General features: G+C 41.3%; 1 protein-coding gene across 2 annotated transcripts; it reads left to right on the forward strand.

Annotated features, from left to right (window-relative positions):
* The first annotated feature begins 32,809 nt into the window (after window positions 1-32,809).
* On the forward strand, window positions 32,810-215,027 carry slc7a11 (solute carrier family 7 member 11). Of its 2 annotated transcripts, XM_072584079.1 has the most exons (12): window positions 32,813-33,476; window positions 65,194-65,320; window positions 82,169-82,284; window positions 116,493-116,618; window positions 118,697-118,796; window positions 119,030-119,074; window positions 158,592-158,715; window positions 164,249-164,352; window positions 168,979-169,075; window positions 176,862-177,011; window positions 181,103-181,280; window positions 212,236-215,027. In XM_072584079.1, the coding sequence occupies exons 1-12, from the start codon at window positions 33,194-33,196 to the stop codon at window positions 212,298-212,300; spliced, it is 1,515 nt and encodes a 504-aa protein (XP_072440180.1). In that variant the 5' UTR covers window positions 32,813-33,193; the 3' UTR covers window positions 212,301-215,027. The 2 variants fall into 2 exon arrangements, with proteins under 2 accessions (XP_072440181.1, XP_072440180.1); XM_072584080.1 differs by lacking the exon at window positions 176,862-177,011 and having other exon boundaries at window positions 32,810-33,476.
* The last annotated feature ends 73,331 nt before the right edge of the window (window positions 215,028-288,358 follow it).

A 288,358-nucleotide genomic window follows, 5' to 3' on the forward strand; every position in this document is an offset into this window, starting at 1 on the left:
GTTCTGAGCCAGGAATCCCAGCTTCAAGTCCCACCTACTTCAGGGGTGTGTTGTATCATCTTGATATTGACAGGACTTTTCTCATGCAGTGACAGTGTCTCTAGCTCTGAGCCAGAATGCCCAGGTTCATGTTCCTCCTGCTCCAGACGTATATTATAACTCTCAAAATGTTGATTAGGAATATATCTACATATCTTTCATAAATGTGGAGATCAAAACTTCACATATTAATCCAGATGTGATCTCACCAAAATGCTGATGGAAATAACATCAACATAAATTAGGCACTTGGTGAAATTTCTGCCATGTGAAAAAACAACCCGAAACTGTTGTGTTCTTGCCAGCGCAATGTCATATATTTAATTATGTAATGAATCAGACCAAACCCCCTCAAAGCATATCAAGGAGATAGCCTAGATCCTAATGTTTTGTTTTAAAGACAAGTGCCAGGCATTGCATTCTGGGTATAATTCGATTGGTCAAACTATGAGGCTTGAAGCAAAACATACTTTATTCATAAACTACAGTTAAGATACAGACAAAAGAAAAATAAAAGAATTGGCTTAACTGAAACTCTTTCAAAATGCTTAACAAAATAATACATATATGAACTACTAGTAATTAACTGTTCCAATATAGTAACATCCCATAATTATACATTTGGCAAAGGCATATTCAGTAAAATAGATTGAATCACATGTAATTCTAGTAGCAGGAAGAGAACTCCAGCTTTGAGCTGTAGCAGAGAGAGGAATAAGAGCTGTCACTTCCAGCAACTGCTGCTGAAAGCTACAATTATAAATCCTGGTTCTCTCGAAGCTTGACCCCGTCAATTCAGGCTGTTTCCATTGTTCCGCCTTTTAAGAAAAACCGAAGGCCTCACTAGGCATATACTTTATTGGCTTTGAGCAGACTGATTTCCACCTCTGTCTCAACCTTCCTTTGTGAAGAAAAAAGACCAAAATAGAACATAGAACATAGAACATAAAACATTGCAGCCCAGTACAGGCCCTTCAGCCCTCAATGTTGCACCAACCTGTCATACCAATCTGAAGTCCATCTAACCTACACTATTCCATGTAAGTCCATATGCTTGTCCAATGATGACTTAAATGTACTTAAAGTTGGCGAATCTACTACCGTTGCAGGCAAAGCATTCCATATTCTTACTACTCTCTGAGTAAAGAAACTACCTCTGACATCACTCCTATATCTATCATCCCTCAATTTAAAGCTATGCCCCCTTGTGCTTGCCGTCACCATACTTGGAAAAAGGCTCTCCCTGTCCACCCTATCTAACCCTCTGAATATCTTATATGTCTCTATTAAGTCACCGCTCAACCTTCTTCTCTCCAACGAAAACAGCCTCAAGTCCCTCAGCCTTTCCTCGTAAGACCATCCTCCATACCAGGCAACATCCTAGTAAATCTCCTCTACACCCTTTCCAAAGCTTCCACATCCTTCTTATAATGCGATGACCAGAACTGTACACAATGCTCCAAGTGCGGCCGCACCAGAGTTTTGTCCAGCTGCAGCATAGCCTCATGGTTCCGGAACTCGATCCCTCTATTAATAAAAGCTAAAGTACTGTATGCCTTCTTAACAATCCTGTCAACCTGGGTGGCAACTTTCAAGGATCTGTGTACCTGGACACCGAGATCTCTCTGCTCATCTACACTACCAAGAATCTTACCATTAGCTCAGTACTTTGCATTCCGGTTACTTCGACCAAAGTGAATCACCTCACACTTGTCCGTATTAAACTCCATTTGCCACCTCTCAGCCCAGCTCTGCAGCTTATCTATGTCTCTCTGTAACCGACAACATCCTTCGTCACTATCCACAACTCCACCGACCTTAGTGTCGTCTGCAAATTTACTAACTCACCCTTCTACGCCCTCATCCAGGTCGTTTATAAAAATGACAAACAGCAGTGGACCCAACACTGACACCTCTTAAAGCCATAATATTGTCACGATTTGTCTTTCTCTTGTAAAAACAAACGAGCATTCCTGCTTTTGGATCCATCTGCAAAATCGGAAACATTGAGAAAATGGGTGCTAGGATTTTCTGTTCAACATAGTACTGAATAAATAATAAATTGCATAGATAATGTATAGCAATTTAAAGATATATCATTCTAATAATATTTATACCACATACCTCAAAAATAACTAACCATAAAACTGACATTACCATCGAATTAATATTGCTGCAAAAAACAAATAGGCATTGGCTGGTTATTGATCCAACAGAGTTTTGTTATTTTTTTCTTTGGAACATTATATTTGTTTTTTTCCCTTTTGGTCAGTTCCATCATCTTCCAAGCTGCTTGTAGTGACTAGATTTGCCACCTTACTGCATTATTCAATCCTGCCAACATGTTCAGTCGCTCTGTTTGCAAGAGAAGCTGTGACAGAGCAAACAACTGCTCTAAACACAAACATGACATGCTTAACCTCTAGCAGCAAAACCTGGCATTGAAGGAGCAGAGAGAGCAGTTCTCCACTCACAACACTGCAGCCACTTCCTGTTTTCACCAACAGTCAGCTTTGTGAGGTTCCAGACAGCTTTTAGGACTGACTTCATTTTAGAAGGCCAAATGTTTTTTGTTGCCCAATCCAACATCGTGGTATTCTCGATAATTGTCTCGCTCGTCTATTGATTGTGCCGGTCCTATGTCTGGTGTTCAGATGCTTAATACAATGTCTAGTGTACAGCTGAGGCATTTAACCTCCTCTGGACCCTCTCTTAGGCCAGCACATCCTTCCTTAGATACAAAGCCCAAAACTGCTCACAGTATTCCAAATGCAGTCTAACCAGAGCCTTATACAATCTCAGCAGTACATCTTTTTATTCTAGCCCTCTCAAAATGTATGCTAACATTGCATTTGCCTCCCTGACTGCCAACTAAACCTGTATGTTAAACTTAGGAGAAAGCTTTCTTCATTCAAAAAGTAGTCTATGCCTCTATTCTTCCTACCAAAGTGCATTATCTCACACTTCCCCACATTGTATTCCATTTGCCACTTCTTTGCGCACTCTCCTAGCCTGTCTAAGTCCTTCTCCAGCCTCACTGCCTTCTCAACACCACCAGTCTCTCTCCCTAACTTTGCGTTAGCTACAAACTTCGCCACAACACCCTCAACCCCTTCGTTCAAATCATTAATGTATAATGTAAATAGTTGTGGTCACATTATAAATATTTGTCTCTGGCTGCCATCCTGAAAAAGACCCCTTTCTTCCCACTCTCCACCTTCTGCCAGTCGACCAATCCTCTATCCATACCACTTCCTTTTTTCCTAACACCAGAGGCTCTTACCTTATTTCACTGCCTGCTGTGCAGCACCATGTCAAAGGCCTTATGGACATACATAAAGGTCACATCCACTGGTTTTCCTTCATCTAACTTGCTCATTACCTCCTCAAAGAATTCAAGCAGATTTGTCCGGCATGACCTGTCCTTGAAGTAACTGTGCTGACTCAGCCCTATTTTGCCATGCACTTCCAAATACTCCACAATCTCATTCTTAATAATGGACTCTAAAATGTTACCAAACACCAAGGCCAGGCTAACCACTCTATATTTTTTGTGTCTTCTGCCACCATACCTTCTTAAGTAAGGATGTTACATTAACTATTTTCCAGTCCTCTGGGACGCTCCCTCACTCCAGTGATTCCTGAGAGATCACAAACAATGATTCTAAAATCTCCTCAGCTGTATCTTTCAGAACTCTGAATGTAGTTCATCTGGTTTGGGTGATTTACCCACCTTCAGACCTTTCAGCTTTTTCTCCATAGTGATGGCCATTACACTCACCTCTGTCCCCAACTCTCTTAAAGATCTGGTGTACTGCTGGTGTATTCCTCCAAGAAGAAGACTGATGCAAAGTTCCTGTTCAGTTCCTTCATCATTTCTTTGTTCCAGCCTCATTTCCAGTGGTGCAATGTCCACTCTTGCCTCTCTCTTACTCTTTGAATATCTAAAACAAGACTCTTTTATATGTCCAGCTAGCTTACTCTCATATTTCATTATCTTCTCCTTTTGGTTTTTAGGTATCCTCTGCTGGTTTTTAAAGGCTTCCCAATACTTTTCCCCACACTGTATGCTTTTTCTTTTGCTTTAATGCTGTCCCTGATTTCCCTTGTCAACCAGGGTTGCCTCACCTTCTCCTTATTATGTTTCTTCTTCTTTGGGATGAATTTCTGCTGTGCTTCCTGAGTTATCCCCAGAAATTCTACCAATGCTGCTCCACTGTCTTTCCTGCTAGGCTCCCCTTCCAATCCATCTTGACCAGCTCCTCCCTTGTGTCTTTCTCATTATCTTTATTCTGTTGTGATACTGTTATATCTGATTCCAGCTTCTCCCTCTCAAACTGCAGGGTGAATTCTATCATAGTATGCTCACTGCCTGCTCAGAATATAATAGAACAGAAAATATGGAAAAGGTCAGGAATCTAACGTCAGATACAGCTGATGAGGGCACAACAATGAGAAGGCGGGTGGGGGGTGTAATCAACATAGGACTGAGGACGTTATATTTAAATGCACAGAGTTTATGAAACAAAGTAAATCAACTGGTTACCTGATGAAGGAGCAGTGCTCTGAAAGCTAGTACTTCCAAATAAACCTGTTGGACTATAACCTGGTGTTGTGTGATTTTTAACTTTGTCCACCCCAGTCCAACATCAGTGCCTCTGCATCATGGTTATTCTCTGGTCTTGGCAATCCCAGTACTAACCAACAGTCCTACCTTCTGCATCACCTTTGGCTGTATAAATTTTCTTGCAACTGAACACGTGCCATCCTCCCCACCCCCACTCTTCCCTTCCAGATTAGAGCCCTATCTACAGTCCTCATTGTGCAACTCACCAGTACTCTAGTCCCAGCATGATTCAGGTGTAGCCTGTCCCATAAAAACACTTCTGCCTTCCAATATCATATGGATTTGAACCCATTTCTCCTATAACAATCTTTGAGCCATACACTTACCTCTTTAATCTTGTTGACCCTATGCCAGTTAGTTTGTGGCTCAGGTAGTAATCCAGGGATTATTTTTAGTTCTACTTTTTAAATTCGCCTCTAACTGCTCATATTCCCTCAGCAGAACCTCCTTCCTCTTGCTATCTATATTGTTGGTCCCTATGTGAACTGGATCTTTCCCCTTCCACTCCAAATTCCTCTGCAGCCCAGCTGGTATATCCAGAAACAGGGCTCCAGATAGGCAGAACAACCTTCAGGAATCACCACCCTGGCCACACAGAGCGGCATCTATTCCCCTGACTATACTGTCCCCAATTACAACTACATTTCTTTTTCTCCCTCCTCTTGAATGGCTCCCTGTGCCACAAAGCTTTGGTCCACAGTATTTGACCATTATTTGAAGCCACCCATTCGAATGGCAATTAGGTTTGCACAAGGACCCTGTTAGCATTACCCACATCCCATTAAATAGTAAGTTAAGTTTTAACATGCAGTCATCAGATTACCAACCTCCCACCCTACCCTCCACCCTACCAACCTATAAACCACATCATCCGCCGACATTTCCGCCACCTTCAAACGGACCCCACCACCAGGGATATATTTCCCTCCCCACCCCTTACTGCTTTCCACAAAGACCATTCCCTCCATGACTACCTGGTCAGGTCCACGCCCTCAACAACTCACCCTCCCGTCCAGGTACCTTCCCCTGCCACCACAGAAATTGCAAAACCTCCCTCTCACCTCCATCCAAGGCCCCATAGGAGTCTTCTACATCCATCAAAGTTTCACCTGCACCTCCAGCAATGTCATTTATTATATCCGTTGTTCCTGATGTGGTCTCCTTTACATTGGGGAGACTGGATGCCTTCTCACAGAGCACTTTAGGGAACATCTCCGGGACACCCACACCAATGAACCCCACCGCCCTGTGGCCCAACATTTCAACTCCCCCTCTCACTCTTTCGAGGACATGCAGGTCCTGAGCCTCCTCCACTGCCACTCCCTCACCACCCAATGCCTGAAGGAAACAAAAAGCTCCTCAGATGATGCCTGACCTGCTGTGTTTTTCCAGCACCACTCTAATCTAGACTCTGATCTCCAGCATCTGCAGTTCTCACTTTTGCCTGGTCATTGGATTCGGTTGAGTACACTGATCCCAGCCCAGGCAAGTAGTAAGAAACTTCAGCTCCTGCAGCACATGAAGGAAAGGGGAAAAGCCAATCAGGGCCCCACTTCTTGTCACTGTCCAATAGGTTCTAGAAAATAAGCATGAGTAGACAAGAATGAATTACCCTGTATTGTTAGAATAATTGTACAAGGAAATTGGCTACTGGAGTTGTACCCAATGAATCTTTGCTTTTAGGGGATAGTGGCAGGAAAACAAAATCAAATTGTTTAATTGAAAAAGGATAATCAAGCTTATGTTTTAATGTTTAATTTTGAATAGTTTGCTCCCTCTCAGCATTTCAAACACTGCTATTTTTAATTCATATTTTAGATGTTGAAATACAATGTTTGTTAATCAGATTTGGCAATGATACCAAACTATGAGGATGTGTAGAGTTGAGAGGGACAACTTGAATAACAGAATAGGTTGGAATAAACATATTAAAATGAACTATGGCACACAATGCAACTGCGGAGTATAGCAAATAGGAACAAAAAGTTTGAGCAATGCATATTTTCTGAAAATGGTGTAGTAACAGTTTAGAAATGTTTTGCAAGGTTTCTGGTCACCTCAACTCAGAAAAAAAACTAAACACTGAAGTAAACAAAATCAGAAAATGTTGGAAGTACTGAGTAGATCAAGCTGTATTTACAAAGCAATATAATTACACTTTCACCTTTAGACATTTCATTGATGCACTTTGAAGGACATTGACCTGAAACATTTATTCTGATAATAGTGAGTTTTGGGATCTGATTGGGGTGAGGGAATTTTAGTGATCTGAAAACCAGGAAGTATGTTTTTTTTAAAAGAGGCTTTGCTGAATTTAATTTTTCAAAAGGCCTATCTGTTTCCTGGCAGCAAACAATAGATTATAGGCTGGCCATTGCAAATTAGGCCCCAGCCAGAAATCTGGCATCTGGAAGAAGTTAGATGATTGGGAAGAGGTTGATCTTCAAGAGGATTGTCAAATTGTGCAGGAGATTAAGGACAACATAGTCAAATGACAGAAGAACAAATTGCAAAGAAGGAAATGGGGAAACCATTGAATGGACTGACTTCTAAAAGGCACTTGATACAGTGAATCATTATAAGACTTTTGCCCGGAACATCGAATTTCCTGCTCCTCGGATGCTGCCTGACCTGTTGCGCTTTTCCACTCTGATCTAAACAGTGAATCATTATAGGCTTGCCAGCAAAGTTAAAGCTCAGAGAATAAAAGAGACAGTGGAAGCATGGGTATGAAGTTAGGTCAGTAGCAAGAAACATTGTAATGGTGAATGCTTTTTTTTCACACAACAGAAAAGCAGCTCAGTGGTTAGCACTGCTGCCTCACAGCACCAGGGACCCAGGTTTGATTCCAGCTTTGGGTGACTGTCTATTTGGAGTTTGCACATTCTGTCTACATGAGTCCCCTCTGGGTCTCAGGTTTCCTCCCACACTCCAAAGATGTGCAGGCCAGGAGAATTGGCTATGCTAAATTGCACAGAGGGTAGGTTGGGTATATTAGTCAGGGGTAAATATAGGGTAGGGGAATCCGTCTAGGTGGATTACTCTTCGAAGGGTTGTTGTGGACTTGTTGGGCTGAAGGGCTTGTTTTCACACTGTAGGGATTCTATGAATGTATGCAGTGGTATTCCTCAGGCACTTGGACTACTGTTTAACATGATCTAATAACCTAGGTCTGAATATACGAGCTGCAATTTAAGGATATTCAGATGACACAGAACTTCAAAGTATTGTGAACTGTGAGGAGAACAATGATAGAATCTTGACAGAACATGGACAGGAATATAGAATTTGTGGACATGTGGCAAATGAAATTTCATGCTGAGAATGTGAAGTGTTGTATTTTGCGAGGAAGAGTAAAGAGGAGGAACATAAAATAAATGGCACCAATAAAAAGGTGTAGAAATACTGAGACCTGACAGAGCAGATTGAGCATTGTTTTTTTTTCAAATGGACCACAGGATACTGGGCTCTGGCAATGAAGGTCATGAAGACAACAGCAAGGTAGTTATCTTGAAACACACATATATATGTTACAAAAAAACTTGGCATCAACAGAACCATTGAGTCCTATCTGGCACTATGCTTTATAAAAAATATGAAGACTTTAGAAATGCTGCTAAAAAAGACTTAAAAGAATGGATCCAGGGATGAGAAATAACAGTTGCATTGGATTGAAGAAACTGTAAGCACATTTTTCAGAGAAGAGAGTTGATAAAGGTGTTCAAAATCAAAGCAGGCCTAGACAGAATAGGCTGCAAGAAATTGTTCCCCATTGGTAAATAGGGAAAAATGATCAATTAACAAAAAAAACCAACACAACATGAAGAATTTCTTGATTTGGAGATGTCAGTGTTGGACTGGGGTGTACAATTTTAAAAATCACACAACACCTGGTTATAGTCCGACAGGTTTATTTGGAAGAACTAGCTTTCGGAGCGCTGCTCCTTCATCAGGTGGTTATGGAGTCATAGAGATGTACAGCATGGAAACAGACCCTTCGGTCCAACCCGCCCATGCCAACCAGATATCCCAACCCAATCTAGTCCCACCTGCCAGTACCTGGCCCATATCCCTCCAAACCCTTCTTATTTCATATACCCATCCAGATGCCTCCTAAATGTTGCAATTGTACCAGTCTCCACCACTTCCTCTGGCAGCTCATTCCATACATGTACCACCCTCTGTGTGAAAAGGTTGCCCCTTAGGTCTCTTTTATATCTTTCCTCTCTCACCTTAAACCTATGCCCTCTAGTTCTGGACTCCCCAACCCCAGGGAAAAGACTTTGCCTATTTACCCTATCCATGCCCCTCATAATTTTGTAAACCTCTGGTTGTGGAGTAGAATTTGTTTTTTCTGTAGTGAGTGGTTGAGATCCAGAAAGCACCAACTGTGTTTATGGTGAAGACAGATTCAATCATGGTTTTCAAAAAGGAATCAGATAAGGACCCCAACAGTGAATTTTGCAGGGCTGTCGGGAAGGGACGGGAGAATGGAATCCACTGAGTTTCTCTTGCAGAGAGCTAGCATGGGAATTATGAACTGAATAGCTTCCTTCAAGCCAATGGTAAGTAATAAGATCTGAATCTTCTAAAGGCTCCACCAGATCACTGTTTTCCTTTTGGCATGAGATGAATTCAAATTTTTAAATTATTTTTCACTTCTGTAACATGACCAAACTTCATCCCTGTCTCACCTTATCCACTGCTGAAACCCTCATTTATGCCTTCATTACCTCTACCCTAATCGATGCAAACTTGTCACCCAAACCTCTGCTGTCTATGACTTAACTTGAAGCAAGTCCCATTCCCCTATCTCTCCTCTGCTCCCTGGTCTACATTGATTATCAGGTAGTAGAAAGTGAGGACTGCAGATGCTGGAGATCAGAGTCGAGAGTGTCGTGCTGGAAAAGCACAGCAGGTCAGGCAACATCCGAGGAGCAGGAGAATCAATGTTTCAGGCATAGGCCATTCCTGATGATTCTCCTGCTTCTCGGATGCTGCCTGACTTGCTGTGCTTTTCCAGCACCACACTCTCAACTACATTGATTACCAGTTGAGCAACAATTTAATTTTAAAATATTGTATCCTTCTTTTTAAATCCCTTCATCACCTTGGCCTTCCCTATCTCTGTAATCCCATGCAACCCCACAACCCTCTGAGATTTCTGCTATACCCTAAGTTGGATTCTTGCGCATTCTGATTTGGGGATGTGCCTTCAGCTGCCCAGCACCCAAGCTCTGGAATTTAATCCTTACAGCTCCATCTCTCTACCTCCATCTCTCTACCTTTAAAGCAATCCTGACAACCTAGATGTTCTGCATCTGACTTAATACCTCTTTATGTGCTTTGGTATCATGCCTCGTTGAACAATTCTACAATGGAATGCCATGGTTTGGCTCAATACATTGGAAGTGCTAAATTAATATAGGTTGATGTTGTTATTGTGATTGTACAATTCAAAGCAATGAAAATAAAATAAATGTTTGTATTTCTGTTGCCCTCACATTAGCTCAGAACATCCCAAAATACTTCATAGTCTATGAAGAACATAATTTTGTTAGCATGGAGAAAATGTGGCAGGTATTTGCAATCATCCAAATTTCATATTCTCCACCTACATATAATTTGATGAAGTGACTTTAAATGACAAATAATATTGTCTCCTGCTTTTTCTTCAAGATAGCATCATGAGATCTTTACTTGCAAGGACAGACAGACCTTTGGTTTAATATCTCAGCCAAAAGAGTATCTAACAAACAGCAGAAGATTCAGATATTATTACTCATCATTGGCCTATTTTGTCATTACAGTATTCATATTCATTTGTCACAACATATGTGTAGAAAATAAAATCGTATAAATAATTATAGCACTGAAGGAAGCTATTCAATTCATCATCCCCATGCCAGCTCTCTTCAAGAGAAACTCAGTGAGTTCCAGTCTCCCATCCCTTTCCCACAGCCCTGCTGGGTCCTTATCTGATTCCTTTTTGAAAACAATGATTGAATCTGCCTCTACCATTAACTCAGTTTGTGCTTTCTATATCTCGACCACTCACTACAGAAAAAAACAAATTCTACCCCACAGCCACCTGATGAAGGAGCAGCATTCCGAAAGCTATTGCTTCCAAATAAAACTGTTGGATTATAACCTGGTATTGTTTGATTGTATTCTCAAGTTCCTGGACTGAGATTTAAACACTCAGCCTTCCGCAAAATGGCAGGGAGACTACGGAGGAGCGACAGCTGATGTTTTGTGAAAATGTCAGAAAGGAACAGTCGAGCCTTCAGACTATGTGCTTGCTTATTTTACCATTCTTCACTGCTTTCTCCTTTCATCTCATCTGCTTCCACTGGCCCAGTATCCCCTTTGATTTTTGTTTTCTTAAGTCTTTCATGAGATGTGTGCATCAACTGCAAGGTCAGCATTTATTTCTCAGAGATCAGTTAAGAGTCAATCAAACATTGTAGTCAGTCTGGAGTCGCATGTAGGCCACACCAGATGAAGGAGGTAGATTCCTTCCTCAAAGGACATTGGTGAGCGAGATGGATTTTTTATGCAGTCAATGCTGATTACCATTTGAGTAGATTTGTTTTTAGCTCCAGATTTTTCTTTTGAATTCAAATTCTAGCAGTAGCCTTTTAATCCACATTCCCAGAACATTACCTGGCCCTCCAGATTATGAGTCTTGCAAAAATCCTACTACGCCTCCTTTGCTCCTCTGTTTCTGTTATTCTCCATCACAATGCTTTCCTTCTCTTTCTTTACCTCTACTCTTCCAATTCACTTTTTGTTTAATTCCCTCTTTTATTTATGTTTTCTTTCCAGTATATATTTTACATCTTTTCTCTTACAGTGGTAGAGTCATAGAGATGGACAGCACAGAAACAGACCCTTCGGTCCAACCCATCCGTGCCAAACAGATATCCCAAACTAATCTTGTGCCACTTGTCAGCACCTAGCCCATACCCCACCAAACCTTTCCTATTCATACATCCATACAAATGCCTTTTAAATGTTGCAATTATACAGCGTCCAACATTTCCTCGGGCAGCTCATTCCATACACGCACCACCCTCTGGGTGGAAATGTTGTCCCTTAGGTCACATTTATACTTTTCCCCTCTCACCCTAAACCTATGCCCTGTAGTTCTGGACTCCCCCAGCCCAGGAAAAAGATTTTGTCTATTTATCCTATCCATGATTTTTGTTAACCTCTATAAGATCACCCCTCAGCTCTTCTTTCTTTTACTCTCTGTTTGAACTTGCCTCTCTCTGTTTGACGACAGAATTATGAGCAGTTAGCAGCCAAAGCATCAGGATGCATGGTAAATGAAATTGCCCACAGGTAGTACATTTGAGATTTTGGCAGGATCTCAAAAATATATGTTAGAGAAAGCGTCACAGCAGGTGCACTGTTATTATTATCTGGAGACTGAGTCATCCTTTATTAAAACATGTTAGTGTTCTTCAGTACTTTGAACAATCAGTTAGACAAAGTTAGCATCTTTTCTGATCCAGCAAATTAATAAAGGGAGAAACATATCATTGTGGATATCAAGCAACTCTTGCAGACAAAGAGAGCACAAATACCTATTTCCTTTCTTCCAGCCAAAATGACAAGACTGGAATCAGAGGAGGCAGACTAGAAAGCATGAAAGCAGTCAAACAAATTATATGAATGGTAATGGAGTGTCAAGTGTATGTGGTAAAATTGGGGAAATGTAACCAGGACACATACTTCATAAACAGCCTTCAACCAGAAATAACATTGAAGGAAACTTTGGAGACTAAGTGGACATAAATGCTCAATGGAATCAATTTTGGCTTTTGCCGAGCTGACTTTGTGCAGCCCATTATTTTGTGGCTCCAGCCTTATTTCCATTTGACAGGTAAACTGCAGGGTACCAACAGGCATCCTGACATAGTTTGTCAAATTGAAGCCTGAGATTCGGAGTAGGGTTGCTATCAGCAAGGTAAGCTGTAAGGGAGAAGGGGCTGTTCATTGTCCTGAAGATGGGAGTCACAAGTTAACTGTGACCCGGATTATTACCATGAGCTTGAGATTTGCAATGCTACTGTACTAGCATTTCCAAATTATTTCAGCATTTAAACCTGTACCAGTTTATCTGTGTGATTGATTGCACTGAGCAAGAGAACTGTTCAAATTTGACTCTCCTTTCACTAGCGTGTATTTCTGATCCTTGCAGTTGTTATTGCTGGATGGCAGAAAATGTATTAGTTTTTGGTCTTCTGTCATTAAAGTCTAATTTGAGTATGATATATAAATTCAACAGCCACCTTCAATTACCAAGGGAAGTCCCAAAAATGTCAACACTCACTGGAATAGCTTCCTTATTCATCTTAGATCCTGGATCACTCTTCAGTCAGTAAATATAAGGGTAGTAAGGGTTCAATTTTGCACCAGCTGACATTACCATGAAGATCTTGCCTTCTCAATCTCACTGCTTGCATGGTGACCGTCAGGTTAAACGACCAACAGGTAATGAACGCAGAGTCCTTTGGGACACTGGTGATTTCACTTTTTTTGATTTGGAGATGCCAGTGTTGGACTGGGGTTAACAAAGTTAAAAATCACACAACACCAGATCATAGTCCAACAGGTTTAATTGGAAGCACTAGCTTTCAGAGAGCTGCACCTTCATCAGGTGGTTGTGGAGTAGTATACTCCACAACCACCTGATGAAGGAGCGACGGTCTGAAAGTTGGTGCTTCCAAATAAACCTGTTAGACTATGACCTGGTGTTGTGTGATTTATTTTTACTGTTTTTTTGACTATAAAAGCAGAAAGCCCTTTAATGCAAACTGTGACTGTCTGCCAATCTGCTGGTCACAGATCTGCCTGTTGGACTATTAAATTCTGCCAATTTCATGACAGATAACCAGCAGAAACATAGGCTTACTGCTCACTTTTATCACATGGTAGAATTCCCTCAAGTCCTGGAAGTCATAAGTGGATCATACAATGCCCTATAAATGCATGTTCTTTTACGAGTTGTGACACACATCTTAACTTGTTGCTTAGTGTGCTTCGGATCATGGAATATTGTGGACATGCTGATTATCATAGTTGCAGTCATAATCGCCCTGAAAGTTTACTGTGAAGCAGGGAGGGGCAAGTGAGAATGTAATGAGCTGAAAAGCCTAGCAAGGCTGGGAATGCTGGCAGGATCTCATCTGCATCTTGTAGATCCAGTTCCCAGCAGTCAGTCAACCAAATGGAGTGCCTTTTTGGTGGTTGGGAGGACTAGCACAGATTGAGGCTTACGATTGGAAGGGCTAATGGGACAATGTGGAGGCTGTATGACATTATGGCTTCCTTTGTAGCCTGTGGAATATTCCTGCTCCTCTTGCCCCACAATGAGTTTCAACCACAAGGCGAACAGAACCTGGGGCACCCTGCTGCTCAAAACTCCACTTTAAAGCTTTGAGTTCATAACTTGGGGGTAACCCAAGCAACATTTGTAAATTTCACATCAATCGCCCTGTAGGCTTTCAATTTCAATATGTCAACAATGATCGTACTTTTCCAAGGGAGTGTATGGATATTAATAATTGAGCACTCATCCCTACACATGCAAGTGTTTGTAAAGTTGTAGACCAACATATGCAAGGGGAGATGCAGATGTAAGAAGTTTCTATTTTAGTTGCAAACCAGTGTAATTATGTAAGTGACAGTGGGCATATTTATTTGGGCATGCATCATTCGTAATTAACGAATGCACTATAAGTGCCTTCATGACCTCAAGACATCCCAAAACACCTTACAGCCAGAACAGTCAATTTAAAATATCTTCACAATTTAATATATGAAACGCAGCACTCAATTTACACATGGTGTGCTCCCTCAATTGCAAGGTGGTAATGACCAGAAATCTGTTTTTTCTCATGCTTACTTAGCAATAATTTTGGCTAGGATAATGGGATACCTGTCTTGCTCCTATTCAAGATAGTGCCTTCTAATCTGTTACATTCACCAGACAGAGCATGTAGGTCATAGTTTAATATCTCATCTGAAAGACAGAGCTTCTGACAGTGCAGCATACATTTGCTGAATGATTTGCATCATTCTTCCTTCCATCAGCCACTCAAAAACAGCATCTCACCCTTAACATGTCCTTGAACTTCAGGAAATTACAACAATAGAACAATAATTACCCAGTAAATTCATCCAAGAATTAAATTTTGCAAAATAACCTAAGTCCTCTTTAAGCAAGGTGATAATTGTGAATGCTTGTTTATCAATCTCTTTGGTTCAGAATATAAACAATTTAAACTAAAGAATCACATTTCTTTCAAAATTTATCAATGACAGTTCAAGACGTTGTTAAACTTGAAAGAGTTCAGAAAAGATTTACAAGGATGTTGCTGGGGTTGGAAGGTTTAAGCTATAGGGTGAAGCTGGAGCTGAATTCCCTGGAGCATCAGAGGCTGAAGGGTAACCTTATTGAGGTTTATAAAATCATGAGGGACATGAATAGAGTGAAAAGCCAAGGTTTTTTTCCCCCAGGGGAGGGGCTTCCAAAACTAGAGGACATAGATTTAAGGTGAGGTGGAAAAGATTTAAAAGGGACCTAAAAGGCAACATTTTCAGACAAAAGATGGTATGTGTATGGAATGAGCTGCCAGAGGAAGTGTTGGAGGTGGGTACAATTACAACATTTAAAAGGTGCTTGGACAGGTACATAAATAGGAAGGGATAGAGGGATATGCACCAAATGCTGGCAAATAGAACTAGATTAATTTAAGATATCTGGTCAGCATGGTTGAGTTGGACTGAAAGGTCTGTTTCCATACCAATGCTTCTTTTATACTTCTTCTTCTTCCATCACAAAGGATGCCTCCCTCAATGCTATCTGGATTGTTGGGTCTTAGAACAGGTCTTCTATTACAGGTTCTTGTGTTCTTATTCCCTTCCTGTCCCCTCAGAGTCATACTGGATTCTCCTTGTCCTCACCTTCCACCTCATCAGCATCTGTATTCAACAGAACAACCTTCAAAATTACTACCACCCCTAATGTGGTGCCACCACCAATCCTTACCCAATCCCTTTTTATCAGCACCTTCTCAAGCAAGTGCAGGAGTTTATCATTTTACTTCCCTGCTGATGTCTCATGCTGATGTCCCTGTTCTCAGCCTATTTCAGTGTCTATATTGCAACATAGATTCAAGGGACAGCACCTCATTTTTCAATCAGCCAATCTACAGACTTCTGTCCCAATATTAACTTCAACAATTTCACATCATAAAATCTTCCTCATTTTGTTTCCTCTATCTTTAGAAGCAGGTCTCTGTTTTAGTTTCATTTTTTCTATGTTTCTGCTGTCACACAACAGTGGTTCATCATGCTGCTATTACACTTCCAATAAACACATCTTTTGTTCCCTTACTTGTCCTATTTCCACTTGCTCTGATCAAAACGGGAAAACTGATCAGTGTTTAATCTCTCCCATTTTCCACTCTGTCATGGAATATTCCTTTTGTTCAATACTCATGTGCTAGATTTTCATCTTCAGTTACATGTGATCAGTCAGATCGAATTTTATCATTTTAACTTCCATCTTTGCTGTCACTTATTTAAAACTTATTACATTTCGAATGTTTCCTGATTCTGATAAAAGACTGTCAATCTAAAAAAAAGCTCTCTCTCTGTGTATCAGATATTGCCTGCCCCGGTTAATATTTTCAGCATTTCCTGCTTTTATTTCAGATTTCTAACAATTGGTATATTTTGCTTTTGTATAAAAGCCAAAGGCTGTGACTTGATTTCAAACAAATTTGCTGTCATGAAACCTACAGAAGTGGCTTCTATCCTTGTTTTCTTTGACCAGAAAGTTTATTGATGAGCATCCGTGGCCACAGGAAGTTGGATAATGAGGTGGACATCAGAAACAGTTGATTCTGATCCATTAATGGCGATAGGACATTGATCAGTCATGGGAACGCAGGGTGAGTTTTCACTTCCTGCTATTGAGGCTTAATTTTGTGGTTACTTTGCCTAATAAAGTGTATGAGGAATTCAAAGGTTCCTAATTTGTCGGCAGGAGTTTTCTAAGTCACAAGAGTTCAATGTAGGCTTGTCTAGTCTTTATATTAGCTACTTCATTTACTGTGTTAGTTTCTGAAAAATGACAGCAAATGTTACATGTGAAGCTCTGGTCATTAATATCAAGAAACCACTGTCCAGTGAACAAGGTAGAACAGCATGTTTTGTCTTTTTGAGCTTTGCTGTTCATGTTGTAATTTCTAGGTACATGCAGTGAAATCTAAAACAGTGGACTGGAATTCACTGCAGTGCAAATTTGCCATTGAACGCCATTGACTGGATCTTATTGCTCCCTTATTCTCTACTTTTGAATTAATTCCAAAATTATTAGAGAACTTGTTAATATATTAGTGATTAGAAAGCAGTGTAACAAATTAAAAACATCAGTCAATAGACAATCATCATAATAGAGTTACTAATGGAACTTTAAACATTAGGTTGACATTAGTTTAAGGAAAAAAAGGAATCAAACAGAAAATGGCACAAGAAAATGAGACCGAAGGGGCAATCTTTTCATGTAGACGGTGATGCATGTGTGGAATGGGCTGCCAGAGGAAGTGGTGAAGGCTAGTACAATTGCAACATATAAACGGCATCTGGATGGGTATATGAATAGAAAGGGTTTGGAGGGACATGGGCCGGGTGCTGGTAGGTGGGACTACATTGGGTTGGGATATCTGGTCGGCATGGACGGCTTGGACAAAATGGTCTGTTTCCATGCTGTACGTCTCAATGACTCAATGACTCAAAACATTAACCAAGTATTCTATTCTGGCATAAAAAAATGCAGATCTTTTATCAATCAAAGCCCTTCCTTCATTCACAGATGAATACTATGAATTATTTTCTGTATCAAAGGGGTGGCATGCTGGCTCAGTGGTTAGCACTGCTGCCTCATAGCAGCAGAGACCTGGATTCAATTCCAGATTCAGGCAACTGTTTATGTGGAGTTTGCACATTCTCCCTGGGTCTGTGTGGGTTTCTTCTCAGTGCTCTGATTTCCTCCCGCACTTCAAAGATGTGTGTATTAAGTGGATTGGCCAGGCTAAATTTTCCATAGTGTCCAGGGATGTGTGGGCTAACCATGGGAAATGTGGGGGTAAAAAGTAGGGGTGTGGGTCAAGGTAGGATGGTCTTCAGAGGGTAGGTGCAGACTTGATGGGCTGAGTGGCCTGATTCCACACTGTCGGGATTCTATAGTGATACAATGCTACAAACAGATCAATAATTACCTTCATTTCTATAGTATAAGCAATCCCGAGTTCTGATGTGGTGAGCAGGTCATTGGTGCTCATATGGTATAGCTCTATGATCCACCTATAACAAACACAGGTTTCATCTATAGGGAAAGAGAGGATGATTATAACTAATTGGAGTTTTCCACCGCTGTTGACTCTATAACTTTAGGTCTATTCTGAAATGGTTACATTTTAAGAGAAGTATAAATGTAGTGAATTGATTGTTTGGGTGGGACTTCTAACATTCTGTTACACTTGATGGTCCTTCACATACTCTTTATCCTTTACCTTCAGAAGAAACTATATTTTGAAACTGCAAGGAATACTTGTGCTTAACATTTTGTGCAATGCTGTATAAATTCAGGCAGGTACGAGGAGTATGGAAGGAGCTTTTGGTACCATTAAAAATAAATTGCTAATCGAGGACATAAATTTATAGTATTGTTAAAATAACCAGAGGACTGATAAAAACAATTTTTCCTCATCTAGTGAATCGCTGTGTTGTAAAATGTTCCATCTGAAAGGATGGAGGAAACAACTTCAACATTAACTCCCAAAAGGAATTACATAAATGCTTGAAAAAGGGACTATTTCTGTGGTTACAGGAAAGTTAAAGGGAGCGTGACTAATTGGAGTTTCTTTTGAAGATAGATGATAGGCTGCTTTGTCTCTGTGCTGCACGATTCTAGATTCCCTGATTTCAAATGCGAAAGGAGCAGAATTTCTAGCAAAAGCAAAATGCAATAAAAGTAGAAAAAAAATAGCTGAACAGAAAAAGAGTTTTTTCTACCTTTTAAGAGATTTGCATAGACACCCACCTTTCTGTCGGTTATCCTTTGTCTGTAAACAAACTATATTTGTAAAATTTAACTTATGCTCTCCTTAACTTCCCAAGGTTAACCGTGGTCGGTTTATTTTCTTTGTTACTCTGATACATCTTTGTTGTGAGTCGTAAAACTATTTTCTTAAACATCTTCCCTTTATCATCAATTTTGAAAAATTAAAAATTTTACCATGCATACAAGCAGTGTGGCATTACTTTTACATTTAACATTGTTGAGAATTCGGGCATATGTTTCATTTTCAGCAAGCCTTAAAATATGTACCAACCCAGTCATGTAGACAATTAAGTGGTTTGCAGATGTTGTAAGATGACAGAGCACAAACACAGGCAAAGACATGTGCACAATTGCAGCATACCTGTGAAGATATCAGGTCATTGAGGAGTTATAAGATGACAGCAATGTTTTCCTATGAATTAAAAATTGAAATTAAAAATAAAAAAGGATAAATACAGTTTAAACCATATGACCTTGCCCTCCTTCATCATGGGGCCTCATCTTCAAACCATAAGAGTAACAACCTCTGAGCTTCACAAAAGAAAACCTTTTTTTGCAAATTCTCAGGACGACTGATACAGTTTAATATTTCATAAGTTGATTTTATTTTGACAGCCCTAAACTCAATCAACAGAACTTTTGAGAGAGCCAGCTCACTCAAACTGCATTATAATTATAGAAAACGCTTAGGTGAGTAATGAAAATTTGAACATCTCAGTCCTAGCAATCTGACTTTCTTAGAAATCATAGGAAACAAATCTTGCTTAGAAAATAACAAGTGGCTTTACCTTATTTAGAACATAATCGGGCCACACTCCTCTATAATTAAGATGGCACATTCATACATAAGAAATTAATTAGGCAACTCAAAGAATATTATAAATATTGATAGCACACATTAGAATTCCATTTTCAGTAAATTTGCTCCAGGGTGTCTCGTGTTTAAGGTACAACTTCTGAAAGCTGGTTATCGTAATTCTTTCCTTAACTGGAACACAATTATCTATCTAACTCTGTCATCTTCATTTGGGGAATTATGTTAAATTTTACTTTAGTAATTGATAGATAACCTACTTAAGTATTTTACAGTGACACACCTTACGGTAATTAGGGTGAGAACTTTTGCGAGGGGTTATGTAGACTTAAAAAGCAAAAGGATAAAGCAACAATACAGAGCAACTACTTTGATAATGATACCCAAAGTGGGATAGGAAGAAATAAATTGCACAAACATTTAAAAAGCAGTAAATAGGGTCAAAGATTGAACAAAAGGTAACAAAGCAAGGTTAATGGTTCTTGACTTAAATGTGCATAGTATTTGAAACAAAATAAATAGGATGTAGTTTTGCTTGCTGAGCAAAAGGTTCATGTTCAGATGTTTCATCACCATACTAGGTAACAGCTTCAGTGAGCCTCTGGACGAAACATTGCAGATGATTCCTCCTTTCTATTTATATGTTTGGGTTGGTGATGTCATTTAGTGTGGTGATGTTATTTTCTATGGTGATGTCATTTCCTGTTCTTTTTCTCAGGGAGTGGTAAATCAGGTCCAAATCAATGTGTTTGTTGATAGAGTCCTGGTTGGAATGCTATGCTTCTAGGAGTTCTCGTGCAAGTCTCTGTTTGGCTTGTCCTTGGTTGGATATGTTGTCCCAGTCGAAGTGGTATCCTTTCTTATCTGTATGTAAGGATACTAGTGAGGGAGGGTCATGTTGTTTTGTGGCTAGTTGGTGTTCATGTATCCTGGTGGCAAGTTTTCTGCCTGTTTGTCCAATATAGTGTTCGTTACAGTCCTTGCACGGTATTGTGTAAATGACATTAGTTTAGCTTGTTGTCTGTATGGGGTCTTTCAAGTTCATTAGCTGCTGTTTTACTGTTTTGATGTCACTAAAGAGGAGGGAAAAAACAACAAACAACCATTCCTAGATGTCACAGTAGAGCGAACAGCCAATTGGGAATTTCAAACCAGCGTCTACAGGAAAACAGCATATACGGACCAAATATTGAACTACAGAAGCAATCACCCTAACATCCACAAATGAAGCGACATCAGAACATTATTCCAATGGGCCACCACACACTGCAGCACAGAGGAACAACGCAGAGCAGAGGAAAGTCACTATACAGGATATTCAAAAAGAATCAGTAACCAATCTACACAGTCCGCAGATTTCTCAGTAACAAACAAGCAGACAAATCATGTCCAGAAACCCTGGCCACTCTCCCCTACATCAAAGAGATCTTGGAAATGACTGCTAGACTACTCAGACCCCTTGGCATCATGGTAGCCCACAAACCCACCAACACACTAAAACAGCAGCTAGTGAACTTGAAATACCCTATACAAACAACAAGCAGAACTAATGCCATTTACAAAATACCGTGCAAGGACTGTAACAAATACTACATTAGACAAACAGGCAGAAAACTAGCCACTAGGATACATGAACACCAACTAGCCACAAAACATGACATGACCCTGTCTCACTAATATCCTTACATACAGATGACGAAGGACACCACTTCGACTGGGACAACACATCCACCCCAGGACAAGCCAAACAGAGACGTGCACAAGAATTCCTGAAAGCATGGCATTCCAACCGGGACTCTATCAACAAACACATTGACTTGGACCCGATTTACCATCCCCGAGAAAAAGAACAGGAAATGACATCACCACAGGATATTACATCACAAACCGAAAGAAACCCAAACATATCAGAAACCCAAAAACCCAGAAAGGAGGAATCATCTGCAATGTTTCGTCCGGATGCTCACTGAAGATGTTACCTAGTATGGTGATGAAACGTCTGAACATGAACCTTCCAGCTCAGTGAGCAAACCTACATCCAGAACCTCAAACAGAGCTACAAATCTTCTCAAAACTCGCTAACAAAATAAACAAATTCTGAGCAAGGGTCACTAGGCCCAAACACTAACTGATTTCTCTTCACAAATGCTGCCAGACCTGTTGAGACTTTTCAGCAATTTCTGTTTTTGCTTCTGATTTATAGCATCCGCAGTTCTTTTGGATTTGATTATTCAGGCCACAGCTGGAATACTGTGAACAGTTTTGTCCCTTTACCTAAGGAAAGATATGCTGGCATTGGAGGATGTCTCGAGAAATTTCACTAAATTATTCCTAGGTCAGGAGGAATTTTCTTATGAGGATATATTGAGCCAGTTGAGCTTATACCCTTTGGAATTTAGAAGAATGAGAGGTGGCCTCATTGAAACTGAAAAGATTCTTAGGGAGCGTGACAGGATAGATGCTGAAAGATTGGACCAGGTGGTGGAATCTCAGCGTAAGGTGTCACCCATTTAAGACAGAGATGAGGATAGAATATTTCTCTCAGAGGGCTGTGGAGGTTGGGTCATTAATTAAATTCAAGACTCAGAGAGATTTTCTCTGAGGGCTGTAGAGGTTGGGTAATTAATTATATTCAAGACCCAGGGAGACAGATTTCTAATCAGAAAGGTTATGGGGATAAGGCAATAAATTGAAGGTGTGGATTATCAAATCAGCCATGATCTCATTAAATGGTGGAGCAGACTTGATGTGTTATATCTTATGGTCTTATGATCTTAAAAGATAGATTCTCTACTTCAAATGATATTGTATTAGTTTTCTATTCCTAAAACTAATAAAATTGAGATTGACTGTGTCAGTCACACTGTGAATTGGAGATTCAGTTTATATCTACAGTTTATATGTAGTTTAGAATGTATATTAACTCATTAGTCCTCTATATCACTCACTCCACACCCTTTTTAGAGGGAAAGTACCAGCAATTCACAGACCCTTATAATATTCTTATCTGGTAGAAACTTGTTAAAAAGACTATCTGTAAGGCAATTATACTCGCAGGTTCCTTTCCTTATGACTAAAATAGATCATTCCTTCAGACTTTTTTTACCTTATTAGAATCTGTTTTACTCAACCTAAAGTTGTGAGGAATAATTTTAACTTTATGCCTGCTCCAGGATTATGCCAAAAAGGGGCTAAGATCATCATCCAACTCACCTCTTGTGTCATTCACTATGCAGCTGTTTTTGGTCACAGTTCTATTTCATAAACAACTTTAAAAACATTGAAACTCAACATGGTTTTGTGAGTGGGAAATCATGTCTCACAAACTTGATTAAGTTTTTTGAAGAAGTAACAAAGAAAGTTGATGAGGGCAGAGCAGTAGATGTGATCTATATGGACTTCAGTAAGGCGTTCAACAAGGTTCCCCATGGGAGACTGGTGAGCAAGGTTAGATCTCATGGAATACAGGGAGAACTAGCCATTTGGATACAGAACTGGCTCAAAGATAGAAGACAGAGGGTGGTGGTGGAGGGTTGTTTTTCAGACTGGAGGCCTGTGACCAGTGGAGTGCCACAAGGATCGGTGCTGGGTCCTCTACCTTTTGTCATTTACATAAATGATTTGGATTCCGAGCATAAGAGGTACAGTTAGTAAGTTTGCAGGTGACACCAAAATTGGAGGTGTAGTGGACAGTGAAGAAGGTTACCTCAGATTACAACAGGATCTGGACCAGATGGGCCATTAGCAGAGAAGTGGCAGATGGAGTTTAATTCCGATAAATGCGAGGTGCTGCATTTTGGGAAAGCAAATCTTAGCAGGACTTATACACTTAATGGTAAGGTCCTAGGGAGTGTTGCTGAACAAAGAGACCTTGGAGTGCAGGTTCATAGCTCCTTGAAAGTGGAGTCGCAGGTAAATAGGATAGTGAAAAAGGCATTTGGTGTGCTTTCCTTTATTGGTCAGAGTATTGAGTACAGGGGTTGGGAGGCCATGTGGCGGCTGTACAGGACATTGGTTAGGCCATTGTTGAAATAGTGCATGCAATTCTGGTTTCCTTCCTATCGGAAAGATGTTGTGAAACTTGAAAGGATTCAGAAAAGACTTTCAAGGATGGAGGATTTGAGCTACAGGGAGAGACTGAACAGGGTGGGGCCATTTTCCCTGGAGCATCGGAGGCTGAGGGGTGACCTTACAGAGGCTTACAAAATTATGAGGGGCATGGATAGGATAAATAGACAAAGTCTTTTCCCTGGGGTCGGGGAGTCCAGAACTAGAGGGCATAGGTTTAGGGTGAGAAGGGAAAGATCTAAAAGAGACCTAATAGGCAAGTTCTTCACGCAGAGGGTGGTACATGTATGGAATGAGCTGCCAGCAGAAGTGGTGGAGGCTGGTACAATTGCAACATTTAAGAGGCATTTGGATGGGTGTATGAATAGGAAGGGTTTGGAGGGATATGGGCCGGGTGCTGGCAGGTGAGCCTAGATTAGGTTAGGATATCTGGTTGGCATGGACAGGTTGGACCGAAAGGTCTGTTTCCATGCTGTACATCTCTATGACTCTATGACAAAGCATTCAAATGTGTTACTGTATACAAATTGCAGTTGAGCAAGAATATGAGTATGCAGAATCAATAATGACAAAGCTGCAAGATTATATTACAACTTTCAGTAGAGTTAACCATAACTATGATGTAGGTTAATTCAGAATATATTGTGGCATGAATACCAAGATATGTACTGAGGAAATGTTTGGTAGTTTAACTGTGGATAAAGAGTTGAGCTGGAAGAAGTGCAACTGGCCAAGCAACACCAAAGGAGGAGGGGAGTCGACGTTTCAAGGCAGAACCTTTCATCAGGACACTGATGAAAGTCCTGATGAAAGGTTCTGACTTGAAATGTCGACTCTCTTTGTCCTCTGATGCTGCTTGGTCTGCGGTGCCTTTTCCAGCTCCACTCTTTATCTTCCCTGATCTCCAGCATCTACAGTTCTCACTGTCTCCAGGTAGTTTAACTGTGACAACTTCCTTAAGATATGCCTTAATACACATCCCAGGTCCTAGGGCAATATTTACAATTATCAGTATGAATTGCTCCTGACATTGAATGTGTAGTAGTCCCTCAAATCAAAGTTCATGCTTGCTTAGAGCAACAAACTGCAAAGATAAAAATCACACATCAGGTTATAGTCCAATCGGTTTATTTGGAAGCACTAGCTTTCAAATGCTGCTCCTTCATCATGTGATTGTGGAGAATAAGATTGTAAGACACGGAATTTATAGCAAAAGTTTACAGTGTGATGTAACTGAAATTATATATTGAAAAAGTTCAGAACTGAAACCAACATGGTCATTCTAAAAGATGAGAGACTTAACAAACAATCCAGGTCTTTTTCAATATATAATGTCAATTACATCACACTGTAAACATTTGCTATAAATTACACCAAACCACCACCCCCACCCCCCCAAACCTTATCTCTGTAACCCTACATTTCCCATGACTAATGCACCTAGCCTGCACATCTCTGGACACTACAGGCAACTGAGAAGGCCAAACCACCTAATCTGGACATCTTTGGACTGTGGGAGAATACCAGAGCACCAGGAGGAAACCCACGCTGACACAGAGAGAATGTGCAAACTCCATTCAGACAGTTGCCCAAGGGTGGACTCAAATCAAATTCCCTGGTGCTATGAGCCAGCAATGCTAACCACTGAGCCATTGTCTCACCAAATTCAGGCCAATTCAGTTCTGTAACAGTTTGAAAAACACATTGAAGAGGTATTAACAGGGGTCAGTGATGTTGGCAAAGTTAAATTTTGAGAAACTAGAGCGAAGGAGAATGAAACGTTTGCAGTGTCAAAAAGAAACTGAAAGGGTACATGTTACAAATGCACACCCCTAAAACTGAGAACACAGAGCTCGTGTCTAGGCTTTCCTAACCTGCACACTTGGTGAAAGATACTCTGTGCATTTGTTTCATTGTGGCATGGCTTCAAATCCAGCCCAGACTCGTTAAATGAAAGTCCCATTCACCAACATCATGTATAAAATAAATTTGGATCATCTTAATCCAAGTGGAAATGTTCCTATTAAAGATATTGGGGTATAGTGCACTGATGTTTTCTGTGCAAATTCAACATTAATTTTCAAATAGCAATGTCCCATGAATTTCAATGAGATAAAATGCTTTTTTGTTTCTGTGATATTGTTGGATGAGGGAGAAATATTAATGGAGGTACAGGGGAAGGTCAGCTGCTTATCATTGACTAACACCTTATAATCTTTCAAACCTACTTGAAAAGGCAAATAAGGCCATAGTTTAACATCCCAATCTCTGGAAATGCAACATTCCCTCAGTGCAAAAGTGTCGTTTCTGTGAAGGTTGTAGTCTCTAATCCTTGGCATGAAGCTTAAACTCTCCATCTTTTGACTCGGGAAAAATGAGAAGTACTCTTGAGCCAAGCTGGGGCTTGGCAGGAGGCTGCAACAAGCTTAACAATCCATTGGCTTTAAGTTGGAAATCCTGCTACAAAGGCAAGAGTACAACTGGAGTCGGTAAACAAAATTATAATTCTGAAACAATTGGAATATTGTTTAGAAGGTCATGTTAAGACACAAAGTTGGAAGCTTTAGTCTTTTTTATTATTAAAGAAACATTCCAATTCGGATAAAACTTTACAATGATTCTGAGGTTCCAGACAACTGTGCATACATGATAATGTGGTGCGTGGATTTGCTCCAACATCATGAACTGATTTGGGACTTTGTAATTCTGAGATGTTTTCTTCTCTGATTTTGGGGATACCTGCAAAGTAGGTTACATTGTTGCTGAAAATGTGTTGCTGGAAAAGCGCAGCAGGTCAGGCAGCATCCAAGGAGCAGTAGAATCAATGTTTCAGGCATGAGCCCTTCTTCAGGAATCATTTGGGCTGAGGTTAGACATCAGCCCAACTGTAAGGTGACCCATAATAGAGAACCTGACCAAAGTAAGGCATTGATTTGTTGCTTGCATTTGATGTTGGCACCAGAAGGATTCTGGGAAAGCTTGTAAAAAAGTCATTGTTAGTGTCATTATTGTCGATGGCATTGTTAGCTTTGCAGAACTGACTCCAAATTTGCTCTTACCCTGTCAGATAAGTTGGCATTCTCCTTCACTAAACCACATTTTCACTCACATAGGCATCTTAATATTAATGCCAGGTATCAGCATTAATTTCCCTCATATTGTTTTGGACAAAAGTAAACAAACAATATAAATTGTAATTAATAGTTACAATATGAGTCAAAAATATCCACTTTCTGATTGTCTTGGAATTGACTAGGATGTTTCACTGATCTAGAGTGAGAGACTTCAGTTACTTCCAATGTACTTACCCCAGTGGCTGTGCAGGAAATGCCAGAGAAAATCATGTCCAACTCTAGGCAACTACAGAGTAAACCCAATAACTCACACATAGTATCCAATTCCCACCACTGACCCCCACCCATTACAACCGATCCAACTGCCAACTCACCCACCTATCACCCAATCAAACTGCCAGCTCGCTCACTTGCCACCTTACCCAGATGCTACTGTGGTCAAGCAGCAACAGGCCCAAGATTGAGCATTCTAAAGTGACCCATAGCCATTGAAATTCAGGCCAGACAAAAAATTACCCGAAGTCGAGAGTGTTGTGCTGGAAAGCACAGCAGGTCAGGCAGCATCTGAGGAGCAGGAGAATTGACATTTCAGGCATAAGCCCTTCATCAGAACATAAGCCCTTCCTGATGTCCTTATGTCCAAAATGTCGATTCTCCTGCTCCTCGGATGTTGCCTGATCTGCTGTGCTTTTCCAGCACCACACTGTCGACTCTGATCTCCAGCATCTGCAGTCCTCACTTTCTCCAAGAAATTTAGCCAAACTAAATTAAACAGCAGTCAGCAATTATCAGATACAAAGACCAGTGGGGCCAAGATCTAAAAGGTCATAAAGCCAGGGGAAACCAACTACCCATAGGTAAAGCAGTCAGGGGATTGTGTATTGGAAAGGCTTTGATCAGACTTTATGGCATTTGACATCCAACTAGCGCCTGAGGATGTGCAATTTACACCTCTCCAGCATGGCAACAGAGTAGGGTGCTGGCACAACCCTGTTGAATGCTTTGACCCTACTCATGATCCCATTAACTAAAGGCCACAAAATGGTCCGGAAAGTCGGGAGAAGGGAATAAGAACATACACTTGGACACCATACTCTCAGTGAAGACTCAACCTAGCCCAGCAGCAGACTTCCAACAACATGGAGAGAACCACCTTCATTGAAGAAAGCCAGTCATCCTTTGGAGAAGAAGATGTCCCAGCTCAAACACATTGTTTATAATATCCTTTTTCAGACAAATAGAGCTAGATAGAGCGTAAATGTTGCAGGAATTTGGGAAAAGGTCAAACAGTGTTTTTAATAATAAATATTTGTCAATAAAGTTGACTTGAACTCTAAACCAAATTCTGTGCCCTTTTGTCCACCTCACCAAAAAGAATGCTTGAGTAAAGTGTTTTTAATGTATAAACTGATCAAAGTATCCAAAGCATGGGCAACATCACTTCACCCACTTACCATCTCATCCATATGCCAGCTAACAGGCCTGGCACCTCTTAGACCTGCTACCACAAACACCCCTGCACAGCTGCATCTCACCTACCTGTAACCTCACCCAACTGCCAGCCACTCCTATCAGCTTACTCAGGTTACCCTACCATTTACTTCACCAATCTTATGATCCTATTCATTCACTGAGTCATTCACTTACTTATTCACCCATTCATTAACTTTCAACCTAGGCCTTTACATTTATCTGAAAGCAGCTATAATGCTGTTAATCAAGGTGAGTACGGTGTTCTTTTGTACCATACTCTACATGGACTGAATTTTCTTTTCTAGTAAAGTTCAGCTTGGAAGGTGCTGGAGGAAATGTTGAACTGTAAATAATTGGGACTATGTATTGCTGTTGCATTCAAACACTGATGATTGCTGCATTTCGGAAGGTCTGGGCCTATATTTTAAATCGAAGGTGACATTCTCAGGCAGCTAAAATTAGGGATGTCAATAAAGAATGAGGTCCTTTGGGCTACACCCACATTATTCATCTTTGAGAGAAAAATATTGTAATTTCAGAAGAATCCTTCAGTCAATTTTTTTCAATTGCTAAGTTACTTGCTTCAGAAATTCATGCCTCCAGACGATCTAAGACAGGAGGTTACAGGAGAAACTTGCATTGCAAGACCAGACTGCAAGCCACGCTACAAGTTGAATATTCCTGAGAATAAATGGTCTTGATCTGTTTTCTGTTTGCATAGAAAGCAACACTGAATCATACTTCAAAATACATCATGGAGTGCTAAATTGGTGAGACATGTTGTGGAATATGTGTTAAATTGCTCTAGCAGGTCATGTAAAGGAATGTTACTGATCTCCTTTGCACTGTAAATATCTACGAATCTATTATCTTTTTATAAGGCATATTAACAACTAATTGAAATCAATGAATCACATAGTTTGGTCCTCTCATGGAAGAAAAAAGAAAATAATGCATTCAGAAAGCAACACCATATGGATGTTACACTGTCCTTGATGGCAACTTGAAAACATTTTTGAGCTTCAATTTCTTCCTAAAATGCTGCATTACAATGGTGACTATAGTTCAAAGTATCTCACTGGATTTAAAGTAGTAACAGGACATTCTGAGGTTTTGCTTTATAAATACCAGTGCTTTATTTCACATTATATATGTGTTGCAAAACCTCAGCTCTTTGGATCAAATTTTCAAGTGCTTAAAACTGAGTAACATGGTTAAGTCAAGCACAAAAACTGGATTTGGATGTAATGTGTCAGAACCAAGGCTAAAATGCATAACCATTGAGAATATATTAAACATACATGGGTTGGAATTAGTACGCATTGCTCCTATTTTTGTTTGTAAATTCAGAGTAGAGTACTCTTAGTTGCATTCAAAGTACCCACAGTACATTTGTAGGCATTAGTTCCTTGAGCGTGTTAACTAGAGGCCTATTAAAAGACTCCTGTTTGGTGAGATTAATCCATAATGAGTGAGGCTGATACTGGAACTGGCTCAGCTCAGACATTTTCTCCAACTCCAAGAGCTGCCCATGGAAGTGAATTTCCAAAAAAATGAGGGGCATGGATAGAGTAAATAGACAAGGTATTTTCCCTGGGGTGGAGGAGTCTACAATCCGAGGGCATAGGTTTAGGGTGAGAGGGGAAAAATTTAAAAGGGTCCTAAGGTGTAACTTTTGCACACGGAGGGTGGTGCATGTTTGGAATGAGCTGCCAGAGGAAGTGGTGGACGCTGGTACAATTAGAAAACTTAAAAGGCATCTGGATGGGATGCATATGCGTAGGAAGGGGTTAGAGACATATGGGCCAAGTGCTGGCAAATGGGACAAGGTTAGTTTAGGGTCTCTGGTCAGTGTGGATGAATTGGACTGAAGGGTCTGTTTCATGCTGTACATCTGTATGACTCCTCAAATCTTTAGACTCATAGAATGGAATTAGCACACACCAACTCCATTTGTGATCACCACTCGTAGCCCAGTCTAAATCTCATTCTGAAACTTACCTGTGGTCTGTGACTATGCAGCAGATGGCCCAGAGTCTTTGGGCGACCTGTCTGTGAAAATATGATGAACACTGAACATTTCATCCTGTGTATGTTGGTGATGTCCAATTTCCACTGGTCCTCAAATCTCTTGGTGCATGTTCCACTTCCTTTTCTAATACTATCAACATCACTCTACCTCTTACCCTATCAAACATGTACATAGCTTCTCATTAACTCTATCCAGACTCCTTGTCTCAACTTCCCTCAAGTTGCTAAACATTCTAAAGTTGAAGCTGAATTAATAATAGAGATGTGGCCCTCATTTTCAGATTGCAGCATGTCTCAATATGTGCACCTGTCATTTTCAGGGCCTGACATCAGTGATTGCTCTGTACTTAGAACCTATTTTGGTCCAAATGTTCCCAACTTAGGTCATTTCTAAGAAGAGTCCTGCACCCAGTTGCTGGTGGGCCATTGGTCACTGTGGCTGAGTACATCAGAAGTTGAATGAAGACCAGAGTAACAGCAAACCCAGGAGCATCAATAGACTGCCATGGGGTCAAGGAGCAGCCAGCTCAGGTGGACGTCCCAAATGTAGAGCCCTTAAGCCCATCGGTACAAGAGGAGTACCAAAGATTTTCTCCTGACGCCATTTCCTGTAGGTGAGCCATGCACAGTTTCGATTTAGTCTCTGCATAACCCAGGACACAGTGACGGAGCTCTGCTGGATACTACAGTGGGACCTGAGACTAGCAGGAGCGGGAGGCCAATCTCTCACAGTGGCTGTGAAAGTAGCAGTTACACAATTGGAGCAGGAAATATAACAATGTGATAGGTGCTGAGGAAATGGGGGAGCAGTCTACCGAGGATGAGAACTTTGGGGATGAGGAAGCTGTCCTTGTACATAATAGAGCTCAGCTGTGGTGGGTGCTACAAGCCAGACAGACCTGCTGTTACACACAGGGCAATGAATGAGAGCGAGGAGCAGCAATTATTAAAAATAAATGGTCATTGGTCATCAAGCCAGCATCTAATTTGCATTGAGGGGACAAACTGGAACCTCTATTCATTTGTTGATTGTATTTGCTTTTGCTGACTGTAAATAAAAGCTCATTTTTTGAATTATTGATTGCTTGCTTGTATGTGACATTCCTCCAACGGACAACGACAAGATCTAAAATAGGCATTAGGGACAAAGTAGTGGTGAATTAGAGAGGGTGTTTCGGTGGGGTGTATATTCCTGATGAAGGGCTTTTGCCCGAAACGTCGATTTCGAAGCTACTTGGATGCTGCCTGAACTGCTGTGCTCTTCCAGCACCACTAATCCAGAATGTATGTAAGGACAGGTAAAGTGCTTGGCCTTGTTGTTCAATAGGGAATAGAGTGGGAGAATGGGGTTGTATGTGTGAGGGAGTGTCAGCTCATGCTGTGGGCAGGGAGGTTTTATGACGGCTGTGCCGTTATGTAGCTGGGAGGCATAACACTAAATTGACAATACTTCTCCAGTGGTCTTTTAAAGAAAGCATGGATGCTAGTCTTTCAGTGAATATCTGTTGAATGTAGAGTTCTGAGACTGGCAATTGATGAGGTGAGGCTAGATTTAGGTGAGAGAGAAGCTATGGAGGTGGGATAGATAGTTAATGGGTAGAGGTTGTTCAGATACAGTGAGATATCTCATCAGGCCAAGCAAAGCGAACACCCCAATGAAATTGAACAAAACTGACACTTCGCCAAAGAACTTTCAGCCCAGTATTTCTGATACAAAATTTCAGATGTCAAGCTTTCTCAGCAAGGGCTGGATTGTTGCCTGAGGAAGATTTGACAGGGGACAAGATTCAAGCAGCAGAATTTTGATGGAGCTGGAGTTTCAATCGGGGAAGTCATGGTGTGAAGGTGCCCGTTTTAGACTGGGATGGACAAAGTCAGAAGTCATACGAAGTTATGCCAGGATATGGTCCAACAGGTTTGTTTGAAATCGCAAGCTTTTGGAGTGGTGCTCCTTCACCCGACAACGGAGCAGCACTCTGAAAGCTTGTGATTTCAAATAAACCCAACTATAACCCAATGTCTTGTGATGTCTGATTGAGAAGATGGGAGTGTAACCTGCTGAGTCATTAGACTAGAAAATCTGACAAGGTGAGAGAACTCTCTGAGATTTTAATAATAGGATGTGTGTTTGTTTTTAGTTGTGTAAGTGAGTCATTATTTGTATGAATATTTCCAGTAATATTCGTCTCACAGTAAGCCAAAGTGTCATAGTGTACTTGTGTACATACAACAAAAAGGGAAGAGGGCTGGATGGTACAGTGAAATTTGGGAATCAAGTCCTTACTTGCCCTAGAAGTGTGTCATAACTACCAACAGGTCAATTTATAACCTGGAGTGGTGAAATTAGTTAAACCACAGCAGGTCAGTTGGTATTTCTTATTATCAACACACAGGTGTTGACATAAGAATTCCATTCAAGTGGGGTGCTGGGAAAGACTGAACAGGAAGTCATATTTTATCTTTCGCAACAGGGAGAAAATAAGAGAGAGAGTCAGAAATAGGAAGAGGAACTCAAAGTGACAGAAAGCGTGTGCAGGAATTTGAGTTGTCCAAGCAGTGTTGGTACAAGAAAGCGCTGAGTAATATTCCCTGGCTGATGCAACACATGCCGTGTAATGACATCAACTAATTGTGTGTTTGCCCGGGGCTGAATAAAGAGCCGGCGGAAGCGGGCTTGTTACTTTTAGGAGGGTCTAGTGCAGCAGTGAGGAGACAGACATACTTATACAAGCAGAACCAAGTAGACACGCACAAACGGATGAACACAGAGACCCTCACACACACACACGCAGGTAATCAGTGAAATGAGTCTTGGTAGCCAGAGTCCGATTTAAAGCCACATATCCACCTGCCAGGATATAGCCCCGTGGATCAGGGAGAGTATACCGAGAGACACCAGTGACTCCTTACTGACTCCTCGCAGCATGTCCAGCAGCGCAATATCGGCGATCTCTAGCGGAGACCACCCCAGCGGGGGCACCAAGGCCTTCCTACCCCCTGAGGGGGGCTCCCACCAGCCAAATACCAGCTCCCAGGACAAGGTGCGGCTAAAGAAGAAAGTGACTCTGCTGAGAGGCATATCGATTATCATCGGCACGATCATCGGAGCGGGCATCTTCATCTCTCCCAAGGGAATCCTGCAGCACACTGGCACTGTCGGGATGGCGCTGGTTATGTGGACTGCCTGCGGGATACTCTCGCTTTTCGGTGAGTTCGACTTCACAGACTTTGGGAAGTTCATCTCAAACTTTTCTTTCTGTTTTCCCTCTGATTTGATAATTGGTGCGGGGGGGGGGGGGGGGGGGCGGGGGTGCAGATTCGGTGGAAGAGTAGTTCGTGTGAGGCTGGGACAACAGGTCGTGTCCAAAGCAATGGGATTTTCAGTGTCTGCTTCTCTCCTTGATCTGACAAACAGTGGGAGATAGAGGGAGTGCAATCTACAACTTCAGGAGTGACAACTTTGCCTTTGCTTTAGCCAGTCCTGTCGCTCCAAAACTTCTGTCCGCTGTCAAACTATCACTTGTGATGCTTTGTTGATTAATAATTGTTCTGTATGCGCATACAGTTCCTGTCAAATGTCATGATTTGGAGATGCCGGTGTTGGACTGGGATGTACCAAGTTAAAAATCACACAACACCAGGTTATAGTCCAACAGGTTTAATTGGAAGCACTAGGTTTCGGAGCGACGCTCCTTCATCAGGTGGTTGTGATCAAATGTCACTGTTATATATAATCATACTGATGTGGGAAGGGTATTAATAAGGTAATTTTCATCAGTTTTCCTATAAGATGTTCTGTAAAAGCCCACCTTCTCGGTGTCTCCCTATACCTCCCTATGTAGTGTTACTTTTTAACCAATTGCACAAGCCCATTGGTATGGTTCACTGTTTAAGGTGCTATATAGTGTGACAGTTGGTATTGTATTTTGTAGAAGACATGCTTGTACAGCTCCCCCATCATTCCCCCCCCCAAAAAAAAATCATTGGGAAACAGTTTTGTTATTTACATGGATGAAGGAGGGATCATTCAGAGGACTTTGAAGAAGCAGGAAGAGGCTGGTGATGTAGTGGTTCTGTTTTCTGCAGAGGGCAGTCAGCCTATGGAATACTTGGGTGACTTGTGCAGCGATATTTGAGCATCACCCACCTTCAAAAAGGTGCTGACATGGAGTTCTTTTAAGTAAAGGAGCTGTATCATAAGAGGACAATGGATTAGCAATTACTTATAGACGGTCAATGGCACCATACAGGTTGGTTTCCATAACTTGAATAGATCAAAGAGGAACTTTACAGGGATTTTATTACCATGTAATTAAATGGCTATAAGTAGAAGGACGTGTATGACCATAATACTGTAACTATGATCAGTGTAGGGAGAGCTTGATGGCAACTAGCAACTCATTATCTCCACCAGTAATTAATCCATATTTTCTTTTAGGCTTTTAGATTAAAAAGATTTTCAGAATATTAAAGCATACCTCCACACACATATACAAACATGACCTACTTTGTACTTTTTCTATGGCTACTGTTTTTAAATAAGTGCATGGCTGAAGAAAGGTGGCATTGAATTAACCTGCAGAGGACAGATTTCTAAAGTTAAATGTAACTCTGTGATAGGGCAGCATTTGCTCATTGACTCTGAGTGTACTAAGAATTACACAAACAGTCAATTTAAGATTACTAATTGGAAATGATGCATTGTTGTTCACGATACCTGTAAGGATCTACAAGTATTCATATGCAGGGACTTAGCATCTGCAGACCAAAAGGGATTTGCCCAGACATTGCTTCATTTCTGAAATAAAGGAAAACATCAAGACAATAGTTGGATGGTGCATTCCTCATAGCAATAGAACATAGAACATAGGACATTGAATGTTCCAGCGCAGTAAAGCCCCTTTGTCCTTCAATGATGTGCTGACCTGCGAAATTAATCTGATGCCCATCTATCCTTCACCATTCCATTATTAGCCATATGTATGTCCAATGCCCATTTGAATGCTCTTAACATCGGTGTCTACTCCTGTTGCAAGCAGGCTGTTCCACACCCTTACTACTCTCTGAGTAAAGAAACTACCCTGATATCTGTCTTAAATCTATCTTAAATAGTTGGGCCAATCAGAGCTTATTTACTATTAACCAATCATCATTCTTTTCTCATAAGATCATGAGAACTCGGAGCAGGGGTAGGCCACCTGGCCCTTCGAGCCTGCTCTGCAATGCAGTAAGATCATGGCTGATGTTTTTTGTGGATTCAGCTCCACTTACCCACACTTAATTCCTCTACTGTTCAAAAATCTATCTTTGTCTTAGAAACATTCAATGAGATAGCCTCAACTGTTTCACTGGACTGGAAATTCCAACCCTTTGGGTGAAGAAGTTCCTCCTCAACTCAGTCCTAAATCTGGTCCCTCTTATTTTAAGGCCATACCTCCTAGTTCTAGTTTCACCCACCAGTGGAAACAACCTCCCTGCTTCTATCCTATCCATTCCCTTTAAAGTTGCATCTGTTTCTATAACATCGCCTCTCATTCTTCTAAATTCCAGGCAGTATTGTCCCAGTCTACTTGATCTCACTTCATAAATCAACCCTCTCAACTTCAAAATCAACCTAGTGAACCTCCCCTGCATCCCTTTTAGTGCCACTACATTTCCCACATAGATTAAATTGTTGCTTCCTTGGGAATTTGATATTTTTAGAGCTCTATGGTTGTACAGTATAGAAACAGACTCTTCAGTCCAACTCATCCATGCCAACCAAATTTACTAAACTAATCCAGTCCCATTTGCCAGCATTTGGCCCATATCTATCTAAACCCTTACAATTCATGTACCCATCCAGATGCCTTTTAAATATTGTAATTATACCAGCCTCCACTACTTCCTCTGGAAACTCATTCAATACAAGCACCACCCACTGCATGAAAAAGTTGCCTCTTAGATCCCATTTATATATTTACCCTCTCACTTTAAACCTATGCCCTATCCATACCCCTCATAATTTTATAAACCCTCATAAGGTCACCCCTCAATCTCCGACGCTCCAGGGAAAATAGCCCCACCCTATTTAGCCTCTCCATATAGTTCAAACTCTCCCACCTCAGCACCATCCTTGTAAATCTTTTCTGAACCATTTCAAGTTTAACAGCATCTTTCCTATAGCAGGGAGGCCAGAATTGGACACAATATTCCAAAAGTGGCCCAACTAATATTCTGTACAGCCACCACATGAAATCCCAACTCCAATGTTCAATGCACTGGCCAATGAAGGCAAGTGTACCAAATGTCTTGCTCATTACCCTGTCTACCCAAGATCTCTTTGTTTGGCAACACTTCCCAGGATCCTACCATTAACTGTGTAAGTCCTGCCTTGATTTCCCTTACCAAAATGCAACACCTCATATTTATCTAACTTAATCTCCATCTATAACTCCTCAACCCAATACTCTGAGTTAACCTTCTTCAATGTCCACAACACCACCAGGTTTGGTGCCATCTGCAAGCTTACTAACCATACCAGCTATATCACATCCAAATCATTATATAAATGACAAGAAGCAGTGGACACAACACCGATCCTTGCAGCACACTGGTGGTCACAGGCCTCCAGTATGAAAAACAACCCTCCACCATCACCCTCTGTCTCCTACCTTTAAACAATTTTGTATCCAAATGGCTAGCTCTCCCTGGATTTATCTGTCCTAATGAGTTTGTCAAAAAGCATTGACAACATGTCTCTCTTCAGAAATATTCAAATGTTACCTTATTTCTCCTGCTGTAATAGATGTGTTATAATACCCAGCATGGGAGCAGTCTTATGCAAAATGTAGTTTAAGGTATGTTGGGGGTGTGGGGTGGAGGAAGAGATACTTGGCATGAAAGAGGAAATTAGAATTTTTGGTACCTGTTTCCTGTTGATCGCAGCTCACTAATGCCCTGTATTGATAAGGCACAGTGATGATCTTAGACATGAGGCTGTTCATTAACAGTTTGTGTCTATTCAAACTTACAAGCTGGGAGATACTTTATGAATAGCAACTGCAGTGTATCCTGTATGATCTACAATGATGGTGCCCCATTCTTCAAAACCTTGGTAATTGATTCCAGTGGGAAGGACACCATTCAAGTGAAATGTATTGTCTTGGATAATCTTAAAATGCTTGAGTTTGTGCACTGTATCTATTTAGCCAAATAGTACATAATTCTTCTAACCTGAGGTCTGCTGAATGTGAAAAGACTTTCATGGTTCAAGAGTTCAAGAGGTGAGCAAGTTGATATAAAATATCCAACCTCTTGTCAATTTTCACTGAGTTTCAGAATCTGCATTCAGCATTACTCACCGCAACAGCAATTGTAGCCATTGTCTTATTTCCACATGTATAAAGCCCACAGATGGGGTCAATATATGACTTCTCAGAACTGATATGTGCCCACTCACTTGACATCCTGATCTCCACTACAAAGTCAAGTATAAACTGTGTCATAGAAATAGGAATTCCTATCCAAAATGTGCCTTGTAAAAGTTGCATGCAAATTTCTCTCATTGTAAAAAAACACCTTGTACCACCAGGATACTACCATTTTCCTGAATACACTGCTACTTTTGCCTGAATGGAACCAAACCAACATGTCAACATCTATTTTCTGTGATAGAGACACAAGTGTGCAACTGAAGTTTGGAGTGTTAAAAATCACTTTCATATTGGGATACATTTGCAATCTCTTAGTTCATTTCATGCCTTTTCTTAGGATTCATTGTCTATCATTATCCTAATTACAGTGGCAGAGAAGCTCGGTGGATTTATAGTCTGACTGCTTTCACATTTTTTTTGCACAAGTAATAATGGGCTACAATTTTAAACCGTTATTAAGCTACATTTACCAGACTATGACAAGTCTGTACAACCATGAGAGGTTTATCTAGATGCAAGATCCAATGTAAATAGTTATGATTGTGGATTTTTCCACTGCTCTCCAACATTTCATCCTTATACAAGCAATGACAAGATCAAGACTAACCGTATAGATTTTGACAGATCAGTCATGCACATGACTAATTTCTTATAGTCTCCCCAATTGCTTAAGTAAATTTGTTGCTTCAACAAGAGCACGTTCACTGCAGTGAGATTTAGGAGAGGATGGGGGTAAAGTTCAATGGAACTTTGGAAGAAGAGCTAAGGACATTTTTAAAATCAATCTTGTTGCGTATGTTATGATACATCTTCGGAGCAGATGGGACTTTAACCCAGATCATCAGGTGCACCACAAGAACCCCAAAAGAATTGCTCAAACCTAATATTGCATATACCATGAATATCACTTAAACATTTTAGAAGCAATTAATTGTGGTTGGTGTTGTAACGTAATGTCAGAAATGCTACAACCAACTTATGCATGTGAAACAAAGGGTTGGATAAGGTGTGAAAGGCATAAAGGAGGTGTAAAATCTGTCTTAAAATGTGTCCAAGAGAGTTTTTTAAGCCAGAACATAGAAAGTTCTAAAAGAAAGGTATTGGTATTAAAGCCAAACAAGTGACCAATGTGGCAGTGGTGGAGCATTCAGTGATAGTCACCATAATTCAGTAAGATTGGATAGTTATGGATAAGGGCAAAGAAAGACTGGAAAATAAATGTTCTGATTTGGGAGGGGGGGGGGGGGGGGGGCGGTGGTGTGGGTGGGGAGTGGTGGAGAGGTGAATTTTAATAAGATAAGACAAGATCTGACCAAAGTGGACTGGGAGCAGCAGGTTGCAGGAAAATCCACATCAGAGCAGTGGGAGATATTCAAAAGGGTAATAGTGAGAGTGCAGGACCAACATGATCTCATAAGTGCAAAGGATGGGGCCAGTCCTGAGAACCCTGCGCATTAAGGTATGCACAAGATTGGATAAGAAACATAAAGGAAACTTATAATAGATACTGAAGGCTCAAACCAGCAGATGGTCAAAAGGAGTATGGAAAGGACAGCCAAGAGACAACTTGAGAAAATCCTGGCAAGTAACATTAAGGAAAATCTAAAGGCATTTTGCTAGTGTGTCAGGGGCAAGAGCAGGGAAAAAAATAATTCATTAGCGACCAAGGAGGCAAACTGTGTGGAGCCAGAAGACATAACTGAAGTTTTAAATGATACTTTGCAACTGTATTCACGTTAGAGAAGGATAATGTAAGTCGGGTAATCAGGGAAGGGGCATTGTGATGTACTTTTATAAATTGAGGGTAAGGACATATTAATGGTTTTAGCAGGCTTGAAAGTGGAGAAATCTCCAGGCCCAGAGATAATATATTCAAGGCTGCTTGAGGAAGACAAGGTAGGATATTCCAGGGCTCTAACATTAATTTTCAAATCCTTTCCAGTCCCAAGAAATGGTGCCAGAGGACTAGAGAACTGCTAATGTGAAATCACTATTCAAGAATGTTGGTAGAGATAAACCATGAAATTAGAAGACTGTAAGTTTAACCTTCATGATAGGGAAACTATGGAAAAACATTCTGAGGAACAGAATTAATTTTCACTTAGAGAGCCAATGGGTAATCAAGAATAAACAAACAGTTTTGTGAGGGACAGATCATGTCAAACAAATTTGGTTGAATTTTTCAAGGAGGAGACTCGGAGTGTAGATGTGGGTAGTGTAGTTGATGTAACTTACATGGACTTTGGTAAGGCTTTTGGAAAGGTCTTGTATGACAGACTAGTTAAGAAGCTAAGAGCCCATGGATTCCTTAAGTGGTTTAGCAAATTGAATCCAAAATTAGCTTGGAGTAGGAAGCAGAGGATGCTATTTGAAGGGTGTTTTTGTGTTTGGAAGCCAGTGTCTAGTAGCCCATGGGGCTGGGTTGTTTAGTGATTGTTGTGTAAATCAATGATTTAAACATGAATGTAGGAGGTATGGTCAGTAAGTTTTCAGCTAACACAATAATTTGTGGTGTGGTAAATAGAGAGGAAGAAAGCCTTAGATTCTGATATAGACAAGCTGGTCAGATTGGCTGCACAGTGGCAGTTGGAATTTAATCCTAAAGCATGAAAGGTGATGCATTTTGGGAGAATTAGCAATGCAAGGGAATGTACATTGAATGGGAGAACCCTATGCAGAGGATCAGAGAGACCTTGGTGTGCATGTCCATTGGTCCTTCAAGGCAACAGAAACAGAAATTGCTAGAAATGTTCAGCAGGTCTGTGTATCTGTGGATAAAAATCAGAGTTAGCATTTCGGATCAAGTGACCCTTCCTCAAACTGATGGTGCTAGAAAAAATGTTGGTTTAAACTCAGAAAATACAATGGGGGGAGGGGTACGGAGTAAATGGTAGGGGGTGATAGAGCCCAAAGAGAGAGAAGAGCAGTTGGTCAGACAAAGGAGTGGATAACAATCCAGCTAGGAGGGTGAATAGCTGATAATCGGGACTAATAATGGCTAACAATGTGTGGTGTGTGGGAGTTGGGTAAGGACATGGGAGAACTCAAGCCCTATGTTCTTATTCCAACCCCCCCCCCCCACACACACCAGGCTGTGTTATCACAACCCGTTGTTAGCCATGATTTTGAGATGCCGGTTTTGGACTTGGGTGTACAAAGTTAACAATGACACAACACCTGGTTATAGTCCAACATGTCTTTTTGGGAGCACTAGCTTTCAGAGTGCTGGTCCTTCATCAGGTAGTTGAAGGAGCAGCATTCCGAAAGCCACAGTTAGCCACTAACAGTGTCCATTAACAGCTATTTACCCTCCTAGCTGGATTGCTATCCACTCCTTTGCCTGACCAACTGTTCTCCTCTCTCCTTGGGCTCTATGCCCACCTATCATTTACATTTTACTCCCTCCCTCCTCCCTATGTTCTGCAAATAATCTGGAATTTTCCTTGCAACCAACAATTTCAAGGAAACGTCACTCTGATTTCTCTCCACAGATGCTGCCAAACTTGCTAAGCTTTTTCAGCAGCTTCTGTTTTTGTTTCTGATTTACAGCATCCACAGTTCTTTCAGTTTTTATTTGGTCCCTGAAGGCAGCAGGATAGGTTGATAAGGTAATTAAGAGGGCAAATGGAATGCTGGCCTTCATTTACAAAGCTTTGAATACGAGAACAAGGAGTTTATGATGGAGCTTTGTATAACTTAAGTTAGGCCACAGCTGGAATACTGCATACAGTTTTGTTTGCCCATAATTCAGCAATGAAGAAAGTCTAGATAGGCTAATGTTGGTCTTGGAGCAGTGAAGGGTCAGGAGGTGGGATCTGAATCAGGTGTACAAAGTTCAAAGAGGCACTTTCAAATGGGAAGAAATTCCTCCTTGGTAGAGGGGTCAGTAACCACGGGCACAATGTTGAGGTTTAGAGGGATTTTGAGGACAAATAAATCACCCGGCAGGTTGTGAGCACTTGGAGCTCATAAATGGTCAGGATTGGAGCCTTAAAATCACTTAAGAGGTTTTTAAATGAGTATTTGAAATGCCATGGCATGTAAGGCTACAGGGAGGAGAAAGTGAGGACTGCAGATGCTGGAGATCAGAGCTGAGACTGGGGTGCTGGTAAAACAGGGCAGGTCAGGCAGCATCCAAGGGGCTGGAGAATTGATGTTTCAGGCTTGACCCCCTCAGGCCAAGTGCTGGAAAATGGAATGAGAATAGATGGATACTTGATGACCACTGCAGACATGATGGGCTGAACTGCCTTTTTCTGCGTTGTTAAAAACTCAATGACTCTAAAATTGCACAAAAAGCTCTCCAATAACCTTTTTAAAGATGCTGGTAGCCCTTTTAATACAGATTTCAAATTGGCATTATTTGTGGCAGAGCTTAAACATCAAAGGAGTTTACTGTTTCATATATGCACTCTGAGTATGGAGTAGATATTGAAAAATTAATGATAACTGCATTTTTAATTCTAGGTGAAAATTCCTGGCAGGTAAGTGAAAAGCAAGATTATTACATTAATTTTGAATGTTATTAGGGTGTTTAACTATGAAGACAAGGGGCTTACACAATATTTATTTCTCAACCAACACCAAAACAAGTACAGAATTACTGATTAGTTAATTGTGGCATTTGGGACCTTGCTGTACATGAATTGGCAGCCTGAATTTCCTATATTGTGACATTAACTACATTTCAAAAAGTGCTTACTGCTTTCTAAGTTTGTTGGGATGTCCTGAGGTCTTGAAAGCGTTTATATACACGGAACTCTATTTTTTGCAATTCATCTCAGTCAGTGAGCTGACCACATTTGTCATAGCAAGAGAAATTGAATTGATTGAAGTTAATGGAATTGCTGTGTCTGACATAAAACATACGGATTGAAATTTTGCTGTACAATATTACCTACAGACTTTTTAATTCATTTGATAAATAATTGAACAACTTCAGATTTCACATGAATACTTCAATGTATTTGTTATTAATATAATTCAGTGCAATTTCAAACCAATAGTGTGGAATGTATCAAATTGCATTACACATTTTTTCTTAATATGGCAGATTAAGTTTGGTTTTTACTGTGTTATGTACATGTGCAACTAATGCAAGCAAAGAATTTACAGCAATTTCAGAATGTTTAACTGCTGTTTAAAACCACTAGTTCCAAATACTGAGAAAGTCGCATGCCTCAACAAATTGAAGAAGGGCTTATGTCCGAAACGTCGATTCTCCTGCTCCTTGGATGCTGCCTGACCTGCTGCGCTTTTCCAGCAACACATTTTTCAACAAATTATCTGTCAAGTCAACATGTATTTCTATTTGTAAGTATCGCAACTTGTGGTGAATTTTAATTTATAACAAAGCAATTGCAGATACTGGAAATCTGAAACAAAAACAGAAAGTCCTGGATAAACTCAGCAGGTCTGGCAGCATCTGTGGAGAAAAAGCAGAGTTGACATTAAGTGCAGTGACTCTTCTTCAGGAAATTGGTGGGGTTTTAATACAACCCCCAATTTCTTTTTAATTTGAATCCTTTGCTGGATTGAAGGTATAGATGGAGAAGTTAGGGAACATCTCCGGGACACCCGCACCAATCAACCACTCCGCCCCGTGGCCCAACATTTCAACTCCCCCTCCCACTCTGCCAAGGACATGGAGGTCCTGGGCCTCCTTCACCGCCGCTCCCTCACCACCAGATGCCTGGAGGAAGAACACCTCATCTTCCGCCTCGGAACATTTTAACCCCAGGGCATCAATGTGGACTTCACTAGTTTCTTCATTTCACCTTCCCTCACCTCACCCTAGTTCCAAACATCCAGCTCAGCACTGTCCCCATGACTTGTCCAGACTTGTCCTACCTGACTATCTCCTTTTCCACCTATCCACTCCACCCTCTCCTCCCTGACCTATCACCTTCACCCCCTCTCCCACTCACCCATTGTACTCTATGCTACTTTTTCCCCATCCCCACCCTCCTCTAGCTTATCTCTCCTCGCTTCAGACTCTCTGCCTTTATTCCTGATGAAGGGCTTTTGCCCGAAACGTCGATTTCGCTGCTCCTTGGATGCTGCCTGAACTGCTGTGCTCTTCCAGCACCACTAATCCACAGTAACAATTGTTGACCCACTACATTGTAGTTAACATACCAAGAAACTATCTCCAACATTGCATAATCAGCCTACTTTGTACTATCACTGACTTTGACAGTGATATCATTGTGAAGCTATTTAGAAAGGGATTTGAAACTGTCGAGGGAGTTGTATACAGGCTCCCAAGTAGCTCTTGAGCATCAAGAAATATATCAATGGAGAGATTATATAAGTATTCAACAAATGCATAGTGAATTTAACTAGGGAATTTATCTTTCTGATAGATTTTGGTAAATAAATTAGATTATGTCAGAAAGATAATGAATTTACTTACTGTGTTGTGGCTGACTTTCTCCATAATATATCCTACAAACGTAGAAGAAGCAAGTTAATAGGTAATGAGCTAGATTTGGTATACAGCCTTACATTACAGGGTGTGCAAATGTATCTGATAGTGATCATGAGAGGATTGAATTCAAAATTGTGCTGTGAAGATAGTAATGTGAAACAGTTACTAAGAATCAAGATTTTGTTCAGGCTGACTTCCACATGATAAGACAGAAGACGTCCACAGTAAATCTGGCAACTATGTTAGGAGAGATAGTGGTGTAGTCATAATGACACTTCACTGGGAATGGCTGTGGGGGAAAGAGACTGTCACAAATCTCCTTCTGAATGTGCCTTTGAAAAGAAGGCGTGCAGAGAGATATATTGGTTTGTGCTGAGGTTCACTATGAGCAGATCCATGATGAATTATTCTTGTGCTCCATATTTTGGTCCCTGGGACACAGACAGAGGCAAAATGTCGACTGTGCCTGGAAGACTATCAGTTCGATGAAAGATGCTCTTTGGTGTACCCGAAACTTGTGGATCTTGCATTATAAAGAGTTGACCTCGACCCAGTGTTGCAGACTGGCACATTCCAAGGCCCAAGACTACGTGCTGAGGGATGCACTAAAGCTTGGGGCAGCTGCCATCAAGGCATAGAGGGGTCTGAGGTCTTCGTGCCAAAGAATAATCAAAGAATAATCAAAGAATAATCAAACTATCCCAATGCCTCAAGTGTATGGACATATAAGAGGGAGTGAGGACTGCAGATGCTGGAGATCAGAGTCAGAAAATGTGGCACAGCAGGTCAGGCAGCATCCGAGGAGCAGGAGAATCGAAGTTTCAGACAAAAAGTTCTTCATCAGTAATGTTGGGGGAAAGGGAGGGGACTGGGAGATAAATAGGAGGATGGGGCTGGAGAAAGGTGGCTGGGAAGGCGATAGGTAGATGGAGGTGGGGGTGATGGTGATGGGTCAGAGGGGAGGGTGGAGTGGATAGGTTGGAAGGAAGATGTACAGGTATGATAGTTCAGGAGGGTGGTGGCACGTTCGACTGTTGGATCTGGGATGAGGGGAGGTGAAGAAACTCCTGTAATCGACATTGATGCGGTTGGAGGATCCCAATTATCTGCCCGCAGACCCACCCCCACCCTCCTATTTATCCCTCAGCGCCCCTTCTACACCTGCACCCCACCCCCCCAACAGACACACACACACACACACACACACACAATGGCAGCTGGTGACATTTGAGTTCATATGGTATACCTGAAGTATAAGGCTAATATCAGTAATGCTGACCATGGCAACTGATTATGTGATTGATTAATTCCCTCCAGCGGTGGAGATCTATCCTCTTAGTCTATTGGGCTCCATGTGACTCCAGACCAACAGCAAAGTAGTTGACTCTTAATTGTCCCCTGAGTTATATAGCAAGTCACTTCTTCAAGAGCAGTTAAGGAATACGAGCATTGGCAGTGGTACTCACATTCCATTTAAAAAAAAGTTTTAAAACAGAAGATCAGTGGAAAGTGTTCCAAAACAATTGATTGTGATATAGAGTCAATTTATACCCCTAAGGGGCAAGAGCTCTGCTCACCATAAAAAGAACTATGACAACTACAGGTCATAGAGTCATAGAGATGTACAGCATGGCAACAGACCTTCGGTCCAACTCGTCCATGCCAACCAGATATCCTATCCTAATCTAGTCCCATTTGGCAGCACTTGGCCCATATTCTTCCAAACACTTCCTATTCATATGGGGGGGGGGGGGGGAGGGGGGATTCCATAACTAGAGGCATAAGTTGAGGGCGAGAGGGGAAAAATTTAAAAGAGACCTAAGGGGCAACTTTTTCACGCAGAAGGTGGTGGGTGTATGGAATGAGCTGCCTGAGGAATGTTGGAGGCTGGTACAATTACAGCATTTAAAGAGCATCCAGATGGGTATATGACTGTTTTGCTGTAATGCGCGTTTCGTTTACACAAATTTGCCGTAACACAATTGCTGAATTGGGGACACTGTTTGTAAAGTGCAAACTTTTGAAAAATGTGTGTTGGCTGTAACACAATTACATCAACAACACTTTAAGTACCGTTTCTAAAATGCAAGTTTTCTATAATGCAGGGTTGCACAAGAACGCAACCATTGCGTTATGGAAGAACCACCTGTATTGGAGTATGAGACAAGATAAAACTAAAAGATGCAAACTCTGCCACAAAACCCAAACCTGAGAGAGATACAAAGAGCCAGATGTGCCAACCCAGCAAGAGCTGCAAACAGAAGACATGAAAAGAAACATGGAAGGATTTCAAATTCTGAGGAAAAAGAGCATTAGAAAAAAAAAGTGATCAGTAACAACTTTTATTTTGTATGTCCTGTACATAAAAAGCAGGACAAATCCAATCTCGTACAATCATTGCCCCATTACTCTACTCTTGATCATCAATAAAGCGATGGACTGTATCATCAACAGTTCTATCAAGCACTAGCGATTCCAACAATAACCTGCTAGGTGATGCCTAGTTTGGGTTCAGCCAGGGCCACTCAACTCCTGACCTCATTACAGCCTTAGTTCACACATGGACAAAAGCTGAATTCCCAAGGTGAGGTGAGATTGGGAGCCTTGACATCAAGGCTGCATTCAACCAATTCTGGCATCAAGGAGCCCTCGCAAACCGGCAATCAATAGATATTGGAACAAATTCTCCGGTGGTTGGAGTCATACCTAACATATATGAAGATGGTCTTGGTTTTTGAGGTCAGTCTTCTCAGCTCCAGGATATCTCTGCAGGAGTTCCTCACGGTAGTGTCCTAGACCCAACCATCTTCCCTCCATCATGACCTTCCCTCCATCAGAAGGTCAGAAATAGGGATGGTCACCAATGACTGCACAATGTTCAGCACCATTCATGACTCTTCAGGTACAGAAGCAGTCCATTTTCAAATGCATCAAAATCTGGACAATATCCAGACTTGAACTGACAAGTAGCAAGTAACATTCACGCCATGCAAATGTGACGCTGTGACCACACCACCAATAAGAAATTATCTAACCACCTCCCCTTGACATTCAATGATGTTACCATTACTGGTAACCCTCATTTTCAACGTTCTGGGGTTTATAATTGATCAGAAACTCAACTAGACTCACCACATAAACAGAATGGATACAAGACCAGGTCAGAGGCTAGAAATACTGCAGCAAGTAACTCACCTCCTGACTCCCCAAAGCATGTCCAGCATCTGCAAGGCAAAAATCAGGAATGTGATGGAATACTCCCCACTTGGCTGGATGAGTGCAGCTCCAACAACACTCAAGAAGCTTGACACCATCCAGGCCAAAACAGCCCATTTGATTGGCACTACATCCACAACTATTCCCTCCCGGCACCACCAATGCTCAGTAGCTGCAGTGTGTACTATCTACAAGATGCACTGCAGAAATTCACAAAGATTCTAAGACACCTTCCCAATCTATGACCACTTCTATCTGGGAGGACAAGGGCAACAGATAGATAGGAATGTCACCACCTTCAAGTTCCCCTCCAAGCCAGGTGGCAGTGTGGGCAGCGATCCGACTCCTGTGCCCGGGCTTGTCCCCTACATCTGCATTTATCTTTTTTTCTTTTTCTCTCTACCCCTTCGTTTTTTTCCCCAAGCTTACCCTGTAAAGAGAGCTCTTCAGCAGGAAGCGACTTTCATGGCCTCATAGCGACAGGGGCATCTTCACAGGCAGCGTGACTGCAGAGATGGTCGGTCGGCCTGTGAAGCCTGGAGCAGACTCTTGCTTCCCTGTGGAGTGGGCCCCTGGCGGTAGCATGGCATGGGCTGGTGTAGCCTGGAGCAGGAAACTCTCTCTATGGCATGGTGTGGGCTGGTGTAGCCTGGAGCAGGAAACTCTGTCTACGGCACATTGTAAGCTGGTTTAGCCTGGAGTGGGACACTTTCTCTGTGGCATGGCCTGGGTTGGTGTAGCCCAGAGCGGGACACTCTCTCTCTGGAATGGCCTGGGCTTGTGTAGCCCAGAATGGGATACTCTCTCTATAGCATGGCCTGGACTGCTGTAGCCTGGAGTGGGACACTCTCTCTATAGAACAGCCTGGGCTGGTATAGCCCAGAGCAGGACTCTGGCAGTGGTATGCTGTAGTAATGGAGGAGGAAAATGTTGAACTCTCTTTTTTTTAATTCTGTGACTGGCACTTATAGACAAGCGACAGTGCACACTTTTCACTATATTTTCTATAAAATATACGTGACAATAAAGGATATTTAAATCAAGTCACTCGCCATTCTGACTTGTAAATATATCACTGTTCCTTCACTGTCACTGGGTCAATTTCCTGGAATTCCCTCCCTCAAGGGATTGTGGGTCAACCCACAGCAGGTGAACTGCAGCAGTTCAAGCAGGTAGCTCACCACCAACTAGGAACGGGCAATAAATGCTGGACCAGTCAGCGATGCCCACATCCCACAAATGAATATAAAGAAATGAGTCCCTTGAAAACTGAAATTTGTACATAGTAAATGGAAGTAAGAAAATAGCAGACTTGTTGAGGAATTATTTTGCATTAGTGTTCCAATGGAAGAAGATAGCATGGCGTGAAACTAAGGAAGCTAATATTGAATCAGTGATCCACCAAAATACTAGTAATGAAGAAAGCAATGGCATTAAAGTGCAGCAAATCACCAGGATGTGATGGTTTCTCTTTCATGGTTTTAACAAAGTAGGGGACAACATTCAGATGCTATGAATTTTTCACTGGTTAGAAATTGGCTAAGAGGCAGGAGACAGAGGGAAGTGATATTGGGCTGGTGAGCTCTGATCAGAGGTGTCCTACAAGGATCTTCACTATTTACTAATAACAGGAAAAGGTGCTATCAAAGTTTGCTAATGGCACAAAGACAAGCTGGCATTGTTAGTAGTGTAGACGAAAGTACAAATTACAAAGTTATTAATAGATTGAGCAAATTGGCAAAAATATGAGAAAAAAATGGGATTTCGATGATTGGATACTAAGATTATATCAAAAGATTTTAAAAAGAGGGCAAACTCCAGATGGGTGAAAAGCTGTGGTGATTGAAAGAGATGTGGAAGTCCACATGTGGAACTATTATGGATAGTTGCAGAAAGTAACAAGAGAATATAATGGAATGCTGACCTTTGAATCTAGAGGACTAGACTGTCACATGGCAGTATGCGGCAACAATGCGAAGTCCTGGGTCTGAATTGCTGCAGCGAGCCCGGGGGAAGAATGGAGGCAGAAAAGGCTTGAAACTTTCAGAATCAGAAAATTTCAGACACCATTCCTGGCAATAGCCATTTTAGCTGAGGTAGGTGCACAGCCAGTAGGGCTACCAGCCCTCATCAGGTAGGCAGACAAATAGGTTCATTAAGAGTCTGGACAAGAGGTCAAATAGGATTTTCTAGTGTTTCAGTTTCCTGACGCAGTGGTGGAGGGGCAGCTTCCCTGCTTGATTGCGATGGCAATTGTGTAGAGCAATTCCAATGTGGTGACCGGCTTGCTTTTCCAGTTTATTATTCACATTTTGGAAAAGTTAGAAGGTGTCTCCATGTTGAAGTGCTCCCTCAGTTGCTTCCCATTTATTGTAGGCTACTTCTTCTCAAACTGGAAGACCTCAAATCAACATTGCAGTGTTTACCTGTCACCCTTAAGTAAACAAGGAACCCGTACTATGTCAATTAAAGCAGTGCCTCCTTGAAAACCTTGAAAGGTCGTTGCCCCTTGAGGTTGGATTGGGTGCCAATTTTTGTTTCCTGTTTGTCAAAACAATGGAAAAGCCCACAGCAGTTTTGGGCGCCAGACAATAGGATAAATTGAAGAGCTTCTCGAACTGTGGCTGTCCACCCTCAGTGGAGTCAGTGAGATAAAATTTTAAATTCACAGACCCTAAGGTTGCTATGGAGTTTTGACCAAGCGTTGACAGCTGTGAGAAACCGTCAATCCTTGCGTTTTTTTAATGATGGGTGCAACCTATTTCATTGAATTTCCAGGCCTGATTCTTGCTGCAAAAGATCCATTGGCAATGTAGATGATTTTTATTTTAAAATTTAGTCACTTAAACTCTCATAGCTCTTCTGCTTCTCCCAATCTCCACACCTCTCTCACAATTCCACAATCCTAACTCACGGCTCTGTGTAGTGATTGTAATGAGGTCAGCCAGAATACGGGTTCCCTGATTGGGGCTGTTAATCTGGTCCATGAGTGAGTCTTGGCTGACAGATGTAAGCAGGAGTATCACACATCCTGTTCACTCTGAGAGTTGGGCTCTGAGGAAGCTGGATCAGTGTCAAAGATTTTCTATATGTAAATAAATGTTAACTTGGTGATGGGATACCAGCCTCTGTAATTATTTCATCTTGAAATCATGGATTTTTTTCAAGCTTCAGAATGGGATCACAGTAAAAAAAATTGGGTACACTGATTTATCGGCCTTGGAGGGAGAGCTGCATTGGTTTACCAGATTGGTACTTGGAATCTAAAAGCTGGAAACAGAAGTAAGCTATTCAACCATTCATTATGTTCATGGCTGTTTGAACACTTCAGTACCTTTTGCTTACATATCCCCATAACGTTGTATGCCATGGTTAATTGGAAACCTATCAACATTTACCTCAAGTAAACAGAATCACTGATGCTCCAAAGTCTCTCTGGCGGACAATTCCAAAGGTTCTGAGTAAAGTATTTCTCTGCATCTTAGGCCTAAGTGTCAGCCCTTTAATTTTAAATTGTGCCCCCCCCCCCCCCACAATGGGTATAAGCTCCCCCACCAGAGGAAACATTTACCCTGCCAATCCTTTTAAACATTTTGGAGGTTTCAATGAGATCATCTCCCAATCTTTGAAACTCTAGAGAATACAGGCCCCATTTGCATTTCAATACCATTTTGTTATGTCACTGCTTATCTTGGACCAGTTAATGTTGAAAAGACAGCCACATATGACGAGTCGCTCCAGCTTTATACTTCTGTTCATATTCACAGTATCACACACACAGTCAGACCTGTACATACACATTCCAACCTGCACACACACTCAGTCCTGCATACACACATACACACACACATACCCCATCTTTTCATTGGGTAGACCAACCATGCCAGGAAGTGAAAGCAAGTGCTGCTCGAGATGGGGCTTTTGCCTGAAACGTCAATTTTCCTGCTCCTCAGATGCTGCCTGACCTGCTGTGCTTTTCCAGCACCACACTCTTGACTCCAACCATGCCAGGAACTAGCCTGGTGAATTTTCATCACACTCCCCTATGCCCAATAATACCTTTCTTGAGATGAGGAGCCTAAGCTTTGAGGGCAGTTTACATTTGGGATGGTGATCCCTGGAAATTAAAAGGATGATTGAAACTTTCAAAATACTGATGAGAACAGATAGGGTCAGTTTAGGGAAACAATTTCCACTGGCTGGTGATCTAGGATTTGGATGTCAGTCTAAATGTCCGAGGGAGTCTTTTTAGGAATTATGTTAAGAAACACTTCTGGATGAGGTTGGAATTACCTTCTATAGATAACAAATTAATGCTGTTAGAGGGAGACTGTGGTGTAGTTGTTGTTATAAGACTTATAATCCAGAGTCCCTAATATTCTGGGAATGTAGGTTTGAATCCCACCATGGCCAATGGTGAAATTTAAAAGAAAACATGGACTTTAAAGTGAGTTTAATCGTGACAATATAATTGTTATTGTTTGCCATAAATATATATTTAAAAAAACATGGCTTTCTAATGTCCTTCAGGGAAGGAAATTTGCAATCCTTACCTAGTGTGGCCTATGTGTTAGTCCTGACCCACAATGTAGTAGACTCTTAAATCCCTCTGAAAAGGCTTAACAATGTTTATGGGCAATAAATACTGGCCCAGCCAGCAACAGCTACATACCATCAGTCAATAATGAAAAAATGTAAGACAAGTATTAATTTTAAACTTTACCTTTGTTTACCAAAGACCTAAAGCTGGCTAAGAAGCAAAGGTGAGTTTATGGAGTCAAGTTAGCTGTCATCTCAAATGAATGATGGAGAGGCTCAAATAGGTTGAATGGTTTACTTTGCTTCCTGTCCTCCTACAGTTTATTGCCTAACTTCGTTCTCTGGAGTGTTTTGTTCCCCTCATGCTCTCCAAGTTCAGTTCTTCCAGATATACAATGGAATTGACTTATTAGGACATTCATATTTATGATCTGTATATACTATTTATTCAAACTGATTCCAAGTTTAGTGCTGGGCTATTGGGTAAAGGCAGGTGAATGGTCCAAATGGTGGAGGCACACTGAGCTCACTGAGTATTTTCTGAGCTCCATTATTCTGAGCAAAAGGGGAATGGGGATGTGGGTGACAGGCTCACCTCAGGAATTTCAGGGAAGTCTGACTCGAGCAAGATGGCTGTGTAATTGTACAGCGTCCTTCAACAATTCTTGTTAAAAGTTATAAACTATTCATGATGAGTGTAATTCTTAGCCCAGTTGGTATGTGAATGCAAGAGTGTTACTTCTCGGTCATTTTTGGTGAGGGAATGAGAAGGGAGAACTGTAGAATCATGAAGTGCAGAAGAGATTCTTTAGCCCATTGTGTCTGCACTGCTAAAAATATATTGAATCCACCCTCGTCCCACTTTTCCATGTTATGACATTTCAAGTGTTATTCTAAGTACTTTTTAAAGGTTGTGAAGTTACCCACCCTTACTAGTCTCCCAGATAGTGAGTCCAAATGATCTTAACTTCTGGGTGACAAAAGCTTCTCAACTTCCCTTGAAACCTCCAGCCTTTTACATTAAAAGGATACCGCTTTAATCTTGGCCTTTCAACAAGAATACAAGAGAACAGCAATTTATTGTCACTAGCATTTTTGAAAATACAGTGAGTTGTGTATAAGTTGCTACAATTTGGCCCCATTTTAATTAAATAAATTTTAAAGAGAAATACTTAGTTCGAGCAAAGTTCATCTTTTCTTCCCTCCATAGCTACTGGGTTTCTGAAATGGCTACGCAAGGATTTCCAGACCAGATCCATCACACAGCCGCCATTGCACCGCCCCTCGCAAACTCCACTGCAGCTGCAGAAAAGTGAATTTTGATATAAAAGCGAAATGAAAACACAAAACAAAAAGAAGAGCAAAGGAAAATGCGGCCAGCCAGGTGGGCGGGAGTGGGAGCGTGCTGGCACAGACCCCGAACACTTTATATCCCACACACACCTCAACTCAGGGAGAATGCCAATGTTTCATCATTTGTACTACGAGTGGTCACCATTCAGCTCTGATGAATATTACACCTTACCCACTAAAAATGCATGCCACAGCTTCCACCTCTTGCTTGCAAGATGGCTGGTATTTTGCTTTCTTTCTCATTCATCATTATCCTGAAGCATCATAATGTATTTCATTAAATATGGAGAGTGTTCTCTGAATGCCATTGAATTGCATGGCTGTACTTCATCTGATAGTCTTAGCTGCATTCCTGAATGAGAAAAGTAATGATCTTGCAGTTTGGTAGCATTGAAATCCCAGATTTGAACCATTGCCTGTTGCCACAACAATATTGTTTTTAAACTGTAGCCAGCAGATTTGAGCTGTTCCTTTCTTGCTTTCCTCACATGCCAAGTGGCATTTAAGTCAAACAAAGCACATGCTTATGTTTGTTTCCATAGCTAATTTTTACTGAAACAGGTCACCAGTGAGCATAGTTGACCAGAGGATTTTCCATTTCTAACCACCTGCCAAAGGAATATTGGAAGGTTTCACATGTTGATAATCAATATGTTTGACGATGTTAATAATACACCTTCTAGGACCATGAAGTACTGAGTGGAATTGGAACTCGGAGTTTCTAGGTCAGAGGCAGTGACAGTATTTTCTGCACCATAAGACACCTGTCATTGTGGCATTACTCATGACGAATTGGCATGCTCATGGTTTTGTATCGGTTGGAAAGTTTGTTAGGAACTGTGCCAAAGAAAGTGTTGAAAGGAAGTATTTGGAATTTTCTACTATATTGAAGATCTTTCATACAGCACAGATTTCTTTTTTAAATTTAAATGTTTGTTTCGTGTGCATTCTTTTAAAAATATTCAGCAAACAGAAGTGAACTCTGTTGGCACTATGTATATATATATAGCTACATTTTTTGCTTATAATGTGCTAATTAATTAGTTATGAGTTTTGAAATTGCTTGGGAGATGATGTGAAACCCACAAAGTTATTAACTTTTCACAAAGGACCTGGCAGATTAATGTAATATTAAGTTATATAATATGAGTTGTAGTGCTTTCACCATGCAAATAACCTGAATTTGAACTAAAATATTCACAGTGGTCATTTTCATGTGATGTGTAAAAGAAATGAATGGATTAAATGCTGTATATTTTGTTTTATTTTTAATCAATAACCCCAAAAGCTCTGAGACCTATTTATATAGTTGACAAGGTGCGACTTCAGTGTCATGGCTGTTGTGAACGAAGGGATTTGCTGTAACCTTCCTCTAATAACTATGTTTTGACCAAATTGCAGTCTGTGTACCTGGGATCACAGCTTTGAAATGGTGCAAAGCCATTATTATGAACGATTTCAGCTGACTCCACAATTAACATGACTTGACGCTGTGTCACTTCAGAAAGCTCTTTTTTATAAAAGAGATCCCGAAGAATGCTTAGTATAATTGCAAGAAACTCTTAATTCTGTTGACCTACATCAGAATATTTCCTTCAGATCTATCTGATCCTCACCTGAGAATGGACTTTGTAGAAAACAAATCATCATTGGATGCTGTAAAAGTTGTAGATTGTTCGCAGCTAGGAAAAGCAAAACTAAATGCATTTAAAAGGTCAAAGACCTTTTAAACTCACCATCCAAGAGGAAAATCAACCTCAAAATTGTATGTTTATCGGTGCTGGTGTTACATTCATTACAAGAGATGTTCATTCGTGTGTGTTGTGCCTGAAGGCAGGTTCCCAGCTCATTGGTTGTTGTTGCTTCATCCTAAGCTGTATTCTTGACAGTATTTTGTTAGTGAAGGTTTGCTATTGCCTTCCACCCACAGTGAGAGTTCAGTCAGAAAAGAGCCAAATCACCTAAACTAACTGGCCTTCAACAACATTGTGACAAAGTAGCAACATGTTAGCAAATCTGACTGCTACGATCCATTGAGAAAGGCAAGAGTTGTTTTAAAGTATAGGCATAACACGCTGATAAAGAAAGAAACTTGCATTCATGCTGTTACCCCACCAATGAATTAATTGTACTCGCTGTTCCAATATAAAGCACTGTAACTGACAGCAAGGTTCTGAATACAAAAAGTAGATTAATGGTATGAGAATCTGGGACAAGTCTTAATACCTGGTTTGTGGAGTTGAGGGGGGAGGTGGTTTGGAAAACCACAGATATCAGTTCTGCTGTCTCTTTGACCTTTTAGGACTGATTCCTTGAAAACAACTGAAGTGAGTGACTGAACAAGAATTAAAGAAGGATGTGCCTCTACCAATCCTCAGTTTGTCTGGCAGAAAATACTGTGCAAATCTTTACCTGTGGCATTAGGTACTGTCTGTGGTTTATGTGCTTTGTTTAAATGTTGGAATGTCGCCTAAAGTACATGTTGTTCCTTTAATCTGCTGTTCACCATTTATGAAATTCACTTGCGACACCAGCAAGTATCTAATTGCTCTCTCCCACTGTAACTCCTGAGTCAGTTGCTTGATTTTCTATTCTGCCCCAACTTTGAATATTAGAACCATTCCATCGCATATTTCAGAACTGAATACATACATCTAATGGATACTTGCACATAGATCAAATTTTGGGCCCGATTTTCTGATGGCCATAACATTATTCCTGAAGTGTGGATAATAGTTTTGCGTGGGACCCAGTAGAGTCGTCATTAGAGCAGTCTCTGAAAGAATTGCCTGGGAAATTCAAGATTCATTTGGGAATTCCCCTATGCTTAGAACCTTCGGAAGGTCTTAATTTAAATTGGAGAATTCAGAAGGTTCTGCTGAGGTTAGTAAATAGCTACTCAGGAAAGGTTAGGCAATGCAAATACTTAGTTACTCAGGAGTTAGTCTATTAAACTAATAAGCACACACCCCTTACACTTCCCTCAGACCTCTTATATCCCTCGACCCTGACCAAACAGCCTCTTCCCCGGGACCTGAGATACTTTGTCACATCTCAGCACCAGACCTAACACAGCCCCTCTATCCTTGGGACCTGATGCCTCCCCTAAACTAGGGATGTATCCTCTTTTCCCAGGTCTGGATGAAAATGTCTTTGCCACCATTCTGGAAGTGAAATCCCTGCCCTACTGCTGTCGCTGAACTCTCCCAACCCTGGACCAAGCTCATCTTCCCCCAACATTGGACCCAACCACCTCCACCTCCCCTCGCCCCAGCACCGACCCAATCTCCTGTGGATGTTCTAAACCCTGCACTCCAAAACAACCCCCAAGTCGGTACAAGCAGTATGTAGGATACCCAGTAGGAACACAGCCAGATAAGTAGCGTGCTAAGCAAGAGGACCAGACAAGTGATGGATCCCTATACCCCCTCACTGTGGATCTGAAACCCTTGGACTTCTGCTAGATGTGACACAATCCGCCCCTGGGACTTGCCACTTTCTGTGCCCCCAACGTGGGACCCAAAAGTTCTCTTCCCACACCCCAGACGCCATATCACCCACAAACCTGAGATACTTTGTCACTTACCTGGCCTCCTTGTCACCTTGTGCCTGGCACTGTAATTACCTTGCAAAGGGGAGATGATGGTCTGTTGATGTTATCGCTGGACTGCTTAACCCAGAGACACCAGTAATGTTCCGGGGACTTGCGTTTGATGCACGATGGCAGATAGTTGAATTTGAATTCAGTAAATATCTGGAATTAGGAGTCTAATAATAACCATGAAACCATTGTCAATTGTCAGAAAACCCCATCTGGTTGACTAATGTCCTTGAAGGAGGGAAACCTGGTCAGGCCAACATGTAACTCCAGACCCACAGCAATGTGATTGACACTTAACTGCCTCTGGGCAATTCGGGATGGGCAGTAAATGCTGAGCTAGCCAGCAATGCCCTCTTTCTATGTATGAATTTAAAAAAATACTCCTTAAGATTCTGCCCACTGCCTGTTGGTACCATACCCACCTGGCAGTACTCCTTACCAAAGTGGCACTTCACACTACTGACACCTGAATCTCACCTTACCTTACATACTAACCCTTTCCCGGAGCTGCCTGTGACACTGAATCTTTAACATTTCAGAATACGGTGAGAGACTGCTGTGTAGTAGGGGGCATGATTTGCCTTCTCCTGACTGTTTGACATTATGAGGGACCTGTCAGAATGGAAGTACAGCTCCATACTTCTGAGGGTGGCCTGTTGGGAATCTCCTGTCAGAAATGTGGAGCTCTTTCATTGCACAAATCAAATCAGAGGTGGAGTGGCAATCTGTGTGAGACCGCCACACCTTGCCCTCGGTCTTTAGGGTAACAAATGTTATGTTTCAGCTGAACAATAGCAGTGCAAGTTTTATGAGTTGAGAGCTGAATGAAAATGACACACCCAAGTGTTGACTGTATGTATTTACATAGCAACAGATTCCCCTGTGAGAACATAAAAGAGACTGTATACCCCAGAAAATCTGAATTTGAGATACACGAATGTGGTGACATCCCATACACAACAAAATATCAACATTCAAAGGTGAGGCTACAAAACACTCCCCCCATCTACATAAACAAATCTATATTTCCATTTGACACTGCAAAGCTTGGAGAGGCTGAATTTTCTTTGTTGGGCTTGTGACAGTGCAGACTCACCCACAGAAGGGAGAAGCAAACCTGAAGTGAATAAGACCATAAAACCATAAGACATAGGAGTGGAAGTAAGGCCATTCGGCCCATCGAGTCCACTCTGCCATTCAATCATGGCTGACGGGCGTTTCAACTCCACTTACCCGCATTCTTCCCGTAGCCCTTAATTCCTTGTGACATCAAGAATTTATCAATCTCTGCCTTGAAGACATTTAGCGTCCCGGCCTCCACTGCACTCCGCGGCAATGAATTCCACAGGCCCACCACTCCCTGGCTGAAGAAATGTCTCCACATTTCTGTTCTGTATTTACCCCCTCTAATTCTAAGGCTGTGTCCACGGGTCCTAGTCTCCTCGCCTAACGGAAACAATTTCCTAGCGTCCACCCTTTCCAAGCCATGTATTATCTTGTAAGTTTCTATTAGATCTCCCCTTAATCTTCCAATGAATATAATCCCAGGATCCTCAGCCATTCCTCGTATGTTAGACCTACCATTCCAGGGATCATCCATGTGAATCGTCTGCACTAGCTCCTGTGGTCCAAACCTGTCATCCAAATTAGCTGTATGTGGGCAGAATGATGTGTAGGACAAGGTTCTTCTTGTCACAATTGTGAAACACGTCTTTTTCACTCTGATAAAATCTATGGAAAGTGGATGAAGCCATTTAAATGTGATGGATAATTGGCCTTCCCCCATTTCAACACAAGTTGTGTTGTTGAGATTCTGCCTGCATACCTCCTAGCTAATATTTTCTTTCCTTAACAGATGGCTTCAGTGTTACTCCTCAGCTTTGCTCGGGTTTTTAGTCACGGAAGGGAGTCACGCATTAAGAGGTAGTTCACAGAAATGGGTGACAAGTTCCAAATGCAAGAATGAAATTAAAACGCTTAGAGCTATTGCTGGAGTTCTGAGATTAAAGCACTTTGAAGTAAGGAGAGCACCAAATTTTGTGGGATCAGACCACTCATTCACTCAAACAGTTCCAATGTTACACAATTCTGAATGACCTTATCATCTAATTAGACTTGCTTAAAATTGAAAGATCTATGAAACAAATTTGTTTCTACTGGAGTTTTATTTGTGTTTGCAATTTGTAAACGTGACTATTTGGAAAATAAAGTAGTCATTTTAGATTGAAGTTTTATGTAACACTGAAAATAAAACTTTCTAATTGATCAGATAAGCCAAACAGTTGAGTCCAACAGTTTGCAAAAATAACAGTAATAGAATAGACTGTTGAGCTACCAATGACTTAGTTTGGGCCCATTCTCTGCTGAAACTTTTCAATAACCCTAATACTGCTTGGTTCAACGAGTAACCTTTCTGTGCTGAATCTTTATTTTTCTGGTGATTTAACAGTTTATTGCTAACTGTCTTAATTGTGCATCTCTAATTTACTAATTCAATCTTTTATTATCCCCTTCTCTCTCTTCATCTTCTTCCTTCTTCTCAAGCCAAAACAAAATAACCTCAGCTGTCAATGATAGATTTATTGGGGAAAGATCCACAACTTTCCAACCTTCACATAAACATTGATGCAATCTGCATTTTAACCCAAAACACAGCCCATGGGTATACTTGTGGAATGAAAACATTACACTTTGACCTTTCAAATCTTGACTTAACCCCAGCTCATTAATGTTGATGGAGTTCCGGAAATCTAGACGGTAAAGAAAGTGTGAAAGAGAAGCCATGTTTTTCAACATCATTCATTTCTTTTCCAGTTTATTCATCATGGCTAACCATTGCCTCTTGTATTTATTTTTAATCTCTACTAAATGTTTAATTTGTAAAAGAAACTGTTGTATCTCCTGGTTACCGTAAGGTTGAAATAACACTTTAGACTCAAATTCTGAAGCATGAGTGAGTATCTTCAAGCTCTCCCTGTAGTTGGTGGACTGATACATTGTTGCTTGATTCCTGATTACTGTGCAGCAATTGTGCATAACTGTGCCATCCTGGATGTACGCTCACACAACAATTTGTTTCTAATTTTGTCAGAATAATATAACAGGAACAAACAATATTGAAATGTAAACTTTTTAAAATTACCTTTCGAGCTCTTTGTGTTTATACAAAATTGGTGAAATTAGTACTGACTCCGGAGTCTCAATTGGCATTGGTGAATATCCACAGGCCCTCTGATTTTGCCTGGAGAGGGAGAAATATAATTCCTTGTCAATCTTATTTTCAGCCAATGACCATGTGCAAGTGTTTTTTTTTCAGTACCAGTCAGTCGTTAATAACCAAGGGAGCAGAACCTTGTTGATTTTGCCGACTACCTCAGTCAGGAGGCAGAGGTCAATTGTCAACCCATTGCCACCAACACTAAATGTGAAGTCATTATGGACCGGAATTTGGAAGTGGCAAGGTAGCTCAGTGGTTAGCACTGCTACCTTACAATACTAGGGTCCAAGGCTCAATTCCAGCCTTGGGTAACTGACTCTGTGGGGTTTGTACTTTCTCCTGGTGCGGGTTTCTTCTAAGTTCTCTGGGTTTCTTCCTACAGACCAAATGTGTGCAGGTTAGATGGAGTGACCATGGAAAATGCAGGGATAGGGTGGGATGCTCTTAGGAGGGACAGTATGGGCTGAATGGCCTGCTTCCAAGACATAGGGATTCTGTGATTATGCTTAGTGCAAAGCACCTTTATGCCATCTCTTGCTGAACAGTTTCATTAGAACGAGAACATTATTTTGTTATATTGTACACTGATACAGTGGTAGCATTCTTGTTCCTGACTTGGTAGTTTGTGAGTTTAAGCCCAGTCAGAATGTATGCTCAGAATCATTGCTGACACTTCAGCATAATATTGACTGGAGGATAGATTAGAAGCCTTTTTTCAAAATTTCACTGACTGGATGTGGGCATTGCTGGCTGTCTCAGCATGCGTTATCCATCCCTAGTTGCCCTTGAGAAGGGTTTGTTGGGCTGACTGTTTGAATCACTGCAATGCCCATGCTGCAGGTAGACACAATGCCGTGAGGGCGGGAATTCCGGAATTATGATCCGATACTGAAAGAATGGAGCATTATTTCCAAATCAGGATGGTGAATGACTTAGAAGAGAACATGGTGGCTCAGTGGTTAGCACTGCTGCCTCACAGCACCAGGGTCCCAGGTTCGATTCCAGCCTTGGGCGACTGTCTGTGTGGAGTTTGCACATTCTCCCCGTGTCTGCATGGGTTTCCTCTGGGTGCTCCAGTTTCCTCCCATAGTCAAAGATGTTCAGGTAAGGTGAATTGGCCATGTTAAATTGCCCGTAGTGCTAGGTGCATTAGTCAGAGGGAAATGGGTCTGGGTGGGTTACTCTTCGGAGGGTCGTTGTGGACTTGTTGGGCCAAAGGCCCTGTTTCCACATTGTCGGGAATCTAATGGTTTCCCCATGGATAGAAGGTGCTGTCAAAGGTTTGTTACTGAATTTCTGCAGTGCATCTTGTGGATTGCTGCTACTGAGTATCAGTGGTGAAGGGAATGGATGATTGTGGATGTGATGCCAATCAAGCGGGCAGCTTTATCCTGGATGGTGCCAAGCTTCTTGAGTGTTATTGGAGCTGCGCACATCCAGGCAAGTGGAGAGTATTCCATCAAACTCCTGATCTGTGCCTTGTACATGCTGGACAGGCTTTAGGGAGTCAGAAGTGAGTTGCTCACTGTAGGATTCCTAGCATTTCACCTGCTCTGAGTCTTAACACCCTGTTTAAGTGGGCCTGATGGATTCCAAGCCACCTTTAAGAAGAAGAGCAGAAACTTCTCTGAACATTTGGCTGGCTTTTACCCTTCAAACAGACAAACTGTTAGTATATCTCACTGCTGCTGCCCTATTTGTGTACAAATAACGGTAACTACATTTTTCAAAGTAATACATTGGTACTGAGGCAGTTGGGTTATTTTGAGAACATGAAAGACATTGCCAAGACCCTGAGTAGTGTGGGCAATGTCAAGATAGTTGGGAAACTATATTGAGATGAAAAGCATGAGAGTCATACTTAAAAAAAACTTCAGATTTTCCCCTTAAGGTTTTAGTGGTGAGTTCTGAATCTCGTTGTTGAAAAGCACCACTTTATTTCCATGCATTTGTATCTCATTATTCACTAACCTTGCTTAATTTCGATGCAGCTCACCAAACTGCCTTCCTTTCCTGAAAAACTAGATGATGTCAGTTCCCATCATTGAAGTTAGAGCTGTTATGTGAGTCCACAGCTCGCCCTTTGCTTCTTTGGGTCTACATCTGGCTCTAGCATCACAACCACTTCCTTGCACTCTGCATGGACACTGTCCTCTTCCATAATTCCTCATTGCAATTGGGCAACCACCAGCCTCAACCACAACATTATGGCTGCTTTCAGACCCACTCGCACATCACTTCAGGAACTCAGGGACATCAACAACCTACATGTTTCTGCCAGATTGCTTTGTCCACAGGGCTACTCACACATCTCATGCATCTACTTGGATGTCCCTTCTGTTTCTTTGCTTGCTTCCTTAGCTTTCACTCACATTGCACTGACTGGCCTTTCTGAATTGTGTCTGTGTTTCGCACAGACGAAAAGATGTACAATAAAGTGGGGAAACATGTTGCTGTACAACACCGAGCTACATCAATCTCACATCTACATCATGTGGCAGCAGCTTATGGGCAAACACACTGCACATACTTCAAGCTAATAGCTATGTCTGAAAGTCAAAAGGGATCACTTCTGAGTGTAGCAAAAGGAGACTGTGCTGATTTAGAGGGTACTACTGCATACATTTACAAGGATCGTCCAATCTTAGTTCAGGAGTTTGACCAAGCTCTTCGTCCACCCACGGTTCAAGCATCAAAGACCTTGCCGTCTGGGTTTGGGCCTCAGTAAGATTTGTAGCTGTAGAGGAGCCACAGGTTGGGGTGCTGTGGAGATATCTGTCCAGGGACTGGGCCATGATCAGTCATGGGGTCACCAGTGAAGACAGAAATTGGAAGGTTGTCACCAAACCCAGCTATAACAGGGAACTATTGTGATGGATTGCTATGCAACCTCCAGCCAGGGAAGCAACAGCTGAAGATGCCCAAGTAAGTAAATGAGGATGACCAGTTCCCAAATCTATCATCTTCAGTGCTCTCATCTACAGCTGGTGGAATCACAATGCAGACGAAGGGTGGCTGGGGATGCCACTACCAAATTATGTCATATGTTGGATCTGGCATCGTGCTTCAATGGAATTGGTGGCCATCCTATCTCACTGCCTGGCAAGATCACAATTGCACTGACTTTTTTATGTCAGTGGCTTATTCCAAGGGGCAATAGGTGACCTGAGTGACATCTGTCAATCCTCAGTGCACAAATGTGACTGGGACGTCACAAAGGTGAACTCAGCATCTCCAGCGCTGCCTTCCTTGTCATTCGAGGGCACAGGGGCCCACTAAAACCTGCATAAAAGTGGGAAGTAGTTGTGGAAAAGGTATAAGAGCTTGTTCCAGAAAATGTGTTCTGACATTAATGGGAGAGCAGTGCAGTACAACACAACAAAACAGAGTTGGCTGGATATTGAAGTTTCAGCACCGCCCCCTCCTCCCAACCCAAGCCCCGGTGAATTCCAGCATCTCTTCCACATGTGGGGTGAGGAACCTAGTGTCAGCCACCCTGCGACTAATATTTAGAGAGGTTTTCCTGCACTAAGACAGAGGGGAGAGCTGGAAGTGAATGGACGAGTGGTTAGTGTTGATGGGGAGCAGGAGGGATAGTGAGGTGTGGTCAGTAAGTGAGTAAGAAATGCAGTGGGTAGGCAGGGTTCATCGTTTGCAAGAAGGAGATAGGTGGGATGTGTTTGAGTGGACATGTTGCTTGCAACAGCAAGTATGGTAGCCAATGAGCCTTGTTGAGGGGGTGTGTGGAGTGGCAGAGTTAACATGAATAGTGATACCCCTGTGAGTATGAGATAGCAAACATAAGGGGATGGTGGCATGTACCCTGATGAACTGGAGAAGGTCTTGTTTTGGCCCTGCTGGGTGTTCCTTTTCATCTTGGAGATCATTTGCTATCTTTATCCAGACTGGCTGTGACTGGTGGCATGGCCGCTTTTAGCAGTCTAGAGTCTTTTCTGCCAACCTCCAGGTCACTGTTAGAGAAACAGGGGACCAGCTTCTGTTTCTGGGCTATTTGCTTAATTACAATGGTGGAGCAGGGTAGTGTGAAAAGGCCAGTTCCTTCATTGAAGTGTGTGAGGTGCTAGGGAGCTGAGTTTTAAATACAGCACCAACGACATAACCATTGCAGAGTCCCAGCAGAGGTGAGCCCTTCTGTCTTACTTGCTGCAGAGGCCAGTTGTATAGTTCTTGAGCTGAAAAGCAGACAATTGTTTGGGAGAAGTTAAAATGGACCATGCCGGGGCGCCCAACATGAATTGCACTGAAAATTGCGCTTTGTGGAAAAATGGGAGAAATCAGCTCATTATATAAATCCATGTGTAATTTACGTTTTGCAATCTATTGTGTTGCCTTCTGCAGCAAAGTCATCTTGCTACATATAGGCTGATCCCCGTGTCAGGTATGGGATGATAAGAAGACAAAAGAAATCAGTGAGCTTTCTCTTGTAAAGAAAGTCCAGCAAAGAAATTTGAATAAATACCTTGTAAGCATCAATTAGATATTTCACGCCATTGCTTATTCTAAGACTGTTGATGCAACACCTGACTCTCCCCGGGAGATTTCTCACACAAATTGCCGTACATGGCAGCAATTCAGATTTGCCAGAGGAGTCCACTTGTCTCGTTTTGGAGTTAAAGTGGGAAACTGTGGAATATCTGGACCATGATGTTTTATAAACAGAGGACTGTGAGACCAGGTAACACAGGATATGTTGTTTTGTTATGAACTTAATACTAGATGTAACGAGGGTTGTCATTTTAAAGCAGACAATTCTGTTGCTGTGTGTAGGCACTCATCCAAGTTTTGGATTGGCTATTTTCTGTCACATCCTGATTATTTGTGACAGACTGGGGTCTTTTTTTCTAGTTTGGCAGTAAATAAATTATGAACCAATTCCAACTGTTTCAATATAATCTCACCTCTTCCCCCACCACACTTGACAAGGTCAGGAAAACCAGTTGGAACTGGCTGGTACAAAGAGTGGGGGAGTGAAGCCAAGTGGATTTTTTTCTTGATTATTTTGCATCTGCAATAAAACATCGATTGGAGATGAATACACAGCAGGCATGTCAGTTTGTGTATTCATTGATATGTATAGAAAGATGTTTTGAGAAGTTAGTTATTAATCTGATGCTGTTCCTTTCTATTGACAGGGGCGCTCTGCTATGCTGAACTTGGGACCAGTATAAAGAAATCAGGTGCTCATTACACATACATCCTGGAAGCCTTCGGTCCTCTACCAGCTTTCATTCGAGTCTGGGTAGAACTCATTGTCATACGGTGAGTCAATTTCCAAAGTCTTTCCCTTCACAAATAGGGGAAACCTTACATCAAACCCTCTGTTCCAGTCTGTGTGTTCTTGTTATAAAACAAATCTGTACCTGTTACAAAATCTAAATGGGGATGAAGTATATTTCAAGATATCATAACCTTTGTAATTACAGACTTCCCTTTGAAAAACATGAGGGGGCAGTTTGAAGAGGGGAATATTTTGCATTTTCTTCAGGATTTGCGGAATGTATATAACCGTTTTGTAATTCTGGTTATGACAGAAGGAACCAGTATTGTAAATTTTGCCAATGTTAAAAAAGTTTGTCCCAGTTTCCCATGGGGAGGGACCAATTGAACCACTCTGGAATTTCAGGGCCTGTAATTTTTTTAATGTCATTCAGCATATTGTCCATCCAGTTTGAGAAGTGTTCCAATGACTCGGGGCAGAATCTTGATATTGCTAATATTGCAGGAAGTAGTCTTTTGCCTATGTGAAGTATGGGTACCTCTTTCATTTGATTCAGATGTAACAAGACTGTTATGTGGACACAATAACCTCTGTGTTGGCTGATCACTTGCATCCCTTCTTTTCTCTTTCCAACAATCTCATTTATTAGGGAATTTCAATTCAACAAAGTCTTGGCATCACTAATGAAACTGGGCATAAATAAAGCAGCAGAACAACGAGCACAATGGCTTCTGAGAGCCATAATTAACAGTAGTGGCAGAGAGAAAGGCAAAGTTAAAAGAAAAAGGGGAGCATCAAAAAAATTAGTTCATTAAATTTAATTTCTTTCAAATGATCTTTTGTGTACAGTTGGAACTCCTAGCAACCACAAGTCTCCTAGCAACCTCGGACATATATTGCAGTGCACTTCGCATGCAGCAATCTAATAGCGACAATAAGTGTGCAGCATTACATTATGTCACCCTCCTTTAATGACAATAATGTTCTAAAGCCTCAAGGAATTTTCTTTATAACACCACGTCACAGCATTGGAATGTTATGTATGTGATTTTAAAACATGTTTCAATCAAAAACTATAGTTCATCAAGAGTAGTAACTGCAACACCAAGTCTGATAGTAAATATGGCTGGTACCAGTGAGGTGTAATTTTCTGGGCACTTTAAGGAAGGGCTCAGATGTAAAAAGGCTGACAGACTGAGGTCAGAAGGGAAGTCCAACATGTTACATGAACCTATAAACATACGATATTGTCAATGGCAAGAGAGATGCTGTTTGGATACACACTGGGAGACCAGTTGAGCCACATAGACAGCCAATTAATGATCACTTCTTGGCCTTTGAGTGGACTACAGAGATGAGGCTATTCTTTATGGGTACTCTATAGTTTCATGACACCCTGAGGGCTTGCTGCTGGTGATGGCCACACCTGGGGAAATGTCAGTGCCAGTGCTTCACAGCAACTAAATGGTAGCCATGCTTGGCAGGCCTGGCCGTCTTCCCACTATGAGGCCATCCCCTTTCTCCCCTGAAGCTGCTGTCATTAGTGGCCAGTTTTAACAATGGCACTGCTGAGCTGCCACCCTCTGATGGGGCTTATGCTGATGGTCTGTCAGTTGGCTGCCCACAGTATACCATGCTGAGTCATGCTAGCCACTGTAGCTGAAAACTGGTAGCCACCTGCTTTCAGCTCTAATTTCAGGAGTTACTGGCAATTGACAAAATACACCCCCATTATCATACAGCATAAACCAGGAAGCACAGGCAATGAGTATAAATAAAAATAAATATGAATCATCACAACCTGTCGTTTTTCTCAGTAGATGTTAAAGCACCTCCTGTGTATTCCCAGCGTGTTTTGCTTTTATATCAAGCCATAACAAATTGACTTGAATTTTAAAAATGAACAAAAATAATAACTTAGCAAGGTTTCATTTATGCAACTGACAATGCTTTTATCAGAAAAAGATGTAGATGAATGTGCAATATCAATCCTTCACCCGTGTGTAAATTTTAAATCACTGAAATTGACTTGTGAGAGATTTGCAAGCTATTCTCTGGTTAATTTGGAATACAGCAATTAGTACATTAGTGTAAGTGAAAAAAAAATTCTGAATGTTTATAACCCTTGCTCTGAAAGGTTCTGGCCTAATTTTTGAAGCCATCTTTGAAGACCTGCCAATGAATGCAATTAGGAAAAATTCCCAAAGGTGATTAATTCATCCAGGATTTGTGGTCACTTTTGTAGTTGAGGTCTGTTCCTGCCATAATGTATTTGAAACTAATGAAAAGTCCAGTAATGCTGAACACAATTTGGAGTTTACATTGATTGTGTTGGTCTGGGGGAATAGCACTGGAAAAGCAACGTAATCCATTGGAAACTCCAAGCAAAATTGTTTTAGTTTAGCCATTGGAGAAGTATGATGTGATAAGGAGTGGACAGTAACAATTTGTTAAAGGTAGATCATACCTGACTAAACTGATTAGATTCTTTAATGAAGTAACTGAGAGGCTTGAGGAAGGTCATGCAATAAATGTATATATGAACAAAGAGGCAAATAGAATTAGAGAAACTATGGTAAACTGGGTATGTAATTGACTAATGTATTGGAGGGGAGGTCAGTTGGCTGGATGGCTGGTTTGTGATGCAGAGATATGGCATATTGGCTGAAGTTACCATGAAGGAATCTTTCTCCCAATCTCTCCCCTCACCTTTGAGATGACTGGTGGTGACTGTCAGGTTAAACAATCAACAATCATCTCTCTCTATTGTGAGGGCTGCACTATAGTCCAGTAGGACTATGGCTACTTTATCTATAAAGTATAGATGGCAGGAAATAATGGTAAATAAATATTTTTACAAATGAGCTGCACTTAGCTCAGCATGGGTGGAGTTTGAACAACAGATGCCACAAAACAATTGTGAATGAGCTACAGCAAATAGAGCCATGGAATCATAGGATGATACAAGTGATGAGGGACTCCAGTTATGTGGAGAGATTGAAAGAGCTGGGATAAAAGCAGAAGGTACTGGAAAAACTCAATATGTCTGACAGCATCTATGGAAAGCGAAACAGCGTTAACATTTTGAGTCCAATATGACTTACCATCTTCAGTTCCAAATTATATCTGCTTTCCTAATAGCATGCCATACCTGCAATTTATGCATCAGACATATAGATTCCTCTGTATCTCAGAATGAGGGTTCTGCAGCTTCCAAACATCTAGATAACTTGTTTCTTTATTATTATTCTTGTCAAAATTGTTAATTTGGCTAACTTCCCACACTTTCTCCATTTGTCAAATCTTTGCCTGTCCACATAACACAACCAATGCCCCTTTGCAGCCTTGCTATGTGCTCTTCATGACTTACATTCCTATGTGTCTTTTTATAATCAGCAAATTTAGCATTCATACTGTTGATTCCTTTGACCAAGTCAATTGTACAAGTTATAAAAAGCTCAGGCTCCAGAACTGATTCCTGTGGCACATCACTCATTATATCCTGCCGAGATAAAAATACCTAATTACATCCATTTTCTGTTATCTCTCTGCTGGCTAATTGTCTATCCATATCTGAAACATCATGAGCTTTTATTTACCACACTAACCTTTGACGTGTACCTTAACAACTGCCTTCTGGAGATCTAAGTGCTGTACACCCACTGGTTCCTTGTATCCACAGGACATACCACTTCTTCATCCAATCAATTATTCACACATGATTTGTCTTTCACAAAACCAAGTTGACTCAGCCTGGCTGTCTTTAACTTTCCTAAATGTGTTGTGATACTGTTCATAATAATAGTTCCTGACATCTTTTAAGAGAGATTTAAAAATGACATGGGAGGCAAATCTTCCGCACAGAGAGAGAGGTTTGCATGTGGAATGAACTTCCTAAGGAAGTGGTGGATGTGAGTACAATAACAGTTTTAAAAGAATTTGGATAGATATATGAATAGGAAAGGTTTGGAGGGATATGGCCAGGAGCAGGTAGGTGGGACCAGTTCAGTTTGGGATTATGTTAGGCATGGACTGGTTGGAGCAAAGGGTTTGTTTCCATGCTGTATGACTCTATGAATATATGACTGACGCTAAGCTAACTGGAACATATATTCCTGCTGTCTCTCTCCTTCCCATTTGAATAAAGGAGTTACACTTTTTTTTCAATCAAATAGAACCTTCTCACTAGGAGCATTTTGGAAATTTAAAATTAAGGCATCAATTATATCACTAGCCACAGTTTTTTAAGAGTGAAGTCCATTAAGATCGGAAAATGTGTCAGTTCAGAGCACCAACATATTACTCAATATGACTTCCCTGATGATGATAATTTTCTTGAGTTTTCCATCCTTTCCATTTTCTGATGTACAACTGGGATTACTCTATCCTTTACTGAAAACCACTGCAAAATACCTTTCAATTTAATGCAACCTCCCTACTTTTCATTATTAATTCCCTAACTCACTTTCTGTAGGTTTCAGTGCCCATAATAATAACTCTTTTCTTTCTAAAATTGCTGTGATTCATGAGCTTTCATGCACAAAGAGAAAATTGACGTCATTTGTAAGCAAACAAAAGCAAAGACCAATGTTCTAGATGGCACTACAGCAAATCTGCATTTAGAAAAATAATTCACATTTTAAAATTTTGTTTCAACTTAAAATGAATACACATTACAGACAACTGGAGGCTGGCTCCTCCTCTCCACAGTGCAGACTTTCCCTGATCCTGGTCCTGATACAGCCCTTCCTCTGCTTCAGGTGCAGACCTCATTCTTGTCCCTCTCCTGGGGCTAGTCTTGGTCCGTGCTACTAGCAAAGCCCCAGCCTCCACCTCACCTCTTCATCCCCCTTGTCACCATGCATGCTGATGATGTCACCACAAACAGAATGCTGGCACAATCACTGGCACACTTGCACAGGGGCTTCCTGGAGTCGCTCTGTCATAGCTGATTTCATGTTCACACATGTATGATGACCATTTGGCATTATGAATGCTTACACCATTTTAGCTGATTTGTAGAAGCTCTAACTATCGGTTTTTATATTCCTAGTGAGCTTTCTTTCATATTCTTAATTGTGCTGAAAATGTGTTGCTGGAAAAGCGCAGCAGGTCAGGCAGCTTTTCCAGCATGGATGCTGCCTGACCAGCTGCGTTTTTCCAGCAACACATTTTCAGCTCTGATCTCCAGCATCTGCAGTCCTCACTTTCTCCTATTCTTAATTGTGTCAAACATGTTAACCTTTTAGTCATTCTTTGCTTTAATTTTAATTTTCTGTCTAAAGGGAATAATGAAGAGAAATGCATTGATGTGGAAAGTTATAAATACCTGAAAAATCAGTAGGAATTAAACTCCACAGATATTTTAAAAGGAGATGTATTTGAAGAAGATTTTCATTTGCACTGTTATGGTGAAGAAGATGAAGTCTGAGACTAAATAGGACAACTCTTTTACTGAGTTAGAATAACCAAAAGGAGGCATAAAAGCTTCCTTCTGCGTTCTAAGAGACTATGAATATATGATTGTATGGGTACTGAAAAATGAGCGTTTAAAAAGGCACTTTGCTTTGAAGAAAATTACATTTGTCAATTAGCAAGCATTGAAGACCATCCTTCCCTCAACGTGATCTCTTCGTTCATTGACCTTGAAGACACAGCTCTATAAACGTACTACTGCTCCTCACATTAAGAACAATCAGCTCTTTAATAGTTAAAGCTCACATATCGAAGGAAAGATTCTGGAAATTGTACCGCAGATTGAAACATCTTTCAGATGGATAATTAGTGATGTAAGGCATACATGAGCAATTTAGCAATTTGATACTCTGCTTTTGTTGTAGTAAGTGTTCCACGTATTGCATAATACTACAGATCCAACTTGTCCTGTTTTGTGGGTTTGCTCATTGCTTTGTAAAATGTTATGTAAGTATACTGCTGCAACAATGGTTTTGCTTCTGCCTACCTTATTAAGATAAAGCTTTTGTACTTAATTATTTAAGTACTCAACAAATGAGCAAAAATTATACTTCTTAGAACTGGTTGTCATGGAAAGAAGCAATTCAGTTCTGAACATGATTCTGCTTCTGCTGTTTGCATCTCTGGAGTTTGTGCTGAGGCAGCTTTTCTTACATCTTCTGAAACCCTTGTGAATCTCTAACAGGGAAAATTGAATATGAGACATGTGTCAGAAAATGTAGTCACAGTCTCTTTCAAGACGCAACAGGCTCTGATCCTTGTCCTAGGCTCAACCACCCTCAGCTGCCTCATCAAGGGCCTTCCCTCCATCTTATAGTTAGAGGTAGGGATGTTCGCTGATAACAACACAACATTCAGCGCTATTCACAATGCAGACATTAAAACAGCTCATGCTAATATACAGAAAGAAGTGCTTGCCATCTCCCTTTGATGTCCAATGGCATATCCACCGCTGAATCTGTCGCCACTATCAGCATTGGCTAAAATAAGATTTGGCCAGCCATAAATATGTTATGAGAGTAGGTCAGAAAATCAGAATTCAGTAGCAAGTGCCTTTCCTGCCTCCCCATTGCTTTTCCACTATCAACAAGGCACAAGTCAGGAGTGTGATGGAATATGGTGTGGTTGCCTGTATCATGCAGCTCCAACAGCACTCAAGAAGCCCAATACCGTCAAGGACAAAGCAGCCTGCTTCGCAGGTAGTCTTGTCCACTATCTTCAGCATTAACTCCCTGCAGCACCAATACATTGTGGAAGCAGTGTATGTCATTGAGATGCTGCACTGCAGTACCTCTGTCAGGTTCTTTTCCTGAGGTTTCATACACACAGTTTCATACAATTTGCATACAACAACTTCTGCAAGCAGTCAAAGTTTATTAAAGCTTGTACAAACTAGATTGCCCCCTTTGACACTCTTCGCTGGTGTGCAAAGTCGAGTCAAAAGAGGTCCTGAACAACCAAAATGCATCCCCTTTATACAGGTCAGTTGCTCACAGGTATTCTGGCCACCCTCCACCCATAACCACATGATACCCCAGGTACAATGGTAGGATGATATTATCTTTGGAGATAGTGTAAATGTAAATGCCCTAATCCTGGGGAATCGTTATGCAAACAATTTCTTGACTCTGTGATTCCCCAAGACAATGGAGGTGTGATTTGTCCTAGCTTCAGAGTGGCCCTGCAAATGAGGTCTGGCTCCGTTACTTCCCTAGACAGTGTAGGTTTGATATACTTCAATACTGGGGAATGATCACGCAAATGAATTTGATTGGCTAGGGGATGGCTATGAAAACATTTCTGAATGGAAGTGACTGAATGAGAGTTTAATTTGATAATAGCAGTAGAATAGCAGTAAATGGCTGCCCAAATGAAGTGTAGATTACAATGGATAGTCATCCACATAGTTGCATGTTGTCTGTGAGACAGAATGTCGCCCCACCCACTTCCAGAATGTTCAGCTTCTTGGAGGAAGACAGTTTAACTCTTTAACATTACATTAGAGATAGTACAGTTTAATCTTTAAACACTACACCTCACCAAGACTCCTCCAACACCACCTTCCAAACCTGTGACCTCTACCATCTAGAAGGACAAGAGCAGCTGATACTTCGGAACACCGTCTCCTTCGTGTTTTCCTCCAAGCCATTCTGACATGGGAATTCTTATCACTGTTCCTCCACTGTTGTTGAGTTTAAAATATGGAACTCCCTCTGCAACAGATCATTGGTGTTCATGCACCCGAGGAACTGCAGCAGTTCAAGGCAGCAACTCAACACCACTTTCTCAAAGACAATCAGCGATTGGTAAAATTTTCTGGCTCAGCCACCTATGCCAACATCTCACGAATGAATTAAAAAATGTCTCCAGTACAGGCGGGCAGCTATTAGACCCTAAAAACATTTTCAAACAGTACCCTATCTCCCATTGTCAGAGTCTGGAAGCCTGTACACAACATATTGCTTTATGTGTACCCTACTGTCACTATTGTTGCATTCTGAAGGCAATAACTGGTTGCTCCTGATTGCTCCTTTGACAGAAGATGACACAAATATAGTTTTCTTTTTCTATCCATTCTACACATTCTCCTTAATATCTTCAAAACATTTGTCAAGCTGCAGTAACTTAAACTTCCGAATTCTGAGGAATACCCTTTTAGATTATGTGATCTGTCTCATAATTAAACTTTTAGATTGCAAGTATTACCCTGAAATCTCTGTGCTGTTCTATCTCCAGAGCTAAAACATTCTTTGTAAGCTATAGCACCCACAACTGAGGACAGGACTCAGGGTGTGGTCTGCAAGGCTCTGTATAGCATGTCTTTTATTCCTGAGAATTGAATTCCAATAGCAAGAACCCAAGGCCAGTGTTCTGTTAGCCTTTTCCTTCTCCTGTCCAAAATAAACCAAACACGCTTCGGGGCTCAATGGCCTCCTCTTATTCCTATGTTCCTGTATGTTAAAGAGATATGTAAATGTTTATTGTATTCCACTGCTTTACGTTTTCCATCATTTAGAAAGTTCCTTGCTATATCCTTTTGAAAGAAAAATTGGACCAAATAAGGACCAAAGTGGACAACCTCATAGTTTAACATATTTTCATTCACGGGATGCAGACATCACTTGATGGGCCAACATTTATTGTCCATCCTGAGTTGCTCCGATGAAGATGGTGGTGAGCTGCTTTTTTGAACCGCTGCAGTATATTTGGTGCAAGTAGACCCACAATGTTGGAGAGGGAATTCCATGATTTTGATCCAACGACAGTGATGGAACAGCAATATATTTCCAAGTCAGGTGGTGAGTGGCATGGAGGGTAAGTTGCAGATGGTGCAGGTATCTGCCACCCTTCTCTTTCCAGATGGTATGGATTTGAAATATGCTGTCATAAGAGCCTTGGTGAGTTACTGAAGTGCATCTTGTAGATAGTTCACATTGCTGCTACTGAGATTTGGTGGAGGAGGGAATGAATGTTTCTAAATGTGGTACTGTCAGAGAAATTCAGCACAATGAATCAGAGACCACAAAACGAGGATCACAGTAAAATCAACAAATGGTTTATTAAACAAAGCAATATCGTGGAAGAGAAATTGACCAGGCTGACACAGAACTGATTCTCTGCACAGATGGCCAAAATGCTCTTCCCCGAATGGAAGATGCTGGTAGATTTTAAAGGGGTACAATACAAAGATGATAAACGTAAAAGCAGTTACAGTACAGTGGTGAAAACTGTAAATCAATTAAAACAAGATTAAACTGAATGGAATCAAGCGTCCAACAGCAGCAATTCATTTGTAATTGACACAGGAGGTTCTAGCCATCTCTGTGAATGGGTGAGAATGTCTTCTAGAGGATTCTTCATTGTATTTCCCGTCAACGCGCACATGTGTAAATGTCCCCTCTCCTGGCATCCAGGTCTATACATTATGTTCCTCCTGCAAGCAAAGTCTTCCAGGGCCTCTCGGCCTGCCTCTTTGTTTCTGCGATGAGCGTGCCCTAAGGGTATTGGGACCGCAGTGCTAATGGGGGCTGGGAACTTACTGTGAATGCTGTTTGGGAGGTGTATTCTCTGGTCTGGGAGTAGCTTGGCCATGTCTGATTTCTATGTTAGCCCTGTTTGGCCAAGACTGGGGCATTGCGGATGTGTTCTGTGTGTATTGTTAGGCTTGATCTCTGTGTTTTGCAGAACTGCTTCTGTGTTTTTTTTGTGTGGTTATGCTGTGGGTGGGCAGGGTAGCAGATCTTTCTACCACAGGTACCAATCAAATGGGTTGTTTTGTCCTGGATCATGTCAAGCTTTTTGAATATTGTTGGAGCTGAACTCATCCAGGCAAGTGGAGTATTCCATCACATTCCAGATTTATAACTTGTGGATGATGGATAGGCTGTGGGGAGTCAGGAGATGAATTACTCATTCCTAGCTGGACTCTTAGCCTCTGATGTGCTTTTGTAGCCACAGTATTTATATGGTGAGTCATTAGAGTCATACAGCATAGAAACAGACCCTTTGGTCCAACCAGTCCATGCCGACCATAATTCCAAACTAAACCAGTCCCACCTGGCTGCACTTGGCCCATTTCCCTCCAAATCCTTTTTATTATGTAGGGGCAGCACGGTGGCTCAGTGGTCAGCACTGCTGCCTCACAGTGCCAGGGGACCCAGGTTCAATTCCGGCCTCAGACGACTGTCTGTGTGGAGTTTGCACATTCTCCTCGTGCCTGCATGGGTTTCTTCCAGGTGCTCCGGTTTCTTCCCGCAGTCCAAAGATGTGCAGGTCAGGTGAATTGGCCATGCTAAATTGCCCATAGTGTTAGGTGTATTAGTCAGGGGTGAATGTAGGGGAATGGGTCTGCGTGGGTTGCTCTTCGGAGGGTCCCTGTGAACTTGTTGAGCTGAAGGGCCTGTTTTCACACTGTAGGGAATCTAATCTAATCTAGCATTACTATAACACACAGTTCAACAAACTGCAGACAAAGCAAATATTGCTACATTGTTGTTAAAGAATTTACAGGTTTGAACAGACTTTAAGACCAGAGAATTAAAATAACATTGCTTTAGGACAGAATTAAAAGCTTTAAAGCCGCAACGTCGAAATACTGTACAATCATTAAATCTCTGAGGACAGAAGAAAAGAACAGCATTAAGGTGCAACAGAATTAAAGCAACTTTAAAGAAATATGCATAAAGAACCACATTCACAAGAAATGGAAGATGAAATAATACTACCAAAAAATGAATGTCACAGATAGGTCAAGAATAACGTTGGGGAAATCAGATTTGAAATTACAGAATTGCTTCAAAACTAAACAATCTCAAGCTGAACAAGTAAATAAATCCACCAAAATATTCAGTAGATGATGTTACAGGTTGCCAACGTATAAAAGAAGGCTCCAATAGGTTTGAAGAAGATCCAGGAGCTTTTGACAATTGCTGAAATCCAAAAGCAAATATAATTCTTGGAAGAGTCACTGACAAATCCTGAGAAGGACAACTTTCAGAAGCTAATTCAATTTGCGTCGTGATAAAATCTACAGTCTGAGCTTGAAGTTGAACTGACAAAATTATCTCATATACATTGTCAATGTTGGAAGCAAGACTGCTGTAACCTGCAAAAGGAAGATAATGAAAATCTACCATCTCCAAATAACCTTCTAATGTTAACACTAGTGGTTGTTTTACAATTGTGGAAAACTTGAAATGAATGCAGACGCAATAAGACAACCATGTAACTGGACTGTTCAAATCTTTCTCAGAAACAGTAGGGAAAAGGATACAATATGTCATGCACAAATTTGGTCAATTTAGTTTGGAGTTTTCCCAGATTCAATAGCCGATGAAAGACCTTGCCATTTTCTGTTAGTCCTGTTTGCTAGAAATTGTGTTTGTTTTAATTGTGTTGTCTGAATTTTATGGGAGATAACTGACAGATAGACTGCCTAAGCTGCGTTCTTGCCAAAATCACAATCACAATGAGGAACTTCCTGAGTATGACCAAAAATGTGCAAGACTAGAGGGGAATGGCACTAAATGAATTGCTCCTTCAGGCAGCCAACACAGACACAACGGGTCAAAGAGTTTCCTTTTGTACTGCATTAATTCTATAATTCTGCAGATACTTCAAGGAGCTGAAGCTTACACTGAAGTTAGATAAATTGCTAAGAGAGGGGTTTCAGGTTGAGCTTAAATACTTGTGTAGGTAATTCGGCTGTACTTCTATGTAGTTCAAAGGAATTATTTTCATTCCACCTGATTGGACACATTGCTAGGGCAGGTGGAACTTGAAGCAGAATTTTCAGGCCCAGGGGTTAGGAGACTCCCATGCACCATCAGACTCTAATTTCAAGGAACTCTAAGTCATTTAGAAATGGATCGTTATGATAGTTATTAAATTAGTAGCTTTATAAGCTAATCTGTTGAATGGCTCAAAGAATAGAAGAACCACGAGTAGGAAATGCACACCCTCAAGCCTACACCTTCATTTGAAACAATCGTGGCCTATCTCATCTTGGCTGCAACTCCACTCTCCTGCCTGCTTACCACAACGTTTCAGCCCATTACTAATTAAAAATCTGTCTATCTCCATCTTAAATTTACTCAATGTCCCAGCATCCACCACAGAATTCCACAGATTTTTGACCCTTTGAGGGAAGTGATTTCTCTTCATCTCTGTTTTAAATCTTCAACCTCTTGTTCAAGGTTACTCCACATGTGGAAACATTTTTCTATGTCTACTTTGTCTATCGCCTTCAGCATCTTAAATATTCAAATTGGATCTCTTTTCATTCTGGTAAACCTGAGAGAGTACAGGCCTAAGCTACTCAATCTCTCTTTGTAAGACAAACCTCTCATCTCTGGAATCAATGTAGTGAACCTCCTGTGAACTGCCTCTAATACAATTACATCCCTCCTCAAGTAAGAGGACCAAAAATATATACAGGTGCAGTCTGACTAAAGGTATTTTCTAATCAACCTGATCAAAGATGGTATTTTATTGAACTCGGATCTCCTAACTCAGATATGGGAGATCAATACATGATAATCATGGTCCTATCATTTATGTAAGATCCAACTGGTCTTTTAGTTCCTAATGAAGGGCTTATGCCCGAATGTCGATTCGCCTGCTCTTCGGCTGTGCTTTTCCAGCACCACACTCTCAACACTGATCTCTAGCAGCTGCAGTCCTCACTTTCTCCTAGGTCTTTTAACCAAGGAAAGATGGAGTCAGAAATTGATTGATTGGCATTCTGCCCATTATTGTAACATTGGTCTTCCATTCTGGGTATGAAGAAGATAACTCTGATTGTCTTTGCCACCTCCAGATTTGTGACCTTGAAGTACATTGTTTGAGTTCCTTTTGGTGGAAATCCAACAGTGTCTCTCTTAATCCCTCCATTGCTGAAACCCATCAATTTCCACCACTTATTGAAATGTTGTGTTTTTGTTTTGTCCAGAATCCTTTCTTTGTTTTCAGCCACTCTTCTTCACTGTAAGTCTGCATTCTTACAAAGTGCCCGGAAATGATATATGAACATCCAGTCCAAATGGTTGACGGTCAACTCAATGAGTTGAACATTGTACTCCTTATCTGCTGTTTTATCAGCTTTCTGCTTTAACTGGATTTTGCTTTATTACGCCATCAGTTCCCAGTAGAGTTCTGTTTTTACATGGAATGTAAAATCAGAAGAGCCAAAGTCTATTGGATAGAGCTAACACAAATGAGATCAACACTCCATCATATCAATAAGTGCACATATCAGCTTTAGGATATGAGTTAAGTGTAACTGGGATTTTTTTAAAACAAGGCTTTATTGTGTTGATTGTGGAATTTATAAGGAATGGCTGCCATAGTGGACCAAGCCTGATAGTGCAATCCCACATTCCACCCTCTTCCTGACAGATTCCCCTGAGAACCAACATTTGCTAAATAACTTATTTCATGGATCTTAGAGTCTGGTACTTGACAAACATGGTCACTTCATTAGATACCAGCACCAGTACAATAGTTGCCAAGGCTCATAGCTATTTGACATAAAGTGCCCCGTGATACATGTAGCATTGACAGAGTACCTGTGAAATTCTCGACCAATTACCAGGGATCCACTTGGGAGTTCAAGAATTTGCATTCTATAGTCATAGTTATTCAAAAAGTTACGGCCCCATTCATAAAATATTAATTATAGTCTTTGCTTTCAATACTATTGTTGCATTGTGATGGGCAATGAGAGCTGCAATGATGTCATTCCTTACATGGAATAATGGCATTTGGCTGCAACGTAACCAGTGGTTCAAATGTTTCTTTTTATTTAGTCAGAAAATGCAGATATCCAGCAGACCGAACTTAAAAATATATATACTTTCCTTCCCTGAAGTGTTACTTTCTGAGAGGGGGCATCAATTTTAAAATCTAGCTTCGAATCCCAATGATACAAAAGGTTACTAAATGTCATCAAACTTGCGATAATGTTGCATGAAATGGTTTTGTACCACATTGTACAACTAAATCAGTCACATATCAATTGATAGTCCAGTCAGGAAGAGGGCAGAGTTGTGGATTACATTTGTTAAAAAGTGACTGTGTTCCTCAAGTACCAGACTCTAAGACCTCTGAAACAAACAATTTAGTGAATGTTGGTTCTCAGAAGCTAATTCTCTGCCAGGAAGAGGGTGGGATGAGAGATTGCAGCATCAGGCTTGGTTCACTGTGGCAGCCATTCCTTATAATTTCTAGAATCATCATGGTAAAGACCTGTTCTCAAAAATTCCAGTTACACTGAACCCATGCCCTAGATCCATGCATCAGTTGACGTGTGGGAATTGCTGATCTCACTTGTGTCAGCTCTATCCAATACTCTTTGGCTATTCAGTTTTGCGCAAATTCCATGCAAAAGGAGCAGTGCTAGGAAATGATGGCGTAATTGAAGCACGTTCAAGGTAAAATGATTGATCAAAAGACGAAGGCTTTGAGTTTAGATCAGACCCAAAAATGTGCAGCTGGTGGGAAAGAACACATTACAAGTACCTGTTATCAGGGTCAAAGGGGTCACGTGGATTTGATGTTCGCGAATTTGATCATTTGCTGGACCCCAGCATGGAGCCAGCATTATTCATTAATTCCCTCCCTATTTGGCTAGGACAAAGGGGAGGAAACTGTTTATAAAATGCTAGAACTGTATTAAAGGCATGCAACACTTCTTAAAAGGGAGATGCACTCTGGCTCCAGACTTTAGAGAAACTTCACAAATGAAATAATGTTTGTAAGTGATCCTGGGGGTACTTAGGACCTCTAATGTAGTGCATTGAAAAAAAAAAATTATATAGAAGCATGTGTGACTGCAAGATGTTAGAAATAAGCTTACAGCCAAATACATACTTCCTTGGGATAGTTACAGTTGTAATGTAGTAGACATGTCAAGTCAGTTATCTGCACAGCATGTTCCCACAAACACATGGCAATGATTGAATAGCTTGCGTTTATGATGTTGATAGATAAAAAACATTAGGGATCAATTATCTGATTCTTTCAAAGTCATGTCATGGAGTCTTTCACATCCAGATTGAGCAGATGGGCACTGGTTTAACATCACATCTGAAAGACAGGACATACTCAGTATTACACTGGAATATCAGCTTGAAAGTTTGTGGTTAGTCCTGGAGTGTATTGTGATTGAAATCACAGCCTTCTAACTCAAGAAAGAATGATATTCACTGACCCATGATCAACATTAGAAATCCTGGTCCAGATAGTGAACTGCAGCATACTTTTAGTACCAATTTTGCTAGCCTGATCTGTTGTTGTCATATCCACCAGAACCATCTGAGATGTTTTAAATAGATTCATTGCATTGATCATTCTTTTTGGAATGCGTCAAAGATGTTTATACCAAGTAGGAAGGAATGCCCACATGAAGTCTCTGACAGAAATGAGGCTCAGTTATATAAAAACCAAAAGAACTGCAAGTCAGAAACCAAAAGAGAAATTTCTGGAAAAGCTCAACAGGTCTGGCAGTATCGATAGAGAAAAATCAGTTTAAAATTTCCAGCCCAGTGACCCTTGCGCAGTCCTGAGCTTTTCTAGCAATTTCTGTTTTTGTAGGGTCAGTTAAATGTTTATTACACAGCACTTACTAACTGAGTACTCCTCCCAATAACAGTCCTTTATATCCTGATGAGCAAAGCTTATCTTATGATATCAGTTAATCCTGTCAGTTAATACTTGCCTTATAGAATTGACAGAAGGAATGAGACTACCTCTTGGGTTACAATTCCTTCCAGGTAACATTTCCCTTGCTGGTGGAAAGATTTCACTGAGGAGGACAATCTTAGGACCTTAGTTCCTTGAGTATGGCGTAATATAGAAAACAGTTTAATTACTCCACTCGAGTTGTCAAATATGAACCTTACTCCCTTATTCTTTCCTCACAACCGCAAAGCCCACATCCTCAGTGCTGAGGGAACTCTCTCTCCTCTTCCCATCACTCACTTTGAATCATTACATATCACTAAATTATCTTCCTCAACTTCTCACATATCCTCACTTTCGACTTGCTTTGCTACTGCAATCCTTACATCCCGATATCTCACACTTTATACACTGCATTTGTTTACAATGACAGTGTCACAGTATCGATCAGATATTCAAGTACATCTTGTGACAAGTAGATGCAGCTGGCCTTGAGAAGCAAAGCATTCAAAGGAGCAAAGTTCGTAGAGAGTGACCATATTGGAGGGGATATGACATAGGGCTTCTTTATACTGTGAGCTTTTATGCCTTTTGTTGTCACACTGTGCATGAAAACTGCAGTTGTCCTCACCAGCCACTTCCTACCTTTGACTTTCATTATTACAGGCAAAGGATTTTTATTACAATACTTTAGTACTTTAACATGATTGGTGCCGAATAAGGTGGAAAGTGTATTCCAAAATGAAATGAATTGCACATGCTGCCTGTTGTGTTGAATCATGAGGTAGTAGCTTAAAAATGTGTTGCTGGAAAAGCGCAGCAGGTCAGGCAGCATCGAAGGAGCAGGAGAATCGACGTTTCGGGCATAAGCCCTTCTTCAGGCCTGATTCCTGAAGAAGGGCTTATGCCCGAAACATCGATTCTCCTGTTCCTTCGATGCTGCCTGACCTGCTGCGCTTTTCCAGCAACACATTTTTAAGCTCTGATCTCCAGCATCTGCAGTCCTCACTTTCTCCTCATGAGGTAGTAGGTTTGTGATATTTCTTGTCACTTGCCTTCCAATATTCCATCCTTTGGATTACCTCGAAACTGCTAAGATGCTTTGTTTGCAATCATCCTTCAGTTCAGCCTTTCTCTGGGAAAAGACAATTGCATCATAGATATTTTTGTGTTTTTGTGGTTGCATCTCCCTTGAGTATACTACAGCTAATGCAATTGTATTTCTCTTTATACAGACCTGCAGCCACTGCTGTAATATCACTAGCCTTTGGCCAATACATACTGGAGCCATTTTTTATGCCCTGCGGAATCCCAGAAATTGCAATCAAACTGGTCACTACCATTGGCATCAGTAAGTTTCCTCACATTGTGTGTACTATTGACATAAATTTTTAATATATTTCATTACCTAACTTTTAACAAAAATACTAAAATGGGAATTTTACTGTACTATGGGCTAAAATGGCATGGAAAATGATTATGCAATGTCTCAAAAGGCAATAAATTAGGATGTGCAAATCTCCATTTTGCTAACAGCTGATCTGTTGTACTAATTAGTCAATTACATTAGTTCTGAAACATTGCACAGAATTTTCATTTCAAGGTAGATGTGAGTTTAGGTATGTCCATTCTGGCAGTTTATTGCTACCTGCCCATGTGCAAGTCTGTCAACATGTTCCTGTCTCTTGTCTATTTCTGGGTAGTTGCTTATGGTACAGTGACCCAACATCAACAACAATTGGCAAATTTTAATTCTCTCAGAAATGTTTATCAAATTCAGTCCACTAAAATATTAACTGATGGGAATGTTCACACCCTGTCACTCTGATATCATTAGAGCCTCGAGCTGGAATGGTGGCAGCCATCTGCAGAGGTGGTGAGATACCCGGACAATATTAAAAACCATTCGAGCATGGATGTTGAGAGTTAGGTGGAGGACAACCATGGCCACAAGTCATGCTGTGGAGTACTTGCCCACCTGCAGTAAATCCTGACTGCTGTCCCACAGTACCTTTTGATCCATTGTTAAGTTTACAGAGGATGCCTTCTCTTGAGATATCAGCCACCTATAGAGATAGTGCCTACCTCTTCCAGCGAGGTTGCCATGTGCCCGGTGATTTGGGCGCTTCCCCTAGCTTTCTGAGCAGCACACCCTACCCTCCATCTTGAAAACCTCTTCCAGGGTCCTGCCAAGGTCACTTTGAGACTCTATCTGGTGCTGTTGATCTTGGATCATGCCAGCTTTTCTGAAACAGCTGGAGATTTCATTAACCAATGTATTAGAAACAGGGAAGAACATGGGTGTTTTCATTATGAGCGGGTATTGTTAAGTCAGCTTGATCTACAGGGTCAAGAGGTGTCATCCACCCATTTTATTCCATTTCCAATGGATTCAATGAAGGTCAGTATAGAGTGGACTGTAAAACAAGAACATAGTCAAAATTGAAACAATTGCTGGAAAAAATTGCCGGAAAATCTCAGGTGGTCTGACTACATCTGTGGAGAAAAAATCAGTGTTAGTGTTTCAGACCCAGTAGCAACCAGTTCATTTATATTTCTGGCTCTCTTCAGTTCTGAAGAAGATTAGAAAGAACTGAGAGTCATAGAGTCATAGAGATGTACAGCATGGAAATAGATCCTTTGATCCAACCTGTCCATGCCAACCAGATATCCCAACTCAATCTAGTCCCACCTGCCAGCACCTGGCCCATATCCCTCCAAACCCTTCCTATTCATATACCCATCGAAATGCCTCTCAAATGTTGCAATTGTACCAGCGTCCACCACATCCTCTGGCAGCTCATTCTATACCTGTACCACTCTCTGTGAGAAAAAGTTGCCCCTTAGGTCTCTTTTATGTCTTTCCCCTCTCACCCTAAACCTATGTCCTCTATTTCTGGACTCTCCGACCCCAGGGAAAAGGCTTTGCCTATTTACCCTCTCCATGCCCCTCATAATTTTGTAAACCTCCATAAGGTCACCCCGCAACCTCCGATGCTCCAGGGAAAGCAGCCCCAGCATGTTCAGCCTCTCCCTATAGCTCAAATCCTCCAACCCTGGCGACATCCTTGTAAATCTTTTCTGAACCCTTTCAAGTTTCACAACATCTTTCCAATAGGAAGGAGATCAGAATTGCATACAATATTCCAACAGTGGCCTAACCAATGTCTAGTACAGCCATAACATGACTTCCCAACTCCTGTACTCAATACTCTGACCAATAAAGGAAAGCATACCAAACGCCTTCTTCACTATCCTATCTACCTGCGACTCCACTTTCAAGGAGCTATGAATCTGCACTCCAAGGTCTCTTTGTTCAGTAACACTCCCTAAGACCTTACCATTAAGTGTATAAGTCCTGCTAAGATTTGCTTTCCCAAAATGCAGCACCTCGCATTTATCTGAGTTAAATTCCATCTGCCACTTCTCAGCCCAATCGCCTATCTGGTCAAGATCCTGTTGTAATCTGAGGTAACCGTCTTCGCTGTCCACTACACCTCCAATTTTGTGTCATCTGCAAACTTACTAACTGTACCTCTTATGCTCGCATCCGAATCATTTATATAAATGGAAACAGGTAGAGAACCCAGCACCGATCCTTGTGGCGCTCCACTGATCACAGGCCTCCAGTCTGAAAAACAACCCTCCACCACCACCCTCTGTCTTCTGCCTTTGAGCCAGTTCTGTATCCAAATGGCTAGTTCTCCCTGTATTCCATGAGATCTAACCTTGCTAATCAGTCTCCCATGGGGAACCTTGTTGAACACCTTACTGAAGTCCATATAGATCACATCTACTGCTCTGCCCTCATCAATCCTCTTTCTTACTTCTTCAAGAAAATCAATCAAGTTTGTGAGACATGATTTCCCACTCACAAAGCCATGTTGACTATCCCTAATCAGTCCTTGCCTTTCCAAATACAGGCACATCCTGTCCCTCAGGATTCCCTCCAACAACTTGCCCACTACCGAGGTCAGGCTCACTGGTCTATAGTTCCCTGGCTTGTCCCTACCATCTTTCTTAAACAGTTGCACCATGTTTGTCAACCACCAGTCTTCTGGCACCTCACCTGTGACTATCGATGATACAAATATCTCAGCAAGAGGCCCAGCAATCACTTCTCTAGCTTCCGATGGATCTCTAGGGTACACCTGATCGGGTCTTGGGAATTATCCAACTTTATGCGTTACAAGACATCCAGCACTTCCTCCTCTGTAATCTGCACATTTTGCAAGATGTCACCATTCCCCTACATTCTATATCTTCCATATCCTTTTCCACAGTAAATACTGTTGCAAAATACTCATTTAGTATCTCCCCCATTTTCTGCGGCTCCACACAAAGGCTGCCTTGCTGATCTTTGAGGGGGCCTATTCTCTCCCTAGTTACCCTTTTGTCCTTAATGTATTTGTAAAAACCCTTTTGATTCTCCTTAATTCTATTTGCCAAAGCTGTCTCATGTCCCCTTTTTGTCCTCCTGATTTTCCTCTTAAGTATACTCCTACTTCCTTTATACTCTTCTAAGGATTCACTCAATCTATCCTGTCTATACCCTACTTATGCTTCCTTTTTCTTAACCAAACCGTCAATTTCTTTAGTCATTCAGCATTCCCTCTTCCTACCTTTCGCCCTGACAGGAATATACTTTCTCTGGATTCTTGTTATCTCATTTCTGAATGCTTCCCATTTTCCAGCTGTACCTTTACCTGCGAATATCTGTCTCCAATCAACTTTCGAAGGCTCTTGCCTAGTACCATCAAAATTGACCTTTCTGCAATTTAGAACTTCAACTTTTAGATCTGGTCTATCCTTTTCCATCAGTATTTTAAATCTAATAGAATTATGGTCACTGGCCCCAAAGTGCTCCTCCACTGACACCTCAGTCACCTGCCCTGCCTTACTTCCCAAGAGTAGGTCAGGTTTTGCACCTTCTCTAGTAGGTACATCCACATACTGAATCAGAAAATTGTCTTGTACACGCTTAACAAATTCCTCTCCATCTAAATCTTTAACACTATGGCAGTCCCTGTCTATGTTCGTAAAGTTAAAATCCCTACCATAACCAACCTATTATTCTTACAGAGAGCTGAGATACTCTTACAAGTTTGTTTCTCAATTTCTCTCTGACTATTGGGGGGGGGGGGGTCTATAATACAATCCCAATAAGGTGATTGTTCTTTTCTTATTTCTCAGTTTCACCCAAATAACTTCCCTGGATGTATTTCCAGGAATATCCTCCCTCAGCACAGCTGTAATGCTATCCCTTATCAAAAACGCCACTCCTCCTCCTCTCTTGCCTCCCTTTCTATCCTTCCTGTAGCATTTGTATCCTGGAACATTAAGCTGCCATTCCTATCCATCCCTGAGCCATGTCACTGTAATTGCTATGATATCCCAGTCCCATGTTCCTAACCATGCCCTGAGTACATCTGTCTTCCCTGTTCGGCCCCTTGCATTGAAATAAATGCAGTTCAATTTATTTGTCCTACCTTGTCTCTGCCTGCCTGACTGTTTGACTCACTTCTGTTCTCAACTGTACCCGTCTCAGATTGATCTCTTTCCTCACTATCTCCCTGGGTCCCCCCCCCCCCCCCCCCCACCTTACTAGTTTAAAACCTCCTGAGCAGCTCTAGCAAATTTCCCTGCCAGTATATTAGTCCCCTTCCAATTTAGGTGCAATCCATCCTTCTTGTACAGGTCACTTCTACCCCAAAAGTTATTCAAATGATCCAAAAATGTGAATCCTTCTTCCATACACCAGCTCCTCAGCCATGCATTCATCTGCTCTATCCTCCTATTCCTGCCCTCACTAGCTCGTAGCACTGGGAGTAATCCAGATATTACTATTCTTGAGCATTTATGGCAGATATAATCTGCAGTAACCCTTAAACTCTCTTTAAACTCCCACATCTGACAAGAAGTACATATCACTGTACTAAAGGCCATTTTTGCTCCTTCACAGTCTACAGACCCAGAAAATAAAGCTGTCTTCTTCCTCTACAAAACAGTGCCCCAGGTTAAATTAATAGTTTTGGCATATATTCTAAGTTTAATCAAGAGACATATCTTCAAAACATATAATCAAGAAAAAACCCACTCTAATCATTACTGCAGCCTTTCTGTTGGACACACTTAAAACATTGATTAACTTATCTGATTCTGTTTTGTGAACTTCGCCCAACTAGGTTCCTCCAAGATTAGTTGTGAATTGCATTGTTTGTTAATTTTCTCAGACGCACTCTGATGTCCAGTGATACATGAATTCAAAACAGCAAAGGCAGTAACTGTGCAGGTTCTCTGTCTCTCTCCTGCAATGACCTCACCATGTGTTTCCTTTGTCTGCTCTTCTCCCTTTTAAAACTGCTGTTGTTTTGACTTTTTTTTCCAAAGTTCCAAATCAATGCAGCAGCATATGAAACAGTAATTGTTGCTCCTGGAATTTGAGGAAATCACTTCCAGCACCTATAATACCTCATAAAAAGGAGCAGCTGTTACAGACAGAAATTTTTCCCAAAGTTAACGCATTAACTCTATTTCTGTTTCTACAGATGTTGTCAGCACCTGTCTAATTTTGCAGCACTTTCTGTTTCTTTTTGTCCCAGCCCAGGTTAGCCCTCCTGCTTTTGATAGATTAGTTCAAAATTGATCAATTATACAAACAATGTGACTGAGCAGTAAAGAAACCTGAGGTAGAATCAGAAGAACATTTAACAGGCTGTTAGGTGTTGAGAACATACCTTTAAGGATCTTCTTTACATTTTAATTATATATTTTTCTGGTGGTCAGGTACGCTCTCAAAAATCTTGGTGCTTTTTTTGGGGTTGCTAAACAGTTTTTATTGTTGCCTGGAACTCCCGTGAGTAGCATTAATAGTTTGGCAATGTGCATTGGGTTTGGAGGAAATGGAAGGATACCAGATACCAAAAGCTCCACATCTTTGTGTCTTTTGAAGGTTCTATACCTCACTTAGGTTGACGTTGTGCTAGATAAGAATATACGGACCAACAATAAGATAAGTGGCCCCAAGAGCTTACTGTGTAATTCAATTACATAATGCTTGATCTTTGACCTCAGTTCTACTTTTGTGCTTGAGCTCCATGTCACTTGATTGTATTAAGAACCAAAAACTGTATCTCAGCTTTGATATTCAATTATTGTGCAGTTATGAACCCATGCTACAGAATTCCAGAGACTCTCAATGCTCTGTGTGAAAGATTTATCCTCATTACTGTTCCTAAGTGGGCAACATTTTATCCTGAGGCTGGGCTCCTTATCTTAGACATTCCAAGCAGGAGAAATAATCTTGTGGCTGGCAGTGTCCTTTTCAGGACCTTATATGATTCAAGAAGGTTGAAATGAGATCCTTTTCCCAAGACGGACTACCTCAGCTGACTGTTAGCACCAGCCTTGCCCTGCAGAGCCAGCATTGTCTGTTTGGTCACATCCATCAAGATGTCAGCCACCATTCTGCAGTACTGCATTATGGGACAGGCAAGGCAGCAAATTCTGGGCAGTGCCATCTGCGGCAGGGACCCTGTGGATGCTACACAATGAAGGGCTGGCCACCTGGAGACAGACCCAGTCACAGCCTGCAACTTGGTTGGTGCCTTCTCATGGAATGTTGCAGAGGGTAGCATTGCATGCAGTACCACTTCAACTTCATCAGCCATCGCAGAGGCATGTCAAGAGCAGCCAGATGCTGTCACTTGTGCACAGGCTCCTAGTTGTGCTTGGGGAGCTTTAGCTTTTCCATTTCCCCTTTTATTGATTGCCATTTCTTAATTCCTTGTAATTTCAGCCTTGATGAGCACTGCTGAAATGTTGCACATGTTTTGGCACTTACCTATTGCTCCTATATTCATTGGAGTTTAGAGGAATGAGGGGGCCTCGCATAGAAACCAATAGAATTCTAAAACGATTTGACAGGGCAAATGCAGGAAGGATGTTCCCAATGTGGAGTCTAGAACCAGGAGCCACAGTCTAGGGATACAGAGTAGGCTGTTTACAACTGGGATGAGGGGAAATTTCTTCACCCAGAGAGTGGTGAGCCCATGGAATTCTCTGCCTTAGAAAGCAGTTGAGGCCAAAACATTGAATGTTTTTAAGAAGATATTAGATGTAGTTCTTAGATTAAGGGGATCAAAGGAAATGGGTGAAAGCAGGAAGAGGATACAGAATAGGATGATTAGCCATGACCATATCAAAGGCAGAGCAGGCTCAAATGGGTGAATAGCATACACGTGCTCCTAATTTCTATGTTTCTATGTTTAACATTTTGGTCCCCTTCTTGTGCCACACTTCTTTAATTGAGCTCATTGTTTTAAATTTCACATCTGAATATTGTTGCTCTCCTACCAGTCTGGTGTAATCCCAATTTGTGAGCTTGCACCTGGACATAATTACTCAACTGAGGTTCCAGGAAAATTAAGTGTTATTTGCACTTGAGGTTCAGTTCTGTCTCATAACAGCCCAAAACCACTTAGGACTGTCTAAAGATGAAGAGCTGACATAATTCTCTTTATTAAATTGCTTTCTCATCAACACTTCCTGTCAAAACAGGACAATTTCCAATAAAACTTACAAAGGAAACCAGTGCCTGCCTGCATAATGTTTTCAGTAGTGGTGTACATAGGATATCATCAGGGATATGCCTTCTCTCTGACTAATTACTGTGTTTTTCATTTTCAAATGAATGTCAGAAATATGTGGGTAATTTCATCTACCTTCATGTTCCTTGTAGAGTTTTTGGTTATCACCTACACACCTACATTCATAGCTATGGGAGAAGTAATCTTACACACTCATCAGCATGAGTGAGAAACCTGGCAGTATGTTTACACAGAAGTGAAGATCTGGAGGGAAAAGAAAACCTTAAATATATAAAATATGCATATATGTATAAGGAAGACATGGTGGCTCAGTGGTTAGCACTGCTGCCTCACTGCACCAGGGACCTAGGTTTGATTCCACCCTCGGGTGACTGTGTGGAATTTATATATTGTCGCCATGTCTGCGTGGTCCTCCAGGTGCTCCAGTTTCCTCCCACAATCCAAAAATGTAGTCTATGAAGATTGGCCATGCTAAATTGCCCACAGTGCCCAAGGATGTGCAGGCTAGGTGGTTTAGCCATGGGAAATGCAAGGGGCGGGGTGGGGGGGGGGGGGAGGTAGGTCCAGATGGGATGCTCTTCTGAGAGGCAGTACGGACTCAATGGGCTGAATGGCCTTCTTTCACACTGTTGGGATTCTATGATATTGCATCTGTCACATCTTCCAAGCGTCTCAGAGAGCATTACAGCCAAAAGGTATACTTTAAGTGCAAAGGTAAAACTGACAATCTTATCAATCAGGAGAAAGTAAGGATTGCAGATGCTGAAGATCAGAGTTGAGAGTGTGGTGCTGGAAAAGCACAACAGGTCAGGCAGCATCCAAGGAGCAGGAGAATTGATGTTTCAAGCCCTTCATCAGCATCCTGATGCTTATGCCTGAAATGTTGATTCTCCTGCTCCTCGGATGCTGCCTGACTTGCTACGTTTTCCAGCACTACACTCTCCAATCTTATCAATCAGTAGGCTACTCTCATTAGAGAGAGAGAGAGAGAGAGAGAGAGAGAGTGGTGGTGATTTAACCTGAGAGCGACCACATCTCAGGCAAGTGGAGAGGTCATGAAGGAGAGTCCTTCATGGTGACCTCCGCCAATGCAGAACTTAACCCACACTAACGGCTTCACACTACATTGCAAACCAGTGTTCAAACAACTGAGCTAACCAATCCCTTTTGAAGTATAGATACTTCTGTGTTGCATAAACCACAGGAGAAAATTTGTACTACAATAAGCAACATAGAAATAAATGAATAGGTCATCTGTAGAAGATGGTGGCTGAAGGGTAATTATGGTCAGGACAACTCCCATGCTTTTTGTTGAATAGAATTGTGGATCTTTTATGCTCAAATGTTCGGAACAGGTCTTGACCTCCCAACCTTTACAGGCCATCACAGGAGAATACAGTATATTAAGTTGCAAGTATTTGCAAGTGAATTTAAGATTGCAACCCCATGTTAAACCCTACAATATCCTCACTGTCTTATCATGATAAATGAATCCAGGATCATGCCTCAGATTTTTAGCATTTGAACAGACCTCTTAGTCTTTATGTAATATTGTCGACTTGGTTCTTTGCTAAGAGATGATGTACATATTATTGCAAAATGAAATACTGTAAGATATAACCTGAGAAATGTGGAAAACAGTATGTAAACTTATAACAGGTAGATTCCTAGCAATTAGTTGACAGCGCATGAGTCACAAACTGAGGGAGGAAAGATTGTCAGCACAGATGCCAGAATTGGATCTGTGGTAAGTTCCTTAGGGGAGAATGAGATCAGGATGGGAGCAATCAGTGGTTTGCAGCAGCACACAGGTTAAACTTCCTGTGAGTGTATCTGCAGCAGATGAACTTGAGTAGGTCACTGCCACCTTCTCAAGGGCAATTGGGGATGGACAACACTAGCTTTGCCAGTGACACCCACATTTCATGAATGAATAAACATAAAAGAGCCAGAAGAGTCATACAGGTAAATAACCTTTTCTTCTAACTGAATGTTTTTGTTCGCACTCTCCGTCAGACTGCTGGCATCGCTGTGTTAGAACAAGAACAAAGAGAACTGCAGCGCAGTAACAGGCCCTTTGGTACTTCCAGGCCTGTGTCAATCATCATGCCCTAACTAAACTAAAAAACAAACCTTCTGCCCTTACTCCATAGCCTCTGCCCAAGGAATCAGAGAGCAGAATGGGCAGGGCCGTCATTCACTACTTAATTTCATAAAAAGGTCGAAATCAGAAGTTAAGTTTGCCACCTGCTGAGGTAATGGGTTTTGCAGTCAGTTTGGAAAGAAGTTTTGAGCGCCTCCAAGTTACATTAACCAAGTAGATGCATGTCTACATCCTGTGAAGACCGACCACACACCTGTTACACACCATATGGGAAACGCATTGCCCATTAATTGCCTGGAAAACAGATGCTGTGTAATCCAGCTCATAGACCTTGGTGTTACTTCTATTGAGGAAAAACAAATATTGAGTTTCTCTCTCAGCTTTGTGGTCACTGCAGATTTGAACATGCAGCTAGCATGCTATGCTTTGCATTATTTTGATCCATTTCTTTGGAATTCTAATATAAAGTCCTCATTTTGAAAATGCCCAACTGTTGTGACATGACATGACTTCTCTAGCCCCGAATACGTCATCTCAACTCAAGTTAACATGGGCTCAAGGAGTAAAGGTTCCTGCAGAAGTTGGACAAATCTCCAAATATTCAGGGTTCTGAGCTCAGTGATGCTCATTCGTGATTTGCTGGTAGGGATCGAAGAAGCTATATGAATGTACATAATAGCCACATGAAGATTTCTTGTGAACCTGATGTGCATTCCTGGTCAGCCGTTTTTTATTCAGTATTTAAACATGGTATAAAGTGATGTAGTGCTAATTCACAAATAATTTCAATTTGCATATGATCTCATTCAAATACTAGATTTCAATAAGTAAAATCCCTTCTGTACACTTCCGTTTCTGCTACTGGGGAACAGTTCAGGCAAATGAATGTGGCAGATTTTCCAGAATGGAGCTCTCAATCGATGTTTGGTTTTCTCTTGCACTGGCAAATGCTCAGTGATAAAGTCAACGGGAGTGAAACTGAATCTTGCTGTGTGCTTTCCTTTCTCTTCTTAAATAAATACTTCACCATGGAAAGGAAATAATAATGAGAAAATGCAATTACATTTTTACAATCTACTCCCAATATTTTTCTTTTCATTGCGTTTTGAACGTATTTTAATGTCAACACATTGAACAATGATGAAACCAGGTAAATTGCTTCAGGAAAGGGACCAAAGCCAACTTCCCCAATAATAGAAACTTCAAAACTCGAACCTGATATCGGCTACTCAGCCCTTCGAACCTGCTCCACAATTCAGATTGATCAAGTCTGATCCAACCAACCAAACCAGGATTTTTTGTAATTGTAACTATTCACCTTGCAAATGTTGTCCTATCTTAACATTACCCACTTAACTGGAGCAATATGCTCTGATTCTCGAACTTCAACTCCTGAACCTGGCACCCAACCAGAGGGATCGGAATGAATGGTCAGGGGATAGCCCTGGTTCAAAAAGATAGCCGCATATGCAATGGGAAATTACTTATAAACAAATACAATTTTCATTCCTGCTGCATCCAAGATATGACTTGTAAGTTTTGGAGGTTTGAAGAAATTATCTAAGGCTGCTGAAGAGGTAGGGCAACCTTTTGGAGAGACAGGACACCCCTTTGCGAGAGAGAGAAGTTATAAGGCATCTTTTGAGAAGAGCTTACGGTGCCCTTTGAGAGAGGTCACATGCTTCTTTTCAAAAAGTAAAAGGCTTTTTGGTAAATGCCAGATAGTTTTGGCTTGCTAAAAGTAGACACGTGTGTGCAAATGGTGGATAAGCTCTGTGGAACCATCAAGCTGTCCAATCACTAACGTTCACAAGTTCTTCCATCATGTTGGAAAAGAAGAAACTTGCTCTGGTTGCTTGTAATTTCACTATCTGCCTGTTGACATAAGATTGACACTGTGCAATTGATTCCACAACCTATCATTATCACAGTGAGAGACCTGTAAGTGCTGTTCGGTTGATTATCCAAGGATAAAGTCTTTGATATGAGGCCGTGAATATAAATGCTTGCTTTCAAACACCATTAAGTACTTGAGAAATTATTTATTTTACAAGCAACCAAGTACCTGAATTTTAAATGTATTGAATGAGGTTTTTTATAAATTAGATTGTTTGATTTAATATATTTAAGTCTCCTAAAAACATTTAGGATATTTTGTTTCATTTCACCATGGCTCCTGATGGATATTGAGTGATTTGCCATGAAGCTAGGGATATATGGGTTTGGAATAAGTTGGCATGTGGGTTGTAAAGAACTGTGGGAAGTGAATGGAGGAGCATAGGTTGACGTGAATGGAATGAAGGGCCAAGAGGTGGATGGGGTGTCTTGGAGAGTGTGTGTGTGGTTAGAAAGAAGTGAAGCCTGAGGGCTGTTTTTATTGTAACTGGGACATACAGCAGCATGATGAGCCTTTCAACTACACTGCCTCAGCAACCAGCAGACCTTGAAGACACCTTTGAACTCTCTGTGGGAGTGGAAGAAGCAATTCCTTTTAATACCTTTCACCGCCCGGAGTGAAATCTGAAGATCAGGCCATTTCCTCCTGAATCAGGTTTGCTGTATCAGGAATTGAAAATTCAGTTCCCAATACTAGTAATCGGTGACTAGGAAACTGTTGAGTTGGATTGTTGCTGAGATAGTATTTTTCATCAACTTCTTTGGTCAATTGTGACACAACGCCATAGCAGGTGGTTCTTGAAACTGGACAGTCCAGTTTAAAGGCAGGGACACTGCCACTACTGTGTAAGCCCCTGACTGAATTATTGTAAGAATTCATGTGATTCTCGCATGTCACTCAGGGAAGGGAATCAGTTGTCTGTACTCAGTCTGACTTCTATCTGATTCAAGATTTACAACAACCTGATTGCCCTTTAACTGCCCTCAGAAATGGGTGTGTATTCTGTGCAATTCTGTGCATTGTCTATGTACAACATGTAAAAGTTGAATTGATCTGTTTTTCTCACTTAAGTTTTTATTTTTCATTGATATGGAGCATCTGAGTCCGTTATGCAAGACTGGCACATAGCAACTTCAACAGTTATGTTGGCTGTTGTCTAAATGTAATGCATCACTAACAACTGCTCAGATGTTGCCACTGTTCTTTGAGCTCCCAAGGCAGCATCAGTACAGCTGGTTTGCTACCTGTGGTGATAGGTTTTAGAATCTGTGACTAGTGGAAACCTAGGACACGTGACCACTATTTAAAGACCCCTAATCAGCCTGTAAAATACTGGCACACATTACACATAATTAAACATAAGGTCCATCTTAATAACTAACACTACTCCTCTCAAAAATAAAGTTTCATAACTCTATTTCCAATCCACAAACTAATCAGCGATGAGAATATCCCTTGCCTAAGAAGTAACTATGTTTGATATTTTCCTTTAGTATGCAGCTTTCCGGCTATCCTGCTGATTTTAATAATTTGCACTTGTGCTGCTACAGGAGGTCCACAGTCAATGGAATATCCCCTCTAAAAAACTTTCCAGGTTGGACTTACAGGCAAATGGACCAGTTTATTCATTGGTTTGCAAGGGGCATTGTCCCAGATCCAACTAATTATCAAACATTTTTTTCACTTGCTGAGAAATCAGTTGTCAGGTGACACTTTTGTCTGTCCTAAACTCTCACAGTTAGATTCTGCAAAACGAAAACAGCATGACAATTCAAAAGGAAATGGGTTTACTTAAAGTCACCAAGAAGTAAGTTGCTATTATGCAGAACTGCAAACTACTTAATGCTGAACAATTAAATACATCTTAGTCAGATTACAGAAACAGCAGCACCAAGAGGGGTTTGATGGCAAGGGTAGGCAAATGTTGAAATAAAGTGCAAGATACTCAAAGATCTTAAAAGTCTGACAAGAAGCCACCAGCAAGGAATGGTTGATATTGTTGCACAAAATACAAGCCAAACTGATAGATTTGAATATTTGATGGTGAGAAAACAAGGTTAGTGAGTTTCAAGCAACAGCTGATAAATGTGAGCTGAAGGCTATATACAAAGGTGCATGTTTGGTCTATGTTTCTTCCCATTCACCAACAAAGCACGTCCTCTCAGCAGATGACAATCAGTTCCTAACAAATATACATGAGATTCTCTCTCATTTCTGCAATCACCTTAACCAGCAATCCCGAATGATAGCTTTAAGTTACTTCCTCAGTGCTGTAGACTGAAAAACCTTGCCCTTGATTCTTTTCAAGCAGAAGCCATGAAGGCAATAAAGTGGCTTTCTATGGGAAAATGGCCAGGAACTGATGGTATTCTACCTGAGGTGTTCACGTATGGAGGGATTCACATGGTTAAGAAACTCATTAATTGCTTCTCCCTGATCTGGAACCAGGGTGCTGTGCACAAGGCTACAACGATGCCTTCATAATTCATTTTAACAAACACTCAGACAGCACGCCCATTTCTGATAATCACCATGGAATGTCATTTCATTCAACAACAAAGAAAATTATTGAAAAGTTATTCTTCATTTGATTGTCATTCACCTCATTGACCCAATGTACCCAGAATCACACTCTGGTTTCTGGGCAGTTCAAGGAAATGCAGATGTGATCTTTGAAGTATATAAAATTGAAGGAAGGTTCCACAAACAGAATAAGGATATCAATATATTCTTCTTTAAGGAACCTTTTACCCATCTCCAATACTCACCCACAATGTCAACCCCTCCCTCTGGACTATTCTCCACTTTTGATCTTTTCATTAAGAACTGTTGGTGGCAGGATGACTGCCTCTATTTCTTTGCTTTCTTCACCTACTCTAACCCATCTTCCTCTGAGCCTGCAGCATTTTGTTCTCTTAAGGCCAGCTTTAACTTTCTTATCAAACCTGCCAATAAAGGTGGCGTTGTAATCTTGCATATCAACAACTATCTATAGAGGTTGAGCGCCAACTCTTAGACATGTCTTCTTATCCCTCTTAGCTAGCACCCCTTCACTGAATATGAATTATTGTCCCCAACACTATCATGAACCTCATCTCCTCTGGAGATCCTTCCTCCACAGCTTCTACCTCACAGTCTCCAAGCCTTGTACATCTTAATTCTACCTTCTTAGCAAATCCAACAAACAGAACTGCCCTGGTAGACTCATTGTTTTAGCCTCTCCCTGTCCAACTGAATTTAATTCTTTCGATCCTAACTCCACCACTTTTCCCCTGGCCCAGCCTCGTCTCATAAAGCAACTTTCCCTTAAACTTATCTCACATCCTCCGAGTAAAAGGTGTGGCTATTTGTACCTTCATGGATCCTTGATATGCCTGTCTTTTTGTGAGATATATGGAACATTCCTTGTCCCAATGCTTTTTCTCCCCCCTCACACAAGTCTTTTAGAACAATTTGTCCTGACAATAAGTATGAAGAAGCAAAGACCTTAAATCAATACACCACAGACTCTTCAAGACCTCATATAAGCATCAATACAAGCCCCTGTAAGTCGGACAGATATTTTGCTTTTTTGGGAATATTCTCTCCAATAGCTTGCTCATTCAGAACGCAGCTACCCTGGGTGGGGGTGCACACAAAGGATACCAAAGGCTATGTTCTACAGCCAGCTGAGCAGAGGAACCTGCACTATAGGATGTCCCAAACTTAGATAGAAAGACAATCTGAAAACCAAGTTCTAAGCTGATCCCAGTGAATGAGGGAGGAGAGGTCTCTGTTAGTAAACATGTTCAATATTTGCGGAGAACAGTTTCAAGTACCTTCAGGACAAGCCAGTGTGATTTGAAACTAATGTCTCCATCTATCCATCAGACACTGAATTCACGTGCAGTGTTTGCAGTTAGTTATTTTTATAGAGAATTGGGCCAAGATTTACATCATAATGAAGAGGCTCTTCAATGCGCATAAACTAGAAATCCACAAACATCAGAATTCTCATCCCCAAAAGAGTCATTTCTGATTTTCATGAGGATATGTTTGAAAGTGCCCAGCCTTTCAAACATGTCTAGTTTGCTGAAATGGGTGGTCACTTAAACAGTTGACTGTCTTCAATTCTAAATGTTGATATTGTCACTGTCTGGAATGCACAAAGCAGACTGGGTCTGCATCAGTGAATTTAGTTGAACAAACCATGGTACCTCTTTGGAGATGTGAGGTATCCCTATGCTTCTGATCCCAGGAATCCTTCAGGTGGGGTACTCAGCTGCCTTCAGGGAGATTACAGACCCTTGGAGGGATGTCATCAGGCAATGTTCATGGAGTAGGGACAGGTAGTCTTTGGGATTTCAAAAGGTAGACAAGAGAATGTCTGAAAAGAGCAAAAACGCACAGGAACTGTCAAAATGTGATAGAACTGTTGCAGAATTGTAAAAGTTGTCAAACAACATAGATTAGATTCCCTACAGCATGGAAACAGGCCCTTCAGCCCAACTAGTCCACACCAACCCTCTGAAGAGTAGCCAACCCAGACTCATTCCCCTCCATTTACCCCTGACTCATGCACCTAACACTATGGGCAATTTAGTGTGGCCCATTCACCCTAACCTGCACATCTTTGGACTGTGGGAGGAAACTGGAGCACCCAGATGAAATCCATGCAGATACAAGGAGAATGTGCAAACTCCACACAGACAGGAGGGGATCGAACCAGGGTCCCTGGTACTGTGAGGCAGCAGTGCTAGCCACTCAGCCACCGTACTGCCCCGACTTAGAATAGCGTTTGCTTTCATAAGATATGTGTTGATGAAATTCCAATGTATTACTTTGATTTTTTTTAAAAAGGGACATCACCAATAAACATCAAAAACAAAATCTTATATCAGCATGGCTCCTGAGATTTGTCCATGCTGGCTGCTAGCTGAGTTGGCATGGGGGAGTGTGAAGCCTAGTGGCTGAAGGACATGGGTTGATATGAGTGAGGTTTAAATTGAATAGGAGCTATAAAATACCAGGAAAGGAGAACAGGTTAACTTAGGACCTATAAAAGATTGAGGGATGGTGTAAAAGGGAGTATGTCTAGGGAGTATGAGATGATTTGGAGATGTTGAGAGGGGCTTAGGATGGTTTCGGAGTATTAGGACAGATAGAGATGGGTAGATGGCATATGGTAGAATGAAGGTTATGTGGTAACATAGAATTGTCATGGGTAGGTCATGGGGGTACAGGGGTGTAATGGTTGACGGCTGGAGCATTTTTTTTCATTTCATTCTTTATTTTATTAATTAGCTGTACAGTCCTAATGCTTGGAGCTAGACATTGTTCCAAGCCCACATCCACAGCCAGCAGCACCTACCCTTGATTCGGGGTTTGCTAGCCAGCATCCTGAGGAACCTTGGTACCTCAGAATGAAAATTCACCTGCTTGGGGCACTTTTCCCAAGTTTGGATTTACGGAGATGAAAATTAAGGCCTTCAACTAACATCGCAAACCATGTAAACTAGTCTCTTTTTAAAACCTTTTGCTCAGCTACCATCCATCAAAGTGGTAGGAGAATGAACCAGTCAGATTACAATTAAAGCCAGAGATAAAGAAGAGGGACCATCTGTGTGTTACTGCATGTAACATTACTTTTACAAAATTGTGTTACTTTATTAAATGATTAGATTATATACAAGTGGCAATCAATAATTTGAAGTTAGGCCTTTTTAATGAATGTTAATAATGACTATTTTAATAATGGCAAAATGGGAAGAATTTTGATTTTTTCACAATGGAATTATGCCCTTTTGAAATGTTATTCCTACTTCAGTTCCTCCACTCCATAGTCCTTCACTTTGCTTCACATTACACAACCAAGAGATACCATGGTCTGATGTTTGAATGGATTTCACCCTGTATTTTGTGCACTAATTCCAATGAATGCTGAAATACTCAGTTCACTTTGCTGATTTTATACAGATTCATTGGTCCAAACTCTTAATAGCAATACAAGATAAGCAGTGGGAAGACTAACATTTCTACGCACTTGAAGTTGAATAATTCCATCTACTTGAAGTGGCCTAGAAGTATTTGCATTTAACCACAGATCATAAAAAGCACCAGAATGTTCCAGCTCCCTAGCAGAAAGAAAGATATTACTCATTGTTGGAGGTCAGTCATCTCAGGACCAGGATATCTCTACAGGAGTTCCTCAGGGTAATATCCTTGGCTCAACTATCTTCAGCTGAGTTATCAATAATCTTCTATCCATCATACAGTTAGAAGTGGTATGTTCGTTTAAAATATTCAGTGCCACTCATGTTTCCTCAAGTACCATGTCCATATGTAGCAAATCCTGGACAACTTAAAGGGGGAGGTGATGGCCCAGTCATAGTTAGTTAGTTGGATTGTCAGTCCAGAGACCCAGATAATGTTCTGGACCCAGGTTCGAATCCTACCATGGCAGATGATGGAAGTTGGATTCAATAAAAATCTAGAATTAAGAATCTAATGATGACCGTGAAACCATTGTTGATTGTCAGGAAAAACCCATCTGGTTCACTAATGTCCTTTAGGGAAAGAAGCTGACATCCTTACCTGGTCTGGTCTACATGTGACTCCAAACGCACAGCAATGTGGTTGATTTGAAACTGCCCACTGAGCAATTAGGGATGGGCCATAAGTTCCGGCCTAGCCACTGATGCCCACATCCTGTGAATGAATAATGGAAAAAACATGCTGATTGAGCAGAAAACTGGCAACTAACATTTGTGCCAAATAATTGCCAGGCAATGACTATTTCCAACAAAAGAGAATATAGCCATTGGTCCTTGATGTTCAATGGCATTGCCATCACCAAACTCGCAACTCTCAAGAAGTTTAATGTCATCTCGGACAAAGCAACCGCTCAATTGTCAGTCCATCCACCATCTTCAACTTTCTCTCCTCTCACCACCAATGCACAGTCTTATCCAGGATCCTGAGCAGCACCTTCCGCACTGACAACCGCTACCTCTTTATAGGACAATGGCAACAGATGAATCATTATCTGCAAATTACCCTTCAACCATCCTGACCTGGAACAATATTGCCATTCCTTCACTGTAGATGTGTTTATGTTTCTTTACTAACCTGGCGTGACCTAAAGGTTACTCTTATTACAATAACACAAAGCAATCAATATTAGCAAAACACTGGAAGAGTTTTATACAGTCTGACTAATTGTATTCATACAGTTGGACAGTGAAAATGTCCCTCCTTCTTTAACTAATCTTATAATGTTATTAAAGTCTACCTAACAGAAGAATGGCAATTTACATTCATATAACATCTTTAACCCAACAAAACAAGTTGCTTAATGGCAAAGTTATAAAGCAAAGTATAAGATAGAAACATATGAGGAAAAAAATGGATGGTGAATGATCAAAAGCTTGGTCTAACAAATAAGTTACAAAGAGTGTCTTAAAAATGCAAGAGGGTTGGGGAGGTTTTGGAAAGAAGTAGCAGAGCTTAGGGCCTTGACAGCTGAAGATGTGGCCACCAACAGTACAACAAATAAAATTGGAGATGTTTCTTAATCCATAATTAGAGAAACATAGATATCTCTGAGGGTTGTATGTTTGGAGGAGATCATATAGATAAGAGGGAATGAGGTCATGATGGAATTTGAAACAAAATATGAGGCATTTGCTTTACAGGGACCCAATGTCATTTAAAGAAAACAGAGATGATAGGTGAAGGAGATTTGTTTTGAGTTAGGCCACATTCGCTAGTAGGTGTGTTTGAACTCTTTTTCTGCAACTTCAGCACGGTAGTGAGTGAGATTTCCTTTTCATGGAAGAAATAAAGTCCATGGATCACATTGGAGAAGAGCAAGGTGTTCATCCCAATGTTGTGACCGATATTTCTCCTCAAAGTCAGATTACCTCATGATTATTCCATTCCCAGTTAAGGGGCCTTGCTGTGTGCAAATTGGCTGCTGGATTCCTCATATTATAGCAGTCACTACTCATCAAAGTTATTTTATTGGCTGCCTGACATTTTGATATGTTATGGGGTCTTGAAAGTAAATTGGTGCAGCACGGTGCTCAGTGGTTAGCAGTACGCCTCACAGCGCTAGGGACCCGGATTTGATTCCAGCTTCAGGCCATTGTCTGTGTGGAGTTTGCATGTTCTTCCAGTGTCTGCGTGGGTTTCCTTCAGGTGCTCCGGTTTCCTCCCACAGTCCAAAGATGTGCAGGTTTTGTTAATTGATAATGCTAAATTGCCCATAGTGTTAGGTCCATTAGTCAGCAGTAAATGTAGGGGAATGGGTCTGGGTGGGTTACTCCAGTGTGGACTTGTTGGGCCAAATGGCCTGTTTACACACTGTAGGGAATCTAACCTAAATCATTTTTGAATTGATAATTTAATTCTTCCTCATTTTTCTTCAGAGCGTAACTGTGAAACCTTGAGCAGCATATCATTATTGCACTTTCTCCCACTAAAAGCAATGATCAAGTCCATTTACATTATACATATTTGAGAAGTGTTAAATAACACATTTGCAGTTCCCTGAATGGTGCACACCATCAATCTTCTGCCCTTGTAACATTCAGTTATGTCTTACCAGTTTTAATGATAAATGTGCTCAGGGAAACATTTCCCATATAGGCTGCAGGCTGCATGTTTTAAATAAATAAAATAAAGAGATTTAAAGGCGTCTTTTCCGAGACGTGTACCTTTGTAAACTATGACGTACAAATAGGTTGATGCCACACTCATTTTTCAGGTGATAACAGAAACAGACGCTTAAGCACAATATGCCAAGTCGCGTCCGTGCATACTCTTGTTGTAATGGTGAAAGCAGAATTAGAACTATCACCTCAATGACCACCATGTTCATTCATGGGTGCTAGGACCGAGAAAACATATGGCGAATGCTAAACATCCCATCTACAAAACTATAATAACCTTTAACATTGTAGTGCACCGCAAGGCACTGTACAGTATCATTATTAGATAATATTTGATATGGAGTAACATCAAATGTATTCATGACCAAAAGCTTGTTCAAGGCAATAGATATTAAGATGTATCTGAAATGAAACATTTAGAAGAGAGCAATTTCAGCCAAGAGAATTCAAGTGCTTAAGATTCAAGCATCTGAAGGTGGAGTTATCAATGCTGAGGTGATGGAAATCAAAAATAAATAACAGCCCAGAAATGGAAGATTGTCAGAGCTGGAAGAGCTTACATGAAGAAGAAAAGATGCTTTCTTGAGGTAGTTTAGACTAAGAATTTTAAATCTGAGGTTTTGCTAGTCAAAGTAGGTTGACAATCACATGCATAAAAGCATAACACCAATTAATTCATGTTAGGATACATACTATGCACAAAAAGAAAACTTCCCAATCATAGTGCAAACCAGGCAATGTCATGCATACAAACCTGAGGCTGCAAATGAAGGTTACCAGACCATACTCTATGACTTAGAGCTCCTGCACATATTTCTTTCTTCCTTAATGAATTTTGCTACCAGTGAAGATCAGACTTACTATTCAGAAACTGAAGTAATGTAATTTTCTATCAAAGACATTTGATCCTCTACAGTTAGTAAAAAGAAATCAAAGCAATTTTTCAGAAGGTGGCATGAGAAAAGTCAATTGAATGATCTGCCAACAATTGTTTGAAGTCTGAACTAGCTGCATTATTTTACTGAGTGTAACAAAGACGTCTGGTCATTCAGCAATGACTAATCTTGTTGCTCATTTCTATGAGATATCACAATGATTCAGAGGCAGAAAACTGAAGTTTCCTTCTGGGGACAGGAAACAGAAGTCAGTACTGTTTTCAAGTCCGTAACCGATCTTGGGAGTGGTGGGGTGCATGTTAACCTTTGGGATTTTCTTAGAAGCTATTCCCAATTGGCATTGACACTAATTCACATTCATTGGTGGCAGGTATCTGAAGGGTTAATCAGAGGCCTTCCAAACGAACAGCTGCAGCAGTCGGTAATGAAGAGCGCGGGCAGCAACATTGAGGCATTCTCCTACCAACTTCTTTACAGCTTTAAAAAAAAGAATGTCTTGCACAGTCAGTCTACCACTATGTTGTGAATCCATCTTCAGGGCTGCCTGTGGCTGTTCTCACACCCAGGTCAGCCTACACTTCAAAAGTATATCATTGGCTGTGATGTCTAAAGGATGGCACATGGACTGCAGTAGAACAAGAAGGCAGCTCATCCCCATCTTCTCAAAGGAAACCAGAGACAAGCAATCAATGGTGGCCCAGCCAGCAATGCGCACATCAGGAATGGAAAAGATTAGGCAGAGAGGTTGTCTGGCAACATTGCTCCCTTAAGCAAGTCTTACATTTAAAGTCAATCCCTTGCAAGATTAGGAACTGGATGTGCAGTTGGACCTCTCTGATTGCTACTAATATTTCTCTTAATGTGCTTAATCAGATGCCCACCTTGAGGAGTGTGGCCTTAATGGCTTTGAACCCTCCTCAGAAAAATGGTCAGCAGCTGAGTAAGGGTCAGGCAACTGGCATGCCAACCAATGTTGGTATTTTGTGGTCCTGACGTTGTTCAGTTCCGTCTCCCTTGGGACCCAAAAATCATATCTTATTGTTCTGTTAAATGGTAACCATACTAGCTTAATCATTATCACAGAATCATGTTGTCTTAAGAGCTATGTTAGCAGTCTAGCCTTCCTTCTCTGGCACTTTCAGTGAAATAAAGCACAGTGCAACTAAATATTTCCACATCACGAAGGAATCATCTCACCTTTTTTTTCTTTAAACATGAGGTACTTTCACTGATTTTAAGTTGTCAATTCACTAATCAGAGAATGAGGTGGCTGATTCTGAGACTAAGGTCTTGAATCTGAATAAGAGAAACTGCAATGGTATGAGCTGTGAGTTGGCCATGTTGAGTTGGGAAATGTTACTGAAAGAAATGACAGTGGATAGACAATGGCAAACATTCAAAGAGTGAATAGGTGAACTACAAAAATTGTTTATTCCTGTCTGGCACAAGAGTGCAAAGAGAACATGGTTTACGAGGGAAGTTGGAGTTATTATTAGATGCAAAAAACAGGATATAAATTGGCAAAAAAAAAGACCTAAGGAATTGGAAAAGTTTAGAGGCCAGCAAAGGAGAAACAAGGAATTGATTAAAATGGAACATGAGAGCAAGCTTGCGAGGAACATGAGAACTCACTGTAAAGGTTTCTAAAGGTAAACAGAAATTGATTGGCGAAGACTAATGTACATCCCTTACAGTCAGAAACAAGGGAATTTATAATGGGCACAAAGAAATGGCTGACAAACTAAATTCATACTTCATTTCTGTCTTAACAAAGGAGGACATGAATAATTTACCAGAAATGATCGAGAACACAGAGTTTAAAGTGAGAGAGGAACCGAAGCAAATCTATAATAGTAGAGAAAGTGTGTTGGAGAAATCGGTGGGATTGAAGGCTGACAGGGGTTGAATAATCTACATCTCAGAGAACCGAAGGAAGTGTTTGGGAAATAGTGGAGACATTAGTGATCATTTTCGATGATTCTTTCGACTCTGAAACAGTTCCTATAGATTGGAGTTTAGCTACTGTAATGCCACTTTATAAAGGGAGGTAGAGAGACAACAGAGAATTATATATCAGTGAGTCTGAATCAGTAATGGGAAAGATGCTAGAGCCCATTATCAAGGATTTTATAGCAGATGTTTAAGAAAACAGTCAGAGAATCAGACACGGTCAGCTTGGATTTACAAAATGGAAATCAAGCTTGACAAGTCGACTAGAATTCTTTGAGGATTTGATCAGGGAAGCCAGTGGATGTGGTTTATTTGGACTTTAAGAAGCTTTTGACAAGCCCCACATATGAGATTCATGTGTAAAATTAAAGGATATGAGATTGGGGGTAATGTATTGAGATATACAGAAAATTGGTTAGCAGACAGGAAGCAAAGAGTAGGAATAAATGGGTCTTTTTTTCTGAATGGCAAGCAGTAACTCATGAGATACTGCAGGGCTCAGTATTAGAACCCCAAGCTATGCACAATATCTGTTAATAATTTAGATGAGGGAATTAAATGTAATACATAAAATTTTACAAAGGACAGAAGGCCAGGTGGAATGATGAGCTGCAAACAGGATGCAGAGATGTTGTAGTGTGATTTGGACAGGCTGAGTGAGTGGGTAAATGTATGGCAGATGCAGTATAATGTGGATAAATGTGTGGTTATCCACTTTGGTAGTAATAATAGGAAGGCAGATTATTATTTGAATGGCTGTACATTGAGAGAGGTGAATGATCAAAGAGACCTGTGTGAAAGTAAGTGTGCAGGCACAACAGGCAGTAAAAAAGGCAACTATATTGTTGGCCTTCATAGCAACAGGTTTCAAGTACAGACACAGGGTTATCTTGTTTTAATTGTACCAGGCATTAATGAGGCCATAGAAAAAGAAAAAATACAGTGCAGTCGAGGCCCTTTGGCCCTTGATGTTGCGCCGATCCAAGCCCACCTAACCTACACTACCCCACTATCCTCCATATGCCTATCCGATGCCCGTTTAAATGCCCATAAAGAGGGAGTGTCCACCACTGCTACTGGCAGGGCATTCCATGAACTCACGACTCGCTGAGTAAAGAATCTACCCCTAACATCTGTCCTATACCTATCACCCCTTAATTTAAAGCTATGCCCCCTCATAATAGCTGACTCCATACGTGGAAAAAGGTTCTCATGGTCAACCCTATCTAAACCCCTAATCATCTTGTACACCTCTATCAAGTCACCCCTAAACCTTCTTTTCTCCAATGAAAACAGCCCCAAGTGCCTCAGCCTTTCCTCATACGATCTTCCTACCATACCAGGCAACATCCTGGTGAACCTCCTCTGCACCCGTAAGAGTGCCTCCACATCCTTCCTATAGTATGGCGACCAAAACTGCACACAATACTCCAGATGCAGCCGCACCAGAGTCTTATACAACCGCAACGTGACCTCAGGACTCCGGAACTCAATTCCTCTACCAATAAAAGCCAGTACGCCATATGCCTTCTTCACCGCACTATTTACCTGGGTGGCAACTTTCAGAGATCTATGTACATGGACACCAAGATCCCTCAGCTCATCCACACTACCAAGTATCTGACCATTAGCCCAGTACCCCATCTTTTTGTTACTCATACCAAAGTGAATCACCTCACACTTACCCACATTGAACTCCATTTGCCACCTTTCTGCCCAGCTCTGCAGCTTATCTATATCCCGCTGTAACCTGACACATTCTTCCTCACTGTCAACAACTCCACCGACTTTCGTATCATCCGCAAACTTGCTCACCCAACCTTCTAGCCCCTCCTCCAGGTCATTTATAAAAATGACAAACAGCAATGGTCCCAAAACAGATCCTTGCGGAACACCGCTAGTAACTGCACTCCAAGATGAACCTTTACCATCAGCCACTACCCTCTGTCTTCTTCCAGCCAGCCAATTCCAAATCCAAACCTCCAACTCACCCTCAATGCCATACCTCCATATTTTTTGCAGTAGCCTACCATGGGGAACCTTATCAAACGCCTTACTAAAATCCATATACACCACATCTACCGCTTTCCCCTCATCCACCTCCTTTGTCACCTTCTCAAAGAATTCAATAAGGTTTGTGAGGCACGACCTGCCCTTCACAAAACCATGCTGACTATCCTTGATCACATTATTCCTATCCAGATGTTCATAAATCTATCCCTTACAATTCTCTCTAAGACTTTGCCCACAACAGAAGTGAGACTCACCGGCCTATTGTTACTAGGGTTATCCCTATTCCCCTTCTTGAACAAGGGAACCACATTTGCTATCCTCGAATGAACACACATGAAATATTGTGTGCAGTTTTAGTCTCCTCTGAGGACAGATGTTCTTGCTAAAGCTAGAATACAGTGAAGATTTGTCAAATTGATTCCTGGGACGACAGGACTGAAAAGTGATTAAGTCAGTTAGGTCTGTATTCCCTGGCGTTTAGAAGAATGTGGAGGGATCTCATCGAAGCCTATGAAATTCTACCAGGTTTGTACATGTGTAGGAAGGATGTCCTCATTGATGAGGGAATCCAGAACCAGGGGTTCAGAGTTTAAGGATAAAGAATAAACCTTTTAGGCCTGATATGAGGAAAAATTTAATTGTCCAACGAGTAGTGAGCCTACGGAAGTTGCTACCACAGGAAATGGTTTAGGCAAAAACACTGGGTTTTTCAAGAAAGAGGTAGATATAGCTCTTGTGGCTTAAGGGATGAAGGGATACAGGAAGAGGGTGTGATTAGAGTACTGAGCTTGATGGTTAGCCATGATTTTGTTGAATGGCAGAGCATTTGACAGGGGTCAAATGGCCCAGTCCTGCTCTTCTCTGTTTTTATGCTTGCGTGTAAACTATCAAAAGGACAGCTAACCAAGCTGAAGTTACACAAGCAAAATTATGAAAGTGATTTTACTGAGATTGAAGAGCAGAGTGAACTAAGGATTTGTTAAACTGGCCATATCTTTGATGCAGTTTTCAATGGAATGTTGCCTGCTTTTTGACAGCTGCAAACTCGGAAACATCTCATACAGGGTGGTGTGCTCCACATACCTCCCAGAGAATTAGAACAAAACGTATACATCCCTGTAAGAGACAGGGCTCAATCTCATGACATTAAAACATTACTCAGGTTGGAAGGATTGTAGACACCCACTGATCATGATATTCATGCAGGTAAAGAATATGCAGAAGCTGAAAGGTATAATTACTTCTTCTTAATGAAAGATAATTCCTTCAGATGTGGGATAGGGTGTTGTGATTACGAAATTTCCGCAAGCTAAGTGAGTACACCATTAAAATATTTTTAAGAGGATAATGGCCGATATTTAACAAGACGTTTTGTGAGCTGGGAACTGGTTTATGTGTTGTTGTGATTGTACATGTACACTTCAGGCCTTTTCTGCTTCATACAGTGAATTGAAAATCAGAAGTCATATAGAAAAGAAGCTGATTTGAAAGTGTCCATTTTACACAAGACAGCAAACCAAAGGTAACTCTCCCCAGCCCTGCAGTAGGGACTCCAACTCACAAATCTTCTTTCTTAGAGCTAACAATGATTCTGCTAAACCAGGACTGCCACAGTCCATGATGACTGTCCAGTATTAGACCAAATAGATGAGATTGTGTTTACTTCTGAAGTAGGAAAGGAGGATGCTTTGATAGCATCGTGTCTGTTTTAACTTGCTTTCAATTTGTAAAACTGGAAATGTTCAGGTAAAATTGATTAGCAAGAATAAATCCATCTGAATCCTCATATTAAATTGCATCAGAAGACTGATAAGATTGCTGAAGTACCATGACATCTACAAGCCAAAACTTCAATCAATTGGATTGGGCTAGTGGCCAATGTAATACTGAGTGTTGTAAGTATGGTTAATAAATGTTCATTATTGTTGAGGGCAGCAGCAGTAAACAATTGACCCTCAGACTGTTGAGATGACAGAAATTGTATGACAAACACAGTACATGCCAGCAGCTATACTAGTAGCTGTGTATCTGTTACTGGACAAATCATGATTGAAATTATGATATGTATCTGTCAGTTGGAGCAAAGTGTCAGTCAACTAACACAAATCAATTGCCAGATATCTTTTTATCAATAATGCAGCACATATCAGTTACCAGGGAAAGGGATTATTTAAACATAAGGAACATTCTATTAATAATGCAGCATGTTAAATATTGGGTGTTCACTGTTAATATTATGTTACACATCAGGATTAGTCCCAATGAGAAAATGTGTCAGATATTTGGTAACCTTGGGAGCAATAGTTTATTAATTATAACTTGAAAACAATAGCCTTATATGTTTTCTTTCCCCCTCAAATTAAAATCCTGACCTTGTGGGCTTCGTGACCAGAATTAGATGCAAAGTGATGCACAAGTGTACACATTGTAAAACTCTCTCTACATTTCTTTATCCCCTGTCACACAAAATCTATTATTAAAATCTCTATAGAGACCAATGACTTTTGAAACGAGATATAGATTTCCATAAATATGATGGAAACAATCGCTCAAGATTTCATGTTTGAATACTTTCACTGTAGCAAATAACCTGAAATCAATTCAGTCTAAACATTTCTTAACAGGTAACTAATATACCAAACTAAATAACTGAGTCACCCTTTAAATAAATTGGTTAATCTGAAAATACACCATGCTTGCACTTTACAGATACAGTCTTAAACCACAGCAGGCATCCTTCACCTTGCTATGCTGTGACAAGCCATCTACACTGTCCTCCTATAGTCATCTTGAAATAATTGCTAGCAGGAATGTTCATCTGATGGCTCCTTGAGTGGGATTTTACAGGATCCACGGTTCCTCTACACTCACTGAAGGGTTTCAATTAGCGAAAGGTTACAATTTAATGTAAAGGCAAATGGGAACCTCAGATGTTCAATGGCAGGCTAGGAATGCAGAAGCTGACTCAATCAACAGACAGTGAAGGCCTTAGGTGAGATGCAGACAATGCCTGTCTAAACTGTAGGAGATTTGTAGAAACATATGGATTGCAATGTGTGATGTTGTAATATTTTGTATAAAGCTGGAAGGTGTCTGTTACCCAGTAGAGTTTGTGTTACACTTCATAGTGATAAGACTAGCTCTTCTTGCAAATTCATGAAAACAAACAATCATTTGACTTGTTTCCTGTCAGTTCGTCAAGTTGTGCAATATGTTGTCAAATGGATTGATGGTAAGTTCACCAATAATAATTTAACACTGGGAGCAGAATGATGATGTGAGACTTCACCCCCTGTCAGAATGGTATGTTCTGGTTTAGGGAGCTACCAGCCTAGCTATTCAGATGGCCAGCAGTTCTGTATTCCCGGCACCAATAGCTGGAAGGGTTGGCCATTGCTGGGATTACAGGCAGTCCCCAGTGCCGGGAAACAGCTAAGTTTGGGATCAGCTGTGTCGGTAAGAGTTTGGACAGAAAGTTTGAAGAGGATAGAGATTGGGTTAATGGAACACTGGTTTTGTTGACCCAGGGAATGCTCAAAGGAAGTTCCTTCCCTTCCTTTGACCAACACCAGCCCACACTAGCCCAGCATTGTATGGGCCTCCCCCTACTACAGATACAATAGTGGTAGGACCACGATGAGGCCGTTTGTTTGCCATCATTTGGGCACTGAGGAAGACCAAATGTGGAAAGATGACCCATAGTTCCCATGCCCATAAATTTCAGATAAATCATTGGGAGACCACCATGTAGATTTTATGTGCCCTGCACTTTCAAATCCTCTGCTGGAGGAATGTAAAATTCATGCCTTTGTATCTTTACTCTCCAGAAGTTTGATCTGTTCTAGCTTCTTCCTTCCAAACAGAAAAAAAAATTGTTGACGTTTCCGGCCCTCATGGATGTAGTTTCTCTGCTTCTTGCCCAAGAATGTGTCTGTCTCTCAAGTTCTGAGTCCTGAAAGATCAATTTGATCCCCTTTAGTCATCAAGTTATCAAAAGTAACACTTGATTTTCTCTAAGTTTTAGCCTAGACCTTCTTTGCCATGACAACCAAATCACATGGGCCTGTCTCCGGAGAGGTTTAGGATGATCTCACCATCCCTCAATCCAGGACATTCTGTATTACCTTAAGTTAAAAGAGACTGTTTCAATGTAACCACCTTGTAAAACCTCCCATGCATATCATAATTGTAAACATTTTTTCTACCAGATTATATGCTCCTTAATCAGGTGTCTAAATGAGCCAGTCAAGTTTTGATCACAATGTTATATATATCTATTATTTCTGAAGAATAGGAGGTGGTATTCAGTGAGTCTTATCTGAGTATGAATGGAGAGTCTATCATTTACATAGGCTTCTCACATTAAGCACAACTCTTTTTTAAAACATCTGCTTTTTTTAAAAATTCTGGTTTCGTAACCAAAATGGCAACTTTGTACACTTTTCACTGTACTTGAGTACACATGGCAACAAGATCACTGCTTCATGTGATGATGATCCTCATTAGTGTGTTGTGTCACCATAGTCTTACCTGACCACAGGGGCTGCTCTCTCATGAGAGAGAAGCGACTGGTAGTGATTTAAGCTGAGGGCCACCAGACCACAGGCAAGGGAAGAGGTTGAGAAGGAGAGTCCTTCATGGTAACCTCAAACCGGTGATGGGAATTGAATCCATGCTGTTGGCGTCACACCACTCTGCAAACCAACAGTCCAGCCAACTGAGCTAAACCAAATTACTATCCCCCATTCCAATGCACAAAAATGCCCTTTCTCTCCAATTGTGATTGAGAACTATTTGAAAAAAATATTCAAAATCTGTGGAAAGATCTTGTCCATTAAAAAGAACTATATTTTACATCTCAGCCTCATGGGAGGGGGTAAACACACCAAAGTTCCTACTCATCACTAAAAGGTTTTTCTACAACTGCATATGCATGAACATGAAGAGGGTATTACATGAAAATCTGTTGACTTCCCTCATGACTGTCCCAAACTCCATCTGACTCACTTCAGTAAGCTTCAATGTTCACAAGGTGGGGTGGAGTTGTAACTGCAATGAGGGATCACAAGGGTGGAACTTTAGAAGATTTTTCATACAATGTGGAATTTTGCTGTTGAAGTATTGTCAGGTTCCTCAGTCTCCCACTGTAACTTTGGTCGGAAACCAAGGACAAACATTATGCTGAGTTTAAACTAACATTTCCAGCCATTTAATCTGTTTCCCTGGAGAATCCACCAGTCTCTTGTAGAGTTACTACACAAAACTAAACAAAATCACTGTACAATTTCAGGGCCTAAACATTCCCAAATTCTTCATTTAAACTGAAGTATTTTCAAAATTATTTCAAGATTAACCAGGCTTAAAAATCTTAACAGCTATCATAAGATGACATCATGCAAAGGTAGAAAATCTCTACAGTGTGGAAGCAGGCCATTCAGCCCAACAAGTCCACAGCAACTCTCCAAAGAGCACCCCACCCAGACCCAACCCTTTCACTGTAACCCTGCATTTCCCATGGTTATTCCACTTCATTTACACATCCTTGGACACAATATGCAATTTTGTATGGCCAATCGACCTAACCTACACATCTTTGGACTGTGGGAGGAAACCAGAGAACCTGAAGAAATCCACGCAGACACAGAGAGAATGTGCAAACACCACATGGAGAGTTGCCTGAGGGTGGAATTAAATCTAAGACCTTAGTACCGTGAGGCAGCAGCGCTAACCACTGAGCCATTGTGCCACCCTCAAATATTTACCTGAAGATCCTGTTCCCTACATTATTGGATGAGCTAAAGATCTTTCAGGCCAATGTGTTAAACATCAGTGCAAGATTTTCACTCAGTACAATGTTAAGGTCTGTGTTTATATTTTAAAACCTTTTCATTAGCATGAAAGTAGTTACAAGAAAATTGACATTAATTACCTGGGACAAATTTATCGTGCCCACGTCTTTGCAGAAATCCTGATGAATGGCTTCTCGAGCAAGGAAACAAAATAATAACTAAGAATCTGGCATGAAAGTTGTGCACTGAAGCAAAATGTGTCTTGTTTTCCTCCACTGATTTACATGGGGTGACTGGACACCAGGCATGAGAACTGGGAGTTCTTTTATAAACCTAAATGAGTTATTACTCTCAGAGAATGAATTATGGTGCCTCTTACAGTAGTGAAAATAACCACATCTGGTATTTAATTGTCACTTGTTCTTTATTCTGCAACTATTTGCATCGTTTGAATTGAGGTAGCCATTGGTTAAGATGTAACCTTTTTCTACTACTTCTTATTTATTATTTCTTTCAATTGTTCTGCAAATCACTTGGTGCTCAATAAAGTGAGGAAGGGCTCTGCTGGGGATCAGGTATTACCACCTTATTGTCAGCATCAAACAGTCACAGGAATATAGCAGCTAGAAGCACGATGAAGCTAATTCTATTAAACACAGGTAATTTGTCTTAACTGTACCCCAGATAAATACTCCCACATTAGTGTAATCATCTCAAGTTTTCTGTGGCATTTTAAGCATTCATTGACTGGCAGTTTGTGCTGAATTATTGTCCTGTACTGCACAAATCTGTCTTGTCAGAATTTGGTTGAAATGGGCCATGTTCAAGTCATGTTAGACTCTTGAAGTTGGGGGAGAGTGGGAATTTTCTTCCTGAGGTAGATTCTGGACGCACACTTCAGAGTGGGAGAGACAGCGTGCTGTCTTTAAATCAGCTCAAAACCTTTACAATTCTATGCTGCAAATTAAAGAAAAATGAAAATGACTAAGTATTGTTTTGCCACAATGGCCAATTTCTCAATGTGATTCCAAATTCCTCTACACGCCCAGTAATTGATCTGTGCAACATTTGTCATGAGCATCATATTACTTTTTATTACTAAAACACAGTCATAGATGAGCTCTGATCACATCAAAAGTTTTCCAAAACAGACCCTACTAAAATGAAGCAAATTGAAAATGTTGGCTTAAAGCCTTTTACTGAAGTTATTTTAGGAAGATACAAGCAGATACAGGACTGTGCCTGCATCCATTGCACAACACATTCCAGATAAAAGTCTGAAACAAAATAAAGCACCCAGATTTAGTTGTTGTGTTCTAAAAGAAAACTGTCAAATTTATAGCTAATTGCAGATCTTTCAGTCTTAAAATTTGTACATGCTGGCCTGAGGATGATTGTGCCATTTCTGTACTGGATCACAAGTTTAAAATAAAAGCAAGCTGTACCACAAAACAATGCTCCAGTTAAACTTAAATAACAACCAGATTCTTTCCAGTGTCACATTTTATTCTTGACTCTATTCTTTAACCACCAGTCACAATGCAGAAAAAGTGCTTCAGGTGCCTGTGGAGCTGAACTACCACCATTATAAGCCACAACCACCTGATGAAGGAGCAGCATTCCGAAAGCTAGTGCTTCCAACTAAACCTGTTAGACTATAACCTGGTGTTGTGTGATTTTTAACTTTGTACAGCTCAGTCCAACACCGACATCTCTAAATCATGACGACCATTATAAGATTGTAGATTTGTAATATTTAATGTCATTCCATGGTGGATAGAGAGGCAAGGATGGAATTTCAAATATCACCGGCTTACCAAGGAAAGCCAATTGCCTTCTGAACACTCTAGAACATTCTGGTTGGAAAGAGAATGATGGCACTGTATGAGGGCATAGGTCGAGATAATGAAAAGAATCACCAGCCTTGTGGCAAAAGATTCCATTCAGCTAGACACTGTGCAGCTTCAGCACTGAAGCACCCAAGCTAAGGTTTTTGGGGTCCTTAATGGGTCTTGAGTACTATTTATACCTTGCGCCCCACAGCCCTGCCTTGAATATATTTACAGCTACCTACCCTCTTTTCATTGTAGATCCTGTGCACTTAAATCCATTTTGATTGTAGAGTGGTAAAGAGTGGTAGTATTGATACCAAGAACCAAAGAAGAAATAATGTGTTGTACACTGTGGCCCCAAAATTCCTTTCCTTCTCCAACCCAATTTTGTCTTGCACTGCTTTTATGACTTGAAAATGTAGTCTCAGTTATAAGCCTCAAGGCAATGTAGTTGCTTTTGGAAGATCAAAGAAGGAAACTCTTTGCAGTCTGGCTGGCTGAGGTTCGAGATGCAATGAGCTTAGCAACAGCTTCTTCAGATATGCTTTAAGAGGACACCCTTCTGTTGCTTAAACTAAGATGAGAGGGCTGGAGATGGCTCAGCTTTTCCTATATATTTATGCAGTTGTAGGTGGAGGATTGCCCAGCTGAGGAAGTCCTAGAGATCCTGAGTAAATGTAAGATGTGAGAAAGTGAGAGAGATATCCACCATAATTGTTCTATGGGTTTCTATTTCTTCTCTATAGTGCCTGGGAATTAAATGTTCCTGAGGTGGGAGACTGAGGAACACTGAAGCTTGGTTTTAAAATGTTTGATTCCTTTTTCTGCAGGATCTGAAGCTCTTAAGTTTGTTTAAAATGTACAGTAAGGTATGTTGTAAGAGGTTCTAAATTAAGCATAATGTTGTAGAATGAGAATGGATATGACAAGACATTGCATATACCACAATGTAACAGTAATTATTGACAGTCAAGTAAAAGAGACCATGAAAAAAAAATGATAGAATAGTCTCTAAAATTATTTACAGTGAACAGCATTATCTTTAACAATGTAAATAAAAGAATTTGCGGATCTCTTCAGAGTCATACAGCATTCACCCTTTGGTAAGGGGTAACCATTACACATCACAAACTGCCAGAAGGGACAAGGATAGCTATCTCTGCTAATGTGCAGAATAAAATTCAAAGTTACAGTTCTTGTGGGAACACAAACAAGGAGCTTTGTACCTTTGACAAATAACTTTTTAAACTAACCATTTAGTTTGACAGACAATGGTCTTTTCCATGTTATCCATGCAAGCCATTTTCTCGACTTCTTTACTTAACATCTCTGTGGATTGACAAGTTTACCAGCAGCTTCTGTGCTCACACAGATCTGACAGTAGCTACCAGGAGGGTTACCAGCTCTGGTCTCGATAACTCACTCTCTGATAGTGCTATGCCTTGCTGTGAGACAGTATATAGCCTGTGCCTTATTCTCAAACCATGCTAGCAATACCTTCTGAAATTAGGAAACCTGGTGTGTGAGAAATTGCAAGCACAATAGGCACGATCCAAATCAATTCCACAGAGGTTTCAAATGGAACATTTGTAAGTGTGGATGTTAGGAAATGGATTTTTGTTTTGCTCAGGTTGTCAATATTCTGACCCTTCATTATTTATCAGGTCTTTTGTTACCTTTATGTTCTATAGCTTGACAATAATATGAAGGAAATTGTACAGCATTGGTTTCAATCAAGTTGCCAGTCAGTGGTACCCTTGTTGCAGTATGTTGTTACCTGGGGTAACAGTATTTATTTTGTCCTGTTTGTTTCTCCAGCTGCGGTAATGTATGTTAACAGCATGAGCGTCAGCTGGACTGCACGGCTACAGATCTTTCTGACATTCTGCAAACTTGCTGCCATTTTAATAATCATCTTCCCTGGAATGGTGTGTTTATTCAAAGGTAAGTTGTCGTAAAACACTTTTTCCATTTCAAAACTCTTGCAGAGCCACTGAATGTTCCACAATGACTAATAATAAATAGTCTTTCTCTGCTGCTTTTGTTAATATCACTCCCATTAAACCTCACTGTTTCTTTTACATTTGTGATGGAGAAGTCTTATCAGTTGTCATATTTTACTTTTAATCTATCAAAAATGTCATTATTTTAAGTAAAGGGTCTATTATAGTGACAGCTGAACTGCACTCATTCTGTACTGCAAATTTACTTTCAGTGACAATGATTAGTTTGCACTGCCTGAACAGAAAGACATTTTTGACTGAAGTGCTGAAAGGATCTTTGATGTTAAGAATTCCTGGAAACAAAGCCAGAAATACCTGATTTTAAACAGACTACTCGGTGGGATCGGACATCGCAGTGGACTGCAAGACCACACCAATTTTTTGAAGTGACAATATTGCTATTTGAAAATGACTGGGGTGGGGGGGGGCACAGCCCCCAGTGGTATTGATCAACAATACGACTTGATAATAGCGTGATTTATGGCATGCTAAGAAGATGCAGGGCGTCAGTTAAATACCACTGAGACATTATGCACAAAAAAAAGTTATGCATTCATATCACACCTTTCACAACCTCATACCATCCCAAAGCACTTTAAAGCCAGCAAAGTGTGTTTGAAGTGTACACATCGTTGTAATGTAGGAAATGTGGAAACCCATTTGCATACAGCAAGGTTCCATAAATAGTAACATGTTAGTGACCAGATAACATTTACCAAAACACCAGGGGCAATTCCACTGCCTTTCTTCCAAATAATGCCTTTTATGTCCACCTTAGAGGGCAAACAGAACCTTGTTTTCATATTTTGTCCTAAAGATAACAGCTGAAACCTTCTGCCCCATTGCCTTCCCACCCCCACAGGAGATAAGTTCTGGGTGAGAAGGCTCATGTCAAGCTTCCTATCTTACAACCAGTTGAGCTCCCTAAGTGGCAATTAATAACTGCCTAAGGGCATCAGCTGCAGTGAACCCAGTTGTGAGTGAGTCTTCACCATGTGCCCCGGATGGTAGCTAGTGACTGCTGGGTGATTAGGGGGAGATTGCTGTGGGCAGTCACCCCCTCGTTCAAAGACTGGTTGAGGGACTGGATGTTGGATAGGGTAGCCTGCTAAAAGCCACTTCCATCCCTTTTTGGGCTCTTTGGTCCCATCTCCCGTGCATCTCCCAACCAAAGCAAACTCCCCTATCCCCAAATTGCATCCCCAATGTGCTCTTTCAGCAGTGACCACAGCCTCTTCTGTGCTGCTTTAGTTAAAGAAGAACAGAAATGTGTCTTCGGCTGAGGATTTAGTAACAGTTCAGGTTCCTGACCCTAGTTTGTGAACTTTGCCAGGAACACAAAGTCTAGACAGACACTTCAGTGTAGTGAGGGTTAAGTGCCGCAGAAACTCAGTCCTTTGAATGAGAAGTTAAACAGCAGAATCTAAGTTGATGTAAAATCTCTCACACACCCTTTTGATGAAGAGCAGGGGGAGTTATTATTGAATACCTAACTACGGAGGAACCTAAATTATCCAGCATTTGATTATCTGAATATCAGATGATCTGGCAAGATCACAAGGTCCCAATGCTCTCGGCTAAACTATGTTATCCAGCAATTGATTACCCAGAATTCGATTAACCGAATGAAATACTCCCAACCATGCCCTTCAAATAATCGAGGTTCCTCTGTATTGCTTGTCTCCCAATCTTCAGCAAAACTATACTATTCAGTCATTACCACATTGGTGTTTGTGAAAGCTTGGAAGCTGTGAACAAATTGGATACCACTAAGTCCTAAATTACACCAAAACCTGTACAATGTACGCATCATTGGCTGTGAAGCACAGTGGGACCTCCTGATGTTTCAAAAAATGCTACGTTAATGCAAACCTTTCTTTCCAATCGGTATGAAGCATGTGTGGTATTACTAAGCAGCAATGGTTGTATCGTTGATTAATCAGATTGCTTGCCTGCATCAGCCTCTCTAATCACATATTATGGTGTTCCTATTTATTTTATTTCTTTTCACATTCGCAGGAGAAACACAACATTTCAATCTGCCATTTCAAACAAAAGAATTTAACCTTATGGGAGTTCCTCTCGCTTTCTATTCTGGAATGTATGCATATTCTGGATGGTAAGAACTCTCAGACTCTGCAGATAAAGGCACAAAAGATCAGGATAGAAAAGAAAAACAGTCTTTGCAGAAAAAGAATGCTCTTAGCACACCAAAGATAAACTCCCAAGATTATTCTCACAATTGCATTTCCAGGATGACTTAAATAATTGTGTTGAGTGATTTTTGTTTAAACTGCAGGAGATCATGTTTTATGAGATTGTTCTCAAAACATTCATTTTTATTTCATCCAGGTTTTACATGAATTTTGTCACAGAAGAAGTTGAAAATCCTGATAAGTAAGTCTCTGAAATCCATTTTATTTGAAGCAGTTCTCTTTGAGAAAATATCTGAAAAGTTTCAAATGCCTCAGGAAATCATTTTTTTTCCCTCACTGGCATGAAAAATGATGCATCACATCGTGCTAGACACAAAATCTACTTTCATCCCCTGTTAGCAGTGTGGTAAAATAAAGAAACTGCACATATGCAACAAAAATAATCTTTTCAACTTATTTCTGAGGGTAGAGGGAGTTAAAGTAATAGAAAGAGAATTGGAGATTGGATTAAGACACTGTATGACCTGTGGTACTCCCTGTGCCATTTTGAGATTTGATCCTCCTTTTACTTTATTTCCGAGGGGTGGAGGAAGTTAAAGTAATAGAAGCGGGATCAGAGAGTGGATTAAGACACTGTATGATCTTTGGTACAACCTGTGCCATTTTGAGGTTTGATCCTCATTAACATGCCAACACACACTGCTGCAGTTTCTCAGAGGGTGGGGAATTAACCATCTCCCATGCCAATCCAAGTAACAATCAGACAGGAGTGACAGGATGAAGGGAATCCTGAGAAGGGCCTTGATAGCAGCCGAGAGTTCCTACTCACCCCTTCCTTGTCGCACCGAGAAAAATGCAAATGTTTCCTGATCAGTCAACAGTGGGTTCTCTGAGTAAACTGCTCATCACGATTGTACAACTGGATGAAACATGTGTGACAAACACATTTGCACCCCGGTATGTATAAAACATTGGACCTCAAGTTGTTTCTGACAAGTGGCTTCCCATCTGCAACTCACGTAAGCGTCAGTCTTCCAGCTCATGACCCTAAACAAGATAGCAGCAACTAGAGTACCAGTATACAATAACATTCAGTAAGCATTGTCTATCAATTTCAGGTGGGTGTCAACAATAATATTACTGTTCTGATATCACAACAGCTTTAGGCTGGCTGTAAACATGGCAGTTTTTATTCTTTTATGGGATGTGGGCATTGCTGGCAAGACCACACTTCATTGCTCAGCCCAAATCATCCTTGAATTGAATGGCTTACTGGACCATGTGAAAGGCCAATTTAAAGTTAACCATATTGCTATGGGTCTGGAGTCAATATAGTCCAGACCAGGTAAGGATGACAGATTTTCTTCCTCAGAGGGAACCAGATGAGTTTTACAACAATCATTGATAACTTCATGGTCATCATTACTGACACTCATTTCAATTCCAGATTTAGTATTTGAACTAAAATTTAACCAGTTGTCATTGTGAGATTGGAATCCTTGTCTCCAGAGTATTACCTGGGGCTGTGAGCTTGCTAGGTCAATGACATCACCACTATTCTACTGTCTACCTAAATATTGATGCTGATAGAGTCATAGATAGATTCAGTATAGAAGTGGACCCTTCGGTCCAACCAGTCAATGCCAAATATAATCCCAAACTAACTAGTTCCTGGCATCTGAGCTCAAATCCAGCTCAGGTGGATATGGCGAGAGTCTTGTTTGCTCTCTCAGGATCCGAGCCAAGTGCTTCAAATTTGAGTTCCAACGAGGCACAATCCTGTTTGCATTTCTTGTTTGTCCAGAAATGGAATCTGCCTGTTTAACAGAGAGCTTTGTGGATGACTAAATAAGTTCACAAACAGGACAGCCTCCAGAATTTATCATTTTGAAGATTGAGACAGCCAGTTGTGAAGACTGTCTACTGTTAATAACTTTGACTTACCATTTCCTGGAATCTTGCACAACTGGAACTCCATATCTGAAGAACTGTTACATCTCTGGTGTTAGTGACTCCAATATTGTTCCTGAACCATAAATTCAGATATCTTGTGTCACTTTACCTATAACCTGGTCATTACCATCCAAATTTATCATCATATTTCCACTTAGTTAATGGGCTATCACAAATTTCCTAGATTTACATCAGTGTTTGGGCTACAACTACTGAGGCTGTAAATTAATGAAACAGCAGTTATATTTAAATGTATTGGTTCAAAATGATTGATAAATGCATGACAAAATCATTGATCATTCATGATATTTCAAATCTTCACTAAAGCTCATTGAAACACTTCTTTATCATTGTGTCTTAGATTTAGTGTCTATGAAGGACATAGGGGGCTGAAATGTCTACACATAGCAAAGCAAATGTGGAGCTGAAATGTGCACATGTAGCACAATTAAGAAGCTGTGGGTGCAAGCTTTTTTTGAAATCTAATCTTACCTGAATATTTCTAGGGAGCTGCAAATGTCTGCTAGGTCTTTGGGGTGGATCACCATTTTCCCATTTCCTGTTTGGACAAGTGTAATGCTCATGACAACTCTTACATTGGGCAGGGACTGAGTGGAAGTGAACTGTGGTAGTAGGGGAGGACAGTTTGAGGGCATGGTTGCCGGCCATGCTGAAGTGACTGGAGGACAATAGCAACCTGCAGCAATAAAGCTCTTGACTAAAAAAACGCAAGCGAGGAAACTATTTCATATTGGTGGCCTCCAGCAGTCCCACTGAGGATATCTGGGAGTTAGAGAACCTGAAAGGTGCATGTGGATATAACACCTCTTTAGAGCTTGCGTTTAGAAGTACTTGAATATCGCCTGACCTTTTATCATGGCTAACACATTTCAGACATCTTTAGGGTGCAGGACATTGTCACTCAAATTTGGACCTTCAAGCTCCTGAAGCACATTTCAGAAATGGACAAAACAAGATCATATTTTACATTCAACGACATAAGCCCAAGTTGTTTTGTCTGAGGCTGCTTAGGTAAGAGAAATTACTAACTTAGATAGGATCTGAAAATTGATTGCATTGAAAATTGAACTGATTGTGTTCATAATTCTAAAAGAATTCTCTGGATGGTTGCACTGCTACTGAGATCCCTCATTCACCATTCTACCCGCAGAGCTGTGCTGACACGATGGTTCCAGGAAAATTTACAGCAAGTTCACAAATTTTTATCAGAAGCTGCTTGTCAGTTTAGTTGTTAGTATCCCACCTGTCATGCCGGAGACCGGGGTTCAATTTCATGATGGGAAATATGTGCTATTTCTGAGCTAGGTAGTGCATGAGTACAATGGTGTTCTTTAGGATGGCACTGTGACTCAGTGGTTAGCATTGCTACCTCATAGTGCCGGTGACCTGGGTTGGATTCCAGTCTTGGTTGACTGTCTGTGCGAAGTTTGTACATTCTCCTCATTATTGCATGGATTTCCCTCTGGTTTCCTCCCACATTCCAAGGTTTAGATAGATTGGCCATCCTAAATTTCCCATAGTGTCCTGGGATGTGTAGGCTTGGTGGATTAGCCATGGGAAATGCAGCGTTATAGAGATGGGGTTAGAATCATGGAATCCCTACAGTATGAAAATAGGCCCTTCGGCCCAAAAAGTCCACACCGATCCTCCGAAGAGTAACCCACCCAGACCCATTACCCTACCCTATTACTCTACATTTACCCCTGACTAATGCACCTAACCTACACACACCTGAACACTGTGGGCAATTTAGCATGGCCAGTTCACCAAACCTGCACATCTTTGTATTGTGGGACGAAACCGGAGCACTCGGAGGAAACCCATGCAGACACGGGGAGAATATGCAAATTCCACACAGATAGTCACCCGAGGCTGGAATCGAACACAGGTCCCTGTCACTGTGAGGCAGCAGTGCTAACGACTGAGCCACCGTACCACCCTTAGGTCTGCAAAGTCTGAGTGGGATGCTCTTTGGGGGGGCAGTGTGGACTCTTGTTTCTACACTGTAGAGATTCTATAAGGAAGAAACTACATAATTTATGGTGTAAATCAGAGATTACTTTGACAACTGACTGGATTAATAGTAATTTCAAGTGTTGTGTCTGCATTGAGAATGTAAGTTCTGTGTCAATGTAAAGTTCCAAAACTAAACTAACTCACTAAATAAACTCTAAACTTCTGAACTGAAATGCCCTTGAGCACTTTAAATCTAACTTAAGCCTATAGTTTAATGCTAGGAGACACTAAACTTTAGGTAGAGTGAGTGGATACTGTAGCAGGAAAAATATGCTCTTCTGCTTGAGGGCATGGAATTTATTTATGTTGGTGATAAGGAACATTACTGGAGCATGGTCAGGAAACATAACTCTCTATCTAAACTCACGCTGTTTTCCTGCACATGATTCCTTAATGCCTACACTAGGCAAAGAAAAACAAGAAAAGTGGTCAATGCCTCAGTAATATCTTACATCGTTGGCTGACGTGAAAAAAATTGTTGGAGAAAAATGCATAATTAAGGCACCTGGTGATAATATCAGAAGACAGCTGTAAGCAAATAACCAGTCAACTCACTCAAACTGATGATTTAAATTATTGCTTAGACTTTATTGTTTTTATCTTATGTAACATCTACCACATAATGTAAAGGAGGTACAATTGAAAATCCCTGCTATTTACCATCAGCAGTTTTGACTTCAGTAGTTATTTGCTTCCAAGTAACAAGCACTTAAAGTAAATACAGGGTGGAATCGCCTCGTCCTTTTCCGTCCTGAAGTATTGCAGTCACAGTGTTGAAAATAGAGAGATGTGTTGTCGCCTAAAGCCTCACATGAGCAAGAAACAACAGATGAGACATTGTGGAATTTTCACAGTGACAAAAACAGAAGAGAGTTGAAGTTGTTTGACAGAATTTTTAAAAACTAACAATGTATCCCATGTTGAATCGGCTGAGCATGTGTTCTTTTATATTATAGTTTTTGATATATTAGGAGTGAAAATGGTCTCCAACACAGGAGCAAATCGGTCACCTGATTTTCCTTTCATTGACTTCAGTGGAAAAGAAGATCTCCCAAAAGCAGGCTGTTAGATTATCACCCATTACTTTAGAAAGAGTCATTTTTAATTTTGTGTAACTGTTACTTTCCTCAGTGGAGTTCCATGACTCATATTAAGATGTGTCAAAATCATAATTTTAAAAACGTACAAGCCAAAATAAGTAGCTATAATATGAAGGCTGTTCAGCAACCTGAGCAAACACTGATATGACATAAAATAAGACATACAAAAACTCATCATTATTACTCCAAGATTATTGTCATTGCGCTCTCCTCATTTTTAAAACCAGTAGACATATAATAGTGACCGAGTGAATTAAATAACTAGGGCACAAGGGGCTTTAAACTAGTTACTAGTGGGAAAAGTCTGGGAGAGGGGAAATATAGACTTACAAAGCAAGAGAATATAGTAGAATTACAAGGCAAGAATTTTAACAAAAGTATCCAGAGTGGAACAGAAAAAAATCAGAGTACTCAAACAGAAAACAGCAGTAAATAGGGTCAAAAGGGGAAAGAATGTGAAAAAAAGGCTAATTTAATGTGCCTTCACCATGGTTAACCAGATATACTAAGTATTACATAAAACTGAACAAAAACACATATATGTCAAAGATAGTGTTTCCATGCTGTACATCTCAATGACTCTAGACGAAAATAAATAAGAACGAGACAGTAGATAAGCTTTCAAGTAAATTTGCAAGTGGTATCGAAATGGACAGAAAGAGCTTCCTTAAATATACTAAAAAGGAAGAAAGAAGCTCAAGTTAGCATAGGGCCCTTAGAGATTGAGGTTCAGGAGAATAATAATTGGGAGCCAAGAAATGGAAGAGGCATTGAATAAATAATTTACATCACTCTTCATGGTAGAGGACAGTAATAATATTCTAAAAATACTAAATAATCAAGAGTTTGAAGTGGAGAGGAGAAAATAAATACAATAATTATCACTAAAGATAAAGTACTCGGTAAACTAATAGGGCTAAAGACTGTTAGGTTCCCTTGGATCTGATGGGACACATCCTAGGATATTCAAAGAAGTAACTGTAGGAATAGTAGATAGTAATCTTCCAAGAATCCTTGGATTTTAGAAATATCCCAGAGGTTTGAAAGCTCTCATTCTAACACTTTTATAAAAGGAGGGAAGTGAAAAGAAACCTCTAGACTAGATAGCTTTGCATCTGTTATTGGGAAAATACTATGTCTATTATAAAGGCTGTAACAACAGACAACATAGAAATACATCTTATGATCAACCAGAGTCAACTTAGCTTCACAGAAGGGAAATCAGGCCTGACAGATTTATTAGAATTCTTTAAGGGGCTAACGAACAAATAGATAAAAGAGAAACAGGGGATGTAATATATTTGGATTTTAAGAAGATGTTTGATAATGTACGACACATTCGTCTACTTAGTAAAATAGGAGTTGGAGATAGTTTATTTATATGAGTAGTGTTTGCATGAATAGAGTTATGGGTGGCTCAGTGGTTAGCACTGCTGCCTCACAGTGCCAGGGACCCGGGTTCAATTCCACCCTTGGGCAACTGCATGCATGGAGATTGCACGTTCTCCCTGGGTCTGCATGGGTTTCCGTCGGGTGCCCCAATTTCCTCCCACAGACCAAAGATGTGCAGGATAGGTGGCTGGGCCATGCTGAATTGTTCAGAGTGTCCAAGGATGTGCAGTCTAGGTGAATTAGCTATGGTAAATGACGGATTACAGGGATAGGATTATTCTAGGTGGGAGAGTCAGTGCAGACTTGATGAGCTGATGGCCGCTATCTGCATTGTATGGATTCTATTATTCTAGGGGATTGGCTAACTAATAGAAGACAGGGAGTTGGGATAAAGGGAACATTCTCAGAATGGTAACCTGGTGGAATGCAACACAGATTAGTACTAGGGCCATAATGATTTGCAAAATATAGTAATGATTTTGATGAGGAAAGTGAAGGCACTGTAGACAAGTTTGTGGATGACACAAAAATAGATGCGAAGATGATTGATAACAAGGACACATGAAGTTGGCAGAGGGATATAGACAGGTTAACCAAGTAGGCACAAACTTGGCAGATGGAATGTAATGTGGGACACTATAAAGATGTACACTATGGTAGGAAGAATAAAGCAGAATATTACTTAAATGAAGAAAGCCATAACACAGAAGGGTTTGGGAGACCTTGGTATAAATCACACAAAACTACCATTTCAGCAGAAAGACGAATAAAATAAAGGCCTTTATTTCAAAGGGGATGGTACATAAATATAGGGAGATCCTGCTAAATCCTTTCCAGACACTAGTCAGTCAACAGCTTGAATACTGTGAACAGTTTTGGTCCCGTATCAGAGGGAAGATTGAAGGCAATCTAGAGAGGATTCACAGGTTTTTAGAGAGACTCTCCTATGAGGAGAGGTTGAGTAGAATTGGTCGGTACTCATTGGAGTTTAGAAGAGCAACATACAAGCTCTAAGAAATCTTAACCAGGTAAATGTGGAAAGATTGTTTGCCCTAATGGGAGAATCTAGGACCAAGGGGTACGCTCTCAGAGTGAGGGATCACCCATTTAAGGTAGGGATGTAGTGGAAATTCCCAGGCGGTAGTGAACATTAAAATTCTTTACCGCGGAGAGCTGTCTAGGCTCTGTCATTAAGTACATTCAAAGCTGAGAAAGAGATATTTTTAATCAGTGAGAGAGACAAGGTTATGGGGAAAGGGCACAAAAGTGAGCTGAGAATTATTTGATCAGCCATGATCTCATTAAATGGCAGAACAGACTCAATGAGCTGAATGGCCTACTTCTACTCTTATCTCTTATGCTCTTATGTTTATTTATTTTAAGTTTTCCTGAGAATGTGTGAAATTTAGCTGCCATGTGTCACAGCTGTGAAGATTAGATTCTATGATAATATCACTTAAACCAGAATTTAGTTGACTTTGTGTAATCAGGGAATATCATTTTTAAAGAATACAATATAGCTAGACAGATAAATAAACCAAATTCTGAAAGATAATACAATTATTTCTTCTTCATTCTGAGTTTTAATTTTACATGTCACTGGGATTATTCAGACTAATCCTTTTGTAGAATTCCTCTCCATTGTGCAGTTTGATCACAAATAAAGCATAATAATGAGACTAAAACATTACTTCAACAATTTCTCAAGAAGGAGGCTTTTATCATGATGAAATAAATGTAATGAAAAATTTGATAAGGAAAGGATATTTCGGTTTACTTAAAATTTGGAAAATGCCCAGACGTTTGGTATTTATGCGCAGGATGACAGATTTACTTCAACAGAACTTAATTAGCTGGAAAATCTCTTGTCTTCTTGGCGAGCTGCAATACGTTGAATTCAACCTTTTCCTGTGGGTTTGTGTCAGTCTTCTAAAGTTGAGAATATGTGTAAACCTGTCCGAGTGATGAAGTAATAATTGTAATTTAAATTATTTGAACAATTATTCACCACACCTGATGCACACTTAGGTAGATCAGGGAAAGATATGGATGAAAAGAGATCAGCATTGTATGACCATTAAAACAAAGGGGTTCTCAACCCATGCCCTGAAGGAGCAGGTTATGAAAAAGATGCAACCATAAATCTAGGGCAACGATATAGGTGTATAAACAAATAGCAGAACTATCTGTCAGCTAATTGGTTTGATCAATGGCTGCAAAAGTCAATCTGATGTTTGAAGAGATATTTGGAGGGAAGGTTTCTCCAGTGGATGGATTCCATCCCTATTGCTCAGCAGAGTAACATGCTGATAGTAATGTTTCAGTTCACATCTATCAGGGTGACTAACAATAGTCTTTTCCCTAAGGTCAGGGAGTTCAAAACAAGGGCCAATTTTTTTAAGGTGAGAGGAGAAAGATTTCAAAGGGACATGAAGGACAACTTTTTTACACAAAGGGTGGTTCATATGCGGAATGAACTACCAGAGGAAGTGGTAGATGCAGGTACAGTTACAACATTTGAAAGGCATTTGGACAGGTGCATGAATAGGAAAGGCTTAGAGGGATATGGGCTAAATGCAGAAAAATGGGACTAGTTTAGTTCAGGAAACTTGGCCGGCATAGACAAGTTGGTCCAAAGGGTCTGTTTATGTGCAATGACTATATGTCTCTGTTACTATCTCAGTTTGTGGTAGCTCTATGTAGTGCGCCACCTCATTTGCCTCGATCTTGAGCCAGACACCAAGTGGATCAACCTCCAGCCTTTGGGACAGGTATTGACAGCAGTTCACAGGAATGGATAACAATATCTGACACACCACATGCGTTGCCAAGTTACGTGGGAAGATCAATCTTGGATCCACTGGTCTTTCCACGATGGGACCATGTGTTGCATGTGGAAATTGAATTTACAATGGTGCATTGGCATCCTTCTCCTTCCTCTGCTGCCACCTTGTAGATGAGCTGCTGAGCCTCAAAGTGACTTGTGCCTTGATGATTCAAGAGGTGCCTGATGACAAGCATTTCTTTCAGGTATCTTGCCTTGTATACTGATGCAGACTGTGTGCCTCTGTGTTGTCTTGAGTTGTTTCTTCTGGTGGACAGTCTTGTTTATTGCAATCAGGATGTGTTGGGGACACTTGGAGACACACTCTCTGGTGTAGTGTATGAGAAGTCAATCCCCATTATTTATACACTAGCCACAAATGTGAAAATTTGATAGAACGATAAAATTGCCCAATTTTACCTAACTGTCTAATTCTGGTTAGCACAGCTGCCTCACAGCGCCAGGGACCCGGGTTCGATTCCAGCCTCAGGCGACTATCTGTGTAGAGTTTGCATTCTCCCTGTATCTGCGTGGGTTTCCTCCCACAGTCTAAGATGTGCAGGTTAGGTGAATTAACCATGCTAAATTGCCCATAGTGTCCAGGGGTATGTAGGTTAGGTGTATTAGTCAGGGTAAATGTAAAGTAATAGGGTTGGGAATAGGTCTGGATGGGTTCCTCTTCAGAGGGTTGGTGTGGCCCTCTTGGGCTGAAGGGCCTGTTTCCACACTGGAGGGATTCTATGATTCTGTGAATATGCACACCAGATTCTTACCTTTAACAAGAAAATCACTGTTTATTGCAATCAAAATTACTAACTTTGAAGTCGATAACATAAACACTATCCTGACTAAGCTGTCTCCATTCACATACAACAGACACATACAGAGACAAGACACAAATATTATGGGTAGAGAAGGAAGAAAAGGTTGGTGAAACAGACTTCTGTTAACAGCCAAAATTACAGCATGGATGAACTGTTTTCCTTCAGGTCCCTTCTGATTTCTTTTGACTCTTTGATGAAGACATGAGGTTATAGGCACACCAATTCTCAGTTTTACATTCACCAGTTGGAGATTCATCCTTCAGTGACTCTGAAGATGTTTTTTTATATTCCTTTTTCCTTGCAAGGAGGAACTTTGTAAAGTGAGAAAGACAAAGAGTAGCTCGCTGCTTGGTATTTTTGTTTTACTTCTCCACACATAGAAGAAAGAGAGATGGGGAGAAGGATTTAAGTGCTGTCTGCCGCTCAGGCTGGAGGTTCCTGCTGTATTGCTCAAACGCAAAGTTGTAGCCACTCAGCCTTCCTCAGCATTTACCCACCCAGGTGCCTTTTTAATGTTGTGATTGTACGAGCCTCCTCCAAGTTGTTTGGTAGCTTGTTCCATACACGCACCATTGTCTGGGTGAAAAGGTTGCCCCTTGAGTCACTTTTCAATCTTCCCCCTCTCTCCTTAAACCTGTGCCGTCTAGTTTTGGACTCCCTTTCCTGGAAAAATCCTTGGTTATTCACCCTATTGATGTCACTCATGACCTTTTTAAGGTCACCCCTCAGCCTCTGATCCTTCGGGGAAATAGCCTCAGCCTCTTCCTTTAATCAAAACCTCTGATCCTGACAACATTCTTGTAAATCTTTTCTGAACCAGTTTAACTTTAACAACATCTTTCCCATAGCAGGGAGACCAGAATTATATGCAGTAACCTAAAAATAGCCTGAATCAATGTTCTGTACAGCCACAACATGATGTCCAACTCCTGTACTCATTGCAATAACCAATTAAAGTAAGTGGTTCAGAAGAGGAAGGTACTAAGTCAGTGCTAGTGTGCTGTGAACATTCAGCACACTCTGACAGAAATATATCAGCATATCGTTTAATATGAACACAAACTACTGGAAATATTTAGCAGCTTTTTGGAGAGGAAACAAGTCAATGGTTCAGGTAAATGGTCTTTCAAAAGAACATATGGTTTAGTTTGATATTGACATCCCACAGTGATGTCACACACTGAAGGTCTGTGGTACAGTGAGGGAATGTCACCACTGTCCTCAGTTAATGTGGCACAAATTCTGCCAGGGTGACACAGGGCGCTGTTTGGACTACCTGACCTACCCAGAGCCTATCCCCAAGTCCTTTACTACTGCAACATTTATTTCAGGTAAGCATATCAGTGGTGGCGGAAGGGGCTGTAGTACGTAACTTATAACACCAAACAAAAGGAAAATACTGTGAATACTTCAGATTTGAAACAAGAAAATGCTGGAGAAACTCAGCAGGTCTGACAACATCCTTGTGGAGAGAAGCAGAGTTACCATTTTGAGTCCATTATAACTTCTTCAGAACTGAAAAGATGTGGATTTTTTTTAAAATACTGCAAAGCTGGAGGAGTGGTGAAGGGAGCAGAGGCCCAGTTCAGAGACAAAGGGGTTGTTAAAGGTATTAAAAGAGACAGAGATGAAATAGGTGTGAATTGAGGTGTGGAAGGGAGAGACTGGGTCGACTTAGAACATGGTAAAAAGAAAAACACAAAAAAGACAAGACTGTGGTGAGAGGAGGGAGAGAAGAGTGTCAGAAAAATGAAGAACAGACATCAAGGGATCAAGCTGTAAAGTAGTGGAATTCAATAATGAGATCTAAAGACTGGAAAGTGGCTAAGTGGAAAATGAGTTGATGCTTCTCGAGCTTGCTTTGTGCTTTGTTGGAGGATTGCAGCAGGCCCAAATCAACAATATTCCCCATGAGAGCGAGGTAGATTACCAAACAACCAGAAGATCAGGGTCATCCATACTGGAGGTGTTCCTCAAAATGGTCATTCAGTCCATACTGAGTGTCAGCCATGTAAAAGAAACCTCAGTGCGAACAGTAAGTGCAGTAGACTAGGTTGAAAGAAGTGCAAGTAAAAGCTTTACCTAGAAGGTGTGTTTGGGACTTGGACAGTGAGGACAGAGGAGGTGAATGTGCAAGGGTAACACCATCTGTCAAATGCAATACTGTTTTGATCTATTAGAAATTAGTGAGCAAAATGTGAAGCTTCTCGTTTTATATTTTCACGTGGCAAAATATAGTCGGGGGTGAGGGCTCCTCATTTCAGTCAAAATTCAAAGAGCACCTTCTAGCTGACTTGCAGGGCAGCAATGTTGTGTTTCCTGTCTTTCCATTTATATAACATTCAGGGCCAGTCCCTTCTCCTGAGTCAGTTGATGGCAAGGCCTCCCTCACAGATCACAGCTCACAAGTTGGTAACTGTGAGCTTGTCATTTTAATTGACCATGTATAAATTCTGGAAAATGTCAGCCTTCTCCACTTCATAATAGGCTTCAGCTTCCCCAGGAACAAGAGCCAAATGAAACCAAGTATAGCCCACAGCAAGGTTTTTTTGCACTGCAGAATATTTCACAGTGCCAAAAGAAACCATCACTGACAAAACTCATCTGTACTTTGCTTCCAAGAGCTTCAAATTACCTGGGGCATGTTCTGTTAAAACCTGACTGATTTCATAAGTTTCATTTATTTGGAAGGGAATACTGTTTTGATGTATATTTGCATGTTCATATGTCAATTATACATGTGTTGCTGTAGTTTCGTCTCTGACAATGAGTGCTACAGTCTCTGAGTTACAATTTAAATATAATATAGGCTGTCAGTTTGAATGTTTCTTTTTATTTTAATAAGAAAACACTGTTCTTGCAATATCAACAAGGAGCTAAATTCCAGTCATAAATTTGCTTATTTCAATTAATTTCTGCCAACTTTTCCCCATTTAATTATTTGTAATGTTTTTTTCAAAACTTTCTAACACTCTTTACCCGTGCACATATTTATCCCAGCTGGATTGCAATAACATATTTTTTCAAGTAAATTGTGTGATTCGGAGTTGTATTTACCAAAGCTGTACTTAAATTGGGATAATACTGCAGAAGAGAAGTTTTATAACAAGCATATGATAAAATTTCATAATAAACTGACTTCCAAGTTACATAAGTAGACTGCACGTGTGAGCACAGAGTGTGCAAACATTTGGAAAAAGAAATATTAACAGCAATTAAATAGACTGCAAAGTGTAAGATACTATTATCAAAATTCTTTGACTATGCATTTAATCTATGCATACATTATCTTGGGTTAGTTGGCAAGACTTCAAGCAAGAGCAAGACTTGTGTTTGTATAGCACCCTTCGAGTAGCAAATGTTGCTTCACAGAAGCTTCACTAGTTAGCATTTTTCAGTAAGTTTCATGAAGAGACAATGCAACTAATGATCAAATACTTGATCAGTGCCATTTATCATGCTGGCAACAGCTTCAACCTGGTTATCAGGCATCAGCCAGGTGGGCTCTTACATAACATAGTGGGCGGCACGGTGGCACAGTGGTTAGCACTGCTGCCCCACAGCGCCAGAGACATAGAACATAGAACATAGAAAAATACAGCGCAGTACAGGCCCTTCGGCCCTCGATGTTGCGCCGACCGAAGCCTACCTAACCTACACTAGCCCAATAACCTCCATATGCTTGTCCAATGCCCGCTTAAATGACCATAAAGAGGGAGAGTCCACCACTGCTACTGGCAGGGCATTCCATGAACTCACAACCCGCTGAGTAAAAAATCTACCCCTAACATCTGTCCTATACCTACCACCCCTTAATTTAAAGCTGTGTCCCCTAGTAACAGCTGACTTCATTAGCGGAAAAAGGTTCTCACTGTCAACCCTATCTAAACCCCTAATCATCTTGTACACCTCTATCAAATCTCCCCTAAACCTTCTTTTCTCCAATGAGAAAAGCCCCAAGTGCCTCAGCCTTTTCTCATACGATCTTCCTACCATGCCAGGCAATATCCTGGTAAACCTCCTCTGCACTCGTTCCAATGCCTCCACATCCTTCCTATAATATGGCGACCAAAACTGCACACAATACTCCAGATGAGACCGCACCAGAGTCTTATACAACTGCAACATGACCTCAGGACTCCGGAACTCAATTCCTCTACCAATAAAGCCCAGTACACCATATGCCTTCTTCACAGCACTATTTACCTGGGTGGCAACTTTCAAAGATCTGTGTACATGGACACCAAGATCCCTCTGCTCATCCACACTACCAAGTAGTCTACCATTAGCCCAGTAATCCATCTTCTTGTTACTCCTACCAAAGTGAATGACTTCACACTTAACTACATTGAATTCCATTTGCCACCTTACTGCCCAGCTCTGCAACTTATCTATATCCCGCTGTAACCTGCCACATCGTTCTTCGCTGTCCACAACTCCACCGACTTTCATGTCATCCGCAAACTTGCTCACCCAGCCTTCAAGCCCCTCCTCCAGGTCATTTATAAAAATGACAAACAGCAATGGTCCCAAAACGGATCCTTGTGGAACACCGCTAGTAACTGCGCTCCAAGACGAACCTATACCATCAACTACTACCCTTTGTCTCCTTCCAGCCAGCCAATTCCTAATCCAAACCTCTAATGCACCCTCAATGCCATACCTCCGTAGTTTTTGCATTAGCCTGCCATGGGGTACCTTATCGAACGCCTTGCTAAAATCCATATACACCATATCTACTGCTTTACCCTCGTCCACTTCCTTGGTCATCTTTTCAAAGAAGACCTGGGTTCAATTCCCGACTGACTGTGTGGAGTTTGCACATTCTCCCAGTGTCTGCGTGGGTTTCCTCTGGGTGCTCCGGTTTCCTCCCACAGTCCAAAGATGTGCATGTCAGGTGAATTGGCCATGCTAAATTGCCCGTAGTGTGAGGTAAGGGGTAGATGTAGGGGTATGGGTGGGTTGCGCTTCGGCGGGGCAGTGTGGACTTGTTGGGCCGAAGGGCCTGTTTCCACACTGTAAGTAATCTAATCTAATAACATCTGTTTGCTGCCCTGTGGATTTTAAGGACTGTGGAACCACTTCACCACTGCAACATAACCAAGGGCTCCGCCAATCTTCCACCATTTGAACATCAATCAACCAGCAGGGAGAGTAGTATGAAGCTAAGCCAAATTCAACTCTGATGAAGAGTCATCTAGACTCTAAACGTTAGCTGCTTTCTCTCCATGGATGTTGCCTGACCTGCAGTGATCTCCAGCATTTTTTGTTTTCAGATGCCAGATATTCTCTGACCCAGGGAATCCCCATCTGCTGGTTAAGCCAATTAAATGGCAAAAGTGAATGGTCTAACCAGGAGGCTCTATTTTTGTCTTACCTTGATCAGGAACAATATATACTTTATGAACTACTGGGCATCAAGATGCTTAATTTGTTTTGAATAAAGTTTTCTTAGCATATGTTAAAAGGTTCTTACAATGCAAGTTGCTGTGACTAACAGTAATGATGGGATTCATTTTTACCTCCACATCTTTTCAGGACAACAGGAGGTGTGTACAGATTCCGATATGATTGGACAGGATACCAAATTCTCTTTCCACTTTTGTCAAACTGCAGTTAGTTGGCACCAACATTAAGCTTTTTAGAATCGAAAAGTTGCTGAAGAGAAAAGACTGAGGTGGAGAATGTGTTGTGCACAGGAAAACATTTTGATGAATCTCGATTTCAATACATTGACAGTGACAGAGGATGGAGAAAAATATGCATCATGTCAACTCTGAGACTTTCAATGAAAGTGAGAGAAATGTTCAGAGTCGCCCCAATCAAATTAGCAATGTACACATGGAAAAGATTGCTGCAATGGTCTGAACTCTTATTTGTCGCAGATTCCTTGATGAAATCATCAGGCAGACTTTTATAGGAGCCTGAGCAATGTGGATTATGGTGTTACTTGTAGCAAATTTGTGTGGGAAATCTAGCAAGGCTTATCTTAACATTACTAGCAACTCATTGTATCTTTAATCAAGCTATAGGTGTCAAGGAGAGATTCCTGGCAGTGGTATTATCATTTTTTAATTACCTATTGACTGCAGTGTCCTCTTAGCAAACCACACCAAGCATTCTTGACGTGGAAGTCAGAGTGGGTACCTAGTGACTTCAGAGTGCTGATTGCTCCAAAGGATCTCCATGTTGGACACCCAGGCACCAACATCTCAGGACAGTTTCCATGGATACCAGCACATAGTCCCTATGTCTGCAGACCCTGGCATCAAACATGCACCAGCCTTAATAATCCTCAAGACACATCTCCTATCCTCTTACAGAATGCTTCTGCAACTCTGCTGCACTTCAAGGCAAAGCAGCAGCCTGCTTTATGTAATTCTGCAGCAAGGACACTTTACTCTCAAGGGCATGTACCCAACTCATGGCCTGGACCAGACACCAGATCCAGGCTGTTCACATGCTCTTTTAATGCTCACTCAGTCTTGAGGGTTATATTTACTTTAATAGTAGCGTCAGTGAACATAATGCGGAATAAGATCAAATGTTGAAAATATAACCTTTTACCTCAGGGAACAGTTGAAGCACTTAAGTTTGGTTGCACTAAAAGGGGAAACTAAACCAGTGTATGAAAGATAAAAGGGTTACAATGGTAGCTTTACATGAGAAAGGATAGGAGGAGGCTTGAACTGAGCATAAACTTTGGCTTGCATCAGTCAGATTGAACAGCCTCTTCCCATACTCTCTATATCCTATGTAATTATTCAAAAGAGACATGTTACTTTCAGAGGGAAAAATACTTGTCAAGAACATTCTCCAACCTGTCAAAAATCAACAATTGCTTTAAAAAATCTTCCTTTCAAGAAGAGCTACCTATTTGTTCTGTTCTAAAAACAATCATGTGGCATTGTTATCTGAGAGCTCTCAGTACATGCACAATCTTCAATGATATATTCCAAAGACTTATTTGCACTTAAATCCTTCTGAGGTGAGTGGAGATTATCAAAGCTCCTACCAATTGTCATTCGTCTCAAGTAGTGAATTGATGCTTGAGTGCATCTTATTAGCTTCCAATAATCTCTTCATGTGAAGGAAACAGTTAAGTTGACTATATTGTTCATATATCTTCCAGTTTTACATTGAACATGCATTTCCTGCCATGGCTTTTCCCTTTATGTCAACAGTCTTGCCTCTTCTACTCATGTGTTGCACTTCCTCTTGCAGAATGTCCTCCAATCACTTATTTTAAAATTACCGTGCAATTTGGCATTGTCTTTTCTGCACAAGAAATGCCGCAAGGCTCAGCGTTGAACCCTAAGCTAAACTAAAAATTATGACCACCGCTCTGGAGATGGCAAATTGTCAAATCAGACTGGATGTTAGGAACAGCACAAAGCTGAGAGGGAGTGCCATACTGATGTGAGGGAGGGAAGCTGGCAGAAGATTGACTCCTCAGATTGCATTCCTTCACTGTACTGGCCAAGGACTTATTCAGTTTTCTTAACGTGAGTTCTCAACTGTGACAAAATCAAAAATGACTCTTTTGAATTTTTTTTTTGGTGTGCAGCTAGATTTTCAATAAAAGAAGCTTGATTTGTTTTTCTGGCTTGTCATTGGAAGTTGGAAAGTCACATTAGTGAAGCTGTTGTCCAACGGACTGGACCCAGGCCAGGCTCTCCAGGCAAAAACAAATCTTGACTGTATAGATTTTAGTAGGGCTCATTGAATTCTTCTGTAGCAGTGCTCAGTGTTTTAATTTTGCAATGACCATTTAAAAATCAATGCGTATTTGAATGGTCCACAACATCCAGATCTCTGGCCTGCATCACTGATGACCTTTCAGGTCAGGCAGTGATGTATGACCCAGCTCCAAAACTAAAAACTCTGTCATGAGAATTAGTAAAGATGTTAATGAAATAAAATTAAAAGAGGAGTTTATGCTAAAAGAGGATTTGGATCTTGCCCACCAGTAGTTTAACTCTATTCAATTCGCCTGTTGGATCTGTTTGCAAAGATTTGCACTGACTCCACATGCTTCAATCTGATAATAAGGAGGAGGCCCATCAGTCACAGGGCTCTTCCTTTACTGTACAGATTGAATTGGAATGCCATCATTGGGCTTGGCTGTGATCAGAAGCCTGTGTGGGAAAGCTGTTGTGGCTTTCTTGCTAGCTGCACCCAGGCTCAAAACAAGTTAGATTTATTTTCTTTGGTTTTAGTTATTGGGTCAGAATGAAAAGAAGTGCTGGTCTGGATCCTATAAAGAATGATAAGGCCTCCTCTGCAATAGGCACCATCGTTTTCACCAATCCCTACTCGCCACTGATTTCTATGGTCTTAAGAAGGTCGCTTGTTAACATCTAGGAGATGTTAACCATCGGTTCCTATTAGCATCGCCAACATCGACTTCCATCTGGAATTACAACATCTCTGGTAACAATTGAGTTGGCACTTTCAGGGGGTGAAGCTGCCAATTAGGATTCAAAAAAAATGGACCCTGGCAAAAGGCATCACGAAAAATTGAAATGGCGGGCAGAAAAAAGTCCTGGGCTACTGGGGGGCCAAGTGGTGACAGGACTCAGGAGAAGCACTTCTGATCTTCCTGGCCTGCATAACATTATCTCTGATTATCCTAACCTGCTCAAAATTGTCTAAAGGTTTTTTAAAAAGAAAACACTACGCCTGCACCTCCTATCGTAGAATCCCTATACTGTAGAAGCAGGCCATTTTTCCTCCAGATACTTTAGTTTCCTACCACAGATGTGTAACTTAGGTAAATTGACCATGCTAAATTGCCCATAATGTGCAGGGTGGATTAGCCATGGGACATATAGGGTTACAGGGGTATGTCTGGGTAGGCTGCTCTTTGGTGGGTCAGTGTGAGCATGGTGGACCACCCATGCAGACACAGGGAGAACATGTAAACTCCACTCAGGCAGTCACCCGAGGGTGGAATCAAACCCGGGTCCCTGGCGTTGTGAGGCAGCAGTGCTAACCTCTGTTCCCCCGAGCTGCACCATCACTTTGGTTGCTATGTTGCTGGCTTTTGTTTGCAGCCAAAACTGGATCGTGTTTTGTCAACCTGGGTGCATTCGAGACTGAATTTCAACATTAAAGATGGGCCTTTTGGATGGAAAAAGCCCCAACTCTTAATTTCAGAGAAGCTGTAATGAGGGGTTATGTTGGGAAAGAGATTCGAAGATTACTAAGAAAAGCTAGCAGCCATCGTTTTTTCACCTCTTGGATTTTTTTTTTGGAAATTATGAACTGTTGTGTTTTATTTAATTCTACTCATACATTGCTGTATTAAATTTGGTAAACCCCAAAGGGACTGAATGGCCAGAGCACCTGAATTCTAGTAAAATTCACAGTTTTATTTAATTCAAACTGAACGAACAGGTACCATTGAGGATGCACCAGAGAGATTGAAAATTGTGATAGAGAATAGTGCAGGAAGGTTCTAGGTCCACCCTGACCATAAACACTGAGGATACTTTTAGCATCAAAACTGGAGGCATTGGTTGAATGAGAGAGTTAATTTTTTCAAAAAAACACAAACTCAACTCATTTCAGCTTTAAGTGATTTGGTATAATAAACAACCAATCATTTGGGAGGGTGTCCAGTCATTGAAAGATTTTAAAGAAGCTGAGTGTCTCCATTTCTGTTGGATTTTGATATTTGATACTGTCATTTGCATATTACTGGTGACAGGAAATGCTGCAGGTTAAAGGAGATGAGATTGGATAAGCAGGGACCTAACAGCGAAAGAACTAGGAGCAAGCTTACATTCTTTATGTGGACCAACAGGAACACCAATGTTTCCTCCAGAACCAATAAGTCATTCTTTAAGACTTGCCATCATCTATTTGACTCACCCACTCCACAATCTCTGATCAAAACCACCCCTCCCATATCTTCCCAATCATCAGGCCCCACTGATAATCTACCTCACCTCTTCACCTCATCTATTTCCAACATGCAGTAAATTATTGCTAAGCCCCACGACCATGGCCGATAACCTCCTCTCAAGATCTCTGGTTTGATGATCTCTCGTTTCCGTCCAACTCCAAACCAACTTTCCCTTTAGACCTGCCTACATCTCTTTTGCCTGCTGGTCTACCACCCTGCCCTATCTGTAAGAATGGTTGTTAGGTGAGAAACTTGGAGAAACAGATTTATACATGCCCTGCAGTTCAGAAAACTCAATTCTCTGAGTTTCCCATTCAATATGTTCTCCCTCTCACTCCAGATGGTCAATGCATTAAGGATTAGGGCCATTACCTCAGTGATCCAGTTGTATCTTGTGGAAATCTTCGAGGATTCAGGTGTTGCTGACATTTTAAGATTATCCTGGAATCCCCAGATAGTATCATGGGTACTTCCATGATAAGCCCAGGAGAAAGATCATAGAGCCATTAAAATATTCTTTGAACACTTCACTTATTAGCAGTCAAAACATTTGTACGGCAAAATAAGATGGTTTGACAGGGGAAGGAGGCAAGATGTCATGTGAAGAAAATTCCAGGATTATCTCTAGTCAGGGTTGGAGAGTTGAAACCTTATGGTTGCTCCCTCTTACTCTTAAGTTTAGTTTCACTTTACCCACCAACCCACCCTGAAAGCCAAACATATGGGATCTTCCTATTACAAGATCTGTCCTAGTTGACTGATCTTGATAAGGATCCTGTAAAACCCCTTGGGACAATTATCAATATTATATAAATGCAAGTTGTTAATGGTGTAGATTCTGCCCTGAAAAATAGTCCATGGAAAATGCTGGAGAAGGTCAGGACCTGATATATCTGTGACTGTCTCATCAAACTCAGTCCCAGAGTTACAGTGGGAATGATCAGAAAAACCATTGAATTGGTGATTTCTTTTTGGCTCCAAGGCCAGCACAGCTCAACACAAAACATTTGTGTGTTGAATGTATGGATTGGAGGTCCTTGAACAAGCCATTGGGTTTGTATATTCACAAAGGAGATACACAGCATCTTCCTGACAGCAGGAAAACTGGCTGCAATATGCTGACTGCAAAATCCACTCAATGACTAATGAGGCTCATTAACAATTCTCTTAAGGGTCATTATTTCTGAACCCACTGTCATTTAGTGTTGGTTTAGGAATACTGCCCAGCTAGCAAAAGTATCCTGAAGGCTGCTCAGCAAACCCCCATTAGAGTAGGAGTTGCGGTACCTGTTTACCGCAAGCTCCAGAAGCTCAGTTGTTCATTAACAGCTACATTCATACTGTTGCATTCCCATTGCTGCTTGCCTGACAACTAACCACAACCCATGACTGTCCTGCTAGCTACTCCCCTCACTGCCACCCATCCCCTACCCTCACCCCACGCCCCCACATGACCATTTAGCTGCTTCCCCAACCCCCCTGCACCCACCTCCCAGCTGATCTCACCACTGAGGTGGCTGGAACCCCTTGCTGTTTCTCCCCTTACTCCAACTGGTCCCTCACCATCACTATCCAACTCCCAACTTCACTCAGAGAGTGCAGGCTGTGAGTAAGGCAGTGAGTATGGCTCCAAGAGCTCTTTTTAAAGGCATCTCTGCGTCAACAGTTTTCTAATAATCATCTCCAGGGTATGAGAGTCGAAAAGTGTGGTGCTGGAAAAGTGCCAGATACCAGAAGCTGAGGTAGCAAGAATATTTGTTTTTATTGTCCCATTGTGTTACATCACTGCTATCAAAACTGCAGCTTGCTGAGCCAGAAATTTGAAGGTTTAGGTGGCAAGATTAATTAATCTTATTTTGCTTTCTTTTTAGAATGGTTTATCACAATTATCTCTGTAATAAATTAAAATTGTACTGAGTTTGAGCAAACAAATTAAAATGTTACTTGATGCTTTCAGAGCCCTTCACAGGACATTTTTATACACGAGTTTGAAGGAGGATTGATGCTGCTATTGGTTCCACAGCTGAAATTCCAATTATACCTAAAGAGTTTCTTCAGTTTTCCCAATTCTCTTCAAATTGGCCAGAATATCATAACAGTTTCCCAGCTCAGGTGAAGTCAAAATTGTCTTTGGAACCTGATGATCTCATGTGACCTCAATCAGTGTTTGTGAACATCGATCCTGTCAGCTTTGGGTAGATGGCTTAACCAGTGTAGAAGTATTTGTTAAAACCAGACTTCATGAGATCGAAGTAATTTTCCAGCCACCCACCCATGCAGAATAATTTCAGCCAGATGGGTCAGTTGAAAATCTTGCCCCACTTTTCAACAGCTCCACCATATAGACGAGTCAGCTTACAGCTTCAGCCTGAGTTATCTGGTCAAAATTATTCAAACTATTCAGTGACATCTGTCAGGGTAAGAAACAAAGATGATATATAACCCCTTGAACAACTTCTGGATGACTACAGCCAATCTGAGATATAATCACTGTTGTAATGAAGGAAGCACAGTAGTCAATTTTCATGCAGTAAGTTCTCATAAGTAGCAGTGCAGGCAAAAAAAGAATATTGTTTAACTGCTGATTGAGGGATAAATATTGGTCAGATCATCAGAGAGAAGTTGACTGGTTGCCTACAAAATAGTGTCTTGGGATCTACAATGCCCATAGAAGATATTAGCTCAGTTTGACATCTCATTTAAAAGGTAACACCTCTGACAGTACAGCACTCCCTGAGTATGCCACTGGAATACATGCTTAGTTTCTGGAACTAGATTTGAACCCACTACCATCTGCGTCAGAGGTAATAGTACTGCCACGGCCGAGAGCCGAAACAGTTGCAGGTTACCAGGTAAAGTGACCAGGTTTCAGAGCTTAAAAAGACATGAAAGTTATAGATGGAGGGGAAAGGACATATTTGATACAGAACAGAAAGAGCTTTGATAATTGTTCAAGTCTGGTCAATGTTTGAGATTTCATCTTGTCGATTAAACTATAGAATCACATTGCCACATTATCATCTGTCTTTAAAATTAGTCTTAAAACAATTTTTGGAAGCAGATGTTTGAAGGTGAAGGGAATAGATATTTTTCATCATAACAAGTCCATTTTAACTCACTTCCATTTCCAAGTGCAACTGCAATCTAATTCCATTGCATCATTCAGGATTGGCATAAGTTTTAATATTTGGGATGTGCTCACATGTTACTCGTGCCTTCTGCTGCACAACTGTCTTTGACCTTGGAAGGCCATCAAGGGACATGCCTATGACAATTGGAAAGCCAACAATTGGATGAGTTTAAAAAAATTTTGAAGGGCACCTGAGAGTATTGCAGGATAACTCATGCATTCAAATGTTCAAATTTCTCAGTGAGATTTTATTGCCTGAAATAAGATAAAGTATGCTTTAGATATTTGACACAAATTACAATGCCATTGGTGACATATTAGTCACCTCCTGTATGGCCTTACTTTATAAGAAGGAGGGCAACAGCATCGTTAGTTTAGGGAGTTTAGTCACAGCTTGTAACAATGCAATTATCATTTGTACCCCCACTGACTCTGGGTTGAACTTATTTGACATGTCAGTTCCTGTGAAATTCCTCTCTCTTCACCTAAAAATGTTCCTTCACTCACAGCTTAGCTCAAATGAAAGCAATAAGAGTATCACTTATTCCTGCACCTCTTCTCACAACAACAGTTTACTTACTCAATTATATTTCACTTGCATTTCACAAAAGAGCACTCAAATTGTCTCTTCTTGAAGGAACAAACATACAATAATCGATGTGAAAAATCTGCCATTAGTGGTGAAATCCATAAACCATGACCCATTACTCTCTATGAGGAAATAACCCTAGAATCTTTGGACAGATGTGTGGGAGATTCAGAAAGAGAAGTAAAAATGCCAGTTGCAGGTTGATAATAAAACTTAACATTTTACATCTCTAGACCTTGCAGCAGCAATTTGTCATTGCAATAGACTGTAAACGTTTCCATTCCTACTTTGAGCAGATTGAACTATGATAATTATGCAATCAGGTTATGTTTAGATTTAAGGTAACTCTAACTGTAACACTAACCCATTTTACAACTTATCAAAGAATGTTTACTTCTCTTCATATTCTCCTACAATGCCAAAACAAATAGATAAAGAAGAACATTCAGGTCCTGGCCCTTTTCCAGGATATACTACCATCTCTTAGTCCGCACTATTATTCACTCCCTCTCACCCAAGCCTAACCCAGAGACATCCTCACAGAATCATTCATGATCCAACAGCACAAAATTTGATTGTCACTGTGACTTTGACCAACATTGGCCTCTGGTAGCACTGGGCTTTAAGATCAATGGAAACAGGCAATTTTAAAATCTCTAAAGAGAAGCCCAGCTCCTTTAAAGATTGCTGATTGGTAAATTTGAGATATACCTAGTTGCATAAATATATGAGTGGGTAACTTGCTGCATTGTTCACCACTTAGTCCCATTACTTTCAACAGTTTTTTTTTAAATGCATTTCTTTAAGGTCACCATTCTTGTAAGACCCTGGCTTCCACTTTACTTTGTTTAAAAATGCTTTGTCTTCCATGCTGAAGACAAGTTCTAAACAGTCACATAACTTCTTTACCATTTCCTTACATCGCATTACCATGTTAAATGCCTTTAGCTCTAAAAGCCCCAAATTTACTTTTACCAATCTCTTCTGATTTATGTACCAACATATGTATTTGCCATTTATGTTAGGCTTCCTGCTAGGTTACGTCTTTTTATTTCCTTGACAGTTTCTTGGTCCTCTTTTGTTGAATTCTAAAATCCTCCTTTAGATTTCTTTTAGGTTTTTCAGTGACCATTCTAAGCTTTGTCCTCTGTGGCTTCCTGTTATATAACGAGTGTGGTGCTGGAAAAGCACGGCAGGTGAGGCAACATCCAAGGAGCAGGAGAATCGACGTTTCGGGCATAAACCCTTCTTCAGGAATGAGGCTTGTCGGTCAGGGCTGAGGGATAATTGGGAGGGAGGTGGGGTTGGGGGGAGGTAACTGGGAAAGCGATAGGTGGTTGGACGTGAGAGAGAAGGTGATAGGTCAGGGAGGCAGTGATGGACGGGTCCGGAGGGTGGTGCTGAGTTGGAGGCTTGGGACTGGAATAATGTGGGGGTGAGGGGAAATGAGGAAGCTGTTGAAATCCCCATTTATCCCGTGTGGTTTCAGGGTCCCAAGGTGGAATATGAGGTGTTCTCCTCCTCGCGTCGGGTAGTAACAGTTTGGCAGTGAAAGAGGCCCAGGATCTGCATGTCCAAAGCATGTCTCCTCCACTGCCAAACCATTAGCACCCAATGGAGGAGGAACGCCTCGTATTCCCCCTTGGGACCCTGCAATCACATGGGATAAATGTGGATTTCAACAGCTTCCTCATTTCCCCTCCCCCCCCCCCCCCCCCCCCCCCACATTATCCCTGTCCCAAGCCTCCAACTTGCCACTGCCCTCTGGACCCACTCATCACTACCCCCCGTTCTTTCACCTTCTCCCTCACCTCCATTCACCTATCACTTTCCCAGTTGCCTCCCCTCAAGCCCACCCCCCTCCCATTTATCTCTCAGCCCCGACCCACAAGTCTCATTCTCCTGCTCCCCGGATGCTGCCTGACCTGCTATGCTTTTCCAGCATCACACTCCCGACTCTGATCTCCAGCATCTGAAGTCCTCAATTTCTCCTTCCTGATATTGTGCTCAAATACATTGTGCACAAAGTGAAATTGGCAGTCATATTTACTTGTATTACAGGACTGACCACATTTTACAAAAGTAATTGATAAGTAAAGTATTTAGGAACTTCACAATCACATAGAGATATTTTTTAATTGCTGAATTTTCTTCTAGCAAGGAAAGCTGATATTGTGTGTTTACTTTTTTTAGATACTGGAGCACCTGCTGTGAATTTCTAGCTGCTAAATATTTGTATTCAATTTTTTATTCCTTTTTTATTTGTAAAGGGGGTAGTTTTGCATACGATTTCAGAATTTCTGCATCACGCCGGACAATTTATCTCCCCTGAATCCCCAAAGACATTCTACCATCTATAAGGCACAAGTCAGAAGTGTGATGGAATACTCCCCACTTGCCTGGATGGGTGCAGTTCCAACAGCACAAGAAGATTGACACCTTCCCGGGCAAAGCAGCCCATTTGATTGGCACTACATTCACAAGCATCCACTGCCTTCACCTCAGGTGCTCAGTATATGCTACTGCCACTACCTACAAGATGCACTGCAGAAATTCACCAAAGATCCTCAGATAGGACCTTCCAAATCCATGACCACATCCATCTAGAAGGACAAGGGCATAATTAAATGGAAACACCACCACCTTCAAGTTCCCCTCTAAGACACTCACCATTCTGACTTGGAAATATGATGCCATTCCTTCACTGTTGCTGGGTCAAAATCCTGGAATTCTCTCCCGAATGGCATTATAGGTCAACCCACAGCAGGTGAACTACAGTGTTTCAAGAAGGCAGGGCATCACCGCCTTCTCAAGGGCAACTAGAGATGGATAATAAATGCTAGCTTGCCAGCGATGCCCACATTGCACAAATGAAAAATATATAGTTTTGAACCAAACTTGCCAACTTCGGTGATAAGTAAATTGATGGTGGTGGGGAGGGGGGGAATGGCAGTGGATGTTGATTGCTCAGGCAGTGTTGGGGCTTTGGGGGTGATTTTCCTGTTAGAAGCAGAATGATCATTGTTTACCCAAGGGCGATGAGCTTCAATTGCGTTACTGACTGGATCACTACTCTGTGAGGTGATTGGTGCTGTCTGTCTTCTAACATCCCAGAATTTGTGACATTCAAACTCATTTGTTCTTGTAGCCCACAAAAAATATTCATGCTTTTCTACTTACTGTAAATGTACCAGCGTTTGAATGATAGAATCACAGTTGTCTAGTTTGTTTAAAGACAGTGAGTTCAGACTTTTCAATCCATACCTTTTGATCTGGTATTAATGTTGATGAAGTCTTCACTCTATGCCTGGAATTATAATTCTTATATATTTCACTTTGATCATTCTCTATATTTCTTGCTTTCTTATGATCATTTGATGTAATATTCAGTTTTAGGTTTGGTTTCATTAGTGGAATTTTTATTTTCATCCTTCAGCCCAGAAGTAACTCTGCCAGTGAAAATGATTTCCTTAAGGATGTTGCGCTATTTCAGTACGGCTAAATTCCAATCATTACCCTTAGTATTAGCTTTTTAATGGTTTTCGCCAATCTCATGGCCTCGATTATGGGTGAAGAACAGAACTAGTAGCATGGTTGATTCCAGATCCTTTGTGCAAATTTCTTGAAGTAATCATTCATGAACTTTGGACCATTGCCTGAGTCAAATCTGGGGACCAGGTGGCTAGCAGCAGTGGGGAAGAGGAAACTCTCTCCTTCACACCTGAAGGACGGCAATCAAAATATCCTAGTGAACCTTGTAAGGCCATAGGGAGAATGAGACAATGAGATAGTGAAAGTTAGAGTAGATGAAAGAGTAGGAGAGAGAGTGAGTGAGAGGCAGGGAGCAAATGTATGAGGGGATAAAAAAAACGAGAAAGCATAAGTGTGAGCAAGGGAGAGAGTGTGTGAGAGAGAGAGTAGTATGTGTGTGTTATTGAATGTATGAGAGCAGATTAAGTATGAGGATGGAATGAGTTGCACATGTGGAACTCAGTGGTAGAGTCTGTGCGTGTGATTGAGAATGTGAGCACATGTGTGCATTTGAGTTGGATGTATGTGTGTGAGTGTGAAGGAGTCAGTGTGAGGGAGTGATCACAGGAGGATTGAACATAGGTGGAAAAAATGAATGTTTGTGAAGAAGTGTATTATGTTTGTGAGGGTATGTAAGAGAGAGTTTGTGAGCCCTGAGACTCACAACCCTTCTGCACACACACACAGACACAGACACACACTTTCCCAAAAACCTCTGCATGAAGAAGACGAGGGGAGCTCACCTGTGATACAAGCCTTTAGATGTGAAGGCAAAGTCAGTGGTAGCTAAATCCAATCCCTTTCCTGGTGATGGGACTTACAGTATAGTTTACCTTTTTCTGGCACCGTTTCTTAATCAAGGAAGCAAGAAAAATATTTAATTTATTAGTTTTGCCACTTTACTTTTTTGATGGCCATTTTTACTAATTATTCATTTAAATTATCAGGTTATTGCTTTGGAGATTTTTATTAGAAGTTCATGTTTACTGTTCTGTCAAACCTTATCATTCTGAAATTTGTACACTTTTGATCAAATCATATAACCTATATATGGCACTTATGATCATCACTAATAAATCCAAATAGAGAAATTTAGTCAGAGGTGTTAAAAATCCTGACCACATGGAATGGTGAGGATGAATGTAGTATTTCTGGTGAAACCAGACAAACACCCTCATGTTAAATGTACAGGTATGGATAGAAATTTGTTTGCCGGAAAAGTGGAGGCATTGGCTTTTGGGTCAAATGAACTATATCTGTGTTGTATATTTATGTAAATGCATGACAGTATAAATACAACCGGTCAGAGAAAAACAAAAGGTACAGCTTCAAGACCAACACTGAAATTCTGATTAATTGATTTGATTTCCACCATTTATTAAATTTAAACTCACTAGATGATGTGATGAGATTGAATATATATCGTTGGATTAGTAGTCTGCTGAATTACTAATCAAGTAACATTTTCACTATGCAATCATACCAATGTTTACTACATTGCGACTAAACTTCAAAAGCTTTTAATTGGGTTTGCAGCACATTCAGACATCCTAAGATCCTTAAAGTCCTGCTATAAAAAGATAGTCTTTCTTTCTCATTTCCATTATGATTTCTTTTAACAACAAGAAACTGAATAGAAAATAGTTGCTAATATATCTTAAAAGGTTACATTAGTATTGTTAATGTGATCAAATTGATGATTCAGTGAAGCATGTCTTAAATTAGTATTGAACAACAAAGACCAGGAATGTTCACCATTTGATTCTCGCTTTGGTCTATACTTAGTTACATGACCTCAGTTGACACAGCAGAAGGAAAAGACACTTATCTATTTAGGGAGGTGAAAATTAAATAACACTCCTGCCCCGAAAGGTCTTTAGACTGTCTTTTTATTCCATATTTTTGATTGAGTTCAGATTTTACTAACTGCCATATTGGAATTCAAACCCATGTCCCCAAGAACATCACCATTACATTCTGGATTACTAGTCCAGTGATCTTAAGTCCTAGTTGTTTATTGCAATATTCTGCCAGTGAAGACAGTTCTTCCTTAAAACAATCATGCAGGTTCTAATTGCCACAATGGAACTTCACCCAACTTAGCCTCGTGCAGGAAATCCAGTCTTCTTCCTTGTTAGAGTTTAATTGAATTCTTGTTAATTACTTTTTCTATCAAAGCTGTTTTTACAAAGCTTTTGTTTCGATCGGGTAATGAGTTGTATGGATGTTGCAGTGAATTAAGTACAACAGCTACAAAATACAATTACATCATATGATGCAAAATACAACAATGCATGTTAAAGATGTCAAGGCACTGGCTGAAAATATCAGAGATTTCCTGTAGCCCAACTAGCCTTCCACTCCAAGCAGCTCCTCCAAAATAGCAGTTTAACCACTTATTAATCTTTGGACTGCATTAGGGGGTCTGCTTTCAAAAAATGGCCGTTAAAGTAAGAGCATTATCATGTTTTGAAAGTATAATCCACTCCACGATTCAGCTGTTTATAATCAGTTTCATTTACAAAACACCTTTAAATGTCGCAACATATTTCAAGCAGCTTTGTAGCTGACAATCATACAGAGGAATAAAATCAAGGGTGGTGGCAGATGGCATGATTTCAAGAAGGCTTCCAAAAGTAAGGGGTAGTTCAGCAAGGTTTCAGGGCTTTGGAAAAGGTTTACAGATTGAATTTTTTGAAGATTGTGCAATTGGCACAGTTCTTTCATGAAGCTACAGAACGTTGGTAATGGAAGTGCAATGAATGCTTTCTGTATGGATGTAAAAACAATATTTGGCAAAGTACAATATAAAAGACTTGTTAACACAATCAAAGTTCATGGAATATTAAGACCAATATCAGGTTGATAATCATTGTTTAATTATTGCTTTTCACACTGAAGGGTGGTAGAAGGTGATGTTGCCCAAGATTAAAGGTTAGGACCACTGTTTCATCTTATATAAAGCAAAATATTGGAACAAAGAATAAAACTTCAAAATTTATTGTTTCTACTAAACCTGAAGAGGTACTGCCAACAGTTAGAATGATACAAATTGATTGCAAAGGAACATAGATAGTCTAGTCAATTGGACAGACTAATGGTGAATGAGGACAGTTGTGAGGTGATAGGTTTTGGCAAAATGGATCGAGCGAGGCAAAAGAGCGCAGTTCTAAGGATTTTACTGGGACATTTGACTACGTTTGTGAATCCTTAAAGGCGTCAGGCAAATCAAGTTAGCAAAGCCGGTGGGATCTTGGGCTAAGGGGTTGAATATAAATGCAGGGTAAAATGTGCTGAATATTTATAAATATCAATTTAGGCCATGTCACTGAAAATTTTTATTTTGCCTCTATCAGAGTAAACATTACAATTCTAGCTTTCAAACAATTACAATCATTTATACAATAAAAGAGTGCTGATTGCATGTTGCAAATTGATTTGAATAAGTGAAAGTATTGTCATTGACAAAGAAATGGGGTACTATGGTCAGCTCAGGATGATTTATAAAACCTACCAGACTTGACCATATTTGTTTTGTTTGCAGAGAATCAAAAAATATGTTTTGTCCAGAGCAAGAGCAAATGAGCTGCATTATGCACTGGGCTAATTATTTACATTAGTGTAGTACTAGTGCTCTTGGACTTATTCAACTAATCATACTGGCTATACAAAACTATCAAGTAAACCCAGTTCCCAAGCTCAAGCCACAATACCTTGAATGTTTATCCATTTAGTACCCATGCAGTATCCTTGGGCTGGTCATTTGTTGAATCGCATCTAACAGCAGAAATTTTGTTTTGTGTTTTGAAATCATGGATTGGTTGCCTACAGCCTTTATAATGTCTTGTACAAACAAAAAAAAACATTCGATTCAATTTGCTGATAGCTAAAACCTAAAGCACCTGGCAGAACCCCAGTACTAAAATTCCTACTCAACATTGCTTAATTGTAGTAATTGGAAAAATGACTTGATGCTCTGTGAAAAATAGCACTCGTTTAGCTACTGCGCAGTTAAATTATGAAAGAATTTGCTTAACTCCTTGTGCAAAATTTTGAGGTACTTTACTTTTTGGATAATTTGAGATATATCAGACACTTCTCACGTTCAAAAGTGGGTGTCTTTGGTGCATTTGTGAATTTAACAAGTAATGATCTGGTCAGACTATGGGCCTACAGTATAGCTTTAATGCAGTCTAATCTAACTATTTCTGTTCAAAAATATTTAGAAAGAAGGTGAGCATCCATGAGAGAGTGCACAGGAGATTTACCAAAATGGTTTCAGTCACAAGGGATTTTCTTTGAAAGGCAAGGTTAGAGAAGCTGGTGTTGTTCTCCTTGGAGCGAAAGGAGATTGATAATAGCTTTGACAAGGTATGACAGGTTTTATTAAGGCAAAGAAAAGTTGTTCCTAATGGCTTATGGTACAAGGACAAGGGAACATCTATTTCAGGTTTTGGACCAGAGCTGTTATTGGATATGTCAGGAAAAGAATTTGTGTATAGTGAGTGATAATGACTTGAAACTCAGTGCCAATGAGGGTGGTGGAAGGAGAGATGATTAATCATTTCAAAAGGATACTGCATGGGTACGTAATGGAATAAACATTCAAGGTATTGTGGCTAGAGCTTGGGAATTGGACTTACTTGATTGCTTTGCATAGCCAGCATGAATTTGATGGACTGAATAGCCTCCTCTATGCTATGAGGAATGTATGGACTCATTTTAATGGTGGTGTCCCTGTCAACCTCTGTGCAGCCATTTTATTTGTTTCATTCATTCACAGGTTGTGGGTGTTACTGGCTGAGCCAGTATTTATGGCCCAGCTCTTATCGTCCTTGTGACGGTGGTAGTGAGCTGCTTTCTTGAACCGGTCCATGACAGATTAAGACAGAGTAGACACACCTCCTGCTCTTCACCAGACTAAGGAATTGGGTAAACGTTCACTTCCTTTTCTCTGCATTAATTTTGTTCACACTATTAGTCAATAGCATTGCATAGGAGATTGAAGGCTGACCTTATTGTGGATTATAAAATCATAAGAGGCATAGATAAGGTGAATAGCAAAGGTCTTTTTCCTAGGGTTGGGGACTTCAAGACCATTGGCATATTTTCAAGGTGAGACAGGAGAGATGTAAAAGGAATCTGAGGGGCAACTCTTTCGCACAGAGAGTGGTTCGTGTGTAGAATAAACTGCCAGAGGAAGTGGTAGATCTGGGTAGTTACAACACTTAAGAGACATTTGGATAGATACTTGAATAGGAAACATTTAGAAGAATATGGAAACTTGGCAAGTGGGAACAGTTTATTTTGGGAAACTTGGTTGACATGGACAGGTTGGACTAAAGGCTCTGTTCCCATGCTTAATGACTCCATGAATGTAGCGAGGAAACAAAATCATGAAAATAATCTTACATTTGACCTGCACAAATCTGAGCAAAATAGTCTGGAGCTTAGAGACTCATATTAATCTCTGCGCTTGATCAGGACTGGTTTATTTTGTGAATTTTTTTTCCTGTACTTCAGCACAATTTGCATATGAGGATCCAGTTTGTGGAAGTAAAAAAATTAAGTGAACAAAAGAATGGTCACAACATAAGAAACTGAATAAGCTGGGGTCATTGTGGAATCTTACTCCATATGGAATACCATAAATTTGGAATGTCATATTTCCATTAGAATATTTCTGTGAGGTCAGTAGAGGAAGGAAAACTGTTATAGGCTTTGGCCGACGGTTAGGTAAAGAAACTTGAATGAAATTTAACGAACAGACTTCTAAAAAGAGCTGAAATGAGAAGGTTAAAATGAAGAGTGAAAAATGTAAAGGAAAGAAGAAAGCATACATGAAAAATTTGAATCCAAGGGAATACAAAACAGATGGAGAGTATCGCACTATCAATATTCAAAATTAGTAAAGCAAGTATGCTTACTTCCTTAAAAATCACACAACACCTGGTTATAGTCCAACAGGTTTATTTGGAAGCACTAGCTTTCAGAGCAACGCTCCTTCATCAGGTGGTTGTGGTGTGTATTGTGTATTTCACAACCACCTGATGAAGGAGCGTTGCTCTGAAAGCTAGTGCTTCCAAATAAACTTGTTGGACTATAAACTGGCGTTGTGTGACTTTTAACTTTGTACACCCCAGTTCAACACTGGCACATCCAAATCATGTTTACTTTCAGTCCACATTTTTGTAAGTATTTGTTCATAAAATTGATTGACAATTACAACCAATCATGTTGCAGCACTCAAAGAATCACCATGTCAAAATTATAAACTGCTTCACATGAGATTATTTCACTGAGTTAGATGTTAGTAGAATTTTAGATGACATATGAGTAAGCCATAAGCTAACTGCAACAGTTGGTAAGCTTGTCTAAAGAATGCCTGATTACGGCAACTAATTTGAGAAAGGACCCATTCTTTCCTGTCATCTTTCTCCTTAATTATTATAATGCCTGCCTCTTTTACTAAAAGCGAAGTTTTGAAAAAAATTGAGATGTGAAGGTTTCAAGTCAAGTATAACAATTGCTGTAAAGTGACACTGAGGCAAATGCTTTTGGTTTTATGGTTGGGAGACTATATCAATCGAGGAGAATAAATTGTAGCTGTCCTTTGGACATGAGGAATTTGCCTTTTTATTGTTTATTTACATGAATGGAAAGAAAAGTGAGTGTCTGAGCCCTTTCCCCCCAGGCCTTGTCCCCCAGGAAATAGTAACATTTACTTCAACATTTAATTTCTTAACATTTACAATTTTATATTCAAATCCAAACCAATAAGAAGAATATTAAGCATCAGTTAGCTTCTTCAAAGGGCCATGGAAATATTCCTTGTTCATTTAAATAATATGAAAAGGGGGAAGATAAATAGAATCAATCCAGGATAATGGTAATAACCTCTTGATTAATAACAGTTCAATAAGGGATTGATTCAGGTCAATCACAGAAATGAACAGAGCTCCAATTTTATTAGAAATATCAGCAACAGTATGTTTCATTTATGCAATGAGTTTTTAATGTAAGAAAATTGCTAAAAGGCATTTTATAAAATGGTTTACTTGGCCAGTCAAGAAGACAAATGAGCAGGAGAGACTGGGAGGTTGGCCAGTGGTGTGGGTTCTGAGGTTTTTTAAAGTTGGAAGGTTGCAGGTGGAATTTAAAGAGGTTTAAATTAATCCCATGGAGCAGGATAGATACAGCTTAGTGCTCCGACAACAGTGATGGGAGCAAAGGGAGAAGAGATGCAGAGAAAGCAGGAGTAGATGTCAGAGCAATTGCGAAGGATATAGAGATCAAGGACATTGCAAGTATAAGGTAGAATAAAATCATGGAAAGATTTGTAAATGGAGACGCAAGGATTTTATTTGTGATACTTTGAGCCAATTGAAATCAGATGGCCCAAGATGGGGTAAGGGAGGAGAGGAGCTTTGGCAGATGGTGTATCAGAGGCCAGTAAGGAGGTATGAGGGAGCCCAGGTAGCCTTGTGGGGAAGGAAGGATGCAATATTAATTACAGCATTCTATTAACCAGATATGCTGGATCCAGGAGGTAGGTATAAGCCACTAAAACTTCTGCAATCACCACATCTTTGTCTGGGTCTAACTGCACAATCCCAATGCATGGCAAAACCCAGCTGAGCAGAGTTAACATTGAAAAGCCACGTGACAATGAGGTCAGTGACCTTATTGAAATATTTAAAGTACCCACAATCACCTCTGTGCAGTAGCTGTGGCTGACCTTTCAACTTCAGTACAAGCCACAAGTGGACAGATGAGAGGCAGGTCGAGGTTTGGAATCTGATTTTTGACGTTTTAAAATCACCCTCCTGCCATCATTCTCAAACCGAGCAATTGTTTTAGGTTGAAATCCACTCCCCCTAGTCACTGTCTTCCCCAACGCCCACAACCTAGCCCTCCTCCCTTAGTGAAAGGCAGAAGACAGAAAATTTGTAGCAGTTTTAGACGAGATGCAAAGACCAAAAGTCAGAAAGCAGAACATTAGCTTGCCCTGATCAGGGTCTTTGTGGCCAAGGGGCTTAAAATAAGGGTGGAGGCAGGCAAAGTTGTGACAGTGGTGGTATCTTGATAACAGGATGTGCTGTTTAAAGCTTGGTTCACTATCACACCAGACATAATGATTATGAATGACCCTGGATCAGCTTGAAAGAGCAGCTAGGGAGGGGAAGGAATTTGTGACAGAAAGTAATGATGAACTTCCTTTTGTTAAGTTAAAGGAAATGGTGACGCATGCAGTGCATTGTTAGATGGTCGATACCCTGTGTGCACAGAAACAGTCGAGCAAACAAGACAAGTGGCAGAGAGCCAGAACTGCATGACAAGCCAACAGGTGGAAGCTGCGCCTGCAGCTGCCATTACTGAGGGACTGCATGTGGTTAGAGGAGATGAAGGCAGAGCCTTGAAGGTGCTGAGGATAATGTTGTGGCATTAGAAAGACAAGTTATTATTGGATAGATACTGTTGAATTTGTACAGGTAGGAAGTAAACATACAGACAGTCAGTCCTACAAAGCTGAACAAAAGGCATTGAAAGTGGATAACATAGTTTGCTGCATTAAATGCTACAGAGGTTTGAAGATTTGGGGTGCCGATGTCAGACTAGGGTGTACAAAGTTAAAAATCACACAACACCAGGTTATAGTCCAACAGGTTTATTTGGAAGCACTAGCTTTCGGAGTGCTGCTTCTTCATCAGGTGGTTATGGAGTATAAGAGCGTAAGACATAGAATTTATAGCAAAAGTTTACAGTGTGATGTAACTGAAATTATATATTGAAAAAGACCTGGATTGTTTGTTAAGTCTCTCATCTTTTAGAATGACCGTGTTGGTTTCAATTCTTTCGTATGTAAATCCCAGAGCTTTTTTTTAAAGAGAACAGGAATGGATAAAGCACAATGGTTGTGGTCTTAATTTTGACTGGAATTTGTTTTTCACTGGTGGGTGATGCCATGATCTTTTCCTTTGGGGAGAAACAGAATTCAGTATGAACTAATATTTGAAGGGGATGGGTACATTTTTTGAGGAGCAGATAAAAGCATAAGGTGATTAAAAGAGCATATACTGAACTTTATGGCTTTTAACTTTAGCCAAATTTGATCTTAAAGCCCATCATCCACACTTGATTGTTTCTGGAGAGCATAAATATTGGCTAGTGAACAAAAGTTAGAAAGTGCACCATCTGCAAGGTAGTTCTAGAAATTTAAGTGCACGGGACACTTGGAAACTTCATATTGCTTTTCCAGCCCAGACACTTTGGTTTGTAAACTAACCCAAAGGTGAATCAAAAGGATTTTACCTCACAGTAATAAGGCTACATTCCACTTATTGAACATATTTCTATAATACACTCATTATCAATGCATTGTCAACAATGCCCAAGAGTATTGTGCATTCATAAAGTGATAAAGATGTACATGATGGAAACAGACCCTTAGGTCCAACTCATCCATGCTGACCAGATATCCCAACCTAATCTAGTCCTATTTTCCAGCACTAGGCCCATGTCTGTACAAACCTTTCCTATTTATATCCCTATCCAGATGCCTTTTAAATGTTGCAATTGTACTAGCCTACTCAACTTCCTCTGGCAGCCCATTCCATACATGCACTACCCTCTGGATGAAAAAGTTGCCCCTGAGGTCCCTTTTATATCTTGCCCCTCTCACCCTAAACTTATGCCCTCTAGTTCTGGACTCCTCCATCCCAGGGAAAAGACTTTCTCTATTTATCTTATCCACGTCCCTCATGATTTTATAAACCTCTATAATGACACCCCTCAGCCCTGATGTTCCAAGGAAAACAGTCCCAGCCTATTCAGCCTCTCCCTATGGCTCAAACTCTCTAACCCTGGAAACACCCTTGCAAATCTTTTCTGTACCCTTTCAAGTTTCACAACATCCTTCTAATAGGAAGGATACTAGAATTGCATACAATACTCCAAAAGTGGCCTAACCAATGTCCTGTACAGCCGCAACATGACATCCCAACTCTTATACTCAATGCTCTGATCCGTAAAGGAAAGCATACCAAACGCCTTGTTCACTATCCCATTTACTTTCAAGGAATTATGAACCTGCACTCCATGGTCTCTTTGCTCAGCAACACTCCACAGCACCTCATTCAGTATCAAGTTACTGAGTTTGGAAAATTGGAGTTGATTTGATTCCAAACCAATTTAAATCAGGTTCTTCTGGTTAAACACTTCAGGATCTTTGAGAAGATCCACCTCTGTATTTCCTAAATACTAAATCTATTGTTCCTTCCCACCTCACAGTTGTGATCAAAACCAATCTTAGAGTCAAGTTGACACAAAACAACAATAAGCATGGGTTGAAATTTTGTCAGACCTGCAAAAGAATGACAGTATCAAAAAGTTAAATAATGTCAATACTGGGACACTCAAACAAAACTAAAAAACACTGGAAGTCCTAAACACGTAAATGTTTCAAGTGTAGTATTTTCTCTTACCTCTATTCCTTCCTAGTAAATCTACAACTGTAGCTCATCCTTCAATTAAACAGATTTCATTACATGATGTTCATTTTGATTAACATTAATGAAACAGGAGGAATATTTTAGTTTTGCAACAAAAACCAAGAAAATAGTTTTGACAAGATTTTGCACTCACAACTTGTAGTGATAATGCCTGATTCACTTACAGTGGAATTTAAAAGGGCCAGCTGCCATGACAACCCTGAATATAATTATCTATATACGCCACAGAATAATTCATGCAGTGGGAGTGTTTGTTGCAACTTAATTGTTGACATTTAGATAATGAAGAATTCATTTGGAGCTTGGAAAATACGGTTATTGAATTGGAACCAGATGTGATTAATTGTCAATTAGTTAACGCTCAGCAGGGAATATTACACACCTTGTCATCTTTTGCCAGCAGGCCTATACATGCCCTTTAGATGTGGAAGACAGAAAAGCTACAGCTGTTCCTTTTTGTATGCCTTCTCAGCAAGCAAAGAAACACAGAGGTCTGCCATTAACCATGTGATCGATAGTGGGGTCAGATTTTTGTTGATGGCTAATTGAACCAGGACTCTAAATGGACTAATAATAAGATGAAGATTGTCATATTCTGATAGCAGAGGAGCTGAGAGTGAGTGAGTTAAGAAGGCATGGCTGAGGGGGATTTCTTGGATTACAATGAAATCCTGGCCAGCAGGCTTTTACATTACCATGGCAGGAAATTCTCACCAGCTGAGTTCCTTGGAAAAAGCAGGACCTTGCGCAGGTTGGAGAGGTGACCTGGGTCTATTTAGGAACCAAAGAACACATTTGTTTTCCTACTTTTGGTGCACTGCTGTTGTTAACCTAGTAGTGTACCCCTGATATGTGCTCACTGGTATAATATCTGAGCCCTGCAGACAAGTTAGGTTGGCTGGACATCTGGTTTGTGAAACAAAGTGATGCCAAATGTATGGTTTCAATTGCTCCACTGGCTGAGATGACATTAAAGGACTCTTTTTCTCAACATCTCCCCTCACTTGAGGCACAGTAACTCTCAGATTAAACCACAGCAACTCACCTGTGTCTCTCTCCAATGATAAAACCTGTGGCCTGGTTACCATGGTGATTTTTACATTTTTTGGTACAAGTTACCCTGTCTCTATATTTTGGGACAAGGTCTGGGCCTGTTCCCTTCTAATGAACTTTGGGTCGAGAGATTTTACAAAAATCAAACAAATGCAAGGTACTAAATTAGTAATACCAATCGGAACATTCTAAGAAATGTTGTTGTAACACTACTTTCTGACCAATTTTATTAAACATTTTCAGCTGTTGGTTTATAAGTGACAGACCCCAGCATGATCCCTAAATTTACTGAGACCAAATAGCATGAGATCATCTTTGAGAGATAATTTCACACAGCTTGCACTTTGACCTGTGTGCAGCAATAACTCCAGTTTACATGTAACTTACTGACTTCCCATTTCCAAGTTTGTGGATTTTGCAATTTCTACCATCTCAAGATTCCAGTTTGTATTGTGCATTTTTGCAATACATTGCTTCCATTGTGCTGTGATACATTCTAACAAGCCACAATGATTGCAGTACAACTGAATACAATTAAAATTATCGAAGTACAACTGAATTTGTATCATGATAGTCATATAACTGAACATATTTAATAAGATTACAGAATAACTGAACAGGATTAATAATAACAGTACATTTGAACACAATAATTGTGGTATAATGGAGCATAAAATAATTACAGCATTATAATATTCTTACATAGAATGCTCAAAATTCCAAATACAATGCAATGGACAAGGATTAATAGCATAAGTGTTTGTTATGTGCAGAATATTTAATTGTCCTTGACATGTTATCAAAATATAATGTTTTCTAATAACCATAATTCAATGAAACCATGCTCGATAGAAAAAACGATATTCTGTTATTAAAACATATTCAAATATATTTCTTGTTCCAGAAATATACCTCTCGCTATCTGCATATCAATGGCAGTTGTTACAGTCGGATATGTTTTAACAAATGTAGCTTATTTTGCCGTAATGAGTCCTGAGGAGCTTTTGGCTTCCGAAGCAGTAGCTGTGGTGAGTGATATTGAATTTAGTGGATTAAATTTATATGAAAGGGTCCATTGGTATTTTGAAATGTAGCATGTACGTCTGTTTGCAAATGGTTCGAACTAAATTGGATTCCTGGACTTCTAAAATATTCTTGAAATGCAGACAGCAGCTGACTAAATGAAAATATTCAAAATATTGCCAATCGATCTTCCATGTTTTCTGCAGTGCTATTGATTTCTCACACTGCCTGCAGTTTACTCAGAGGCACCCTATGAATAAGGTGGGAGACAATACTCCTACAATAAGTGTAAGTGCTCTGAAAAGATGGTATGAAGTTGCTCAATAAGCTTTACCCATTAGGAATTGGGTTTGGTTGACAGAGACAGAAGAAGTGAGATGTCACATTTACAGCTGGGTTCTGCAGCAGTCGGTTCTCAATGAGCTGAAAGACGACAGGCACTTGGTCCCTGTACCAAGAGTGAGAAACAGAAAGCCAATAACTTGTCAATTGTGGCCCTTTGAAGACAGCAAGTACAAGTTATAATAGCCGACACTAGGTTCTCTGCTAAGCTGAATAGCCCCATACTTTTAATGCAGTTAGAATGCTGTTTAGGCACTTATGATGTCTGCCGAACTACTTTGTTTAAAATAAAAAGCAAATTCTAGTCTCTCCCAACACCCAGAGAACATTTGCGATATGCCTTCCTGTCTTAAGTTTGGTGTCTGCACCCAGCCAGCATACAACAAGAGCAACTCCACACTGCAAAGAGTATAATCAAGCACTCCATTGCTTGGCCAAGGAGATCATCAATTCATTCATTTTCAGAGTAGCTGCAAAAAGGTCAGACCGATACTCAGAGAGTATAGTGTCAATGCTACTGAGTTCCCAAAATCAACTTCATTATTACTAGTGAAAAACACCAAGCTGAAGAACGAATTGTCTTAAAATCCTTTCCAGGCTAACAGTCTGCTGCTACTCAGGAATGGTATGCAGCATGAGGAGACCTAAAGAGATGAAGGGAAGAAGGTACAATATAACTTTCGCTTTTTCTCATGAATAATATTAAAGTCCACACATGTCATTAGTGCCCTATTTATGGAAGAAGGCAATTTTCATGGTGTTCACCAAAATGAAAAATGTGTGTACATTTTCTATCATTTGTCCCCTTTATTCACTTGTAGTACATGGGCACTACTCGCTAGCCAGCTTGTATTGTGAATCCCGAGTTGCCCTTGAGAAGATGGTGATGATCTGCCTATTTGAACTGCTGCAGTCCATATATTAATTAAGACCCTTTATCAACAGTATCCAGGTCAGGCATATCATGGATTTGATGCGGAATAAAAGTGCCTCTACTCTATATATGAATTTAACTGCAGTCTGAAAATGCACCTAATGCACCAGTGTGACCTTTTCCATCTCTCTTGCCACTTACGCCTTCACTGAATAAGATTGCTCATTATGCAGCTGCTGAAATGCAGACAGCTTTCACTGTGCACTCAAACCCTTTTGGGACTAGTTTGAAACTGCTCTGATGTTCTATCTTTATAACTAGTACAGAGAGGAGATTTCAGCTGTGTCTCCTGAGATAGAGGTGACAGGACACTTTGGCCAACCAAGCTCACCAAAGTATTTTGCTATTCTGTGACACTGACAAGACTCCAGTTTAGAAAAGAAATCTTCCCAGCTGTATGATTCAGAGTGCAGTCTGTTCTTTTTTTTTGACAATGCAGTTCTGTGAATTTACTATTTTGTCTCTACTCAAGGGATCTTCATATTGAAAGAGGAAATAGTCTGCATAAATAGTGCAAGCTAAATATTCAATAAATAGCTCGCAAGTTTGTTGTACTCAGAACAAATACTTAATAAATCACTTGAAATTTCAACACATAAGATAATTTGGCCTTCCTCCTTTAAAGAGGGAGTTCTACACAGTTCCTCACAGATTTGTTATTTATGTACATTACGATATTTACACAGTTCTAATAACATAGTAGTATCTTTAAAGGATGACAAAAGGGCGAGTGTCATTAAAACAAAGATAGAACTGCGGATGCTGTAAATGAGAAACAAAAACAGAAATTGCTGGAAAAGCTCAGCAGCTCTGACAGCATCTGTGGAGAGAGATCAGAGTTAACATTTTGGGTCACATGACCCCTCCTCAGATCCGGCAAGTGGTGTGTTTCTCTGGAATAACGATGTAAACAGTAAACTGACAAGATTCCAGATTGACATAGCCAGTTTGCAAGTGATGAGCTGAATTGTAAAACAAAATCAGGGAATGTGATCAAGTCAGAGGACCTGCTCATGGATCTGGCCATTAACAGGTCAAGGCAGCAGATTGAAGAGGGGGGCATATCTGCCAACTCTCTGCCCCTTTTCCATGGCTACATTCATTTTTGGGTATCCTTAGAGAGATAGTGTGCAGTTTCACTAATGCTCTTGATGTCTTTAAAGAGAAGGGGGTACCTCAGAGGTAAAGTGTTTTGTCTCCCCTTTCCAACTCCAGTTTAATTTAGCTCCTCCCCCCCCCCCGTATCACCATCACATTCAGTGGTCTGCATTGTCCTTAATGGGCTTTGCACATAAATTTATCAGTTGGGGATTAGGGGTGATTTGGTGCTGGTTAATAGTTGAAAATATACCACAGGTGACTTGGTGATGAAAAAAAATTCAGTTGTTTGTAAGATATATAAAAATTTAAAATAAATTTAAAAATCAGGCATGTTTGAAGTTTAATTCTCACTTAATACTGCAAATTTACAAGAATATCAATCTAAGGCCAAACCAACAGGTGTACTTTAAAAGAAATTAATGCTAATTAGTTAGCAAGTGGATTCTGCTTGGTTGAGGGATTGCCATGGAGAATGCACTAGTTAATGATGTTTGCCAGTTACCTGTAAGGATCTTTTAAAATTTAAACCAAGCAGTTTGACTCTGATTAGTCAGGGCAATGCTCTGAGAAATGAACCAGCGAATAGTTGCCACCTATTTTATTGAGTTGAGTCAAGCACAGTGCATGAAAATGTTATTTCTGTCTGCAAAGAACAGGGTCCAGTATATTAATACACATAGCTTCCAAAACAAGTAAGTGCATTACACTGTGATGCTGACTAACAAAATTGGTTATCATTGTATATCTTTGCACATTCAGGATTATCTACCCAAATGTTGTCCAAATGCAGAATCATATCTGATGATTGACACAGTGCTAACAGTAGTGGTGTGAGTAGTCAACATTTGATGAAATTTTTAAATCTTTGGGGAGTACAGCCGACATACCTGGCATCACTTGTGTTGACTAGAAGCTATACACATTAATACACAGGGTCCTGTCTATGCAGACGGAATATACCTACAGTCATGTGTATACACTGCACTTCTTCCACCTGAACAAAACTGAACAGTTCACCAGTTCATTTCTCAGGGTCATACCCTAACCAATCAAAATCAACCTGTTTGGTTTAAATTTAAACAAATCTGTGCTGTTAACTTCAATTATCTTTAACTGATACACTCTCCATGGCAATGTTTCAGCAATCATATAGAATAGTATTTATACAGGTAAAGATAAATTAACCAGTTTGTATGGTTTTTGTATTTATATACTAATGCCAAGGTTCTACCACTGTTTAGAACATTTGGCCTGTCTCCTGTCAAGGTTATGACATGAGACCAGGAAGTCTATCTGTCTTTTTTAAAATAGTCTATGTTTACATCTGTTCCCATTTAGCCAATAGAATGTGTATCCAAACACTATTAAGTGATACTTGTTAATCTGAGTAGGTATTTCTAATCAACCTGTTCAGAGGTATTATAATATACCTCTGGAGCAGATGGGACATGAGTCCAGATGTCCTGTCTTGGAAGTAGGAACACTACCATTGTTCCATAAGACGCTGCTAATCAGGGTAGTGTCCTAAGCCCAGCCGCTTCATCAAATACCTTCTCTCCATCATCATGTCATCATGGGGGATGTTTGCTGGTGCTTGCACAAGTTTGACAACTCCACAGATCTGGCCAAATGCAGCAAGACTTGTAAATGTTCAGATTTGGCAAGTGGCAAATAACATTCATTGTAAACAAGTGCCAAACAATAACAAACCCAAACAAGACAGAATCTAATCATTGCCCCTTGATATTCAATGGCATTACCATCACCGAGTATGCACTATCAGTATCCTAGGTGTTAGCAATGACCAAAAACTGAACTGGACTAGCCACATAAATACTACATCACAAGAACAGGTCAGAAGTTAGGAATCCTGCAGTGAATGACTTACCTCTGTCTACAAGACATAAGTCAGCAGTGCAGTGATATATTCCACACTTGGCTGGAGACATGCAACTCCAACAAGGCTTAAGAAAAAAGTAGCTGGCTTGATTGACACTATATCCACAAACATTCAGTACCTTCACCACAAGCACACAGTAGCAGTAGTGAATACAAGATGCATCGCAGGTGCAAGGCTCCTTAGACAGCATTGTCCAAACTTACAACTGCTATCATCCAGAAGGACAAGGCTAGTAGATGTATGAGAACATGAGCACCTGCAAACTTCTTCCTAGGGCATTCGCCATCCTGTTTTGGAAATATGTCACCAACCCTTCACTGTTGCAGGGATCAAAATCCAGGAACTTCCTCTCTAAGATTATTGTATGTGTTTCTACACCAAATGCATTGCAATGCCTCAAGAAGGCAGCTGAGCACCATCTTCTCAAGGGCACTTAGGGATGGGTAATAAATGTGGGCCAGCCAGAGAAATGCACTTCCCTTGAATTAATAAAAGCCATTTTTACCTGTTAAAAATGTATACCAGTTTAGTGCATGGTTGCTAACAATATTTGTTGGGGTTATGTTTGTGAAATATATTGTTACTTAGTTTATATGCTTGAAGCATATATTAGTTCAGAATATACCTATAAAGCATACAGCTGGTATGTTAATTATTACATACATATACCTATATATATATCAGTTTATTATAGAGCTCTGTTTATACCATGTATCTGCCTTCACTGATTTTCATCAATAAATAGCTAACGTTTCTGCAGACCAGAGCTAATGAGCACAGCGACAGGAGGCCACCTGCTGTTTTGTCCTTCTTTTGATGTCAGGATGAGATTATTTAACTAAAAGACATTGCCTGTGCCTTAGTGACTCAACAGAGATATACACCCTAATGAGGTGACAGACTGGTGCCTTATTTTTCTTAACGGAGCTATCCAAGTCTGAAATGGGCTACAGAAGTGTGATAACAGAATTCTGTTCATTCCTGTTCAGGGAATGGAGGGCTGTTTTGATGAAGGCAGACAATCATACAATTTTTGGCCATTTGATGGTGGGTTTTACTAGCTCTTCCCAGAGTTGCAATAAGAGATTAGGAGAACTTTTGCAAAATTTCAGGATTTTTGTTTTGTTTTTGATTTACACTTAATGTTTTCTTGTTCATGTTAACATAGAATGGAAAATTTAAGACTGAGTGTGACTATTGATATTGTTGGTTAAGCAATTAACAGTGTAGGATTGATTTTAACTTCAGTCTAATTGATTAGACCTTTGCAGAGCGATTGATGGGCAAGTTCTCCATAACAGTACCAATTTTCGTTGCTCTTTCCTGCTTTGGGTCTATGAATGGAGGTGTCTTCGCTGTTGCCAGGTAAGACTACTGTCAACTTACAGTTTTTGATCATGTACCAGTGGAGCAGGAAGGAACCAAAGTAACATGACAAAATGGAAGTGAAGAAACCTTTTATCCTCACAGAAACAAATGCACTACTTCACAAAATGTCATAATATACATGCTTTAAGGCATTCAGAATTAATATACATTTTGCAAAATTATTCTTCGAATTTCAATTTATTTCAAATTATTAGGCTCTGCATTTTCATGGGGCTACCACTTCAATCATAAAACCAGAAGAAGTAAGAGTCGAATTTGGTCATTCGAGTCTTGCTCTGTCATTCAATGAGACCATGGCCTATCTGATGATCGTCCACTCCATTTTCCTGCCTTATCCTTTAACAACTAGTTCCCTGGCACATTACAAGTCTGTCTGTCTTAGCCTTGAATATACTCAATGAACCAGCCTTGACAGCTCTCTGTAGAGAAGAATTCCACAGATTCTCTAGCCTGTGATAAAAGAAATTCCTCCCCCTTCAATGGCTGAACCCTTACTCTGTGGTTATACCCCCTACTCCTAGACTCTCCCACAAGCATAAATCTCAAAAAAAGCCTATTGATGAGAACCTGCTGGTTGATCCAGTAGTATCCGGACTTACATATTTAAACAGCAGTTGTAAAAAATAAATAACTTTGCGCTAACGTTTCATATTGCTCCTCGTGACACTATTCTCTGCTTGAAACTTGTCTTTCCAATCATTCTACCCCCTCCCTCAGTCACTTGTGGCAGACAAGGCCCCAAGGGATCCTTCCATATCCACCACAAATTCACCTGCACCTCCACACACAATTTTTACTGCATCCGCTGCACCCAATGTGGCCTCCTCTATATTGGGGAGACAGGCCACCTACTTGCGGAACGTTTCAGAGAACAGCTCTGGGACACCCGGACCAACCAACCCAACCACCCCGTGGCTCAACACTTCAACTCCCCCTCCCACTCCACCAAGGACATGCAGGTCCTTGGACTCCTCCATCGCCAGACCATAGCAACATGATGGCTGGAGGAAGAGCGCCTCATCTTCTGCCTAGGAACCCTCCAACCACAAAGGATGAACTCAGATTTCTCCAGTTTCCTCATTTCCCCTCCCCCCACTTTGTCTCAGTCCCAACCCTCGAACTCAGCACCGCCTTCCTAACCTGAAATCTTCTTCCTGACCTCTCCGCCCCCACCTCCACTCCGGCCTATCACCCTCACCTTAACCTCCTTCCACCTATCGCATTTCCAATGCCCCTCCCCCAAGTCCCTCCTCCCTACATTTTATCTTAGCCTGCTTGGCACACTTTCCTCATTCCTGAAGAAGGGCTCATGCTTGAAACGTCGATTCTCCTGCTCCTTGGATGCTGCCTGACCTGCTGCGCTTTTCCAGCAACACATTTTCAGACACCATTCTGAGGCAAGAAATTGGGAAATACCTTGCTCCCATCCGATGATTCTGTCGCTCTTTGATTGTCAATTTGGAAATTCCATAACCAGAGTCCATGTGTGCCATGTTTCAATCTAATGTGTACCTAGGTACAGAAGTTGCTCTCCAACATGGCATCTTCCAATGACAACAATTGTCACATTCAGGGACAGAAAGAAACAAAAAACACAGACTCAAGCCCTTTTATTCTCGATCGTTGCTCAATCTACTAGAAATTCCAATGTTTTCAAACCAGGTTCACAGCAGCAATGCGATGGTGTATCCCACCCCAGGTAGCTGATTTTCTATTAAACACCTCAAATTAATATGACAATAAAACCATGAAAACCTGGTTTCCCAAGTTTTTGCACTTAAAATTGCCCTCAGTATGTCTGAGCTAGGGAGATAGGGAAAATAGGAAATAGATTTCTGCTCTTAAAACTGGTCAGTAAACACTTGCTGGCAGATTAATCTGAAGAACCTTTTGTCATCATTTCATCCTCTGAGAAATTCTTATTTTGTTTACTTCTTAAATTAATCTAATTTACATTGTGAAACAAACATAAATCTGATTATTTTTAACTGAATACTAATTATTATCATGTTTAAAAACAAGCAGATATGTGGCAAAATACATACGTCTCAACTTATTATTGCTAATTTACTTTATAATTTACTTGTTGCTGTGCAAGAAATATCAACCATTGTTTTAAAATACAAATGTGGTAAGGCCCAAATAATAATTCTAGTTGTACAGCTGAAAGAGTTCAAGTACAGTTTAAGTTTCTAAAGCTTCTGAATTGTGTGAGCAGTGGGCCAAACTATCATGCAAAAGTATGCAAATGTGTGTTAACAATTGTAAAATCAAGATTCAGTGCGTGTATTCAAGCAGTGTTACAAAGTGGCATTTCTGTTGATTCTGCAATAATCTGATGAATAATAGACAGTCAAATATTTAAATTAGATATGTGCCCGAGTAAGGGTGTTGTACTAATACATCCGATATTCTAGAGGGAAACAATTTGAAATCTTAATGACAAGTAGTCCATTGTCATTCCATTTTCATTGACTTTACGTTTGGTAAACATTAATTTCTTTTCAGATGAAATTAAAATACTATTTATTAGCATTTAATACTTTTGCACAGGGTGATTTTCCATCTATAAATTTTTTTCAATTACATAAATTACTGATCAAATTATACAAATAATGTATAATATTTTATTGTTGGACATTCAAATCTACATCAATCCAATACTATAATGCATACACATGCAAGCATAATTTTTTGCAAAGAATTTAGTTGCTTGTAATATTCCATTTAAGTTTTGAATGTGTGTCCGCACACCAATCTAGAACACAGCACATAGTGCAAGAAGTAGGTTCCCTTCCTGATGTGCAGGAGCAGACTACAAGCATAGTGCATTTTGTGAGGATAAAGAAGCATTGCTTCCCAAAAAATATGAGTTCAGTTAAAGGAATCGGTCTTTATGTGGACATAATAATAAATGGGATCAGAATTAGGTCATGCAGCCCTTGGAGCCCACTCTGCCATTCAATGAGGTCATGGCTGATTTTCAACTTCAACACCATTTTAAGCAAGGTCCCCATATCCCAAGGACTTTTTTTTAATCATCTCCAGGACAGGGAATTTCAAAGACTCCCCATCCTTTGTGTAAAGAAATTCCTCCTCACCTCAGTCCTAAACGGCCTGTGCCTTATTTTTAGTTCTAATCCTCAAAACCAGTGGAAGACATCTTTTCTGATTGTACCCTGTTGATCACTGTAAGAGTTTTATATGAATGAGACCACCTCTCATCCTTTCAGGCAATATAGGTCCAATATCTTTCATAATCTCCTTCATTCCAGGAATTAGTTTGATGAATATTCATTGCACTCCCTCAATGACTACTATATCTTTCCTTAAATAAGGAGATCATATCTGCACGCAGTGCTCCAAGTGTGGATTCACCACTGCTTGATATAATTACAGCAAGATGTTGTCACTCCTACACTGAGATCCCCTTCTGATAAACTCGGTAAAGACAATGACTGCAGATGCTGGAAACCAGATTCTGGATTCGTGGTGCTGGAAGTGCACAGCAGTTCAGGCAGCATCCAAGTAGCTTCGAAATCAACGTTTCGGCTTTTGCCCGAAACGTCGATCTTGAAGCTACTTGGATGCTGCCTGAACTGCTGTGCTCTTCCAGCACCACAAATCCAGAATCCCCTTCTAATAAAGGCCAGCATAAAATGTGCCTTGCTTGCTTGCTGTACCAGCATGTTAACTTTCAGTGACTCATGAACAGGGCAGCCAAGTTTGATGTTCAACACTTCCCAACCTCTCACTATTTGAGAATAAGTAACAATTGCACAATTTAAAAAGCCAATAAGATATTCTTTATGAAGTATTTGGTATTTTCCCAGTCGGTTAAGAATACATATTATGTTGCCCTGATTGATTGGTGCATTTGCATAGCAAGTGAACCTGCTAAAGGATAATTTCTCTTTTCAATTGCAACTTGAATTGATTTCTCCAATCATTGACAGGAAAGTGGTAAGGGCAAGTCAATTGACCTCAGTTCTCACTTTATAATCAGACTTTTAAAAAGGCAACTAAGTATTTTATGAAACTTCGAAAACAGATGCTGAAAAGTTTCACTGCCACTCTTCTCAGGCCCATTACATGTGACTTCCAACATAGGTACTCATATGTAAGAATCTGACTGAATAAGTTAACAATTACACCCTCTTTAATTATCTTATGTGGCTGCCATGTGAGAAAACCCCTCTTTCATCAATATCTTTTAATGATACTTGTACAGGGGCATCAAAAAGGGAAATCGGTCTCTTCTTCTAGTAAGCTCAATCAAATTCCATTAGAATTTCTCCTGAAATACAAAATAAAACTCCCCCTATGGTATGAGCAGCCGGAAGAAAAAGAGTAAATATGAATTTATTGCACTGAGTTATTTATTATGTATTGTTTAGGAATAAATGCGATTGCTGAATTTGAAGGAGATTACATTTGACATATTTAACTACACTTGTTAAAGTTTATTGGCAAACAGTTGCTTTAAAAAGAGAGCTTTGAAGTTATTATCAATTGACACAGGCTCATAGGTAGTGCACAATCAATACAGGAAATGCACTACAATGTTGGGACGTAATCTGTTGTATCTCTTTAATCGAATAGAATGTTTTATGTTGCTTCACGAGAGGGTCATCTGCCAGAAATACTGTCCATGATCCATGTTCGTAAACACACACCTCTTCCTGCTGTAATTGTGTTGGTAAGAAAACATCTCCAATCATTTAAGTCTATATTCATCTAACTTCCAGCATCTTGCTTGTCAATCTCATACCAGAATGAGCCTTCTCATGCAGACATGGTGGCCAGAATTTTCAGTTGCCAGAGAGGTCAGGAAAAGGCAAGGGAACAATTTAAAAACCATGATGCCAGAAGATGTCTCTGAATCCCAATGCATCTGGACACAATCCAATTTTCAACTTGGCGCGGGAGGGTGTGGGAAATAAGCAAATATGTTCACCACAATTAATAACTCATTAATATTGTTAATGAAATGGAAATAGAGTCATAGAAATGTACAGCATGGAAACAGACCCGTCGATCCAACCTGTCCATGCCGACCAGATATCCCAACCCAGTCAAGTCCCACCTGCCAGCACCCAGCCCACATCCCTCCAAATCCTTCCTATTCATATACCCATCCAGATGTCTTTTAAATGTTGCAATTGTACGAGCTTCCACAACTTCCTCTAGCAGCTCATTCCATATACGTACCACCCTCTGCATGAAAAAGTTGCCCCTTAGGTCTCTTTTATATCTTTCCCCTCTCACCCTAAACCTATACCCTCTAGTTCTGGACTCCCTTACCCGAAGGCAAATACTTTGTCTATTTATCCTATCCATGCCCCTTATAATTTTGTAAACCTCTATAAGGTCACACCTCAGCCTCCGACGCTCCAGCGAAAACAGCCCCAGCCTGTTCAGCCTCTCCCTGTAGCTCAGATCCTCCAACACTGGCAACATTCTTGTAAATCTTTTCTGAACCCTTTCAAGTTTCACAACATCTTTCCGATAGGAAGGACACCAGAATTGCATGCAATATTCCAACAGTGGCCTAACCAATGTCCTGTACAGCCGCAACATGACCTTCCAACTCCTGTACTCAATACTCTGACCAATAAAGGAAAGCATAATAAGAGTTAGATATTGCAATTTCAAGGCTCCTCTTGCAATTTTCTCAAGGACTACTTTTTTTGATTTTCAGGAGCTGTTTTCATGGGCTATGTTTTATTTTATTTTCGTCAACTCAATTATTATTTGATACATTTGTATAAATACAATGCCTTCTGTATTGGAATAGTCTGGAGGGTGATCTGGGCTGGCGGATGTTGGATGTTGTGGACATCGTGTGAGGGGAACGGCTGGTGCAGGGGGTGTCTGTTGGTAGGAGTAATATTCAAGAGTCCTTGGAAGTGTACGGTGTAATTTGGTGGAGTATGATAAGTTCTTAGGATGAAAGGGATTAAAAGATGTGGGTTTATTTGAATGGTCATCTATGAATGAAATTTAATTTCAGATCTTAGTACACATGTTACAGTAGAAACTAAATCAAGTGTTTGCAGTATACAGAGTCCTTCTTATGTTTGTGGGGAATTGTCCTGAGAGAATGGATAGGCAGTGCAGAGTGCATGTAGGGTTAATAGTGTCACGGATTAGAATGGGTGGCAACAACAACAATTGATATGAATTTCAGTAAGGCCTTTGACAAAGCCCCACACAGGAAACTGTTAAAGAAGCTGATGGGAATCCAGGCTAACGTGGCAATCCAAATTAGTTTAGCAGGAGCCAGAGGTTATGGTAGAAGGCTTTTTATGTGACTGGATGCTGGTGTCCAGTGGCATTACATAGAGATCAGTGCTTGATTCTTTATTGTTTGTGATACTCATAAACGATATAGATGAGAATATGGGGTAAATGAAAAGAAAGTGTGCAGATGATACAAAGATTGGCCAGGTGATTGACAGTGAGGAGAAAGGTCTTAGGTAACAAAAGGATATAAACAGATTGGTCAGATCAGTGATGGATGGAATTTAATCCTGGTAAATGTGAGGTGGTGCACTTTGACAGAAAGAATAAGGCAAGGAGTACCCAATGAATGGCAGGATGCTAGGAAGCTCAGAGGAACAGAGGGATCTTGGGATGCTTGTCCACAGATTCTTTAAAGTTCCTGATGAAGAGCTCATGCTTGATCCTCCTGCTCCTCAGATGCTGCCTGACCAGCTGGGCTTTTCCAGCACCACACTTTTAGACTCGAGTCTCCAGCATCCGCAGTCCTCAATTTCTCCCAGATTCCTGAAGGTGACAGGACAGGTTAATAGAGCAGTTCAGAGGGCATATAGGACACTTGCCTTTATCAGTTGATGCATTGATTATAAGAGCAGGGAGGTCGTGTTAGAGTTGTACAGAGTGTTGGTTAGGCCACAGCTGGAGTACTGTGTGCAGTTCTGGTCACCACACTGTAAGAAGGATGTGATTGCACTGCAGGGGATGCAGAGAAGATTCTGCAGAATGTTGCCTGGGATGGAGCATTCCAGCTGGATAATCGGAGGTTGTTTTCTTTGGAGCAGAGAAGGTTGAGGTGGGCCTGAAGGAGGTGCAAATGAGTATGAGGGGCATGGACACAGTGGATAAAAAGGTCAAGAACAAGGGGGCAGACTTTAAAGTGAAAGACAGGAGGTTCAGAAGCAGTTTGAGGAAAAAGGTTTTCACCCAAAAAGTGATGGAATCTGGAATGCACTGCCTGGGAGGGGAGTTGAGGTGAATTTACTCACAAACTTTAGAAAGTACTTGGATGAACACTTGGAATGTTATACGGCTATGGGCCTAGTCCAGGAAAATGGGACTAGTGAGGGTAGTCGTGTGCATTGTTAGTGATACAGACTCAGTGGGTTGAAAGGCATCTTCTGAACTGTATGATTCAATTATCGCCTTTTTCATAACAGGCATGTCATAGTGTGAATGTTTAGTTCGCAGTTTTAAAAATTGGACACATGGAAGTTGTTAAGGTGACTCCCAGATCTCTTGTATCTTTTGCCATTTGGACTAGAGCAGCTTCAAGTCTTATTAGATTAGATTAGATTCTCTACAGTGTGGAAACAGGCCCTTTGGCCCAACAAGTCCACCCCAAACCTCTGAAGAGTGACCCACCCATCTGGCAAGTACCAGTATAAAAACTGGGTATAGGTGAGTGTACTTCAAAGCCACCTGTGAAATTCACACATCTTCAAAGTTCTTTGGGTTTTTTTTTCCCCATCTTTGTTTAAGACCTGGCCAATGCCTTTACCGGTCTCCAAATTTCAATCAGGACAAAAACCAAGATCAAAATTCAACAGCCACCACCAAATTCCAATTGTGTCACGATAGCTCCATCCTCCATCACAACTTAACTTGTTGGGCCAGGCAGAGGGGGTGGGTGGGGGTGGTGTGATGTTGGGGGTTAGTGAGAGCGTGGTGAAAGAGATGTCAAGTCAGATGATCAGTGGTAAGTTCAGTATAAGTGTTACCTAGGAGTTGGAGTAGTTACTCCTCTAACATTTCCTGGTCAGCTAATATGCTCAAGTCAGTCAGATCCCTCTGAATTCTTTGACTTTGGGGACTTTAACAAAAAGTTCTAGATGCAGGAAAATTGCACACTGGACTTTTTAATTTTCTAGGCAAATCTCTTGATCTATGCGAATGTACTGATTATCTGACCCTTAGAATATGTGGTCCAAAACAAATCACATGACAAAGCTAAGATATAAAATATATGGAAAGATATAAGTAGCAAGGATATATTAGAAAGAAAATAAACCAGTGTACCTTAGAATCTCTACAGTGTGGAAACAGGCCCTTCAGCCCAACAAATCCACACCAACCCTTTGAAGAGCATCCCACCCAAACCCACTCCCCATTATTCTGCATTTATCCCTGACTAATACACCTGGCCTGCACATCCCGAACACTATGGGCAATTTAGCATAGCCAATTCACCTGACCTGCACATCTTTGGATTATGGGACGACACTGGAGACAACCCACGCAGACACAGGGAGAATGCGCAACTCCACACAGACAGTCACCCGAGGCTGGAATCAAGCCCAGGTCCCTGGCGTTGTGACGCAGCAATGCTAACCACTGAGCCACCATGCCACCTTCAATATGTACTCAGTTTGTATAAGACTTCAACATTAAATTATCTAATTGAAACAGTGTTTATTGCAATAGCAGCAAAGTAATGCAGATGCTGGAAACCTGAAAAAAAAACAGAAAATGCCTGCAAAAACTCAGCAGATCTGGCAGCATCTGTGGAGAAACAGAGGACTTGAAACATTAACTTTGTTGCTCTCTCCACACACAATGCCAGACGTTCTGAGTTCCTCCAACATTTTCTGTTTTTAGTTCTTTAAAATTACATCCATTACATTTCTCCCCCATTTACTAACTGCTGAATCCCTGCGACTTTAACCTAGAGACTCTTCATTTATTTACCTCTGTTTTCCTGCTCCCAGTGTTTATTTATTGAAGTGTTTAAAATTGTTTTCTCCCCTTTGCAGCCCCTCTGTCTTCTAGAGCCAACACTCAATCCTCTTTGGAACTCTTTTTATTCCAGCCTCTCTGTCCACTTCACAGCCTCACAACCCAGCTGCCAGTCTCACTCACCAGACCCCAGCTTCCCAGTCCCTCAGCCCAGCTCAGAAGTGGCAAAAGTCACCGCGTAACACCAAACACTACCATTCACTCATGTGGACTTGATAGTAGCAACCTTCAAAATGCAATAATAAGCACATGATTTAGTTATGTAAGTAATCTAATCTACTTTGAACCCCTGCATCATGTCAGCGTTAAGTTTGGCTTTTATCTCCTCCATGTGTCAGTCTGTAGACTGCTGTGGAGGGTGAGAAAGGCTTCACAGAACAAGTTGCTTGCTCTGAGAAAGCACTGTCGTAAGACTCATGCACACCTTCTACCAGCTCAGAAACACACACCTTAGTGGGGAGCTCCATGGCAGGCAGTTGAGATAGCACATGATGAGCTGCCCATCACAAGTGAGCAGGAACTGATGTTGGAAACAGGGGTGTGATGTTCACCTTTCTGCTCCCGAAGCTCCAGTTCTTTCTGCAAAGCTGCATTGTGCAAGGTACAGCCGACCACTGTGACTCTGGATGCCCTTCCTGGCGCATGCTGAAGAGATCCCTGACAATGTCTGGATATCTAAACTGTTTCTTCAGCATCCCTGTGCTTTGTTCATTGATCAGATTTTTTCCTCCGTTATTACTTTCCTGTGTATCAGTGGTAATGCTCCTCCTAGGCGTCCTAAGCCACATCCTTAGAGAGTAGCCCTTCTCTCAAAGACTCTGTCTACTAAATCCTCTTGGAGGTGAGCATATCTGTAGTGTATTTGACAGGACTGGAATGAAGGCGTTGTGGTAGCTTCCAGGCTAACTTGCAGAGACAGAACTAATGATCTTTTGGTACACACCACTGAACATTGCTGGTTGATCCAAGTGTGCGTAGATTGTCACATGTGAGTGTAGTCTCAGACTCTCCATACCCTTAGAATCTAGTGAGAACAGCAAATAAGAGTGGTATCATCAGTAGTGAAAGGGATATTAATGGCAGCCCTGACAAACGTGATATCAGTCACCTCAGAGGGGCCCTTGTGAGATTCTGTAACCAGTACCTCCAGTCACAGACAAAGAATTTCAGGCTGCAGTGACCTTGACTGCCACTTGCAATGCATGTCCATGTGGTCCATTTGGCAGAAGGTCTTCCAGCAGGCTTCAAATGTTAGCAGTGGCTTGCTGTAAAAGCCTGAGCTTCCTGAGACACTGGAAACCAATCAGAAACCACTGTGTTGAAAGTATCACTTCCTGTCAGCTCAGGCTCACTGTCCATCTCCTTGGCAAGCGGCGATGGAGAAAGATGCTGCTGTTGCTCCCCTTTTTTCCCCGATCAGAGGTCCATGTTGCAGGCGCGTGAGCAGGCCCCCATGCAGTTCAGAGACTTGGCAACAATGAAATGCTATTGAAAAGCAATAAAGTCCAAAGTTACAGAAATGGCCCTAAAACTATTGGAGAGCAAGCCCTTTTACCAAAAGCCTTTCATAGAGGCAAAAGAAAAAAAACATCAATATTTAAAAACTCTACAGACTGTCAATCGCATCCACCATCAATCCCAAAAGTTGTTCAGTCTGATGAGTTTCAGATGGCCCAGGGAGAATATGTACTGGCAGTCACAGTCAAGATTGAATGGGGAGCAATTGCCTTTTAGCACATGTTATTCACAGACTCAGCTATCCTAAGGTTTTCCATGCAAACATAGAATGCATGAGATAAATGCTGAATGTGATTCCAGAATTTTGTTCCTGTAACCTCCCTCACACATCAACACTCACCCAACCCTGGCAGGCTCCAATTCAGCTCATAGATTTTTGTTATGTAAGGGTATCATGGAAAATGGAGTTAAGTTGGAATCTTATTGAATGGCAGAGACAGCTCAAAGTGGCTGAATAGCCCATATCTCGTCCAAATGTTCTTTTTCCTAAAGACCATTGGTTGATTAATATGAATACAATTCACAGTGATCTCACCTTACTAACCAGTCCACCATCTGAGACCTTGTCAAAGGCCTGGCTCAAACCCATGTAGACAATGTCTACTGCTTTGCCTTCATCTATCTTCATGGTAATCTCTTAAAAAAAACTGAATCAAATTTGTAAGACATGATCTCCTATGCAGAAAGCCATGCTGACTATCCCTAATCAGTCCTTTCCTTTCCACATGCATGTAGACCCTATCTTTCCGAATCCCTTCCAACAATTAACCAATCACTGATGTCAGGCTTGATGGTCTATAGTTCCCTGGATTTTCCTTGCAGCTTTTCTTAAATAATGACACAAGGTTAGGCATCCTCCAGTCTTCTGGCACTTCATTGTGACTTTCCAAAACACATCACTACACAAGTTCAGTATTAAACCCCACCTGCATTGTTCTGCCATCTGAAAATCCTCTCTAGATCTTCCTTTAGTCTAAAGCTTCCATCTCTCTATTCACTTTATCACTAATTTTCATGTCATGTACAGAGCAACCTCGATAATCTGAAGGACATGGGCGGAGAGCATTTCATTCAGTTAATTGAATGTCAGATAATCAAATGTCGGATAACATAGTTTAGCCAAGCATCGGGATCTTGTGATCTTGCATGATAATCTCATATTCGGATAATCGAATGCTGGATAATTGAGGTTCCTCTGTATTCATAATAGCCAGAGGATTCAACAATTCTAGCTGTAATAAAAATGCGATTCAACACCAATAACATTAATAAAAATAATAATTTATAATTATATCAAATGTTGATATAAAGGTTCAACACAAAATAGAAAGGCTTGTTCTCCCCTCAGAAGTATGTGGCTACAAAGGTTTTGCAAATGTCTCGCTTTAAAGTTTCAGCCTCACTGGAGTCATTGCTTCTCAACTCTAAGGTCAATGTTCCTCCTCAAATTACTCCTGTCTGGTTTGTGTCCAGCTCATAGCACAAAGACAACCTTAGTTTACAGTACCAATGCTACCTTGTTAGACTGCGATAAGTTGTCAAACTTAACCCTGCACCTTCATTGTATCCATATACAATGAACGATTCCATCCCTGAATGCTTCACTCTCTGGTCCACATCCAAGACAGCAAATGGAGTGATGAGATATGGAAAATAAGAAGCTCACAACACAAGTAACGATTCATTCTACCCTACGGTGACTTCTCCTATTCAATAAACCTTGACACTTGAAGTTGTCCAAGCTGAAAACGTGCTTCAGGTATCTTATGTTGTAAAGTGGCTTATATTACCTGTATCTGTTTTGGGTCTTTAATGTGTGAAAGGTCAATGAGAATATATTAAGACTAGAACAATAACTTATACTTAACATACTAATGTAATATTTTGTCTTATCCTGAATCTTGCTGAATATATTCCAACCTTTAACTTGTTTAAACTTACATCTTTTGCAGTACCCTTTAACTATCTTCATGCTGTTTGTGGGTGATATTTATAGTCTGTTAAATTTCCTGAGCTTCGTCCGATGGCTCTTCATTGGTCTGGCAGTAACTGGTCTGATATACTTGCGGTACAAGCGTCCAGACATGCCACGGCCATTTAAGGTAAGATTCACTATAAATCAGTACTGAAGACTGGCATTGGCCAATTGACTTTGGACAGATGTCTGCTGGAATGTTGTGTCTTTCTGGTCCTTTATATATAACATTTCTATTTAATTCCTGTAAAATCAAAATAGAATTTGGGCGGCACGGTGGCACAGTGGTTAGCACTGCTGCCTCACAGCGCCTGAGACCTGGGTTCAATTCCCGCCTCAGGCGACTGACTGTGTGGAGTTTGCACCTTTTACTCCTTCTTTCTTCCTCTAAGGTGTTTTCTTATGTTGACTTTGGTTTGACTGGATCATACTACCTTCCAGTGTCTTGTCTAACTGGTCATCTTTCTGTCTGAGCACAACAATATTCAGTTGTTTGGACCTAATGGGTGACCCCCATTTCCCACATGCAATTAACAGCTCATGCCAGTGAATAATGGTGACCATGAGTTCTTTCTTCTGCTCTGTAAATAGATACATCCATTTGACACATTGTACTTCAATTCCTGCCTCAGTTAATATTATTTAGCTCATGACACACCAGGATCTCAATGCGTTCAGTAATTTTTTGCACTTCAGAGCAGTGGCCTGATTTTTTTCATCCCTTTTTACAGGCTGATTGTGTTTCATATTGTCCATAAGTGAGATGGCCTTGTTCAGCAGAGCTAGATAACTATCATTTATAAACTTAGCAACCTGTGTTTGATTTTAAAAAAAACTCATTTGAGATGTTCAAAGTGACAAATCCCATTTATGATTAAGCCCTTTTCTATCTGTAACAAAATACAGTGGCCAATTAAGACTGCAGCTAAGGTAACAAATCATATTGCTTAATTCTAGACCAGAAATATTCTTGCCACACTAGATCAAACCATTGTGTCCAATTTAACCTCATGCATTATGTTCCTGTAAAAGAAGCTAATATCATAACTAAGTCAATCAATAGTCAGAAGTAACTTAATTATTCTTGCATTACTCCATAACAAATAGAATAACACTTTAATGATCATGATTCTTCATATTCTTTTTCCTCATTCTCTCCTATCCGTATGCATATTATTTGAATTTTGTCATAATAAACCAAATCTAACTTCTTTTTCCATCCTGTTTCTAACGGTAAAATAAATTTGAACCTTTATCTTCTCTTCTTCCTTTTGGCTCTGGTGTGTCATTGATGGCCTTTTTTTATCTTTCACTAAGCAATAGCCAAGAATGGAAAAATTGAGCAGTTTGTACCGTAGATCCAATCTGATTTGCTTTTTTTGTGTGCCAAATGAGAGCACAAGTAAGTTTAGTGAGGCACTGCAAAGGTTAACAGAAACAAGAGTTAAAAATGCAGGCAACAGCACATTTTAAATTTAACATATAGCAATGGCTTAAGGAGTAACAATCACCATCATTGTCATGTTTTAACCTCTGCAAGAAAACCAGAATCTTAAAAATCATATTCAACTCCAGGGCATTAAAAATAATAACACCCCATATTGCATTGCATTACATATTTATGTTTATTGACTTATTTTGTATGCAAGCTAACATGTTGCTCACAGTCCAATAAATTACCTGGTCTGCTTTCCCTCCCGCAATTTAGTAACTTAGTGCAATTTTTCAGAAGTGAGAATGCCAGCAGCGAATAGTTGATTCAATTAATTAATTATTATTTATTGCATCTATCTAAGCTGATGAAAGAGACAGATTTTGTTCTTTTCAGAAAAAATAAACATGTATTATTTCTTATTGTATATTTCCCTTTTTTTGGAAAACAAGGTCAAGTGGTAAAAATGGTCAACCAACTGCTATAAAATGAGTGAAGAACAGCTACATTCAGAATATGCTTTTAAAAGACACAAATGCTGATTACTGATGGCAGTTGACCTGGGACCCATGATCCATGTCAGCCCCATTGCTACCAGACCCCTAAGTAAAATTCTTTGGAACTATTTCTGGACTAATTAGTCATCCTTAGAACAAAAGCTGCATTCACTTTGGGCTACACATTTTGCACATGTCCAAGTCTGGCAGTGTTCCTAGGAAAACACATTTTCTCTCCCCCACTGCCGCTCCAGATGATCTTATAAAATACCAGAGGACCAATTTGCCTGATTGCAATTACGACCTATGTTTTTCTTTAAATTCAAGTGTCACTCACTTTACATATTTCATTCCTGAACTTTGCCTCATGATTGTGAGCACTGCAACAATCTAACAAAGCCTTCATTCAGATTACATTGAAATGATCTATGCCTGAGCTGATTTACTGGTGTTTTAACAGACTGTTTATGGATCTCGGCGATAAGGTTGTTATGAGTCTATTGAAAGGCAAGAACATGGCAAGTGGTTCAAATGACATCATAAGCCATAAGGGCAGAATTTAAGTAGTTTATTGCTTGCGTCAAACCATACTGTCTTCATTGAAAATATATTTTTTAATATACTGCGCACTATGTTCCATTGTATCTCCACTATGTAGGGGGCACTATTACAATGCAAATCTTATCAGTCAGTACAGTCTCAGTTCCAATTGTATGCTTAATTGCGGGGAATTGGATCTACCATGAACATTTGAACAAAAGGAAATGGTTAACACAATCTATAAGTTTTTCACAGTCATTCCATTGCGATATAAATATGTATACATCTTAGATTCAAAGTTGCAGTGTAGAAGGGGACTGCTGGTGGGAATTGGCCAAAATTTGTAAAGAACTCCAAAATCTAAGGGTTCGATGCCTTCACACCCCCAATATCATTGTACAATTGAGAAACATTTGAAACTATTGCTGGATGTTCATTATTTTATGGAAATGGAACGATGGCAATGAGCTGGAAGCTATGATTCTCTAGCTCCCAGTGTTGGTATGGCTATAAGAAGTTGAATTGAATAATTTGCCACATCAGATGTGGTGAAGCAATGGAGTGCAGAGCAATAATTTCAGATGCGAAACATCAGATACACTAATCATGGAGTTGATCTCCTTCCAGGTTAAAGCTTTTGCCTACCCTTGTGACTGGCTTTTGCATTTAGCAGTCTTATTCTTACTTACACAGCTTTAACATACCGGAGAACATTGGTGGCTATGTCACAAAATGTGAAAGACAATAGTTCAAACTTCACCATTTTTCTTTCCATTGAAACCTGAACTAAATCTCAGGTGCTGTAAAATAGGCTGTCAACTCGCAATAATCCACATTACGTAAGGTTAAAATCTTGTGAAACACCTTTTCTGTCTTAGCCTTTTTCTCTCCCTCACTTACCGTTTTAATGATGCTGTCTGTTTCTGTTTCTCAAATTTCAATGTTTGGTGACATTAGAGTTGGAGTCGGTGTGCAAGTGCATTGGCCTCTTCCTGGGCTGGGAATTTAATTGTGCTGCAATTATTAATTCACTGTTTCTCTCAACTAGTTCCACACTCTCTTTATTCTAGTCACTCTTCTTATTTATTCTATTAACTCTTATATCACATACACTCCCTTTCACTCTCACACCCTTAACTTGTTTACTTGCTTACATTCTTCTTTGTTATGCATTTACTCCATATCTTTCTCTTTAAAATAATTGCAAAGCATTATTTAAATGTATTATTCAAATGACAAAGCATATCTTTCATTAAAATTGATTAACATTTCATTCCCAACATATTCTTCAATTGTGGATATTTATTGCCAGTAGCCTAAAGTCTGTGCCAGGTATATGAATTTTTAGTGACTCTATTAATGATAATAGAGAAATAAGTCTGTAAATACCAAGTCAGAGTTCACAATTAAATTTATATTTTCTGATGTTGTAGCATTCTATAATTGTATGAAGAAATTTACTCTTAATTGGCACTTAAATGTTAGTTGTTCAGCAGAATAACTCAAATAAAATTTACTGATTTTACCAAGCTGATTTTTGACTGTGCAATGGAATGAATTAAAAGTCAATTCACTTTCATCACCTGTGTGGCACTCTGACAGTGCAGACCTCCCTTTCTGACAACCCACCGGATTTTCATCCCATTGGAATTTAGAATGAGTGGAACATCTGCTCTCAGCTCATTGTCTAGACAGAGAAGGTGAAAATGTAGACATTTACATCTCGATCCTTTCTCTTTGTTGTTGCAGGTGCCTTTGTTCATCCCAGCTTTCTTTGCCTTCACCTGCCTCTTCATAGTGGCACTGTCACTGTATTCTGATCCCATCAACACTGGCATAGGATTTATCATCACTTTGACTGGCATTCCTGCCTATTATTTGTTTGTGGTCTGGGACAAAAAGCCAAAGTGCTTCAAGAAACTAATGTGTAAGTAATATTTCTTTCTGCTTCACTGTACAAGAAAAACTTTAGCATGAATTTTTCCCCCGTTATGTAGCATTGCCTAGATCAAAACTTGACCTTTGGAAACTGAGGCTTATTTGAATTCCAGGGTATTCAGTGGTGACTTTTCTTTGTTTGGATACAATTAAGAAAAGATGTAAATGACAGCTAGCCTGATGTCAAGATGCAAACTGTATGTGTTGAAGGGTGGCTCAGTGGTCAGCACCGCTGCCTCACTGTGCCAGGGACCCAAGTTCAATTCCCGCCTCAGGCGACTGTCTGTGTGGAGTTTGCACATTCTCCCCATGTCTATGTGGGTTTCCTCCCACAGTCCAAAAATGTGCAGGTGAGGTGAATTGGGTGTGCTAAATTGCCCATAGTGTTAGGTGCATCATTCAGAGGGAAATGGGTCTGGGTGGGTTACTCTTCAGAAGGCTGGTGTGGACTTGCAGGGCTGAAGGGTCTGTTTCCACACTGTAGGTAATCTAATCTAACAATAACTGATGGAAACCACAGTGGGACTATGAGCATTCAAAATGGCAGCTTATCATGTTGGACAAGGCCCTTTTCCAGAATTAGTTAATCTGATATTCTCTTTCAGTATTGACAGTTCTGTGCACTTCTAGTTATCAGGTATTTCCTGTTCAGCAAGACATTTTCAATCTGATCATGCAAACAATGATTGATAATCCATAAACTTAAAAGAAACACAATTCTCACATTCTGTGCAATTTTAAGCTGTCACTTTCTCCTCTGCCACCTACCTGATTTGAGCAACATGCTCAAGAATAAGTATTTTTTTCACATTCACAGAACCATTTTGTTTGCTTATTAAAGGAAACCAATTGTTCATCCAAAATGGAACAGTTGAAAAGAAGATAACACCAGCAGCTCTACCATGAGTAATCTTTCAATATATTGGTCCAGCATATTGTTGGGGAATTATTACTAAGGAGCACTGTCCATTGATTATTTTAATTATTGGTAGGTGAATGATTCCAGCCAATACTTCTCAATTGATTTGTGCCCAATTCCACAGCAAATGAGTTTTGGACAAATTGTTGTTTCCACACTCTCTGGATATTTTGGAATATGTTGGTATAGAAATGGCTTCTTGTGTGGCACAGTGGCACAGTGGTTAGCACTACTGGCTCACAGTGTTTGCCCGGGTTCAATCCCAGCCTCAGATGACTGTCCGTATAGAGTTTGCACGTTCTCCCCATGTCTGCGTGGGTTTCCTTTGGGTGCTCTAGTTTCCTCTCACAGTCCAAAGATGTGCAGGGTTAGGTGGATTGGCCATGCTAAATTGTGTATAGGCTCCAGACATATGATAAGCAGGCCAGGTGGGTTAGCCATGGGAAATATAGAAGTAGAGTAGGGCAGTGAGCCTGAGTGGGATGGCCTTCGAAGGGTCAATGTGAACTCGATGGGCTCAATGACCTGCTTCTACATTGTAGGGATTATTTCACTTAGAGACAGCATATCTTTAAGAAATATGCTCATAATATCAACACTTCATCAAAGTTTGGAGTCTGGGCAGGATGCCCTTCAGAGGGTCAATGTAGACTCGATGGATCAAATGGCATGCTACACACTGTCGGGATTCAATGAATGGCTCTGTTGGCTGTTGATAGAACATCCAAGCTACCAGAATTTTGAGTAAAAGATCAAAGATATCTTACTGCAAATGTATAGAATCTTGATGAGACTACATTTGGAGTACTGTATGCAGTTTGGTCTCTCCTTATCGAAGAAAAAATATACATGTGTTATGTCTAGATTAGAGTGGAGCACCACTCTAATCTAGACTCTGGTTTCCAGCATCTGCAGTCACTGTTTTTACATACATGTGTTATGTTCCTACTTAATGGCAACAGTAGATAAGTCAGACCACATAATGAAATCTGGCTTGAAAGACCATAGGTTTTATTTTTGCAATTTGTTTACCATAGAGATTAGCTATTGAATCTATTCACAAGAAGCTGGCAATTACATAAAATAACATAAAAGTTTATTGCACAGAGCAGAAACGTGAACTATGTTGCACAAGTCAAGAACCACTCAAACAATGCCACTACAAGCATCAGACAGAGTCCCTTTTATCCCAGCAATACCCTATGGACAATCATCTCTTCACTGAAGTGTTATTTAGACATTCAGCTATTGCCATTTGGTTGAAGTTTGTGCTGTGTGTGCGCCACATAAGCTGCTGACTCATGATGCAGCTGTAATTGTGATACAGCACACTGCCCTGGAGCAACATGTGCACCTGCTTCACTGACACTGCTGACAACCATGACAAGCTAGCTGGCTTTGTGTCAGTTCTTAAAGTAAAGACAGGACACATGTATTGTAAGTCTTTAAAGACTGGCTGCAAGGGCAAAGCGAGACAAGGCAGAGATGTTATAAACATCCATGTAGGCACAAAGTAAGTGAGTGCTAAGAGAGCAAGTGAGCAGCTCTGAGATGTCCTGATCAAATCTATGAGATGGTACCTGTCCCTGTGCACAATGTATCCTGGCACCACTGTTACAATGAAAGGTGCTGGTGTGCTTCAAAGTGTAGTATGTAATGTAACTGGATTAGAGATGTGCCATTGTGATGTGGTGAGGCTGCTCCATGCCCAATGCCTGCATTCATGGACTATGTCAGGCCAGTAACTGCCCATGGAATGTGCTGTAAGATGTTGGTGACTGCTGTCTGAGTTTGAGGAGCAGGAAAATTAGCAGCGAGCTGGATTCACTAGACACCTGCTCTGACTTTCATGTTGGGAATTATCAACATCCAGTTTCTCTCTGCCTCTTAGAAGAACAAGAAAATGCACATTAATGAGGTGAAATTAGGTATTACTAACATGTAAATACATGCAAATTAGCCGCTTGGCATTCACCATTTTGTCGCCTCATTTAAATCCTGGTTGCAGATTGGACTTTATTCCAGCATCAAGGATCTCATTACTGCTGAACTTTGTGTATTTTCCAAGTTGACTCTGCCCATACCATTCAGGGGCTGGGAAGATTCCATCTTTTTTATATATATACCAGATTAACCACTTGAAGGAATTTAAAATCTTTGAATGCATTTCATAAATAAGTGTTTCTTTCTTTATCAACTCTTGCTTTTCTCCTTCATCGTGAAAAATTGGCCAGTGATCTTGATTTAACATCTTATCCAAAAGATAACATTTCAGACAACAATGTACTGCTTCACTTCAGATACAGAGTGGGATTTCATTTTGTAATCTTTATGAGCTTTTACAGTGATTACCGCTGAGTCCACAAAGGGGTAATGGGGAGGGAGAAATGAAAAAAAAAGTCACCCACTCCACTTGTGCCTGGTATAGGTAGGTGATCTAGCTAAATTTCGTGACAGAGCCTTATTTGATAGTAACAGCGGGTAAGCAGGCAATGATAAACATACAACATAAAGACAGTCTATTCCTTGAAAGGGAGGCAGCAAATCTGTGCAGAGACAGATGCAGTACATTATTAAGGTTGATAAGTTCCTGAAATGATCAAGGGTGAATGGGGCTACAGACTGAGGGACTAGAGAAATGTAAATGGAACACCAAGCAGCAAGAAGTTATGTTGAAATGGGTCCTTGCAGGTTAACATTTCCCCAAACAATGAAGGAAATCTCATTAACCAACATGTTTACTTATATTGCAAACTGAAGTAAGGCACACTTCAAAGATGAGGTAGGCTGAACAGGCTAAAACGGGCTAAGCTATCAACAGGTAAACCTATATAAAAACACTGGAAGGTATTAAAAGAGGTATTTGAAGCCATGTGGATTCTTAAATATGCTGAAGGAACAAATGTTCCACGTGTACAGTGAAACAGCCAAGATCAATTTATGAGGTAAGTTAGGGTGTAAAACTAAATAATATAACTTAGATAAATGCCAAGACAAATGATTATACTAGGAAAATTATAAAGATCAGCAGAGAAACACCAAGAAAAAAATAATAGTCACGAAAGGGAATGCAAAAAAAATTGCAAGTAATATAAAGGCCAATAGTAAAAAAAAATTATAAACATATTAAGAGTAAGACATTGCTAATGAGAGATGTACAGCAGGTCAGGCAGCATCCAAGGAGCAGGAGAATCGACGTTTCGGGCATGAGCCCTTCTTCAGGAATGAGGAAAGTGTGTCAAGCAGGCTAAGAGAAAAGGTAGGGAGGAGGGACTTGGGGGAGGGGCGTTGGAAATGCGATAGGTAGAAGGAGGTTAAGGTGAGGGTGATAGGCATGTAAGGGGGGAGGTGTGGACGCAAGTTTTGCATTTCTTGCAAGAAATGCAAAACTTGCGCCCACACCTCCCCCCCCCCCTTAATTCCCTCCAAGGCCCCAAGGGATCCTTCCATATCCGCCACAAATTCACCTGCACCTCCACACACATCATTTACTGCATCCGCTGCACCCGATGTGGCCTCCTCTATATTGGGGAGACAGGCCGCCTACTTGCGGAACGTTTCAGAGAACACCTCTGGGACGCCCGCACCAACCAACCCAACCACCCCGTAGCTCAACACTTCAACTCCCCCTCCCACCCTACCAAGGACATGCAGGTCCTTGGACTCCTCCATCGCCAGACCATAGCAACATGACGGCTGGAGGAAGAGCGCCTCATCTTCCACCTAGGAACCCTCCAACCACAAGGGATGAACTCAGATTTCTCCAGTTTCCGCATTTCCCCTCCCCCCACCTTGTCTTAGTCCCAACCCTCAAACTCAGCACCACCTTCCTAACCTGCAATCTTCTTCCTGACCTCTCCACCCCCGCCCCCACCCCCACTCCGGCCTATCACCCTCACCTTAACCTCCTTCCACCCATCGCATTTCCAACGCCCCTCCCCCAAGTCCCTCCTCCCTACCTTTTATCTTAGCCTGCTTGGCACACTCTCCTCATTCCTGAAGAAGGGCTCATGCCCGAAACGTCGATTCTCCTGCTCCTTGGATGCTGTCTGACCTGCTGCACTTTTCCAGCAACACATTTTCAGCTCTGATCTCCAGCATCTGCAGTCCTCACTTTCTCCTAATGAGAGATGTAGGCTCATTATGGACAACTGATGTGAAACTGTGATCGCTAACGATAAAGTGGCAGATTTATTGAATACGTATTTTGTACCAAATTTCACAGTAGGGGATGAGAATAAAAAAAACAGTATTAGTAAGAATTTTTTTAAAAAATTAATGAAGTAACAAGCAGTAATGAGGGGGAAAAAAGTGCCTCGGGATAGATAAAACCCCAGACCTGATAGTTTTTACTCTAGGACGGTGAAAGGAATGAGTGACAAAATTGTCAAAATCTTCAGAGGTGGAAGATGAGGTGTTCATCCACCAATTTATGTGTGGCCTTATTTTGACAGTGGAGGAGGTCCAGGATAGACATGTCATTGGGGGAGTGGGAGGAGGAGTTGAAATGGCTGGCAACTGGGTGTTGGTGTTGACTGGAACATGCGGACCATAGACATTCCCTGAATCAGTCCCTGCATTTGCACTCAGTCGCTCCAATCAACCCCACCTCCTTGTTGCCAGCTATTTCAACTCACCCTCCTACTCCCCAGTGTCCATCCTGGGCCTCCACAGTCAAAATAATGCCACATGCAAACTGGAGGAAGAACACCTCATCTTCCACCTCGGGAGCTTACAACCTTATGGCCTCAACTTAGAATTCACCAGCTTCCAAACGTCCCCACCTCATCCCAGGCCAAGCCCTCCTTCCACCCTGCCCCTTTGACCTAACCTAACCTGTCCATCTTCCTTCCCATGTATCCATTCCACCCTTTCCACTGACCAATCCCATTCACCTCCAACCTGCACCCACCTAATGCTATCCCACCTACCTTCACCCCCAGCCTCACACCCCTCCCTCTGTTTATTCCTCAGCCCCCTTCCCACTCCCCAGTCCTGATGAAGAGTCCTGCCTGAAACGTTGACTCTCCTGCTCTCCTGATGCTGCCTGACCTGTGCTTTTTCCAGCTCCACATTTTATTGACTCTGATTTTCTAGCATCTGCAGTCCTCACTATCTCCTAATTGTAGAAATCTTAGCTATTATCAGTCAAAACTCTCGAGTGAGAAACCATTCTGTAATATAGACAAATTGCTAATGTCACTCCATTATCTTTAAAGCGTAGGAGAAAGAAATGAGGTAAATATAGGCCTGTTAGTTTATGATCAGTTGTGTGAAGCCACTAAGATTTGCTGTTTGGAAAGGAGTTGAAAAATGTGAACTGATGAGAGTGATTTGCTTGCATCTTTTCAGGATCAATCATGTGTAACTATTCTGATTTTGTTTTGAAAAGATCATGATTGGGGTGTTGGATAAAGTTTCAGACATTTTTAGCAAATGTGTGAGAATGCAGAACAGCCTTTTCACTTGACTTGGAAGATGGTTGGAGAGTAAGGACAGAGTGTGGGGATGACACAGTAACAAATGATGCTTCTCAGACGTCAGCTTGGGGACTCGATATTTTATTTTATTTATTAAAGATTGAAGGGAAGCAATGAAGAGATACATTTCAAAGTTTGCCAAATAGGTTGTGGCAAAGAAAAACATTAGGTGAATGGATAAAATTGGGGCAAACGAGTTCAATGTGATATCATCTACTTTGTACCCAAGAAAGATAAATGTGATTATTTTCTAAGTGAGGAGATATTAGGAACTGTAGAGGGGCAACAAGCTTTGAGAGTCAAAATACAATCTTTAAAAGCAAATAAACAAGGCCAATGCAATCAAAAGAGCAGATGGGATGTTGGCCTTTACTTCAAGGAATCTGTAAGACAAAGTGAAGGAAGTCATGTTTAGTTGTGTCATCTTGGGCAGATCCCATCTGGAATACAGTACTCAGATTTGGACAGCACACTTCAGGAAGGATGTACTGGTTTTGGAGGGATTAGAGAGCTGGTTCTCTGGAAAGATGCTAAAACATGAGGACAGGTTGCGTAAACTTGGCTAGCATTCCCTCGAGCATAGAAGACTGAGTTTAAAATGTCAAAAGATTTGAAAGGATAATTAGAGAGGTTTTCTTTCTTCTGGTGGGGCAATCTGGAACGAGGTAATGTGACATCATAATTAGAGCTAAACCAGTGTGTTATGCAAAATCAGGAAGTTCAAACAAAAAGGTAGAAATCCTGATCTCTCCACCAACCCCCCCCCCCCCCCTCCACCCTCCCCCGCAGCATACACACACACACACACACATACACAGCTGCAAATCCTGCTTCAATTGGAACTTTCAAGACTGATATAGATACAGGTTTTTGTTAGGTAACTGCGTTCAGTAAAAGTGGGAAAACGAGTTGAAGTGCTGATCAACTTAATCTGTTTTTGTACTGTGCAGGTGAATTGTTTTAGTGTTTTGACCACTTCAGTTTCTTTGTATGGCTGGTCATGGACAGTAATTTAAAGGGGTTGACCTTCAGAGTGACCAGCAAAGGTATTTTTATGTTACTGTGCAACCAATTAAAGAAAACCTTCATGCAGATCAACCATAATCTAATTGAATGGTAGAGTAGGTTTGAGGGGTTCCATTTGGAGGAGCATAAGAACGAAGGAAAAGGAGCAGGAGTAGATCATTCAGCTGCATGAATTTGTTGTAACTTTCAACAAGATCACTGTGGATCATTTATCTCAGCTGGACTATCTTCGTATTCCTTTATTCCATTGGTATCAAAAACTCTGTCAATGTCAGTGGTAGGTTTGTGATCTCTTCATACGTCATGGCAAATGTCTGCCCTAATTTCGTCCTGGTGATTTGTTCCTAGTTGTTAAGATAAGACAAGAAGAGTTCACAGCTTCCTTCTCCTTGCTCAATTGCAGCAAGTATCTTTTTGTGTAATTTCTCCATTTTCACACATAGCTAAAATGAAGGTGAGACACACAACCACACACAGTCACACACCCAGACACACACACACGCACATACATACAAACAGACCCAAACACACACAAATACACACATCCACATACAGTCACACCCAGACACACACACGCACGTACACAGACACACACACACAGACACAGACACACATATACACACACAGACACACACACGCAAGACATTCACAGACACAGACACACACATACACAGACACACACACAAACACTAACACACATATACACACACAATGGGTAATGAGATTACAATGAAGGCCAGACCATAGGGCTTTTCTCTCATTAGGGTGGATCAACTGGTGGTGATTGAACCTGAGAGTCACCATGCCCCCCCACCACCACCACCTCCCCGGTGAGTGCAGAGGTTGAGAAGGAGAGTCCTTTATGGTAACGTCAGCCAGTGTGGGAATTGAACTCATACTGTTACAAATCAGCCATCCAGCCATCTGAGCTTAAATCTTACCTCTCTCATCTTAAACCTATGCCCTCTAGTTCGGGACTTACCTCCCCTTGGGAAAAGATCTCGCTGCCCTATCCATGCCCCTCATGATTTTATGAACTTCCATAAAGTCATCCCTCAGCCTCCGATGCTCCAGGGAAAATAAGCCCAGCCTAGTCAGCTTCTCCCTGTAGCTCAAACCCTCCAACTTGGCAACATCTTCAGAAAACTTTTCTGAAACCTTTCATGTTTCACAACTTCTTTCCTACAGCAGGGAGACCAGAATTGTACACATTATTCCAAAAGTGATCGAACCAATGTCCTATACAGCTGCAACATGACTTCCCAAGTCTTATGTTGAAAAATGTGGTGCTGGAAAAACACATCAGGCCAGGCAGCATCCGAGGAGCAGGAGAATCCATGAGGTGGTTGAACAGTTCATCCACTTTACTAACACCTTCCACCCCGACCTCAAATTTACCTGGACCATCTCAGACACCTCCCCCCCCTTCCAAGACCTCTCCATTTCTATCTTGGGCGACTGACTCAACAGACATTTACTACAAACCGACCGATTCCCACAGCTACCTAGATTACACCTCCTCCCACCCTGTCCCCTGTAAAAATGCCATCCCATGTTCCCAATTCCTTCGCCTCTGCCACATCTGCTCTCAGGAGGACCAATTCCACTACCGAACAACCCAAATGGCCTCCTTCTTCAAAGACCACAATTTCCCCTCCAAAGTGGTCGACAATGCTCTCCACCACATCTTCTCCACTTCCCGCACCTCTGCCCTTGAACTCCACCCCTCCAATCGCCACCAGGACAGAACTCCACTGGTCCTCACCTTCCACCCCACCAACCTCCAGATACATCATATCATCCTTCGTCATTTCTGCCACCTCCAAACAGACCCCACCACCAAGGATATATTTCCCTCCCCACCCATATCAGTGTTCCGGAGAGACCATTTCCTCCGCGTCTCCCTTGTCAGGTCCACACCCCTCACCAACCCAACCTCCACTCCTGGCACCTTCCCCTGCAACTGCAAGAAGTGCAAAACTTGCGCCCACACCTCCCCCTTCACCTACCTCCAAGGCCCCAATGGATATCCATATCCGTCGCAAATTCACCTGCACCTTCACACACATCATTTACTGTATCCGTTGTGCCCGATGTGGTCTCCTCTACATTGGGGAGACAGGCCGCCTACTTGCGGAATGTTTCAGGGAACACCTCTGGGACACCCGCACCAACCAACCCAACCGCCCCGTGGCTGAACACTTTAACTCCCCCTCCCACTCCGCCAAGGCCATGCAGGTCCTTGGCCTCCTCCATCGCCAGACCCTGACCACACGAAGCCTGGAGGAAGAGCGCCTCATCTTCCACCTAGGAACCCTCCAACAGGGGATGAATGTAGGTTTCTCCAGCTTCCTCATTTCCCCTCCCCCCACCTTATCTCAGTCCCAACCCCCGGATTCAGCACCACCCTCTTGACCTGCAATCTTCTTCCTGACCTCTCCACCCCCACCCCCTCTCTAGCCTATCACCCTCACCCTCACCTCCTTCCACCTATCGTATTCCCAGCGCCCCTCCCCCAAATTCCCTCCCCGCTACCCTTTATCTCAGCCCGCTTGGCATACCAGCCTCATTCCTGAAGAAGGGCTTATGCCTGAAACGTCGATTCTCTTGCTCCTTGGATGCTGCCTGGCCTGCTGTGTTTTTCCAGCACCACATTTTTCAACTCTGGTCTCAGAATCTGCAGTCCTCACTTTTTTCCCAAGTCTTATACTCACTGCACTGACCAATAAAGGCATACATACTAAATGCCTCTTTATTATTCTGTCTACCTGTGACTCCATTTTCAAGAAACTATGAATCTCACCCCAAGATCTCTTTGTTAGACAAGAATCCCCAGGACCTTTTTTTTGTCATTAAGTGTATAAGTCCTGCCCTGATTTGCCTTTCCAAAAAGGCAGCACCTCACATTTATCTAAATTAAACTCCATCTGCCATGCCTCAGCCCATTTGCCCATGTGAACAAGGTCCCATTGTACTCTGAGATAACTTTCTTCACTGTCCACTCTTTGAGGAGAGCGGACAGGAAGGATGTTGTAGGGGTTAATTGGTGAAGACTGAGGGAATCCAGACTGTTGGTAGGGAGCAATTTGTTAAGAGAAAAATGGATGGTGAAACAAGGTCAAGGAATGAAACAATAATTCAGCAGTTAGTTCAAAGGGAAATAAAAAGATTGATAGGAGGAACACAATGTTAGTATGAAGGAGAATGAAGATTGGAAAAATGTAGAGTATTCAGAGGGACTTGTAAAGAACATTAACATGCAGAGATGTCACAGGAAGGTGGTGCTAATATCAATGGACCAACAATCTCTGGAGTTCCTGGCTAATGATTTGAGGTGTCAATTTTTTCATAGAAACTGGCTGATGGTTTTTGAATGAAAATGATAAAATCTGTTTTAGAAAAGCAGACCAGGTTGACTGCTATGTAGTGTTATAAAAGCCACTAATGAAAGATCACCATTGTTGTCTTGTCTGGTCTACATGCAACTCCAAATCCATACCAATGTGATTGAATCTTGACTGTCCTCTGAAAAGGCAGCTCAAGAGCAATTAGGGATGAACAACAAATGCTAGTCTTGTTAATGACATACACATTCTGTGAAGTTACAAATCACACAACACCAGGTTCTAGTCCAACAGGTTTATTTGGAAGCACTAGCTTTGGAGCACTGCTCCTTCGTCAGATGGCACTCCGAAAGCTAGTGTTTCCAAATAAACCTGTTAGACTATAACCTGGTGTTGTGTGATTTGTAACTTTGTACACCCCAGTCCAACACTGGCACCTCCAAATCATGACATCCTATGAAAGAATTAAGAACAAAAATAGAAAGCAAACCATTAGACACACAATTAATACGGTTACCTTTATCATAAAAGGATTGAAGTTTAACAAATATACAAGCCATCCCTGTTGCACTTAGTGCAGTTTAAGTTTCCTTACCTAAGAAAGGACATACGTGCCCTGAAGGGTTTGCAGCAAATGTTCACTAAAACAGTTCCTGGGATAAGTAGATTATTCTACAAGGAGACATTGAGTAGACCAGGCCCATCTTCCCTGGAGTTTTGAAGAAAGTGACATGATCCAGTTGAACATAGAAAATTTGTGAAGGACTTAACAAGGTAAATGCTGAGAAAATGCTTCCCTTGACTGGAGAATTTAGAACAAAAGGTCACATTCTCAGCATTAAGAGGTGGTCATTTAGGACAGAGATGGGAAACCAAGAAGGTTGTGAATCAATGAAGTTCTTTACTACAGAGAGCTGTAGATGCTCAGTGAGTATATTCAAAGGATTTGAATATAGATTTTAAGAGCTAAGAATTGAGCAGGAGATAGATCAGTCAGGAGCATGTTGAGCAGTGGGGCAGGCTGAAAGGACCAAATAACCTTATCTAATTCTATCTCTTACACTATAGTAAGGGGTTGAGAAGGAATGAATATTCAAGGCACTGAATGGGAAGGGAGCACCTCAGTAACATTAGCCCTCCCATCCCCAAGCACAGATGTAGTTGTTGACAGTGTCTGTCCCTGTTACAGAATGTCTTTATCACCTACCAGCTCCTCCCTACAAGAAGGAAAAGACAAATACAGATTTATTAGCAATACAGATTTTGGAAAGCATCATCATCACTAAAACAAGTGGAAAGTACTTGCAATTTTTTTTCGAGAGGTTGCACAGTTCTTAGCACATACAATTTATTCACGGAACGTTAAGTTGGGCCACATAGTTAACGGGAAGTATTATTGGAGTGTCTCATATTTTATGACTGATTATATTTGTTGAAGAAACTTCATTCCTTTGGTTCAGCTTGTGTTCCCATGGTCTGCAGTTACTATAAAGACACATTTTCCAATGTGACATTTAATCCATTGATACAAATCACTTCAGAGACTCATTGTTCCTCTGTTATACAATTGTTCCTCTCACTTGGGTTCAATGCAGTTAACATAGCATCACTCATAATGGAATGATGCTTTCCTATTAAATGCTACCTCTCCAACTGCTTGCACTATCTGGGGAAATTTCTAATGAGCTGATTGGCTGCCTTTCTTTCAGTAGGTACTCTGGCAGCACTGACAGCTAAAGAGGAGGCAGTGGGCTGTGTAACTGCAGTTTGTACTGTTATGGAAAACATTCCATCTCAGTGTGCAGAGGATGAAATTCTGACCGAACAGGAAAGTAAAACACAAGCTAAAATGAAAGCTAGTGCTTAGATTTCGCAGCAAGGAGCTTTCAATTTCAGGGTTCTGGGACAACACCTCTTTGAGTAGGTGTTGGTGCCGACCCAGCTTGACTTACCTCGCCACAATATTCATTCTTCGTTGTGTGATAATTTCACTGGTATCAACCAATCTATTCATGGTGCTCTATTCATGGCACCTCTGAAGGTTACCTTGGTAGCAAATAATAATTCAGGTACTTGTGTCTTGTAACTAAACACTAGATGACACCCACAGATGAGAGTAAACACATTTAAGCATTCTTTTATCATTCATTGTTGGGGTTCTTACAAAGGCTTGATAGTAAGATCAGTTAATTATGACCACTGAGTCTTATTTGGACATAACAGCAGCAAAAAGAGTAAAGGTTACCACAAAGTAAAAATGAATTATGAACATTTTTGTTACTCAGCCTGTGATCTACATTGTTGGCATTGTTTAGGAAAAATGTAGAGTCTCAAATGGAGTCAAGCTAAAGTAAATAAGCAGAATGAATTAACTTTGATTTTGAGTCAAAAACATTTATTAGATACAAAAAAAAACACCAATTCTGTTCATATTTCACAGACCTCTAACATATACAGTGATCAAGAATTACTCCTGTAAGCCATGATGTGAAGGTGCCGGTGTTGGACTGGGATAGGCAAAGTTAAAAATCACACAACACTAGGTTATCGTCCAACAGGTTTATTTGGAAGCACTAGCTTTTGGAGCGCTGCTTCTTTATCAGGTAGCTATGGAGCAGGATCATAAAACACAGGATTTATAGCAAAAGATCACAGGATCATGCATGCACTGTGTGTTTATGATCCTGCTCTACAGCACTCCGAAAGCTAGTACTTCCAAATAAACCTGTTGGACAATAACCTGGTGTTGTATGATTTGCAATCCTGTCAGGAAGAGAGAAGATAGAGCCAATAGGAGCGAATCCCCATAGATGGACCAGTTGTTATACTTTGATTTTGGTGACCAGTTAATTTGCCTTTTTGTTGAATTATTCCACATGATCTAAGAACTTGAAGGCTTAAAATTAGACACAAGACAGGTTATGTTTACATGGAGGAGGAAAAGAAATGATGAAATTGTTTCTGGATCTATGGCAGATTGTGTAAACTGTGGGAAACATGGTTTTGCAGGGTTTTCTGATGGTACATTCAAGGTATTGCTTAGTTGGAGAATTGAAATTCAGTGCAGAGGAAAGGGTTGGCAGAAGACAGGCTCATGCCTACAGGGAGCTTTTGAAGGAGCACAAGCAACAGAGACTGCGACCAGACCAGAGAATCAGTTCCATGTCAAACACTCAACAGTTCAGGACTGAACTATCGCATTCAACTATGATGAAGGTGTGGTAAATAGCTATCTAACAGAATCATTTAGCTAAGCGTCAGCAGAAGACAATTGGTGCTGCTAGGTTAGAGGAAGGCCCAAATCATACCATAGCACATAAGGGGTCAACAGATGGAAAAGCAAAAATCCAGGGCCAAATTTCTTGTTAGAAGCGAGAATTGGAAAGCAAGACTAATCCCATTTTGTTTCTCGGCTCCATTACCAGACTGCTGGGAAACAAAACTTTCTTGGGGAAGTTCTCACACATGCTGGAATCAGGTCTGTTGTCTCAATTGACAGATCCAATGCAGAGTGTCTATAAGAGTAGGTCCGGTAAAAAGCTTACCTCAGCCAAAGGTTTCCAAGAAATTATCAAAGAGTATTAAGAGCAGGTCTTCCCCAAGTGAAGTTCACTTCAAAGACAGATGTGACGGGCCTATTAAAATCAATATCTGTTTAATTGTAGTCCTCTATTGTGTTCTACATGCTCCCTTTCCTCAATATTAACTTCCCTCTAGTGCTATCCTGAGACCGCTAAAACTCCTCTAATAGAACTTTCAAGAGGTTGAATGGCATTCTGTCCTGCAACCATTGACCCTCCCACCTCTGTTCACTTCACAGGGTCTCAAAGAACTTCTGAAGCCCATCTTCCCCAGTAACAATCCATCAAGGTCTGCCCTTGGGCCTTCTGTTAGGGGAAGATGGGCTTCTTGTGGTGTGCCTTTTTTTCTGTCCTGCAATATAGCTGTCAAGGGAACCAGAAGCAAGACATCTACCCAATGGCAAAATTTTTGACATCACATTTCAGGATGACAAAATCCCACTGTGAGTTCATGGATAGAAGATATTACCAGGTGCATTTAGTTGACCAAGGCTCTGCTGTTCAATCTATTTGGTCAACTCAAACTCATTCAATCAAAATCAATCTTTATTTGACTAATTTCAAGTGACTATCTCCTCTTTGAAAGAACTGTGATCTATTCCTCATAAATAAGCAATCCTTATCTTCCCAAGTAGGATCAATGGGTCAAGTCCAAGTCAAACTGACCAGACATTAACTGGGGCCAGCTACCGATGTTACAGTCTCTGGTCTCCTAGCTCATTGTCTTCTAGACTTCAAGCTCAGGGTTCTTCTTTCTTCTTCTGGAAATGGTTGTTCCCAGGTTGTCACTTCAGCTTTCTGCATGCCAGCAAAGTATACTTTTATTTCTTGAGGAGGTGTGTGAGTCAGTGCCTGCAATCCTGAATGTAACAAGCCACCAAATCCTTTCATTTCAGCAGACACAATCTCATTATCCCAGCTGATCAGGTTATCTCCTAATAGCTTTCTCATCAGACAAGATCTTAATAGTTCAGTTAACTGAGTTATCTTCTGCTTGCTATGCCCATATTTGGTTAGAACTACTTGCCTCCACACAATTGGCCATTTTTACCAGCATGCAACACAGTCTGGCTCCAATTTGAATTGGACACTGGGGCTTCAGTAATTATGTCACCATTATTGGAACAGGAACAATTTTGAGAAATCACCTGACGATAGCTTGGTAATTTACTGAAAAGGTACTCTGGAACTATTCACATTGTAAAAGTTATTTATTGCCAATATTTTTGAAAGGTCAAGGGTGCCAAGCCTGCTGCATAAACTAATCAAGAGTTAAATGTGTTTTTTCGGATGCCAGTGCCCATTGTGTTTCTTTTGGTTTAACCAGTTCTACAGCAGCCTAAGATTTAGGCCGTTGAAAAAATGGGGTTGGAAGTCACAGAACATCAGGTACATTTTTATCTTTTCATTAGAAGCCAAGAGAAGTGGGAGCGCAATGTTTGGATCTACTGCAACACCACTACTGAGCTCATTGTCCTCTCATTCACCTCATCACACTTGTACATTCCCGTAAATACCTGTTGACTACCAGAATTTTGAGAAGCTGCCCAACTGATAAACAAACTCAGAAGCAATGCTTGATTAGAATCCACAACAAGCTGGTATTATATTCCAATGAACTGCAGGCCTTTAATCCATCCTTGTTGTAGGTCCATTACACTGTCCATTTTGCTCTGATTCCAGTGAGAAACCAATTACATCAACTGTGAGTAGCTAAGACCTACAGGTCCCAGCTAACCACTATCCTGGAATGCAGTCAGTCCAATTTTATGATTATTAATTTAAACAGGAGGACACTCAGACAAGGCCTGTTAAAGATGTAAAATTTGCATGTCCGATTTTCCATGAAGTTCTCCATACATTTGTTCATGGACAATGATAGAAAGTCCTGACATGCATCCCAATCAAATGGTATTGATTGCATTTAACTCCATGTTATAGCTACATAATCTATCTCTCCTTAATGATTGATCTTGTAATTATATCTCAATAAAAATTCCACTAAGGAATGTCCTGTGGTTTACTGATTTTATTTTTCAAAAAAAATATTTTGGCTAAATAACTTGAAATGAGTGTGTCAGTAATCTTGAAGGACGACTGAATGTCACAGCAGACCACCACAAAACCATGACTTATTGGATTCCTTTATAATCCTCAGGAACCAACATAGATTGTGAGGACTTTTGACAGATATGTAGGCAGTAGGCTGCTAGGTGATTGGGATAGACATCAGGAAACTGAAGCCAGATTGCAAGTTAGAGCAAGCATGAAGCCACAATGCTGACTCAAACTTAAGTATCCAAAACACACATACTGCATATTGAAGAATCCACAGAATCATAAAATTCAAAGCACAGTAGATAACGATTCAGCTTATCATCCATTTATCTGTGCTAACTCTTTAAGTGGAGCTACCTGCTTTAATAGTATCCAGTCTTTCTCTGAATGCAAATTCATCCTTTTTGAAATGTTCCTATTCAGATAGTATCTGGATGTAGGTTTGCTCGCTGAGCTGGAAGGTTCATTTCTAGACATTTCATCACCCTACTAAGTAACATCTTCAGTTGGCCTCCGGGCGAAGCTGATGATTCCTGCTTTCTATTTATATGGAAACTCAAACATCTCCAAATAAAAAGCACTGAAGATCCATGCATTCTGGGTAATCCAAGATGGAGGGCGGGAAACATTTCTGGCTGTAAGAGCTGCTCCTTGTTTTGAGGTATTTTAGGTGTTGGAGGTGATTTCCTCGAATTCCAGGAGCAGCAATTACTGTTTTACATGCTGTTGCATTGTTTTGGAACTTTGTAAAAAAAAAAGTCAAAACAACAGCAGTTTAAAAGGGAGAAGAACAGAAATAGGAAGCACATGGTGAGGACAGTGCAGGAGAGAGAGAGAGAGAGAGAGAGAGAACCTGCACAGTTACTGCCTTTCCTGTTTGAATTCGAGTATCGCTGGACATCGGAGTGCATCTGGGAAAATTAACAAACAGTGAAATTCACAACTAATTTTGGAGGAACTGTTGGGTGAAGTTCACAGCACAGAATCAGTTAATTGTTGTTTTAAGTCTGTCCAAGAGAAAGGCTGCAGTAGTGGGCACAGTGGATTCTATCATGATTATATGTTTTTGGAGATAAGTCTTTTGATTAAACTTAAAATATAAGCCATAGCTATTAATTTAACCTGGGGCAGTGTTTGTAGCGGAATAAGACGGTGTTATTTTCTGGGTCTATAGATTGTGAAGGAGCAAAAATGGCCTTTGCAGTGATATGTACTTCTTGTCAGATCTGGGAGTTTAAAGGAGTTTAAGGGTTACTGCAGATTATATCTGCCATAAATGCGGTTGGATGCGAATCTTATCAGGTCGAGTGGATTGGTTGAAGAGACAGATAGAAGCGATGAGGAATTTGCAACATCAACAGTATGTGATGGAAGACAGTTATAGGAAGGGGGGAAACTCTCAGATACAGACACATAGATGGGTTAACTCCAGGAAGGGTGAAAGAGGTAGGCAGCTAGAGCAGGAGTCTTTTGTTGATATACCCATTTCAAACAGTTTTGCTGTTTTGGAGAATGTAGGGGATGATGGATTCTCAGGGGAACGTAGCACAAACAGCCAAGTTTCTAGTATTGAGACTGGCTCTAATGCAACGAGGGGTACGTTGGCTTCCAAGAGATCAATTGTGTGAGGGGATTCTATAGTCAGAGGTACAGACAGACATTTCTGTGACCAGCAGAGAAAAAGCAGAATGGTGTGTTGTTTCCCTGGTGCCAGGATCAAGGATGCCTCAGAGAGGGTGCAGAATGATCTCACGGGGAGAGGGACCAGCAGGAGGTCATTGTCCACATCGGAACCAACGACATTGGAAGGGAAAAGGTTGAGATTCTGAAGAGAGATTACAGAGAGTTAGGCAGAAATTTAAAAAGGAGGTCCTCAAGAGTAGTAATATCTGGATTACTCCCAGTGCTACGAGCTAGTGAGGGCAGGAATAGGAGGATAGAGCAGATGAATACATGACTGGGAGCTGGTGTATGGGAAAAGGATTCACATTTTTGGATCATTGGAATCTCTTTTGGGGTAGAAGTGACCTGTACAAGAAGGACTGATTGCACCTAAATTGGAAGGGGATTAATATACTGGCAGGGAAATTTGCTAGAAATGCTTGGGAGGATTTAAACAAGTAAGGTGGGGTGGGGGGGGGGGGAACCCAGGGAGATAGTGAGGAAAGAGATCAATCTGAGACGGGTACAGCTGAGAACAGAAGCGAGTCAAACAGTCAGGGCAGGCAGGGACAGGGTAGGACAAATAAATTAAACTGCATTTATTTCAACGCAAGGGGACTAACAGGGAAGACAGATGAACTCAGGGCATGGTTAGTAAAATGGGACTGGGATATCATAGCAATTATGGAAACATTGCTCAGGGATGGGCAGGATTGGCAGCTTAATGTTCCAGGATACAAATGCTACAGGAAGGATAGAAAGAGAGGCAAGAGAGGAGGGGGAGTGGCATATTTGATAAGGGATAGCATTACAGTTGTGCTGAGGGAGGATATTCCCAGAAATTCATCCAGGGAAGTTATTTGGGTGGAACTGAGAAATAAGAAAGGGATGATCACTTTATTGGGATTGTAGTCAATAGTCAGAGAGAAATTGAGAAACAAACTTGTAAGGAGATCTCAGCTATTTATAAGAATAATAGGGTAGTTATGATAGGGGATTTTAACTATCCAAACATCGACTGGGACTGCCATAGTGTTAAAGGTTTAGATGGAGAGGAATTTAATTCCCGCCTCAGGCGACTGTCTGTGTGGAGTTTGCACATTCTCCCCGTGTCTGCGTGGGTTTCCTCTGCATCCTCTGGTTTCCTCCCACAATCCAAAAATGTGCAGGTTCGGTGAATTATCCATGCTAAATTGCCTGTAGTGTAAGGTGAAGGGATAAATGTAGGGGAATGGGTCTGGGTGGGTTGCTCTTCGGAGGGTCTGTGAGGACTTGTTGGGCCAAAGTGCCTGTTTCCACACTGTAAGTAATCTAATCCAATCTAAAAAAAACAATTTTCTGATTCAGTACGTGGATGTACCTACTAGAGAACGTGCAAAACTTGACCTACTCTTGCGAAATAAGGCATGGTAGGTGACTAAGGTGTCAGTGTCAGTGGGGGAACACTTTGGGGCCAGCGACTATAATTCTATTCATTTTAAAATAGTGATGGAAAAGGATAGACCAGATCTAAAAGTTGAAGTTCTAAATTGGAGAAAGGCCAATTTTGACGATATTAGGCAAGAACTTTCCAAAGCTGATTCGAGGCAGATGTTCACTGGTAAAGAGACGGCTGGAAAATGGGAAGCATTCAGAAATGAGATAACAAAAATCCAGAGAAAGTATATTCCTATCAGGGTGAAAAGGAAGGCTGGTAGAGATAGGGAATGCTGGATGACTAAAGAAATTGAGTGGTTAAGAAAAAGAAGGAAGCCTATGTCAGGTATAGACAGGATAGATCGAGTGAATCCTTAGAAGAGTATAAAGAAAGTAGGAGTATACTTAAGAGGGAATCAGGAGGGAAAAACGGGGACATGAGATAGCTTTGGCAAATAGAATTAAGGAGAATCCAAAGTGTTTTTACAAATATATTAAGGACAAAATGGTAACTAGGGAGAGTATAGGGCCCTTCAAAGATCAGCAAGGCGGCCTTTGTGTGGAGCCACAGAAAATGGGGGAGATACTAAATGAATATTTTGCATCAGTATTTACTGTGGAAATGGATATGGAAGATATAGAATGTAGGGAAATAGATGGTGACATCTTGCAAAATGTCCAGATTACAGAGGAGGAAGTGCTGGATGTCTTGAAACGGTTAAAGATGCATAAATTCCCAGGACCTGATCAGGTGTATCCGAGAACTCTGGGAAACAAGAGAAGTGATTGCTGGGCCTCTTGCTGAGATATTTGTAACATCAATAGTCACAGGTGAGGTGCTGGAAGACTGGAGGTTGGCAAACGTGGTGCCATTGTTTAAGAAGGGCGGTAAAGACAAACCAGGGACTATAGACAGGTGAGCCTGACCTCGGTGGTGGGCAAGCTGTTGGAGGGAATCCTGAGGGACAGGATGTACATGTATTTGGAAAGGCAAGGACTGATTCAGGATAGTCAACATGGCTTTGTGCATGGGAAATCATGTCTCAAAACTTGATTGAGTTTTTTGAAGAAGTAACAAAGAAGATTGATGAGGGCAGAGTGGTAGATGTGATCTATATGGATTTCAGTAAGGCGTTCGACAAGGTTCCCCATGGGAGACTGATTAGCAAGGTTAGATCTCATGGAATACAGGGAGAACTAGCCATTTGGATACAGAACTGGCTCAAAGGAAGAAGACAGAGGGTGGTGGCTGAGGGTTGTTTTTCAGACTGGAGGCCTGTGACCAGTGGAGTGCCACAAGGATCGGTGCTGGGCACTCTACTTATTGTTATTTACATAAATAATTTGGATGCGAGCATAAGAGATAGAGTTAGTAAGTTTGCAGATGACACCAAAATTGGAGGTGTAGTGGACAGCGAAGAAGGTTACCTCAGATTACAACAGGATCTTGACCAGATGCGCCAATGGGCTGAGAAGTGGCAGATGGAGTTTAATTCAGATAAATGCGAGGTGCTGCACTTTGGGAAAGCAAATCTTAGCAGGACGTATACACTAATGGTAAGGTCCTAGGGAGTGTTGCTGAACAAAGAGACCTTGGAGTACAGGTTCATAGCTCCTTGGAAGTGGAGTTGCAGGTAGATAGGATAGTGAAGAAGGCGTTTGGTCAGAGTATTGAGTATAGGAGTTGGGAGGCCATGCTACGGCTGTACAGGACATTGGTTAGGCCACTGTTGGAATATTGCGTGCAATTCTGGTCTTTTTCCTATCAGAAAGATGTTGTGAAACTTGAAAGGGTTCAGAAAAGATTTACAAGGATGTTGCCAGGGTTGGAGGATTTGAACTACAGGGAGTGGCTGAACAGGCTGGGGCTGTTTTCCCTGGAGCTTTGGAGGCTGAGGGGTGACCTTATAGAGTTTTACAAAATTATGAGGGGCATGGATAGGATAAATAGGCAAAGTCTTTTCCCTGGGGTCAGGGAGTCCAGAGGGCATAGGTTTAGGGTGAAAGGGGCAAGATATAAAAGAGACCTAAGGGGCATCTTTTTCACGCAGAGGGTGGTACATGTATGGAATGAGCTGCCACAGGATGTCGTGGAGGCTGGTACAATTGCAACATTTAAGAGGCATTTGGATGGGTATATGAATAGGAAGAGTTTGGAAGGATATGGGCTGGGGGCTGGCAGGTGGTACTAGATTGGGTTGGGATATCTGGTCAGCATGGATGAGTTGGACCGAAAGGTCTGTTTCCATGCTGTACATCTCCATGACTTTATGACTCTATGTTACCTAGTAGGATGATGAAACGTCTTAAAATGAACCTTCCAGCTCAGTGAGCAAACCTACATCCAGAACCTCATCCTGAGCTACAAATCTTCTCAAAACTCAGATCGTATCTATTTTAACAGCCACTTGTAGTGAGGCATACCATGTTCTATCATGTGAAAAGAATCATCTCATTGTGTTCATAGTAAAACTTTGTTCTTCTCAAAGAGTGACCGAAGGAACATCTCAGTGTTGTATTTCCTGAGCAAGTTATATCAAACAAGACTCCAGAAATAAGTATGTCTTGACCACACATGGCAAGATCAAAATACCAAACTCTGAAACATCTTACACATTATAATTTTGACTTCAAGAACAATGCTAATAGCCAGAAAATTTATTCCTTTTTCTCTGTTTAAAAGAAGTGAATCTCTCAGAGAGAAATCTTTTGCACTTGCTCTTTTTCTCTAGTGTGTGTGTGTGTGTCTGTCTGTCTGTCTGTATATATGTTTGGTTATTTAGACTGATAAACATTTATACTTTCAAGTTACCAATTGTGAATGTTAACAAGTTATTGCATCTTTCTCACCTAAGTTTTGTTATGATAATAATCCAAATATTTATGAAAGAAACCTGGTTGATAGATAATTTTATTTAACACCTGGTACAGAAGAGGTATTTAATGACAATTTTTTGATAGTGGATTAGCTTTTTATCATTTCAGATCTCCAGCATTTACAGACTTTGATCATATTAGAGTGATGGAACTCTCTGGTAATGGTCTTCTCCATCGTATTGTCACTTCACTTTGTAAAACCATTGCCCCCACAATTCTCTCACTATTAATTCAAAATGGCAACTTCATCTTTAAATGGTCTTAACCTTGCCTTTAGTTTTTATCATCTTGCTTTTTCCTCACATGTTGAAATATAGTAGTGTTTCACACAAGCTTCCAGCCTTCCTAATCTCTCTCCTTGGATAAATATTGGTGAAATGAAAATTTTGGGAGGAATATAACTTGCAACAGATCGAATATTATCTAATAAACAATGTTACCCAAAGACAAAGTTAATTCTACTATTTCTGTACTTACAAAATATCCCTGCTGTTCCTTTTAACCCAAATGCATTTTACCTATATCTTGTTCATCTGCCATTCTCTGCATTGCAGGCAGAATGGGTGTAGGGTTCTTCTGTTGCATGCTTAGGTTGGAAAGGCAAAGGATATTGAGGGGATATTTAGTAGAGGCATGCAAGATCATAATGGACTTGGATTAGATGCACAATGAAAATCTCTTCCTAATAGTTTATGGTACAAGGAGAAGTGAACAGAGATTTAAGTTTTTGGGAAAGATGTGCAGGGAGAATGTGAGAATGATTAATTTTTACACAGTAAATGATTACAACCTGGACATTGCTGCCATGTTAGAAATGGAAACTGAGAATATCAGTGCTTTCAAAAAGAAATTGGACAGGCATTTGAAGGAAATAAAGTTGTAGGGCGACAGGAATTAATTGAGGGTTTTGGGACTGATCGGTTTGCATCAGGGATCCAGCATAGAATCAGTAAACCAAATGATCTTCATGCATTTCATAAATGGCATGATAACTCTCTTTCTAACTTGTTCATTGTTATTTGATCTTCCATTTCTTTTACCAATCAATCTGGGGAAAGTCTCCTTTCAAAACATTGAAACGAGCTCATTTCTAGTCCCAACAGGTTTTTTTTAAAAGCTCTAATTTGTCTTTGCTTATTTTCAAAGTGAGTCTAATTAGGTTATGTCACCATTTTCTACAGTGTCCTACTTGCAAATTGCTTATTTGTCCTTCTTCATTGTTCAGAACTAGATCTAGCACTACATATATCCTTGCTGCACACGCAACATACTTTTAAGGTAATAGTCCTGGATGCATTTTAAACACTTTTCTTCATTCTTGTGAGGAACACTTGTCTTTTACCAGGCTATTTTAGGATAGTTTTACTTAAAGTGCCCCATTATTGCAATTGCCTATCATTTCACCCTCAATTTATTTTCCTCTATTCAATTGTGTAAAATGCATTTCCATGGGGACAGAGTACATCGTATTTCTTGACTGTATTTCGACAGCCATACAGATATTAGATCATTGAGGAATCCATACTTTGTGGATATGACGATTCCAGCATGCTAAATTCAGATTCTGAAGCTTCAGTCCCACCTCATTATAGCAAACTAATTATGAAGGAATGTTTGAATTCAAGGCTGCATTGTGCAGCACTTAATTACTGAAATTATGATGTAACAATATTTTACGATACGAAAGTAAAAATTAGTAAATGGCAACAAAATTATAAATGAAATACAAACAGAAAGTGACATAATGACTCAGCAAGTCTGAGACCATCTAGGTAAAGAGCAACAGTATTAATATTTTGAGCTGAATATGATTCCTCTTCAGAACTGCTCTGACAAAGCACCAATTTTGATTAGCAATGTTGGATAGAATCTTATCGCGGAGTCTTGGGTCTGAAAAGCTGGCAAGAAACCCATCATGTCTCTATTCTGGAAGACCCACCATAGAGTATAGAGATGTACAGCATGGAAACAGACCCTTCGGTCCAACCTGTCCATGCCGACCAGATATCCCAACCCAATCTATTCCCACCTGCCGGCACCCAGCCCATATCCCTTCAAACCCTTCCTATTCATATACCCATCCAAATGCCTCCTAAATGTTGCAATTGTACCAGCCTCTACCACATCCTCTGGCAGCTCATTCCATACACGTACCACCCTCTGCGTGAAAAGGTTGCCCCTTAGGTCTCTTTTATATCTTGCCCCTCTTACCCTAAACCTATGCCCTCCAGTTCTGGACTCCCTGACCCCAGGGAAAAGACTTTGCCTATTTATCCTATCCATGCCCCTCATAATTTTGTAAACTTCTATAAGGTCACCCCTCAGCCCACCAAACGACATACTAAGCAGGCAGTGGTGAGGACAGCAATGGGTTTTCCCTTGGAACACAGCAGGAGCTGCCTGCCAATCAAAGACTGGCATTTCTTCTGTTCAGTAGGGCCCCTTGACAAGGTGATAGCTACTGCCAGTAAATGACACCCACCAAAACTTCCAGAATTGCAGAGGACCCAGGCCATAGGTAACTCATGCAGGGGGGCTAAGGGTTTGATGGGCATTAGTGGCTCCCATCATGATCCCTTTCCTGATGTCCAGTCCCCTCAATCAGGCACTCAGAAGGCAAATCCGGTAAAACTTACAAATGACATATAATAGTCTGGCTCATTTTGTGTACTTCAAGATGGAGCTTCAGTAAGACTTGTGCATCATTTTCAATTATTATTGGCTTTTACTGGTTTTTACTCAGCTTTTGATCAAGACTCTGCTTCCCCCATACATTCCTTGTTATCTTGTTCTCCTTCTGCATGAACCTTTGAGCACAGCAGCAACCTCTGAAACTAGTTTTGCACACAGGTCAGTAGGGAGGGAACTGCTGAGGGACGGCGCAGCCAAAATGTTGATCCCTCCCCAACCCAAGGTGACGAGCAAGCCACACAGTTTCACCCATCATGCAGACTACATGTTGACAGTCTCACCTTGATTTCATTGGGAGTGAGGAGGTGGTGCTTGCTTAAGTGGTCTCTGATTGTCATGATGTCCAGAATACTGTGACGATACTATGGCTTTAAAAGGTGTAGTTTGTCCTGATTTTTGTTTTGAAGGGAGGTTTTGATTCAGAGGTGAAAAGTTGTCTCTTCCAAGTCAATAAAGTAAATAGCTTGTGAGGCCCCAGGTTTGAACAATAGATACAGCATGAATGGGTAGAGACCGGCTCCATCAGAACCAGGGCTTTCGATTAGCTTTCAGTTGATTGTGGAAGTTGCTATACATCTCTCTCACCCACTGCAAAAAGCTGGAGTTCTTTCTCTCTGCTAGAATTTTCTCGTGATGTTCTTTTCTCCTGGATTAGAGAAACTTTGCATGTGAGACAATCTATTTTGCTGTAATTGCCTTTGCGAAGGATGTGCTTCTGGGATGTTACCATATTGGGACAGTTTCTATTTAGTAGTTAAATAATCATAAATTCTGTTAAGTTTTCCAATAGAGTTAAAGTTACACCAATTCTTCTCCCTTCTGGTTGTGTTTTAACTGTAGATTAAGAATAAAGTGTGTTTGGCTTAAAACTAAGTAGTGTGACCAATCGAATAAAGTACCTTCCACTTACCTTTAAATAAGATAAACATTAGGATCTAGGCTATCTCCTGGATGTGTTTGAAGGGGATTTGGTTTGGTCAATTACAACATCATTCACTCAGATATTAAGAATTGGTTGAGGTGGTGGGTTCAAGTGATTCTACCCAGTCTAATTACACGCCCTTCCCATTTCTCAAGCTCACCAGCAGCAAAAGTAGAATATTTCCATCCATTAACTCTGCTGCTATCTGCACAAAGTTTGCCAGCCCTCAGTATTTTCTAAGTGCTCAGTATTTGCAGTAGTTTTTGCTTTTATTTCACAGCTTCAGCTTTCTCAGCAGCTTCTTTTGTGAGTAGCTTTGTTAGCTGAGAGGACTATATTAATCTCCTTGTACCTGTGAGGGTGATTGTTGGGGAGCTTTTGAAAGATTAAAACTGAAAACTAAATATCAAATGAAGGTTGCAAGAATTTCATACTACTGTAGAGTTTTGAGCATATGTAGAACTGGTGGCGTAGTTTTCAGTATAGGGCTAGTAAAGGCAAGAGTTGTATTGGAGAGGTTCTGAATGGATTAATGATTCTGGTAGAAACAGAAAACAAAATCATTATCATCTTCAAGTCCCTCACACCCCAGGGACTTTAACACACATTGGACTAAGGCAAAAGTGAGGACAGAAGATGTTGGAGATCAGAGTCAAGATTCTGGGCGGCACGGTGGCACAGTGGTTAGCACTGCTGCCTCACAGCGCCAGAGACCCGGGTTCACTTCCGGCCTCAGGCGACTGACTGTGTGGAGTTTGCACATTCTCCCCGTATCTGTGTGGGTTTCCTCTGGGTGCTCCAGTTTCCTCCCACAGTCCAAAAATGTGCAGGTCAGGTGAATTGGCCAAGTTAAATTGCCTGTCGTGTTAGGTAAGGGGTAAATGTAGGGGTATGGGTGGGTTGCACTTCGGCGGGGCAGTGTGCACTTGTTGGGCCGAAGGGCCTGTTTCCACACTGTAAGTAATCTAATCTAATTAGAGTGGTGCTGGAGAAGCACAACAGGTCAGGCATCATCCGAGTAGCAGGAAAATCGACGTTTCAGGCAGAAGGCCTTTGATTAAGTAAGTTGACAAGAATTTTACAGATTAACACTTAGGCAGAGAAATTGGATAGATTGATAGGAGCAAGATGGCTAGTTGAATGTATATTCCAAGAAATTGAGCCAGACAGTGAGAAGCTATAAAAATAGAAACACAACATTTTTCTCGATTCCTTGTAATTATGACAAGAGAACATGTGAAAATAAGTATGTGCAAGTATATGAACGGAACTAAAATTCCCAACATGTGTGAATTACTCCCAAGCCATTTCGAATCAGATTACCTTAAATTGCCAATACCTTTGGGAGCTCATCTGTGCTAACATGCATTAATGTGGCAGAAATGGCAAGACTGTGAGAGATGGAAGTAGGATTTGTTTGAAGGGATCAATTTTATATTTTATCTTTGTCATTCCTGATCTGAGAGCCAGTTCCACTTCCAGATGGAAATTGCAAGGTACTGCGCTCTGTGGTTACATTCTTATTTTATTGCAATCCAATGCACTTAACAAAAGCAGGGCAACTGATTTCCATTCAACTTACTGAATGACAATTAGTGCAAATTTGGAGAATACTGTTCAATAGTCAGCCACATCTAGGTATCAGTAGGTTGCTAGATGTAAAACATAACCTTTTCAACCTTTTTGAAAACATATAATTGTCATACAGTTCATTTTATAAATGTTCAGAGAAGAAATGTTAGCATACAATATTGAACAGTACTGATGAAAGGAAAGTATATTTTTATTTCAAATTTGCAGCAACCGTCTTTTCATTTCTTTTTATTTGGATCATTGGAAAAACTTTTGGGGTAGAAATGACCTGTACAAGAAGGACGGATTGCATCTAAATTGGAAGGGGACTATTATATTGGCAGGGAGATTTGCTAGAGCTGCTCAGGAGGATTTAAACTAGTAAGGTGGGGGGGTGGTGAGACCTAGGGAGATAGTGAGGAAAGAGATCAATCTGAGACGGGTACAATTGAGAACAGAAGTGAGTCAAACAGTCAGGGCAGGCAGGGACAAGGTAGGACTAACAAATTAAACTGTATTTATTTCAACGCAAGGGGCCTAACAGGGAAGGCAGAGGAAATCAGGGCATGGTTAGAAACATGGGACAGGGATATCATAGCAATTACAGAAACATGGCTCAAGGATGGGCAGGACTGGCAGCTTAATGTTCCAGGATACAAATGCTACAGGAAGGATAGAAAGGGAGGCAAGAGAGGAGGGGGAGTGGCATTTTTGATAAGGGATAGCATTACAGCTGTGCTGAGGGAGGATATTCCTGGAAATACATCCAGAGAAGTTATTTGGGTGGAAAAGAGAAATAAGAAAGGGATGATCACTTTATTGGGATTGTATTATAGACCCCCTAATAGACAGAGAGAAATTGAGAAACAAACTTGTAAGGAGATCTCAGCTATTTGTAAGAATAATAGGGTAGTTATGGTAGGGGATTTTAACTTTCCAAACATCGACAGGGACTGCCATAGTGTTAAGGGTTTAGATGGAGAGGAATTTGTTAAGTGCGTACAAGACAATTTTCTGATTCAGTATGTGGATGTACCCACTAGAGAAGGTGCAAAGCTTGACCTACTCTTGGGAAATAAGGCAGGGCAGGTGACTGAGGTATCATGGGGGAGCACTTTGGGGCCAGTGACCATAATTCTATACGTTTTAAAATAGTGATGGGAAAGGATAGACCAGATCTAAAAGTTGAAGTTCTAAATTGGAGAAAGGCCAATCTTGACAGTATTAGGCAAGAACTTTCGAAAGCTGATTGGGGGCAGATGTTCGCAGGTAAAGGGACGGCTGGAAAATGGGAAGCTTTCAGAAATGAGATAACGAGAATCCAGAGAAAGTATATTCCTGTTAGGGTGAAAGGGAAGGCTGGTATGTATAGGGAATGCTAGATGACTAAAGAAATTGGTTCAGAAAAAGAAGGAAGCATATGTAAGGTATCGACAGGTTACATTGAATGAATCCTTAGAAGAGTACAAAGGAAGTAGGAGTATACTTAAGAGGGAAATCAGGAGGGCAAAAAGGGGACATGAGATAGCTTTGGCAAATAGAATTAAGGAAAATCCAAAGGGTTTCTACAAATACATTAAGGACAAAATGGTAACTAGGGAGAGTATAGGGCCCCTCAAAGATCAGCAAGGCGGCCTTTGTGTGGACCCGCAGAAAATGGGGGAGATACTAAATGAGTATTTTGCATCAGTATTTACTGTGGAAAAGGTTATGGAAGATATAGACTATAGGGAAATAGATAGTGACATCATGCAAAATGTCCAGAATACAGAGGAGGAAATGCTGGATGTCTTGAAATGGGTAAAGGTGGATAAATCCCCAGGACCTGATCAGGTGTACCCAAGAACTCGGTGGGAAGCTAGAGAAGTGATTGCTGGGCCTCTTACTGAGATATTTGAATCATCGATAGTCACAGATGAGGTGCCGGAAGACTGGAGGTTGGCAAACGTGGTGCTACTGTTGAAGGAGGGTGGTAAGGACAAGCCAGGGAACTATAGACCAGTGAGCCTGACCTCGGTGGTGGGCAAGTTGTTGGAGGGAATCCTGAGGGACAGGGTGTACATGTATTTGGAAAGGCAAGGACTGATTAGGGATAGTCAACATGGCTTTGTGCGTGGGAAATCATGTCTCACAAACTTGATTGGGTTTTTTGAAGAAGTAACAAAGAGGATTGATGAGGGCAGAGTGGTAGATGTGATCTATAAGATCTATAAGGCGTTCGACAAGATTCCCGGTGGGAGACTGATTAGCAAGCTTAGATCTCACGGAATACAGGGAGAACTAGCCATTTGGATACAGAACTGGCTCAAAGGTAGAAGACGGTGGTGGAGGGTTGTTTTTCAGACTGGAGGCCTGTGACCAGTGGAGTGCTACAAGGATCGGTGCTGGGTCCTCTACCTTTTGTCATTTACATAAATGATTTGGATGTGAGCATAAGAGGTAAAGTTAGTAAGTTTGCAGATGACACCAAAATTGGAGGTGTAGTGGACAGCGAAGGGGGTTAACTCAGATTACAACAGATTCTTGACCAGATGGGCCAATGGGCTGAGAAGTGGCAGATGGAGTTTAATTCAGATAAATGCGAAGTGCTGCATTTCGGGAAAGCAAATTTTAGCAGGACTTATACACTGAATGGTAAGGTCCTAGGGAGTGTTGCTGAACAACGAGACCTTGGAGTGCAGGTTCATAGCTCCTTGAAAGTGGAGTCGCAGGTGATAGGATAGTGAAGAAGGTATTTGGTATGTTTTCCTTTGTTGTCAGAGTATTGAGTACAGGACATTGGTTAGGCTACTGTTGGAATGTTGCATGCAATTCTGGTCTCCTTCCTATTGGAAAGATGTTGTGAAACGTGAAAGGGTTCAGAGAAGATTTACAAGGATGTTAGCAGGGTTGGAGAATTTGAGCTATAGGGAGAGGCTGAACAAGTTAGGACAGTTTTCGCTGGAGTGTCGGAGGCTGAGGGAAGACTTTATAGAGTTTTACAAAATTATGAGGGGCATGGATAGGGTAAATAGGCAAAGACTTTTCCCTGGCGTCAGGGAGTCCAAACCTAGAGGGCATAGGTTTCGGGTGAGAGGGGAAATATATAAAAGGGACCTAAGACGCAACATTTTCATACAGAGGATGGTGCGTGTATGGAATGAAGTGCCAGGGGATGTGGTGGAGGCTGGTACAATACAACATTTAAGAGGCATTTGGATGAGTATATGAATAGGAAGGGTTTAGAGATATATGGGCCAGGTGCTGGAAGGTGGGATTAGATTGGGTTTCGATATCTGGTCAGCATGGACGGGTTGGACCGAAGGGTCTGTTTCTATGCTGTACATCTTTATACTCTATGACTCTAATTAATTGTCTATGGCTAAAGCATTCATACCCTGCTGTTTTATGTTACAGATTTAATGACCAGAACAGCCCAGATTATTCTACAGGTCGTACCTCCAGAAAAACATGATGACTGAGGAGCTCCACTGACTGGACTAGCTGCTGAATGAATATGAACAATGTGAGACTACAAATGTCAAAGAAATGCTTGGTCATTTCAACAACTGCATCCACTGGAATCCTAACTTCTTCCTAACACTTACAAAAATCATTTTATGGCATGTCTGAGCCCCTGAAATCCTATGGTGGCAAATTCTTCTGGTCTTTTGCCTCTTGGGAAACTGACAGAAATTGAGCCTATTCAGTTGTTTAAGTCCTTTCTCCAGCGTTGGACTGATCATCCACCAACATTTTGGCGATAAACCAGGAGAAACTCTCTCCAGGATTTCAGATCCAGGGTATTTTACTATTATCTCTGCAAGTGATGGACTGAATGGTTTTCTAATAATGAGGTTTGTATTTATTGAAGTGGTATCTCTTTTTTTCTCTGAAAGTAAATGTGACTGTGCAGACCAATTGTTTGTTCTTTTTTGTAGAAATATGTAATCACTTTGTATGTAAAGTAATGTAGTTCTGTTGCTGATTTGAACACAACTCTCTTTTCTGAGAACTGTATTGGGCATGATCGAATGGTGGAACAGACTTGATGGGTCGAATGGTCTAATCCTTTCCTATACGTTGTGGTCTACTGATTATAAATAAGGAGATGACAGCAGTGATGTAGTGGTAATGTCACTGACTTAGCAATCCAGAACAAAACACTCTGAGAACATGGGTTTGAATCCCACCATGGTAGATGGAGAAATTTGAGTTCAACTTCAGAAAAGTGGAATAAAGAGCTGGCCTAATGATAACCATGTAATTATTGCTTAAAAACCCGTCTGATGCACTATTGTCCTTTTTCGAAGGAAATTTGCCAATCTTACTTGGTCTCACCCACTGCCCCCTGGGAAATTAGGGATGGACAATTAATGCTACCCTGAGCCACAGCCACCCACATCTGACGCTCAAATAAAAAACAAATCAACACACAGGTTGTGATTAAAAAAACAATAAAAGGACAACAAGTTATTTAAAAATCATAGAGACTTCACTCAAATATAAGTTTAATCAAATAGAGTTTAATGTACAAAAAATGCTTGTAGATATCCAAGTAGATTTACCACTTTTGGAACTCAACCAGGCGTCCATAATGTGAGAACAAATGACTGCAGATGTTGCAATCTGTCCTGAAAATGCTGGAGATTGCAGCAGGTCTGGCAGCAACCATGGAGAGACAACAAGATTACATTTTGCATCTAGATGACTCTTCATTCAAGCTTATGCTGAAGATCTAATGCCAAAAATTAACATAGAATCCTTACAGTGTGGAAGCAGGCCATTCAGCCCATCAAGTCCACACTGACCCTCCACAGAACATCCCATCTTGATCTACACTCCTACCCCTGTAACCCTGCATGTCTCATGGCTAACTCGCCTGGTCTGCAAATCCCTGAACACTATGAGCAATTTAGCGTGGCCAATCCACTTGACCTGCACATCTTTTGACTGTGGGAGGAAACTGGAGTCCCCAGAGGAAACCCATGCAGACACTTGTGCAAACCCCACAAAGGCAGTCACCCGGGAGTGTGATTGAACGTGGGTCCCTAGCACTGTGAGGGAGCTATGCTAACCGCTGAACCACGGTGCCACCCATGATTCCCTAGCTGTTCAGCCTCGCATCTGTTCTTTGAGCTAGCTTCTCAACAGTCCTACGACCCTGGGCTGACTTTTGTTGGCAGGTTTCTGAAAGATATTTTCCAATCACCCTGTTCAGGGATTGCCTTTGTAGTAAGTGAGACTTGATCACAGGCTTCCTGGCTCAGAGGTGGGGATAGAACCACCTCAATACAAGAACCTTATACCATTTGGATAAAATGCCCCCCTGGGAAATAGACATAAATCCTTTAGAGGTGAGCTGCATTTGTGTATTGGAAAATTCCTCTTTATTACCTTTAGGTCTAGACAGGCAGTTAAGTAAAATATGCAAAAATATCACGGAGCACTCCAACAATTGTTAAGAAAATGAACAAAGGTGATAATTTGTGAATTTAATGATGACTATATGGGCACAAGCTTTGTTTTCAGGCCATAGGAATCATGACATGAGTGGACAGACTCTTTATAGTATAACAATGACATTCCAATAAAACCTTTAATCATAGAAATTGAAAACAAAAGTGGTTTTCAAATTATTGTAGGAATTTAATGGAAGGGAAATTCTGATTGAAAATTGAATAGTGAGCAAGGCATTTGTTCATAAAGGAGTGGAAATGTTTATAGGTTTTGACAAAAAAAGATGCAATGATGTCATATGAGCATTTGTACAATGTTTTGACCAGAGTCCCGATTAGTTCGGAAATAGAGGTAGATAACCCTTTATCCAAAATCTGAAAAGCTCCGAAGGTTTTCTCGTAAAGTTATTGTTCTCATTAACAAGGTTATTTGGTGTGCAAACAATTAACCCAACTCCACACCCATTCCATGCATGTGACTCAGATATGACATGGGTGGGTGTGGCCCAGCACCGGCAGGTCTCAATTCTGCCTCAGGGCCCATAGTGCTCTCCGTGAGTCTGCTGTTCAGTAAGATTTTTTTAAATGTCACCGTCAAACTATCATTTATTCTGGAATCCAAAAGTGTCCGAATTCCAAAAACAGCAGGTCCCGAGCGTTTCAGATAAAGGGTTGTGTACCTGTACTACAAAGCAGGACAAGTGAACATTACTAAACAAAATAAAACCTGGCCATTGGTTCACGTAACAATTGTTGTCTTTCTGTCAATTATTAATAAATCTTTTGCAGTGCTCAGCAGATGAGACAATTTCCAGCAAACTGGGTATTTGGCATTAATCACATTCTGTGTTTATTGAGGCATGTGAGAACTTGAAATACGACAGACTAAATGCTTGGGAGGTTTTGCCCACTAATCTTTCATATCTTGAATTTACATGCTGTTGATTTCATCAAGTCTAGGAGCAGTCCCAACATGGCATTCTTCTACTTGCTACTTGGTCATTAATTAATACATAAAAGATGCACCAGCAAACACTCATACAGGGTCCATTGGCTGCATCTTCCAAACTCCCAATCTCTACCACTTAGAAGGGCAAGAGCAGCAGATGGATGGGAACTCCACCAACTACAAATTTCCCTCCTAGGCTCACACCATTCTGACCTCGCACTACATCACCGTTCCTTTGCACGTGCTTAGTCAAAATCATAGAAATTCTTTCCTAATAACTGTCAGTGTACCTGCATCCCAGGAACTGTAGGTTTGTAATTGTTGAAAAAGATACCAAAACAAAATTGAGGGGCAGCCTCTGCATATGGTCAAATAGAGTTGCAATCTCCTCATTGTTGCCAAATACCTTAGAGTCCCTACACAGTGTGGAAACAAGCCATTTGGCCCAACAAGTCCACATCGAGCCTTCAAAGAATAACCCACCCAGACCCATTTCCAAACCTATTACTCTGCATTTCCCCTTACTAATGCATCTAACCTACACATCCCTGAACACAATGGGCAATTTAGCATGGCCAATTCACCTGACCTGCACATCTTTGGATTATTGGAGAAAACCGGAACACCTGGAGGAAACCCATGCAGACACGGGGAGAATATGCAAACTCCACACAGATAGTTGCCAGAGGCTGGAATCAAACCTAGGTCCCTGGCGCTGTGAGGCACTACTGAGCAACTGTGCTGCCCCTTCATATCATGAATCATTTCATCTCAGCTGCAAATTGTCACAGACATGACATTTATTAAGTTACTCAAATAATTATTGGTTAGCTGCTTTGCTGTACAATTGTATGCACCTTGGGTTCCCAGTGGTGCCGGAAAGGATCCCCAAGGGTTGTTAAAATTGCCTAAGGGACTTTTTACGAATAAAGACTATAGGAAGGAAGCTGGATATGCCTCTGCCTCTCTAGAGGGTACTAACGAAGATTGATATGCATAGGTGACCAGGGATGAAGCACTTTAGTTATGTGGGGAGATGGGAGAAGTTGGTATGGAAGAAACTGTTTTCATTGTAGGAGAGTTGATTATTATTGTATGAGCATGCGATGCCAACCACTGCCAAGATGTGGTTGGATAGATTTCTGCCACCTTTGTTCTAATAAGAAGAGGGTTTTGTCTTAAACAAGTTGTAGTTTACTGCATGATAGTTATCAGGGACAAGTTACATATAGAAAGGTCGACTTTGTTACTTAGACTATCGAGAGAGCTGTGACATCAGGGCGATCCTGTTCAATATTCTCAGATTTTCTACATTTCCAAATGCTTTCGGCATCATCCAACTGGGTGAAGGTTAATGCAATCTTCACTAAAGACTCCTTCAGAATCATAATCTTATACACCAAGTAGTCAGGAGAAACAATCTTAAGATATTTAGCAAAAGCTCCAGAGGGAAGATACAAGACTTATTTTTTGTCTTTGCTTGGTGGGTTGTTATATTCTGAGGTACATTGTCTGAAAGCTGATATAAATATCAAAACTGAATTGAATAAATGTTAAACAATGGGAATGAAATGCAAAGCTAATAGCAAATAAACCATCAGGAATAGGAACAGAATGGACAGCTCTTTCAAAGAGCAGATGCAATGGCCCTAAAGAACTGCTTCATGGTTAATAATTCTCTAAAGGCATCTGCTGAAGATCTGTTCTTCATTAGTAAGTAACTTGTGACTCGCCCAAACTAAGGACATTTGTTTAAGACTAGATTCTTTACAGTATGGAAACAGGCCCTTTGGCCCAACATGTCCACATTGACCCTCTGAAGAGTAACCCATCCAGAGCCATTCCCCTGCCCTATATTTACCCCTGGCTAAGGCACTATGGACAATTTAGCATGGCCAATTCACCTGACCTGCACATCTTTGGACTGTGGGAGGAAACCAGAGCACCTGGAGGAAATCCATGCAGAAAAAGGGAGAACGTGCAAACTCCACACAAACTGTCGCCCAAGGGTGGAATTCAACCCAGGTCCTTGGTGCTGTGGGGTAGCAGTGCTAACCACCGTGCCACCCAAATCGTTTTGTGAGACTGAATTTTAAGAAGCAGTGCTGCATTAATTCTAGCAAATTAGTCCAGCACGTTCTGGTCCTAAGACGGACACGTGGTTTGGTTACCAGTGAAATGGCTTGGATAATAATTTGAGATCTCCTGCTTGACAGTAACATTTAAGCTCAGCTGCCAGCCAGGAGAAACTTGTGACATCACATTGGGAAACCTCAGCCAAATGAGGTCACAAACACAACAGCAACAATAGTGCGGCTCTTAGAAATCTACTCAGCAGATCAGGAAAACAGAATTGATGTTTTATTGATCCGAAACATTTGGAAGAATTAATGAACCGCTGCCAGGTTCATTAAGCCTGGCAAATGAGTGGGGGTGGGGGGTGGAGTTTAATTTTGCAGAAGGCCAAAAAAAAACAGCTTCCTGATGCCAGGATGAAAGTACAATATTAATTTATAAACCAAGTTGTAGTCCAACATGTTTATTTGGAAGCACTAGTTTTTGGAGCACTGCTCCTTCATCAGGCGGTTCACCACAAGCATCTGATGAAGGAGCAGCACTCTGAAAGGTAGTGCTTCCAAATAAACCTGTTGGACTGTAACCTGGTGTTGTGTGATTCTTAACTTTGTACATCCCTGTCCAGCACCAGCACCTCCAAATCATCATTAAGTTATAGCATGTGCGAAGGCAAATTGTGCTTCCAATAACAAGTATTGGGAAGTCCTTACAAATAGTCATGCGTTGACTGCATGCTTAACTAATACCCCAGTCACAACCTTCACCACTCATTCTGGTCACCATCAATGCAGATACAACTGTGTGTACTATCTACAAAAAGGCATTGAGTAACTCATCTAGGTTCCTTTGATAGCACCTTCAAAACCTGCGATCGCCCTAGAGGAACAAGGGCAGTAAATGCGTGGGAGCACTACCATTTGCATGTTCCCCTCAAAGCCACTTGCCATTTTGACTAGGAACCATATCGCTGTTCTATCACTGTTGGTTGCTCAAAATCCTAAAACTACTTATCCCTCAACTTTCCCTCAAATCTGCTCATGGCCCTCTCTGCTACATATATCGCTATCAGTTTTATTATGGACAGATCTAATGCATGAACTTTGTCTCAGCAAACCCCGGAGAGCCTGTGTAGTGGTAGATGCAAACAATGATGTTAAAAAACACAACACCAGGTTACAGTCCAACAGGTTTATTTGGAAGCACTAGCTTTCGGAGCACTGCTCCTTCATCAGGTAGCTGTGGAATATAAGATCATAAGACACAGAATTTATAGCAAAGGTTTATAGTGTGACGTAACCGAAATTATATATTGAAAAAGACCTGAATTGTTTAAGTCTCTCATCTTTTAGATTGAACATGTTGGTTTCAGTTCTTTCATGAGTAAACTGCAGAACTTTTTTAAAGTTACATTCTAAAAGATGAGAAAATTAACAAACAATCCAAGTCTTTTTCAAAATATAATTTCAGTTACATCACACTGTAAACTTTTGCTATGAATTCTGTGTCTTATGATCTTATACTTCACAACAACATGATGAAGAAGCAGCACTCTGAAAGCTAGTGTGCTTCCAAATAAACCTGTTGGACTATAACCTGGTGTTGTGTGATTTTTAACTTTGTACACCCCGTCCAACATCGGCATCTCCAAAGCAAAAAATGATGCCTTCAAACCAGATCATTAAGGGTTAATCATTAAGCATTAATTGGACAATGCAATGAGGAATTGGAAACAAGTGGAAAATTACTGGCCTAGTACAAGATCAGCCTGTTTACTCTGCTTAACCTTGACTGCCTGTGGGAACCATTCTTTTGTGTAGTTGACAAACAGCCACCTGGGTGATGTTTCTTTTTGCCCAGTGCAGTGTCTGGGAAAGTGCTGGGAGTTCTCAGAATGGTTTTAATATCAGGGACTCTGTCACACTCAGACTGGAATCGTGACTAGTGCCAGGACTCTGAAATTGTCCAGACCAGTGCCTCCATGGAGCCCCGATGTGCAGAAGGGCATGAAAGTCATTGTTATTATATATAGGTTAAATGCAGGGGGTGGCACGGTGGCTCAGTGGTTAACACTGTTGCTCACAGCTCCAGGGACCCAGGTTCAATTTTCACCTCGGGCAACTGTCTGTGTGGAGTTTGCACATTCTCCCCCTGTCTGTGTGGGTTTACTCCGGGTGTTCCGGCTTCCTCCCACAGTCAAAAGATATGCAGGTTGGGTGAACTGGCCATGCTAAATTACCCATAGTGTTAGGTGCAAGAGTAAAATGTAGGGGAATGGGTCTGGTGGGTTGCTTCTCGGAGGGTCGGTGTGGACTTGTTGGACCGAAGGGCCTGTTTCCAATCTGTAGGGAATCTAATCTAAATGTGTTAATTTAGGTCACTTAACGCATCCTTTTGGTAATATCCTACCGGAGCTAACATCGAACCATAACACTTTGGTTATCACATCCTCCGCCAGCAACCAGCAGATGAATGCAATATGCTGACCTGCCCACTAACACAAGCTGAATCTAGAGAATAAACCGACTGAGATAAATGAGCAGAGAGATGCCTGAAGTGTTATTATCCTCAGAGAGCTGCTCAAGGGGGAGGTGACTCTGAAGGAATGCTGTTTCCAGGTTTTAGTGTGAACTTGCCTCAAGGAACTACAGTGCAGAACAGAAAGCATCAGCCGATAATTATACGCAATCCCTTTCCTCAACAATGTTACATTGACCCCATATCTTTGTGCCAATGTCCTCACTAAATGACAGCAAAATTCCAGTCTCTCCATTAGAGCAGGTTTTATCGCCATCCTCCCTAGCAAATTCTGCACCTTCCTCCTTAGCTGGGATCAGGATTCTGATAAATGGGATTCCTCCTACAATCTTAGAAGAGTCGGTTGAACATGTTGGGCCAAATGGCCTATTTCCACACTGTCCAGATTCTATGATTCAGCCAGCCAAGTGTAAACACTGCTGGAAGGCAAGAGTGGCATCAGTCAAATTTTTTAAAAGGAGCTTGCACATTCTCGCTGTCAGTGTGTGGGTTTCTTCCCAAGTGTTCCGGTTTCTTCCCAGAGTCCAAAGATGTGCAAGGTTAGGTGGATTGGCCATGCTAAATTGCTCATTGTGTTCAGATGTATAGATTAGGTGAATTAGTGATGGGAAATGTAGAGCAAAAGGGTAGGGGAATGGGTTAGGATGGGATACTCTTCGGAAGGTTGGTGTCAACTTGTTGGGGCAAATGACCTGTTTCCACACTGTTGGAAGGCTATGACTCCCCCACTATAAAACGTGGTTTTCTCTTATGGACAGACAGGATGCATGAGTGTTGTCCCAATTTGTGGGGGGGGGGGGGGGTCTAATTTATGAGTATGCCTGCCCATCAGCTCAGGGAGTTGGTGGCATAATGGGAATATCACCGGGCTAATAATCCAGAACCTTAGGCTAACATTCTGAAGACAGGAGCCCTCCCACCCTGGTCATAATATCTTCCAACTTCCTCTGTCAGACAGAAGATTCAAAAGCTTAAACACACATACAAACAGATTCAAGCGGAGCTTCTTCCCCTCTGTTATTAAACTTCTGAATGGATCTATCAAATTTTCAATGTAATGTTGATCTCACTCTTTCAGCACCTTCTCTGCAACCATAACATTGTTTTCCATCATTCTATTCTATTATCCTAATGCACTTTATTTGGCATGATCTGCCTGTACTGCACACAAAATTAACCTTTTTACTGTACCTAGGTACATGTAACAATAATAAATCACATCCCACTATGGCAAGTGGTGAAACTTGAAATCTCTTTTCAAAAACATCAATAATTTAAAAGCGAGTCTAATGGTGACCATATAACCACTTCTAATTGTTGTAAAAACCCATCTGGGGTCTTTTGGAGAAGGACATCTATCATCCTTACTTGGTCTGGCCTACAATTGACTCCAGACCACAGCTACAGGCCTCTAGGTAACTAGAGATGAGCAATAAATACTGATCTATCCATAAAATACCCACATCCCATGACTGATATTTTTAAAAATGCAAGGGATTGAGACCAACACTGTGATTCAACATGCAAAGCACAAAATGGCTCCCTCGCATTCACTCTACATATTCCATCAGGCAGTTGGGCCTGTAACCTAAACTGTTAGCTGACAGCCCTCTGCTTTCACACACTAACACTGCATGATCCTTAACAATGTTACTTTGCAACGTCAACATGGTGCCATTTACCCTGGTGAAGATAGTCATTCCCTCAAACTCTTCCTGCATTACATCCAAGTTCTAGCCATGGGCAGCGACCCACAGAGAGATCTCCATGCAGGCTGTCTTGGTCAGGTGGGAGGGAAGGCAGCCCAGTCAAACAAGACCTCTCAGTTTGCCTCGACAGAAAACAGGGGGCACAATGCCATTAATATTAGATTAGACTAGATTAGTTACAGTGTGGAAACAGGCCCTTCGGCCCAACAAGTCCACACCGACCCACCGAAGCGCAACCCACCCAGACCCATTCTCCTCCATTTACCCCTTCACCTAACACTACGGGCAATTTAGCATGGCCAATTCACCTAACCTGCACATTTTTGGACTCTGAGAGGAAATTGGAGCATCCGGAGGAAACCCACGCAGACACGGGGAGAATTCACAAACTCCACACAATCGCCTGAGGCGGGAATTGAACCCGTGTCTCTGGCGCTGTGAGGTAGCAGTGCTAACCACTGTGCCACCATGCCGCCCTTCTACATGTATTGCAGGACATAAAAATGGAAAGGAAGTGGCAGCTATTTCAAAGTTCCAGGTAGAAAGGGAATGACAGCAGGTCCGGCATCCAGTTGGCAGATGAAGAGGAGAAAGTGAGGACTGCAGATGCTGGAGATCAGAGCTGAAAATGTGTTGCTGGAAAAGCGCAGCAGGTCAGGCAGCATCCAAGGAGCAGGACAAACTACGTTTCGGGCATGAGCCCTTCTTCAGGCAGATGAAGAGACCTGAAGGTTGTGGTAGGGAGGGGGGTGGGGGAGCGGGGAGGGGGGGGGGGGGGGTGTGGTTTGTGGGAAACATACGAGATTCAGGTCCCAAATGCTCCTCAGATAGCAAGAGTGATAATTACAGAGAATGAATGCCTGTCCAGATGCTCTGGTGTTGGACTAGGACGGACAAAGTCAGAAGTCACACAACACCAGTTTATAGTTCAACAGGTTTATTTGAAATCACAAGCTTTCGGAGTGCTGCTCCTTTGTCGGGTGAAATTCAGAGGCTCTATAAAAAATGTATCCCAGAGCCTGAGCCCCTGGCTGAGGCACTGATACTCCCTTACTTATTCCACCATGTTTCTAACCCATGCTCAGGTAATTGGCTGTATGCTGCAATGGTTGCACATAGCCATTGCTGAGCGCAGGTGTCATGCACTTCTTATCCTGTCACCGATAGCCTCACAGCTACTGGAAGATCCCATCCATTTTTTTTTCCTTTTATCTCATAGATGCAGTGTGGCCTTCAGTCTTTTTCCAGCACCAAACCTTCCCATCAGGAAGTGGAGGATGAGGGTAAAAAGATGAAGAGCAGGCAGCAGTAGAAAATACAGAATATCCCTTTATTCAGCACACAAAGGAATTACTTCAGTGAAGGTTACTTCAGCAAACTAAATGTCTTCAAATATAATGTCAATTATTTGTCAATGCCACTAATAAATAATTAGCAATCTGCCCAAATTAAAAGTACCTATTTAGAAATTCCCATGCATAAGCTTGGTATAATATAAATCAGCAGTGAGGAATTTGGGGCAATCCATTCCCTGTTGTTTTTCATGCTTCTCTGGTCACTTCAAACAATTCAGCCAGAGATACCTTGAATTTTCTTTGTTGTCGCATTGATAGAAGCAGAGCTGGTAGCGTCCAGGCTCTGCTGTAGCTTTTGATGTTTTGCCCGACATTTAATTAATTCTAGTGAAATTTATCTGAAACCTTCCACAGACATCCAATCACAAATCATTTCTTTTTTTCCAGCAACTGCTGTGGAATCTATATATAATCGTACTTCTTGATTTTGAATTCTTCTGATATCTTATGATGTACTCCCTCAAATTCGAAATTTGTAGGTGTTGCCACATTTCAAATCAATGTAATTACCTCTTGAGGTATGATATCAAAAGCCAGACTACAAGTTGGGATTAAAGGTGTCACCCCACCATCGTTTACAGTAATGCTGACATCATGAATTTAAATCTCACTTTGACATATTGAAAAATTGAATTCAACTCCTTTGATAATTTGGAGATGCTGATGTTGGACTGGGGTGTACAAAGTTAAAAATCACTCAGCACCAGGTTATCGTCCAACAGGTTTATTTGGAAGCACTAGCTTTCAGAGTGCTGTTCCTTCATCAGGTGGTTGTGGTTCACAACCTGGTGAAGGAGCAGCGCTCCGAAAGCTAGTGCTTCCAAATAAACCTGTTGGACTATAACCTGGTGTTGTGTGATTTTTAACTTGATAATTTGTTGATTAGCATCAGAAAAGATGGTTGTAAACGCTACTTAATTTCTATTAAAAACAAATGATTCACTAACATCCTTTAGGAAAGGATGGCATTGCTACCTGTTCTGGTCTACATGTCCCACACCAGATTGTTGAACTTCAGTACAAGTGAAGGGTAATGAATGCTGTCTTGCCATATCCCAGAGCCATGAGAATAAAACTTGAACATGCGGGCCCTGATTTTGAGGAAGTAAGATGCTCTCCAGTTTAAAAGTGGGCAGTGAATCCTGAACATGGAGGCCAGGCTGTTCAGATTGTGAGGACTCATTGACAGAAACATTCAACTGACCAGGTCGGTGTCATTACCTGACAGTAGAACAGAGCAGGTAGTCAGTGGCAGAAGTGAAGTGGTGAGGGAATACAGGAAGGCCCTGGACATGTACATAAGGAGGAAGGGACATCACTGGCTTTTCTAAATAGTGAGAGCTAGGGACTCTGCAAGAGGAATCAGATTGGATGCTGTGTGCATAGAGATAACTAACAGCTAGTGGTGTGATTCAAAAATATATTAGAAGCAATGTTGCTATTCATGTCAATGTGCCTGTAATACAAAAGGGAATAACATTTTGGTTCTGGTTAGACTCTATCAGGAGTATAGTGTTGACTTCTGAGCACTATCCTTTAGGATAAATTGGCCTTGGAGGGATCCGCAGCACAGATTCACCAGAATAATCCTGGATTTAAATGGTTTAAATGTTGAGGACATTTTGCATAAATTAGGTATGTGTTCTCATATAGATAAAAACAATGATCGCAGATGCTGGAAACCAGATTCTGGATTAGTGGTGCTGGAAGAGCACAGCAGTTCAGGCAGCATCCAAGGAGCAGCAAAATTGACGTTTCGGGCAAAAGCCCTTCATCAGGAATAAAGGGAGAGAGCCTGAAGCATGGAGACATAAGCTAGAGGAGGGTGGGGGTGGGGAGAAAGTGGCATAGAGTACAATGGGTGAGCGGGGGAGGGGATGAAGGTGATAGGTCAGGGAGGAGAGGGTGGAGTGGATAGGTGGAAAAGGAGATAGGCAGGTAGGACAAGTCCAGCCAAGTCATGGGGACAGTGCTGAGCTGGAAGTTTGGAACTAGGGTGAGGTGGGGGAAGGGGAAATGAGGAAACTGTTGAAGTCCACATTGATGCCCTGGGGTTGAAGTGTTCCGAGGCGGAAGATGAGGCGTTCTTCCTCCAGTCATCTGGTGGTGAGGGAGTGGCGGTGAAGGAAGCCAAGGACCTCCATGTCCTCGGCAAAGTGGGAGGGGGAGTTGAAATGTTGGGCCACGGGGCGGTGTGGTTGATTGGTGCGGGTATACTGGAGATATTCCCTATACGACATTGAGGGCACAGCTAATCAAGAGGTTTAATGTTGTTGTGGTTCTGTTCACTGAGCTGGGAATTTGTGTTACAGACGTTTCGTCCCTTGTCTAGGTGACATCCTCAGTGTTTGGGAGCCTCCTGTAAAACGCTTCTGTGTTGTTTCCTCTGTCATTTATAGTGGTTTGTCTCTGCCGCTTCCGGTTGTCAGTTCCAGCTGTCCGCTGCAGTGGCCGGTATATTGGGTCCAGGTCAATGTGTTTATTGATTGAATCTGTGGATGAGTACCATGCCTCTAGGAATTCCCTGGCTGTTCTCTGTTTGGACTGTCCTATAATAGGAGAAAGTGAGGACTGCAGATACTGGAGATCAGAACTGAAAATGTGTTGCTGGAAAAGCACAGCAGGTCAGGCAGCATCCAAGGAGCAGGAGAATCGATGTTTCGGGCATGAGCCCTTCTTCAGGAAGGACTATAATAGTAGTGTTGTCCCAGTCGAACTCATGTTGCTTGTCATCTGGTTGTGTGGCTACTAAGGATAACTAGTCATGTCGTTTTGTGGCTAGTTGGTGTTCATGGATACGGATCGTTAACTGTCTTCCTGTTTGTCCTATGTAGTGTTTTGTGCAGTCCTTGCATGGGATTTTGTACACTATATTGGTTTTGCTCATGCAGGGTATCGGGTCCTTTGTCCTGGTGAGTTGTTGTCTGAGAGTGGCTGTTGGTTTGTGCGCTGTTATGCGTCCTAGTGGTTGTAGTAGTCTGGCTGTCAGTTCAGAAATGTTCTTTATGTATGGTAATGTGGCTAGTCCTTTGGGTTGTGGCGTGTCCTCATTCCATTGTCTTTCCCTTAGGCATCTGTTGATGAAGTTGCGGGGGGATCCATTTTTGGCGAATACATTGTAATGGATGTCATGTCACCTAGACAGGGGATGAAATATCTGCAACACAAATTCCCAGCTCGGCGAACAGAACCACAACAACGAGCACCCGAGCTACAAATCTTCTCACAAACTTTGAGGTTTAATGTTATTAAAGAATTGACTATAGTAGATAGAGAGATGGGTTATGACAAGGGTGCATACAATTAAAATTAGACTGAGGCAGTTCGGGCCACACACTTTGTTCCATGTAGTGGGTATTTGCTCGAAAAGCTCGGAGTTAGTTCAGTTGGAAATTTCAATACTGGGATTGGTAGATTTTTCTAATGGTAGGTGTACTTAACATTGCAGAACCAAAACAGAATAACTGGAGTTCAGATAGAGAGCAGTAGTGATCCAACTGCATGATGGAGCAAATTCAAGTAACTGAATGACCTAGTCCTGTTTCTAAATGCTGTCCTTTGAGTTATTTATCTTTTATGGCCCATAACCCACTTCCGGGCAAGTCACATTGAAACTACTTACCCCTCAGGCCTCCCACTAAAGCTGCAGATTGGATCCCAACTATATCACAGAAAGTAAGAAATATACCGTTTGTTTCATAGCAATACCATCTTTCACATCTATTTTTCTAAAAATTCTAAGTCATATTGCACCCACAAATTTCCTGTTTAGAACAAAAAGGAGAAACTTGCTCGTATCTGTTCCAATGTAGAAAGATACCTCTTTTACAGTTTAGGGCTGGAACTTCCGTGCCAGTGGTAGGAACACTACAAAAAGAGCCCTACACTTGCTTTGCTTGCCAATTCCTGAAGAAGGGCTTATGCCCGAAACGTCGATTCTCCTGCTCCTTGGATGCTGCCTGACCTGCTGCGCTTTTCCAGCAACACATTTTCAGCTCCAATCCCTGATAATAGTCTGTGAAATACAGATTTACTAAGCGGATATTTCCCAGTAACTCATGCTTTTTACGGTGCTAAAAGCTATGGGGTTGTTCATTTCATGGTGTCCCTTTAGCTCCGTTTTGAAAAGTCCCGTTCCCCTCCTTGTCCCCTGCTGGTTTCGGATAATTAAAATCAGCTACCTCGGCCAGAACAAGTCGCCTCAGGAAATTACCGGGCATGGCAAATATCCGTTGTGGCTCATTTGAACCTTTAACTGGTCCACTCTCCACAGGATTATACCAAGAGCGTGTCACCCCACCCGATTTACGCCTTAGTCTATAGATACACACACATATCTCGGTAGCACAATACAAAGTAATTCTTTGGCGAGATGATGGCCGTCTTGGTGTTCATTGTTAATTCTTTGGTCAGCAGGGAGCTGCTCACTTTCCCAGACAGACTGCTAATTGTATCTAATTACCAGGTGGTTGTGAAAACAAAGACAAAAGCTTTGGAAGTCAACAGAATCCAAATTGCCCCTGGGCAGGGGCTCGCAGTGGCGCTAATTTCGCTGGCAAAATCAACAACAGATTTTTCACGAAGTGCTGCATTTATATTGCACACGGCCTCACAATGCGGCGGTGTCGACAGCAGCTGTCGCTCCGGGGAGCAGTCGCTGTCGTCAACTCTTTTTATGTGTCTGGGCAGTTGCGACGGCACCTGATGCACTTTTCCGTTTGCCAGTTTTCTGTTTCCCTCGCACAGGCCAACCTAGAGATCCAGCGAAGGCTGGACAACAACACAGAGCCGTGCACACGAAGCAAGGCACGACTGATAACCCACCAATAACCCCAAATGTGTCTTTAGCTCAGACCGCACGGATTGAGATGAAGTCGAACCACAGATTTCCAGGACGTTAAGGAGAATTTAGGAGGTGCCACCCTGCAAATGTATCTGTACTTTCGCCCTAGCGACCGAATACATTGGATATGCATGCTGCAGAGCTTACTACTAACACTCCTCATAAGAAAATCTTTTCGCCAAAAAAGTGAAATTTATCTAAAAATGCAAAATCTCAGAAGATTTGAGCTGTGCAACAGCATGGGACACGTTGATAGAAAGTCGATTTGCACCTCCCCAATTTTTTTTTCCCATTGCGGTCAATGATGACTTGCTGTCAACCTTTTTTTTTGGAAAGTAAATCGAAAATCTCCCCCCGATGAGACAAATAAGCTTAAAATTATTTTGACACTCCTGTTGCAGCGATGCATTATTCATAAGATAAGCAAATCGAATGGTTACCTCACCCGAGTGGACCCAGTGAAGCACTGAGTTTGCATGTTCACCAAAATGACTAATATGACAGCTAAGAAATTAACCTGACAACAAACGGAGCTAAATAGAGAGACCAAGAATCATAAATCTCTCACAGGCTTCAGTGCTGCTAAGTGCAGCTGTAATTACTTGCTAAGTTGGGTGCTCATGAGTGCAGAAGCCACCGAATGAATGCGACCAGAGATGGAGCAGTGTGAGAAGTTGAAATCCTGGGTTGGTGGTTGTCTAACAGACGTTACCCGGGAAGTGCGTGAAATGCTAACAGATGGAATGCACGCATCCCTTCACCACCGACTGTGCCGGCTCCTGATTGGGGCTCAGCTCTTTTAATTGTCAGCATCACCATGTCTGTTATGCATGTGAAAGTTTTACAGTTGAACGTCGATATGCTGTTTTTGTTAAATGGGCTAATGGAGGTAGAAGTAGCTGTTCAACAATGATAATCTTCCCTGCTTTATCTGCTCAGGTTCTCGATGACACCGGGTGGTGAGGGTTTGGAATTCATTGCGAAAAGGAAGTAGATTCAGCAATGTCTGTAGATCCTTGAAGGTAGGTAGCTAAATGGTTAAAAGGCATGTGGGTTGTCTCTATTGAATACAAGAGTGAGGAGGTTATGATGGAGCTGTATGCAATGTTAGTTGGGACACAGCTGGAGTACTGTGTGCAGTTTTGGTTGCCACGCTATAGGAAGGATGTGATTGCACTCAAGAGGGTGTAGAAGTGATTAATCAGCCTGTTGCCTGGGACTGGAGCATTTCAGCTTTGAAGAGAGAGACTAAATAAGCTGGGGCTGTTTTCCTTAGAGCAGCGAAGGCTGAGGGGGAATCTGATTGAGGTACACAAAGTTCTGAAGGGTATAGAAAGGGCCAGATAGGGAGAAACTTTTCCCCTGAACAGAGGCATCAATAACCAGAGTGTACAATTTTAAGTTGAGGAGCAGGAGGTTTAGAGGGGATTTGAGGAAAAAGAAGTTGAGAAGGTTTGAATATCTGTAACTCCTTGCCTGAAAGGGTGGGAGATCGGAACCTTCAAGACATTTAAGGATTCTAATTCTAAAAAAAACTGTTTTGATGAGGATACAAGAATTTGGACCATATAGTCATAGAAATGTACAGCATGGAAACAGACCCTTCGGTCCAACCTGTCCATGCCGACCAGATATCCCAACCCAATCTAGTCCCACCTGCCAGCACCCGGCCCATATCCATCCAAACCCTTCCTATTCATATTCCCATCCAAATGCCTCTTAAATGTTGCAATTGTACGAGCCTCCATCACATCATCTGGCAGCTCATTCCATACACGTACCACCCTCTGCTTGAAAAAGTTGCCCCTTAGGTCTCTTTTATATCTTTCCCCTCTCACCCTAAACCTATGCCCTCTAGTTCTGGACTCCCCCACCCCAGGGAAAAGTCTTTGTCTATTTATCCTATCCATGCCCCTCATAATTTTGTAAACCTCTATAAGGTCACCCCTCAGCCTCCGAAGCTCCAAGAAAAATAGCCCCAGCCTGTTCAGCCTCTCCCAGTAGCTCAGTACCTCCAACCCTGGCAACATCCTTGTAGATCTTTTCTGAACCCTTTCAAGTTTCACAACATCTTTCCAATAGGAAGGAGACCAGAATTGCACGCAATATTCCAACAGTGGCCTAACCAATGTCCTGTACAGCTGCAACATGACCTCCCAACTCCTGTACTCAATACTCTGACCAATAAAGGAAAGCATACCAAACGCCTTCTTCACTATCCTATCTACCTGCAACTCCACTTTCAAGGAGCTATGAACCTGTACTCGAAGGTGTCTTTGTTCAGTAACACTCCCTAGGACCTTACCATTAAATGTATAAGTCCTGCTAAGATTTGCTTTCCCAAAATGCCACACCTCACATTTATCTGAATGAAACTCCATCTGCCACTTCTCAGCCCATTGGCCCATCTGGTCCAGATCCTGTTGCAATCTGAGGTAACCCTCTTTGCTGTCCACTACACCTCCAATTTTGGTGTCATCTGCAAACTTACTAATTTTACCTCTTATGCTCGCATCCAAATCATTTATGTAAATAACAAAAGGTAGAGGACCCAGCACCAATCCTTGTAGCACTCCACTGGTCACAGGCCTCCAGTCTGAAAAACAACCCTCCACGACCACCTCTTCTACCTTTCAGCCAGTTCTGTATCTAAATGGTTAATTCTCCCTGTGTTCCATGAGATCTAACCTTGCTAATCAGTCTCCCATGGGGAACCTTGTCGAACGCCTTACTGAAGTCCATATAGATCACATCTACTGCTCTGCCCTCATCAATCCTCTTTGTTACTTCTTCAAAAAACTCAATCAAGTTTGTGAGACATGATTTCCCACGCACAAAGCCATGTTTACAATCCCTAATCAGTCCTTGCCTTTCCAAATACATGTACATCCTGTCCCTCAGGATTCCCTCCAACAACTTGCCCACCACCGAGGTCAGGTTCACCGGTCTATAGTTCCCTGGCTTGTCTTTACTGCCCTTCTTAAAGAGTGGCACCACGTTTGCCAACCTCCAGTCGTTCCAGCACCTCATCTGTGACTATTGATGATACAAATATCTCAGCAAGAGGCCCAGCAATCACTTCTCTTTCTTCCCACAGAGTTCTTGGGTACACCTGATCAGGTCCTGGGGATTTATCCACTTTTAACTGTTTCAAGATAGCCAGCACTTCCTCCTCTGTAATCTGGACACTTTGCAAGATGTCACCATCTATTTCCCCACAGTCTATATCTTCCGTATCCTTTTCCACAGTAAATACTGATGCAAAATATTCATTTAGTATCTCCCCCATTTTCTGTGGCTCCACACAAAGGCCACCTTGCTAATCTTTGAGGGGCCCTATACTCTCCCTAGTTACCCTTTTGTCCTTAATGTATTTGTAAAAACCCTTTGGATTCTTCTTAATTCTAATTCCCAAAGCTGTCTCTTGTCCCCGTTTTGCACTTCTGATTTCCCTCTTAAGTATACTCCTACTTCCTTTATACTCTTCTAAGGATTCACTCAATCTATCCTGTCTATACCTGACGTATGCTTCCTTCTTTTCTTAACCAAACCCTCAATTTCTTTAGTCATCCAGCATTCCCTGTACCTACCAGCCTTCCCTTTCACACTAACAGGAATATACTTTCTCTGGATTCTTGTTATCTCATTTCTGAAGGCATCCCATTTTCCAGCCGTCCCTTTACCTGTGAACAACTGCCTCCAATCAGCTTTCGAAAGTTCTGGCCTAATACCAAGTGCTAGGAAATCGGATTAGAATAGATGTTTGATAACTGGTACAGAGGGGGTGGGCTGAAGGGCATCTTTCCATGCTATTAAAACCCTACACTTCAACATCTTCACCTCTAAAAGGTGACTGGGTATACAGTGGGGCTATGGATCAAGAGCTGCAAATGGAAGTGGTAGGCTGGTTTTGGATTTTGATAGGAACAGACACAATGTCAAACTGGCCTCTTTCTATGCTGTAGATGTTTCTATATTTTCTAAAGATTTTGAATATCTGAACAAGAGGAATGTGCAAGGATGTGAGGAGGGGAGAGGGTAGGGAACGGCAGAAAGGACATCCATTGCTCATTGCAAGGGATACATTAGGTCAACAAGGAGAATGGTCAGTGCGAGAGAAGATAGCGCCAAGTGAGACAGTGACTGAGTGAGTATAGCTGGGCATCTGGTTCAAAGTGGGAATTTGAAGCAAAGGGGTAAAGAGGAATTTTAAATAAGATCCACCATTAAAAACTAAATTCTCCAGAAGAGAGGTGAGTGGGAATGGGTAAAAATCATTCATCAAGAGGCCTACACGCTGTGAGACCAGCAGATGAGTGGCCTCATAAACCACAAAATGACACAGCAAGGGAAACAGCTGTTTGAGGACTAGGACGGGTGAGTATTTTCATTCGTTAAAGTTAAATTTAGGTCTTCAGTTTGCATTTAGGTCTTTTCTTAAAAATAGCTTGTTGAATATAAGATTGATACTGTTCTTTGAACATAATTACAAAACAAAGTGTAAATAGAAGTAATTCTAGAGTAATTAATGAATAAGTTAAATGATATGTGGTAGTGACAGCAGGACAGGTGATGTTTACTGATAGATGTGGGAGATACCGGATTCCAGGATGATCTGAAACAAAGATGTCCATGTGCAGCAGCTCGAGGTACTGGATATCAAATCTGAGTTAATGAGCTGGTGTTTGAGCTGCTAACCCTGTGCCACGTCAGGGGTGGGGACAATTGCCTGGAGTATTTGCTTAAAAAAAATCTAAATATTCAGGGAGATATGTGTCTTTTCCAAAGGAAATCCCTCTGTAGAAATTTCCCAGAAAGTAGTCAGAACAGAATCTTTGAATCTTTTCAAGCAGTGGTGGAAAGATTCTTAGTAAGCATGGGGGTGAAAGGTCATGGGCAGGAAAGTTAAGTAATCGGATCAACATGATCTTCTTGAATGGCCTCAATCAAATGGTCAACTCCTACACCTTGTTCACATGTTCATATGATTAACATTTAATCCTTTAGTACATTGTAGTGAACATTATACAAGATGACAGCATGTCCACTACAAAGACATTAATAACATACTGTTCAACTACAACATTCAAGCTGGAGCTGATAGTAAATGTGCATTTAATATAATTGCAGAGAAGCAAATGAATACAACAAGTAAGCAAGAGAATTATAGTTGACCTTCAAGTATTTAAGTAAACCGAATGAAAAATCTAGCATCCAAAATCATTTCACTTTCTTTTTGTTGAGTCTTTCCTCACAACTCTATGTAACACCTTGCACTGCCACAACACAGAAATAAACTGGCAACCAGGAACCCAAAAGCAAAATTCATTATTCCAGGACTCTGGAATGCAAAAGATCACAATGCAAAAGATCAAGTAAATTTATTTCTACTTGGCTGATGATCATGTTGTTTAACCAGATTTGACTTTCAAGTAGATAGGACAAAAAGAACAATCTCCTGCACATTCTGATTATAATTTGTTTGGTCCATTTCACTCAGCTCCCTGCTGTTCCACTATCAGCCGAGCTGTGAGACCAGTTTCCGGTGTCTGATGATTCTGGAAGCCTGCATGAATCAATATGAACCAACTAACTTGTGCACACAGGCCACTCTCAATGTTTCACTCTCAACCTACACCACAAACAATGGATTATTTGATCTTTTACCTCATTGCTGTTTGTGAGATGTCTCTGGGTGCAATTGGTTACCATGCTTCCCCAAATTAAACTGTGGCTAGGCTGTACTTTGAGAGCTTTGGGACATGTAAAAGAGGCTACCTAAAATTGACATTTCTTCCTTCTGATACAACAAGGTTAAAAAATTCAGGCTTATCGATCTGACTTCAACAAGTTTTCTGGTTAAACCTCCAGCTTGATTTTTATTTTCACTAATTTCTCAGGGCATCGTATGTACAGGAGTAACTGTTATAAGGATGTTTGAAAGGCCATAAACAGCATCTGCAGTTTTTCTGGGTTAGCGATTGGTATGTTTGCTTGCACAAGAGCAAGTTATTTAACACCTGTCAAGATTGGTCAGTTGGCTAGGCAGCTGGTTTGCAAGGAAGGGTGATACCAAAGGCATGAGCTTAATTCCTGCATCAACGAAGGTTACTACGAAGGCCCTCCTTCTCAATCTCTGCCCTTTACTGAGGCATGGCGATCCTTGCGTTAGACCACCAGCAGTCATTTCTTTCTACTCTGAGAGTAGGACGGCAGTGTTTTTCCATGATGTACTATAGAATACCGGTGATTCGACAAGTTTATGTCAATGTGTAATGTCATTGCATTTTAAAAATGTTTAACTAGGATGAGGAGTATTCAGGGAGTTCTTAACTGTAAGACACTTGTAGGCAGATGGATTTACACTAACATTGCAGCAACTTTACTGTAAGCAATAAATTTTAAACTTCAAAACAATGGATTTGTATTCAACAGTCAGTAATATATCAGCATGTTGATACATTACAGTCAAATCTCCTGAGAATCTGGGTTATAGAAGAGCAATGTAGGATGTTAATTTACCAATACCTATAAAGTGAAATAGTCTGCCAGTATACAAGTGCTGGACAATACAGAAAACTTGTGATAGGTCATTTATAGTAAGGTGTAAGTGATGCTACATAGTTTGAAAACTTGCACAGAGCTTATGAATGTAGATTTTTTTGGTACATTAATGGGTAACCACAATTGAACATTATAGTGTATTGCTCTACAAATATAGTTGTATCATATAATTTCTAACATATTGCTAATTCAGAATAAAGAATGTTATGATCTTTTAAAAAGCCAGTGTATGTACACATAAGCTCCTTGCTGGTAATAATTTAGAAAGTTATGGAATTGCTTGTTTCACTATAAAATGGCATGAAGATAAATTAGCAAGCTACACAGAGCCAGCCTGTTAAAAATGTTTTTTTTAAGTTTCATTCAGAATAATGGAACACACTCAAGCAGTGAATAATGATTTTGTTGCCACATTACCATCCCAGATTACTCATGATGTCAGTGGTCCAAATCTATGCCAGCATTGTCTCATCTCACATCTGCAGAATAGCTCAGAAATTGGACTGTGATGGTGCATGTCTGCTGTTCATAATTCTTGGCATGAAAATTCGAGTGGGTATCTGGTAACTTCTGCTCATTGCTGTCTGCGAACAGCCCTCATATTGCTCAGCACCGAATAATATCTCAGAGCACAATCCATGAACACCAGCTTCATACACCTCTTCACACACGGACACTGGCATCCAACACTGCAAGGGTGTAACAAGGACACTTTGCACACCGGGACAAGCATTCAGAACCATAATGATACCTCTCCTATCCTGTTCCGTGTAAATTATTTTTGGGTATGCTTGCTGCGGCACATTGACCTATGACTCGGAATGGCTGTGCAATTTTGCAGCTTCAAGGGAACATTGCTTCCATTGAAGTGTCCACTGGCAACTAACACTGCAAGGGTGTAACAAGGACATTTTGCACACTGGGACAGGCACTCAGCTCATGGATTAGACCAGGCTTATCATCACTTGCTCTCTTACTGCTCAGTCACCCAGCACCTATCTGCTTACATACAGCAACCTTATCTTGCCTTGCCATTCCATTCCTATTGTCACATTGGTCCTTCATCCAGAGCCAAAAGCTATCAGTGATGTCAAATTGTGCATATATGTGTAAGCATAGGTGCATAGTATAAGTGTGTAAGTGTAACTGTGTAAACATAGGTGTATAGTATCAGTGTGTAAGCATAGGTGTGTAAGTGTAGGTGTGTACCTACGAGCAAATGCACCACACATTTATTCCTCCAAATGGCCACATTAATAACTGCTTAGGCTACCCTTCATTCCAGTTCAGGGGGTGCAATGAGGATGGCATCTGTGAGGGGGTACTAGCACCATTACACATGGTCACCCCCTTCACACTGTCTAGGAGCTTGGACATGGGCCATCATCTCCTTGGGCAGTTTACAATCAGGAGGTATGTCTGACTACGGTCCTTCAGGGATAGCACCATCAGTCAAGGAGTCACATAATGTCAGTCGAGAGGCTGCCAAAACAGGGATCAGTCATGTCTAGTGGCTGCTCATCAAAGTTGATCAGTGGTCAGGGAATTACATCCTGGGGGACGGTGGGGGGGTGGTTCTTCAAATGGGCGCAAGAGGGCTTGTAGGGCCATCACAGATGAAGTCACTACCAAAATGTTTTGGGGGGGGGGTCAGGGCTAACAGTCAGAGGCTGAAGGGGTGGGGGAGGCAGGGGAATTGGTAAAGGTGAGCATGAGAACAATTACAGTAAGGGCATCTCAAGCTGCACAGGGCATATATTGAACAGCATCAAAGGACATGGTAGACAACATCAGAGGATTTATTGTCTGATTCCACCAGTGTGGGGGGCTGTAGCGGAGCAGAGTAGGCATTATTAAGGTGTAATGTCAGGGCTCAGTGGATTAGGAGGATCATTGGAAACAAAATTCAATGTGGTGGATCTCCATGTTGCGGGGTGATGGGTGGAAATGAGCTGTCCAGGTAGTGTGACATGAAAGGACATGTGAGAGTGGTGGGGAATACCTGGAGACCAGGTGGAGCCTGATGCTGATGGCGTCGAACATGAGTTGCACACCCTCATTGTTCTGTAGATGTGACATGAAATATAAATAAAAGTCCATCTTGGAATTATGCGATTGATTGCTTTCCTGTATGTAATGTTACCCGACTGAACAATGACCAGTTGCAGGGGTCTTCTGTGTCTCTTGATAGCAGAGTAGCAGTGAGGTAGAAGGGGTGTTTAGATCAGATGTATTGACAAAGTGTGTGTGAAGTGTGGGTCCTAATGTTTGGCAGTGACAAGAGTGAGAGAACAGCATTGTGTATGTGAGGGAAGGCAAGCCATACCAACTGTGTGGTATAGCAGCATAACTTTGTACCCTCTAGTCCCTGCAATATGAGGTTACCAAGTCAGGTCTGGTCATACATCAGGTAGGTAAAAACAATGGCTGCAGATGCTGGAAACCAGATTCTGGATTAGTGGTGCTGGAAGAGCACAGCAGTTCAGGCAGCATCCAAGGAGCTTCGAAATTGATGTTTCGGGCAAAAGCCCTTCAACAGGAATAAAGGAGTGAGCCTGAAGCGTGGAGAGATAAGCTAGAGCAGGGTGGGTGTGGGGACAAAGTAGCATAGAGTACAATAGGTGAGTGGGGAGGGGATGAAGGTGATAGGTCAGGGGGAGGGTGGAGTGGATAGGTGGAAAAGGAGATAGGCAGGTAGGACAAGTCCGGACAAGTCATGGAGACAGTGCTGAGCTGGAAGTTTAGAACTAGGGTGAGGTGGGGGAAGGGGAAATGAGGAAACTGTTGAAGTCCACATTATGCCCTGGGGTTGAAGTGTTCCGAGGCGGAAGATGAGACGCTCTTCCTCCAGGCGTCTGGTGGTGAGGGAGCGGCGGTGAAGGAAGCCCAGGACCTCCATGTCCTCGGCAGAGTGGGAGGGGGAGTTGAAATGTTGGGCCACGGGGTGGTGTGGTTGATTGGTGTGGGTGACCCGGAGATGTTCCCTAAAGCGCTCTGCTAGGAGGCGCCAAGTTTTCCCAATGTAGAGGAGACCACATCGGGAGCAATGGATACAATAAATGATATTAGTGGATGTACAAGTAAAGCTTTAATGGATGTGGAAGGCTCCTTTGGGGCCTTGGATGGAGGTGAGGGAGGAGGTGTGGGCGAAGGTTTTACAGTTCCTGCGGTGGCAGGGGAAAGTGCCAGGATGGGAGGATGGGTTATAGGGGGGGCGTGGACCTGACCAGGTAGTCACGGAGGGAACGGTCTTTGCGGAAGGCGGAAAGGGGTGGGGAGGGAAATATATCCCTGGTGGTGGGGTCTGTTTGGAGGTGGCGGAAATGTCGGCGAATGATTTGGTTTATGCGAAGGTTTGTAGGGTGGAAGGTGAGCACCAGGGGCGTTCCGTCCTTGTTACAGGTGGAGGGGTGGGGTCTAGGGCGGAGGTGTGGGATGTGGCCGAGATGCTTTGGAGGGCATCTTTAACCACGTGGGAAGGGAAATTGCGGTCTCTAAAGAAGGAGGCCATCTGGTGTGTTCTGTGGTGGAACTGGTCCTCCTGGGAGCAGATCCGGCGGAGGCGGAGGAATTGGGAATATGGGATGGCATTTTTGCAAGAGGTAGGGTGGGAAGAGGTGTATTCCAGGTAGCTGTGGGAGTCGGTGGGTTTGTAAAAAATGTCAGTGTCAAGTCGGTTGTCATTAATGGAGATGGAGAGGTCCAGGAAGGGGAGGGAGGTGTCAGAGATGGTCCAGGTAAATTTAAGGTCAGGGTGGAATGGGTTGGTGAAGTTAATGAATTGCTCAACCTCCTCACGGGAGCACGAGGTGGCGCCAATGCAGTCATCAATGTAGCGGAGGAAGAGGTGGGGAGTGGTGCCGGTGTAATTACGGAAGATCAACTGCTCTACGTAGCAAACAAAGAGACAGGCGTAGCTGGGGCCCATACGTGTGCCCATGGCTACCCCTTTGGTCTGGATGAAATGGGAGGATTCAAAGGAGAAATTGTTAAGGGTGAGGACCAGTTCGGCCAAACGAATGAGAGTGTCAGTGGAAGGGTACTGTTGGGGACATCTGGAGAGGAAAAAATGGAGGGCTTGGAGGCCCTGGTCATGGCGGATGGAAGTGTAGAGGGATTGGATATCCATGGTGAAGATGAGGCGTTGGGGACCGGGGAAACGAAAGTCTTGGAGGAGGTGGAGGGCGTGGGTGGTGTCTTGAACGTATGTGGGGAGTTCCTGGACTAGGGGGGATAGGACAGTGTCGAGGTAGGTAGAGATGAGTTCAGTGGGGCAGGAGCATGCTGAGACAATGGGTCGGCCAGGGTGGTCAGGCTTGTGGATCTTCGGAAGGAGGTAGAACCGGGCAGTGCGGGGTTCCTGGACTATGAGGTTGGAAGCTGTGGTTGGGAGATCTCCTGAGGTGATGAGGTTCTGTATGGTCTGGGAGATGATGGTTTGGTGATGGGGGGTGGGGTCATAGTCGAGGGGGCAGTAGGAAGAGGTGTCCTCGAGTTGACGTTTGGCTTCAGCAGTGTAGAGGTCAGTGCGCCAGACTACCACTGCGCCCCCTTTATCCGCTGGCTTGATGGTGAGGTTGGGATTGGGGCAGAGGGATTTGGAGGGCTGCGCGTTGTGAGGGTGAGAGGTTGGAGTGGGGGGGGGGGGGGAGTCGACAGGTTGAGGCGGTTAATGTCCCGGCGGCAGTTGGAAATGAAGAGGTCGAGGGCAGGTAATAGGCCAGCACGAGGTGTCCAGGTGGATGCAGTGTGTTGGAGGTGGACGAAGGGGTCCTAGGAAGGTGGGTGGGAGTCCTGATTGTGAAAGTAAGCTCGGAGGCGGAGGCGAAGGAAGAATTGTTCAACATCACGGCGTGTATTAAATTCATTGATGCGTGGACGGAGGGGGATGAAGGTGAGTCCTTTGCTGAGGACTGATCGTTCGTCCTCAGTGAGGGGGAGGTCTGGGGGGATGGTGAAAACTCGGCAGGGCTGGGAGCTGGGATCTGGTGCGGGTGTCGAGCTGGGAATGGGGGCGGAACCTGTAACTGGAGTGGGTGTGATGGTGGGGGTAATGCGGGTGGAGTCATGAGCAGGGGTAGTGTTCCCCTCAGGGTTTTGGGGGGTGGGGATCGTGACAGTGGGGTCTGTGGGGGGCGTGTCAGCTGAATGCAGGTGAGTGGTTCTGGTGGGGGCGGAAGTGGTGGTGACCACGGCAGTAGGGGTGGCGGAAGTCACTGAGCACGTGGCATCAGCGATGATGTGAGGGGCGGAAGTGATGTCACGTGTGATGGATGAGGAATTGTGAGGGATGGAAGTGGTTGTGGGAGCGGTCATGATGGGGGCGGAAGTGACAACATCAATCAGCGTGGGGGTGGCAGCTGCATCAGCCGCATGGCTAATGGCGGAATAGATTCCGAGGCCAGGGGAATCTTCTGGAATGTCAGGAGCGCTGGTTATGGAGGTGGGTAGATAAAAGTTTGTTGTACTTACTGTGTTTGATGTTTGAGATGGAATTGAAATACTGTTTGTTAAGAGTATGAATTCTCCTGAGGATGTAGTACAGAGTGGGTCCTTTGCAATTCTGAGAGAGTGTGGCCCTCAGCTGAGGCAGGGCTGACGGTAGAGAGATTAGGTGCCGGCGCATTGCTGTAAGCGTGGAGCAGAGGATCTTGAAGGAGAACTGTTGCTGGTATTTTTGAATCTGTAGTCTGTAGTATTTGTCCTGTTCGGGTCCGAACTCTGCTGGTTTAAAGGTGGTCCGGAGTCCGTGTAGGATGAGTTGTTTACAGAGGCAGGCACTGAGGAAGCAAATGTGGCTCTGGTACCGAGTTTGTTTCACTACATGGTTGAAGAGTTTCAGGGCAGAGGAAATGACCTGGGAGTTGCAGTGGGAGAGGGACTCCCTGAGATTCTTGTAGAGAGAGGAGGAAAACTTCTTCAAGGCAGGCATCCTTGTCATACATCAATCGCCTCCTCTCCCTTGAAGCCAGAGTGCTCTTGACTATGGATGGGAACTTGTCCCACATTACACCAATTCCATCCACTGTGAACTGTACATCCCCTAATCCTATCACAGTTACTCTTTCACAATTCAGCACCGCCCTCTTGACCTGCAATCTTCTTCCCAACCTCTCCGCCCCCATCCCCTCTCCGGCCTATCACCCTCACCCTCACCCTCACCTCCTTCCACCTATCGTATTCCCAGCGCCCCTCCCCCAAATTCCCTCCCACCCTACCTTTTATCTCAGCCCGCTTGGCACACCAGCCTCATTCCTGAAGATTCTCCTGTTCCTCGGATGCTGCCTGGCTTGCTGTGTTTTTCCAGCACCACATTTTTCAACCCTGTCACAATTGTCATGTTCCAGCCTGTAGCACTCTATCACCATGAATAGGTTGCTGGATATCATTGTCGTGGCAGAAGCAGCTCCCCCACAGCCCTCTCCGTTCAGTGCTATCCAGCAAGATACACACCCATGACTGAGTTCTACTAACCAGAAAGACAAACTGTCTTGTTGTGTGACAGTTCTACGGGCATGGCAAGATATGGATTCTGCGACCATTCATGTAGGCGCTAAGGGAGGAGGCGAGCGGTCGAGATGTTACCTGGTTCAATTGTGAGATGGGAGCCTGTCCCATCTTGTAAGGTATCTTTGCAGCAGCCCTGTGTTAGCTGCCATCACACCCTGCAATGCAGCTCTATCTAAATGTCCTGCGGGTGGAACAGAGAGTTACAATGAGGATGACAGTGCTGGAGGTTGAGGGCTGTGTGCAGCTGGTGGCTATGGATAGCGAGTCACTGTTCTGTCCTCTTTGTAGCCAGTGTTGAGCTGAATACACCAGGCTTTCAGCTCTGATCCTGATCAAGCATTCTCAACATCCAGTGCGTTCATCGCCTCTGCTAAGATAGGAAGCTGCTGATTAATGAGGCGAGAGGCGTGCAGCTAATAAGGCATTTAACAAGCAGTAATCCTTTTCGCTGGCAACTCCCCACCGCCGAGTTCGAACTTCACCTTGATGCCCTGGCAGATGTGAGTTACTCCTTACATCAAGATAGACCTCGTCAGACTCATCACGTGATTCTGCCACAAATCTCTCAATTTCCTGTGTCCATCAAGCTCCTATATGATTTTCCTCATTCTTTTATGATGATGAAACACCTTATACTAGGCACCACCGTGACCATTACCATGGCCTCCACCTATGTGCCTTTAACAAAAACTCCCAACCTCTCTCTGAGGACCCCTTCTCCTGCCTCCAACCTTCTTGCTCCAATTAGTCACCCCCCTCCCTCACCCCCACCCAACCCCAGCCCCAGCCTTGGACCTGCCCTAGGCCTGTTCATTGCTGACTGTCGGTGTCACATCGGCCGTCTCAATTTCTCCACCCCCCTCACCCACTCCAACTTCACCCCCTCCGAACAGGCATCGCTCCACTCGCTCCATAACAACCTCCTCTTCACCTGACAAAGGCAGGATGGTGGTAGTCACCAACCACGCCCTCCATCTCTTCAGTAACTTCCAGTTCCCCAGTCCCCAGCGCTTTATCTTCATTATGGACATGCAGTCCTTATACACCTCACAGGGACGGCATTCAGTCCCCTTCTGCCAATACCCTCCTCCGCCTTACCAAACTGGTCCTCAACCTGAATAACTTTTCCTTTAACTCCTCCCATTTCCTCCAAATCAAGGGGGTGGCCAGGGGCACCTGAATGAGACCTCGCTACACCTGCCTCTTTGTCAGCTATATCAAACAGTCCCTCTTCAGTCCCTACACAGGCACTGTGCCCCAACTCTTCCACCATTACATTAATGACTGCATTGGTGCAGTACCCTGCATCCAAGCTGAACTGGAGCAGTTCATTGACTTTGCCCACAACTTCCACCCCACTTTCAAATTCACTCCCCTCTCTTGACCTCTCCATTTCCTTTTCTGGAGACCGTCTCCAGGCGGACATTTACTACAAATCCACAGGCTCCCATAACTACCTGGAGTACACCTCCTCCCACACAGTATCCTGCAAGAACGCCATCCTGTTCTCTGAATTCCTCCACCTTCGCTGCATCTGCTCAGTTGAGGAGACATTCCACTCGCAAGCATCCCAGATGTCCACCTATTTTGAACAACGTGCTTTTCCTCCCTTTGTCATCCAGACAGCCCTCTGCCACACCACCTCCATTCCCTGTTTCACTGCTCTAAAACCCCCCTCCAAACACAATAGACAGAGTCCCCCTTGTCCTCACCTACCACCTCACCAGTGCCTGCATCCAACACATCATCCTTAACTTCAGCTAACTTCAAATAGACTCCACCACCAAGAGTAACTTCCCCTCCCCATTCCTCTCTGCCTTCCGCAAGGACTATTCCCTTCAACAGTCCCGGGTTTGAGCCACTCTCCCCACCAATCCCCCCGAACCCCCAGGTATCTTCCCCTGCAACCGGAAAACAGGCAAACCCCATCACCTCCATCCAGGACTCCAAACAGTCCTTCCAGGTAAGACAGAGGTTCACCTGCCTCTCCTCCACCCTGGTTTACTGCATCAGGTGCTCCCGATGTGGTCTTCTCTACATCAGGGAGACCAAACTTAAACTTAGGGAACAGTTCACCGAGCATCTCAGCCAGGCCCACAGGGGCTGACTGGACCTCCCAGTCACCGTCCATTTTAATTCCCTTTCCCACTCCCTTTCCGACATGACCATCCTTGGCCTCCTCTATTGCCACAACGAACCAAACTTCACATTGGAGGAACAGCACCTCATCTTCCGCCTGGGCAGCCTACAGCCCAGAGGACTCAGCATTGAGTTTTCCAATTTCAAATAACCTCCCTCCCCATCCCCCGACTCCTTTCCCAGCCCGTCCCCTCCCTTCCACTTCTCCCAGCCACCGAATGCATTAATTCCTCCCATTGACCAATCAGGTCGTACCCTCTACCTGTCTTCACCTATCCCCACTTCACCACCCTGCCCCCGACACCCACTTTAATGCAACTCCCCCTATACCCACCCCCTAGTCCTGAAGAAGGGTTACACCTGAAATGTCGACTTCTGCACCTCCTGATGCTGCCTGGATGCTGTGTTCTTCCAGCCTCTTGCCTCGTCAGTTAACAAAAGTGTGCCGAGAAGGTGGAAAATTCATTGGTTCTGGCAGCACGTTTCTGCTCAGATTTTGGAGTCAGCTGCCCTCTTTAGATGGGCAAGAAAAACTGCAACAACTAAATTCATATCCTGTGTGTGGCAACACAATAAATGTTGATTATACTTAACAAAATCTGCCTTTTGTTTCATGAAGATATTTCAGTTCAGACTGTTAGTCTTGCCAGAAACATTTCCTTCAATGAACTGAGTCGCAATCTCCACATTTAGTGGGTTTAACCATATGGACAGCACTGAGGTGGAGTCTATCTGCAACTAGAGACAGGTCTCAAGTTTTAAAGGTAACTTGCTTCATTCAGTGTCAGTCAGACCAGAGGCAGCAATGTTGCTTTTGAACTGCTGACTTTAGTACTTTTTTGGGGGGAGAAGTGGTAGCAGTCTGAAACAGGAAGTTGAAGCACTGAATTCAGTGTCAAGTTAGGTGCAGAAAGCATAATAAAGGGAAAGAAAGATGGAATTGAGGGAATGAGGGAGGCCACTTTCGGGAAACGTTTGGAAAAGCAGAGCAGCTCTGTCAGCAACCCCTGGACTTTGACATTTCGTTTTGCACAATGGTCACCAGAAGTTGGTGACTGATTTCTATGCAAATAAACACAAGCACTGTTAGCTTCACCATTATTCTATGCAAATTAACTAGTTTCAATTTAATAGAAGTAAAGTTCTGTGGACACTGGAAATCTGAAATAAAACTGCATACGGCTGGAAATATTGTGCACATCTGGCAGCAATAATGAGAGAGGAAAAAATGTTTTGTGTCGAAGGTGCCACCAGATCTGCTGCGTTTTACAACATTTTCGGGTTTAAGTTTCAATTTGATTTGGATTTGAGAAGGGATTTTTAATCCCAACACATTTTTTTGTCCCAGATGAACATGAGGTTTTAAACTAATTTCATTTCTTGCAATGGTAAAAATAATTAAGAAACAAGGAGAAAGACTTCAACGATTCCAGCCCATCACTTTAGGGAAAATAATTTTTGCACTTAAATAAAGTAACTTCTAAAATCTATATCAAATTGAAACTAATTAACTTGGATAATGTTGAAAAGAATCTGATTTGGATCATTTTAGACTCTGTACTTTCCTTCTGCACATGCGGTGCCACTACACTTACTGTTCACATTGGAATTCAGTGTTAACTCACTTCTCGCTTCATATTTAAGTCTCTAATTTTGAAAGTGGAAATTCATGACAATAGAAATTGCCTTCTTCCCAAGGCCAGAATATATTTTGCACAGAAAAACAGTGTTTATTCAGGGTCCATAGCCCAAAAGTGGATGCATTTTTTCAATTTATTCATAGAATGCAGGCAAGGTAAGGTGCATATTGCTAAACTCAAACTGCCTTTGTGATGCAGCTCTCTGGCAATTAAGAGTCAGCCATGTTGTTGTGGGTCTTGTGTCACAGATAGACCAAACGAGGGAAAGGTGGCAGATTCCATAAGACATTAGTGAAACAGGCAGGCATTTTCACAATCTAGTAGCTTCAAGGTTATCGTTTCTGAAATAGGTCTTTTTAAAGATAAAGAATGCATTAATTAACTGAATTTAAATCTCTGTCAGATTGTGTGGTGAAACTTGGATTCTTTTCTGCAAATCACTAGCCGAGACCCCTGGATTACTAGTCCAGTAATATAACCAATTTTCTATCACATCATACTGTCGTACACAACAGAGATGTCCTGTTCAAGACAGAGAGGTGGTATTTATTTTGGTCTCCCCCTTTAAAATGGATAGTATGTGACACATACAGTGACAGACAATACCCCTTTCTGTAGGAACAAGTCCCAAATGTATACAATTCAGGTGCTGTCTCTTTACGTCAATGATCATCATCCTATATCTTATTCACAGAAATCTAAGATTGTCCATTTAAAGTAAGTGGTGTCAGAGTGCACTAATCAATACTGTTGAGTTTGACTGATTTTAGATAAACTGTAATACTGAAGGGAGTTATATATTGCTTTGGACCAAATTGTACACAAAATTCTAACCATATCCCACATCACAAAAAATGTTGCTCACTGAATCAAAAATGCATCTTCTGAAATTGTGAAACGTGTTGGGGAATATCTGGATGTGCGCAGAAAATGGAGGAGATGAGGGTGCAAGTTGGGGGGTAAATGCTGGGTCACTATTGGGGGACTCAATACTTGGGGGCAAGTCGAGGGACACAGTTTTGGAGAGGCACATATTTGAGGAGGAAAACCATAATCAAGGCAAGCCATAATTGAGGGGCAACAGTGAGGGAGCATATTTGAAGGGGTTTTATTTGGGGGGGGGGGTGATATTTGACAGGGACTGTATTTGGTGGGAGGGCTTTTTGAGGGGGTGGTCATATTTGAGGGGGCATGCGTATTATGTGGGGAAGGCATGTTTGAGGGTAAAAAAGACAGAAAAGGAAAAATCATGAGGGACATCGATAGCGTGAATAGACAAAGTCTTTTCCCCAGGATAGGGGAGTCTGAAACTAGAAGGCATAAGTTTAAGGTGAAAGGGGGAAGATTTGAAAGGAAACAAATGGGGCAACATTTCCACACAAAGGGTGGTACGATTATGAAATGAACTGCCAGAGGAAGTGGTGGCGGTTGGTATAATTACAAAATTTAAAAGGCATTTGGATGGGTATATGAATAGGAAGGGTTTAAAGGGATATGGGCCAAATGCTGGCAAATGGGACTAGATTAATTTAGGATATCTGCTTGGCATGGATGAGTTGGACTGAAGGGTCTGTTTCCATGATGTGCATCCCTATGACTCTAAACACTCAGACTCTGGAAATAATTTTAGAAAATTAAACTGATATTGCTCACTGTCATAATAACTTGGATGGTGCCTAAACAGTAAATAGTTGGCATACATGGGGCAGAGAGCACTGGTTATAACTGTGGAACATGCTGACCTGGCTAATGCTGATAGGCTGGGCAAAGGACATAGTACAAGAATAGAAGCAACATTTTCATTCAAGCTGGCCATGTTATACCTGACATGGAAATATTTGTCACACACACTTAAACGAGACACCTTGAAAGATTAAAAAAAGAAAGATAACTCTTTCTATTAAGGCTTTGAACACATTGCATGGATCTCAGTACTTGCAGGAAAAGACCATATGTTATCAAAAACTCTGAATAAATTATTCAACTGAATTCTTATCTGTTTTTCCTGTTTTAACATGCTTGTTCTGTGCACATTTTCCAATAATGATTTAAAAAACCATGTCCTGAACACTATAAATAGATGCATGGAGAACAAAGGCAAGGAAGTTCTGCTAAACATTTATAAATCACTGTGTAGGTCTCAGCTGGAGTACTGCATCCAATTCTAGATACTATCCTTTAGTTAGGATGTCATGGCATTGGAGAGGGTACATAGGAGATTGATTAGACTGATACCAGGGATGGGGGGGGGCTTCAGTCATGTGGAGAGATTAAAGATGCAATTTTTCTTCTTACACTGTGAAGGTTAAGGGAAGAATTAGCACATTAATAAATTATGAAAGGCTTTGATGAAGTAAACGAGGAACTGATTTCATTGGCAGAAGGATCAGTAACTGCAGATCAGAGATTTAAGGTAATTGGCAAAAGTGTCAGAGATGCAATGAGGACATAGTCTTTTACACAGTTGTATAATGCCTGGAAAGGGTGAAGAAAGCAGCTCTAGTTGTAAATTGCCAAAGGGTATTGCAGAAATACTTAAAAATGGAGAAATTTGCCGTGTTGTGGTAAATGCAAGGGAGCAGGATAAATTGGATAGCTCTTACAAAGAGCTAGCACAGGTAGAATGGGCCAAATTGCCTCATTATAAGTTGGAAGATTCTATGATTCTTATTTTCCTTTATTCTTTCATGAAATGTGGACATTATTGACAAGACAACATTTGGTGCCATTCCTAACTGCCCTTAAACAGAGTGGCTTGCTAAGCAAGTGTCTGGTTATGAGTGAACCATGTACCTGTGGATCTGGAACAACATATACATCAGATTGAGTAAGGACAGGATCCACAAAAAGATGTTAGTGAATCATATGAGTTATTACAATCATCAGCAATAGTATCACGATCACCATTATGGAAACTAGCTTTATATTCCTGATTTATCATCAGAATTTGAACCTTGATCTGGGTCTCTTGTTTAGTGATGAGATCACCAAGCCACCATCTCTCCTCAAATTTCAAGAGATCACAGTTAATTGGTTGGATTTGTATGTTCTCTTGTTTCTATACATTTCTTTACAAATATGCTTAAATCGTCATCTGAAATGTTCTTCTCCTTACGTTCTTTGACTAAAGGGAGATCTGAGCTACAGAATTATAACATTTACGATGGATAGACTAAGGAGGTAAGATTAGAGTGGTGCTGGAAAAGCACAGCAGGTCAGGCAGCATCCGAGGAGCAGGAAAAATCAACGTTTTGGGCAAAAGCCCTTCTTTGAAGTTTTGAAGGGCTTTTGCCCGAAACGTTGATTTTTCCTGCTCCTCAGATGCTGCCTGACCTGCTGTATTTTTCCAGCACCACTCTAATCTTAATTCTAATCTCCAGCATCTGCAGTACCCACTTCTGCCGAGAGTAAGGAGGTAAGTCTACCCCAGCAAAAATGCAGATTGACCCCCATGCTGTTGGTATTAATGTGATCATCACTGGCTGTCCAGTCAACTGAGCCAGTCAGCCCCACCTCCTACACAAGGAACCCCAGTTGCTGTGGCAACGTACACTTTCTGATGCATGTTGTAGCCTACAATTATGGATAAGTGATGATCAACATTATTCTTATCATGCGGCTCTTATTGCCTTTTGCTACCGTAAGTCGGCAGGATTTACAAGTTGATATGTAACGTGTTTGGCCACATTATGTATGGACTTTCATCAGTTCCTGGAGTGACAATTAAACCTGGAATGTGTCACTCAGATACAGGAATGTTATACAACTGCTGATTTAAAATGTTACTTTGCACCTTCAAACAGATTATATTTTGTCAGACAGTTCAATTTCAAAACTTAAAAATGTGTACTATTGCTCAATAATGATTACTGAACCATTACTCAAAATACATATCTTTCCTCAGAATATATTTACTGTTCCTTTAGACTTCTTCACACTAAGGTGACCAGGATGCCATGGTGATTTAAAATAATCCAAATTAGATTGCATTGTCAGTTCTTCAGGCAGTTACACAAAGTCACAGTAACAAGAAAATAATTTCCAATAACAATGGGGTGTTGAATAATTTGATGAATTTTCAGACACAGCAAGGACTCAGAGATGCAATAGGAGGAAAATACTTTTACTGCTTACAAAATAGAAGAGAAGTAGGGTATAAAAGAAAGATTAAAACAGAAAATACTAAAGAAACTCAGCAGTTCTGGCAAAAGTCTTTCCTGAAGTGAAGTCATATTGGATTCAAAATGATTCTCTCTCCACTGATTTCAGATTTCAAGCATTCACATTATTTTACTTTTAATAGAGAAAGTTACCCTGGTCCTTCCATCCAGCTTTCAAATACATGGTGAACAATATTTTATTTCCACTTGTTTATTGCCATTGTTAAATCATCTCAAATACTGATCAGCCTTTAAATAAAAACTTACTTTATGCCTGCTTAATTTTACTATATAACTTGGAGTTCATAAATTCCACTTTTACCTTCAAGTGATACTCTAGAGTTTACTTCAAAAATATTCAAAGCATTTTCCAATCTTTCCATATATCTAAACCCTTTCCATTTGGGATCCTTCCTACCTATTCTCTACATGTTCTCTGCTGCATGTATTACTTACATGGCATGATAGCCAAAGCCAAATGGACTAATTGGATGCATTGTAAAGCCTTAGCTTAAACTCGAAGATTTGTACTATTTTGCTCAATATCCTCTTTTATTCCTTTAGCTGTAATAATGGTTTTGTCACACTGTAGAATTACAATGTTTTGTAATATTAATTTAAGTTTAGCATTAAAATTTAGCTGCTTAAGTTGTACAAAGTTGTTCTTTAATGGATGATTTTAGCAATCAGCCAGAAAGACGAGGAATATTAGTCCACCTTGTCTGATGCACATTTAAAATAGCTGTTCCTTGATTTATTACTAATTTCCCACCTGCCGCCATCTTAACTGAGCCCCTTTGTTTAAGCAACCAACTCAATTGTAAACTAACATCCTGTTAATACCATTCTGAAATCTGATTGCATTTTAATGTTACAGTTAGTGAAGTGTTCTGGCTGCTCTGCTAAGTAAAACCTACTCAAAAAGAGTACAGGGACCTATAAACGTAAAACATTTAACGATGAGGTCAGAAGGAAAGTCTGGGCCACTATTGCAAATGGTAAATCTTTGCTCAGTTATTTTCAATGGGTGCTAGATGAGTTTGGTTAAAATGCCCTTTGCCTTTGTGTAATTAGTAAAAGAAATATACATTGCAACCCATCTCTAATGGTTCCAAACCAGATGACTGATTACTTTAGAGTCAAAATCAGGCTTTTGCCTGAAACGTTGATTTTCCTGCTCCTCGGATGACCTGCTGTGCTATTTCAGCACCACTCTAATCTAGACTCTATTCTCCAGCATCTGCAGTATCCACTTTCACCACGGATTATTTTAGGTTCAGTGGGTGGTTTGCAGGTCCTGTCATTCTAAGCTGTCTATATACAAATGGCCAGTTTTGTTCGAGATCTGGTGTAGACCTCAAATGGATCATATCAACCAGGTTTGATACTCCTTTCCACCACTTACCCTCACCTAATTCCCCACAGCCTAGTCCTAATTAAACACCTATGCTGTCACTACTGTGTTATGTGGAATAGCTATTAAGCAGTATACCTTTAAGCAACACGGTTATGACAACTAGAGCATTGTATGTGAAATAAGGGTATAAAGGTCTCAGTCTCCACCTTAACTGGGGTCAACTGATATATGACAGTGGCACATCTTAATGATGGCAGTAAAGTGGTAAGCAGTGATGTGGATTTATAAAGGAATCCATAATCCAGGTGGTAGACACTTGAAAACCTCACTGAAGATCAGTGAGATGACAGCCTTGTCCTAAAAAGCATTCAAAAAACTAAAAGTACTAATTTTTATAAGTAAAGATTTGGAAATTGAGCAACCAGGATTTGGACTTATATTCTTTCTGCCAAATTTAAGTCCAACTCACAGAACGTTTCAGAGAACACCTCTGGGATACACAGGCCAAACAACCTCACCACCCTGTGGCTAACCACTTCAACTCCACACCCACTCTGCCAAGGACATCAAGTCCTGGGCCTCCTCCACCGCCAAATCCTAGACATCCAATGCCTGGAGGAAGAACGCCTCATCTTCCGCCTTGGGATCCTCCAACCACACAACATCAATGTCAATTTCACTAATTTCCTCATCTCCCTTCCCCCCCACCTCATCCCAGAAGAAAACCCTCCAACCTGTTACCACCCTCTTGAACTGTCATGCTTGTCCATCTTCCTTCTCACCTCTCCATTCCACCCTCCCCTCTGACCTATCACCATCACCCCCTCACCTGTATCTACCTATCGCCTTCCCAACTACCTTCCCTCCAAGCCCACTCTCCCTCCTTTTTGTCTCTCAGCCCCTTCAACCCCCCCACATTCCTGATGAAGGGCTTATGCCGGAAACATCAACTCTCCTGCTCCTCAGATGCTGCCTGACTGGCTCTGCTTTACCAGCACCACACTTCTCGACTCTGATCTCCAGTATCTGCAGTCCTCACTTTCTCCTAAATTTCAGTCCTATCAATTTAAAATCTCTGACTCTTCTAATTTGAAAAATAAGGCTGCTTTTTGATTTAAGAATAAAAGCAGCAGATAAAGGTTATTCTCAGTTTAAAAGTATTGAAGATGCAGCTTTTAAATCACTAAAGGGCTCTTGTCTAATCTAAGACACCATACTGATGTGCAGCGTTTATTGTTTCCACTTTGTTTCACCAATTTCATACAAATGTTCAAGGAAGCCTGCATAATATTACCATTTATTAATTGATGTGATTGGCATCTAGTGGCTGAAACCTGCTACTGCAAGCCTGGAATCCATATATTGAATGAAAGTCACTAATGGGGCTACAGCAATGAAAAATTAAGTGAAACAGAAGATTTTTGCATTATTAAAGCTTCATGTGACACAAAAAGAGAGGGGACTATTAACTGATAAGTGAACTTGCAAACAACCTATTGTCTAACTATTCTGAATACAAGACTTGCTTCCTTCAATGACAAAGGAAAATGAAAGAATTGCATAACCACCAAGCAGGTTAAGAACTGGGAGAAAGTGAGGACTGCAGATGCTGGAGATCAGAGCTGAAAAATGTGTGGCTGGAAAAGCGTAGCAGGTCAGGCAGCATCCAAGGAGCAGGAGAATCGATGTTTCGGGCATGAGCCCGATTCCTGAAGAAGGGCTTATGCCCGAAACGTCGATTCTCCTGTTCCTTGGATGTTGCCTGACCTGCTGCGCTTTTCCAGCAACACATTTTTCAGGTTAAGAACTGCCACAGCTATGCACTGGGCAGAGAGTGTGGGTCAGAAATTCAAATATGAATACTTGGGTACTAGCAAAGGTTTCTAAAATATACAATCAGTCTAAATCAATTACAGATCAAGGTACTACATTATTAAGGATCAGATGTCACTTCAGACTAATGTATGACATGCCAATTATGCAAAAGAGACTGAGGAGGCAAAACTCCAATGATGATTGTGCATTGATGTCAAGCGTCAACAAAGCAGTTTTTGTACATCACCAAAGACGTATACACTAGATCAGGATGAGTTGTCAAATCACCAAAATATCGCATTGAAGTTGGAATTGGTAATCTTGTTAACTCTGTTTTTACCTGTTTGTATAATTATCAAGTTCACAACATATATACACCCATGCATATTAGTTTGAGATTTCCTTTTTTTATGACAAAATGAATACATGATGTTATGTCTCAGTCTGCAGTATGTGCTTGAGAGGCATGCTCATGATATCTTCACCATATCATAGCATGTGACCAAATGGTGCAAAGATCTCAGTCTCCATCTTAACTGGGACCTCTTGAAGCATGACATACAGATGGAAACATGCTACTATTTGTAAACAAATAGCTTAGTAGTAACCCAAACACTGAAGCCACTGTAACTGTAATAGATATGTGTACTTGCAGCTATAATAATCACTTATTCAATCTTTCAGTGTTACATTACCCTCATCTAGTTCTTACATTATGGGAGCTAAGAGTTATTCTCTCGTCAAGTGCAAATACCGTGCTGATGGTAAAAGCCCATACATAGTGGCAGACCAGAGATAATGGGTGAATCTTATAGGGGTCTGTGCTGAGAAATCTGGGAGAATCACTTGAGTAGTCAAATTTGGGAGTAACTTGCTGCATTGTCAAAATGATTTCTGCATAAGAGACACAATTCTCACCAGAAAGCAATGAGAAACCTATGAATGGGGATTATTGCTTGTAAAACGCCTCATTGACAGCCAATCTTGCTTCATTATACTAACATGCAGCTACTGATTCTATCACCCACCACCAGGAAACTAGGCATTAACATTTTCTGAAATGAAAGGTAATGTGGGTACCTGGCGGCTTCAGCTTAACCACTTGCTCATCTGGAATGCCATCTTGGATACCTGTCAATAACATCTCAAAGAATAATCCAGGGTAGCAGGCACACACCAACCCACATTCACCAACACTGACATCCAATAATAATCAGCCTCTCCAAACCCTCCTGGCACCTCTCCTAGCTACTTGCAAGACACTTATATACTTTAAAAGGGCACTTCAGGATGCACTGACATCTAACATTGAAAGGCTTCTGTAAGGATACTTGAGCCAGGCAGCCAGCTCATCTGTTGGACCAGGCTGCATCTCAGGGCTGCCCACACACTCTCTTAGCACTCACTCACTGAGCACATAACTCACTGCATCCCTGCTTTGTTTACAGAAACAGTCAGGGGATATATCGGAGCGGTCTACATTCAATGCTACAGAACCAACACAAACAGGGGAAACACGCATCATCAGTCAAGGAGCCACAAAGCTAGCAGTTAGGGATCCAGTCAGTTCTTCCCGGGGGCTATCTATCAAAGTTGATCATGGGGATGGAGAGCAATCAGTCCTGGGGATCTGCTCATTGAGCAGTGGAGAGGAGGCTGGGAGGTGGAGAGATAGTAGTGAAGGAGTTGTCTGTGGCAAAAGGAAATGGGGTATTCAAGTTTAGGGGAGGAGAGCAGAAACATGTGGTGAGGTGGGAGTAGCACAGTGACAAGAGCAAGTCAGTGTCTGAGGTGGTGCAAAATGGGAGGGCATCGAAAGCTGCAGGAAGGGGTGTATTGGTAACGATCATCACTGTGGCCTTCTTGGGGGGACTTTACAGGATCATATTGGACATTGTGAAATAGTGGGGCTCGGGGACAAAAAGGTAAGTTGGAGGTGAAGCTCTATATGGTCATTAGCATGGGGGAGAGGGGAAATGGTTTGGTGGAAATGGCCTGCCCAGGAATGCAAGGTGAAAAAGTAGGTGGCTGTCTGGTGGGATTCCTGGTGGCCAGGCCAAACCCAGAGCTGGGAATCCTGCTACAGGTCCACCTTGCTGGAAGTGGTCTGCAACTAGAAATGCCCAAGGTGGGCAGAGTCAGTGCCAGTTTGATGGGAAGAAGTGCAGACTCCACTTCAGCGAGATGAGAGGACATCATCCAGCTGAAGTGAATAACTAACCTAAAGAGCCCTGAGAACTCCATATGTGGCCCTGCCTGTCCCATTGTATGGAAAATGTACCATATGATCATTTGCACGGAATGCCAGCACAGACTTTTGCCTGAGCTGAAAATATACTCTGTTCTTTATCTGCCCAACACAGGTCCCTGTCAGCAGGAGCTGTTGATGCAGCTGCAGGTGAAATGTTAGTCATTGTGGCCACTTATTAAGATGTCAAAGTCAGATGCAGGAAGAGCAGATTTGACAGCAAGCTCAGGACGGGAAGAAAGTCACCAAAGATGCCAAGGAGCACCGAGCTCAGGTAGAGGCCTCAACTACAAGGCCCCTCAGGATGTGTTGATAATTAAAAATTGATCTGGGGAAATGTCTGAATGCTTGCTTATCTGTGACGGACACCCAAGAAACAATCATGAGGCTGGCCTGTGATGAGTACAGAGGACAGATGAGTAGTGACTTGGAGAGGGTGCTAGAGTGGCTAAGGCCAGAGGGTATACAACAACTCAGGCAAAAAAGTGGAGCTACGTGCACCAAGAATTGTCAGCCATTCCAGCTATGAGCCAGCGTGTTTGGGACTGCTATGCCGTTACATTTCCCGTGAAGAGCAACTCCACAATGCCATTGCTTGGTCGGGTGTTGTACTTTGAGTTTAAAGTTAGTGCTGGGACCAGGGATGCTAGTCTATTCCAGGATATTCAATGAGTGACACATTCTTCTACCTCCAGCCAGATGGAAGAATCAAACTGCCATCAGACAAGAGGGGTGCCACTGGGCTGTGGTAGATAGTTAAAGAGCTAGGGTTGGAACAATATGGCAAGCAATCTTGCTAGGATTCAAAGACAGAAAGCCTCTGTGAAACTCCATGAAATTGGCACCACCAAAATATCATAAGATTCAGCCCAATGTGACTCATGCTGAGAGTTCAGAACATTATTGCCCCCTTGAGTCTCTCCTTCAGTCCCCAGGACAGGACATTCAGGTGCTTTTTCACATTTAAAATGTATAATTACAATTCATGTCATCATAATTTACAACGTCACGGTTTGGTGCATGCCGGATTTTGTGGCCCAGCTGTTTGTGCATAAGCATTAATTTTCGAAAATTGTGCAACAAGTAAAATTCTAATGGAGTTATGGATATGCTGAACACTGAGTCGATGGCTGTCTGAACTGTACCTGCTGTATTAGTTTGTACTTGCCATCTTGTTTTCTGTATTTAACTTTGGTAGAGGAAGCCTTTTTTGAATTGCCTAAGCAAAATATTTCATGTCACAATTTTGTTTTCCCAAAGAAGTTTGTTTTCAACTTCTAATTTTTGTAACAATACGGAAAACCTAACGAGTGTTACTATAATAGGAGCAAATGTCTCACAGAATTGTTATTTGATAAAAGCATAGAAATAATTCAAACAAATTTGTACAGGGTTGGCATGAGACTAAAACAGAGCAATCTTGTTATCCAGCATTTATTCCACCATTCTCGGTTAAAAATGCAACTTATTCAGAACAGGTCAGTCTAAAACCAACTACATGATCTCTATTCATCACTTTTCAGTTAGTTAACCACCATCAGTAACCTTCAAGCCAGGCATAATTTTGCTCAGTACAACACTGAACTTTGGGCTCAAAAATCAGAAATTGCTGGAAAATCTCAGCAGGTCTGGCAGCATGTGTGGAGAGAAATCAGAGTTAACGTGTTAGATCCAGTAAGCCTTCCTCAGAACAGGGAATGTGAAGAAGGATCACTCGACCTGAAATGTTAACTCTGATTTCTCCGCACAGATCCTGCCAGATCCGCTGAGATTTTTCAGCAATGTTTGTTTTCGTTTCAGATTTCCAGCATCTGCAGTTCGTTCTTTTTTTTTTGTCAACAGGCAGTCCCCAAATTCTCAACATCCAACTTAGAAATGCTCATATTTTCAAATGACATCCCATATTAGTATTAAATTAATGTCCAACATGTGAATGGTTTCCTGTATTTTAAACTGGTAATTTTATATTGGATTGTAATCTGACTTGCAGACAGATCGACTTATGAATTTACAAGATGATCAGGGATTAGATAGGGTAGACAGTGAAAGTCTTTTTCTAAAATGATGACGTCGGCTTATACGAGGGGCATAACTACGAATTGAGGGGTGATAGATTTAAGACAGATGTCAGAGGCAGGTTCTTTACTCAGAGAGTGGTACGGGTAATGTAGTTAACTCAGCTATATTAGGGAGATTTAAACAATCCTTGGATAAGCACATGGATGATGATGGGATAGTGTAGGGGGATGAGCTTAGGTTAGTTTACAAGTCAGCGCAACATCAAGGGCCAAAGGGCCTGTTCTGTGCTGTATTGTTCTATGTTCTATACTCAAGAATGGAACCCGTTCATAACCTGGGGATGACCAGAAGAGATGTTAGTCACTTAGCTGGGTTGAAATCCAACTAAATGAAGCATTGTTACCTGTGAGTTATTTAAGACAATGGTTTTATGTGTACAAATATGCGTAAGAATTACAAACAACTTTGCCAATACTGACTGAAAAGTAATAATTGGTGGGAATATGTTGGCCAGTAGACTTTGAAGCAGGTCCCTACCTACAGTGACAAAGGTTAACAACTGCCAGTACAGCCATAGGCAAATGACAAGAGTCAGTTGAAGCTGTGAAAGACTTGTGACAGTGTTATATTATTTGTCAGGAATATGACCTAATTGTTATGAGACTTTACACTAAGATCTCACATTTACTGCTCAGTGTCCAGTTGCCAAGCATCAATATTTCGACCAACAGGTACATGGAGAAGTGTAAATAATTGACTAATGAGAAAGTGAGGACTGCAGATGCTGGAGATCAGCGCTGAAAATGTGTTGCTGGAAAAGCGCAGCAGGTCAGGCAGCATCCAAGGAGGAGGAGAATCGACGTTTCGGGCATGAGCCTTCCTGAAGAAGGGCTCATGCCCAAAACGTCGATTCTCCTGCTCCTTGGATGCTGCCTGACCTGCTGTGCTTTTCCAGCAACACATTTTCAGCTAAAAATGCTGAAGGCTCATTGTCATGGTTAAAATCGAATCCTTACAATCAATCAGGATCTCTACTATGGCAAAAAAAACGGCACATGTGGCTGGATTAAGTCTCACCTCCAAAGCATGGCATCTACCATTTTTATAGGATTGGTCACATTTCACACAATCATATTTACAAAATGAGCTTCCTATTGGCAATGGCCTCCACTCCTGTGTGATCTTGGTGACCTGGGCATCTCATTGTGGCTTCAAGTGAGCAGATTAGACTTATTAGGTACAGGACAGAAATCTGTGGCATTATTTGGACAATGAGTGTACCTTTTTGGAGAGGTAAGACATCCCTTTGGCAAAGGTTGTTGGACACATTCAAGGGCCTCTATTCCTGATGAAGAACTTTTGCCCGGAACATCAATTTTCCTGCTCCTCAGATGCTGCCTGAACTGCTATGCTTTTCCAGCACCACTCTCATCCAGAATCTGGTTTCCAGCATCTGCTGTCATTGGTTTTACCACCTTCAAGGGAGTCAGGTGCCCTTTGGCATTGTTAAAACTAGGAATGAATGTATGTAAACATATATATAAATTCACTGTCGAAGGACCTGTCAAAAGTAACTGCCAAAATAGCTAAAAGCAATTGTCAAAGGAAACTGTCAAGTGTTAAGAGGAACTATCAAAGGGGACAATGTATTTACAAATTCTGCCCTTTAAACCATTGAAATAAACTGGACTAGTAGATAGGTGCACAGCTTTACATTCAGAACATGAGCAGCAATAAAGGCTATTTGAGGCATATCATGACACAAGGGGTAATTGGAATTATGTAAAGAGGTGTAAATTCATATGTAGGGTATGGAGTGGTGTGTGCATGTATGAGTCAGAACATGAACCATAAAATGCAACAGAATTAATTAGAGCCTTCACTTTATGTAACATGATTAAAATTTACCTTCGGTTTGAAAGTAAAAAGCAATGTTAACCCATTGCTCCTTCTTCAATATATACAGTTTAATATTGATTGAATATAATGTAAATTCTTACCATGATATGTAAAAGATAAAGGTAAAGTCACCATGGTTCTACCAGACCACAGAGCTGGTCTCTCATAGAGAGATGACAGGTGTCTCAGTACAAGTGTCTTCTGAGTGAAAATGTGCTGATTTTGTTCAACCTGCAATGGGAATATTTTATGAATGTTCCTATTAAAGGTGAATATGGAATGTAATTCAGCCAGGTTTAATATTTTATGATGCAAACTTTAATTTCAAATTCTGCAGCTCAGAAAGTTCAGTGCTGGAAACACCAGATATATTCTACAGAGAGAGAGAGAGAGACAGAAGCTTTTCCCAATATTATGATGATAAATTGCTGTGAGCACATCAGTGGTGTTAGAGATTTCTTCCTTTAAGCAAAAAGTTCCATTCACATTCATTGAATTCTCTGGTTAATCATAAACCTTTCCCATGTAAATCTTCCAGTAGCACACTCCTACACAACACCAGTTACAAGACGATCCTGACAAGACGAACTGATGAGATCCTTGCAGGATGAGGGCATAAGTAAGTCTTTAAATTAAGTGACTGAGAGGCGGTGAAACAAGACAAAAAGATTATACAATGAAACCAAAGAAAAATTATCCAGATGCCTCATTTCACCATATGCATAGTGTTTGCTGTGTTCGACAGTTTTCCTCCTTTTAGCTTTGTGGCTCCAACTCATATTTAGTGTTACATAAATCCTTTCCACAGATATTAAGGTTTTTAAAGAATGTATTAAATGAAACATGATGCTGATCACTGGATCTCATAAGCTAATGGAGTGAGAAAAACTGCCTTCACTTTATAGCCTGATGTAATACTGCCCAGTGTATTGACACAGCTGTGGAAATACTGAAACCAGGCTGGCTTACTGAACAGGATTATACTATCTGTTTATTTTACATTTGGCTCACTTCAGATATACTGCAGAATACTACATTTTAAAAGCTGACATATTTAACCAATTCATAAGGTTTGCCCACATGCAATCACTGTCCCATCTGGTCTGATGAGAAGACATTTGTGACATGGTAATTATATCTGTACTCTCATGTATAAGCATAGAAACAGCAAAAAAGAAGTGGACTTCTTGGAGTTCCTAGAAACATGAATCAATTATCCAGTTAGATGCTTTTAATATGTCTTCAAAATATTGCAATTTTAAGGTAAACTAATAGAGCTGGGTACCAGCACTCCAGAAGTGGCTCACAACGCCAGGGTCCCAGGTTTGATTCCAGCCTTGGGTGACTGTCTGTGTGGAGTTTGCACATTCTCCCCGTATCTGCGTGGGTTTCCTCCAGGTGCTCTGGTTTCCTTCCACAGTCCAAAGATGATGGGGTCAAGTGAATTGGCCATGCTAAATTGCCCATAGTGTTAAGTGCATTTGTCAGAGGGAAATGGGTCTGGTGGGTTACTCTTCAGAGGGTCAGTGTGGACTTGTTAGGCCAAAGGGCCTGCTTCCACACTGTAGGGAATCTAATCAAGTCTACAAGAGAAATGTGTTTGTGTATGGTGATGGGGGAGATTTTTGCTTAGTGTGTGAAAGCAATTCTAATAAAAAAGGCACAAAAGCTTTTAAACTAACATTTGTCCATGAAATCAAATCAAGTCTTAATGAAGCAAGTATGAATGCAGAGTTTATAGAGTCAGAAACAACACTGGTGGACAAAGGCCTAAGTGTAGGTGAAAATGAAGACTGCAGATCTTGGAGTTTAGAGTCTAGATTAGAGTGGTGCTGGAAAAGCACAGCAGGTCAGGCAGCATTCGAGGAGCAGGAACATCGACTTTTTGGACAAAAGCCCTTCATCAGGAATGAAGAAGACCTAAGTGTGCTCAGCTTTGTCCTGTATTGTTCAAACCTTTAAGATGTTTTGTTTATCCAAACGAACGTCATAGCCCGAGAGCACACGGAGCAACCAACAAAAAAGTGTATTGAACACCTTTATATCCTCTGTCATTTACATGTGTCGTGCCTTCCCTTTTGTTCTCATACTTGTCTTTAGTCAAATGGTTTTAGGCAGGATTAATGCAGTCTTGAGTGGGCACAGGCCCACTGCACAGATTTTGCCTAGATTGGGTTTGGGACTTCACATTGTAGTCCAAAAATATTTCTACCCAGTGGCACACGGGGAGGACTTGTGGATTTTGTGTGGTTCCAATATCATCAAATGAGTGCTGAACTGTCTGTGCTTTATGCATGACTCCCTGGATATGTAATTTATGGGATTTCCAAATGAAGATTAATAAACTGTAGCAAAAACAAAAAATACTGAAGAAACTCAGCAGGTCAGGCAGCATCTGTGGAGAGAAAACAGAGTAATGTTTCAGGTCCAAAGACTTGTTTCAGGGCTTGTTTCAGATTTCCATCATCTGAAGTGTTTTGCTTTTGTAGAAACATAGAAAATAGGCCATTCAGCCCCTCAAGACTGTTCCACCATGCAATAATAACATGGCTGAAGATCAACTCAATACCCTGTTTCCATTTTCTCTCCAGACCCTTTGATCCCTTTTGCTCGAAGAACAATGCCTAACTCTTCAAAAACATTCAATGTTCTGGCCCTGATCACTTTCTGTGGTAAAAAAAATTCCACCACTCTTTGGGTGAAGAAATTTCTTCCCATCATAGTCCTAAATGGCCTACTCTGGATCCTTAGACTGCGACTCGTGGTTCTGAAAATTGAATCAAGTTATGAAAGTGTAAGGAGTAGCTTTGGTGTCTCAAATGAACAAGATTCTATTTTTCAAAACTAATATTTAAATTCATTGTATGTTCACAATGACGTCTTTAAACAGAGAACCAATACACCACATGCATCATTTGAATTTCAATGTATTGGTGACATGTTTTTTTTTCTATTAATTTGCAGGATGAGGGTGTCACTGGCTTGGCCAGCATTTATTGCCCACACCTAATTGCTCAGAGGGAGTCAACCACATTGCTGTGGGTCTGGAGTCACATGTAGGCCAGACCAGGGAAGGATGGCAGTTTCCTTCCCAAAAGGACACTAGTGAACCAGATGGGTTTTTCCTGACAATGGAAAATGGATTTATGGTCGTCATTAGACTCTTAATTTCAGACTTTTAAAATTGAATTCAAATTCCACCATCTGCCAAAGTGGGATTCGAATTTGGGTCCCCAAAACAATCCAATAATAATACCACTGGGCCATCACCTCCCCTATCAAATGGAAGGAAATGCTCCAGTGCCAATTTTCCTCCTACTGATAAATCTCCAGTTCACCTACATTTGCAGAAATGAGTATGTAAACATTGACTTTTCTCTACTGTACTGTCTAAATGCCAATGATATTACATTCCTTTCTGAATGGGGTTTAAATTGGAGAGCATGTAATTATTTCTTCTTGATGTATCTTATTCTCTCCTCTGTTTTTCAACCTTGATGGCATCCAACACTGGTTTAAAAAAACTTCATAAAACACATAGAAAAATAGCTTGTATGGTATGCTTACCTCCATTTCACATGTACTGTCTATCAATCACTCTTTTATAGTGTAGGTGGCAGAAATACCCAGGTGGGAGTTCTTGGTACATCACATAGTCCCTGATTCAGGAACTGTTTAAAGCTAAGAATGACATAAAGAAAACACAGGGGAATTTCAGCAAAACTTTGATGCCACACAGTTGTATGTTAAATCATTTGTACTTGCTTGCTGCTGAATTAGCAGTGACAGGAAGATCCGCCTCTGCTATTGCTTCTTGTTATACAGAAACCTTATAAATCATATAGCTATGAGAAACATTTTCCACATTGACATTTCCAGTATCATTGACATCCCAATATGATTTAAATCCCCAGATGTTGTGCTATCATTAATAACTGTCATTTTTTTGTCCAGCAGAAACTAGATGAGAACTTGCTTTTGACATAAGTACTGTGAGACTAAAGAATTATTAAACAAACATTTACAACTATATTTGGAAGAAAAGTCTATGGGTAGTATTTGTGTGAACCCCAAAATGTCAAAATTGGTGTTGAGGAGGGGAAAGTATTACAATAAAAATCTGCATTCAACAATTTATAAAAACAAACAAAAAAGGTACATTGGTTGCATCTGTACAAAATAGTCAGTCGATTCATTCAAATGCAATGCTTACTGCAACTTGGATGATTGACAATCTTTGCAATCCATCATGTCTGTGCTGTAAATCAAAAACATGCAGGATTTTTTTTTGTTACCACTGGAAACAGTTTTAAACACCCAAGAGGTCTCCAAATAACAGCGCCAACGATAAAATCTCTACCGTTTCACTGGATTGGTGAACGTTACTGAAGAGATAACTGGATTCAAATACAGACAGGGACATAAATAAAAGCAATTGGCTTTCACAAGGTCATTCCCACCAGGAAAAAGAAACATTACCAGGAGTTCAACTATGATTGTGAAGTATGTCTTGCACTGAGGGCCTAAGTTGTCATCCTAGTCATCATCTGTCTCACACAAACTGAAATGCTGGCTTTTTTACGATCAGGATATGAGTTTCCACTGCTGTGATTATTCCACGGATTATACTCCAGAGACCATTGCTTATGTAAGGAATCTTTCATAAATACATAAAATAATTTCTGTGCAAAGTCCACAAACACTCCAATGACTGCAGCCTATGCTTCAGTTCTCACGAGTACCTGAGGTCTCTTCATTTTAAAGGTTAAGAGAGAGAGAAAGAGAGAGAGAGCCAAGCTCTACTGATGGTGCTGACTGTCAATAGAGAAAAAAAACAGAAAAAGACAGATTGAGTGTGTCGTATTGCAGCAGGAATCGTAAATTTGAGCAGATTTCATGACAAAATGTTCCCAACAGTGCATTTAGATGCTTTTCCCATTTAACCTTAACTTGCTCCTATATCAGCATCAAATACATGACATGAAGTCATGTTTACTGACACAATTTTCAGATTAATGAATAGGAAATAAATTAACTAAGGGCTTTAAAGTCTAGACCTAATTTACATGGGAAAATGGACTGTATTAAGCTACTTGAAGATTTTGTGTTTCACATGATTTAGCAATTTTAATTTTTTTTTTACAGACTATTGACTATTTTTTGAATGTAATGTTTTTTAGGTTTTTTTCTGTTCAAGAACTCAATCTGCTTGAGAGCTACTGCCTGATTTTCAGGGTCTAACTTTGAAGTACAGGGGCCCTTTTCTCATTCTCACCAATCCCTTTATTAGGTGGAGTAGCCACAAAATAAAACCATCTTCTGAATTTGTGTTGTCATATATTGCTGTTGGATTCACACAGACTCAGAATTAAAAGAATTCATCAATATCTCCAAAAATGATAAACACCATTAAAATTAAAACTACAGCATGAGGAAAACATTAATTTCCTGGATACCACAGCATTTAAATTGGCACAACTGGCAAACATTTCTTATTTCAAAGTAATTGACACTTGTATACACAAAATACCATCACCCTAAGCATACCTTCCGTGTATGGGTAGACTTACAACTTGCGTGTTTCTACCAAGGATGAACATGGATGGAATATTTTAGCAGTTACTACCCTTTTACTCAATTTCAGATCTCAGTCAAAACCAAAAGGACTGAAGATGCTGTGATTCAGAAACAAAAACAGAAATTGCTAGAAAAGCTCAGCAGGTCTGGCAGCAGAAGTCAGAGTTAATTTTTAAGGACTGGTGATCTTTCTCAGGACATTTTCTTCCATTTAGCTCTTAAATGTATGTGGCCTTAAGCTAGAGATTCCATATTTATTTGCAAATCCACTACCTCAATGAATTAAAGTTTGCCTAACTCATAATTAGCATGGTGTTCCTTTGTTGACAATTTGAAACTTTTCTCTCTTTATGGCAGTTTCCCTCTACCTGTTGGGCGGCATGGTGGCTCAGTGGTTGGCACTGCTGCCTCACAGCACCCGGGACCTGGGTTTAATTCTAGCCTTAGGTGACTGTGTGTGGAGTTTGCACATTCTCCCTGTGTCTGCAAGGGTATCCTCTGGGTGCTCTGGTATTCTCCCACAGATCAAAGATATGCAAGTTAGGTGGATTGGCCATTCTAAATTGTCCATCGTGTCCAGGGATGTGTAGAATTAGCCATGGAAAATGCTGGGTTATAGAGATAGGGTAGGGCAGATGAGTCTAGATGGGATGCTCTTCGGAGAGTTGGCATGGTCTTGTTGAGCTGAATGGCCTCTATCCACACTATAGGGATTCTATTCTGTTATGCAGCCTCCCATTCTTTCCCAACAGCTTAAGGCCTCCTTCTATCTCCTACACCAATATAGCCTCACTATCTTCTTCACTAACTTGCAGCATCCCCATCTCTTCCCCCCCCCCCCCCACCATCTTGTCTTTTCCAATTGTCCTTGAGCATCTTATCTCCCAACAGACCCTCGTTGCCTCCCCACCTCCCCCAGGCTTTTTAGCAGCTCTGTTTCCACACAGATCTCTGTGGCCATTCTGTTTCTGTCCAAACAAGGTGTAGCCTCTCTGTCTCCCCTCCACCTCATACCCTTCCCTAGTCACCTACATATTCCTGCTTTCTTCAGACTCTCCTCTATCTCCAGCCCTTCACCAACCAAATGACCTGGCGCTGAAAATCTAGTCTATGCCTCTGATAAAATGCACTCTTCGACTGTGTTCCTGGCCTGTGTCCTGCATTTCACTATCCAAACTCAAGGATATTAAAAATTCTGTTGCTATGTCCTACCTTGCACCATGTCCCATTCATCCATCGCAGATGTCCTTATAAACCCAGATTGGCTTTGAGTTCAAAAACTGCCCAGTTTTTATCTCCTTATTCTTGTTTTCAAATCCAGCCAAGGCTGTACCTCTTACTATCCGGTTAGCCTCCTCAAGTCCTACAGGTCAGACATATCTGCACAACTCTAATGCTGGCCTCTTAAGCATCCTCAATTTTAATCCTCCTTTATTATGCATTCTTGGAAATTGAACATCACTGACAAGGCTGAGATTTATTGCTCATTCTAGAGAAGGACATGTGAGCTGCCTTCTTGAACTGTTGCATCCATCTGCTGTGAGTACTGTGCTGTTCAATAGTCGGTTCCAGGTTTTGGTTTCATTGAGTGGCTGCACAGGCCCTGAGCTCCAGACTTCCCTTCCTAAACAAAACCATATCCCCACCTTGTTGTCACCTTGGTACAATACAGTTTTTGATTTTCTTTTGAAATCTGAAACCCAGTTATCTCCAGAAATAATGAAGCCACAATGCTCACTGTTTAATACAACATTAGTTTACCACACAAAAAGACTATAAACTATGAAAATATATCTTAAAAGAGTTAGCTACATTAAAGATATTAAAGTACAGTGACAACTTAAATTTCTTTGTACATTTATTTGCCTTATATACTTACCAGAATTTGGAAAATCAACCACTTGGACTGAGTACTGTTTCAAAGATTCATGCAGTGTTGAGATTTCTTAGGCCTTCTACTTATTCGCCAGAAGGCTGTTCATTCAAATCATCTCGAAACATCCTATGGTTGTGACTCTCACAGGTGTCATTGGCATATCCAGGATTGCTACCTGTTGCCAGAATGTTTCTGGTTCCAATGTCCTTTACTTCGAGAGTCTTGCCTCTTGGAATTATCTGTCACTCTACAACCTTGCCATCTCAGATGTTCAACTCATGATTAGTCGGATCCTGTAGTTATAAAAGGTTTAAAATGCTTTCAGCCAGGATGCAGAATTTTAACGAGGTAAAAACAATGACTGCAGATGCTGGAAACCAGATTCTGGATTAGTGGTGCTGGAAGAGCACAGCAGTTCAGGCAGCATCCAAGTAGCTTTGAAATCGACGTTTCGGGCAAAATCGACGATTCCTGATGAAGGGCTTTTGCCCGAAACGTCGATTTTGAAGCTACTTGGATGCTGCCTGAACTGCTGTGCTCTTCCAGCACCACTAATCCAGAATGCAGAATTTTAACTGCAATACTGCTTGGAGGGGATACTCTCAACAGATAGTTTGTTCTGAACCAAATGATCTGAAAAACAGAACTGCACATAGGAATTGACTTTTACCTGTAAGTGGCTTCTTATTTACTTTTTTTCAAACTATGTTTATCTCCAGGCAACATTGTCACATGATCAGTTGTTGAATGCAAGTCTTTTAGACATATCTTGTTCTTAAAGGGATGATCAACTCAACATAAGGCAAAGGTTTTTTTTATAAAATTACATGAGTGATCACAAGTAACCTCTCTCTCCTCCTATAACCACTTCTTAAACTGTGCTATGTTGACTCAGCTTCTGGTTACTTGTCCTTAATGGATCCTTAGGTGGCTTGGTGTCAAATCTTACTGGAAAACCTTCCCATGAAGCAACTTAAAATGTTTTATTACATTAATGGCACTATATAAATGCAAAGGTCTGTTGATAGACTTGGGCAACTATCTGTGTGGAGTTTGCACATTCACCTCAGGTCTACGTGGGTTTCTATTGGGTGCTTCGGTTTGCTCCCACAATCCAAAGATGTGCAGGGTAGGGGGATTGGCCATGCTGAATTGTCCATAGTGTTCAGGGATGTGTAAGGCTAGTGGGTTAGCCATGAAAACGCAGGGTTACCGAGATAAGATAGAGAGATGAGTCTGGGTGGGATGCTCTTCAGAGGGTCGCTGTAGACTCGATGGGCCAAATGGCCTGCTTCCACACTGCAGGAATTCTATTCTGTGATATATTGGACTACCATTTTTTCACATTTAACAAAGTATCCCAGAGATCAGGGCAGTATTTAACAATATTGCATATAACTCAGCAAAAGTTTTGATTTGAATTACCCATCTGAATCTCTGCTGCATTTCACTGAATACCCCAGGGGAAAGGCATAACTCAACGTTATTCTCAGGGGTTTCAGTTTGAGTTACAGCAGGTGACTGGGGAAAGCCCATGAAAATTCTGCCCAGGTGATTATGCTGCAGGTTACAAATGGTCATGTGAGAAAGTACAGTATTATAGCAACAATGGGTGCAAACTTGTGGAAGTGAGAGGAGCATTGGACACTGGCTAGATAGCAGCAAGAACTCCAATTTGCCTCTGTTCAGGAAGGCCTGCAAGATTTTGTACCACAGTATTTGATAGGCTAGTAGTGGGCATTCCCCAAGATTAAGAATTGCAGGTCCCATCAGTCAGTGTCCACTAACTGTGCTGTACTCAGCAAAAGGCCACAAAATTTATAATGGCTGTAGGGTTGGTCCCACAATTCAGTGAAACAATTGGTGGTGGAAGGGGAGTCCTTCATGGTAAATTCAGCCAATGCAAGAATTGAACCCATGCTGTTTGTGTTACTACGTATTGCAAAACTGCCGCCTTCCAAGGAGCTGAATTACTCAACAGCACCACTGGGAGGATAGTGGCTGTTGCTGGTACAGCATGCACTCAAGGCCTCATACACAGATGAGTGGTTGGGTTACAGAGTGGGGTTTGTGGACGAAGAGGTTTGAAGGCAAGGGCACTAGTGACTTTCACCTATTATTGATTCAGTTAAAAATGCAGAGATCCCTGATTCAAGAGAAAGTAGTTGTGTATGTGTTTAACACTAAAGCAAGAAAAATAGCATACTCATCTGTATGAGCCTTCCTGATGAGTCATGTAGCATAGAAACAGGCCCTTCAGTTCACCATGTATGTGTCGACTAACAAACTCCAAACTATACTAATCCCATTTACCTGCATTGGTCCATAGCCTATTATGCCCTGGCATTTTACGTATTCATCCAGAAATTTCTTAATCTGCCTCCACCACCCTCTTGGGTAACACCTTCCATGTTTTTACCATTCTCCGGGTGAATTTTTGTTTACGCAAATCTCTAAACCAAATCTTTGCTCTTCATGTTAAACTTTTGCTGTCGGGGGTGTAGATATTTTAAATAATACCTCAATGAAGTACCTTTAGGGGTGTCATGGTATTAACTGTGCTGTGTAAATGTATTTTGCTGTAGATAACAAGAAAATCTACATGGACCAAATGACCTTTAATCCTTCCTGAATTCATACATCCAGTTTAGCAAAGGATTTTGTTTTCATTGTTACAGTATTCTGGATGTAGGTTTGCTCGCTGAGCTGGAAGGTTCATTTTCAGATGTTTTGCCACTATACAGGGTAACATCTTCAGTGACCCTCCAGATGAAGGCTCACTGAAAATGTTGCCTAGTAGGGTGATGAAACATCTGAAAATGAACCTTCCAGCTCAGCGAGCAAACCTACACTAGAACCTCAACCTGAGCTACAAATCTTCTCAGAACTCGCTGTTACAGTATTATTGAGGTGAAAAACCAATGACTCTAGTGTGGGATATTGACATAGTTGAAGCATGTGGGAGAGGTGGTCAGGTCAATCAAAAAATACTTGTTAGGTGCTTACTAGCTTTAGTGCTGAGAACCAGAAAGATCAGAAGACAGAGAAACTTAAAGAAATTAACAGCTTTGTTATCCTGAGACAAAATAAATTTGTGACGGAACTGATATAAGAAGTTCTGATCTCCGTGCAGTAAGGGAATGTGCAAAATGAGCAGGATTTCAGGTCATATTTTTGTTTCTATCCTGAATAAAGAGAATACAGCAAACTTATATATTATTCTTATATAACTAAAAGTCTTTCTTTACAGAGGTAGGAATTAGCTTCTTTGTCTGGAATCAGCCTGTACATCTTACCATTTATGATAGAATAGAATTTAATTGAATTAGTTTTATTGTCACATGTTTTCAAATGAGCATAGTGAAATGTTTATTAGTCACCACTTAACAGTGCCATCTGAGGTATAATGGTACCTAGGTACAATTCTTAGTGATTGAATAGAGAAATGAAGAAAAAGAAATTACATTACAGCTTTATTTAAAAGACGTTGCTGCAAATGTCCTTGCCGATGCTGCAGTCTGAGAGACCCCAATAATAATAGCATAAGACTTCTGCAAGAGTATCCTGATTACATTAATAGCTTGAAATTGATGGGAAAATCAAACTCTCCACATCTGACTGAAGAACATTGATGACCTTTTCTTTACATTTGGAACAAAACTGGAAATAGGCTCAGGTTTCTTTTCCAAGTATACAAGTACAAAACCCAGACTTTTTCAGAACAAAAAAAAAAGTCATGCCTAATATTTATAGGATCTTTTCTGCCTTTTTCCTCTTGTTTTCCTTTGGGAAATGCTATACTATTGGGTATAGCCCTCTGTTAAGGTCTAAAGATTTCCAGTAATAAATTGCAAGAAGTGCAAAGGTTTAGATCAAGCCAGATTGCAGCTGAGAGTTAAAGCAGGAATGTTATCAGAACTCTGAATAGTCAGAATTTTATCCTTCAAAGGACACTTTCTCCCTTTAATCTTTCATCATGTACTCTTTGTCATGAGATATCTCTGCATGGCCTGTGTGAGTTATCAGTATTGGCTTCTAACTCAGTTTTGTAACAGTGAAAACTGAGTTGAGGATGTCATTTATCTCTCACTAATGCGCTGAAACCTTACAAGCAATCTGTGCTACTACAGTTTTTCTCTGCAAATCTTTCTAACACAAAACATTCATTGTCAGTTAACACAGTGATGCCAGTCTATCATGCTTCCAGGTTGTCAATTAGTGGATATTTATGATAGCATTCATTATTGCTCCTGGCTGGAACATATAAAGCTTGAAAGTATGTGGCAACTTTGTACTAAATCAGAGTTAAAACTGCTCATATCCTGATCTATGTCACTTCCAATACATTTTGTAGTTTTTATAGAGCAAGAATGGAAGAATTTTTAACAAATGTTGGAAAAGGCCACATACTTGGTTCAATTTTTGTCACACAGTTAAATTTACCATTTTCTCCGTATCAAATCTTTCAACCCTTTCAAACTACTTTCTTCAATATCTTTAATTTATTCCCCAACCATATTATACCTTGAGAAAAAGCCCCATCTTTTATTTTCCATTGTTACTTTGGATATGAACCTTTCACTACAGTGAATCATTTTCCTGGTTTGATTCTGTCAGTTCTCCCTCTGTAACTCCCAGTATTCCCTGCTGCAATTCACCTTCTTATCTACCAAAGTGCAAATACTTGCCTTGTTATTTTATCACAGCAAGGTAAATGTGAGGCAGTGGGGCCATTTCTCCCCTCAAGAAATGTATTTTGAGATTAAGATACCTCATCTGCATGTGTCCATAGAAATGTTCTGTTGTACATGGATGTTTGTCGATGAGTGATTAAATTTAAAATTGGTATTGTGGGGGAATAATCAGAGCACAGTCCTTGCCAAATGCTTTCAAATACACTTTGAAATTTGCATTAAGTGCAAGGACCTCCATAGACCTTCCAAATGGCTTTAATTAGGGCAAAGGTCACATTCATCACTGATGCTGCCTGGGCCAATACTCCACACATCAAACTCACCACACACAGGGCATTAAATTCCACTGAGTGAGTCCCTCACCCTCCATGAAGTGAATACGAGCAGTGGTGGGACAAAACACTAAAGTGGACATTTGGTGATATGGTAGGAATGCTGCCCATGACAGAGACCACCACAGCCCGATTCAAAGCAGAGGCAGGATGGTGGCATGGTCCTCACCTGCTACCTTCCTACCTGAATAAGTGGCCCTGCCAGCAAACACACAATGGGGGAACTGCTTTAAATTCTGCTTCGGTATCCATGCATGATATGGTAATAAATAATAAAGGATGAGCAAGTGGTGTGTAACCTTGGCAATCTTACTGAATCCTGAAATTATAGAATCATAAAATCCCTATAGTGTGAAAGCAGGCCATTTGGCCCATTGAGTCCACACAAGAAATCTTATTTCTCACTGTTTCCCCATCACCTGAGTACATGACAAACTTGGTTAACTTTCTTGGTTGCCTTTCTCCTACTGTTTAAAAAGGATGGTGAAGAATTCAACCCTTTACTGCAGCTCCAGCAATATTTTGTAATCTCAATAGAAACAGTGTTACTTGTACTTTCTCTGCTCTTTGTTCTGCAAGGATCATTGAATCTTCTAGCTCTTTGTATTGGGACAGTAGCTCTTTAATAGCCATTGGCTTTCTGGGTATTCACCTTGTATTCAGTGCTTGCACTGTGTATCAAACAATCAACACAAGTAACACATTAAAACCAACACAAGTAACACACAAAATAATGGGAAACATGGTGGGCGGCACGATAGTTCAGTGGTTAGTACTGCTGCCTCACAACACCAGGGACTCTGGTTTGATTCCAGCCTCGGGTGACTGTCTGTGTGGATTTTGCACGTTCTCCCCGTGTCTGTGTGGGTATCCTCCCACAATCCAAAGATGTGCAGGCCAGGAGAATTAGCCATGCTAAATTGCCCATAGTGTTAGGTGCATTAGTCAGGGGTAAATGTAGGGTAGGGGAATGGGTCTGGGTGGGTTACTCTTCAGAGGGTCAGTGTGAACCTGTTGGGCCAAATTCCATACTGTAGGGAATCTAAACTATGAATGCATTTTTGGAAGCAAGGTAGGGAAAGGAAAGGTAAAATATTAAATAGCATAGAGGAACACTGAAGGGCAAATATTCAGATCACCAAAGCTGGTAGCGTAAGTAGATAAAGACATATGAAGAATCTTTGCTGTTCATTCCAGAAGTTCTGAAGTACAGAAGCAGTTACATAAAACCTGAGTTGGACTGAAATTGGACATTTCATTCTTGGAACAATGTAAAACTGCAGTATACAGTTTTTAGGATATTCCCAGAAAATGAAAAGTTTCCATTATGCAGAGAGTTCCAAAGATTTTTCACTATGTCTAATAGGTAAGGATGGCACAGTGGTTAGCACTGCTGCCTCACATCGCCAGAGACCTGGGTTCAATTCCTGCCTCAGGTGACTGGCTGTGTGGAGTTTGCACATTCTCCCCGTGTCTGTGTGGGTTTCCTCTGGGAGCTCCGGTTTCCTCCCACAGTCCAAAAATGTGCAGGTTCGGTGAATTGGCCATGCTAAATTGCCCGTAGTGTTAGTTGCAGGGGAATGGGTCTGGCTGGGTGCGCTCTGGCGGGTCGGTGTGGACTTGTTGGGCTGAAGGGCCTGTTTCCACTCTGTAAGTAATCTAATCTAAGAAGGACAGAGAATTGCCTGACAGAGGCATTCATAGTTATGTGGGGCTGTGATCAGGTAAATAATGGTAAATTGTTTCCACTGTTTAGCAAGTAGTGAAAGGACACAGATATAAGTCAATCGCGAAAAGAATGAAAGGGGATGGGTTGTAAAATCTATCTTTACTCAGAAGTGTTTGAAAGTATGGAATTCTCTGCCACACACATTGTTGAATTTATGTACAGAAATTCTTTTTAAAAACTGGTCTGTTATAAAGAAATAATAAATGGTATGAGAATCAAAACAATAGTGAAATTATGTTCGACTTGTGGAAAAGAATTCTGACACAATTGTTTTTTCTTGGGCTATCACAATTTTCTGTGCTATAATGTATCATTTTTTTTGCCATGTTATAAAAGTACTACAAATTATTATTAAAATGAGCTAAGCTCATTTAATTTATACAAGTTCAGCTTTCTTGGAAAATTGCATATGATCTGACTGTACACAATTGATAAGTCCCCTGGGCTGGATGAGATTTATCCTAGGATCCTCTGGGAAGCCAGGGAGGAGATTGCCGAGCCTTAGGCATTGATCTTTAAATCGTCATTGTCTACAGGAATAGTGCTAGAAGATTGAAGGATAGCAAATGTGGTTCCCCTAATCAAGAAGGGGAGTTGAGAGAACCCTGGTAATTATACAGCAGTGAGCCTTACTTCAGTTGTTGGTAAAGTGTTTGAAAAGGTTATAAGAGATAGGATTTATAATTATCTAGAAAAGAATAATTTGATTAGGGATAATCAGCACGGTTTTGTGAAGAGTAGGTCGTGCCTCACGAATCTTATTGAGTTCTTTGAGAAGGTGTCCAAATAGGTAGATGAGAGTAAACCGGTTGATGTGGTGTATATGGATTTCAGCGAGGCGTTTGATAAGGCTATTGTACAAAATGCAGAGGAATGGGATTGTGGGAGATATAGCAGTTTGGATCAGTAATTGGTTTGCTGAAAGAAGACAGAGGATGGTGGTTGATGGGAAATGTTCATCCTGGAGTCCAGTTACTAGTGGTGTACCGCAAGGGTCGGTGTTGGGTCCACTGCTGTTTGTCATTTTTATAAACGACCTAGATGAGGGCGTAGAAGGGTGGGTTAGTAAATTTGCAGACGACACTAAGGTCGGTGGAGTTGTGGATAGTGACGAAGGATGTTGTCGGTTACAGAGAGACGTAGATAAGCTGCAGAGCTGGGCTGAGAGGTGGCAAATGGAGTTTAATATGGACAAGTGTGAGGTGATTCACTTTGGTCGGAGTAACCGGAATGCAAAGTACTGGGCTAATGGTAGGATTCTTGGTAGTGTAGATGAGCAGAGAGATCTCGGTGTCCAGGTACACAGATCCTTGAAAGTTGTCACCCAAGTTGACAGGGTTGTTAAGAAGGCATACAGTGTTTTAGCTTTTATTAATAGAGGTATTGAGTTCCGGAACCATGAGGTTATGCTGCAGCTGGACAAAACTCTGGTGTGGCTGCACTTGGGTATTGTGTACAGTTCTGGTCACCTCATTATAAGAAGGATGTGGAAGCTTTGGAAAGGGTGTAGAGGAGATTTACTAAGATGTTGCCTGGTATGGTCTTACGAGGAAAGGCTGAGGGACTTGAGGCTGTTTTCATTGGAGAGAAGAAGGTTGAGACATGACTTAATAGAGACATATAAGATAATCAGAGGGTTAGATAGGGTGGACAGGGAGAGCCTTTTACCAAGTATGGTGGCGGCGAGCACAAGGGGGCATAGCTTTAAATTGAGGGATGATAGATATAGGAGTGATGTCAGAGGTAGTTTATTAACTCTGAGAGTAGTAAGAGTATGGAATGCTTTGCCTGCAACGGTAGTAGATTCGTCAACTTTAAGTACATTTAAGTCATCATTGGACAAGCATATGGAATAGTGTAGGTTAGATGGGATTCAGGTTGGTATGGCAGGTCGGTGCAACTTCGAGGGCCTGTACGGCACTGTAATGTTCTATGTGTATCAGTGGCAGTAGATGTGTTAGTCTGTGTGCCTGTGGCATTGTGCCATTATGTAACTGCATACCTGGACATTTGTTTATATATTTCTGTGTGTAGAATATTAAAATGAATCAGATGAGAAGGCCATTCAGCCCATCATGTAAGTGGCAGTCTTCTCGGGATCACATAATTGTTACAATGCAGACTTAGGTCATTTTGTCTACATTGGCTCTCTGAATGAGCGATACAGCTTGGTGCATTCTCCCTCATATCTCCCATAAACTGCATATTGTTTCTATTCACATAACCATCTAATGCCCTCTCGATTGCTTTGATTGGATCTCCTTCCACCTCACTTCCATATAGTGCAGACCTTAAATATTTGTGTAAAGGTTTTTGCTTCTTTTGTCAAAGATTCTCATTCTCGGTCCTTTCACGACTGGTTTTTCCCTTAGTTTTTTTTTGTTTATATATCTAGTTAGCTTTTGAATGTTACCATTAAATCTATGACCAATAACCTTTCAGGAAGGATTCCAGATCGTAAGAACAAGCTGTGCTAAAAGGTGTCTCCTCATCTCCCTCTGTTTCTTTTGGCAATTATCTTCAACCTATGTTATTTGGTTAGTGACTTGCCTACAGTATAAATGGTCGCTCCATATTTACTTAAACAAAACATCCGAAATTTTTGATGAAATTTGAAATGTTCAGCCATGGTGTGGTGGGGTTGGTGGGTGCGGGTGTCCCAGTGATGTTCTCTGAAGCGATCCTCTACATCAGGGAGACCGGATGCCTCCTTGCGGATTGAACTCCCCCTCCCGCTCCGTCAAGGACATTTAGGTCCTGGGCCTCCTCCACCGCCAAACCGTTACCACCCAATGCCTAGAGGAGGAACGCCTCATATTTCACCATGGGATGCTGCATCACACAAGATAAATGTGGATTTCAACAACTTCCTCATTCCCCCCCCCAACATTATCCCAGTCCCAAGCCTCCAACTCGACCCTGCCCTCCAGACCCATCCATCACTGCCCCCTCTGACCTATCACCTTCTCCCTCACCTTTATCCACCAATCACTTTCCCAGCTACTTTCCCAAATCCCACCCCCTCCTATTTATCTCTCAGCCCTGACACACAAGCCTCATTCTTGATGAAGGACTTATGCCCGAAATGTCGATTCTCCTGCTCCTCAGATGCTGCCTGACCAGCTGTGCTTTTCCAGCACCACACTCTTGACTCTGATCTCTAGCATCTGCAGTCCTCACTTTCTTCCAGGAACCCTGTTGTGTTGCTTGTGGCCTTCTGGGTGCAGTTCAAAGACACTCAGTGCCTGAGTCGAGAGGCCTGTAATCGCGAAATGGGGATCACTGAGAACAATACCCCTTCCCTTGATGGTGACCACTTCCCCCCCCCCAACCTTTTACCTCCGCTTGGCTATCCACCTTCAGCCATCATTCATTGGTCTGGATTCCTTGGTGATCCTTGGGCACAAATGAATGCATTACCACCAGCAGGCATCAGTTTCACTGATGGCGCTGCTGAGTAATGGGTAGTTGCTGGGCTCTGAATGACCAGCAGATAGTGGGGCCAAGAATTTCTGCCACTTGGACCTTGATCTCAGGGAAGAGAAGCCACTGTCCAGTGAAGCTACTGAGTGACACTTAGCCAAATGGTTCTCCCAAAGGAGGTGATGTGACGATCTCGCTGATTCTCAAAAGAACCCTGACAGCTGGAGTAAATGCCACTCAATCTTCAATAACCTTTAGTCAACACCTGGAAATATTGGAGATGTAATAATTTTTCAGCAGATGAAAGGATGGAAGTTTGGGAAAAGAACAAAAAAAGAAAAACAAAAGGGATGTCCTTTTGAGATGTCAAAGGACACAAGAGTAATGGAAGAGGTTTGGTTGACAGAAAGATGAAGAGTTTAAGTCTGAAATCAAAAGAAAACAAGTATAAAACCACGCCTGCAAAGAGGAAGGTAACAAACTGGGGTAGAGATTGTGACTTGTAACTGATGAACTCAGCATTGAATCTGAAAGGATTTAAAATGCCTAATCAGAAGATGAAGTGTTGTTCTTCAAGATCATCTTGAACTTCATCGGACACTGCAAAGAGTCAAGGACTGATCAGATGGATTCTACAAAGGGGCCATCCAATCTGTGTTTGTTGCCTCGACTGTAGAGGAAACATTATGAGCACTACATACAGAATGATAAAGTAAAACATCTGTGTAAATTGCAGCGTCAGTCAGCACAAGTGATTTGGGTCTTACTCCATGAGGAAACAAAAAATAAAATGACCAATTGCTGCATTTCCTGCTTATGTGGAAAGGGGCTGTGGGTAATGGAAGGAATTCTGGGGGTGATTGCAGAGTAGACCAGGTTCCAGAGGGAAAGATCCCTTTGGAATACCGCCTATGTTCATGTAAATGAGAGTGGATAGATCACACAGCGTGGACTCCACACAACAAATATAATGGAGCAATTCTGACCCAAACTTCCATCTGAAGTGCAATTAGTGAAGTATAATGATTCAGCATAACTTCCTTGCTTTGAAATGGTATGCTTCTATTTATAAAGGCAAGGATGCCAAGTGCTTTAATACTCTATTGTGGAATCCTGCCACCTTCAAAGGCTTTTGTACAAAAAACCCAATTTCTTTAAAATTATACCATTTCATGTGCATTGTCATTTCACATTGTTCCTTCCATTATGCATGGCTTCATATTTCTCTGCATCATATTTCACAAGGCTGTCTCAGAATTATTTGTATATCAGTTCTCTGGAAGAATATGTACGTATCTGCATGATTAAATGTATGAACACATGCATAAATGATTACGCTGAAACTATGCAAGGTCACAGCTCTATTTTAGACGAGAAAAGGACCTGAAAGCTGAGTAAGGTGGATATAGCTTCATATTTTTCAGGATTGGATGGGTTTTGCACAAGAGTTACAATTAAATATTCACATTATCGTAACTGACTGACTGATTTAACACACTTCACGATGATGAGTTTCTTTTGTTGGGGGGGGTGTGATGGTGGGTGGTAAATAGACTATCACGATATGTTGATCTTATCATTTTGGATTAATTTTCGCACAGGATGGGAATCAGAGAGGTAGAAAGTGGGTAGTGAACTACCTGCCTGCACACTTTGGCAGAGGAAGGTCAAGACAAGGAGGGAAAGCTGCCATGGTTGGGGGGGGGCACAGATATGCTGAGTAAACATAAGTGATTGGGAAGGATTGCAGAATTGGGCATGGGAAGATAGTGGAATTCCTAACTGCAGAGGGCTGTTGAAGCTACATCATTAAGTATATTCAAAGTTGAGGTTGACACGTGTTTATTCAGTAAAGGCAACAGGTGTTGTGGGTAAAAGGCAGGAAAGTGGAGTTGAGGGTTATCAGATTAGACAGGATCTTATCCAATAGCAGAGCAAACTAGATGGGCTGGATGCCCTACTTCTGCTCCTATGTGTCATGGTGTCCTTGCAGGTTTTGTGGGAGCAATTTGACTAGTGATCCGGATAAAACTATTTTCTGGACAATCCCTGGACTTGCAATATGAGTCTATTGTCAGGCTCATGGAAAGGTGCTCTAAATATGCAAACTAAATTCTGTAACAGTGCCAAACCTGCAACTTCAAGATTTATGTTAGCTCCCAGGATGACTTCAGGGTGGTAATTTGACCTGGATTTTTTTTCACCAGCACCATTTTCATTGAGCAAGAAGGGTGAAGAGCAATTGAGACTTTAGCATCAAATACTGGTGGGGCCTTTCTTTTCAACATCCACCTCTTCTTAAAGAAATTGGCCTTGTTTTACTATGGAATTCTGAAACTCTAGTACTCCACAGGCAAACACAAAGTCAGGCTGCCTCTATTCAACATTTAAAATGGCAGAATGGAAGGAGGTAATATCTTTGCAGGGGAAGGTAGCGTTAATAAGGTGGTGCTGTCTTTTATTCCTTCCCATATGTACTTTAAACCTCACCTCCAAAACTCCATCAAAGGGCTTTCCACACTGCAGAATCAATCAGGCCTCCTTTCTGGGCCATCCTACAATCCCAGCAATATTCATTGCAGAGCCCTGTCACATCCAGGACTGCTGGTCAAATCAGATTAGCCAGCACAAAAATAGAAATTGTTGGAAAATCAGAGTTAACGTTTCAGGTTGAGTGACCCTTCCTCAGAACGGGTCACTCGACCCTAAATGATAACTCTAATTTCTCTCCACAGACATTGCCAGACCTGCTGAGCTTTTTCAGCAATTTCTCTTTTTTTGTCTCTGATTTCCAGCATCCACAGTTTTTTTCAGTTTTTATGCCTATTAGCTGCAGTTCCAGAGGGTAAATCTTCTCTCACTATCCATCAATTTAGCCATAAGTTTAGAGAGAGGAAGTTCCAGCAATTGCTGTCACAAATTCATTTTTCCAAAAGGAGCTCAAAAGGAGCTGTTGAAACATAGTTCAGCATGTACTTTGAGGTTTAGCTCCTTTGCCTTTCCTAACTCACTAACTGGCAGGCAAACCTTTCATCTCCCATCTATGCAAAGTTATCATACATGTGTGAACTAAGCAAGTGGTGAGAATTTCTTGATGCTGATTCAATTGTTCGGTTTGATGTCCTTTAATAAAATGGTCATTTCAATGCAGACATCTTTGCTTATTCTACAGGGATGAAACTTCCCTCAATCTGTGGTCAGGTGACCATTGTCATCATTGTAGGTTCATGTTTCTTCCTTTTTAAAGAACATTTTAGTCCATGAAAGACCTCAGACCTCAGACCTCAGGTGGGCGGCACGGTGACACAGTGGTTAGCACTGCTGCCTCACAGTGCCAGAGACCTGGGTTCAATTCCCGCCTCAGGAGTTTGCATATTCTCCTCATGTCTGTGTGGGTTTCCTCCCATAATCCAAAGATGTGCAGCTCAGGTGAATTGGCCATGCTAAATTGCCCATAGTGTTAGGGGTATGGGTGGGTTGCACTTCGGCGGGTCCGTACGTTGGGCCAAAGGGCCTGTTTCCACACTGCAATCTAATCATATAACAAACAGATGATGCAAATTAAAATTCAACAATCCATATTTATCATAATTCTAACACAATGATTTTGAATAGGTACTGCATTTTTGCAACATGATTTTATTACCACTTGTGGAGGTATAAAAGCTATTGTTTCTCATTTGAAAATATAAAGAGTCGAAGGACTAAATTACAGTAGTGCCTCGATTTACCAACTTAATCCGTTCCGGGACCCAGTGGTTCGCGAACCGAAAAGTTCGCGAACTGAATCAATTTTTCCCATTGTTCAGATAGAGTAAGAATGCTTGGACGTAGTAACGAACGCTGTTCACAGCGCACGCGCCAAAGACGAACTGAATGAGATCACGTGGGGCCCGAGAGCTTTTGCGTTCAACAAGCGCATAGCAAAGCAAAACAATGAAACCACGTGGTCGCACACGGGCTTTTTGCGTTCGTACCTTGAATTTTGTACGTACGTTGAAGCAAAATTTTATGTACAATCCTGCTCGTAAACCGATTTGTTCGTGAACGGGGTCATTCGTATGTCGAGGCGCTACTGTAGTGCATTATTGGCATTCACCTCATGATATATTCACTGAGGCTTAGAAGAATAAGGGGGAAATCTCTTAGAAACCTACATGATTCTAATAGTACTAGATGGGGTAAACATTGAACAAAAGTTCCTGGTGACTGGGTAGTCCGGACGTCACAGTCTAAGGATATGAGATAGGCCCTTTAGGACTGAGATCAGGAGAACCTTTGTCACCCAGAGAGTGGTGAATCTGTGGAATTCTCTGCCGTAGAAAGCAGCGAAGGCCATAAACATTGAATGTTTTTGAGAAGGACTTAGATATAGTTCAGAGCGGTAAAGAAATCAAAGGGCATTGGGAGAAAGCAGAGACGAAGGACTGAGTTGGATGAAAAGCCCATATTATATTAAATGGGGGAGGACGCAGAGGGGCTGCATGGCCTAATTCTGTTCCTATTTCTGTGCTATTGTAGAAACTGTACCAACTGAAAATTAAAAGATGAGGGTACTCTTGAATGGTGTAAGTGAAATGTAGTTTCAGACCTTAGAGCACAGGATCCATTGGAAACTACAGAACATGTTTGCAGTACATGAAATCCCTTTGTGTTTGTTACGGAGCATATTTATATTCAAGACAACAGTGGGTGCCCCATAACGTAGCCAAATCATCACAGCCTACATTGCACTAATAGAAGTCTTTTGGCCCTAACCCTGTGCTCTATAACATTTTTATGATAGCTGATACAGGTATGAATAATGTTCTTCTCCAGTACATTTATCAATATGACATCTGGTTGGAGGCACAGGTCAGAATTTCTTGCACAATCACAAACAGGAGGGCTTTTTATTTCTCAAGCCAGCCTTTAAACTCAGACAGAAATGTTGTCATTAAAAGTGGGCATAAAACCCATGGAACTTTTAAAGAAGGAAGGGAATTTCTTTCTGAATTAAAAAAAGTCATGTTACAGGCCCACAGGTTTGTTAGCATACAACCAACAGCTTGGATTTAAAGCAAAGTACGGAAGTGATTATCCTGAAGCCTGTTTTTTTTATCTGAAGTGATTTTTTTTTTAGCCACCAACATCACCACCCCTAATGCCCCCACCCCCGTACCTAAGTGTTAACACAAGATTGGAATTTTCCATTTTCATCAGGGGGTACAAAAAACAGAGATGTGTTCCATGTGTTATACACTGCAGAATGTTGCAGTCAGCATTTTGGATTGGCAGCATGCCAGATATCAAAAAAAAATTACTGTGTAATACAACGTCCTGTGTTTTGCTCTGAGCAGTAAGGTTAAATCCAGTTTTTAAAACAATCCTCACCTGTTGTAACATCTGCTATCAGGTAGAATTACCATCATCTTGCTGCTAATCCCAGTGGTTATGTGTTACTGCCAAGCGGGCAGAGGAAAGCAATGAGATGGCAATTTGGCAGAATTTCCAATTCATCTTCCTGCCTTCAACTTTAAAGACCATTTTTATTATGTAAGTGGTTGCCTTAAAAGGGCACACTTGATGCTGAACATCTGTCAGGTGAGACGTAAGGAACCTATGGGTCCAATTTAAATAAATCCAAGTTAAATACTTTAAGAATTTGAGAACACAGTTTGTTTGTGTCATGGATTTTTATCTCGGAAGTCTGTAGCAGACCACAATTACTAAATTTTAAGTTTGCACAATCTTGTGTACGTTGCGAGTATGTTGCATTTGGATAAATGCATCTAGAATTGGTCATCAGGAGGACAACAACTTAGCAGAAGGCAGTTGCAGTGACAGATCAATCAAGAGATTTTTTTTCTCAGATTCCAGTCATTACTCAAACTGATTGTTCAGCTTTTCACAACTGAAACTTTCACATTGTTCTCACTCAAAAAAGAACAAACTGATATAAAACCAGGAGTAAAATCTGACCATGTGGGCAGAATGCCATCTGAAACAAAGTCATTTCTGAAAACTAACCTTTTTTTTCTCAGCCTGTTAAGATTAAATCTCTGGCTATTTCACAAAAACAAAGCAGGAGCTAAAACTGCTGCTATGCTCACTGGCTTCGAATGGAAGATAGGTCTTGTATATTCGAACGAAGCTCAAAAATTCAAATGGTCTACACTTTATGTCAGCGAGGCAAGTTGAGAATGTTAGATAGAATGGTTTTCCGAAACAGTGAGTCCTTGACACGAGTTGGCGTTTGGCTCCTCTGTACTGTGTTATCATGTGAAGGCTCATTTGGCAGGCCACTCAGGGTTTCTAGCATTTCCTGGTGCTTGACCATCAATAGCCCAGTCCCTAAATGTTAGCATCTGAGACATCTGTAGCAGAGTTGCAATGCAACCTCACCCTTGAGTGAGTTGGCACCTGTGGCATCTCCCTGCCTTCCACCCTGAAAAGTTTTAACCATTGATGCATCATATGAAGAATGTTCCTTGTCTATCTACAGTCTAATTTACAGGTTGTGTCTGTATTGTATTTGGTGTGTTGTGTTATCGCTTACTTAGAGTATTCATCTTACTGAACTCTTTCCAATTGTAGAATGACATGCTGAAGAAAGCAAACAAGCAACTAAATTGAGCCCACATCCATATAATTGTAATGTACACACCAGGTTCTGTAACAAAAGTTCATTGAATTCCTCATTACCATGTGAACTATGTCTGTCTCAAGCTTATGTTACAAGAGCTAACACAGTTAATACAGTATCACAGCATGGTGGTGGTAAATAAATACTGCCCATCACATCACATTATGGTGACATATCATACAATTAGGGGTGAGATTGAGTGACGCTGCATCACAGGAAGACTGACCTCTGCTTCCTCCACTGCCAGACAGTGAATTATATTTTCAACACTTTAAATGGAGAAGTACAAGTGCTAGCTTTCAGTGTCAAGTGAGAATACAGAGAGGGAGAAGTGACTGGTGAAACAATTCACAGTTTGCATGCAAAGTGTGTCTGGTGAATTGGAGATAACTAATGGAAAGAAGTGGACAGGTTGTGAAGTCACTCTGTGTAATGTCTGTCTCACCATTGCCAGTCACTACAGTCATTACCCTTTGCTGTTACTGCCTGATGCATTTTCTTTGAGATAGCTAACATTGCTTCCTCTGGTGGTAGCTACCTATCTCAAGTTATAGATGACCTTTTCCTGAAAGAAAGAAAAGAGTCATGTAGGTGACATTCTTACGGGGGTGTATAGGGAGTGCAGCAATCATGGTGAATTTGCTAGTAGAGTGTAAGCTGTAAAATGTGGGGAAATGAAATTGTAGTAGGGGTGTGAACATCATTAGGATAGAGAGAGGCAACACAAAGTATTGTGCAGTCATTATAAATAATGAATATTCAAAGAACAAATTTCAACATTGTATCCATCTCCTAAACACCTCACATTAACCTCTTCAGTAAAATCTTCCCACTGCTGTCATTTCTGTCAGGAGGCAATTATGGCTGCCCTCTGGGCTAAGCTTCTGCGAGCCAATGATTATGCCAGGGCCTCCAAAACCATACCTGAGGAACCTGGGGCCTCTCAAGCCACTTTTTGCCTTCCTGGTGTTTGCCTTTTACCCTTTTAAAAAGGACATGCTGTTTTTATGTGGCATCAAAAATGTCCAATAATAAGTCCCCAGAAATAGGCCTTTAGACCATGAATAGCAAGCAGCAGGAATGTTACATGCTGCACTGGAACATTATTAATGAATTCACACAGTGCATGTCTGGTCTTGAGTTCAACGAAAATTTCAGAAGCAAATTTCTTTCATTCAAATTCAATTGATGTGGAATCAGAAGCTGGGATTTTGTCAGGTCAAACATCTTTTGACATTTGGTCATGAAATGGTTGAGAACCCTTGTCAATTCCATAGGGGTGGCCAGATGGAATCGAGTCCCTTCAGAAACTGAACTGGGCACCAATAGGCTTTCCCAACTGGCAAAGTCCTGCCCACTCAAACCGACTCTGGCAACTAATCATTACCACTAACCTCAGTCATCTAAGCCTCAAGTCACGGAGAGACCCCGGGCCACAGCTGGTGAAAGAGGTTTGGGGCTCATGGGGGTAGTGGTGTGGAAGGAGAGTTTGGAATCAAAGGAATTGGGAGGGGCCCTCAGCAGCCACAACAACCGACTAACACCAGGTTGTTTGAAAAGGCCTCCAAGATGTCACTGCCATGTTTTTATCAGGGTTTGGGATGGGGAGCTTCCTAGGATGCGGACAACCCATGCATCGCTGAACCACCACCGAGTTGTAATGGGCTTTATCAATTGATACACCAACGAGCCTACCATCAGAGGTTGGGAAGTCTGTGTCAGTCCCTTCTGCCCTTCAACTTAGTAAGGGAAGGTTTCATCACTGGTTGGGGATTGATGGAGGGTCTCTCTCAAGATTAACAACCCCCAGCCACAACTGATTGCATTTAATCCTGCCCCTAGTTTATTAAAGCAACTGATTTTTAAACTTGCACTCTGAGAAAAATAAATGGATAATTGCCTGATTCCTTTATGAACTATGTTGTGAAAAATGTATATCAGGAAGTTGTGGATATTGCCACAATATTATATCATTTGCTGTGAGCATTATGCTCCTTTGGGAGCACTGCATGTTTACAAATGTCCCCTTAAAATCAACATGTTCATTTTTTTTGAAGAAAAGAATAGTTATAAGTTTTAAAAAATAATAAAATATTCTGTGTCAAACAGAAATATTTCCTTACAATGAACACATTTCCACTTAAAATTTACTATGATAGGGACCAGAGCATGTTTGAATTATAACCTCAGAAAGATAGTCGAATATTATTTCACAACACACCGACAATCTCATCATGCAAAAAGCCAGTGAAAGATTTCTGTTCTTCAGAATTCAGGTTCAGGTCTTTCAACCTCATGTGTAAAACTCAAAAAAAAAGATTACTTCGGGTGAAGGTTAATGATAGGAACCTGCAGTAAATGCTACAGATATTCAGCGCAAATTTTATTTGCATACTGTCCTACCCTGGATACCATTTAACTCAGTTTATACCACAGCCCCCCAACCCCACCTGCATTTCTCCTGCAGACTCTCTGAACAAAATGAAGTGGCTGAGACTTTCTGGCCCATACTGCCACCTAGCGCTTTAGATTAAATATTTTTGCACGCAGTCACTTTAGAATGCAGACTGCTTATGACTGACCATCCTTGAACATTCATCACAATCACAAAAATTGATCTACAATTTTTTTTTTCTGGATTGCAGAATTCACGGTCTACTCCTATTTCCATTGAGGCAGTCCGCTAACATTGTGCTGCGTCCTGATTTCTGCATCACAACTAAGTTTCAGCTCTCAAAGAATGCCCCATTTTCCTTTAAACTGAAGCTGCCCTGAAGCCCCTGATGCTGATTGTGATTCTGCACAAAGGAAATCAGATGGTGCTACAGTAAAGCACTGGATGTCTGAGGATTAGAACAAATGAGGCAGGGTGAGACGATTCTTCTGCCTGAGGGTTAAGGCAAGGCCATTGGAATGGAAATGGAGCAGGTGGGAAGGGATAATAACTCCCAGTGCCTGATGCTGAGGACTTGGCAGCAGTGGCGCAAGATGTTGAGGACCTAACACAGTGCATCGAGCTTAGTGATTTTATCTTCACATGATAATTCATAGCCACCAACTTCCTTGTTGCTCAATGAACACATATCCATCACTCCCCCAACATCACTCCCTGATACTCAGGACTATACCTGTCATGTGCAAACTCCACCTCACCCCCACACACATTTCACTGAAGACAGCCTTACATCTAGTCTTCAGTATCCCCCTCTACATCCAACTATTCAGCTGTGGCTGATATATCATTCAAACACCGAACAACACATCACTGCCACTCTGTCCTCTCCAGACCGAAGTGACACACACTGAAGGATTTGGAGATGCCAGTGTTGGACTGGGGTGTACAAAGTTAAAAATCACACACCAGGTTATAGTCCAACAGGTTTATTTGGAAACACGAGCTTTCAGAGCACTGCTCCTTCATCAGGTGGCACCACAACCACTTGATGAAGGAGAGGCGCTCCGAAAGCTAGTGCTTCCAAATAAAACTGTTAGACTATAACTTGGTGTTGTGTGATTTTTAACAGTACAAGGAAGCAGCAGAGAACTTGCAGGAACCCAACCTCTACCTCATCCTCTGTTAACCATTTATTCACTTAAACTTGGTATGAGGCAGTATATAAAATCGCCTCTCTCCAGTGATAGCTGTTATGTAATCTCTGTAGTTTAACTATTTACATAATTGAATATTAATCCTTTACACCACACCTCACCCTAAGTATCTGACTCTATACTTTAATAACATGGTCCTATAAATGCTGACCCATCCTTTTCTGATTTCCTACTTTCTGATACCCGCGGCATACCCGCGGCATGCCCAGCAACTACAGCCTCAGGAAGAAGAGAGTAAGGAACCCCACACCAGTATGGAGGAAATGCTACCATTTTATCTGAAACTGGCTCTCAGATGCTGGCACTGCATGTATGTCTTAGCATGTGCCCCACACCCCATATTTTGTTATAACATAATCTGTTATTACACATGACCCATTGTTAGCCACAAACTGTCCCCATTAATAGCTATTCATCCTCATGGCCAGATCATCATCCACTCGTTTGTCTGTCTAACTGTTCTTCTCTCTCTTTGGGCTCCATCCCCACCCATCATTTACTTCTTACCCTGCACCCCCCACCACCCATCCTACCTTCTGCATGTAAACTAACATTTCCATGGCTGCCACCAGTTCTGAGGAAGGATCTCTGATTTCTTTCAACAGATGGGGCCAGACTTGCTGAGCTTTCCCAGCAGTCTCTGTTTTTGTTCCTGACATACGTTGGAGGTTTGTACAGAGTCAGGATCAGCGCATGGCGAGTCACCAGACACCGGGGAGCTGCAATCAGACTAGTTGCCAAGTCACTAAAGGATGAAGCCATAGATGAGTGTTTGCTAAGGGGGATTTAGATAAGGAATTTGATGGGATGACCTGCAGGATGTAATGACAGTCTTCTGTCATTGAAAAGGAGCATGGAAGAGTCCAACTCTAAAGGGACACAAGGCTTTAGCCAGAGCTTGGAGTCCATTTTCTCCCAATAGGAGTGATGATCAACTTCATGACAGTATTGTTGACCAGACATTGATACAGTGTTTGGTGGCAGCAATCTCAACTTCCAGTGAAGTGCACAGACACAGGCTTTACAACAAGCCAGCAGCAAAGCTCAGACAAAGGCAATGAAATCCATGCTTACTGCCATTGTACTGCTGCTAATGGCTATGTTACTCAAAATGCAGGCTTCCACAACAGTGCAGGAATCTGCTCTTCAGCAGATTTGCTGTTGTCTCCTCCAACAGCATTCATGCTCCTGCCACCATTGCCCTGCTAAGGTCCTTGCTTCACCTCTCAGCCAGCCAGCCAAGACTGCACTCAGTTTTGAGGCTGTGCCCTTAAAGCCCAGGGACGGTCAAGGAAAAACCATAAAGCCACAGGCAATCTCCCTCCACTGAGTGTCAAGAGCCTTTCACCAGCCAAGCTTCAAGCACAGCACAGTATAGCAGCACTTGGTCAACTGCAAAACAGGTGCTAAAGAAATTCACAAGGATGAATAGTTCTCTTCTGTTTGTCTAATTAGGCAGGATGTCAGAGCAGACAGATTAACGAAAAGGATTTTGTGGTTGACCATTATTTTTGGATGGTGGTCAAGGGGATGATGTGATGGGGCAACTCCGATTGACGGAACTGTGGGCAATGGGGCCTTTATTGTACTAAAGATTTTTTAAAAACCATTGTGTGGATAGAAGCTCTCTAAAAACCTGATCATAGTGAAGAAGTCCATCTTCCCAGCTTCTTCCTCCTCCTCCTGTCAAGCTGTCCTCCACAATCTGAGAAGCTGTCAATACATCCTCATCATGCCAATGTTATGGAGTGGACAGCAGTTCACTAGAAACTTCTTTGTACCAGAGGGGCCTATAAACTGCTCAGACATTGGAAATGTTATTCGAGCAGACCCCTTCCATTTCAAGTATTCCTGGTGACTCTGTGGCTTTCATTATTTACACTCTGTTTTTATGTAGGTCAGTGGATGAAGGTTACAGGAGATAATGATTGCCCCTAAGTAACTACTTTTTGGTTCTCTCTTTAAGATGCTAAGAGAACTGAGTGTCTTGGATTTATTGATCCTGATCTTGCAGTCAGCAGCAGAGTCTGCGTGCCCACCACTGATCAAAGTATAAACTAACCAGTTAACCTTTTAGACTGCAGGGACCTGCCAGTCCTAAATCCAGTAGTGAGAAGAGTTAAGAAGCCTAATGTCAAAGCATAACTACATCAAAGCTCAAAAGCTATTTTCACCCTGAACTATAGACTTACCATTTGATGTTGATCATTAATCTATTGACTTGCAGAATATTGCAATGTGTCTCTCCCACCCCCCAACCACTGATCGAAGCCTCCTCAAAACCACTTCCTAATAATGCTCACTGCTCTCCCTACATTCTGCCTAACATCCAGCAATGCTCAACTCCTTCCCCTCCAGTACCAACCAACACACACATCCTTGATAATACTGATTCTCA

This window comes from Chiloscyllium punctatum, chromosome 14 (assembly GCF_047496795.1).
Source record: "Chiloscyllium punctatum isolate Juve2018m chromosome 14, sChiPun1.3, whole genome shotgun sequence".
Lineage (NCBI taxonomy): Eukaryota > Metazoa > Chordata > Chondrichthyes > Orectolobiformes > Hemiscylliidae > Chiloscyllium > Chiloscyllium punctatum.

Coding starts and splice junctions, on each gene's coding strand:
- slc7a11 (XM_072584079.1), top strand. CDS start 33,194: ATGTCCAGCAGCGCAATATCGGCGATCTCTAGCGGAGACCACCCCAGC. Junction 33,477..65,193: donor CGGGATACTCTCGCTTTTCG/GTGAGTTCGACT, acceptor TTCTATTGACAG/GGGCGCTCTGCTATGCTGAA. Junction 119,075..158,591: donor GAAGTTGAAAATCCTGATAA/GTAAGTCTCTGA, acceptor TTCTTGTTCCAG/AAATATACCTCTCGCTATCT.